Source organism: Phlebotomus papatasi, chromosome 2 (genome assembly GCF_024763615.1).
Source record: "Phlebotomus papatasi isolate M1 chromosome 2, Ppap_2.1, whole genome shotgun sequence".
Classification (NCBI taxonomy): Eukaryota; Metazoa; Arthropoda; class Insecta; order Diptera; family Psychodidae; genus Phlebotomus; species Phlebotomus papatasi.
Window position 1 is genome coordinate 68,020,745 of NC_077223.1, and position 263,267 is coordinate 68,284,011.

The 263,267-nt window shown below is 33.4% G+C and overlaps 15 protein-coding genes across 22 annotated transcripts; 6 read left to right on the plus strand and 9 right to left on the minus strand.

Annotated features, from left to right (window-relative positions):
- Positions 1-14,088: 14,088 nt before the first annotated feature.
- LOC129803971 (retinal homeobox protein Rax) lies at positions 14,089-39,899 on the minus strand. Of its 2 annotated transcripts, none has more exons than XM_055850875.1 (6): positions 39,695-39,899; positions 37,284-38,127; positions 31,940-32,096; positions 31,738-31,867; positions 15,140-15,227; positions 14,089-14,603 (listed from the first exon to the last, which is right to left on the minus strand). In XM_055850875.1, exons 2-6 carry the CDS (start codon positions 37,417-37,419, stop codon positions 14,293-14,295), a joined length of 822 nt encoding a protein of 273 aa, XP_055706850.1. In that variant the 5' UTR covers positions 37,420-38,127; positions 39,695-39,899; the 3' UTR covers positions 14,089-14,292. The 2 variants fall into 2 exon arrangements, with proteins under 2 accessions (XP_055706850.1, XP_055706851.1); XM_055850876.1 differs by having other exon boundaries at positions 37,968-38,127; positions 39,695-39,893.
- A 31,984-nt stretch (positions 39,900-71,883) lies between these two features.
- LOC129803973 (PRKCA-binding protein) lies at positions 71,884-77,317 on the plus strand. Of its 2 annotated transcripts, none has more exons than XM_055850878.1 (4): positions 71,884-72,632; positions 72,866-72,977; positions 75,927-76,404; positions 76,468-77,317. In XM_055850878.1, exons 1-4 carry the CDS (start codon positions 72,415-72,417, stop codon positions 77,208-77,210), a joined length of 1,551 nt encoding a protein of 516 aa, XP_055706853.1. In that variant the 5' UTR covers positions 71,884-72,414; the 3' UTR covers positions 77,211-77,317. The 2 variants fall into 2 exon arrangements, with proteins under 2 accessions (XP_055706853.1, XP_055706854.1); XM_055850879.1 differs by having other exon boundaries at positions 71,884-72,100.
- Positions 77,318-80,234: 2,917 nt separating this feature from the next.
- On the minus strand, positions 80,235-86,099 carry LOC129803972 (DDB1- and CUL4-associated factor 11). Its single transcript, XM_055850877.1, has 4 exons — positions 85,929-86,099; positions 85,136-85,867; positions 80,710-81,500; positions 80,235-80,643 (listed from the first exon to the last, which is right to left on the minus strand). The coding sequence occupies exons 2-4, from the start codon at positions 85,782-85,784 to the stop codon at positions 80,509-80,511; spliced, it is 1,575 nt and encodes a 524-aa protein (XP_055706852.1). The 5' UTR covers positions 85,785-85,867; positions 85,929-86,099; the 3' UTR covers positions 80,235-80,508.
- Positions 86,100-86,239: 140 nt separating this feature from the next.
- Positions 86,240-93,757, minus strand: LOC129803975 (uncharacterized). The gene is made up of 3 exons (XM_055850881.1): positions 93,647-93,757; positions 93,146-93,583; positions 86,240-86,946 (listed from the first exon to the last, which is right to left on the minus strand). Exons 1-3 carry the CDS (start codon positions 93,720-93,722, stop codon positions 86,501-86,503), a joined length of 960 nt encoding a protein of 319 aa, XP_055706856.1. The 5' UTR covers positions 93,723-93,757; the 3' UTR covers positions 86,240-86,500.
- Positions 93,758-93,817: 60 nt separating this feature from the next.
- On the plus strand, positions 93,818-94,572 carry LOC129803976 (mitochondrial inner membrane protease subunit 2). The gene is made up of 2 exons (XM_055850882.1): positions 93,818-94,019; positions 94,087-94,572. Exons 1-2 carry the CDS (start codon positions 93,926-93,928, stop codon positions 94,494-94,496), a joined length of 504 nt encoding a protein of 167 aa, XP_055706857.1. The 5' UTR covers positions 93,818-93,925; the 3' UTR covers positions 94,497-94,572.
- Positions 94,553-96,084, minus strand: LOC129803974 (elongation factor Tu). Its single transcript, XM_055850880.1, has 2 exons — positions 94,818-96,084; positions 94,553-94,755 (listed from the first exon to the last, which is right to left on the minus strand). Exons 1-2 carry the CDS (start codon positions 96,025-96,027, stop codon positions 94,553-94,555), a joined length of 1,413 nt encoding a protein of 470 aa, XP_055706855.1. The 5' UTR covers positions 96,028-96,084.
- Positions 96,085-101,539: 5,455 nt separating this feature from the next.
- On the minus strand, positions 101,540-111,289 carry LOC129803978 (protein wech). Its single transcript, XM_055850883.1, has 5 exons — positions 111,155-111,289; positions 110,749-111,007; positions 109,475-110,568; positions 106,675-107,606; positions 101,540-102,200 (listed from the first exon to the last, which is right to left on the minus strand). The coding sequence occupies exons 2-5, from the start codon at positions 110,982-110,984 to the stop codon at positions 102,033-102,035; spliced, it is 2,430 nt and encodes an 809-aa protein (XP_055706858.1). The 5' UTR covers positions 110,985-111,007; positions 111,155-111,289; the 3' UTR covers positions 101,540-102,032.
- Positions 111,290-130,944: 19,655 nt separating this feature from the next.
- On the minus strand, positions 130,945-137,794 carry LOC129803979 (DNA replication licensing factor MCM4). The gene is made up of 4 exons (XM_055850884.1): positions 137,700-137,794; positions 137,230-137,636; positions 134,687-136,798; positions 130,945-131,147 (listed from the first exon to the last, which is right to left on the minus strand). The coding sequence occupies exons 2-4, from the start codon at positions 137,629-137,631 to the stop codon at positions 131,052-131,054; spliced, it is 2,610 nt and encodes an 869-aa protein (XP_055706859.1). The 5' UTR covers positions 137,632-137,636; positions 137,700-137,794; the 3' UTR covers positions 130,945-131,051.
- A 5,211-nt stretch (positions 137,795-143,005) lies between these two features.
- On the minus strand, positions 143,006-144,579 carry LOC129803982 (26S proteasome non-ATPase regulatory subunit 12). The gene has a single exon (XM_055850892.1). It carries the CDS (start codon positions 144,428-144,430, stop codon positions 143,063-143,065), a length of 1,368 nt encoding a protein of 455 aa, XP_055706867.1. The 5' UTR covers positions 144,431-144,579; the 3' UTR covers positions 143,006-143,062.
- A 19-nt stretch (positions 144,580-144,598) lies between these two features.
- On the plus strand, positions 144,599-149,530 carry LOC129803984 (probable Ufm1-specific protease 1). 3 transcript variants are annotated; one of them, XM_055850895.1, is made up of 3 exons: positions 144,599-144,810; positions 144,875-145,415; positions 149,074-149,204. In XM_055850895.1, the coding sequence occupies exons 1-2, from the start codon at positions 144,685-144,687 to the stop codon at positions 145,406-145,408; spliced, it is 660 nt and encodes a 219-aa protein (XP_055706870.1). In that variant the 5' UTR covers positions 144,599-144,684; the 3' UTR covers positions 145,409-145,415; positions 149,074-149,204. The 3 variants fall into 3 exon arrangements, with proteins under 3 accessions (XP_055706870.1, XP_055706871.1, XP_055706869.1); XM_055850896.1 differs by having other exon boundaries at positions 149,080-149,204; XM_055850894.1 differs by having other exon boundaries at positions 144,875-149,530.
- On the minus strand, positions 149,245-193,818 carry LOC129803980 (oxysterol-binding protein-related protein 9). Of its 4 annotated transcripts, none has more exons than XM_055850887.1 (11): positions 193,322-193,799; positions 174,341-174,469; positions 170,633-170,977; positions 170,446-170,515; positions 163,089-163,184; positions 162,867-162,987; positions 162,029-162,192; positions 161,583-161,930; positions 161,418-161,519; positions 153,161-153,686; positions 149,245-149,822 (listed from the first exon to the last, which is right to left on the minus strand). In XM_055850887.1, the coding sequence occupies exons 1-11, from the start codon at positions 193,430-193,432 to the stop codon at positions 149,630-149,632; spliced, it is 2,205 nt and encodes a 734-aa protein (XP_055706862.1). In that variant the 5' UTR covers positions 193,433-193,799; the 3' UTR covers positions 149,245-149,629. The 4 variants fall into 4 exon arrangements, with proteins under 4 accessions (XP_055706862.1, XP_055706860.1, XP_055706864.1 ...); XM_055850885.1 differs by having other exon boundaries at positions 161,418-161,531; positions 193,322-193,779; XM_055850889.1 differs by lacking the exon at positions 163,089-163,184 and having other exon boundaries at positions 193,322-193,818.
- Positions 179,036-193,300, plus strand: LOC129803983 (elongation of very long chain fatty acids protein 1). The gene is made up of 5 exons (XM_055850893.1): positions 179,036-179,354; positions 179,496-179,589; positions 185,309-185,552; positions 188,114-188,250; positions 193,121-193,300. Exons 1-5 carry the CDS (start codon positions 179,221-179,223, stop codon positions 193,289-193,291), a joined length of 780 nt encoding a protein of 259 aa, XP_055706868.1. The 5' UTR covers positions 179,036-179,220; the 3' UTR covers positions 193,292-193,300.
- Positions 193,819-193,964: 146 nt separating the features above from the next.
- Positions 193,965-214,485, minus strand: LOC129803981 (putative fatty acyl-CoA reductase CG5065). Its single transcript, XM_055850890.1, has 7 exons — positions 214,307-214,485; positions 209,151-209,356; positions 205,763-206,333; positions 199,495-199,627; positions 199,190-199,432; positions 194,511-194,768; positions 193,965-194,444 (listed from the first exon to the last, which is right to left on the minus strand). Exons 2-7 carry the CDS (start codon positions 209,343-209,345, stop codon positions 194,309-194,311), a joined length of 1,536 nt encoding a protein of 511 aa, XP_055706865.1. The 5' UTR covers positions 209,346-209,356; positions 214,307-214,485; the 3' UTR covers positions 193,965-194,308.
- A 15,547-nt stretch (positions 214,486-230,032) lies between these two features.
- On the plus strand, positions 230,033-241,755 carry LOC129803986 (FMRFamide neuropeptides). Its single transcript, XM_055850897.1, has 3 exons — positions 230,033-230,409; positions 240,623-241,109; positions 241,171-241,755. Exons 2-3 carry the CDS (start codon positions 240,623-240,625, stop codon positions 241,557-241,559), a joined length of 876 nt encoding a protein of 291 aa, XP_055706872.1. The 5' UTR covers positions 230,033-230,409; the 3' UTR covers positions 241,560-241,755.
- A 4,190-nt stretch (positions 241,756-245,945) lies between these two features.
- LOC129803987 (electron transfer flavoprotein-ubiquinone oxidoreductase, mitochondrial) lies at positions 245,946-252,780 on the plus strand. Its single transcript, XM_055850898.1, has 3 exons — positions 245,946-246,040; positions 246,101-247,062; positions 251,696-252,780. Exons 1-3 carry the CDS (start codon positions 246,013-246,015, stop codon positions 252,536-252,538), a joined length of 1,833 nt encoding a protein of 610 aa, XP_055706873.1. The 5' UTR covers positions 245,946-246,012; the 3' UTR covers positions 252,539-252,780.
- Positions 252,781-263,267: the final 10,487 nt, after the last annotated feature.

A 263,267-nucleotide genomic window follows, 5' to 3' on the forward strand; every position in this document is an offset into this window, starting at 1 on the left:
AAATGCTTCAAAATGAAACCCCGGAAATATAATTTATTTGGATAGAATTTCTTATTGTTTTAAATGGGAAAGGAGAAAAGACAAGGAATAGGAACAAGTCCTGCACTCAGGAGCAACTCAACAAGGTTTTGGAAGCCTTTCGTCGCGGTTTCACTTACACTGTTCATCTCCAATTAGAAAATTTCCCTTGTCTCCATTTGGATTAATTTGTTTCCAATAGAAGCATTTTGCACTTGTGTGTTTTTCTTGTATTTAAAAAGTTTTCAAATTATATCTAAAGAATTTTTACTTAACAATAACATTCTAGAAGAGTCAAGGAGCAAATTTATGTAATTCTCTTCAGAAAAAATATGAACTTAATGTGTTGAATCATCTGTCAAAGTTAAAGCGTCTGGAAATGGTTTTGAATTAAGACATTTACCCTATATAGCACATCTTTTAAATCAAAATAATTTCATGAAATCAAAATTCACGTCTCTTTTTTTCTCAAAAGATTTGCATAAGTTTATCCCACTTTTTCGGTCGCAAAATTGGACTGAACTAAATTAAATTTAGAGTGATGTTCAAAAGAAGAAGAAGAGTGAAAAAGAGTAGGATAAGAGTAGACGTATGCAAAGCTTTTAAAAAAGAAAGGAATGTGAATTTTTTACTTTGTACAATTTTCCTGATCTAAAAGATGTGTCGGAGCCATTAAGATCAAAAGTGAGGAATTTTCAAGACAGTATTGATGAATGATTATGATTAGTAAAAAAATGCATACTTTTAACAGGGATTAAATTGTTTGATTTCATAACGTAAAATTTATTTTATATTAAATTTTCAAAACATATTAAAATTTACCTTTTTTACCTATTTCGGAAAAATTGTAGGGGAAAGTGATCATGCTTGATACGATCCAAGCTTGATAATAACTATTTTTTTCCTATGTTAATCAAAAGTTATGACTCATCGCAATATATTTCAATAGCTGGTGCTAAGCCTCACATTTCCTAAAAAAAATTAGGATCCTAGCTCTTTTTTCCTAGTTTCAGGACGCAAAAATCAAAAATAGGCCCAAAACTGTAATTTCAATACATGATATTTCATAAGTATTTCTTAATTAATGTCGCTGTACAGGAAAGTACTATCATAGGCACATAGAGGGTTCATCAGTACTAATATTTATGTAAAAATATTTTTACTTGGTGGACTCTGTTTTTGTGGGTGGTAACAAATTCATAAATTCTACTTGTGTCCATCCTATATTTTAAGAAGGGTCCATGAATGATAATTTTAATGTGGCAACTCTATCATTAGATGTGATTATTTCATAATTACACATATTGCAATCCACCAATTTTATCGACAATTGACATAATCTTCAACCCTGTTCCTGAATTTTAAGGTTGCAGAATGACATTTTCATGGACTCAAAGTGAAAAAATGGTTTTCGCTAGCGCCCTAATGTCATAAAAACATGACTTAGAAAAATTACATAAAAGTGATTTTAAAACTAATAACCAGTCTTACAAACGATTTAAGCAGATAGATTAGAGTTCCCTCTAAATATTGATGTGCATTTTTTTGTATCCGGTGAATTTTTTGCAGTGAAAATGGGCCTCCGAATTGTCGAATCAATTTTTATACAGGAAGGCCCCGGACCCAACTTGTATAAAAATCGCTACTGAATTTCCATTTTCTTCTTGAGGAAAATCTAAGGATTTCCAGGAACTATTTGAGGTTGGATTATGAACCTAATAAGTCAGACATTTTTTGTCATAGTGCAAGAATCGCTTCGATTTGTGTGTTAATCAGAAAATAATCACAAACCTTGGACATCATTTTACAGTATCAAGCATGGTCACTTTCCCCTATTCGCTTTTTGTATTCAATTTTTATTGAGAAATTTAAAAAATTTGTAATAAAAAAACATGAAAAAATATGAAGCAAAATTTAGTACTACTGTTTGGTACAAAACTGCTTTGTAATTATTTTCGTATTTTTTTAAGTTATTGAGCTTAAATTTCCGGTCAAACGGAAGGGAAAGTTTCCAGCCATACCTATATTAGTGATCAGGGATTTGACTGGCACATTTTAGCAAGGTTGGAGTCTATACCTGAGGACATGAATTATTATAATAGTTACGTTAATTATAGGTACAAGATGTAGAAATATATAACATATTACGATTTTTCTTGCCCTACTAAAGATAAAATTCGGTTTCTATACCCCTATGCACTTACTAATTTAATTCACAATTTTACATCAATTGTTTCTTCTAATGACTGTATATCAAGTCTCGTGTAACAACTATATATAAATTGCAGTATTTTAATTTGTACTTTCAATGCAAAAGTGCTACGGAGTGCATAAAAACCCTTAAACCTCAAGTCTTTTCCCTCAACAATCTAAAATGTGAATAAACTGAAAAAGAGTGCAGAGTTTCTTCACTGTTGAGTCATTTATTAACCACAATTAAGTGATTAAACACGCCCCTTTATCCTGTCACCCCTTAATGACTGTGAATGGAACACCAGCCCCCATTGATAGGTGGAAAAGCTCCCCATTGGCGTTGAAAATCACGTTGAAAATTGACCCTGTCCCGAGGGGTTCGAGGTGTTCAGAGGGTGGCTGGGATTGAATGAAAAGCGATTGTGCGAGGGGGTGGAAAAAAACTGATTTTTCGAGAACCCTCGATGGCATTAAAATCAAATGAAAAGACTTGGTACATTTTGGAGTGGCTCTCAATGATGATATTTCATATTTCACCCTGGGTTCGGGTGGTGAATACTTGTGTAATTGCTAAGACTTTGATTAAACGCCGAAGGGGCGGAGGAATGGCTGAATTGGAAGGCGCGACAAGTGGAAAATGAAAAGCATGAGATTTTGCACATTAGATCTGGGGAGGTATTACAAATGGGAAGAAAATCTTGAGAATGCACTCAATCCACATGCATGCTCTTTTGTTTTCCATCCATCATCCATAAGAAGAGTCCAGGAGTTGGGAAGTGCATGGAGGATAAATCGATATGGCAATATTTGAGAAAAATCTCTCCATTGAAAGTACTCGAAGGCTTTTGTTGGCTACCTCACAGCGAGACACTACTCATGCACATGTTTATTTTGCTACCAGAACTATCCAATTGACCAGGAAATTCCGAAATCAAAACCGCATGTTACGTTATTATGTTTCTCAATTTAATTAAGTAGTTTTACTTCTGTGTCATTTTTAATTTCACTTACAGGAAAAAAATACTATTTTAGCCCCAAAACCACAATCAATTATCTTCATACCCAGTGCATTAATTCCTCCATAAAATTGAAATTATATCTGATTCACTTAAACGTAATTATTGACTAGCTTTTAAATAATGTTAAGGTATTGGTATTGCTGTAGAAGCTCATGAGTATGCCTGACTACCAATATAGGGGAAACTGGGGCACCACCAAACACGGGATAGCATTAAACACTATTTTTTATTTCTAAACTACTTGGACTATCTCGACCATTTCTTCAGTGGACAAGCACCTCTATAATGCCTATAAATTTCTATAAGTCTTGTCCTTTGAAGTCGAATATCTGATTAAAAAATCGCAGTGTTTGGTGCTACCCCGCGTTTTGTGGTGCCCCAGTTTCCCCTAAACAAATTTATACAAAATCCGCTCATACTCAGAAAAAAAATGTTAAAAGTGTTAAAAGGTTGAGGAAAAAATGTAATTTTACAAGCCGCGTAGATAAAATTTGTTATAAATTTTGTATTTTTATAAAACAATTTATTTCTTTTCTATACGTCTGAACATTAATATAAACATCAATAATTTCATATTTTTACCTTCTAAAAATATGTTTTTTATGAGTTAGCTCCTTGTAATTCTAAATGACGTGCAATTTTTCCTAAAATTAGAATTAGTTAATTCCTTTGTTGCGTAAAGGAGGAGGTGAGGCTATTTTGATCTGTGGGGATAGATTATTATACGACTTTTTCGCCTATTTCTAAATGAAGCTGGTCCGTACAATTATTTTATTTAGATCCACGATTATTTTATGTATCCAAATTTCATCATGTTAAAACCCAGTTTCCATTAGAAATAAGCAAAAAAAATCATAAAACCATGTAACCTCACAGCGCAAAGTGAGTCATTTATTAACTTAATTAATTAAGTTAATTAATTAAGTTATTTATTAATTAAAAGTAGCCCCACCTCCCCTTATGAACGATAAATTTATTTTGCGCAAACACATAGGGGGAACTGGGGCAGTAGTAAACAGGGGTAGTTGTAAACACTGTGATTTTTTCATTAATTTTAAGACTCCAGAGGATAAAACCCATAAGCATTCATAGATACCATGGGGATGTATGTCCACAGATGAATTAGTCAATAAAATCCTAATACTTTAAAAATAAAAATCATTTTTCCCGAAAATGTTGATATTTCGATTATTTTGGTCATTTGGATTTCCACCTGGAAATTAAAAACTGTGTAAAATAATCGAAATGTATAGCAATACCTCCTACATCTTTTAGGATTATATTAATGCATTTGCTAGAGAAATTGAGATTCTCATTATTTCAGAAGAATTAATAATTGGTCAGAAAACACCATTTGCGGTAGATGTAAACAGGCAATTTGAATTTCACAAAATGAATAGGTAGCGGGAAAATGACCTTCATGCGAAATATCTATAACTCATAGATTACGAAAAAAAATTGGTGACGCTGTGTTCAATAAAAAGTCACATGATGTCAAAATATGGGGAAAATCCATTGAAAAATGTCTTTGACTTGCATGCTCTTAGTTTTTTTTGCTATTTTAATTATTCTTTGTAAAAAGTGTCGTGATTTTTTGAAAAATATACAGTCTTTATATATCTCTTAAGTAATTAAAATAATCGAAAGTGGTGCAAAGTTAATTTCAAGGGTGGAAAAAAGGGTGTTTACATCCTCCCCAGAAAGTGTTTACTTCTACCCCAGGTATTTTGTGAAAAGAGAAAAATGCACAGTGACACAAATTTTATTTTTATGGAAAACTCAAAAGTTTTCCAGCATCCGCATTACCTTCGATGTATTGCCTATACCCAAGGGTAAAACATTAGCTAAGAAAGATTTTCCAAAAAATTACGGTGTCTTTGGAAAATCACCTCAAATTCGCATCTATCGAAAATGGTTACATGTACCCCAGTCTCCCCTAACTGGGGAGTAAACTAACTAAGAGTAAAATTTTGAAAAATATTTCAAATAACGAAAATTTATTAAATTCTTCTTTAAAGTGCATTAAAATCCCAAAATCGAAAAAAATGGAGTTAACTCTTTGGACTCTTTGTAATTTCCAAGGAACGATATAAAACAATAGATATTAAAATTTAATTTGGGTATTTTTTGACATGGACCTGTATCGCATATAAAAATTCGACTTATGTAACTTTCTTGTCTGTTAAGTGATCTTAAGAATAAAAGTTTAGCTCAATTAGCACAATAAGCAAATGCAGTAGTTTTTCAAGATACATATCGACCACTCAGAATGTAAGTCGAACAACTTGATTTTTCTACAAAAATTGTTTTATTCGCTTTTTGAATACTTCTTTACCCGCTATCTTCCCTGTGAATATTATACTTGAAAGATAATTATTTTCAAAGTTATAGAGATTTTAATTCTCAAAAATCCTATAGTCTGCATGTAAAATCTCAGTCAAAATTAAGTCAATTGCTATAAATATACAATTCAGTACTATAGTAAGGCCATGTAACTCCGACGATTGCAAAACTCGGATGCCGCGACCGATTTAACTCCGATACATCCACTTAAAATATAATTTATATTTTTATTTCTGTAATTAATTACTGAAGTATCATATTATAACTATTCTACTTTAAGAAAAACCAAAAATTATATTTTTATCGGTTTAATAAGTGCACAGTAAAAAAATTTACAACCACTACGATTGGTAATTTTTGCACGAGCGCTATGGTTGTGAATTTTGTGTATTGGAAATGTTGTGTATTGGCAAAGTTGTGTATTTTCAATTTTATAAAATGGCTTCCTGTCTATAATTTTGATTGTAGAGCAATTTTGTTCGGTTTATTTGTATTATCTGTGATATGTCTCGGTATTAAACTAAGAAAAAAAAGAAAAAAGAATAAAAAAAGGAAAAAAAATAAGAGAGAGTCTGAGACTTGAACCCATAATCTTTGCATTGATGGTCTCGTGTTTTCTGCCTGCGCTACCGACTTGCTTACTTCTCTTCAGCAAATGGCCAAGAGTTGCATCGTCAATTTTTCTAATTTACATGATGCTTCCTCTGTTTTCTGTTATTACATAATTATTCCTAATTTTTCACGACTGAGGCACATTTTAAGAATCCAATGAATGATTCCAGAAGACAATTAGGCAGTTAAAAATGCAAAATCTATCTGAAATCTTAGAAAAATTGTAATAGTAAACAATGGAATTTTGACAGTTCTCACACAAATTTTCCAATACACAAATTTCCTTACACAATACATAATTTTACTAGCATTATGTTAGTATCGTACCACCACTATGATAGTAATTTTACAATTTACAACCATATTGCTTGTGAATTTACACAACTTTTCAAATACACAACTTTATTTCTCACACAATTTTTTACTGTGTGGGTACAAGAAATATTTTTTAAGCTCGGGTCAGCTGGGTTGTGTACTAAAAATTTAATTTCTGAGAAAATTTTGCTGTTGACAGCTCGTCGCTGGAAAAAGTTTAGTGTTTTTTCTATATAATAAAACATTATTTGCAATCAAAATTATTAATAAAAGTTAGTGTAGTTATTGATCTACAAGGTGAGTAAGAGTTTATTGATAATATATTAATAATTCATACAGAAATAAGTGATTTTTGTGAATGTTTACATTTCGATGCAAGTCGGATGCGGTTAAAGTCAATGTTTTGGTTAGGAATTTGCATTGTTCAGGACTCTTTTTCTGTTTCAGATGTCAAAGGGAACAAAAGAAAAGACCTATAAGGACAAGCCCTACTCTAAGGAAGGTCTTAGGAATGCCTTGCAGTGTGTACGAGATGGTTCTACCATAGCATATGCATCCAAAACATTTAATGTCCCAAGAACAACACTGCATAACAAATTGACCGGCAAATACCCAGAGGAGTGCCCAAATGCAATGGCAGGCCAACAATTCTTTCAAAAGAACAGGAAAAAGAACTTGTCAAATGGATCCTGGGATGTGCGGATGGCTAGCATCCCATCGGGAAGGAACAAGTTCCGGACAGCGTTAAACTCATCTGTGAGGTCTACAAAATTCCAAACCATTTTACAGCTGGAAGACCCGGAGACGTTTGGTTCAGGAATCTTCTTAAGCGTCATCCAGAGCTCAGCATGCGCAAGCCAAAATCCTTCTCATTGGAAAGAGCTACTGTCACTGCTGAAGACCTCACGGAATGGTTTCTTGGATATTTCACAGAACACAACCTTCTGAGCATTTCACCAGACCGTGTTTTTAATTGCGACGAAAGTGCCTTCTTTTTGACACCGGAAGATGGAAATGTCCTGTCCAGGAGAGGTTCACGTGTAGTTCCATCTCTTAAAAATTCAGGACCGAAGCAATGTATCACAGTACTCCTCAGGGTGTCAGCTACTGGCGAACTTGCTCCTCCAATGGCTGTTCATAAAACTGACATTACTCCAAAAATTGCCATTCACAACGCAGAAGGATGGAAAATGGGAACGTCACCACAGAGTGGCTGGATGGATGGGCCACTTTTCTATGCTGGTCTTTATTTCCCGAAAATTGTTTTCCAACATTCAGAGGAGTCCATTATCAATAACCAGCACGATCAGGCCACCGACAATAATCCTTCAAATGATCCAGTCATCCCTGGAAACCAACTCTCTGCAACTTCTGAGACTCAACCGATCTTCGACACACTAAAACAATGCTATTTCTGGCCAGGAGAAATTCCAAAACGTCGTCAGAAGAAGAGGGTCAAAGCCAGCAATGTCAAACACCAATATATTGTATCTTCCGAGGAAATTATCGCGGAACAGGAGGAAAAATTGAGGCAGGATTTACAAAAAAAGAAAGAAATTGCTGAACGGAAGTTGACCAGAGAGAGGAACAAAAAAATAAGGGCAGAAGAAAAGGAGATAAAACTAAAGGAGAAACACATGGTAAAGGAAAAGGCTCAAATGCCAATTGAAGCTGAAAAGAAAATACGTGGAAGGAAGTCAGCCAAGAAAACCGAGGAAAAATCAAAGAATTGAGTGCAATCTTAAAATAAATAAAAATATATATAATTAAATAATAAATTAATGAAATGAATTGATGGAATAAAACTCTAAAAAAATGTTTTTGAAATAATATCTTCTCATTTTTATGCATTAAACTTTTCCTTAAAATGAGCATCCGAGTTTGATCGAATTCAACGGAGTTACATAAAAGCGTCGCAGTAACATTCTTGCGCATATATTAATATTATCGTAATTTTATTAATTTTCATCAATATTATTGCTAAAATTCTATTTCTATTATGATTCTAAATTAAACAAAGAATAATTCTATTGATTTGGAATGGCGAAAAAAATATTTCATCAGTCCAAAAACAAGCATTAAAGTCGCACTCAATGAAAAGTATCCGGATTACCTCTCTTTACTATAAGTAAAATTTTTTTCAAAAATATTTCTTATTGAAAAATCGTAGCAGTTAAGCCATTAGGGTTAAGTTTGGGTATGAATCCTGTATAATAAGAATAAGAGTAAGAATGCTAAAAAACAAGGGCAAATAAACATTAATTTTACTAATCGAACTCCACAGAGAGTAGTATAATCCCCCGATTTTTTCATCCCCCGAAATTTCCACCTTCTACCTCCCAGAAACCACTTTTCTCAACATATTTCGTTCATCCGGACGTTACTATACGCTTAGAAGCTACATTATTAGAGATAGTGATTATGACCTATAATGAACTCCCCATAAATTCCCCTCCACATAATATAAACATTATTCTCCTCATTTTTCCTTAATCCTCACCTTCCCCTTCAATCTTCAAAACCATATTTTTGGTATTGCTCAAAAACGCGTTGTGCGATTTTTTCAAACACGAAATTGCCCTTGAATCATTCGTAATAACGGTTTTTTAAGGTCAAAAGTGTAAGAGGCTCTAGAGATCATATTTCTCAACCGAATGGTATTATGTTAGGGATCGTTGAGAAGGTCTTGGAATTCTGACCAAGTCTGAACCAATTCCAATCGGTTACGAACCGGTTAATTCACCGGTTTCATAACCCATAACTAATTTTTATCCGAAATTCAATTATATTCCTTCTAAGCTATTTTGGGTAATGTTTTGCGTGATTTATAAAATCGGTTCAAATTTCAAATCGATTCGGTTATGAACCGGTAGACTTAAACTATTCCCCGGTAGGAAAAACTCTGCGAAATCCTTGAACTTGTGAACAGTTTTCCACGTGAATTGAACCAATAAAGAACTTTATTAATCATTCGAATTAAAATAGTCGAATTTTTTCAAAATATTTTATGTTGAGATAAAAATTCTGTGTTAATATGTATATTTCCAAGGGTAAAGTATTTCAAAATCAAAAGTGGTGTTCTATAACAAAAGGGAATTTGGCTCAAAATAGAGCCTCTCAAATTCCAATTGAAACCTCTCTCAATTCTTCCCTAATGACCAACTCTCCACAATAAAGCCATGATCCTCTCGAGAGGGAAGAAAGAGTGGCTCTCAAAGAAGACACCAGAGAATGCAATGTAATTGAGAATTTGTTTGAAAATTTTAGAGAAAATTGTGTCGGTTCCTTTTGAACACAATCGCGTAATTCTCTCACCTTTGTACCATTCTTCCTTTCTTCCTCAATGTGCTAAACGTTCCACCTTCAGATAATCTCATCCGGATAGTTCTCAAGGATCTATAGTGTCATTAGACACGTCCTATGTCCTTTGACACTCTCGAGGTTCATCTCTGTGGAGGACTTGTTATACCACAACAAAGCTTTGGTGATTGATAGCAATAAACAAATTACCTCCAGTAAACTCCAATAGTCCCTTCCTCATATCCATCTGGCAGTGGTACCTTCAACATTCTATTTTGCGGTGAAATGTGGGAAAATCTCCTCGAAAATGGCACAACAATGAAGGGCTCAAACTCACGTGTTTATTTGCAAAAATTGTTCCTCACTCCCAACAACGATTCTTTCGACAGAAAAATCATCGACACGTGAAAGTAAATCAATAACACTCGAATGACTTTCTGTGACAAAATATTCCAAGCTATTGAAATTGGCAAAAAATTAATAATTCACACAACTATCCCCTCAACTTTTTGCCATTGAATTTATTGATTTTATATTTGAACCATTGGATGTCGATTAAAATGATTCCACGTGGGGAATTTTCAATTGATGGAAAATTCTCAAATACCTTTTCTCACGCAAATTCGAGGTGGAATCAAATGATGTGGAACATTGGGAAAATTTGCAATAACACCCAATTTGATGATTAAATTCACTTAATCGTTGTGTTTATGGTTAATCATAAATTTTCTCGTAATGTTAATTAATGTCAGGATCACTAAATCGCTATCTAATTCCATGCCTTATCTTTTCAATATAATTATTTCTCTTAACACACAAACTCATGAATGAATCGCTGATAAAAACTCGTAGGAGAGGGTTAGTTATAGAGTTTTAACATAGGGGATAATTAATGTACAATTTTTAATGAGATTACATATTCTAATTAACATTTTACCATAAAATTTTAAAGATATATTATTTTTTAAATTAGGTATTGTAAGAGGTGTTGTAGTAAAATAAACATGCTCAAGAATTAGAAGGGTTAATCATTCAATTATTACTCAAAAAAATGTTAATTTAATGAAGAATTTCATGACAACAATAATGTAGTAGATTTAATTAAAAAAAGTGCCAAGTTAACGTTAGTTTGATTCACCTTCATCTCTGTTCTAAAATTTGTAAATATGAATTTTGAAAAAATAAGCTTAATTTTAGTAAGTTTTCCAAGTACAGTAGACTCTCTCTCAATCTGTTCTTTTTCAATCGGGCACAAAATTTTGTTGACAATTTTCACGTTTAATTTTAAAGCGAATTTGATCAAGTTCGCTGTAGTTCCTCTTGTTATCACCTCAATTATCTCGACTGTCGCTGAACCGATTTTGATGATTACTTCGACATAATTGTAGAGGACATTTGTCTCTACATTTCGTCCATACATCATTTTCCGGTCAGACTACGCTATCACTCCGATTTTGCCGTTTAAGTGTGAAAAAATTGATTTTTTCCATAATAACGCTTTGAAATCACTCAGATGCCAATTTGACTGCCTCTACTCCACAAAGACACTTAAAATATGGTTTTAAATGGAAAGTCCCACAAAATACAACAATTCTTTGATATAGTTGAAGTTCAACAAATGACTACTTGGGGCACTCTGGATGAAAAAACAAGTTAAGAAACAAAAAACCTCGCTTATCTTGGCTTCTGAGTAATCGATGAGATCATGTTCTATAGGAAAATTATAGAGTACATTCTGGTCTACATTTCACCCATATATCACTTTTGTGCCAATTCATCCAAATCCTTGATATTTTGGTTTAAATACAAAATTTGTATAATTTCACGAATTTGATTCAATATAACTGAATGGCGACTCATAATTTCAGCTCTAAATCGAATTTGCATGCACTCCGAGTTAGCTCACGTTAAGAATCTCACCTACATAAGCCGGTTAGGATTATCTGTCCCTTTTAACTTCACAAATGGTTTGTAGAAGTACAGTGCCCGCTCTCTAATCCGGATCAGCGTAATCCGGATGAGTTATCGACGGTTACGTTTAAAATAATTTTGAGGTTATGTATGCATGTGTGTTCAGCAATGAAAATGAATAATCCTGTGATATTTTTGTTTAATAAATGAAGTGTAATAGCATAGAATTCTCTAATTATGTCTTTTTCAGCTTCTTTAAAACTTTTATTCTATTTCTACAAAAAAAACCTTGTATTATATTTTCGAGACGTTGAACAAATTCAAAAAATCCATCCGGATTACGAAGCGGACATCTGTCATTTTGTCTCCCAATCATCCGGATTATAAAACGGGCACTGTAAATTATATTAAGATTAGATCCAGTTTAATTTAAGAATAGGAAAAAGGCTCTATTTTAAAGCTGCCCCAATTTAAAGTTGCCCCACTTCCTCTTATGCGTAGTTTTTGATATTAATAATTTTGCGCGTCATAAAAAAAGTATTGGCATTTTACAATTTGCCTGGTCGGATTTAACATTCCACATCTGACCGGGATTCCGAGACATTATTTAAAATATTTTTTTTCTAAAGCCAATTAAGGTTTGACCTTCAAAAATCGTTGTTCAAAGTGATTCTGAATCTTCCTGAAGAGGATCGTCAGGCGTAGGCTGCTAAACTGAATGTCATGGGCCCGCGACACCAATAGGGATAAGCAATTGAAAATGATGATGATGATGACAGTCCCATTTAGACATTAACAAACAGATTCAGTTTTTGCATTTGGCATATTAATGTACAGACAAATGAATTAAATAATTCAAAAATTATTAATAGCGTGACGGTTGGTCTTTCAAAGATCCAAGTCACTATCTGTAACTGCTTGACCTGTGCCTCTAATGATAGCAGAGCAGATTGTCAACACAACGCTGATGGTCTAAGCTTCAGATTTCAATAAATACTAAAGTATGATATTCAAAAAAATATATAATTTATTATTTATAAAAAAATAGAAACAATGAAAACGTTAAATGTGCAAAATAGAACCTATTTCAGCAGTTCAAATGATAATATTATATAAACCAGTGGCCTCTCGACATTTCATTTTTCCATACGTTTTTGGATAGAGACACTGAAGACTATAGGCAAGTTTTTTCCCAAAGATAATTGAGTTATCAGTCTAATATATTTCAAAATCCTGCATTAACAGCTATCTGAAAATACATATTTCATAATGTTCGCCAAAATAATACAAAAATTACAAACAAATTTGTTTAAATCGCGGTGCAATATCTGCAAAATTTTTACAAGAAAAAGTGAAAAATATCTTCACTTTTTATTAGGCTTGATGGGCCCCTGATATAAACTCAAAATAGAAATAAGCTCTACTTTATGCATGATAGGTTTTTTTTTAATTGTGCAGATGATAGAAGTTTATATAGTTTTCTGAAGTGCTACATTTTAAAAAGTAAAAATTTTGAATTCTTAATAAAGCAAAATTCCAGATAAACTATTTTGGAGTTCGGATAACTATTATAACTCAATAAAAAAACAATTAAATAATCTTCAAAATACCTAAAGTAGCATAATTAAAAAAAATATATGATTAAATTATTAGTGGACTGAGCTTGATTAATTTGTCCGGGATTCCAAATTTTATCTGAGTGAGATTTTCGAATCTTTTTCAGATAAGACCTAAGAACGATTTTGCCTATGTAATAATTCTGAATGTTACACTACATATAATTATGTTAAAACTTTTTATTTTATAAAAGCTGCAGAATAATGATCCTGAATTAAAACTAAAAATTCACTTAGCAAAAATATAACTGTCTTTTAATACTTTTTTTTGAATCGATTTCCTCCGCACTCAAGTTTCTCATGTCTATTCTGATTCTGATTATTTTTCTTTTTAAAAAATTATTGTATATAGTCCTTTAAATGTATGATTGTTTGCTTGGGGCATTAATAAATGTTTTATTATTATTTTAACGGGAAACCTATAAAAGTTCACCTATGTGATTAAAACAAATCAAACAGATAAAAGTATATAAATAGTTAGCTGAGACACATTCCAAATATTTCTAGAATATCGCATTATAATTAATTAGTTAACGTCACTGTTGCTTAGCTTACCAATTAGGACCGTTTTTTTTATATTATATTCTTGCTGTAACTTTCACTTAAGGAAAACCTTAACAAAAAAGAAAATAATAAGTAATAAATATAACTCAGACAACTAACCTTTATAGTGTGCGTCTCGGCTCAATTCTATTGATTTTAGCTAAGAATTATTAGCCTCTCAAGTCACAGCAATTCACATTAGAAAAATCAGTAGGTAATTTTTATGAATTTCTTAATCTTTATTAATGATACAATTGCTATCTTCAAACAGAAGTAAAATACAATTCGTGATGATCACTGTTTGTGGAATGTGTTCTGCCACTTGATGGCCCCCTCTTGTCCGGAAAGACTATGTCCCGAGGGAGGTCTATTTACAATTTTTTTTTACATACGTTATCCTCTTCTTCAGCTGCTGAGGATTTCTACTTGTCTCCCTCTCGAGTGGGGCTCTCCTTGGGGCTCGTGGCAGGACTCTGCCGACCATTGGTGTTGACGGTGAGATTTTGTGGGTAGCCACTGAAGAGGCCTAAATTGTTGAGACCCATGTACTGTGAGAGGATGGCATGGAAGTTGGGTAACTTGTAGTTGGGCAGGAGATTCTGGTGAATGAGCGTGGGATTAGGTGCAATGAGTGAGGGATGGAGGGTGAAATTGGAGGGCCAAAACTCCGACGGAAGGGTTGGGTGAGCCAAATTGTGCGCCAGTGGAATCGGAAGTGGAAATTCGGGAAGTCCTGCAAAATGGTAAAAAAAAAGGGACAAATATGAGGAAAAGACTGCGTCATAAGCGGAAGATAAAAATCTTATGGACGTAATAACAATTTAATTGCATGGCAAGTGAGACAATTTCAGCAGAATCGAAACCCTCGGCTGCATTAATTTATTAACAAACACAATATGGGAATTTTATGCTAGCACCAGAGACACTTGTTAATTGTTATTTAATTATACACTTTTCCTGCCATTGCCCATTCTACCATTTTCGGCCAACATATTGCCACCCAATGTTGGAATGGGACAACCTTTTGTTGTGTCAATAATCGCCATTGTTGAACAAATTACTATAAATTACCCTCATCAATTGACCACATTGTACTAGTGAGTCAATTTTTGGACAGAGTATTGTTGGCAACCGAGGGATCAGTCCCAATTTGCAAAATATTCAGGGAATTTGTGTCACCAAATAATTACACATTAAATTACTCAGCAATAAATCTTGTAGGATTCAAAAGCAATCTTGTTAAAAGGTGAAAAGACATTTGTAAATTACCTTGTTCATGATGTAAGAAACCTGATGTATCCCTCCCCATGGCTTTCTCTCTCTTTCTCCACTTGGCACGGCGATTTTGAAACCAAACCTATAAGAAATAGACAAGAATTTCTCATAATTAATATCGCATGATCATCCAGGAAATATTTGCAATTTGCTAATGTCATAGATAAATCCCCTAAATTTAAGCTGAACCATCAAGCACATCAAACATTATATCCCACCAAACAAATTAACATCTGTATCACCATCCAATTTGCTATTATTTATCTGTTTTTCAGTATCTCTAGCACTAAATCAACCCATACAGAAAATACAGAATTTCACCCAAAATGTGTGAATATAAATTATAGTCAATTATAACTTTGCTAGGAGAGGGCAAATCCGACTGAATCAATTCATTCTCAACGTATGCCAATTTTGGGGAAATGCACATGGAGGATTTCTGAAGGAAATGGGGTGGTAATCAAAGATTTACATGATGGAATGAGGCTTTTATCACATTATTCAGAACCTCAAATTGGTGGCATTGTGACCCTTTCAGCACTGGCATACACAATACACCCAATCGGAAGTTCACCCTCATGCACTCAAATCCTCCAGGGACTCCTTCAGAATTAACACCAACTTGCATTGATGAGAATCCTTATTGGGGAGGAGGACATAAGATTTAAACCAGAGACTTATCATTAGACAATTAGAGTGTTTCACACTTCTTTTAGAAAGACTTTAAATAGGTGAGATTACCAAGAACTTCAACTAAAACATCACTGTAAAATTAAGCTGTCCATTAGACAAAAATACAAACGTGTAATTTACGTGTACTTCCTATCGTGTATGTTTAAATCTAATGCCCTAGACACACTTACGACTTAAGCCGAGAGACGACTTAGTGGAAAATGATCAGGTCTGTCAAGGCCCTAACTTTAAATTATCTACAACGAAATTGTGCGACATTTAACTTATAAATTTTACAGTCTTTAATTAATTGTAATCAGGTTTTAATGAGTTGTTCGAACTTTTTAATTGTCAGACAACATTTTATTATATTATTTAGTAAATATGGAATTATTTTAACCTCTTAAGGACGATTTGGTCACCGGTGATCCAAAAATGAAATTTTTCCTACAGCCTTCTAAAACTATGTTTTGTTTTAAAAAGTCAGAAAAAGTAATTTTTTCAGATCCACAATTAAATGATTAAAGGACTTAGGATCCCTGACAAATGAGTGATAAGTGATAACAATTCAGACTTGTTTAGAGAAGCTGCACGATACCAAATCATTTTTCTGTGTCGTATAAAATTCCAAATATTTACACCCAAGCAGCTGAGGTATTATTACTTGAACTAAGATATTTTTTAAGAGCACATGCCTTGGAAATTGATTTGATCAAAATTTAGAATTTTATCTTTACCCTTAAGGGCAAGACACTTTTTATAAACCGAAAATCAACAATAAAAATGAAACTTATAAACAAAACTTACAAAATGTCTTTCATCTGACCTTGAAAAGCCCAAAAGAGTCTGATTTGGTGTATTTTCTGCTTATTTGGACGATAAAAACAAAAATAGCTCAAAAATTTAAATCAATTTTTTGACAATACCGATGAATAATAATTTTTATTCTTATGAAAAATGTTATGTATGAGTATTGTACTTTCTATTCCTAAGCCCTACAAGGGATTTTGCTTAAAAAGCTTAGAAACATAATGTGCAGATCGTGGAAGTGCATTAACCCAGAGCCCTACCCGAATGGCCTTTTTTCGATCTATTCGAAATCTGACCAAATATCGTCAAAATACACTCAACAGAATCAGGGATTTTCCATTTTGTCGTCATTCTAACCAAGTCTTGATTGAAAAACTAATTGTTAATTTTAGTAACTCATTTGTTTTCTGTTTTATGGCAAGATTTTTTATTAAGAAGCCAACCGATTTTTTTTTATTGAACAAAACTTCTAATATCACATAATTTAAATTTTTCATTTAATCTTTAAAAAGAAATTTGAAGCGATTTTCATAATCAAACAATCAAAATATTTTATTTAGAAATTAAAACGATTATCAAAATTCTCTCTTGATGTCTTTTAATAATTTAGCAATAGCTATAAATAAAGTAGAAAAATGCTAAGTACAATTTTTATACTTCGGGAATTATACATTTTAAATTTGATATTCCACTTACGCTACTTCTTAAATTTGCCGGTTCATAACCCACGTAAACCTATCTGTCAATCATCTAAAATTTTACAAGAATAGGATTGAGACAATAAATTTAATTTGAAACGAAAATTTATTACCGATTCACAACCTTCCATTAAATCGAAACTCGACCCAATTAGTAGATAAATAAGCATTCTAGAGTATTTTTTAACTTTTAAATTGAAAAATTGTTTTTAAGAATTGTTAAATAACAAACTGAAAAATTAATAAGGCATTATATTGTTTTCCTTCTCTGTAAAATTCGATCAGTAAAATTACTGAAAATGACGACAAAATGTTATGTACAGTGCCCGCTTCTTAATCCGGATGATTGGAAGCAATATGACAGATGTCAGCTTCGTAATCCGGATGATTTTTTTTTTAATTTGTTCAACGTCTCGAAAATATATTACAAGATTTTTTTGTAGAATTAGAATAAAAGTTTTACAGAAGATGAAAAATACATAATTAGAGAATTCTATGCTATTATACTTCATTTATTAAACAAAAACATGACAGGAGAATTCATTTTCATTGCTGAATACTCGTGCATACATAACCTCAAAATGATTTTAAATGTAACCGTCAATAACTCGTCCGGATTACGGCGATCCGGATTAGAGAGTGGGCACTGTAGTTGGGTATAACGAGGTTCAGGGATTTTATATGAAGAAATCTGATAGTTTAAACCTAAAAACTTTATAATAGTTCAACCAAAAGCATTAATTAATATGTTCTAAAATAAACATTTTTTTGATATTAAATTAGCAGATTGGTCAGCAAAAGATTCTATTTTTGTCAATAAAAAATTCCACATTGCCGGAAAAAATGAAGTGATCATAAATATTTATGATTATTATTATTATTATTATTATTATTATTAAAACTTTAAATAAACCGATAATGACAAGATTGTTCAAACTTTCCTCATTTTCTCTTTGCTATGAATAATTACTTTTCTGAGAATTAATAATTTATGATCTCTGTTTTATTTGTTGTATACTAATCAAATTCAATTTTTATGGCTGAGAAGTATCAGCCATAAAAATTCAATTCAGCCATAAATCAGAAAAAAATTCAGCCATAAATCAGACATATGCTGAAGATCAGGAAAATTTCATGAAATCAAAATTCACATCCTTTTCTTTTTCACACTTTTTGCATATGTCTATCTCATTCTTTCGCACTCCATATTCTGCTTAGCTAAATTGAATTTAGAGTGATGTTTACAAGAAGAAGAAGAGTGGTTAAGTATGAAGTAGTATTACGCAAAGCATGTAAGAAAAACAAGGAGTCGAATTTCGATTTCATGAAATTTTCCTAATCTAAAAGGTGTGCCGGAGCCATTACCGACAATACTGACCAATTTCATCTTCAAATTTTTATTCAGAGATTAAGTGCAAATTTTCTAATATTTAGTTAATTTACGAATCAAAATAGTAAATTAAATTATGAATATTAAATTAGTACATCTAATAAGAAATATAAAATGTATAAACTTCTAGATGATTTATTTTATCTCCTACTCAATCTTTCATTTTCCTTCTGAAACTCCCACAAAGGACTGAAAACACCCCCTTTAATGGAATTACCCACTCCCTTTATCATCTTCATTTGACAAATCAGCGGAAAATGTGCCAATTGAGATAGATTCTCTACGCGTAATGTAACATCAGTGGCAATTCTCTTCGTCAATTTTCCTGGTGGAAATTGTTGAAGCGAAAATTAGCTACTTCCGCACATGAATTCCATCCCCCTCACCACCCTCAATTTTCCCACAAAAGGACCCTTTGCCATTGAATCTTCTGGGAGAAGATAATTGGCGAGATAATTGACATATTGTCAATTAACAGACGTTCCTATTCGAAATCTCATTCTCTAAGTGACTCGTTTTAAATTCATTCCAATTCAGTGGCAACGAATGGCTAACAAAATTGGATAAAATTACATGCCGCATTCCAATCCGGCAGCTGGATAAAAAAAAAATAAAAGCAGAGAATGAGAACCCACCCCTTAAAGAGGCGCAAAACTACCCCAGCCCAGGCTTTCAAAATGTTGCCTAGAATAAATGCAACAATGGAAAAGATTTTTGGAATGATGGAGTGGAAAATTGGCGGAATTAGAGTGAAAAATGTCTGGTGAAAAGCATTGCCATTTCACTCCTTCCCAACCAACATAGAATCAACATAATAAGCTCAACAGGCAGGAAGTATTTATACCATGAAGAAATTTCTCATACACTCTGCCCACTTTGCAGTACATGAGCTCTTTCTCCCATCCATGTACAATATTGACAAGATATTGCAAATATAATTGTGCATGAATAAAAAATAAAATGTCTAAGGAGGACAGATATAGGAGAGATTTTCCGGAAAATTCTATCAATGCTTTCAATGAACATCAATTATTGCTTTTATTGACGGAGATTCTTTTTTTTATCATGCTTCAACAATATTCTTTTCAATGTTGCTGAAGCGAATTCTATGAGAATCTATGTTATGTTGAAAAGAGCAAAGGATTCATATACTATAAAGGGGTATATCAATTTAAAAGAATACAACCAATATTTGTTACACAAAAAAAATATTTCGTAAAAATGTTCATAAGGGAAGAGTACCCCGGATCGGAATGTTAAGAGACATGCTCCATATTTAGCTGAAAATATAATCCGCAAAACATTATTTGGTATTTTTATGTATGCTAATTGATACATTAGTTATCCCTTTAACTATATCTGTGCTTTTGAATTTTTAATTTTTATAATAAATTAATAAAAAATATGTGTAATTGCAAACTTGCACTCTGTACCTCGGATCGTCAGGAATTTAATCAAGTGTCTCAGGGACAATTGGTTTTATAAATTAAATCTGAGTTAATGCACTGTATTCTTCTGAGAGTTAAATGGTAAAAAGTAGCTAATAATTTTTAAAAAATCATTTAATTTGGAGCAACAATGTGGTATTAACCTGACGATCCGAGGAACACTGCCAATTGCTGGTACTCTTCCCTTATATGTTTGTGAATTTCCACTCAGGACTTAGAAAAAGCTCGTACCTTATTTATAACCCACTAAAAAGTTTGTAAGAGTTTCCACTTTAGCACAAACATTGTTCGTAACATGATCACTTGACAAGCATTTTTTTGTTTTCTCGTAACTGTTAGTAAACGCACACTAGATGTATTCGTAACTGTTTGTAAACGCACAAAAAATGTTCGTAAAATTTTGTCATTTGTTGGTAAAGTTTTACCAGACAAACACAAATTATCGAAAAAAAATTCTAAAGCAACTAAAAATACTCGTCAAGTAATCATACGAACAATGTTTATGAAAAAGTACAAGGTTTTACGAATATCTTAGTGGGTTATACAAATTGGGTTTAAACAGAAGTTGATTTTGATTCTCCAATAGTGTCTTGGATAAAAGGTAAATGGAACTCTATTTGCGCAAAAAGTCGTTGAAATTCGAGAATTCAAATTCAATTTCGAATTTTCATACTAAATTTTCGAACAAGGTGGGGAAAATTTATCAAATATCACACTAAAAAGCTGGCAAAAAGTGACTCAGTGATTATAGAGTGATTAAATACTGGGGCAAGAATAGTGAACGTCGTTGTTCTGTTTTTTTTCCTCACAACAATGTGAAGACCGTCACATTTTGATACTTAAGCACTTCGAAATTCGAATAGGATGTAACTTCCGCCACCTTGCGAAAGTATTGAGAAGTAAGAAAGTCTTTTTTTTGGATCTTCAAATAGATTTTCGAATTTTTCAAGATCTACTTCTGTACGGAAAGATTACGAACATTTTGTAAGTCAGACTACAGGTTTAGCCTAGTTCTCAAAGGAGTCAATATACTACATAAGAACCAATTTTGTTGATTTTAAAAATCTAATAAATTATTTATCCTTAATAATCTATAAGTCGAAAATCTCCAAAAAATGTTGACTAATAAAAAGTTACAGAAGTTAAGCCATATGGGTAGACTTTAGGTCTGGATCCTGTATTACGTGATTAAATTAACAAATCGGATGAAAAAAACAAAGTCAATTACTTTGGTGGGAGCATGGAAAGAACCTCCACACGTAATTAGGACTTTTTTGGAACTAAATCGATGCTCCTGGACAGTCCCCGGAAACTGACTAATCTTTCCACCATGTGAGACCAAAAATGGTGTTTCCACATTTTGAAACCAAAATCTCATGCACAAAACAAGTGAAACCCTACAATTCTTTGCAGTTATGACCTTATGAGAAAGTATCCTCTTGAGGATCCTTGTACGTTACATAGAGCATGACATATCCCTATTAATTTGACATGGTAAACCAGGTAGGCGAAGACCATCAATAAATCCTAGAATTAATGAAAGTTTTACGGACAGCAGTGTGCAAAGTCACCCGCAACAACGGTACTTCAGTAATATAAATTAATTTTTTTAAACATTACACGGTTTTATGTCAGATTTCAATTTCTGTTTGTATTTTTTTTTTAAATTAACTCTACACATATAACGCATAGGGGAAAGTGCCCATGCTTGATACCATTGGAAGCTTCGTAATGATTTAATTTTTCTATGTTTCTCAATAAACATGACTCCGCAATATATTTTAAAAACTGGCCACTTTCGCGTAGTTTTTGAAATATGGTTGTGATGAGTCATATATATTGTGAAAGATAGAAAATTTAGTCATTACGAAGCTTCCAATGGTATCAAGCATGGGCACTTCTCCTATAACTATTAGCGAATAAACATTACAAAATAGGTAGCTCTATAAGAAATACTCCCTCGGTCCCGAAATAAGTCGTACGTTTGCTAGTACATTTTATATGAAAGAATGTACGACTTATTTCGGGACAGAGGGAGTAATGCTTAATTAAATAATAATATAATTTACCATAAAAGATACTGGGGCAGTTTCGCGCTATCTTAACTCTTTTCATGGCTGTTTTCCGCAATATTAACCGTACTCTAACTACATGCCGTTTGCTTCTCTTAAATATAAGAAAATAAATAGTAGCACAATAACTCTAAGGTACCTATCAATAGATTATCCAGTAATAAGAAGACATAAGTAAAAGTGCCCCACTAGTTTGCGCGATAGATTCATTTTAACTGCTCGAACTCAGAGAGCAGTTTTCATAATCCATTTTTTTTTTCAAATTCTCACCATCCTGGCTGCTAAACGGTAAGAGATATTGACTTCCGGTCTTTGGTGACCCCCCCCCCACAAGTCAGCATTCTCTATCGAACTAACTTACCAAAAGTACCGCCCACTTTTTGTAATATCAGGAAATGTAAGAAAAAATTACTTCTAGTCTCTCATAGCAATATCATGTTGACCCCTTGTTCTAAGAAGCATCCGTAGAGAGAAAGATAATCCTTGGCGTCGAATGGGGAATGACTGAGTGTGAAATTCTCCTCCGGAGAGTGTACTCAAAATTTCAACTATTTAAATATGAAATTATATGTAATTGCATGCACTAATTGCCTCTCTCATTTCTCTTATTCAGTATGTGGAAATGCAACGAAAGGATGCTAATTTAGTCATCGGATTTCCTTGTATGTCGCTAATTTGTCATCACACATTTGTAGGGAGTTTTTAGGCTGTATGATCGAGGTAGTTTCCCAGCACCCCTCTCTATCACATTACCATTCATTTATACTCAGTCTTTGAGTGGTACTCAGGATGCCATTTAGGTGCATTTTCCAGGGATAATCATCAACCCATTGTGATTGAACGAGGTAAAGTTTTATAACATTTTGATTGTATTACATCTTATACCATTTTGCCCATCATATCAATTTATTTGCCCGGTTAGAAGGGTTTTTCAATGTACGGAGATTTGTAGGAATCCTCGGAAAAATCCCTTTTGCAGACTTACATTGAATGGGAAATGGCCGTAGTAAAAAAAAAAAAGATTCAGAGGAGATGGGGAGGAAAATCGCGTGAGCCGATGTTGAAGTAAGGACACAGAACCATTGAGCAATTCCACGTATTACACGTGCTTTACATGGCAATTATTTTGGATTTACCAATTCACTCGACGCTCCCCCAACCCCGTAGCTTGACGAAGCCCAGGGATTTGTCCATTGCACCGACTCTGACCTTTTTTTGCCCTCAAATATTTTTGTACCAACTCCGCTACTTTTTCACATAAATACACTCGTTGAATGTATCAAATCTGTGACGTATTCAAATACCATTTTATAACATTATCCGCGCGCGCGGAGTCAAAGACGAGGAGGCACTCAATCCCATTCAATTGTACATATCATTTGGGTGAATTTCAAATGTTGCTCTCCCAGGTACAAATTCTCAACAAAATGCATCACATAGACTCTCACAAGGGGAGTTATGCCCTTTTTATGAGAGGGTAAACAGACAAATTGTATGTGAATTAGCCCTAAGAATAAAAGATATTTATGACATCAAATGATCCCGTGTAAGCTGATTTTTTTCCACGTATTCATGTGTTTTTTAATCCAGTGAATCTTGATGAGTTTGAGCACACAAAAGGGCAAGCAAATGATATGGGAATCCATGGGAGTTCCTGGTCAGAATACAACGATATTAATCGGACCGGTTACAGAGCACTTAACATTTCTAAAGATTTGAAAGCAAAGTAAATTAAAAATGTTCGGCTGAATACTCAAATTTTAGACATTCATGTACTTCAGCGAAATTTTTTAGCAGAGACATCATCCTTTGCCTTAAAATTTGACCAATATAAATTAGAAAAGGATATTAAACTTATAAAAATGTTTCTTTTCTCCTATTTTTAAATAGAACTGGACTTTATCTTGATATAATTGACCTCCATAAATCAATTTTGAAGTTAAATTTTATTATGATAAGGCTCAGTGTCCCTTATTGTAACTTTTGCAGAATGGGTGCTCTGAAGCCAAAGTTGGATTCTCCAAGAAGTTGGGAAAATCTATGAAGAACAACACTAAAATGTTGTTCAGAGAATTATAACTTATAAGGGAAAGCGCTCTACCTTCGAATCACTTAAGCTTCGGACAACTCGATTTTTTTCTATATTCTATATTTTCTAATGGATTTGACCCATAGCTTTCTGGAAATTTGCAGCGTTGGACTAGATATTAAAGTATAAAATCACAATTGATCAAATTAATTAAAAATGTGTTAAAAAAACTGAATTGTTCGAAGTTTGAGTCGTCCAAAGGTAACGTGCTTTCCCTTACACAGTGACTATGAGATAAGTCATAACAGGGGAGGAATATTATGACCAACGCACAATAGTTTTTGTTTGTAAACATGTTTTCAAAATTTCCTATGAGAGAGAGCGAGATGACTAATATTTATTTCATTCACTCTTATGCCCAACGCACAATCACTTTTGTTTGTAAACATGTTTTCAAAATTTTCTATGAGAGAGAGCGAGATGACTAGATCTAGATTTCATTCACTCTCACTGAAATGTTAAAAACATGTTTACGAAACAAAAGTGATTGTGCGTTGGTCATTATTGAAATGTCAAAAACATATTTACAAAACAAAATTTATTGTGCGTTGGATATTATGAGTATATTATTTTGTTTCTGTTTTTGTTTTTTTTCAAAATAAACTGAAGACTGAGACATGTTGATGCTCGAAGCAATTTGAAATTCGATCACGAAATACTTCAGCCATCACGCGGGCGAAACGAGAATTAAGAAAGTACCCAAGTAGCAAAAATGTGTCATTATAACGTCATCGTTGTCGTATGGTAATAGTAATTAATTGGTGCACCCGCACGTCATACTCTCGAAGTGGGGAATAACCTCCACGTTATAAAGAGGTAAGGAAAGCGACACAACTTACCATTTTGGTAAGTCTGCTAACGATCGTGTTACGTTTGTTTCACGTCGCTTCTTACCTCTTTTCTATTCATCTCTTTCTATCCCACAGCTCAAAATTTTTTCTCTCTCTTCGTTCTCCTTTTTATTTCCATGGCGCAAAATTCTATTATGAAATCTCTCACTGCAAATATTTCAATAATCAGCGCACAAATATCGCGGGATTTCAATGATTTTATCTAATATTAGAATATGCCAATATCGTTTACCGATAGAGATTTTATTGATTATCGATATAAAATACCTCCCACCCAGAAAAAAGCAATATTTAATATTTTTTTAGGTGAAATAATTATGGAAATTCCCTAATTTTTTTTTTAACATTGCCCATAATTTCTTACATGTTATTACAACTACCTAGTCACAAAAATAATTATCAAAATGTGTTAGATTTTACTTAAAACGGAATTTAAAATCATTCTTAAAATTTTAAATTCACGCGCAACAAAATCTCATGGCGCACTCAACCCAATAAAAATGCGTCCTCGGATAGTCATATGACATGTCTTCAATTCCAAGGACGGATTCTTTTCATGTGCGTAGGTTCATAAAATACAGAATTTTACAAAACAATTGCAAGCCCTTTTAAGTTTCCAGTGTACAATTTCAGTGGAATTTGTATAATAAAAATATATACAGGAAATTTGGGTAAATGCAAATTTTTTGAAGAACATACATAAAATTCTGAGTATATCTTCTAAAAATTAACGTAAGCAATCTTCAAAATTAATATACGTATTAAACAATAAAAGAAATTTGAAGTTTGTTATGATGTTAACAAAGTTGTATACTATTTCACTTTCTTAATTTTAAAGGACAATTTAAATGTTTACCTAAATTCGCCGAGTCAATTTTATGTGATTTTACAAGCAATAAAATGAGTTTGAGAGTAATTTGTTTGTAAATAATATAGAAAACTTAAAGATTGCTATTTGTAATTTCAGTTTTATACTGAAAAAAAGAATTTTAAAGTTTTCACAGAAGAATCTAAAGTTCAAGAATTTTAAATGAGAGCTTGAAATCAAGCCCTAGAATATCCACGAATGAACCATATGTCAGTGTCAGTATAGAGCCATTAATACATATAAACTTTAATTCTGTTACCAAAATTCGAAACCATAAGGGAAAATTCTAGAAGGCAAGAAAAATTATTTGTATGTTCATATACACTGCTTTTCTTATTCTTAGGAAATAGGAATACAAAAAATTTGAATTGTGTGAGTCGATGAAATTTGATAAGTGAATATTAAGTACAGCTAGAATAATAAGAAGAAAACAACACTGATGAAATGGTTTCTCTATGTTTATGGATCTTAACAGAATTTTAGGCCTATATGTAATTTGTAATACTCTGCAAAATCCTTTCTATAGCTACCTACTGGCATAATATTGTTTCAGAGTCCGACTGGGAGATGATGAGCATTATTTTGGTATTATGGGATCTCAGTGAATCAGTTAGAAGAGTAGTAACCTTATGACTATGAGATCCCGGGTTCGCATCCAGATAGTAGCTGTTATATCAGTTTCAAGAAAGAATGGTATCAGTCCAATGAATGAATGAACAGTAATGCTGACGTGTTGACAGAAAATGACAAACTAACTAAGAGAGCCTGGTACAGAAACGAGTTTTGACATGAAGAGTTTTGTCGATACAAATGCACAAAAGCATAATGGACTTAAATAAGTGGCCTGGATGCAACGGAACTTAAAGTATTAACCCTTTAAGGACGACTGGGTCACCGATGACCCAAAAATGAAATTTTTCCTACGGCATTCTAAAGCTATGTTTTTCTCTAAAAAGTCAGAAAAAGTGATTTTTTCTGACCCCCGATTTTAAACCTTTTCGTCCTTAAAAGGGTTAAGTCAACATATAGACAAATTGTAATCTTAATCATGACCGTCAGAACCATTAGCTTGAACTTCTTGCTTTTCTAACATCTTTCTAAAACTTCACTAATCCATTAAACTGGTGCGTCTCAATGTACTCCTTGTGATTTCTTTGCAATTAGGTTAATAAATAGCTTGTATTGGCTGTTTATCGGAGCATCACATGGAACTTTTCTTGCACACTGGAGCCATTTTGGGCTCAATGAGAAGGAATTTATCTATTAGTATTAATATAACCAGGATGCTAAAAAATACCAGCGCCATCACTTCATCACCATCAATGTCACCAATTCAGCCTTCCAATACTGTTGACATTTGCATTTTTGTGTTAGTCTCCGGGACAAAAGCGAGAATTCAATCATCGAACGTCTAATGGCCTCTACACTTAAGAGAAATTTCTTTAAAAAATGCCTTTTGAAATGAAATTTCTTCGTTTGTCGTAATACAGTGAAACTCGCTTTTGTGTATTTTGTTCAGAGTGGTCTTTTTCAATTCAATTCAATCTACTTTAATTTGAAGTTTATTTCATTCCAAAAGATTCATAAAAAATTGTGAATGAAAAGCTTTTTGAAAAATTCTTGAACTGCAAACGGATTTATTTTCGGCGTATATAATTTATACTGGAAACATGCTAGCACGTATGTTATTCGATGGAACCTGATATCTCCAGAAAAAAAAAAATATTTTAAAAATATACTTCAAACTTGAAATATATTTTATTTAAATTGTGATTGAAGTTTAAAAGGGTTCTATAGTAAAGATTTGAAGAATCTGTCTTTTTTCTTTAGGAAGATATCTTATTGTATCTATTGTAGATATTATATCGATGCTTTCTTATCTCTAATTCGAACTCAACAAAGGATTTCTAGCTCTCATTAAAAAATATAACAATATTTTAATAAATCACCTAATTTTTTTAGTTTTTATATTTTATGTTTTGAAATTTTGTGTTGTTCATTAATATTTTTTTAACTAATCTTATTTATTATTATTGTGAAAGCAATATTTTTAACAAAACTTTTGTTTATGATTCGTAAAAAGTAATTTTATAAAAAAATATTAAAAGAGTAAAATTATAAGTGAAGATTATCAATAGTTTTATCTCCATATTTGTCGCCGAACGTCGTACGACATCCACAGAATGTCTGTGCCTTTTACGCGTGTTAAATAATTGCAGACACCTTGTTATTGGGCTGAAACTATTGACGGCAGGCAAGACGCAATCAGTGTATATTTTTTCGCTTTCTGTCAGTTTTGTGATTTTCGTTGTGCTGTGATTTTTGTGGAAAGAAATTTGTCATTTAATTTAATAAAAACAGTAGAAAATGGGCTCATGTACGTGGAGGCTGTACCTTCCGGATGGGAACTTAATGGAATTTTGCCCTGGCCAACTTCTGGCAACATTGAGCGTTTCAGATCAAACGCAAATTCCCTTCAAGGTTTGTACAACTAAAAGAGGCTTTTTTACGAATTTATAACTTTTTTTTGTATTTTTCAGGAGAAAACTGGATTACTTGTCTATGTGTGGTGATGTCGACTCATGAAACCTTCAGAGAAGCAATTCACATGGAGTGTCTTCCGGAAATGCTGAGCACAGGACGTGAATATGAGAAAATACTGTTCCTCAGAGAAGACGCAAAAAGCATTATGGATGCCCCGAAGGTCCCCCGAAGCCAGTAGGCTACAACGAGATGATAGCAGAGGCTTCCTCACAGCCTGAAAGTCAGACACAGGTGCAGTGAGACCCAAGAAGACATATAGGATTAACTTCTCAGTCGCAGATTATTTCACGACACGTTGAAAACCTCGCATATCTTCAAATTTCTTGTGGCTACATGAATCTGGCTTCAGAAAATTCTCCAAGTTTGCGAACTTCAGATATCTGAAGATGACATTGTTATGACGCCTGACCATCTTTTAATGCTGGAGAGTTTTCTGGAGATTAATTTTACTGCTCATGGTGCACAGGGACTAGAGGAAACCCATCTAAAAAATGTCACTGCTATGGATTGTAAAAACCAAGAGATAAATGTGAGAAAACATAACCTCAGTCTTTCTTTTGATTTTTATTATTGAATTCCTTAAAAGGAAAGTTGTAAAACGTTAAACTCACTGATCACACAGCAAAAAATCAGGTAAATTAGACAGGATTTTTTAGCTTCTTTCACAAGGGAGCATCCCAATCTCATCCCAACCTCAGCACGAAAGGAGCTAAATGGTCATTCAAGCTTTCTGGTTTATTACGTGCATTCCAACAATAACCCGAGACCGTAGTAGAGGAACTTTTGTTTTCTCGATAATTCAAAAAAGAATTGACCAGAGCTGCGTTTTAGGTGACCTGCAGATTGGCAAGCCGTCAACATGGAGCTGCAATGTGATCTCCATATCCTGGCTCAAATTTTCACAAACTTCACTTCATATATGTAAATATTTTGCTTAGAATTTGACAAGAACTGTCGAAAAGCGTGTGAGACAAATTAACGTCATCTTAAGGTAAATCTTCATTCCACAAGTAACGTAATTGTTTAAGAAAATAGTTTCAAAAGAATTACGTTATTATTACAAGGCTGGTTTCACGTTATTAATTAAAGTAACTACAACGTTACATTTAGGTCATAAGGGTTTACTAATCTCAGAGCAACTCGAGGTAAATTTAGTGACGTGTGACTACCGTTTCCATTACCTCAATTTGGCACTATAGTAATATTTTGCCACTTGGGTATTGCCTTGAGCTTTCGAAACCAATTTTCGGATGTGTCTTCTCTTGAGAAAACACCGGCTGTAAGCATCCGGAATAGCTTCCAGAACTTCTATTAGTATAATAATTTCGCAAATAAATTAAATAACTAAGTGATTTTTTGGAACTATTATTAATGATTTCCGATAATATTGCGGAATTAGGAATTTAGGTGTAGACATTGCAATAAAGTGTAAGCGGCTGCAAAGTGGAGTTAGGTTAGGGAGTTAGTTAAATTAGTTAGTTGCTTATCACTTCCAAAAATCTTAATTTTACAAATTTACAATATATAGCATTAATTTAGTTTTTATGGTGATTGGGTGCATGCAAAAAAAATTGTAGAGCTTTTAATTCGGTTTAATTTATTTCCGTTTTGAAGAAATGACTTTAGGGGAAAGCACGCTACCTTCGGATGGCTCATGCTTCGCACAAGTCAATTTTTTCTCTATGTTTCTTATGGATTTCACACATAGCTCTTTTCTGAAAATTTGAGGTATTGGACAATTGGACTAGCTATTAAAATATAATATAAAATTATAATGGGCCAAAATTCATTTGTAACACAAAAAAAATATATTTGTGCGAAGCATAAATCGTCCGAAGGTCGATATATTTTAAAACCGTCGTATATATTTTAAAACCACATTTAAAGGATATTGGAGCACCACTCAACACGGGGTAATATCGAACACTGATTTTTCAATTAGATATTAGACTTCAAATGACGAGACCTATAAGAATTAATAGATACTATAGAGATGCTTGTCCACTGAAGTAATGATCGTCATAGTCCAAGTAGTTTAGAATAAAAATCAGTGTTCGGTGCTACCCCATGTTCAATGGTGCCCCAATTTTCCCTAAGCTATTCTAATAATACCCCGTTCATTAATTAAATGCTTAAATTTTACGTAAAAATCGGAATATTGTTAGAGAACTATTCCTCAATATTTAGATTAATTTCTCATACTTATGAGTGATTTAAAACAATTTAAATTTTGACATAAGACCCTTAAAGAATATGAATGAAAAAGGACGTATTCTTAAAAAGCAATATAAGAATATTTCTAAATGTACAGGTAAAAATTCCACTTTGCATTTACTGAATGAATCTCAGCTCCTTTTGAGTTAAAATTGTTTCACAAAATCACTTATAGGGATTGAAAAAATCATTTCCTGTTCAATAATGGTTAGAAAAAAAAACATTGGAAAAATCTTCTACCACTATCTTCCAAACGGCTATAAAGAACTTATTCAATTTAACCAGAAGACAAGGATGAAGATTAAGAAAGTTTTTCGTACCTAGGTAAAAGTAACACATCCAACAATAATAAAATTATGACTTTCTGTTTACATGAGGATTATCTCAGGTCAATAAAATCCTTTTTTAATAGCTTGTTGCCTCAGGAAAAATTTTCTATCTCATGCTCTCATTATTAAGTCAAAAGCCAGGTGATTTATGTCCTAATGAGGTAAGAAATTTTCTGCTTTGACAAATGAGAACGTACTACAGTCATTTAAGAACTCAAAAGGACTATAATTACTTTTCATTCATATTTTTTTTTGACTTTTTGACTTGCAAAATCCAATCATTTACCGTGGAAGAAAATATTACTTTTAGTTAGATATTTAATGAAATTAATATTCCTCTGAAATATTTCTTAGAAAACAAATAATATTCCATAAGGTATTTCAAACCTCGGCAATTGCCTAATTAATGAACAAATTATATTTCGATTGAATACCTGCGAAGAACAAGTCCGATATGGAGGCAATTAGTGCAGAGTACTGGGGAATATTATCATTGAATTAAAGTGCATTTTTTGCCCGAGGCAGTGTCTTAATTCATTTAAACTAGTAGGATTTACGCGTAATGTCATTCACTTCTAAAATTATTATAAAGCGGAAATTTCCTTACCTGGACACGAGCTTCACTGAGGTCCAATCTCATGGCGAGGTCTTCGCGGGTGAAGACATCCGGATACTGTGTCTTTTCGAAGGCCCTTTCCAACTGATGGAGCTGGTAGGTGGTGAAAGTGGTGCGAGATCTAAAAAGATAATTTAAGGAAGTTCTTTAGAAATCACATCTAAATGGGAAAATTTTTGCTCTTACTAAATACCTTCGAATCTTCCTTGGTCGTCCATTGAGGTCATTTACATCGTGATCCGGCCCGTCCATGTCGCTCATTATGGGCAAATCCTCATCATTGTCCTGTCCCCCACTCAGGGAATCTCTCTCCATCGCGCCTGAGTCGCTTTTCATGATGTTCTCTTGATCTGCAAAAATTTTTCAATACACATTCATTTACTGGGTGCATTCAATCGCATCCAATTCACCTCTCACGGAGCATCCAGAGAGGCCATCATAGCATAAAAAAAGTTCAGGGCAATTTTGGCACTTTCACCCTCCCCCTCAGCGCCCCCGGTAACCCTCAAAATGGTAAAAATCCTCCCTGAACCATGTAAAAAAAAATTTCCCACTTTTCCTCTAATTTTCATCCCCAGTGCAATTTTGGATGTCAACATACAGAAAAAAAAGTCCATTGCGCTGTGGAATCAATTAAATCCGATTAAATGTTCCAATAACAAGCATGGAAAAAAAGTGTGGAAAAAAAGAGCCAAAGAGAGTGGAAAAAAAGAGCCAATTTTTGAACCATTATCGTGATTCTTCCCCTGCTCCTTTCCGCACCATTTCAATAACTCCAAGCTCAAGTGAGGATCATACAAAAAATGCCGCACCCCACATAATATTTGTTAATAATTTCATTCGGTTGAATTAAATTAACATTTCATTAATTTATTGAGTGGTTCGGGTCTCTTGTTTACAGTTCTTGTAGCACTCTGTTTTGACTACAAAATGCAACATTGGATTTTGAAGAGACGCATCCAACAATGGCTCAGCGGGACATTTTAATTTAGCAGCATTATTTCATATTGTAACATGGTACTTAAAAATATATTATTCTCTTTTTCACTACCAACATGCAACTACCCCCTTCTGCACATCTAACAATAGAGGATTATATTTTTCCAATGGAATGAACACGCAATTCCAGAGAGTGGCGCAAAAATTGAGGTATTTTCCGTTGAGTGCGCAGATTGAACCATCTCGCGAGGATAAACCGTGGCTCAGACGAAGTTTTCAGAGCCTTTGTGCAACTTTAATATTAACCCAAAATTGACAGAATTTTCCCATCATTCTCTCTACACCGAGAGAAATCCGAAAAAGTTAAAATAATACTCCGGAAATGTTTATTTTATCCTGCAGTATTGATCCGAAATCGGTGTAAATATAATGCTTTTTAGGGGTATTAGGGTTTAAAGTTACCCTTTTTCATGTTAATTTTACCCTTAAAAAGGTGTAAAATTAACATTAAAAAATGTTGATATATTTTTACACCTAAAAAGTGTTAAAGTTATGAGGAAAAAAAGTTAATCGTTCCCCCGTTTTTTCTCAGTGTACGAAAAAAGGATTTTCATGAAGCATTTAACCCCATAACCTCAGCAATAAATTTTAAAATGCCAAAAACAATACACAAAATAATGCACCAAATTCGAAGAAATAGCTTTTAAATAGAGTGAAAAATTAATAGATAAAATCGAGTTAAATATTTACATTTATTAATGACATTTTAATAGTGTTTATGAATTGAGTATATATTGCTTTTTGGTATAATTAATACTATTATTAATTCACTTTTATGCATGATAGGGACTATTTTGTTTAAATGAATTTCTAAATTAATATGAATTTTCTGACAAGCCTCATCGTTTAATGCTAAATACTTTTTGATACCTTCAAATGGTTCAAATGATACATTTAATGCATCATTCTTCTATCTTCGTAATTTCAAGAGTAAGACTCCGAGATCTGTGGAATAATCTGGGAAGAAATTCTTTTCTCTTACAGAAGATCTTCTCGGAAGTAAATCCGAATACAAAAGCTGGATCACTTTCCTCAATACAACATTCAAAACAAGTCTGAAAGAAACATCTTAAGAAATTTTCTCAAGGACACAGGAAAATTGGTACTATTCCTAAAGGAGTATCTTCAGAGAGCTCGCCTGTACTACATCTTGAGTTTGAATTTTAATTAAACTGATTGGGAGTCGATTGTGAGTATCTAATCTGTTCACCCTCAATCTTTTTGTTATGTATAATTATATGTATTTTTGTAAGCTGCTTGAAGCTTTGTCTTTTCTTTTTTAGTTTGACCAATCACCTTAAAGCTAGACCTTCAATTTTATCACCAAATCACTCATAAACAAACTTGTAATTATAAAAATAAATAAATAAAAGTGTAAACTCGAAAACAATTGAAAGATAGGGCTTGGGAAGGAGTTTTCCACCATTTTACCCTGGAGGTTGGAAAACAACACTAAGACGGCGATGGCCGTATGATAAGATGGGTTATTTCTGAGTATTTCTTGATGGCAATAAGATAATAAATGAAATACTATTCTGCCGATTTGGCGCTAAACGCAATTCGCAGAGTTTTATTTTTTTAATTCATATGACCTCCTCTCTTGAAGTATACGATTAAGTGTTGAGGTCTTTAAAAGTAACGAATTGAGGAAATTTTGTATGGAATGCATAAAACTATTTTAGGGGTAGATGGGACCATATTTGCCTGGAGCTACATTAAGCTTGGGCTACACTGAAAACTATTTTCGCATATTTCTAAAAAAAAAAAAGCTGAGCTTTGAAGTAATTCAATTAAAATCGACAACACAATAGTTCTGGATCTAAATTAAATTATGATTAGGTCTAACGTCTGGCTTCTTTTTGAAATATGCGCAAAAATAGCGTTTAAAATTTGTATCCAGCTCTCATGCAAAATCTTGATATTTTGAAAACGTATAACTGAAGTTTCAAAGACATAAGACAAAAGAAGAAATTTTACAAAACAAAAAATAGATTTCAATATTCCAATTCATAGATTTCAAAATAATAAAATGTCGCTTTTTGTGCACTTGTATTATAGTCAACTATCAAGGAAATGACTATAGGAGTCTCCGGGAGGTTTACCCATTTATTGAATCATCATTGAAACTGAATTAGTGATTTAATCTTAGATTTAATATATTTATAAAATATTATTCATTAAACAATATGGTTTGCTCTTGCTTTATTTTCGTTTCACTAGAACTTTATTTTAAATATATTATTCAAATTAATAATACTTTGATTCGAAATTGGTGAGGAGGACCAAAGAACAAATGAAACAGTTCTCTCCAGCATTAAATCTGGTTCTTGAATGATTATTCGATTTCAGTGAACCGAAAGAGAATATTTTAAAATTAGTAACCAAATTGATCGCAATTACTGTGAATAACGTTTTTGTGAAAGCTTCATTATAGTGTATATTCAAAATCAATATAAGAAATTTTTATTTATAACAATATTCTGCCTTATTACTAATTTTAAAGAATTTCAAAATTAATTTCGACTGAGGCTTTAAAAAAAACGGGGAAAGGCCGGTAAAAATTGAAAAAATGTGTGCAATAATTTTTAATTTAACTAGACAAAATTATAATTAAAGATCAGATGATACCGATGAGTAGAAACAGATACAGAAAATAATTAATTTTGGTATTTGTTTATGGCATTTCATTTTTTTTTAATCCAAATAGAGAAAAGTGTGCTATACATTCGGACGATTCAAGCTTCGAACAATTCATTTTTTCTATTGTTTTAGATTAATTTGAACCATTACATTATTATATTTTAATAGCTGGTGCAATGTCTCAAATATCCAGAAAAGAGTTAAGCTGAAATCCAATAAAAACATAGAAAAAAAATAATTGTGCGAAGCTAGATCGTTCGAAGGTAGCGCGTTTTCCCCTATCTCTTTCAGTAGGTCACAAAACATTTTAGTTTATTTTCTATTAATGCAGTAAATATAATATATCAATTTCACTTTTTTATCACAGATATTAATAAGATTAGTATAAAATCAATATATAAATACTAATTGAATTATTATCTTTGATTTTTCTCTTAGGATTTTGTTGTTTAAATTGATTGAAATACATATAAAAGTCCTAATAAATATTATTGTTGAAATTTCCACTGATATGCATTAAAATTTAAAATCACAATATTACTACGGAAATTACCAACTTTTTTGTTTGTTATAGCTTCTATCAAGTAATTTTGTTAAAAAAAAGATTTATTTGTAAGTAAATAGAATACGTTTAAAATGAGGATTTAAAAATATCAAAGTTTTAATTTAAAAAAGCAATTAAATTGTTGAAAGTGATGATTTTTACGTTAAACATTCTCACTTTTATCTAACAATATCAACACATTATACAATTACCGCATCTGATTTTGTACAAAAAAAAGTGGTTCGACGTCTGCAAATTTTTATATTTACGTTTAACCCTTTAAGGACGAAAAGGTCAAAAATTGAGGGTTACAAAAAATCATTTTTTCTAAATTTTTAGAGCAAAATACAACTTCAGAAGACCGTAGGAAAAGTTTCATTTTTGGGTCACCAGTGACCCAATCATCCTCAAAGGGTTAAGACACCGAATGACACGGAAAAAATAGATAAAAATATGCCCCACTTTATCAAAATTATACTACTTATATTTTTATTGTAAATATCTCAAAATTGTTATAAACATTTTTCATATTTGTAAATATGTTAGTAACGAAAACAAACACATCACTGAATTTCATTATTAAAATTTAAAGTCAGTGAATTGTTTAGAGACATTGTATGAATAAGCAGTAAAAAGTTAAATCAGATCAGCAAAAATTCAAATTTGAGCAGTAAATAATTTAGAATTTAAAAATGCTGAGAAATTTTCAAGTAAGTTTTAGCATAGAAAAAATAAAAGGGTTTTTAATTTTAACTAAGAACATATCTCTAATATTAATTACACAAATTATACCCATTTTATGTAACAATTTTAGTTTTTATAATAATAGTAATAATAATAATAATGCTGGCACAACATTTTCCATGAAGGAACAAGGCCTTCCCGCAAGGGGATTTCTAGACATGCATTATTATTTTTACTTGTACTTTGTAGTTTTTTATAAACCTAAATTAAATATTTTACAGATCAAACTTAATGGTTACGGTTAATTTATTTTTTGTCCAAATGTTTTAACATCGTTGAGTAATCGAAACAAAAAGAATTTTAAATTAATAACTAAAAATCGTGTATCACTTATTTTTAGATATAATTTTGAAGAACTTTCTACGACTATTTTGCTAAGAATGTTATTTTTCATAAAATTATACAGCAGTTTTCCTAATCCATTGGAAATTTATGTATACTTCTCATTAATTTTCTTAGATTTTCAAAAACATTTTTTAATGAATTAGTAATCTCTTACTCCACGGGGGGTTCTTAAATCGTCTAGAATCTTCCAAAACCATTAATAACCATTTCTTTTTCTTGTGAAAATTGTTAACACTTTGCTGATGAACTTTTTAGTTGCACTCACCATTGTTTTTTCTATGCGGATGCGTTCCAAGAATTTGATCAATAGAATAGACAGCTCGAGGCCTAGAAATGGGAATAGGGCTATTCTGTGAAGGTCTCAGAGCCAATTGGCCTGAATGAGACGTGGACATCATCATTCCCAAAATTTGTGAGAAATTAATTTAGTCGTTTTTTGTTTTTAAGACGGAATACCAGCGACGGTTCCTGGAGTTTGGGAGCACGGATTTGTAGATCAAAATCCGAAAAAAAATATCACAGAATCTCACAAAACTCTTGCACTTATCCACTTAGCACCTTTCACGTGATTTTCAGCACGGGAAATTGTCAATTTCTTGAAAAGATCTTCCTATAGCAGATTGATCCAATTGATCTGGATATGTGAACCAACAACCACTGACTGAACTTCAACGGCCACAAATCAGCAAATAAATATTAAAAGTTTAGGGGTAGAAGTTGGCATGACGACTCAATTATCCATCCCTTCCAGTTCTCCCATTTTCTCTCTCGCTTTTTCTTCTTGTTCTCCCTGTTCCTCTAGAGGCAATTTGGTATATTTGCATCCGGAATTTCCACTTATACAGTCTCAGAGAGGTCTTTGAGCACCATGTGGATGGTTTAGGTGGGAGTTCTTATCACATGGAGAAGGTGGGAATTGGACATAAAAAAATGAGGGGAAGTTACTCACGTGGTTGCACCTGAATCCCTTAGTGAGGGGTATTCAGAGAGATCCATCCAAAGCCTGGCATTCACGTGCAGTTCAGGATTTGGAGCGTCTTAGCGCGGACAATGGTTATATCCAGCTAATGATGGTGAAGATTCCATTAATAGACAAATGGGACCATCAGCTGCAACAAAAACAAAGGATTAACATATGGATTATCGGACCATCCTTTTCTTCCTGCCATTCTTTCCAGTTTTGTCGCACAAGAAAGCTTGGAGGGTGTCTTCTTGTCCCAGGAACTTAGCCGGCAACCCTTCGAACTAATCTGCCCAGGGCGCAACCAAGTGAAAATTTTACCATTCATCCTGATAAATATTTAGAGAAGATTTTTGCACTAGGACTTGGACTGTCGTTCCAAAAAAAAATTCCACGTGTCAGACAAGGAATTAGCTACTAAAAGATGTAAGATATTCGGCAATTCTGAGTCATTTTGTGGCAACAAACAAAGAGGGAAAAGATGCTGGACTTACTGGAAGAGAAGCTCTTTATCCACTAAAACTGTAATGTTATTTCATTTTGAAGAAATTGAGCCAGTTCGCAAGAAATAAGAATTATAGTTCACTGAGGAGAAATATTTGTTAAATTTACAAAGAAGAGTATTCAACTCTTAAGACCTCTAGTATAAAATTACTTGCAATCTTACACTTGATTTGACTTTTTTATTAAGAAACTTTTGCATGAACCTTCACTTCTGTTTGAAATTTAACAATTATTTTACAAAATCCTGGTTTTTCTCTTGTAAATATTTCAGTAGAATCAAATTTTATATTTGGATATAACTTTAGCTTGAAAGCTCTAGTCAATCAAAAACAAGAGGGCACTAAAATATTTTATGGAAATGAATATTAAGTTTTAAGCTCGTAAGCGTTATCCACATGAAAATAAATATTTATTTCTATAAAATATTTTAATTAATATTTTAATACTTCAACTGAAATTAGTTAATATTCTCCGTAAGTGAGATTAGGGGGAAGTGGGGTACCTTTGAATTAGGGCAGCTTTGAAATTGAGCTTTTTACTTCTTATTTTTAAAAGAAATTGGATCGCATTATGATATAATTTAGCTCAATAAAAAAATGTTAAACTAAATTATACCATTATAAGGCTTCATTCCATTTAAAAATAGGAGGAAAAAGCTCAGTTTCAACACTCTTCATTAGCATTCAAAATCAATGAAGATAAAAAGAAACATGAACCCGTAAAAAAAATTAAAGCAAAATTTAAAAATTAAACATAGCCAGAAAAAATTCAAGGATTTTAAATGTGGTAATTATAGGTTTTTGTTGTAACAAATAATAATTCATTATGAAAAAGTTAGAAAGTATCACAGCATTAAACCCTAAAAAACCTTATTATATGCTCTTACACATATACGCACTAACACAATTTAACACTTTTCCAATTAAACATAAATTTTCAATTATTCTCCTATTATTTCAAAAATCTTTTTAATTCAATGAAAAATAATCAATCTGTATGCTGAATAAAGCGCATAAACTTCAATCAAAATTTAGTCAATTGCAGTTTAACATTGCAGTCTCTGAGCGAGGAAATTTCCTAGAGAGAACCCTCTGGAATTATTCATTATTTGTCACCCTCATCCCCTTGATTCTTCCGCACGAAAAATAGATTCAATTTTGGTCTGACAAAAAGACAACACTCGCAAATAAAGTGCAATTTCAGCGACTCACACCGATGGGGTTCTTTCTAGCTTTTTTTTGCACCCTCCAGCCCGAGGGTGCAAATAAATAAAATAACGTCTAACGAAAACAGCTCACGAGGGGATTGAATTGCTCACACGTTCGCGACACCAAATCCAATATCCACAGACTTTTCCTCAACTTTTCTCTGTGCTCAGAAGCATGCGCTCCAGCTTCGATGACATCCTATTGGCTGGCACTCCTCCAGATGCACTGATAGGTCACACCGTTGCTACGTGTCTCCTATGGGGTGGTGATCCCACCACCCATCCTCAGCATCATCCACCAAGGAATTTCCGTGGAGATCGTGGAGGCCAACAGGTGCCAAATCTCCCACCTGGAACACCCACAACTCCACATGACTCCCACAAATGCCACAGAGAGAGTGTGTCACAAATTCCCACCCGAACCCATTGGATCCACTCTCTCCTGGACCATCCTGCTAGGGACATCAGAATGAGGAAAATCTAATTTCTCAGCTAATCTTGAGGGACTCGGGGATGGAGAAATTATTGGCGAAGGAGGACGCATTATAGAAAAAACAGACGAAGGGAAACAGAAAGTCCCTGTCCCATTATTTGCGTGTGTGCTGAGCAAATATCGGATAAATACAACTTATTTATCAAATATCCTGCCCTCTGGCACCAATAACCATTTCATTTGACGATGTGACATAGTCTCTTCTCATTAAGTCCCTCAAGTTGTATCACCAGAATCAGTGATTTCACCAGGAAGTGAGTAAGAGAGACAGCTTTTAGCTGATCTTCTTAAAAAGGCACTATTCATTTCGTTAAGTCCTCCTTTTTAACATCAATTTTACAAGCACTAAACTAAACAGATCAAACTTAAAATAAGATTAAAATTATTAAAAGAAAATGGGGTCAATAATGCAATTCCAAATTTTTACAATGAATATTTTACTCTCCATTGGATTTTTGTTTCATGAATATATGTTTATCATCAAGTATTTTATTATTTTAATAAAGTTATTGAGACCCTTTTTTGAGTAATATTTAGTTCCTAAGTGAGTTTCGCTTATAAATTAATTATAGCTCACGCCCCTTTAGTGCAATTCTGATTTTTTAAATTATTTATAATTTATAATAAATTATATCGAGAAAACTATCCTAACATCATTGTAGTCCGAGATACAGCATAATAATCCCCACCTGTAAAAAATAAACCACACCTCCTAAGTACCTTGTGCTTATGAATAAGTCGACGGCTCAGAATATAAGTCGAACAACTTGATTTTTTACAAAATTCATTTTTTCGCTTTTTAGGTCCTAATAAAAGCCTAATAATAATAATAATCAATAATTAATTAATAATAATCAAGCCTAATAAAAATGAAGCTATTTTTTTTCTTGTAAGTTTTCCTTGTAAAAATTTTGCAGATATTGCACTACAACTGAAACCAATGTGGTCCTAGTTTTTGTGTTATTTCGGCGAACATTATGCAATGAGCCCGATCACAAGTAGATTTTGATTCTCCAATAGTGTCTTGGATGAAAGGTAAATGGAACTCTATTTGCACAAAAAGTCGTTGAAGTTCGAAGAATTCAAATTAAATTTCGAATTTTCATACTAAATTTTCGAACAAGTTGGGGAAAATTTATCAAATATCAAACTAAAAAGCCTGGCAAAAGAGTTACTCAGTGATTATGGAGTGATTAAATACTGGGGCAAGAACAGTAAACGTCCGTTGTTCTGTTTTTTTTTCCTCACAACAATGTGAAGACCGTCACATTTTGACACTTGAGCACTTCGAAATTCGAACAGGATGTAACTTCCGCCACCTTGCGAAAGTATTAGGAAGTAAGAAAGTCTCTTTTTTGGATTTTCAAATAGATTTTCGAATTTTTCAACATCTACTTCTGTACGGAAAGAATATGTATTTTCATATGGCTTTTAATGCGCGATTTCGAAATATATCAGACTGACAAGTCAATTCTCTTTAGGAAAAAACTTGTCAATAGTCTTCAGTGCCTCTATGCAAAAATGTATGGAAAAATGAAATGTCGAGAGGCCCCTGGTCTATCTTCTCTGTGAATATTATGCCTGACAGTTAAATATTTTAATGCAAAATAATTATTGGATTATTGTATGTAAAGTCTTAGCTTTAATTAGCTCTCCTGTAAAGTTTGCATTTTACGAGTTATTCGTTTCGTATACTGAGCCATCTTAGTGTTTCAAAGCAAATGAAATGTACTTTTAGACAGGAATAACAAATGTAAGTAAAAATGTAGTAGGGGAGACAGGGGTACTTTTAGCCAGCAAATGAGGCTTTTTTCGTGCATGATTTGTGAAAAAATGATAAGGTTTGTTTCAAGGGGGTGACATTAGCTCTGAAAAATGCGACCGGTTTTAGTGTAATTTTTTCCCTGTTTTCGTGCACATTTCACGAGATATCTCCAAAACTACGTAGGTTACCAATTTAGGGTTTTCGGTTGCCTCTTCGTTATTAAATTGGCTTTTATTTTGTATTAGTATTTTTTGCTAATTCATTTTACAATGGCAGAAAACAGCTAATAAACTCAAAAGTTTTTTCGGCTCGCTAGAAACATATGGGAAACATAGGAAATGCCATGCCCCTGGTTTGTTTAATATTTGTATGTTTCATAAGTAGCATTAGGATATTGGCTGTATAACGGCGTAATCACACTTGCACATTAAAATTTTAATGAGATTCATATTATTTGTCGCTTGTGAGCGTCCAAATATGTTATTTGTGTCTTTGAGTCACTTAATATTTGAGGTTTTTCTATTTATTGATAAAGAAGTGGACTTGGTCTGCAAAAATAAGTTTTAATTTACCTAAAGCATAAATATTTTTCACATTAAAAAATTAAAGAGAAAATCGTATTAATTTTTCGCATTAATGCTATAAATCAATTTATATCAAAAATAATATTATTGCGGGTCAGGTCTACCTTTTCATCAACAAATAGATCAAATTTTGAATATAAAATGATTTAAACACACAAATTACACATTTCGACTCTCACCAGCGACAATTAATGTGAATCATATTAAAATTTTAATGTGCAAGTGTGATAACACAGTAAAACCGTGTAGTTCAAAGCTCTAAAATCCTTGACTTTTCCTAAAGAGGATAATGAAAAAAGTATGATACATGGCTACCCGTGCCCCGGCCTGGGTAGATATAGCCACTTTTGAAGTACTAATAGCCATCAGTTTCCCAGACTTTAAACTAGAGATACCAAATATTTTTTCACTTGATACACTGAAGCCCACTGGTGATAAATATGTTAATTTAACCTAAAGAAAAAGGCTTTAACAGACTTTTTTATGGCTTTTTTTTAATTGCGGCAAAATTGATGAAAATATCCTGAAAAAAATTTATTTCAAAAATTTTTCGAATGGCAATATTGCTTGGAATATCAATAGTACTTTTTCATCTAACAAATATCCATGTTATTAGTGAAAAATCATTGATAGTTTTAGCCCGCCACGGAAGAGTGGCTACACTGCCCCGAGGGCTGTTTCAGTGTTTATCATCTTATATAAAAAAAACAGATAATTATTGTCCAAGTGACAAATATCTCTTAATTAACTTTATTAAACCAGAAACAAAGTAAAACTATGAGATTTTGACTAACAACTTAGGAAAACCAAATGCTGGGCCAAAAACTGTAACATCACAACTACAAATTTATACCCATTTTATAAAAATGCTTCTAAATTGTAGGATAACAGGATCAGACTTATAAATATTTCTGGGAATATGGGGATGTGTTCCTACTTTCATTAAAAAATTCTTTGTTCAATGTACAATTTAAGGGAAACGAGAAAAATCCACTGTCTACTTGTACCCCTGGCTAATTGTACCCCGGTCTCCCCTAGTAATCCTGAAATACATAACATATCCTAATGCATACATTATAAAAGATTTTAAAATAAAGTGAGATTATAAAAATTATCAGATAAAACTTGTAAGGAGCAAGGTGGCGCGTGGTATAAATTTCACGAGTAGGATACCTCAAACCTGAAACTCCTTTCCTAATTTTCAAAGATGGCAGTATTTATGAATGGAGCTTACTTTAAATCTATATAATTCCATTCTAAGCAAAAACAAATACGCAAAGCTTAAATTAAGAATGTCCTCTCGCTCAAAAGAAAGTTTAAACAATATTTTTCTTTTAACAAATTCTCAAAGATTCTTATGTTCAAACTCCGTAATTATGCTTTTATAAAGGAAAGGAGAAGTAGGGCACCTTTTAATTGAAACAGCTTTAAAATTAGGTATTCTTCTCCTATTTTTAAATGGAACTGGGCTTTGTTGTCATATAATTAAGCTCTAAAAACCAATTGTGAAGCTAAATTACATTAAAATAAGTCTCCATACGATTTAAAAATAGGAGACAGAAGTCCAAATTCAAAAGTATCCCAATTCAAAGGTGTTTCACTTTCCCCTACTTTAAATCACACTATTTTTTTAGATTTGGTGCACTTTGTATATTATTTAATATATTTTTACAGCACAGTATTTTTTTTAAAGATATGAAAAAAGCTCCCCAGTTTTGCAAAATTTTGTTCGAACTTATGAGATAGAACTTTCCTTGAATTACGTCTCTGCATGATTTTTGGGCGCATACTGTCTCAAAAAATTGTGAATTTTGACTTTCCGGTCAAAAGTATGTGTATACGAGATCTTCATCTGGACTATCTCCAAAACATATCCTAAAACAAATGTAATCGCATAAGTCGTTTTCCAGAAAACCTTAAAAACATGGTTTTGAAGAGGAAGGAGAGAGGTGGGAGCAAAAATAAGAACAAAATCTCCTAGACAATATGGACTGGGGTTACTGAAAATCAGAAGTCGATATCTTTTACTGTTTAGCTCATAGATTGGAAAAAATATAAAGAACAAATAAATAATATTCGAACCAAATTAATAATTTACGAGCACTTTATTGATACTTCACTCATTGAAACTAATGCAGCTGAGTGGGAAATTTCAAGACCTTTCCAAAATATCTAAATTCAAATGAATTGGTAGAGAAATAAGCCTTTTAAATTTAACTTTCAGTTATAAAAATTTAAAATGGTGAATTTTCCTGTCATAGATGTGTTTTTGTGAAATATTCACCTGGGATAGCTCCAAAACATATAAAAACATGAAATAAATAGAAAGAGATAGGCGGGGGCAGGGGAAAAATCTATAGATAATGTTCTTTTTTATAAGGGGGTCACCGAAGATTGGAACTTCATATCTCTTACAGTTTACCCTTTGGCACTGTAACAAGTTCTAAAAAAGAGGGTTTTTATATATTGATCACTCTTTGAATTCAAGCAGCAAAACATTCCAAAAATTTTATAAAATTAGGAGAATTTTGCAAAAACCGAAACTTTATAATTCCTATGCAATCATCTAAGATTTAGATTAGACAGATTTTCTTTTAAAATCAGAGAGCAGAACAACATTAAAGCCCGTGACGATAGAATGATCACTACAAAAGGCTCTACAATTCTCTTATAGTAACTGATATGGATCGGATTTTTGATTAGTTCTACCGGATTTGCCACATAAAAAAATTGAATTTGTCATATTGTTACAGAATTCATCTACTGACTATATATACATTTATTACCATCTATTTTAGCAAAATATCTTCCTATTTTGCTGCAAATTAAAAAAAAAAATCTTTTGAACTTTAAGTCCGATAGAACGGGTAAATTCTTTTGCAAAATAAAACATAAACATATTCATGGTAAATATAATATATATATAATTGTTTCTTTTGAGTGTTGACTATCTGAAAACATAAAAAATATACTTTCTAATGGCATTCATGTGTGAAAATGCCCTACCTTGCCCTATTTTAAAATCAGTAGAATTTATCTTGAAATTCGAAAATTAAATAAATGCTTTCATTCATTACTCTTCTATTGAAACTTGAAAAATAGCAAAAAAATTTCCTTGAATTTATTTTTTAAATTTTAATTACATTTCTCAAGGAAAATCTAGTTTAAAATATACTAAAATTAACAAAAAAAATAGCAGCAGAATTGAGAGCATCTTTCTAAAACTTCAGTTCAACTAAGATTACCTTCAATATACTTAGTTTATTATTAGTTACCCTCATTGTCTTTGACTAATTTGATTCGCAGCGGGATGTATATAAGAGATATTATTTGATGGAGAAAGAAATATAATCCTTTTCGCAATTGCTTAAAAATGACTTAAGATGGTTCAACCAATGAACTTTCTCAAAAGAAACTTATCGATTTACGTACATTAGCATTCAATGCGATCATACTTCACCCCATAATGCCGAAACACTGAGAGTCCCCCTTATAAAAGAATTGAACTAAGAAGAAAATGGTCTGGAAAAAGGAGGAAAAAAATCAGTGAAAGTTACATAAAGAAACATCAACAGAAAACTTTTCAATTGCCATTCAATCTTCGTCTCTCTGGAGTTCTTTTATTCTTTCCCCAAAAAAAAATCCAACCCTCTCTTGGCCCTCCCTCATGGCGAGCTCATAGTCTCTTCTGGAGCTAATAGAGCAGAGTTCCCTCATATGAAAGTGATCCCCTTATCCGCCCATCGCTACTTTGTATTTTATTCGATTTCCAATTGTTTACATTACAAGAGCGAATTGAATTTATTTGATACTAGTTGGGAAAATTGAGCAAAAGGGCTCTTCTCGTTTTCATGCCATTTTCTCTGCTCCGGGATTCTGTGTCTGTCATCCTGGGGAACTCTAGAGACGGAAATGGCTCTCGAGTGGGTGGCAGCAAAAGGCGGGATGGAGTGTGAAAATTTAAAAAAAAGAGTTCAAAAGAACGACGCGGATCCTTTTTTTCTCACTTCAGGATTTATTTTATCCTCCAGTGATGGTTGAATTTTTATTGTAGATATTTTTTCACTCTCTTCTTCCTTCATTTTATCTACGAAGGATAAAGTTAATTAAATGGTGAGTAATACTTTTCCTCTTTTGATGATGGATTTTTTCCTCAAGGCAAATAATTTGATCATCAAGAAATAATTAGTGAGGTATCTCTAAAACTATATTTTTTCCCTTTAAACAAAAAATGTCACATAGATAAAACGCAATTTTTACGTTACTGAAATTCCTTCTAGTACAGGTCACTCTGTTATCGTCAATCTTACGTTTTTCTTACGTTTGCGTATTAAAGCTTATTTATAAGTCAATGATCTTTCATTGACTCAATAACGTCAGTAGTTGCGTCACAGCTTAGAAGAAGCTACTTTTCAATTTTATTAGAAAATTTATTTTCAAAATAATCTCCAAAAATCGGATCTCAACGGCTGATTTTTTAAATTAAAAAAAAAATTCAAAAATACAGTATCAATGTTGTAGAGGAAAGTGTCGATGTTTCGTTCGATCCCAAGCTTCAATGACTGAATTTCCCCTACGTTTCTGAATAAACGTGTCTTCGTAATATACACTGGTGGCAAAAATAATAGGACCACCTGTTTTAAGCCTCCTTTTTTAACTTTTGTAATTTTTTATTCAAATGTGTTGAAATATTTTTATGTAGAAATGTTCAAATGATATCCATACGTTGAATAAGTGTTGTTTTGGCCATTAGATATCTCTATTTTGACATATAATACGTGAAAAGTGATAATCTTTTCGGACAATAAAATATGACCAGTTCTATTTATTGCAGTAAACTCAAATTTATTTCAGGTATTTAAAAGATAACAACATTTTAGTGTAATGTCAATAATTATTTCGTGTCTTGACAATTAATTTTCCAAGTTTGGATTAAGAAAACTATGAGAAATTGGAGAAAATATAGAACTTTCTCGTTAGAGGCTCTATAAGATTTTTGAGACTATGAAGGCATATGGAATGATCGTGAATATCATAGCTGACAACATTAAATGACGAAAATTAATAATCCATAACACAATATAGTGTTTACGTAAACATAAGACTCAGTATTTTGGTTGCCACCGGTACTACGGGCCAATAGTAATACGAAAACAACAACAATTCAGGATTTTCAAATGGTTCAATGTGTCGAAATCCTCCCAAGAAGCAAAACAGCTGCCTTATAGAACCAAGTAATAGACAAGTCTTTTAGTACACTTTTAAAAGACTTAAAGTGAGAATTTTCGATTGAAATTCTTATAGAAGCTCTTAAGATCCTTAAGAGTGCGCCACTTCACTTATAGTAATCTCAGTGATGGAACCAAGAGCATTATAAGCAAATAAAAAGATTTTTTGTTCTATAGTGCTTTACTTAGGGAATTCTACAAGACTATATTAAGAAAAAATTGTTTCTTGGGCTGGCACATCATTTTAGTTAAAAAATTTTTTTGGTTAAAAGGTTCTCAGATAAGTCCTGACTGAGATAGAAATAGATTAGAAAATGGTCCTATTTTATTGTCCGGACAGATTATCACCATTCACGTATTATATGTTAAAATAGAGATATATAATGGCCAAAACAACACTTATTCGACGTATAGATATCATTTGAACATTTCTAAATTAAAATTATTTCAACACATTTGAATAAAAAATTACACAAGTTAAAAAAGTAGGCTTATCAGGGCTGGTCCTATAATTTTTGCCACCACTGTATTTTAAACCAAGGCAACTTTTCCCAAGTTTTTTTTTTAAATGGATGCGTTGAGCCATATTTATTAAGAAACATAAAAAAATAGTCATTACGAAGCTTGGGATCGTAAGAAGCATGGGCACTTTATCCTACTTTTCATTTATTTATTTTTTTGTTAACGTAATTTCTTAAGTATGGAATTTGCAAAAAAAATGATATTCTAAGTAATTATACATGTACGAAGCTTCTCCAAATTTTCCTATATACATATATCGACCAAAAGCTAAAAAAATTCTTGACAAAGTTAATATTAGAGAAATCAAGTGAGAAAATGGTATAAAAAATTTTTCTTTAATCTTTCTTTTTTTGCAAATAAGTTGCCTGTAATCCATATATAGTATATATGCGCATACAGAAAAATTTTGACTCTAAATTTTAGAATATATAAGATCCTGGTATCTTAAATTGGACGTGAATCTCCGAGGTGTTTAAGTTTAGAAGCTCTAAGCGAAAGAAATGGGCTAGAATCCCTAGCTCTTTCAAGCTAAGAGATCGGGAACTTAAGTTCAGCATTAGCTGGAAAATGAAAAATATCTACAGATTTGCAAATTACAACTAAAACTAAATGATCAATGATTTAAAATTAGGGCATTGGCATTCATTGGATGGGATTTGAAATTAAATTCCTGGGTGTTTCTGTTTAAGAATTTTCCATTTTTCTGTGTATGCACATCAAAAAAAATGACTAATTCTATTTCATGTAAAAAATAATTGTTTTCCAAAACTGATCATTCTTATAGACCAAAAGTTTCTTGACATATTTGGAAAAGTAAGTCAAAATGGTCAAATACTTGCAAACAACTTCATTTAAACCAGTTATATATTGATGTTACAGTAGACTCTCGCTAATTCGGCTCTTTTAAGATCGGACTACTTTTTAATTCGGACAGCAGTAAAATTTGAAAAAAGTTTGTTGACATTTTTCAAGTTTGATTATGATTATCAAATGAAACAAATATGCTCAAATTTTCCATGATTTGTCTTAGTTCTGATGAGTTATTGCATTATTAAGGGGTTTTCATGAAATTTACCATAAATATGAGTACGTGAACTTAACATGTGTATGCAGATGAATAAAAAATCGTTGCATTTCAAAAAAATTGTCGCCCGAATTTCTCTCTAATTCGGGTGACATTTTGGTCCCAAATGTCCGAATTTGAGGGAGTCTACTGTATGTCATTTGAGACACAAATGGTGGATTTGCACATTTATAAAGTTTGCAATGCTCAACTAAAGTATATAAAGGTGACAATAAATAATAAAGAAATAATGTTTTTTTAAGTTTAAAAAAGCAAAATCGTTCAGAAGTACAGCCTGAATAAATCTTCATTGTCAATAGTTTAATTTTGTGGAAAATCCCTACAGGACGTCATAAATAGGATTTCCACCTGATTTCTTGAATATAACATTGTCAAGAAACTTTTGGCCGATACTGTAGTAAAATTATTTTGAGTTTTATACTTCGCCTTCGCAATGCTCACAATCTAATAATAACATGCCGAAAACTATCATACTTCTATCGTATCTATTCTAATGTTAATATTATTAACATTCAATTTATTAATTAAATTAATAATTATGCAAAAATTCCCATATTTTGCTATATGAGATCAAATGGATCAAAGAGAATCCCTGAAAATTATATACTATTCATTTTGCAACATCAATTAGACATCCTGGGAAATTGAAAATCCCTGGAAAATCTTCAACCTCCTTCCCATGCAGATGTTCTTTTTGCAAAAGGTGCCGTGTGAGGTGAATAAAGACCATGGGGGTTGGATATTGAAGAACATATTTTCCACTTGAAGCACCCAATTGACACAGAAATTGAATAAGAGCAAGAGATGGAGAGCATTGTGAGTCTGTGAACCGATAAATGTGCCCAAAGAGGCAACTTTTAATCTAACAATTCCACTCAGAGATATCCTAGCTTTTCATTTCAGCAATTTTCATTTCTCCCTTGTAATAAAATTAATTCATCTTGCCAAGGTATGCCAATTGAAAGCAGTGTCATGGAATTTCTCCTGCATCTATCCCCTATTCGTGCCATGTTAATGAAAGTCACCGAGGAAATGGGAAAATGGCAAAGAGAAGCTCTTTTTCCATTCCAAAATCTCCTAGGGATGGTGCTTTAGTTGAATATTGCAAAATGAAAATGAGAAAATTATATGAGTATGGATGCACTCGAAAATTTTATTAACCCTTTCTGTAAGAGCACTTCCCGAGGAAATTAAAAGATTAGCCCACCAATATCATGTCAATTTTTCATATCACCCCTAATCTTCTCATTCATATTTTTTTTGGCGAAAGAATTTTTTAGATGAGCACAAGTTAAAAGTTCATTAATTCAATATGACATGAGATCACATTTCATGATTTTTCCATCTCTAAAATGTCTGCAAATGAATTTTGCAATTGTGAATGTTTCTGGCACATTTATTGTCCTCTCCCTCAAATATCGAATTTCTTTCCTATAAAATTATCCATTCTTCCACCCACCACTCATTAGGACAAATTGCATCCCCAAGAGTATCTTCTCCAGCTCGAAGAAAATCCTCCTGCTCGTCCTCTACTTTCTTTTTATATTTTCGCATCACAATCATGCTGATGGCTTTTGTGTTGGCAAAATTAAAATGTGGGACTAATTTTGTTATAAGCTCCGTTGTATATTTCTTACACAAAAGCCATGGCAATTAAATTTCACAGTGGGACATTGTGACTGCATTTGAGTACAATTTGAGATCATTTTCCACTCCTCATTCGACTTCATCTTCCCCCTTCCTCTCCCCAACCCACCCACATGAAGATGCCACGGAGGATTCTTCACATTTTCCTCAAATCTCTTTTGTTCTGCATTTTCATCCTTATATCGCTTTCCATTGCGAAGGATGAATTGTCGGCAGCAGCAATGAATTGTAATTGACGCAATTTCCAAGAATTAAAGGGGGTGGTTTCGAAAGAGAAATGTACAGGACATTGTCCACAAAAATGTTTTAAAAAAATTGAAAAGGACTCAGTTTCATGAAAATGTATTTGGTAATATTACTATTTTATTTATTTATTTTGATTTACTTGGCTTGTAATGCAATTTTGTACATTGTTCAATTTACGATTTTTTTATTCGGCTAATGGCCTCTACACACTATATATTGAAGCAAATTCCCTACGCTTGTGTAGGAAAACTGTAAAATATGGACATATTTTTTCTCTAGTGTGAAGAGACCATAATACGGTCTGCTATTATTTGATTTAGGGTGGAATAACCGGCTATCGCTATGTTTAGGAAAAAATTAAATTCATTTAATCATAACTTTTGAATCCTTGTTACAAGATAAGTCAAATTTGACACAAAGTTACTTAGATGTATTGGCTCTAGATACGTGAAAACAATAATCCTAGAACATAACGCTGGACCACTTAAAAAACTGATTTTTATTAATAATGCAAAAATAACCATTTCGTCGCCACTTTTTACCACTTTTCGAAAGTTTTGTAAAATTTGTAACCACTTCTCGCCACCCAATTGAAAAGAACCACACTCGGTTATTTTAGGAAATGCTATGAAAAGAATACATTCACCATTTCTTTTTCCTTGTGATCACTTTATTATTACTCTCTTTAAATGATTTTTCTTCACTTTTATTTGAGAAATCAAATTATGGGGCTTTTGCAGAAAGTAAACAATGCAGATTTGACAACTGAGAATGTACGAAGTGAAGTTAGCATCGCCTATTGAAAAGATATGGCGACAGGTGGTAAAATCAATTCCAGAATATTAACACTTCTCGCCATGCCTCATTTTTATACAAAAATAATATAAAATGAAATATTAATTGACTAAATACTAATTTTATGTATTCCACAAGTGCAATTAAATATTCAATAGACAAATTATTTACCCAAATAGGTATTTTTGGCCTGATGAAAATTTGACGACACTTAGTACATTTGGTAAGAGATGTTGGATTCGATGCACTTGCTTAAAATATTGCTCTAAAAAGTGATCAAAATCGTGAATCCAAAACGAATAATTATTATTTTTCGATTCTATGCGTAGAAGCAGAAACAATACAAAAAAATTGTGACTCATTTGTTTCATAAATTGCGAAAAATAGCGATTTCAATGTAAGTGGCGAGAAGTGGGGCACTGGCGAGAACTGGTGATTCCACCCTAACTTGTATTTTGATCACCGCCCTAAATATTCCAGAAGAATCACAACCAAGCCTAACTAAACTCCACCAGTTTGTTATTTTAGACCACGCCCTCTTCTAAAGTTACAGTCCACTAACGTTAAAATTTTTAATATTTTGTTATAATCCACTATTCTTATATTCGATCTGCCTGTTATATGGAAGATCACTTCAACTATTCTTTATGTATTACACCGAAAAATTTGAATTTTATTGCATTTTCCACACATCATGTTTTTGGATTCTACAGCCTGAAAATATAGTATAAAAAATACCATCCTCCATAGAATATGTTCATTTAGAATCTACAATCTTGAAATCTTAGAATTTATTATAGGATTCTTATTACCGGATGGTAAATTCTACTATCCTCCTTTAGATTTACTCGCAAGTCTCTACTACATACTAATACCCGAATAGATTTTACTAATACTAAGTAACTGTGTCTACTAAAATCTGATACCTGGCTAGTAAAATTTACTATCTGGCTAATAAAATCTATTAACCCTATATTAGACTCTAAAAGAATCTTGAGGTTAAATTTAAGGGAGAATAGTAGAATTTACCATCCGGTTATGAGAATTTGCTATTTTAGTAGACATTCCTACTATTTGGCTATTAAAACCTTGTATAGAAAATGATAAACTTTATCATTTTAGTTTCGGCAGTGCTTTAAAGATTATTAATTACCTTAAGCTGATCTGGGCTTTTTGAATTAAAATAATAATTTCTTGGACACGGGGAACTACCTCATAGACTTACTATTACATCTTATGTACTATTTTCTAAACACCAAAGCAAAATTTTCCGATATATAAGAAATCATTCATAACTAAATATATTATTAAGGTGTAATTATACTTTTTCCTATAATTACTATAATTATTCAGAAAATGCTGAAAATTCTAGAAATTACTTTTTGTCAAAGCCAATTGATAGTGTCCTGGGTTCGAATCCCCCTCTAGGTTACCATGAATTTATCTGGCAATAAAACTGTTCGAATTGCATACAGTACGTGCACAGCATTTGACTGTACGGGTCATGGGACTGACAATCTTATCCCTGTACAAGAAAAATATAAAAATGGATGTCCTGAACATCTCACATCGACCGCTCAGAATAAGAAACGAACAACTCACAGTAGGAAAATTTTACAGGAGACAGATTTGAAGCTGAGCTTTTACGCAGAGTATAGGATTTTTGAGATTTAGGGCAGAATCACATTGACAGTAAAATGCTCCCCGTCACCGTCAAAGCCCTCACCGTATTTCGTTGATTTACGCATTTTCATTGCATTTCTTACTGAAATTTTCCATTACGATATTACCTTGTCTCATACTCGGTGGCACTAGGTGAAAATAGTATAAGAAAATTGAATAAATAAAACGAAAATGCGATAAACGGTAAGCAAAAAAACTGTAGGATTTTTTTGCTACAGTTTTTCATACAGTTTTTTTTTTGCTCACCGTTTATCGCATTTTCGCTTTATTTCTTCAATTTTCTTATATTATTTTCACCTAGTGCCACCGAGTATGAGATAAGGTAACACGGTAATTTAGAATTTGCGTAAAAATTACAATGAAAATGCGTAAATCAACGAAATACGGTGAGGGCTTTGACAGTGACGGTGAGCATTTTACTGTCAATGTGATTCTGCCCTTAAAATCTCTATAACTTTGCGAGTCGAGCCAGAGATCTTGTCGCCTAAAACCCCGCGGTCTTGCCTATTTCGCCACTGAGATTCCCAATATTATTATTGTGTTACTATTATCTTTTTTTTTGTAAAGTTAAGACGGCGGTGGCCGCAGAAAAATATTTACAATGTAATGAATATAGCGCCATCTCCTAAAACATTGATGACAATAAATCTATCTATCTATTTATCTAAGTAAAATATTATATTTAGGGGAAGTCTTTTAGGTTTCGCACATACTCTGGCTTCAACCACTTTATATTCTTCCCATATTCCTGTAAGCTGTAAGGAATCAGATATAATTTTTTCAGGAAATGTGAGTTATGACTAGCTATTAAAATATATTACCACTAGGTAAGATTCGTTGAAGGAATATAGGAAATATATATTTAAAATGTTTGAAGCCAGAGTATATGCGAAGCCTGAAAGACTCTCTGCATGAATTGAGAATTTAATGAATTTCCTAGTTATGGGGCTCCTGTTATACTTTACTAACAAGAAGCTATTAGTTAATCCTTCTAAAAGACTTGGGAAAAAATTACGAAAGATCAAATTGCCGAATCCTTCCTTATTCAGAAGATACACGTGAATTGACAGATTACTGAGACTACTTTATTGTACTCTCATCATGGGCCGAATCTTAAAATTTTAACATTTCAAAATAGGCCACGCCCTCATTAAAATTTATTTAAGCACCGAAAACACAAAATATTACAGTACGACTCCAAAAGTGTCCACGCTTGAAAATTTTAAACACCATTGAAAAAAACACATAAAAAGTCTGAAGTAAACTAAATCTTTTAAATGAGTTTTGTTCAGTAAGAGCCTGAGATAACTTTAACGATTAAACTAAAAGCTACCATAACTAAGAACCTAGAAAGCTGTAGAAATATAATATAAATATCAAACGTATCGACATTATTGGAGTAGTAATGTAAAAGTGTAATGCAAGAGACTTTGGAGTGTCTGCAATTTAGAAAGCATGGGTTGATTTTTGGGTATTAAGAATTGTGTCGAATAAATTTTATCAGTTACGATCATCTAGATAAGTTTCCTCGATATTTCTGTAAATCATCTTTTATCACTTTTTACATTTATTTGTTAAGGCATGAAGCATTTTATTTTATGTTAATGTGTTTTCACCTTTAAGTACGTGCCACGAAAGATTTAGATAAACGACTCAAACCATACATTTTCCTTGATCTCTCTGCCTTGATTTTGCATCACATCATAATACTCGGAAATTTCATATTATTTGGCTCCAATAAATTTTTTTATCGACTCAAACAACGAATTCCATATTTTGTGATTGAGTGACTTGAAGGACTTTTGAGATGAAATCTCTTTGGGATGTATCATCTTATCGGCAGAGCTTTGACAACAGGCACAGAAATGCACATTTTAGCGAGGAAATGTATTGAAAAGGACAAGAAAGATGTGGAAGGAGAAAATGCGAAATATATTGAAAATATAAATTGCAATTTTGCTCTTCACGCTTCACCATTGAATTGTGTATGAAAATATATTGAATCTTCGCGTCTGTGTACCCTTAGGATTTGAGAAATGATTTTCCATGGCGAGGTGGCGGAATAGATGGAGATGATTTTGTGCAAGAGGCAATAAAATGATTGCTAGAATTTTAATATAATGTGACATTTTGTGTTCCATTTGGCGGGAGATATACTCAAACTGTAATCCATGGAGAATTAGCCCAATAGTCAATTGAAAATTTGTCCTCAAAAGTAACTCTAGACTCGCTTTTTCAATTTTGCATTTGCCATTTGAGAAGGATTATCTTGAAGGATGCATGTCCTCCTCTAAATGGTGATATTTGGCAAATGAGGGAGAGATTTGTAATATTTACCACCCGCAGCTTTGAGTGGCACTGAAAACAAGAAATCCACAAAATGAGACCAAAATGAGATAATGTTGGGAAATTCCTCACATCAGTTCTTGTCTCCCTTTTCCTAAAATCCCTAACTCTCTTTCTCTCTCTCTCTCCCTAAATCTAAATTATCGCTCTAAAGTGCCTCTATCCTGGAAATTGCAATCAAAAAGTCAATTTCGCACCTTTTCACACCTCCCCAGAGAAAACTATTAATTTTCCCGCCAAAAGAGACCTCGTTGAAAGGAATTAATTCTTCAAATTGATTGAATTTCCTCGGGAAATTAGTTTTAGGGAAAATTCATTTACATGTCACAGAGACTCCACTAACGAAACATTTTCCATTCAAAAAGTCCTATACACAATTCAGCCCTGAAATTGCTCAGTAAAATACTTTTCAAAAGAGAGAAAGAGAGAAAATTTCCACCCTAAAAGCCAAATTTCTGCGAAAATTGTAGTTTTTAGCAAAAGGGGAAAAAAAAATAACACAATTTGGAAAAACCCATCATGCTCTTTAGTTTCAAACAGAAAAAGCCAAAAAGGCAATTTTTCGACACCTCTAACTGAAATTGCAAAATGTTATTTTTGGGGATTGCTTTATTGAGGAAAGAGTAAATGCCTAAAACAACAGATTAATGGGTAATTTTAGAAGGTAACATTTAAATAGAGATGAAAATCTAGATTTTTGGGATGTTTTCTCTGGTGGGATTTCATTCATAAAATTTTTACTGGTGCTGGCAAAAATCATTTAACTTTCCTAATGACTCAGTTCAATGGAATAGTTTGAACCATTGATGAATTTCAAAGCCTTATTTGCAAAAGCACAAGGTCTCAAATTGAGGAGCAATTTCTTTCTACCAAAGCAAATTATTTAAAATCCTTATATTAATTTGTTTAAATTATTTTAATAAAGAATGATAGATTATGTTTATTTGTTAAATTGTAGGTAGTAGATCTGAAAAAATGTATTGAGTCAAAACCGTTAAATCGTATTGCTTATAATTGATTAATTAATTCAAGAATTAATTTTATTAAGAAATAATTCTTAAAAGTTAAATTAATTGTTATTATATATAACATTTTTAGATTTGGATTGATTTTTTTTCAAGTTCTTGCTTAAATTTGTGTAAACTGTATAAAGCATTTGTTGAGAGCATAAAATAATTGGTGAGAATTACGTTAAAAATAAATCTAAGGTTTAAGAGATGACAAAGCATCCCAGCTTTACGAAGTGCTCCAACTCCTGCGAAAGTGCTCTCTGTGAATTATCGTTTGGCATGGTCTTTGGGTTTATACTATAGCTTAATATAACGGTTGAATTGATTCATAAATTTAAAAAAAATCCATTCCGAAATAGAAAATTTCTTAAGAAGAGCACATTTTAGAATGTTTTAGCATGCGTAACAAGCATACGGGCAAATAAAAAAGTAAATTCGAGAAAGGTACAGTGGCGTCCATAATAATAGAATCAGCTCCGCAAAGACCACTATTTTACCATGAGCATTTTTGAATAATAAGAAACACGGATTTGACCTAGATCCTTCTCCTCCTTTATTACTCGGACAACGTTTCGGAGCTTGTTGGACCCTTCCTCAGGTATGCAAAGTAACGGGTGGGAAATAGAGTCTGGACACAAAATAACTACGTATATACACACTACTGGACGATAATTGCATGCTGGTGGTCAGAATGCGTTATTTTGTGTCCAGACCCTATTTCCCACCCATTACTTTGCATACCTGAGGAAGGGGCCAACAAGCTCCGAAACGTTGTCCGAGTAATAAAGGAGGAGAAGGATCTAGGTCAAATCCGTGTTTCTTATTATTCAAAAATTAATCTACTAACCGATCATCTAATATGAGCATTTTTGTTTAATCCAATTCGGTGAAATAATTTTGACATAGAAACGTTCAAATAATTACCTTACGTCAAATAAGTGTTGTTTAGCCGCTAGAGGTCTCTATTTTTCACAGAATACATCAATAGTGAAATTTGGTTTCAACAAAACAATAGGACCACTTTTATTTAAATTAAAGAATGTGATCTATAAATCAAATTAGTTTAAATAAAGCCATATTTAGAAACCATAAATGACAGTTTTCCAGTTTTTTTGGCCGAACTGAATTTCGCTATTGACGTATTCTGTGTAAAATAGAGACCTCTAGCGACCAAAACAACCCTTATTATACGATTCTAATAATTTGAAGATTTCTACTGCAGAATTATATCAACAAATTGGGAAAACACACAAAAGTTAAAAAAATATAAGCTTTATAAAACGATTCTATTATTTTGGCCGCCACTGTATAGCATTTACGGGTACATTACCGATTTATTACCGATTAAGTGTGATATACGGGCTTCAGACCTAAGGCTTAGCCATCTGGCTTAACTCCTCTAATTCCTTATCAGACACGATTTTTTAGGAAATTGTTGTTTAGGATTAGATATTAAGGGCAAATGATCCATTAGATTTTGAAAAATCAATAAAATTGCTTGTTATTTAGATTTTTGAGGCACTCGGGAACTGAACTAAACCTCCAGTCTGAAAGAGGCAATACAGTCGAATTGCAAATTTCAAGATCTTAAAAAAAAAATCCAAATATAAGCAAATCCGTTGAAAAATAGGCCCTTCAAAACGATTTTACTTTGACCATCGAAAATTATACATCGAAATGTTCATCTTGACTTCCTTCAAAACATATTCGAAACCTAACCATAAACTAGAAACCGTTTTCGAAAAGAGCCGTTTTCGAGGGGTCATCCAAGACCAGTCGATATCTCTTACCGGTCGGTCTCTAGTCGTGTCACAAGTTTAAGAAAAAATAAAAAGAAAATTTGAAAAATATTCGAGTAAGATACATCAATTACGGCTACTTTAGCCACTTTAGCCATTACCTAATTTTACCGATTAAGTCTGATACAGCCGGGTTGGAAATTTCAAGATCTTTTACTTTAACTTTGACCTTTGAAAATTCTATATCGAAGTGTTTTTCGATCATAGATGCCCAAGGTCAAAATATTCACTTTGCCAGCCATCAAAATATATTCGAAAATGAAAAAATTCTAGAAGCCTTTTTCAAAATAAACCAAAAAATCATGGTTTTGGAGCGGAAAGAGAGGGTGAGTAAATATTGCAAATGGTACAAAATAATTACAAATAGAAAATAATACTTCTTAGAAAAAAAAACATTGTATCTTCAATAAGCAATCTTTTCATTTTCTTCTTAAAGATATTCAAAAAAAAAAGATTATCAGTTGTTCAGCTTGAAAGTAGTCCTATTTTTTTCGTTATGAAAACTTTTAATATTATTCTTTAGTAAAATTGTAAAAATCTGAGAATAATGATAAAATCAATGCTAATGTGGGATTCACGAATTGAAGAATATAAAAAAATTTATTACTTATGAAAGAATGTCGAGAATATTGATTTTTTTTGTATTCAACACAACGAATTTGTTTATTATCACAGAGATTTTAAAATATTCTTGCAAAATTAATGCTATAAATAGCCCAAAAAATAATATATCATGGGAAAAATGTTTCGGAAATGAAAATTAACGCATTTTAACAACTCATCGTATTGCTCCTAATTCTCTCATTACGGTAAAAAAAAATTATTATGTGAGATTATTTTTAACATAATTTTTAAACAGAAATTTAGGCTTGAATTAAATAAACTTTAAAATTTTCCGGACATGAATAATAATTAATAATCTTGTTAATTTTAAAGAGCATTATGCGATATGAAATTATTTTGAACTTGTATGTATATAATTCTATTTTATTAGCGAAATTAGAATATAAATTGAAATACCATTAAGCTATATTATTGAAATCTTGTAGAATCACCCAAATTATGTTGTTTTCAATGAATTTAATAGCCTGACAAATGGAACAATTAGTGATAGTAATTGTTTATGTACATTTATATTTATAATGTTGTATTTGAAATCCAAATTGGCCAATTAATACTGTTAAATTAAACGATTAGGCCCATTATATACATGTTCTGTACTCTCTATTTAATGAATAATTATTTAAATAATTATTCTATGAATAATTGTTTAAATTTTAATAAATTTGAATTTAAAATCCACTAATTATTTAAAATTTAAATTTCAGATTGTAGAAGGTTATTTGCAGCCTAACCTCATATTTAGTAATTCATTTCTTAGCTAAAGAAAACATAAGGTATGTTCTCCGTTCGGCATGATTAAAACTGCAGAAGACATCAAGAACTTCAAGAAGATTACCACAGATTAGTTTGATCAGTTTTACTAATCCAGATATTTCCGGATGTATAAATTACAATCCATCAATTTTGAAGATGAATAATCTTTTTATGTTGCTCTCAACATAACCTCAGTAATGAACTTAACCTGTCAGCTGTATATACAGTAGACTCTCTCAAATTCGGGCATATAGGACCGAAATGTCAGCCGAATTAGACAGAAATTCGGGCGACATGTGCATATAGATATTGAGTTTACACACTCATATATAACGTAAATTGCATGAAAATCCCTCAATAATGCAAAATCACATCAAAACTAAGACAAACCATGCTAAATTTGAGCATATTTGATTCATTTGATAATCATAATCAAACTTGAAAAATGACAACAAACTTTTTTCAAATGTAACCGCTGCCCGAATTATAAAGTAGCCCGATCTTAAAAGAGCCGAATTTGCGAGAGTCTACTGTATTAGGAAATATCGTGTAAGATTTTTATTCTTCTATGAGGATTCTTCGGAGCCGTAAGCAATACGTTTGAATCTGCAATTTTCCGCGAAATTCTCCTGACTTTGAGGCCACAAAAGAAGGAGAAGCAATCGGAAGCGGAAGTGACATTTTAACTGAGAACAATTCCATTGCATCACTCAAAAGAATCAGCATTTCTTTATTTATTTCATATTTCAACAATATAGCCTATTCATCTACAGCCTATTCCAAGCAATTTTCTCTGATTATTGTTCGAATATGGAATTTACGGAGGCGCGACAATGGCTCAGGGATAGAGCCCTTCAGGAAAGGCTTCGCGGAGAAGCAAAGATGAAAAGAATTTGGAGATGCGATTAGTGTGAGAACAAAAGAGGTCAATTTTATGGTTGTTGATTTGTCGCTCAGACATTTTCCGCTCATTCCACAGCAATTTTCCTCATCTCTCCCCTTCCTCCCATTTGCGCAGTGATTCCATTCAAGTGGACCCGAAGAGAATGGAAAAGGAGACTCCCCAGAGTTGGGGGATTTATTGCGACACAACAAACGATTCAAAGTCAATAAACTCGGGGAAAATTCTGCAAGAAATTTTTCCTGATTTTATCCCTTGCTTTGTGAAAGGTATTTCAATTGTGATTTTATGCAGCAAGAAATTGCAGCTATTTGCACAATTTGCATGTTTAATTGAACATTCTTTTGTACACAGTGACTTTTTTATGCATTAGCAGTGAGACGTTAAAAGAAAATTTGAATAATAATCCTCTGAAATGATTCCAATCCAGAATAAAACAAAAAAAAAAACAAAATTAAATTTTATTGTGAGGATAACTTAATAATTTTCACAAGAACTAATAGTTTTGGAATAAAATTTCCTAACACGTGCAATTGGCAAGGAAATTGGTTATATTAAAAATAAAAAGGGTATGTTTACGCTTAAAAAGATAACATTTCAGAAGCCCTAAAGTTGTAAATTTCATACTCAAAAGGCTCAAAAGATATTGAGATACAACTAGACTTTAAAAAAAGTCGAAAATCGGTTTCGAAAAGCAAAAAAAACACATTTTTTATTTTCGTTTCGTCCACATGGTGAACAAAGTACTTTTTGTTCGAATTTCGAAGTATCCTCGAGTTTTAAAATGGATCTGTTTTAGTTGGCCTTTAGTGGGAAAAATCAAAGCAACAAGGCTCATTTAATTATAATTTTCTTCAAAATTTTTAAATAATAGCGTCAGTGTAATATTTCATAAATTTTTCCCATCTTGTCCGAACATTTAAAAATTCGAAACTGAGTTTGAATTCTTCGAACATTAACGACTTTTTGTGCAGAGTTACACTTATCCTTTAACCAAGACACTCACTGAGAAAAAAAGAGGGTGCGATTAACTTTTTTTCCTCATAACTTTAACACTTTTTAGGTGTAAAAATATATCAACATTTTTTAATGTTAATTTTACACCTTTTTAAGGGTAAAATTAACATGAAAAAGGGTAACTTTAACCCTAAATAAACCTAAAAAGGGTAATATTTACACCGATTTAAGATCAATATTGCAGGGTAAAATTAACATTTCCGGAATGTTATTTTAACTTTTTCGGATTTCTCTTACTCAGTGTATATATTGAAGAATCAAATTTTAAGCATCTTGTTTTTCTTTTCCTTTGCTTCAATTTTTTAGGGCGGGCATTATTATTATAACCCAGATAAGATGGGGTTACATGGTACCACTTTGAGCTGTGAGGTTATATTGTTATACGATTTCTTCGATTTCTTCATATTTCTCTTCTTAATTCAATCTCTTCTTCTTAATTCGATTTCTTTCATATTTCTATAGGAAACTAGATTTTTTTTAACATGATATAAAACAATCGTGATCATATATCAATGTAGTCCCACAGCTCAAAGTAGCCCCACTTCCTCCATACTAGAAGTCATCTGCCATTTTGCCATTTTTTTTTTTTTACTTGGTAGAAACTTGGTTACCCTAAAAGTTAATTCGTAAAGTTGTGGTAGTAAAGTTGCTACACTGAGAGAAATACGAAAAAGTTAAAATAACATTCCGGAAATGTGGGAAATGTTAATTTTACCCTGCAGTATTGATCCAAAATCGGTGTAAATATTACCCTTTTTAGGTGTATTTGAGGTTAAAGTTACATTTTTTCATGTTAATTTTACCCTTAGAAAGGTGTAAAATTAACATTAAAAAATGTTAATATATTTTTACACCTAAAAAGTGTTAAAATTATGAGGAAAAAAAGTTAATCGCACCCTACTCAGTGTAGAAAAAGCTTTTCAAACAAAATGACTGTACACCGGACTGTACGTAATTTGAAAACCTGAGTTGGCAGTTTAACTGACAGTTTGTCAAAGTTTGACGACTTCATGTCATGAAGACAAATGGTAGGTTGTGCGGATGAATGAATCCTCAAGTTGATCGAGTTTCTTTAGAATATCCCGCGAGATAACGTCATGTTCTCCAACCATCAAATCGACAGTAAACAGAGAATTTCGAATATTCTTGACGATGTGCGACACATCATACAATAATAATGTTTCGGTACCGGCTATTTCAATCCGAAAATTGTCCATGGAGATACCGAGCAATTTGTAGGCTTTCCTGAAAATTCATAAACAAGTGAAAAAAGGACTGCAAATTAAGACAGGTATGTACATAATTATAATTACATGTTATGGCGTCTACACACAAGAAAATTTATGTCCATATTAAAGCAAATTCCGTATGCTCGCGTAGAGAAAACTCTTCAATATGGACATAAATTTCTCTAGTGTGCTGCCTTGGTCACATGTCACTGCGACAATGATCTTCAGTTGCATCGGCCCCTGTCGTATCTGCAAAAAAACAAATGCAACTACGACAACGATCGATGCAACCGACGTGATATGGTCAATACCCTTCAAAGCGGTGATGGAGTACCTCAGGATATGTGCCACTTTGACCACATTGGCTTTACCACAATGAAATGCTACGGACTGCTTCCAACTGGAATTCAAGCCACGTAGTCCCTAAAAACTTGTGGGCAATTTGGACCAAGGATCACTGAGAGGAGTGTTAGAAGATCGTGTAACCAACTTCAGTGGGAAGTCCGAATCTGAGACTAACGAACAAGGGATCTGGTCCTTTTCTAGAGAGAGTTTAGCAAGGGGCTAACAACCACAATTGTAAAAACAATTGTTACGAAAACGCGCAAGAAGCCACCAAATAGGACGAATTTTTGACAGCAATCTATGATCCGTTTTGGAGCGAACTGACGGAGAGTCGCCAGTGCTGGAGGAGGTTAATGTGAAAGGTCTGGTCCCTTAACCCATTTAGACAATGTAGCAGAAATACTTGAGATAGAATGTTCATATTTTGGGATTAGTTTCCCTCAGATTAATAGATGAACTTTTTGGGAAGAAAAAATATTTTACCTATTTTGTGAGGGCGCGGGGAGCCCTTGTCAAACATACGTCTTAACGGTCACTGAATTTAAATTTTGTGCAATAATTCATTACAAACTCTATTGCTTTAGATATGGTAACTATCCAAAAAACAAATTGGCAACTAGAATTCAAATCAGGAAAGAGGATGAAGGCCAAGGGCAATTTTAACAAATTCGACGGGATGTTGTATTTTCCGTCCGTCATTTTGAACCAACATTTTGCATAACCATCCGCGAAGCAAGAAAACAGTAACAAAAATGTATTTTCATCTCTGCCGGACTATTTTTCCCAAGTAAATGAAGAACTAAAGTTACTAAAAATCCATTCCCTACAGCGATTCGGATAAAAATTGCCTGGGAATAAATCATCTAAAATCAGTCAATTTGCGTATGATGTATAATACCATGGTAAGGAATGGGTTAAAGGGACGATGCAGCCACTTAAGTAAGTAAGTAAGGATCGAAAGAGAGCCCGTGTATTGCAAAAACAACGCTTCGTCAATTGAGCTACATTCTAACTTTGATTAAATTTTAAACTTTTTTAAGCATTTTTTAATTAAGTAATCATAGAAAGTGACTTCACCTTGATAAGGCTTACTACTACTACTACTACTACTACTACTACTACTACTACTTTCCGTCAAAAATCTTCTTCAAATCATATAAATCCTTCTCATCCAACTTCCTCTCCTTATCTCTCATTTGAATGGAATAGAAATAATTACAACACAAAATTGTCTAAATGTTTTTAACATCCACTCTCATTCCGCCCCTCGAATGCGGAAAAAAGTCAGACTCTCGTCTCCCCCGGAATAGCAAAGAGCACCATCGTCCTGACTTTCCAGCCAAAAGAGATTGACTTTAGCAAATTTTTAATAAAATACGACACTGAAGTGGAATTTCATTAAAGTGGGTTTTAGCAAATCGTGGGTTCACCCAATGCAAACACAGCCAAATTCAATAAAGTTCGCTTTTTCAACTTGGCTTTTTGGGGGTTGGATTTGGCGTATTGGATGGAGGTTTCTGTGGGATGGCAAAACGAGACGCTCCAATTCATTCGTTGGAGGAGATGCTAGAATACGTGACTCAGCCATTGAGTGGTTGAATATCAGGAAATTGAGACATTCTCCCCATTTAATTTAATACTTTTTCCAATAAAAAAGGCGATTTTCCCATTCCCCTTTTCCTTTAGCATACACAAGCACAGGAATTTCATCACAGTTTTAGTCAAAGTGTAAATCCTTGGTATAATATGTCAATGATTTGATCGGAAATTGAACTTATTCAGTGAAAAAGTCTTATGTTTTCTTTAGGATTTCTTAGTTAATTTTAGTCAACGAAGTCAAAATCTATAGCCTTAAGAAGGTTAGTACCGTTAGTACCTATAGTATCTTTTAGGATTTAATTATAAATTGTAATTATTTAATTTTGGAGAATAAAACGCTTCACACAAGTATTATGTGCCGTATGGTACATAAAGTTAAAAAAAAATCAAAATTTTTGAAAAAATTTTCAATATAAATTGCTCTGTAGATTTCTTTAAAGAATGTCTGATACGACAATTCCATGTTAACTCCCAATAAAAATGATCTCATACTGAAACTCTCATTTCTCTATTTTTCGCTCACAAATTCAATATATAGTCAAGTGTGCTAATTCGGGCGCTTCTCTATTTGGATCGTTTATGATTAATCCACTTAAAATAATATTTTTATTTTTATTTCCGTAATATAGTCACTACAGTAACATAATATAACTATTCAAGTTTGAGAAAAAGCAAAAATAATATTATTATCCATTTAATAAGTATGACTATAATCGATTCATATCAATCTTGTGCCAGCTGAGTTCTTCACTAAAAATTTTCTAGCACTGATATTTTCGCTAATGGCAGCTGGTTCATTAAAAACATTTATTGTTTTTTCCTTGTGAAAAAAAAGTATTTTAAATCCAAAGGTTTAATTAAAAGTGAATTAGCGAAAAGGCGACCCAGTTAGTGCATGCTGACTTATTTCAGTATTATCATTATTTTATAAATTTTCTTTAATATTTTTGATAATTTTTTATATTATGTTTCCGAATGAAACAGTGAATAATTCTATGGATTACGAAGAAGTAAAAAAGAATTTCATCAGTCCAAAAACAAACGTTTAAGTAGCACTCTTCGGAAAACGATCCAGTTACCCCACCTTACTATATTAGAACACTTTTAATATTTTGTATTTAAGGCCTCTACACATTGAGAGCAATTGAGCATTGAGAGCAGCGTTGCAGGCAATTTCCTTCAAAAAAAACAATTTTTAACGAAATTGTTCCCAATGTAGACAGACGGCTTTAAAACCCCATTTCTAAGAAAAAGCAGTCAACGATCAACTGACCAACAATATAGTTCACAAGATATTATAGGGGCACAATCGTAGCCATAATTTTCTATTATAAAGAAAGAAAGAGAGAAACTTTATGCCTGAATGAGGTGAAGAAGAATTATGTAATCAACCGTTGATAAAATTTAAAAATATACTGTATTAAAATTTTATCAAAAAACTATAGGGGAGACCAGGATACCTATAGCCAGCGGTAGAATTAGTCAGTGGATTTTTCTCGTTTTTCTTAAAATGTACATCGAGCAAAGTATTTTTTAATGAAAGTAGGAACACATCCGCATATTGCCAGAAATATTTATAAGTCGGATCCAGATATCCTACAATTTAAAAGCATTTTTATAAAATGAGTATAAAATTGTAATTACGATGTTACAGTTTTTAGACCAGCATTTGGTTTTCTGAGTTTCTAGTCAAGATTTCATAGTTTTACCTCGCTTCTGGTTTAATAAACCTAATTAAAAAATATTTTTCACTTAGATAATAATTATCCATTTTTTATATAAGATGATAAACACTGAAACAGCCCTCGGGGCAGTTGTAGCCACTCTTCCGTGGCGGAATAAAACTATCAATGATTTTTCACTAATACATGGATAATTGTTAAATGAAAAAGTACTATTAATATTCCATGCAATATTGCCATTCGGATGAAAAATTTGTGAAATAGATTTTTTCAGGATATTTTCATAAATTTTGCCGCAATTACAAAAATGTCATAGAAAAGTCGGCTAAAGCCTTTTTCTTTAGGTTTAAATGACATATTTAGCATCAGTGGGCTTCAGTGTATCAAGCGAAACAATATTTGGTATCTCCACTTTGAAATTTCGTCTGGAAAACTGGTGGCAATTAGTACCCCAAAAGTGGCTATATCTACCCAGGCCAAGGCAAGTGTAGCCAATGTGTCATACTTTTTTCATTATCCTCTCTAGAAAAACTCAAGAATTTTAGAGCTTTGGACTACACTGTTTCATACAACCAATATCCTAATGCTACTTATGAAACACAAAAACATTAGACAAACCTTATCATTTTTTCACAAACCACACGCGAAAAAAAAGCTTCATTTGCTGGCTAATTCTACCCCGGTCTCCCTTACTTTTAAAAAATATTAGTTTATAAAGATGTTTTGTTAAAAATTAGACCTAAAATGCCTAAAATAGTGTCCAAAGCTGGGTGTTAATTAATGTCTTAACCCTATGTCCCCCTTACCCTGTGTAAGACCGATTGGTAAGTATTTTACAAAATAGTTCAAAATGGTAATTACATCTACATATTGATGAGTAGGGGAAAGTACTCTCCCTTCGAACGTTCATGCCTTCGAATAATGTGAATTTTCTTTTATTTTTCCTAAGAGATTTACACATTTTAATTATTAGTTAGTTTATCATCAGTTATTGATAATTATGTGATAATTGAGTATAAGTATCTAGGAAAAATAAAATAAAATTCACATTATTCGAAGACAGGAACGTTCGACGGGAGAGTACTTTCCTCAAATTATAGTGAAATGTTATTGGCTAAAGAGAAAATTAAGAAACTATGAACCATTTTTATATTTTACTTAACAAAATTAATTTTTTACTTATAACCACATTTACTAATATTACTTAGCAAAAATATTTTAGCTAAAATTAAAAGGGACAGATAATCCTAACCGGCTTATGTAGGTGAGATTCTTAACGTGAGCTAACTCGGAGTGCATGCAAATTCGATTTAGAGCTGAAGTTGGGAGACGCCATTCAGTTATCTTGAATAAAATTCGTGAAATTATACAAATTTTGTATTTAAACCAAAATATCAAGGATTTGGATGAACTGACAGAAAAGTGATATATGGGTGAAATGTAGACCAGAATGTTCTCTATAATTTTCTCATAGAACATGATCTCATCGATTACTCAGAAGCCAAGATAAGCGAGGTTTTTTGTTTCTTAACTCGTTTTTTCATCCAGAGTTCCCCAAGTAGTCATTTGTTGAACTTCAACTATATCAAAGAATTGTTGTCTTTTGTGGGACTTTCCATTTAAAACCCTATTTTAAGTGTCTTTGTGGAGTAGAGGCAGTCAAATTGGCATCTGAGTGATTTCAAAGCGTTATTATGGGAAAAATCAATTTTTTCACACTTAAACGGCAAAATCGGAGTGATAGCGTAGTCTGAGTGGAAAATGATGTATGGACGAAATGTAGAGACAAATGTGCTCTACAATTATGTCGAAGTAATCATCAAAATCGGTTCAGCGACAGTCGAGATAATTGAGGTTATGTGATATTGAAATTGGTTTTTCGACTGTGGCGCCCCTGGTGTTGGTCCCACGAAGTTCAAATATTTTAGAAAGTTGTAGCATTTGGTGAGATCTTTCGTTTAAGCCCTCATTCATTAAAATCGGTCACATAGAACCGGAGATATGATTTTTTGAATGTTGTGAAATTTGACCCCTCATATCTCCGGTTCTATTGAAACCACAGCGCACATACGCACCATTTTGGAAACGTCCTAGACTGGACTACAACATACTAAAATTTCATTAACTTGCACAATGCCGTTTTTGAGAAAAGTGACTTTGAATTTCGATGAATTTTGACGCTATCACAGCGCCACCTGTGGTGACTTTTTGAACTTCCATCTGAAAGTGCTCATCGAGACGAAACCAAAAAGGTAAAATTTATGTCGCTATGTTAATTAGAACCGGAGATAGAGGCCGGTCAATGTTCGAACTTTGACCCCTTATAGCTCGGGTCAGGGGTTATGGATCGACTTAAGTTTTTTTTTGTTTGATAGGTATAATCAACGGCTACAACATACTAAAATTTCAGCCCGATTGCATAAGGAATTTTTGAGTTATTTAACTTTTAAGATTTAAAAATTTTCTTTTTAAAAAAAGCGCCCCTAGCGGTGGTTTTATGAACTTGCGATGTTAGAAGGGGAAGTGGCATTTCACGAGAGCTTTCCAAAAAGCCCTCACTTTTTAAATTCTGACAATTAGAACCGGAGTTATGGCCATTTTAAGAAAATTTTTTTGGACCCTTATAGCTCGGGTCAGGGGGGTCGGGGGACCTTAAGTTTGGTACTGCTGGAAAGTTCTAAGGCCCAGCTATAACATACTAAAATTTGAGACCGCTCGATGCCATAGGGGCGGAGCTATTGAGAAAACAAAAAAAGGGGGGTCTTCAAAATGGCGGAAGGAGGGGTGGGGGGTGGGGGGTCAATGCACCAAGTTGCAATTTTCATACGATATTTAACCTTTGCCGAAAACCGCAAGTCGATATCTTTTTTAGTTTAGGAGCTATTAAGCTCCAAAGAGCGGCCGGACGGCCGGCCGGCCGGGAACGTAACTTAGCCCCCCATATATTCGTGATCAGGAAGTGGCGAAACACATTTTGGCCAAGTTTGAGCGCGATCGGACGACATGAAATTTTGTTAGGATTATAGTAGGTGAGATTGTTAAGAATCTCACCTAATAATCTATTGATTGACATTGATATTCTTTGTGTCTTGAAAATCTTGAATAAAAATACATAAGTGGGAGGTGTTCCAGGCTCCGCACACACTCTGACTTCGAACATTTCACATTTGTCTTACATTTCTTAACCCTTTAAGGACGAGAAGGTCAAAAATCGAGGGTCAGAAAAAATAATTTTTTCTAACTTTTTAGAGCAAAATACAGCTTTAGAAGGACGTAGGAAAAATGTCATTTTTGGGTCACGGGTGACCCAATCGTCCTTAAAGGGTTAAATGAATCTGACCTCACTACGGCAATATATTTTAAGAGCTAGAATTAAGTTACCATATTTCCTGAAAAATTTGGCGCTTTAGACAAATATGTTCGAAGCCACAGTGGCTGCAAACACAAGTAGAGTTTGATTCTCCAATAGTGTCTTGGAATAAAGGTAAATCGAAGTCTATATGCACAAAAAGTTCTTGATGTTCGAAAATTCAATTTCGAATTTTCATACTAAATTTTCGCACAAGGTGGGGAAAATTTTTGAAGCATCACACTAAAAGCTCGCAAATGAATTACCCAGTGATTTTGTAGTCATTAAATAATGAGACAGAATCAGTAAACATCTTTCCTTTGTGTTTTTCTGAATAACAAAGTGAAGACCAGCACCTTTTGGCGCTTGAACACTTCGAAATTCGAACAGGATGTACTTCAGCCCGGTGGCAGCCAAAATCCTGAAAGGCAAAATCCCGAAAGACAAAATCCCGAAAGACAAAATCCCGAATTTTCAAAATCCTGAAAGGGATGAAATTATATGGAGGAAAATGTTTAGAATGATTTCCAAAGACACAGAAGATTTCCCTTTGCTTCCAGCAAGCGCGGCTACAATCGTGGGAGTAGCTATGATACTTTTAAAAATTCGGGATTTTGGCCCATTCGGGATTTTGACTTTCGAGATTTTGGCGTTCGAGATTTTGGCTTTCAGGATTTTGGCGTTCACGATTTTGACCGGGACCCCTTCACCTTCAGCTCCCTTGCGAAATATCAATGTCTCTTTTTTGGTTCTTCAAATAGATCTTCGAATTTTTTAAACTCTACTTGTGAATTATAAGAGTATGTGCGAAGCCTGAAGGCCTTCCCCTTTTTTTTAAGTAGGCAATTTATATAAAAATAGACTATTGTGTCGTGAATTTAATTTGCAATTTGTGGTTATGCTAGATATAACCTCAAAATAAAAATATCAAAAATTAATTGCAGCAAAATTCAGTAATATAATAAAACTAAAAAGGAACTAGTGAGTAAACCAAAAAAATCCTTCAAAATATTACTATATATACTAACATTATTCTATTTAATTCTCTAAGTTACTTTGATATGTGAGGTTATGATGGACGTAGTCTTCATACATTTATTCAAACTTTAAGTGAAAGAAATTTTACTCTTTAAATATATGCATTTGGTTTTACAAGTTCGCCAATTTTAGATAGATATTTATTCAAAAACAAAAAACCAAAAACCATAATTATTTCATTTTAAAAACTTATCATGAAATTAGATGTTTTCAAACGGTCTTTTTCTGAAAAAAATTTAATATTGCAACTTTTCAATCTCTTAGCAAAAATTAAAATTAACAAATGTCTTATACTCTTACTCAAAGCGAAAAAACATCACATTAAATACTAAGCCCGTATACAAAATTCAATTCAAAAACAGCATTATTTATGAAATTCATAAACGAATGTCCGTGTTCGATTTCCCGCAATTTTTGCTTGGTAGCATTTTGTATTTCAACCGTTGCGCAAACGCGGAAAATGTCAGAGTGATAAGGAAAAATTCCATATAAAGTGCTCATTTTCTTCGCAGCAGAAATTTTCCACACATTTTCCGTGTCATTTTACACATCTTAGTGCTCAAAGAGCATAAATTAGTGAAGATTAGCATACAAATTAGTGATCCCTCGTAGTTGGCATCCGAAATGTTGGATGAATACCAAGATGATTACTTTTTAGAAGAAGATAAGATGTAAAGACACAACAAAAGTGCTCTTTTCACAAAGTGAAATCGCATGAAAAAGCCTGTTTTGTTCTTTTTAGTGTCTTTACTTTTCTTAAGTTCAGTTTTTTTTGCAGTTTTTTGTTCAATTATGTGGCCCTATGAGTATCAAATGTTACCAATAAGCTATAGTTATACCCTCGAAGAGGATAGAAAGTAACACTTTTGATTTATTGATTTTTTTTAGCTGCAATTTTTTATTCTTTGTAAACAGCTGTTAGGGTTTTCTATGCACTTTTCCACCTGCTTAGGAGCTTTATTGTAATGTTTGTTATTTTATGTGAATGTACATAATTTTTTCTTGCATGCAATTCACCGGTGAAAGATCTTTTTTGCATATCACACCTCCAAGTTCAAGTCCGCCCAAAGATCCCTCCATGGAGTCCGAAAAAGAGCCCGAAAATGTTTTGAATGATCCGGATAATGTTGATGTTGTCGGTTGTCCTATTTTAAGTGCTGACCAATCCAATGCCATTCTCCAAAATCAAGAAATTCAACGACTGTAAGTGCCTTACTTTAACACAATTTTAGCGGATTCTCCCTACAACTAGACCCCTTTCTGGACTTCCAACGAAATCTCATCGTCAAATTTATTAAATTTTTTGTGATGGTTCTTGCATGATATCTTTCAATTGTGCAACATTTTTCGTGCTTCATTGGCTTTTCCTTCTCTCAAGAACTTTTGCTCTGCATTCTAGGGAAGGTGAATTTGTGCTAAAACTTTCGCTATTTTAGGGGAATGACGGTTACATCGGGGACTATTCTGATCAAGAAGGACACAAGTAACCTCATTGGCATCTCTATAGGAGGTGGAGGACCTCTATGTCCCTGTTTATATATCGTTCAGGTGAGTTTAAGAAAAAAAATCTCTAAGCTAGAGTTCGGTAACTCTAGGCTAGAGCTAGCAAAAGTACAATGAAATCATATTTAAATGGGATCATATTAATTGGAGACCTCGGAGTAGGGGAAGCATTTGGAACATAATTAAAGTATTCCAGTAGGAGAATTCTATAACAATATGACAATGTCATATGACAAATTTAAAATTTTTTTATATGGTAAATCCGGAAAAACTAATCATAAGGGCAGAATCACATTGACAGTTAAATGCTCACCGTATTTCGTTAATTTACGTATTCTCATTGCAATTCTTACGCAAATTCTCGCTTACCGTATTACCTTATCTCATACTCGGTGACACTAGGTGAAAATAATATAAGAAAATTGAAGAAATAAAACGAAAATTCGATAAACGGTGAGCAAAAAAAAACTGTAAGAGAAATTCACCGTACAGTTTTTTTGCTCACCGTTTATCGCATTTTCTTTATATTTCTTCCATTTTCTTGTATCATTTTCACCTAGTGCCACCGAGTGTGAGATAAGGTAATACAGTAATTGAGAATTTGCGTAAGAATTGCAATGGAAATGGGTAAATTAACGAAATACGGTGAGGCTACGGTGAGCATTTTATTGTCAATGTGATTCTGCCCTAAATCCGACTTATATCTGTCACTAAAAGCACCATATCATATACAGTAGAGTCTTCTAAATTCGAACGCTCGGGGGATATTTTTGACATTTCTCACCTTCCAAATTCAAACGATTTTTTCAAAACTAACGAAATTTATGTGAGATTAAATTGCACTTTGAGTCAAATTCCTGTACTTTCTCACAAGTCTTAGTGGTAACATACTTCCTTTTAATTTTATATGATCATAATGTATGTAAACATTCAGGAAGAAGGACATAAATATGATTTTCATTCATCCAGAATACGAATTTTTTAACATAACCACACAATTGACATTTTGAAGCCAAACGTCGCGTCATTCGAATTTGAGATTCAGATTTAAGAGACTCTACTGTAGCTCCTTTTATGGCCATTCGATGCTCACTGGGCTTTTATGTTGTCCTGCTCCAGAATTTTACCATGAAACTTTGTCATATAAAAAAAAGGTAGCAGCATTGCCACTAAAAATACCGGTCGGCCTGTCACTTATTGTACAAATCGTACGACCCTTTTTTAAGAGAAAACGGTAACAAATTTCGACTTGCGGTCTTCAGAAGCAATATCGTCGATTGCAACGACCGTTGTCATATCTATATTTCTTTTGTAATCAGATTGTCATGAAAGAGACAACATTTGTAAGGCCGGCATCGGACCTAAGGTTTATCCCAGTTCCCGATGTTCTCGAAATTCAAATTGGAACCAATTTATTGGTTTTTCAAAATTTAATAAATCACTTGCCCATGTAGTCCAATCTTAAGCGATAATTTTCCAAAAAAAAATATTATTAAGAAGAAATTACACACGTTAAGCCATATGACTAAGCCCATATATAACGTTATTTGAGTCAAAAGCAGAGATAGGAAACAAATGCAGATACGACAACTGAAGATGCAATCAACGATATATCAACCCAGATATTGGAGAATATGGTGTTAAATTCACCCGAACACATACCATTTAGCCTATGGAGACTTTCTAAATTTAATTTTCTCAATTTCTTAACCATTAAAGCATAAACTGATTTCAAACTTTTGATTGCAGAACTTTAGGGCCTTGACAGACCTGAGGATTAGCCGAGAGACGGTTTAGCGTAATTATATTAGAAATAATGGTCAAACTACATTTCCATTATTTTCCACTAAGTCGTCTCTCAGCTTAAGTCGTAAGTGTGTCTAGGGCATTAGGGTCCTTGGAAGTTATAACTTGCTTTCTTAACCCTTTAGCTTTAGCCCTTTAAGGACGAGATGATCAAAAATTGGGGGTCAGAGAAAATTACTTTTTCTGACATCTTAGAGCAAAATATAACTTTAGAAAGTCTAGGAAAAAATTTGGGACACTCTTATATCCTTATCGTCATTAAAGGCTTTAGGACAAATGGGACACCAGTATTCCAAAAATAACAACTAATTTTTCGGACTATTTATAAGATGAAACAACTTTCTGTAGCCAAAAAACTTGCTTTTGTTTTTGGGACACTGGCGTCCCATTCGTCCTTAGAGGATTAAACCTAAGCTTTGTGGTTCAATTTTCCTCATTTCACAATAAGAGGGATTTTAAAATTAATGTTTATTCAGAATGGTTGAATATGACCAATTATAAATTTTAAAATAACGGGTTTATAGCATCGAATATCAAACTCTCTCCTACCATGAATGTCAGACCTAAGCTTAGTTATATAAAGGGATAGCCGATGGTGGTGCAACTGAGCTAGGTTTTTCAAGACAATCTGTCCTTCCGGCGAGCATCGGAATTTGTTGATCAAATCCTATGAATCAAACACACAATTTTACCAGAGCTTTCGACACTTATCATGTCTTCCTCAGTGGTTATTGGTTGGTCTTTAGGAATTTTGTCACTAATTCCTCTACATCAGTTATGAATGAATTATCACTTATGCATCAGTTTTGAATTTAGTTAGGAGGAATTCAAAACTGATGCATAAGAATGTAGAGAAATTAGTGACAAAAATCCTAAAGAAAAGACCAACAAATAACCACTTAGGAAGACACGATAAGTGTCGAAAGCTCTGGTAAAATTGTGTGTTTGATTCATAGGATTTGATCAACAAATTCCGACTCTCACCGGAAAGACAGATTGTCCTGAAAAACCTAGTTAAGCTAGGTTGGCACAAATTCTCTAATTTCTGATCAGACAGGGCTTTTGGAAAAACTTTGATTTAGGATTGAGTATCTTAATCTGAACAAATGATCCATTACTTTTTGAAAAAAAATCTATTTAGAAAGCAGCTTGTTATAAGCTGATCAAGGCTTATCATGGATTTTTCAGGTCTTCGATGGAACTCCAGCGTCTCGTGAAGGAACTCTTCAAAGTGGAGATGAGCTCCTGGGAGTCAATGGGCAATCTGTCAAAGGAAAAACCAAAGTGGAAGTCGCCAAGATGATACAATCAGCAGCTGAAGAAGTCACCATCCACTACAACAAACTCCACGCAGATCCAGCTCAAGGGGAATCCCTGGATATTGTGCTGAAGAAAGTAAAGCATCGTCTGGTCGAGGGAATGTCCAGTAGTACAGCAGACACTCTAGGACTCTCCCGCGCTATCCTCTGCAATGATTCCCTTGTTAAGCGCCTTCAAGAACTCCAAGCTACCGAAGCAATGTACAAAGGTCTTGTGGAGCATGCTAAGAGGATGCTGAAGGCCCACTTCGACCTTCTGCAGACGTACCATCAGTTTGGATGTGTTTTTGCAGCGATCAGTGTAAGGGAACCTCAAGCAAGAGCCTCAGAAGCATTCAGACTCTTTGGTGAGTAAAGATCTTTTCGATCCAAAAACCTTCCTAATAACGCCTTACTATTTATCTTTCTAGGAGAAATGCACCGAAATATGGAGAAGGATGGTGTAAAGATGCTAAAAGCCCTAAAACCCGTTCTAGCAGACGTTGGAACCTACCTCCATAAAGCCATTCCAGACACAAAGCTCACAATAAGACGCTATGCAGACGCCAAGTTCACCTACCTATCCTACTGTTTAAAAGTCAAGGAAATGGATGACGAAGAACATAGTTATGCAGCCCTCCAGGAACCCCTGTATCGCGTGGAAACTGGAAATTACGAGTACCGATTGATACTGCGCTGTCGCCAGGAAGCTCGTGCTCGATTTGCTCGACTTCGCAGTGATGTTTTGGAAAAAATGGAACTGCTGGAGAGCAAACATGCCAGAGACCTCACAGGACAACTGAAACGCTTCATCGAAGGACTTGCAACTCTCGCCAAAGACACCACAGAACGCCTCCAAGTGCATGCTAATCTCTTCCCTGTGGAAGTTGACCTGAAACCCAGTGCATTTCAATACAAAACTCCCAATTGGGTAAATGATTCACCTCCGGAAGAAGAAGAAGCCACAGAAGCTGCTGAAAATCCTACTTTGGATTCTATGATCCTCAATCTCGACACACCATCAGCAGAGGAAAATGACTTGCTAATGGAGCTGGGACTAAATGACATTGATCTTAGCCAGAGTGTCAATGAAAATTCCCAGACAACGCCCATGACACCACTTTTGGCCAAAAATTCTGTGGATGATCTTCTAGCACCTGATCTCATAAATTAGGGAAGCAATTGACATGAATCTTTAAGCTCCACCCATATTGATTTAAGCCACGCCTATTGTTGTAACAGAACGGTTGATAAGGTCATTATACCAAGCCCAAAAAATCAGTCCTTAATGTTTTATTTGTGTAAGACATTACAAACTTCATGCCAACAAAAGAAGCCACGCCTCCTACATAAATTGTAATCCAGATAACCGTTTTGCAGACAATATTTTTCAAGGTAAGGTAAAGTATCCTATGTCGACCACTTAAGGAGATCTTTTGTGAAAAACTTATGAAAAAACAGTTATAATTTGTCTTTTTTGATAGGGTTTTTATCTAAAACTATAGAATAGATCCTTATCTATCTTATGGTGAACTTCATTTAGACATAATATAAGTTTAAATTACAAAAAAATTAAACTGTTTTAAAAATGCGATGTGTTCCTCTACTCGACCACTCTGATATCAGAGTGCCTTTACTCGACCACCTGGGGTTCCTCTACTCGACCACCCATTTTTTCTGAGAAATTAAATAAACCACAAAACTATAAAGTCATGCATTTAACTTTGGCTTTCTAACACTTCATGAACACTTAAAATTAAGTCAATCATTAATATACAATAGGAAAACTCATGAATTTATTCAAAAGTAGTAAAACATCTAACTGAAAAAGCTCCACTTCCTATGATTCGTCGACAGGTCGAATTGAGGAACATTATATTTGGAATACACTTTCAATTTTAAGACCTTAAATTTAATGTTTAACTTAATCGTGGAACTAAAATTTTTGCACAAAATAAAGATAAAGTCCTCAACTTGCGATTAGACTCAAAATTTGAATTCTCAAGTAATCTGTAAGGATAATAATTGAAATAATTCCTTAAGAAAACAGTTAAGAATATCAATAAGAATGCCATAAATTGATGAAAAATTGCGAATTTTTATTTAAGAAATACTTTTAACGCTTCGTTTAAGTGCTTTTTTCAGTGTTCTATGGTCAATTTCTATGATATTTTCACTGATTTGCATTAATTATGAAATAACTGACCCTATGATGTTAAACTATTTGCCAAATTTTATTGCAAATGTAGGGTGGAATAACCGGCTATCGCCATGTTTAGGAAAAAATTAAATTCATTTAATCATAACTTTTGAATCCTTGTTACAAGATATGTCAAATTTGACACAAAGTTACTTAGATGTATTGGCTCTAGATACGTGAAAACAATAATCCTAGAACATAACGCTGGACTACTTAAAAAACTGATTTTTATTAATAATGCAAAAATAACCATTTCGTCGCCACTTTTTACCACTTTTCGCCAGTTTTGTAAAATTTGTAACCAATTCTCGCCACCCACTTGAAAAGAACCACACTCGGTTATTTTAGGCAATGCTATGAAAAGAATACATTCACCATTTCTCTTTCCTTGTGATCACTTTATTATTACTCTCTTTAAATGATTTTTCTTCACTTTTATTTGAGAAATCAAATTATGGGGCTTTTGCAGAAAGTAAACAATGCAGATTTGACAACTGAGAATGTACGAAGTGAAGTTAGCGTCAGGGGTCTCGGTAGCTCAATAGGCAAAGTGTTGGCTTTGTGACGCAGAGGCCCTCGGTTCGATCCTTGATCGAAGCGCGTCCGGTGAATAATTGGAAAACAATTTTTCACCGTCCTTAAAAGCTCCAAATTGAACGCAAAAATATCAAGAAGGAAGTATGATAAAAGATAAGGGAGCAAAAAATAGGATTTGTGATGGAGCAAAAAGAAAAATGATAAGGAGAGATGAGTAAATAAGAGTGAGCGAAATGGCTAATATGGACCTGATTGAGTCTGACAGCCAAAAACATAAAAAGAAGAGAGAGAGAGAAGTTAGCGTCGCCTATTGAAAAGATATGGCGACAGGTGGTAAAATCAATTCCAGAATATTACCACTTCTCGCCATGCCTCATTTTTATACAAAAATAATATAAAATGAAATATTAATTGACTAAATACAAATTTTATGTATTCCACAAGTGCAATTAAATATTCAATAGACAAATTATTTACCCAAATAGGTATTTTTGGCCTGATGAAAATTTGACGACACTTAGTACATTTGGTAAGAGATGTTGGATTCGATGCACTTGCTTAAAATATTGCTCTAAAAAGTGATCAAAATCGTGAATCCAAAACGAATAATTATTATTTTTCGATTCTATGCGTAGAAGCAGATACAATACAAAAAAATTGCGACTCATTTTTTTCATAAATTGCGAAAAATAACGATTTCAATGTAAGTGGCGAGAAGTGGGGCACTGGCGAGAACTGGTGATTCCACCCTAAATAATTTGAATAAATATTTCGCCTGGTCGACCTGAGGAACTTAGGGTGGTCGAATAGAGGATACTTTACCTTATATCTCAAAATCGCAAAAATGAAGTTACGATAAATGCTGATTTAACTGACGAAATTGAAGTTTGTCTCCTTTTCGTTCTTTTGGGGACGAGAGTACCCATGAGTTTTCCAATTTCCCAGAGACGGAGAAAATTCTTTCTCTACAAAAGTATCATATTTGACCACTAAGACTTACAGTTGTGGTCCGGAAGGAGTTAAGGACATGTAAGCTAACTGACCTCCACTATACCCATGAGTTTCGGCATTTCTCACAACTTATAACCCTTCTTTTTCTCTCCAACGGCTTCTTTTACTCTGGGGACTCCGGGTGTGTTCCACCAAGATGACCGTTTCACACTGTTCGTCATATTAACTCGTTTAAAGTCACAAGCTTCTGTAGCTGAGGCCAAAATGGGTGTTTGAAATCAGGTCCATTCAGCCTCAACGTCAGAAGGAGAGTCAAATTGATATGAAAATTATTATATTACTTACAAAGTTTCTGTGCATCAGAATATCGAAATTTTTTAGTCACTTTTAGTCACTTTGTAATTAATTATTCAAAATTATATTTTGAAATTTTAACAACTTTCACTTCAATCCATTTATAAATGCTCAATGAACCTGAAATAAAATACCTGGGAAAATAATACTCCAACATTTAATAATCCAAATTATAATATTTATTATGACCAAGGATTTCCTCTTCATTTTTTTTGTTTTTCCCAAATACAAAACTTAATTTATCAAAATCAACTCTATCTCTCTCCCTTGTTATTTAAATAATTTCCCTCGTTTTTTTTTTTTTTTTTGAGAAGAAAATTGCCATCTAATGGAAAATGATGGCTTGAAAAAAAAGAATCCAAATAAAATAGAGAAAAAAAACAAAGATCGAAGATTAGATGAGAGGGAATACCTGTCTTTTGCGTATCCTTCATGAGGAGTCCGATCGATGACGATTGCGATTGGCAATCCTGAGGGAACGTCTGAGTGTAACACCGGTACTTGGGGGAGCTTTCTTCTTTGTTTCCGGCCATCCGTAAGTGTACAAATTCACATTGCAGTCCCACTGAAAGAATTTTACAATTTAAAATTGAAGTAAAAATTTCCAAATGATCCCAAATGTTTAACTTACAGAACTTGTGAGTATCTCCGAACGTTGCGGATGCCAGGCTACATCTCTCACAATATTATTATGTCCCCGGAGAGCCTGAATCATCTCCCCCGTGAGGACATCATACATCACAAGGTACCCAGTTCCACAGCCAGTATAAATGTATCTCTGGCCAGTCATACTGGCCGGACTGAATTTGGCCTTGATGAGACTCTTCATCACCCGATGACCCCGATACGTCATCACACTCGTATCTCCAGCCAAATCATTGACCTTGTAGTAGCTAGGCGGAACATTGTTCCAACGATAGTCCCAATCACGAAAAGCATCCCTCTTCCCAGCCGCAAATTCCTGAATCTGACTCTCTTTGGACATCACACGTACATCCCAAAGCTTTATCGTTTGATCCTTTGAGTTTGTAATGAAGTACCTCCCGTCATTCTTCACATCAATCGACGTCACACCATCCAAATGGCCTACAAACATCCCCACACTCCCGCGTGTCTTCATAGCCATCGAACGACGATCATATATCCGGACAGTGCCATCATCTGATCCAGCACACACAATATGCGAATTGTCTTCCAGCAGACGCACCGCATTCACCTCCATATTGTCCTCAAAGGCACGCTCCGTCCACACAGACTCCTCCCGGTCGTACACCGAAACCGCTCCATCGCTGCAACCCGCAATAATCTCGCGGCCGCCATTCGCAAATTGGACGGAATACGAGGCGAACTTATGAATCGAACACTCATCAAAAGGAATGCAAACGATCTCAGCACTGCGTCCCAATAGATCGCCCACGTGAACTGTTGACCGAAAGACAAAAAAAAAAGAAAACAATTCTAGCATCTCATCTCATTATACTCAATTAAAATAATAATTCAAAATCAAGCATTAACATCTCCTCAAAAATATGGGAAAAGTTGTTAACCCTTTAAGGACGATTGGGTCACCCGTGACCCATAGAGAAAATAATTTTTCCTGACTACCTGAAGTTATTTCTTTCTAATGTTTGTACATAATCACAAAGTAGAAAGATGTAGGAATCTAGGATATTTTTTGAAAATCTCCAGCTATTTGCTATATAAAAAATATTTGAGCTCAAAAATAACGAATTATCAAATTTTCACGTTGGTGCTTGAATTTTAATGTTTTTAATATTTCTAATTTTTTTTAAGCAAAAACCTCTTGGGTCTAGAAACTATAATAACTATACATAATATTTCTCAACAAAGTAAAAATTATATTTATTGGTATTTTCAGGAAAGCTTCATCATCTTCATGGGTCATATATGACCCAATCGTCCATAAAGGTAAAAAACACCGAATTTGTCTCTAGTGGATTTTTGAAGATTTGAGGTTAGACTGTTTCATGTTTTTGTTTATGTGTGCGCAAAATAGTTAATTATTCGTGTAATATTGTGTGATATATCAATTAGCTGAGATTTTCCAGTGCAATACTGACTGAAGAAGGAAATATTTTGATAATTTATAGGATACTTCTGCGTATATGTTGTAAATTCATAACTTTTTACTCTTGTGCATGACTTTAAAAATGTAACAAAAAATTCATGATCAATGAACCCGAAATCATCCACATATTATGCCCGGAAGATAGCGATGATGCCGACAATCTTGTCCAGAACGAAAGCGACATAATATATTTGGAACAAGACGTGGATGAAATGGATTTTGAAGTCTTCATCGAAAACGCATCAACTCCGGAAGAACTCCCAGATCCACAACAATGTGCAACTGTACGTCTTAAATTCCCAGAGAAAAACAACATTGCACCTACCCATTACCATCAAACATGTTTCGAAGAAAACTGAGGTGCACATGGTGCTATCAGAAAAGAGGATTATACACTGAGAACAAAAAAGAGGGTGCGATTAACTTTTTTTTCTCAAAACTTTAACACTTTTTAGGTGTAAAAATATATCAACATTTTTTAATGTTAATTTTACACCTTTTTAAGGGTAAAATTAACACCCAATACACCTAAAAAGGGTAATATTCACACCGATTTTGGATCAATACAGCAGGGTAAAATTAACATTTCCGGAATGTTATTTTAACTTTTTCGGATTTCTCTCAGTGTAAGACCAATTGTATTTGTGAGGCATGCGACATTTATCTCTGTGTTACCAGTACTCGCAATTGTTTCGATGAATATCATAAAAATTAAAAATGAAATAAACAATAATACATTTTTTCATAAAAATTATTGTTTTTGTGTACAAGTCTTCAAGATGCTTTGAGACCAAAAATTGAGTGAGATATTTTTTTAAATTAATTTTTGATCGTTTTAATTGTTACTCGTACTCTAATTTTTTTTATTATTACAAATATTCAAGTTATTTATCTTTCAAAAATAACAGAGCAAACGAGTAAACTAGTCGTCTGGAAAATTTTGTGCTTTTTTACCTTTATGGACGATTGAGTCATATATGACCCATAGTTTTCCAGAACTCCTAGGGATGGGAAAATTTCTTTTTAACCATAAATCTCTTATTTAGGCTAAAATATCGAGGGAAAATTGATTTCATTGAATTTCGCTCAGCGGAAAGCTTCTCATCCTTAAAGGGTTAAAAAAGGAAGAGTAAGAAAAATTTCGTAATTGCAGAACGAAGTTTTGCTGGGTTACCGACTGCCTGACAATGTCTTTCGTCAGCCAATCCCCCACATAGCGGGCAACTGAACTATACCGCCAGTAAAAGGCCTTGCTTGGAGCGAGATGCGGTAAATATGAATTTTCCGCGAACAGTATAAGGGAATCCATCAGCTGGGCTCTATTTCGCTATAGGGGAGGGTGGGGCAGTTAACGACGGGACAATTTCAATTTTTGCATATTCTTCTTATCCCTTTGAAAGGAATGGGATAAAACCTTTATGTTATTGAAGAGATAACTTAGACCCATGTTCATAAAAATAATTAATTTCGTGACTCTTTTCGTTAGAATTCTGTAATTGATTTTATAAAACTGCATCAAAATGAAACTTTTTGCAACAATTTCTGAACTACTGCACTTATCTATCGAAGTAACATAATTAAAGCGTGTCCCGGATTTAAATTCTAAGTTTTCGACATGAAGTTAGTCACAGTACGAATTGAGTTTTGTTTTGATTTTTTTGACGTTTCAAGAGAATTTCGTCAGCTTTTCATTTCTGAAAAATTGCCATCTGTGGTGGAAATGGCTTATAGCCGATTTACCAAATAAATCATATCTATCTATCTATCATTTCTGAAAAAAATATTGAAAAAAGTTATGTTTTGGCTGAGAAAAGTGATAAAAATGGAGAACCTGCGCAAATTTATCGTGGACACGTACCTAAAGAATCCAAAAGCGAGCTATTCTGAAATCGGAAGGATCACCGGAAAGTGTCCATCCACGGTTCGAAGGGTTATATTACGCTTCAAGGAACTCAAGACTGTTGTTCGATAGCCAGGATGTGGCAGAAAATCTGGAGCTGTAGACAAGAGGATGGAGAAGAGAGTGTTGGCGCTTTTCCAGAAGCAACCTTGCCTTTCAGTCAGAGATGTGGGCAAAAAGCTGGGTATCTCCAAGAGTTTAGTGCAGAGAATCAAAGAGAATAACGGATTGATAACGTACAAACCTCAAGCTGCTTCCCATTGCACGGAAAAGCAGAGGCAAAGTGCCAAAACGAGGTCGAGAAATCTCAGTGAGCGAGTTTTGAAATATGTGGTTTGGATGTCAATCTGCTCTTGTGGACGTCGCAGCGAAGAATTTTTCATGACAGGGACGATGAACGCGGATATTTACATTAAAGAGTGCCTCCAAAAACGACTTTTGCCACTATATCACAGCCACGACATCCCTACTCTATTTTGGCCTGATTTGGCATCATGTCATTATGAGAAAGTCACCCTGAAATGGTTTGCCCGAACCGCCCGAACAAACGTCAAATGAGAATCATTGGTCAAAACGCTACCTGGGCAATTTAATTTTGACGTTTATTCGGTTTCCAAACGATTTCAGCTCACTCCTGTTTTAAGTTGATAAAGACGTTACGGGAAGCTTGAAAACGATGAAAAGATTTTTTTCTTTTTTTGTTGACTAAATAGACTTCATTGAAAGTTCAGAAAATTGGCTACCTCTTTAATCACTTCCAGGAACTTATTATTGATAAATCTTTTTGTTATCATACAATTTGATTAGAATTAAATGGAATGGAAAGATATCAAAATTTACCAATAAGTTTTCTGATCATTTATGGTTCATATAGTCTCCGCTAGTGTCGCTTAAATCGCGGATACGGTCATATTTCAAATTTTTTTTTCGTGAGAAACGTTTGAAGTTATTAAATACGAGGAAAGCTGATGCATGAGGATTAATTTTTCAAATCAGAGATTAGATAAAGAGATTAGGGAAAAATAAATAAATATGAAAGAAAAAAAAACAAAAGTGCAGGAAACTTACGACAACTCGACCTTGTGGCATAGACAAACTCTCGTCCATCGGGCGTGAAGTCCAGATCCAGAATGCTCCATTCAACATCTCGCCCCATGAGAGTGTTCACGTGATTGTAGGCGGATGTGGTGGCGTCGTACACACGAATCTCGCCCTCCTGACACGCAGTCACAAAGTGCTTCCCATCTGGGGTGAATTGTCCGCAGAAGACCTTGGAATCGTACCTCATGGCCGTGCGTTCTTTGCCGTTGGGCAGAAACACATTGTTCACTTTGCACTTCTGCGAGGCCGTCCATGAGTTCTGATGCTGTCGATCACTCATCATCTTCACCAGACTCCAGGGTTGATTTGCAGTGCTTCTGTGACCAGACGCCTGCAAGACACTCTGGTAGATGTCATTCTTGATGAGCTTGTCTGTGGTCTGTTTGCCCTGGATTTTGGGCAATTTTCGAATACAGCCCTCACCCTCATATTCAATCAGGCCACTTCCCACGAGATTCTGCAGCACCAGGAGGATGTAGTGGCGTCTGGTGGTGGCCGAAGAACCCCTGAAACCATCGCGATCGTGAAAGAGGATGGAATTGAGGATTGGTTCGTAGTCTGAATCACTGTCCTCCATGGTCTCATCCTCATCCAGATCTTCATCCATGAAGTCCATGGCGATGTTGCGAAATTCCTTCGGCTTTTTTTTGCGCAGCAGGCCAACAAATCTCTCAAATCCGCCTCTGATTTCCAGTCACCCTGCAATGATCCAATTCCCATGACTTTTTCGCCCATATCCCATTGAATTTCCTCAAATTACCTGCACTCTTTGTAAGTTAGCCCTCTGTAGACAATGTACAGATGGAAAAACCAATCAAATTCCTTAAGAATTTACAGGAAAATCACAGATAAAATACAGAAACAAAAATTGCGTTTTCACCAAAGCGAGCCTGACACAGATTACTTCTTTGAGTTCCCACTGGCGCTGACAACGCTAAAGGGCAAATTATTTTCAAAAGTAACGACTTTTCACAGGATCTCTCACGTCTCACTTTTTCTCCACCGCAAGCTGCCTCTCATTTGTTTTCCAATTTTCCAGGTTGCTTTTCCGAAAAAAAAAATCCCACAATATTTGGTCCACATTATCTTGTCACAATTTATTAATACACATAGAAAAAATAGTTCTTATCTTACGAGAAAAAGTCGTTAAAAATATACAGAAATATTTATAAGTATACACCGCATGTCTTTCCTTCAGACTGTGATAGCCAAATAATCCTGGCGAGATGCATTAAAAAAAATGGATGGATTCGTCCCATATAATGTGAGATTCCTATGAACATAAACAATTGCCCAGGGCCCCCTCCCCTTTGTACGTACAAGAAATTGGCACTATTTATCAGGGAACAGGGTATCATAGCTGGGCGGGAGATCTTTATCTTCCTGTCTACTTGACTGTTGCCCCTGTGTTGATCCTGCCGTCGGAGGCAATTGGAGCTCAATTGGTGCCCCCTGCGTAGCTACAGTATTTGTCTGCTGATCTGCCGTTGTTGACGGTGGACCCGCAAAGCACTCTTCAAGGCAAAATCTGTATTTCCAGCAGCACCACAGGCAACCACCAACTGCCACAGCCGTGAAAATGAAGCTGGTGATGGCACTTAAGGCAATATTGGATGAATTTAGCGTCTTTCGCATCACACTCTGCTGACCCACGAGGCAGGACACTTCGTCGGCACAAAGGGGAGCATTGCAATTCACCACGGAGTCTCTGTAATACTCATTGGGGATGCATCCCTTGTTGTTGCGAAAACACGAATAGGCGAAGGTATCATCGCAATCTACGGAAATTATTTTAAAAAAAAATTGAATATAAATTAATCTAGATCTGGAAAATTGTCTTTCGACAGAGTTGCAAATAGTCTAGATTCTAGATTTTAGATAAAAATTAATTGATTGATGATTTGAACTAACTTCTAGTTTACAATAGTCGAGTGTGCTAATCCGGGCGCTTCGCTATCTGGATCGTTTATGACTAATCCACTTAAAAGGGACAGATAATCCTAACCGGCTTATGTAGGTGAGATTCTTAACGTGAGCTAACTCGGAGTGCATGCAAATTCGATTTAGAGCTGAAGTTGGGAGACGCCATTCAGTTATCTTGAATCAAATTCGTGAAATTGTACAAATTTTGTATTTAAACCAAAATATCAAGGATTTGGATGAACTGACAGAAAAGTGTTATATGGGTGAAATGTAGACCAGAATGTTCTCTATAATTTTTCCATAGAACATGATCTCATCGATTACTCAGAAGCCAAGATAATCGAGGTTTTTTGTTTCTTAACTCGTTTTTTCATCCAGAGTGCCCCAAGTAGTCACTTGTTGAACTTCAACTATATCAAAGAATTGTTGTATTTTGTGGAACTTTCCATTTAAAACCCTATTTTAAGTGTCTTGGTGGAGTAGAGGCAGTCAAATTGGCATCTGAGTGATTTCAAAGCGTTATTATGGGAAAAATCAATTTTTTCACACTTAAACGGCAAAATCGGAGTGATAGCGTAGTCTGAGCGGAAAATGATGTATGGACGAAATGTAGAGACAAATGTGCTCTACAATTATGTTGAAGTAATCATCAAAATCGGTTCAGCGACAGTCGAGATAATTGAGGTTATGTGATATTGAAATTGGTTTTTCGACTGTGGCGCCCCTGGTGTTGGTCCCACGAAGTTCAAATATTCTAGAAAGTTGTAGCATTTGGTGAGATCTTTCGTTTAAGCCCTCATTCATCAAAATCGGTCACATAGAACCGGAGATATGATTTTTTGAATTTCGTGAAATTTGACCCCTCATATCTCCGGTTCTATTGAAACCACAGCGCACATACGCACCATTTTGGAAACGTCCTAGACTGGGCTACAACATACTAAAATTTCATTAACTTGCACAATGCCGTTTTTGAGAAAAATGATTTTGAATTTCGATGAATTTTGACGCTATCGCAGCGCCACCTGTGGTGACTTTTTGAACTTCCATCTGAAAGTGCTCATCGAGACGAAACCAAAAAGGTAAAATTTATGTCGATATGTTAATTAGAACCGGAGATAGAGGCCGGTCAATGTTCGAACTTTGACCCCTTATAGCTCGGGTCAGGGGTTATGGATCGACTTAAGGTTTTTTTTGTTTGATAGGTATAATCAACGGCTACAACATACTAAAATTTCAGCCCGATTGCATAAGGAATTTTTGAGTTATTTAACTTTTAAGATTTAAAAATTTTCTTTATAATAATAGTGCCTCTAGCGGTGGTTTTATGAACTTGCGATGTTAGAAGAGGAAGTGGCATTTCACGAGAGCTTTCCAAAAAGCCCTCATTTTTTAAATTCTGACAATTAGAACCGGAGTTATGGCCATTTTAAGAAATTTTTTTTGGACCCTTATAGCTCGGGTCAGGGGGGTCGGGGGACCTTAAGTTTGGTATTGATGGAAAGCTCTAAGGCCCAGCTATAACATACTAAAATTTGAGCCCGATCGATGCCATAGGGGCGGAGCTATTGAGAAAACAAAAAAAGGGGGGTCTTCAAAATGGCGGAAGGAGGGGTGGGGGTGGGGGGTCAATGCACCAAGTTGCAATTTTCATGCGATATATAACCTTTGCCGAAAACCGCAAGTCGATATCTTTTTTAGTTTAGGAGCTATTAAGCTCCAAAGAGCGGCCGGACGGCCGGCCGGCCGGCCGGGAACGTAACTTAGCCCCCCATATATTCGTGATCAGGAAGTGGCGAAACACATTTTGGCCAAGTTTGAGCGCGATCGGAGGACATGAAATTTTGTTAGGATTATAGTAGGTGAGATTGTTAAGAATCTCACCTAATATTTTTATTTCCGTAATATAGTCATTACAGTAACATAATCACATCGAACAGACTAGGCATTTCTACATGATCATTGCTTTTTTACGCCTTCATTGCTTTTTTACACAAGGAAAAAATATTCAAAAATTGCGGCACCAAATCAATTTTTGCATCAATTTGATGTTTTTTCCGTTCTCTGAGACAATATTCTTTAAAAAGAAAATGATATTTTAGTAAAATTGGCCAAATATAAATATCTTGAACAAAAAGCAATTGCCCGTTCGGTCCGGTCAATTGCTCTTTTCTTGACATTTCCATATCACATACAGTAGACTCTCACTCAATCGACTCTTTTTCAATCGGGCGTCAAATTTTGTTGACAATTTTCACGCTTAATTATGAAGCTAATTCGCTCAAATTCGGTGTAGTTCTTTCTATTTTAACGTGATTCTTTATAATTGAGCGCTTTTTGTGGAATTTACAAAGGTTTTGCCGCCCAAATCTATCGCTAAACCGGATGACATTTCGCCCCAAATGCCCATTTGAGAGAGAGTCTACTGTAGTCCGTTAACAGTGGAAATTTTCAGAGGGAAGCTGCGTGCAGACGCGGCAACACAAGCTGTGGAGTCTTCAACCCAAAAGATCAAAAAACTCACTCTTCTCCAGAGCTTTCGACACGCTCCGTCTGTTCCTCAATGGCTGGGGAAGAAGGTTTTATTAAGAAACCATTTCATTGTTTTTTAACAGTTTTTAACAGTGTATCAATTTTGAACTTATTCGAGTGATGTCAAAGATCACTGGATTTCGTTATTTTGGGAATCCTACAAACTTGGAGGGAGGGTTCCAGGGTGCTCTGGATTAGAAAATTTTCTTACATTAATTACAAGGTGGACAAGGATTTTACAATTTTACAAATTATCATATAAATATCTCGGAGACACAGCACCAAATACTCTTCTATCATCAGGAGACAACTGAAGTTTTAAGGAACAATGGACTACTTTTTTCATGACTGTTTACATTATTTGAAACTTAATGGTCTAAAAACGATCTGCTCTGCCGTGTTTTTTTTGGAATTTTTCTCCCGCCAAGTTTGTAGGATCCCCCAAATAACGAAACCCAGTTTCGACATCACTCGGTAAGTTCAAAATTAATACACTGTTAAAAAACAATGAAATGGTTTCTTAGTAAAACCTTCTTTCCCAGCGACTGAGGAAGACACGGAGCGTGTCGAAAGCTCTGGAGAAGAGTGAGTTTTTTGATCTTTTGGGTTGAAGACTCCACAGCTTGTGTTGTCGCGTCCGGACGGAGCTTCCCTCCGAAAATTTTCACTGAAGCTAAACGGCAATTCCCCCACGATAGTCCGTTAACATTCTCTATTTAATTGTATTCTCGGTCTTTTTAGGTAACTAATTTATAGTCAAAAAAAACACGATATAGACCTTTTTTTAAACTTCTCTATTTCCACCTCTTACGACGTTTCGAAGATTGGATGTCTCCTTCCTCACGTCTACAATGTTTATGGACAATAATTAGGATACATTTTAATTTCTTTAAATTTCTTTTGCACATTTTCTATTTGATGTATAAATCAGTCAAAAGTCACGATTGTTTTTACTGAAATTCGCGAGGCGCGCCACGTATAAAATGTATGGGAAAATGAATGGCCAAAAGTACTTACATAGCCGAAAAAAGTAAACTCCTTTAGCCACATCCGATTTTCATTTAATTTGTTAGAAAATCTTATTAAGGATGATATCACAATAAAATTTAGTTAATTAAGAAATGGACTTTCCTTGAATAACATCAAATATTTTCATCAAAAATATGAAATAATGCAAAACAATTTCTCCTAACATTAACAAGTTTCTTAAGAATTCCATGTTTTTTAGTGATTGTTTACCTTGTCGATAATTTCTTTCAATAACTTAGAATTAATCAAGTCGATACAAAATCAAATATGGTTTTCTGATTCGTTAGATTAGAGGTCACGAAATAAGACCCATTTTCCTGTTCTAAATAAACTCATAATTGTCTTACAATGTGATTTTACTTTAGGTGACCAAAAGTGCTTACATGGCCAAAAGGGCTGAATCTACCCTAGGTACGAAATCTACGTACGTACTTTGAATGAAGACGTTAAGTGCAGTTCATAGCTTTGTATTGCACTACCACCGTAGACACTATTTTCTCAACAATTCTTCACATTTTCTATGTATCAAAATTTTGAGACTAAAAATATTTAGCCATACAAACTTAGGGTTTTAAAATTTAATGACTAAAAATTTAGTTAATTTAAAAATTAAATGAAAAAATGTAAAAACTTTTATGACCAAAAATTTGGACTAGACAATTTTATAATCAAATAATTAATCATCAAAACTTTGAAACTCAAAATATTTGCAATAAAATATTTCATCATCAAAATTTTCGGGCCCAAATTTTGTGATCAAATACAGTAGCTGTCAAAAGTTTGGTGCCTCATGTATGATCGGGAAACCAGGTGCAAAAAATGATGGAATAAGTTAGTTTTTCGAATTTTTCTTTTTGCAAATTAGTTGCCTGTAATCCGTAGATCTTATTTATAAAAAATAATAATAATTAATTCTATTTCATATAAAAAAAATTATTGTTTTTCGAAAATTGATCAGTTTTGATTCGTCAAAAGTTTGTTGCCTCATTCAAAAAACTAATTCAAAATGGTCAAAACATGGAACCAACTTTATGTAAACCAGTTACATTTTGAATTTATGTCATTTGAGAGGCATATGGTGAGTTTGTATGTTTCTAAAGTTGTCAATGGACAATATATGTATATAAAAGTATTGATAAATAACAAGAAATAATCTTTTTTGATAATTTATAATTTAGGTTAAAAATTGCAAATTACAAAAAATTAAAAGAAGGGAAATTGTCCAGATATACTGCCAGAATGAATCTTCGTCGTCAATTGTTTAATTTTATACAAAATCTCTACAGGATATACATAAAATCGTCAAAATATATGGTGATAAGGTACGGCCACATCTAAAAAACGCTACTGGCAATCCTAGGGTTTCGACTCAGTAGGTCGATAACAGCATTATAAGTATCACTGATAGGTATCTTATGATATCTGATCCAAAAATTCACAGTCAGTTGGTTGCTGAAGGTACACAGGTCTCTACTGTTATAAAAATCAAGAGAAAATGGTCCGAATATTTGGATGACAAGCAATATTCCATTGGTTAGCTAGTCTAATCTGGTTAAAAGGTTGTAGCTTTACTTGTTTTACATGTTTCAAGTAAATCTACAACCTTTTATACAGATTGGTCTTGCTTATCAATGGAATATTCCGAGCCACCCAAACATTCTTCCCTTTCTCTTTCAAAATGGGTTTGTTTTTGTAACAGTAAGGACCTGTGTCCCTTCAATAACCAACTGTCTTCCAATTTATGAAGCAGGCCTCTTAAATGACATAAGCTCAAAATATAGCTGGTTTTTTTTTAAGTTAGTTGCATGCTTTTGACCATTTTGAGTAACTTTTCAAATGAAGCAACAAACTTTTGACCCTTTTGACGCACAAATAATGAACAAATTTTGGAAAACAAATATTTTTTATATGAAATAAAATAAAATAATTTTTTCGAAATACAGAAATAAGATCTACGGATTACAGGCAATTAATTCACAAAAAGAAAAATTTTAAAAAATACTTTTCTCTATCGTTTTTTGCACCTGGTTTCCCGAACATACATGAAGCAACAAACTTTTGACACCTACTGTAATTAGGCATCAAAATTCTGAGTTTGAAAAAATTTAATGATCAAAATTTTGGATCAAAAAAATTGTAGTCAAATATTTGATGTCTTTTGGATCTCAAAAATTTAATTAACCAAAACTTCGGTTATCAACATTTTGCAATCAAATATTTGACGTCATTAAAATCCAATAATTAAAAATAAAATGATCATGAAAAGAGATAAAACAAATTCAGATAACAAAATACAAAATATTCCTTTATTGTTGAAATACCGTAAACGGATCTGGTTAACGCTCTAAAAAAAAAAGCAAATGACGATATCAATAAATCCTAATCTTTATCTAGAAAAATCAATTAATAAGAAACAGAGCAAAATATGCTTCGATTTTCATCTATTAAAGTTCTCCAGCCAATTTACTAGAATTCTCGGAATGTGATAATTACCTCGATAATTGGTGAGAACCATTGAGATTTCAATGAATTCTTCCACATCTTCCGGATTCTTCCCACCAATATGCAGCTGAATGCTCATCTCTCCCGTGGGGCTGTTGAAGGATATGGCTGGTGTCTCCTCTGTGCCAATCTCTTCACAGACATTCGGCGTCTTATCACTCCCGCCGTACTTCACCTGAATATAATCCCTACACTCATTCTTCCCATTTGACTTTGTGCGAAAATTGAGCTTCTGGATAACGGCAAACAATCCCGAATATCTCGTTGTTGTATTTATCATCACCATACACTGTATGTCCTCCAATGGGAGAAATTTTGTATTCCACGATTCATTCAACAGAGCAGCCTTTCCCTGCTCCAGGAAGACAATTTTCTGGTGATTCGTATCGCTTCCGCCTCCGCGACAATTTGACGTGAAATTGAATTGGCCTGAAATTGGGTGGGATTCTTGGGCATTTGTCCAGAAATTTTGGGATATAATTCAATACTCACGGTATTCCCCAGCAAGGGCATCATCAATTAGGAGGGTCAGTGCCAAAATTGGGGTGAAATATTGGATAAAATTCATTGCTTTTCTCTGCACTTTCTTCCCATGGGGACTTTTCTCTACATTTTTCACTCAAACGGAACTGTCAGAATTCTGTGCGACTGCCCTGACATCTATCAGCAGGTTTCCTTCTGACCTGCCTCTGGGAAGTCTCCGTCTCTTTCATCTCTAAAATCCCTGCTGTATCTGCATGAGAGAGTATTCCTGGACAAAGTGAAAAACAAATGGGAATTCCCTACTTTTTAAAATCTGCCCTCGCGGGAATTCCCATTGGTCTAGCCTTCCTGGACATTGTAGGTTATGTTGCACGCGTTGAAGGTGAGTCCGGGAAGATAAACAGGCTTCTCCAGAGTAGCTATAATTAGTAATTACTTACATTTTGAAGGGTCGTCAATGCAGCCAGCCCTTAATCCTGGCCTAACGGACACAGATTATGTCTTCCTGTCGCGCTGGAGTATTAGACATCTCGAGTTAAATCGCGGAGACATTGTGAGCCTCATCTCCCCAAAAAATCCCGAACAGAAGATCCTGAAGCGTGTCGTAGCCCTCGAGGGCGATGTTATTTCGACCATAGGCTACTTCAAACCCTATGTCACTGTTCCGGAAGGACATTTTTGGATTGAGGGAGACAACACTGGCAATTCCTTGGACAGCAATACCTTCGGGCCGGTTGCTTTGGGGCTCGTGACAGCCCGCGCGACGTGTATCGTGTGGCCTCCCTCCCGATGGCAAATTCTCCCCTCAGTCCTACCTCAGAAAAGAGCCCCAATCATCCGGAGAGATCAAAAATCTTAGTTTTTTTTTCTTGACTGTGTTCTATTGAATTAAAAAAGTCCCTCAGGGACAATAAATTAGCTAGCATTAACCTGAAGTTTGGATAACTTATTCATGGGCAGATGAACAGATTGGTGAACTTTTGTGATCACTCCCGTGGCCACAGTAGCTCCATTTTCGCGGATCGTGAAGGGCTGTCCGACGGTCATTACCATTTGCCGGAGGAGGGTCAATCGCACAGATCCATGATCCCCAGGGATCATCATATCATGGACACCAACTGGAAGTTCAAAAATTGAAATAAATGCTTTCCGGAAGCCGCAGAATGCCCCCGAATCTCACCTAAATCCACTCGGCAAGGAACATTCCATGTTCGACTGAACATCTGCTGAATGTACTTAGACGTGAGTGGCTTAGATCTCCCACCCTCGCTCCTGGCCAGTAAATACATTGAAGCATCGAAGTGATTGGAGATTTTCTCACTTCCAGCTGCACATAGCAGCATTCCCTTCTGCACTGTGGAGATCTTAATGCCCCTCAACAGAGCCCCAACATTATCCCCGGCCACAGCCTTCTGGACACTCTTCCGGAAGATCTGAATATCTCCCAGTGTCGTCTTGGCTTTTTCACCAAATCCTAAAAGTTCAGCTTCGGCATTTTTCACCATGATGCCTCTTTTAATGGTGCCCACTACCACAGTACCCCTTCCGGGAACAGTAAAGGCATTATCAATGGGCAGGAGAAATGGTGAAGTGATGTCTCGAGTAGGAGTTGGGAAATAGGTGTCTATAGCTTCCAGTAGTCGCCTAATGGAATCCTCTCCGATTGGAGAAGTATCCCCACTCAGAGCTGCCATGGCTGAGCCAGCAACAACAGGAGCCCCATTTCCATCAAACCTAAAATCTTCCAGGAGCTCTCTCAGCTCCAATTCCACCAATTCAATCATCTCCTCATCAGCTTTATCTGCCTTATTAATATACACAACTACTTTTTCAATTCCTACCTGCTTTGCCAGCAGCAGATGTTCTCTGGTCTGGGGCATAGGACCATCATCAGCAGCCACCACGAGAATGGCTCCATCCATCTGAGAAGCCCCTGAAATCATGTTCTTCACATAATCCGCATGTCCAGGGCAATCTGTATGGGCATAGTGGCGATTTTTCGTCCGATAGCCCACATGACAGGCATTTATTGTGATTCCACGGGCTTTTTCTTCCGGTGCCCGATCAATCTCGTCGTAGGACACAAAACTACTCAGACCATCTTTCTCCAGAACCTTTGTGATTGCAGCTGTGAGGGTGGTTTTTCCATGGTCAATGTGTCCTATCGTACCTACATTGCAATGTGTCTTCTCCACCGGAGGATCACTACTCCCGGGATCCTGTGAGTAGTACCGCGACAACACCGAAAGATTTCTCGATTTCCAAGCATACTGAGATATAACATTCACTGATTTTACTCTATTTAGGTTTATCACTCGCGGAAGGACATAACTACAGTGATTTCTTATTGCATTAACACTGGAAAATAGGAATAATCGAGGGATTTTCATCTCTGTTTGGGAGCACTTTTGGGCAGAGAAAGTGAGGTTAGGACGATTCCCATTGCATTTTATTTCCTATTGGTACCGTAGCGCTGCAATCGCAAAAATTTAATTTTCAAATTTTCAAGATGCATTTTGCCAGTTTTTTCGTAACGATCACAAATAGGATCAGAAATTAAAAAAGGCATTGAATAAATTAGCAGTAAAAAGTTAAAATTGATCAGTAACAAAAAAATTTGAAACAGTGATATTATCGTCCAAATTTTGGTTAAGGGAAAATAAAGGGCTTTTCACTCTCACGGTAAAAACTTTTGGACACTGACCAAAATATTGGAACAAGTTTTCCTTGGAACAAATTTCTTTGGAATCAATTTGTACCTAGAAAAGATATTTGTTTGTTCCAAAAAGTTTTCTTTACAGTCTTTACAGTTTCGTTAAAAAATACAGTTATAATTTTGTTAGAGTTGTTTTTGGAACCGTTTTGATACAGTGGAATGTCTACAAATTTGAATTGATTTCGTTTTATACAAATTTGTTCCCGAACTTTGGAACAGAATTTGTTGCACTCGGCTATTTTGTTCCCATTGTCAGGAACAAATTGGTACATATTTTTTATAACAATATTATTCCTACATCTGTAACATATTTGTTCCAAAAATTTTCGATGTCCATGGACGAGGTAATTTTTGGAACGAAATTGTTATTCATATGGGGAATCTTTTTGTTCCCATTGTCAGGAACAAATCCGTGTAAGTGATTTCGTCTTACAGTTAAGGCCTATACTTCAGTCGGGATGGATTTCGGTAGCGAAAGTTCATAAGGAACATCAAATAAGAATCAACTTAAGAGTGTTTTATACAGACGCGTGCATGACGAAATCATATGCGAGTGCTGGCAGCAAGAGGGGAACGGAATCTCGAATTAAAAAAGTGAAACCATGTAGCACGAAAATTTCCACAGATTTGGCATCCTCTTCACTTCGGTGACGGGTGACTGAGTGTGAGAGGAGGAGGGATACGCTTTTATACTAGACGAGCTATTTATTGGAACAAATTCGTTACTAATATTGGGTATCTTTTTGTTCCTCCTAGAAGGTACAAATTTGTTCCAAAAATTATGGTGTCCGTGGACGAGCTACAATTTGGAACAAATTCGTTAGTAATATTGGGTATCTTTTTGAGTCTTATAAAATGAACAAGATTATGCCAAAAATTATGGTGTCCGTGGACGAGCTAATTTTTGGAACAAATACGTGCCGAAATTTTTTACCGTGTATATGAAACAATTTTTAATGTTAAATATGTAAATTAGGCCCGTTTTTGTAAAGATTTAAGTTTTTTACTGACCATAATTAGATATTTTACTGCTCTTTTTTTTAATTTTTTACTGCTCATTTAGAATTTTTTACTGATCGTTTGTTTTTTGCCATTAAAAAAATCTATAAAATATTTTTCCAAATAAAATAAAACCAAGTCATTTAGGAACATTCTCTACCGTCATTTATTCAGTCATTTGTACAATATTCGTGCAGAAATACATCCAATTAGTGTCTGATAGACAGACGAGAAAATTTCCTTACAATTTTTTAGAGTAAATTTTTACCAAAAAGATGTTCTCTTTTAATATAATTCTTTAAGATCCAAAGTAGTAATGTCTAAAAATCCAATATTTTTTTCTTTCCCACCACGATCAAATCAATTTTGTATTTCAATTGGGAAAGCTCTTGTTTTCTTTTTTTTAGAGTATAATTTCTACCATTAATACACACTAGTAATTGATATTTTGTTGTTTCGTAGTTTTTTTTTTTATAGAAGCATAATTTTGAAAGCCAAAAAATGGTTAAGTATAGATGCAGCAATTTTGATATCAATATCATTATTAGAATGTTTTCTCAAAACTCACTTAAATTTAAGGTTCTTGGAGAATTCACTGAAAATTCTTTGATTTGTCATTTAAAATATTGAATATTTCTTATCTTATGAATACTTTCATTATTTTAATTGCTTCTTTCTCTCTTATCGCTTTTTTTTTAATATCTTCCAACGAAAAACCACACACTTGACAAAATGATTATTTTATATTCTTTTTTTTATTTCTTCTTCCAATAAATTGAAATTTTTGTGAATTTTTACTCGCTAAAGAAATTTGAGTTTCTTCACTTTATTTTTTTTTTTAGCAAAATGCTGAATAGAGTTCATTTATTACTCTTTAAAAAAATCATAAAACTATTCAAAAAAGACAAATAAATTGAATTCATGTCTCTAAAATTATTTTATTCTTTAAGAAATGTCATCTATTTCTTCTTAGAAAAATCACCAGCCTAGACAATAATTCTTTGTTAGTTTTTTTTTACTTTAATTTTTATTCTTTCAATGAATCTGCAGCAAAAAAAGTCAAACCAGAGGTTAAATTGCAAAGTGAGGTTATGCTGTAAATTGATATAACCTAGAATTTTTTTAATAGTCTAATGTGGAAATTTTTGTGTTGAAAATAGTCGAAATTTTTCCTTTCAAGTGAACATTTTAGGCATAATTCTCAGATTCAGTAAATGGATTGTTGTAAAAAATAGGGTTATGTATGATTTAACCTCGAAAAGATCATCCTATAGCAGAAAATTTGCAAACTAAATGTAGCTTAGTAGATTTCTTTAATTCAAAAATGAAAAATGCACTTAATAATTCTATAGAAGAAACATCAGAAATATTTTTTTAATGGGCAGGATTTTCTACACGTCAGAGGTTAGAATTTGATACAATGAAAATTCACAGAACTAAATTAGTGATAAAATATTCGACTAAGTCGTAGATTAAAAGGTTATACGTCACGTCTTGATTTCTTAGGTTAGATTTAACATAACCTATAACCTTAAAAGTTCCTAAAGTGGAAAATCTTCCCAATTAAGATTCAAGCATTTATGCATTTTTGGACACACTTGCTTTTTAAACTTATTTCCATATCAGTTCTTCAAAAACTTTTCAAAAAGACACGAACTAATAGATGTAGGTTATATAACAAAATCTTTGTAGAAAAATAAAAAAAGGAGAAAATTTCTTTGATTAGGTTATTAAGTAACTCAAATATCGATCTTTTGATCAAAAAAGAGTATTCAGTGATATCCAATTAGGTTAAGACATTTTACAAATTAAGGTTACTTCTAACATAACCTAAAAAAGTTTAATGTGAATTTTCCTCATAATTTAAAAATTTGTGATTACATTGTCAAAGCATTTTAAATATGTTTTGTGTCTGAGATTAAAATTAAGTTCTAATTAAAAATTTGGAATGCGGAAACTGCTCTTTCTCTTGGAGTTCAAACAGTTAAAATAAATGAATTTAAAACAGTTCTTTTCGTAGTTATATTTATTAGAAATTGTTTTAAACGGTAGATTAAGAGATTCAACTGCATAAAAAATATTTCTGACTTTTGAGGTTAGAATTATCATAACCTGAAACATCTTCTACTAAAAAGGATTAATAATAAATTTAATTTGTTTACGCATGATAGAAAGGTGAGAGATACTTAATAAGAGAATGCATCCCAATTGGCCTCCCATTAAAACTTAAGCAATATAAGGTTATGTTTAGAATAACCTTTCAAAAAGGTTTACTAAACTATAATGAAACAAACACAAACATTTTATTTAATAATTTTATCGTTTTAGATGAAAAATAGGGAGATTTTAAAATCAAATTAGCGACGTATAAAGGCATTAATTATTTATTTTAAATGTTATGAAATTCAGATTTTGTAATAATTTATTATATTTACTGAAATTTGAGAACAGAGTCCATTAACTCGCATGTTTTAATGTCAAATTACTAAATTTTTAGACAAGTATTGTCCCAAATCTAGAAATCCCAAACATATTCTTTTTTTAGGTTAAAAGTCTAACCCCATATTTCAAAATATATAGAAAGCTAGGAATTTTATAAAGAAACTCTCCTAAATAAACAATACAAATACTACTGAAAATTAGGTTATGGAACTTAACCTAATCTATTTGTCAAACATAACCTCTCCTGTCCCATCAAGAAGTATTTTTGTAATAAATCTGAAATATTCCGACCAAACGTTCTGAGATTTTAAACTTAGTAACTCAAAATAAAAATAATATTTTTAGGTTATTTAATTTCCAATATAACCTCACTTTGAAACTTAACCACGATTCTAAGAAATTCTTGCCAGAAACAATCGTAAAATTTTTATTTTCATTATTTTCTTGTAAAAAATTCATTTGTGATCAACACTAAAGGAGGATCCCGAGGATGATATTTTCTTAAAATATCTTCCCCATTCTTGGTGGATCCACCCAGTTGATCAATAATCACACGGCACTTTACAAATTCCCTTCCTTTTATTTATTTATTCTTTTTTTATAAGAGGTCATTATTATTTTTCAAAAATTTTATTTCTCGTATTTTTTTGCTTTGCTTTTTACTTTTCCTTTCTAATTTAATTATATGGCAAAATGGATTGGCACCAATATACTAAGATAAAAATCACAAAAAAAGGAAAATAATACAATGATTTTGCGAAATTTTTCATATTTCTCTTGTCACTATAATAAAAAAAATACTTTTTTTCTCTTTGTTAATACCTTAAAATAAAATTTACAAAAATTCTTTTAATTTTCTTTTCAAACAAAACAAAGTACAACTTTTTTTTTAATTCTTCAACGTTTTTTTTTTTCAAAAATAAATCATAAAGAAAATGAGGTTTTTTCAATTTTTAATATTTTGACTTTCGTCAGAAATCTCGTGGGATATTTTTCTTCCACCTTTTTGGAAAGTTTTTTTATTAATTAAATTTTCGAAAAAAATATTCCAGAATACTAAATTTTTTTTGGAAAAATTTTAAAAAATTCTTGAAAGTTTTTAATTTGCTTCACAAATTTTCGATTCTTTTTTTTTCTTCTTTTTCAATTTAAAAAATAAATCATTTTAAGCGTTATATAATTCTTTTTTTTTAATAATTAAATTGGTGACCAATATTGTTAAGTGCTGATTTTTTTTTCTTTGAAATTTCATTAGGCTGTCTTTTCTAACAAATTAGAATATTATTCAAAAAATCAGTCTTGCTCTCATGTTTTTGAGAAAAAATTAATAGAAATTCACGAAACTAATAAAAAGAAAAGGATTTCTTTTAAATCTTTATCTTTGTTAAATTCTTTGGATTGTACCCAAAGGCCCATTTTTTTTTTAATTAAAAAATTTTTCAAAAATTGTTACCTGCCTGGGCTCGTGGAATAAACAAAAAAAAGACTTGTTTTCTTAATATTTTCACTAGTAAAATTCATCTAGAAATGCGCTGAGTTGACGAAGCTGGAAAAATTTTATCTAACTCACACCACTTTAGTGGTTTTACTTATACATCAAATATAGGCTCAATATCTTTCAACTTTGAACTCTTCTCAGTCTTTAAAAATCTTAGATACATTTTCATGAACGCATCCAGTGGCAAAAAATCCACCTTTTGTCCATGACTTAAATGCAGCTTAATCAGTCTTTTCATCTTATCAAAGTCTTAAAGTTGCAAGAAAAATGTCTATTATTTTTTTTTTACTTTATAATATTATTTCCAGAATTAACTCTATTTGCTCAAAAAATCCTTTCTCAATTCTACAAGAAAAAAAATATTCCAACACTCGGTCGGTCAAAAGCATTCTCTTATATCCTAAATTAGAGGTAGAATTGTTGTTATTTTTCCTTCTTCATTTGCGTTTCGTGTGCTCCAACAAAGAGTCACAATAGAAAATTTCCTAAAATTAGTCTTCAACGAAAAAAAATTATATTAACGCTATACGCAGGGAATTGTGACCTTTTCATAAAAATTCCCCGGACAAAAGAACTTCATAGAAAAAAGAGAATAATAATACGTCGTAAATAAGATGTCAAAGTTATAAAAAAAAAATGAGAGACAAAGGAGTGCCGCAGCTAGACGTTCTTACTTCACTAACGAAAAAAAAGCATTGATGAAAATTACCAAAATGTCCTTTGAAGGGCAGCAGGAGGCCTCAGTAGATGTGCACGAAGGCCTGATTGGGACCCACGCAGTCTCTGGACTCAGGAGAAGTCTCCACGACCATCACGAGGCGACCGTCAGGAAGGAGCGCGATGTCTGTGGGGCGATCTTTGTCATGCATCGGAGGACGATCTGGCTTAATCTCTGGTCTCACGTCCACCTTTTAAATTAAATTAAAGGAATATTTTTATTTATTAAAAAAAAAATAGAAAATTCAAAAATCAGGACTGTTCGCAGGTTTTACTATTGGCAATATTTAGGTGTGATTCCTCCTTATCACACCTATTGTAATCCTCGGATTTTCTCAAAGTGCTCAGATCGAGCTGAAATTCACAGGGTATATGTTTTGAACATCCCTAATGCCGAAAATCATAAGCCGGCAATTCCGGGTACGGCCGACCGTCCGTCCGGCCGTACGTAGTACGCGATATCTCTGGTTTGGAAACAGATATCTTCATTACTTTTTTTTAATATATCTACTTGCGCGTACGACGATTTCGGTGCTATTTAATATTTGAAAAACCGGTTCTAAATCGGTTAAAAATCACGTTTTGTAGTTTATCTCGAAATCTATGTGCGCTCGAGCGCACATCCAAAACTTTGAGGCGTTTTCTCCACTTCTCATTTTTAAATTTTTGTCGAATTTGCGGGAAAGATTAAGAAAAAACTTATAGACCAAATAAAATGTATAAAGGCTTATTCTCTTCTGCATTAAATTCTCTTCTAGTTGAACTAAAATAATTGATGAAAACTTATTGTTAATTTTTTTTAGAGCATGTGAAAGTCAAAATTTTGTCCCAAAATCGTATCTTTTTTCAAAACCCTTGAAAAAAAGTTCCGATTTAACGATTTTCTTCGGGTTTTCTTAGTTTAACTATGAAATACACTAATGGAACTTGATTTTTTTCTCAGATAAGAATTACGAACTACAGATTTTCCTGAAATAAGGGAGTAGTGCGACGAGGCACTCAAGAAAAATTCAAGAATCTTGACCGTTTCCTTCTCCTCCAAAGAAAAAATCCGAAAAACAGCTAAGTTTTGGCCTTCTCATTGACACTCCCCCCTTAATTCACAATGCATTAGGAGAGAATCTAACGGCGTTATCACATTTGCACATTAAAATTTTAATGTGATTCACATTAATTGTCGCTTGTGAGCGTCCAAATATGTTATTTGTGTCTTTGAGTCACTTAATATTTAGGGTTTTTTCTATTTATTGATAAAGAAGTGGACTTGGCCTGCAAAAATAACTTTAAATTTACCTAAAGCATAAATATTTTTCACATTAAAAAATTAAAGAGAAAATCGCATTAATTTTTCGCATTAATGCTATAAATCAATTTATATCAAATTTTGCGGGCCAAGTCTACCTTTTTATCAACAAATAGATCAAATTTTGAATATAAAATGATTCAAACACACAAATTACACATTTGGACTCTCACCAGCGACAATTAATGTGAATCATATTAAAATTTTAATGTGCAAGTGTGATAACACAGTAAATTAGGAGACCAAAAATTAACAGTTTTCTTTTTCTGGTTTTACGCGATTTTCATACGAGAAGGACACGATCAAGTCTTTATTTTTTCGAAAAAAATTACAAAATGGCTGTCTAAAGTACTTCACTAGAACGTCTTGTCGCAGCACTCCCTCATTAACGTGAAATATATATCTAATAATTCTCATATATGAAGAAAAATTAAAATAATTTTCGATTTTTATAAGTTTGTTTCGTATTTAAACCAAGAAAAACTAGAAAAAATCTTGAAATCACGTGCTTTAAAATTTTTGATGTTTGCTCAAGTGCATGCAAATTTACTGTCGATTGGCTTTCGTCTCTGTATTTTCGAAAATACAATCATTTTTATTAGACATAAGTTTTCAAAAATCGTTTTTAATAAAAACAACGAAAGCAAGAGATTTCATAAATGTTTAAGGGTTGATCCTAGTTTCAAATTGCAAAAATGTGTTTTTCTTGATTTTTTATTGTATACTACTCAAAGCTAAAATCTATTGATGAATATTATAGAGTTTTGATTTACATAAAAAAAAACATATCAAATTTTTTTTAAGAGTAAATAGATGCAGAAATTATGATATTTGATTGTTGCGATGATGAAGAAAAATACTTGACAGATGGAGTTGCTCCGAAAAAATTAAATATTATTAAAATTTCTACTAAATATGAACTAAAATATTAAATAAAAATTACCATTTGTATAACTTTTTAATTAATTAAAAAAAATCAATTTTTATTCAAAAATTTTGTCGTGAAATAGTAAAACAATACGCTTTTTTACTTTACCGTTTAACTCTTTCCGGACCGCAGCATATGCTGCAAGACAAATTCGCCACTTTTTAATCAAAAATATCTAAGCTCAGAAATTAATTGAGGTCCTACAAAAAATATCTTACATTTGGACATCCTTATAGTTTGTAATCATCCACAAGAATCGGATTTTTATCAGTTCTGATATAAGTAAAAAACATTGTTTTTCACAGAACATTCATATGCTGCTTTGGGTACTCAGAGTCCCAAAAGAGACGAAAGAGTTAATAAATATTTCTTTGAATGGTTTTGAAAGAAAATCGATCAGCGAAGAAACTGTTTCTTAAGGTATCTACACTGGAAGTAATTTATGTCAAAAATTGTTTTATTTTAAGAAATTGACGGTGTTTCCTCCTGGAAGAAATGTACAAAAAATTTGTTAAGAGGACAGCTTTGGACGAAAATTGCTCCTTATGAACTCTAAAAATTTCTTTCCTAAAAAAATGCGTTTTTGAAGGAAAGCGCCTGCAGTGCTGTAGATAAAAACGTAAAAGTTTTGTCAAAAATGCGATTTTTGATGAAAATTGCTCCCAATAATGTGTAGAGGCCTTTACATTTAAAAAAAAGTCTAACCACAGAGGCAAATTTGAAAAAGTTTTGTTTTGGATATAAATATTTCACAAAGGCGCTCTCGAATTCATAAAACTTATAATTTTTATTGATATATTGCTTTGAAACTTGAAAAATGGTATATTTTTGAAGATCAATACATGAATCACAAATAACTAGTACGTTTTTCTTAATTTGTCACAAAAATGTGGTAATATTTTACCGAGTTTTGATTTTGCAGAAGAACAATGGGCAATTTTAGCAAATTTTGAAAAAGATATTGGCCTTCTCAGGGGGGGGGGCAATGTACCCCTGCCCCTCTCCGTTGTTACGCCCCTGGTGACATATACAATTCACGATCTGCGATCCGCGATTTTTCTCGCAAATCTTGGCGAGACGCGAATTTCTTCGCGGACTTTGCGGGGTGCGAATTTTTTCGCGGATTTTCACGAAGCTCGTATTTTTTTGTGGATTTTCGCGGGGCGTGTATTTTTCACGGATTTTCTCGAATTTTCGCAGGACCCGATTTTTTTCGCGGATTTTAACGGGGCGCAATTTTTTTCGCGGGACGCGAATTTCTTCGCGAATTTTCGCGGGACGCGTTTTTCGCGGATTTTTGCGGCACGCGAATTTTTTGCTGATTTTCGCGGAGCGCGTATTTTTCGTAGGTACTGAATATCTTCGCGGACTCTCACAGGTCGCTGACAGAGGTTCTAAACGGATGTAAAGTTTGAGGCCTCTATCTCTCATAGTTTCCGAGATAATCGACTTTAAAGATTTTCAGACACTTTTATGCATTTCTCATACAATTTTTTTTCATTTTCAAGTGAAATTTTGCACATATCAAGTCTGAAGGAAGCTCTAAATGGATGTAAACTTTAAGGTCTCTATCTCTCATAGTTTCCGAGAAAATTCGACTTTAAATATTTTCAGACACTTGTCAGTGTCTTTAAATATTTTCAGACATTTGTCATCCAATTTTCCTTATTAATAACGATAATATTTACATACAGTTTAAAAATTATTAAACGAAATTTGCATTATTTATGTATAAATATCGTTGGAGTTTGCCACAATCCAAATTTGCAATGAAGGAATCGCACCTCTATAAGCTGATCTAGGCTTATCACTGGCTTTTTTCCTGTACCATTTAATGCTTTGTGAAGGATTTTAATCTTCAAAATGATGTAAAAATTTACAGAAAAAAATCAAGAAGCTTAAATTTCCGTTCACTTGTTACATCCCATCAGACAATAAACAAACCTTCAAAAATATTTTTAAGTAGAGGAAAGCGATCTGCCTGTGCATGGGGCAGCCTTTGAATATTTAATTTTTTTCTCTTATATTTTTCAAAGCAAAAATTGTGTACATTCAATAAACTTTATACACTGAGAAAAAAAAGAGGGTGCGATTAACTTTTTTTCCACGTAACTTTAACACTTTTTAGGTGTGAAAATATATCAACATTTTTTAATGTTAGTTTTACACCTTTTTAAGGGTAAAATGAACATGAAAAAGGGTAACTTTAACCCCCAATACACCTGAAAAGGATAATATTTACACCGATTTTGGATCAATAATGCAGGGTAAAATTAACATTTCCGGAATGTTATTTTAACTTTTTCGGATTTCTCTCAGTGTAGAATAGAATTTTTGCTTCGGGAGATAAGAGAAAAAAATGAGATATTCAAAGGCATCCGTATTCAGAGGCAGGTCACTTTCCCCTAAGTATTGAAAGATTTAAATTACTCACAGCCCAGAGGAAGTCAAAGTCCTTCGTGAAGACAAGAACTCGCTGATTCTTGGAGTCGGCAACAATCACACGCCCCTCATCGTCAACACAGAGCCCAGACGGACGGCTGAAGTCCTGCCGTGGAATGCCCTCGAAGCCCTTGGTGGCGATGATACGCGTCAGTCCCGGGTCCACAATCATAAGACGATGATTTTCAAAGTCTGACACAATGAAGTTGCCAGCCGGAGTACAAGTGACTCCCCGCGGAGACGTGAGACCCTTGAGGGAACGCGTGTGATGGATACCGTCAAAGTTGAAGCGAGCAATGAAGTGGCCACTGTGATTAAACAGCTGTACGCGATGGTTCCTGGAGTCGGATACAAGGATGTCACCCTTGGCGTTTACGCAAACACCCCACGGGTACTGGAACTGCCCGCATTCGCGCCCAAAGGTCCCAAACTTGTGCATGAAGGTGCCAGTGTGACTGAAAATCTGCACTCGGTGGTTATCTTTGTCCACCACAATGATCCTGCGCATCTGATCCGTTGTAATACCAGCTGGCAGATCAAACTGCCCATTGGCCTGACCCTGAGTCCCAAACATAAAGCGCAATTTGCCATCCTGACCGAAAACCTGCACGCGATTATTCCGACGATCTGCCAAGAGAATCTGCCCATCACGATCCACGCAGACACCCCATGGGCGGCTCACTTCTCCCTCACCAGAGCCCTCGAAGGCAAATGACACTACTGGACCAGGAGTGTAGCGAACACGAATGGGAAATGGGTGACCAGGGATACAGAGACTGCCAGCAAATTCCGATCGACTGGAAGTGTCACCAAAAGCAGGCGACAACTCCCTAGGCATGACTTCAGGCGGCTCAGGACGTCTCTCCTCTACTGGAGGAGGTGGCATCATTACCGGCTGGGCAACAGGAGCTAGTCCTTCAAGTGCTGCAGAAAGGGAAAATGCTACTAAAATCGTTGGACAATTGTAAAAAAAAATCGTTGGATTTTTGAATAATTTGAAAAACGAGCCGAGAAAGACAAATAGTTAGAATGCAGCTCATCATGAAATTTTCATGAAACTTTCAGGATTTCTTTCAAACCCAAACATTGAGTACTAAATTATTTTATTTAGCATAGAATTAAATATTTTCTGTATAGGTATGACAGATTTAATTTTTAATTTATATATTTTGAAATTTTACGTATCAAGTGCAATCTTATTTAATATTAATTAAAGAAAGTGAATCATGTACTAAAATAGTACAATACTGAAAATTATGAAATCTACTAAATAATGTGAAAAAGGCTTATCTTTTCACTTAGATTATGTTTCAGTTTAGTACTAGATGTTCTACTTATATAAATTAGGGCAAATCAGTTGGTTTATATTTTTATATTTTATAGGATATATTTAATATAACTCTTATTTTAAGTTTTTCCTAATAAAAATAACAAAATAAAATTATACGGAAGAAATTTCATAAAAAAGTTATGTAATCTGAGTTCTAAAAATATTTCAAAAATCCTTAGGACTTAAGAGTCTATTTAAACTGATAAAAAAATTATTGTAAGAACATAATTACATAAAAAAAATTTTATCAAAAATTATGAACTATAAGTTCTAAAATTAGTGCAGTATAGCAAGTTATAAGATGTAGGGTAAGTGTGCCAAATTTCGGCATAGTTGCATGGAAGCGCCAAAGTCTCAAGTTTGAAATGTAATATTTTTAATACAAATTGAATTTTTTGCTACTTTTTCATAAGTAGTGTTGCCTGGAAGCTTGTAGACACTCTATCGTCTTTATTTTCTCTAAATTCTTTCTTAATACATTTTAAAATGAATAAAAATGTAGACATAGCATTTGTTGCCTATTCCGGCCACCTTCAATCTCATAGTTCCTTGGCCCTCAGGAATTCTCCAATGTTTTTTTTAGATCATCTTCTTCGTGGAATCGACATTTTTTTGTTATTTTTTGAATTGTATAATCTCTAGAGCAGAGGTGTGCAAAAACCGCTGAAACCGAATTAACGTCAAAACAAGTTTGTTATAGTAATAGCGTTTTGACCATTGACGTACATGTTTCATTTAACGTTTATTCGGTTTCAACGGTTCTTGCATGCCTCTGGTCTATAGTGTGCAAAAACTAAAAATTCACGGAAATTCGAGTAACAAAAACTGTGGCCAAAATTGTAAGCTGGCCGGAATTTGGCACACTTACCCTAAAGATGTAGCTTTATCTAGATAAATACAGATTTTCATATACTGATATCAAAAGTTAAATAGAATAATTGTGATTAGTACTCTGTTAAATAATCGTGGATTTAGTACAAGTTTAGTACTTATTGCATATACGTTATTTTGACAATAGAATATTTTACTGCAAAATTAAACTCTAAAGATAATCCACGGTAGGATGAAAAATTAATATTTGTACTAAAAAAACTCATGTTCTAAGAACACAATATTTTCAGTTACAGTAGACTCTCGCTCAATCGGCTCTTGTTCAATCGGGCGGAAAATTTTGTTGACAATTTTCACGTTTGATTTTAAAGCAAATTTGTTCAAATTTGCTGTAGTTCTTCCTATTTTATCGTGATTCTTTATAATGGAGCGCTTTTTGTGGAATTTACAAAGGCTTTCACGCCCAAATCTATCGATAAACCAGATGACATTTTGCCCCAAATGCCCAATTGAGAGAGAGTCTACTGTAATATGTGGAGCTCAGAGGCAAAATGACACATATCCTATGGCTAAAGCATAGGATATGTGTCATTTTGCCTCTGAGCTCCACATATAATTTACGTAAACTTACCACGAAGAATAGGCCGTCGTCTCTGTTGCTGTAGAAGATTGGAATTGCCATTGACTGGTGGAAGTGGTTCTGGCAGCTCTCCATTTGGCATGCGGCGCTCCTGGAGCTGCACGTCGCCTTGTTTCTTGATTTCTGTGGCTAGATCAAAGTTAGGTGGCACAAATGTAAAGACTTCCTCCTTCGGCTGAAGGCTTTTGTACATCTCCGAAAATTCAAACATTTGATTCTCAGTACGCACGAGAACCAGTGCTAAATCAGTCTGACTGAGAGTGGGCAGAACCTGCTGGGCTTTTGTCAGCTCCACGGATGTCTGAGCAATTCCTGCAAGAGCAGCTCTGAGACCAGTCATTTGATCTGAGAGGATTGTCAGCTTCTGATAGCGCATCTTCTCCAAACGATCAAGTAAGGCGCGTTCGCGTTCCTCCACAGCTGCGCAGAGAGCTCTCATGGTCTTCCGGATGCGATTGGCCAATTCGCATGTCTCCCTCTCAATAGCTTGAGAGTAGATGACAGCCTTGTCGATGCTACATTTGATCTTTTGAGTGCCCATTTTGCCATAATTGAAAATGGCATTGAGCTTTCCATGGGCATTGTCTACCACCTCCATGGCCAGGACACAGTGATGATCTTTGTGCTCCCAAAGGGTGCAATCCTGGCAGACATTCATGAAGCAAGTCTCACAGACGTAACGCAGAGATTCATTGTGCAAAGCACAGCGGGGACCTGAATTGAGATTGGCCATAGCAGCCATGGCACATGATGGAGCTGGTGGTGGGGGCACGTGCAGAGGCACAATCATATGATCATTTGCCAGATTGCGATAAACATGACGCTGGACGCAATCTTCGCAGAGAATATCGCTGCAGCTGAGACAACGAGAAATGGCATGATGCATCTGGCAGTTACCACAGCGATAGTTCATCCCAGGATAATTCGGTGGGGTCTCGTCAGAAGCTGGACTGGGGCTTGAGTAGCCTACAGCTCCATCTTCCTCCTTGGGTGATTGGCGAGGAGTTCCAATCGCTCCTAAGCGAGTATTGACGACAAATTCCTCAAGATCAATAGCTTCACTGTCGTCCAAAGCAGGAGGAGATCTAATGCGAAGGGTTGTCAATTTCAAAATTACCAAAATATTGAAATATTTGAAAAATTTCAAGTCAATATTTCAAGTTTGAATTTTTAGTGAAATTTTTCAAGCCTAATTGATAAAGCTCCAAAAGAGAGAAATTCCACGAATTTTACACAACAATTCAATTCATAACAAAGGGACTAACCTGATCGGCTCCACTTGCACACTGCCCGAATTCCTGTTATCCCACATAGAGGCACCCTGAAAGAGTTCCGAATAGAGAAGTGTTCGGTGCTCATGGGAGGCCCGATTCATGTTTTCAGGAGACACACTGCTGGATGAAGAACCAGAAGCACTTGGCTGAGCTTGAGGCTGCTGATTGGGATGTTGTTGGCGATTTTGGCTGCGCGGGATGGCGCCCTTCTTCGAAATCAACGTCATGTTTCAGAACGTATCGTCAAAATCTACAAAATTATAAACAGAGAATGAATTTCCTGGAAGATGTTTTTGTTTTGCAAAGGCGAAGGATGAAAGATTTTTTTTCTGTGGATTATCCCACACAAAGAAATCTGAGAAGGAAGCAATTTTGCTAGAGAAGAAAGCGACCTTACCAGCTGAAATGTATGATACAAAAAGAACGTCTCTCAGAGGACTTTTTTCATCAAGCTTTGAAGTGAGAGATGAAAGGGAAAATAATGTGAGATGGGTCGATAGAACGATCTTGCAAATCGAACTGAAAAGAGACGAAAGAGCTACCAAGAGAGTCTCTAGAAATGTACTCTTGGGGTAGATCCAGGTCGATTTTTTCTCTCTTTGTTCTCCTGCACTTGCTAACATTTCCCCCTCTTTTTTGAATTTGATGATGATTCATCTCTCCTAGAAAAATCGATAATAAAAACCCATTTGAGGTGATTTATTCTCCCCTCTTTGGAAGTTAGAACAAATAGTGAGATTATTCTTCATACTGAATCTCTTCAATTGATGCAAAATCAAGCGTAAAATTATAACGAAGGAAATCTCCTGACTCTCTTATCAATTGCTAAGTGGAATGGAAAATCAATCAGGAGTGGATTTTATGCAAATATTTGAAAGATTTGAACAATCACTGTTTTGTGTAGTTTTCTTCTCTACATCCTATATACAGACGTACAGACATTTAGAGCATTTAGGGGAGATCGGGGCATCGTTCCTGTTCAACAATTTTTTTTAATGTGATTCCTTCTAAAACACCTATTGCAATCCTCGGATTTTCTCAAAGTCCTCAGATCAAGTTGAAATTCACAGAGTAATGTTTCGAACATCCTTGATGTCGAAAATCATAAGCTGGCAATGTCGGGTCCGGCCGTCCGTCCGTCCGTAATAAGCAATAACTCTGGTTTGGAAAGAGATATGTTCATTTTTTTAAAGTTATATCTACTCGCGCGTACGACGACTTCTGTACTATTAGTTTTTTGAAAAACCTCTAAACCGGTTAAAAATCACGTTTTGTAGTTTACTCGAAATCTAAGCATGCGATTTTGAAAATTTTATGTTTTATGTTGTAGCCCAGAAAATCTAGACCAATTTAAGAAAAAAAATTGCGGCATTGGTAGCCTTTAGGATGTAACGAATGAGGCCTCTATCTCTGCTAGTTTCCGAGATAATCGATTTTAAAGATTTTCAGATACTTTTATGCATTTCTCATCCAATTTTCCTTATTAATAATGATAATATGTTACATACAGTTTAAGTATTATTAAACGAAATTTGCATTATTTATGTATAAATATCGTTCGAGTTTGCCACAATGCAAATTTGCAATGAAGGAATCGCTCCTCTATAAGCTGATCTAGGCTTATCAATGGCTTTTTTTTTGAACACTAAATGAAACTTAAATTAACTGATCTCATCCAATTCATTCTTAATCTTCTTAATCCTTAACCGCTAACTGGGGTACAATGATCTTTCAATAAGATATAATTAATAATTAGGTGATATTCCTAACAATCTCACTTAATAAATCGTTACAAAATCTTATGTCCTCTGATCGGTCCCAAAGTTTGCCAGAATCTGTTTCACGACTTCCTGATCACGAATGGGGGCTAAAAACTTTCCCATTCGTCCGTCCCTCCAAACCTCCCCCTGCTAGTGGGGCAATTTTTTTCTTATGGCGTCTAACCACTAGGAGCAATTTTCGCCATAAAATGTATTTTTTTAATTACACGTATTTTCCTACACATAGGGGAAATTTTCTTTAAAGAGCCTTTAAAAAAATACCCCTAGTATGTAGAGGCCTTTAAAGTGGTTCTAGCTCCGGTTTTAATTGTCGGAATTTGATCAAAGAAGGCATTTTAGAAAGATTTCGGGAAATGTAACATCTCCTTGTAACATCGGATCGTCTAATATCGTCGAACAACCCTGACCCGAGCTATAAGGGGTATAAGGGGTAAAAGTTCGAAAATTGGCCGGCCTCTATCTCCGGTTCTAATTAACTTTTTGACCTAAATTTTGGTTTTTTGGTTTCGTCTCTTCAGCACTTTCAGATGGAACTTCAAAAAGTCATCACAGGTGGCGCTGTGATAGCGTCAAAATTCAAAATAATTTTTCTTAAAAAACGCCATTATTGTGCAAGTCAATCAAATTTTAGAGTGTTAGACTTTGAAAAGTGTCCAAAAAGTGACGTGGGTTCGCTGTCGTAAACCGGAGAGATGAGGGGTCAAAGTTCACGAAATTTAAAACTCCATATCTCCGGTTCTATTTGACGGATTTTGACGAGTGTAAGCCCATTTATGGGGCTCATCTGAATAAAATTACAAACTTACAGAGGGAAGTTCGAGAACTGAAGGTGCCACCCATTTTTCACTTCATGACAATGGCGAGTGGCGACTGATGCTAACTTGAAGACTGAGGACAGTTACCTAACAATAAGAGCCCCAAAGCAATTTTTCAGTATCGATAAGGATGGTAGGGGTTGGGTGTGTCAAAGGAATAAGGATTGGTGGGTTATGGCCGTCGACTGGGTTGAAATGTGTCGAATAGGCCATACGCTCTACACGAGTGAGGGCGAAAGTTCAAGTTCTCGCAAAGCGCTACAACTTTCTGAAACATTTGAACTTCGTAGGACCAACGCTAGGGGCGCCACAATCTGAAAACCAAATTTTATATTACAGTAGACTCTCTCAAATTCGGGCATATGGGACCAAAATGTCACCCGAATTAGAGAGAATTTTTTGAAACGCAACGATTTTTGTTCATACGCATTACGCATATTAAGCTTACATGCTCATATTTTTTGTAAATTTCATGAAAACCCTTTAATAATACAAAAACACATCAGAACTAGAACAAACCATGGCAAATTTGAGTATATTTGCTTCATTTGATAATCATAATCAAACTTGAAAAATGTTAAACTTTTTTTCAAATTTAACTGTTGCCTGAATTAAAAAGTAACCCGATCTTAAAAGAGCCGAATTAGCGAGAGTCTACTGTACATGTACATAGACTCAATTATCTCGACTCTCGTTCAACCGATTTTGATGGTTATTTTGGCATAATTGTAGAGGACAATTATATCTATATTTCATCAAAACATCTTTTTTCTCAGATTATGCCATTTGTCCAATTTTGTCCATTTAGTGTAAAAAAAATTCCATAAACGCTGCGAAGTACGCAGGTGTTGATATGACCGCTTTTACTCGACTACGTTATTTCAAATAAGGTTTAAAAGAAAATTCTTATAAAATTCAATCATTTTTTGATATTGTCGCAATTCGTCACCTAGACAAAATTCTCACTGTTGTCAAAAAACGTGTTCCAAAACAAATAAATTGAATTAACCGATAAGATCAAATTTTGGGATGAAATTATAGGGGAGATTCTGGTCTATGTTCTACTATCATCCTTCTATCAATTCATTTACATCCTAGATACCTAGATATTTTGATTTAAATAAAAAGTTTGCAATTTTTCAAAAATTTGATCCAAATTGCTGTATAATATCTCTTATATTTAGTTACAAATCGATTTTGCATGCAATTCGAGTTTGCTCATCTTAAGAATCTCACCTACAATAAGCTGATCTAGACTTATCACTGGATTTAATTTTTTTTATTTCATACATCTTGTACCATAAAGCAAAACGCCTTCGACTTTCAAAAGATGTGTTAAGGACATCTTTACTGAAGGTCACAATATAAGCTCTATGGTAGCGTTAAAGTCTTTCAGCTGAATGTCCTTTCGGAGAAATTTTACATGGCCACAAAAACCTTCATCTCTAAAGGCTCTAAAAACCTTCTGTGCACCATTTCAAATCTTCCTGGAAAATTTTCTCGAAGAAAGGGAGTGACTGACTTGCACATGTGGCCTAGGAAGATGTCAGGGAGGATGAGGTAAAAAATCAATTCTGGTTGAACTTGATGGGGAGTCTCTTTGAGAGAAAGAGAAAATAAGGATGAAGGAGCCCTTGTTCGGTCAGGAATGGGAAAGGGAACTTCAATGCGTGTGAGGAGAGGGAAGAATATTAAAAGCTTCATCAATTCACGGTCATGGAAGGGAAAAATATTGATTATTCTTCACTCCCCCTCCTCTGAAATCCATCATTCTTTCTCACTCTCACCTCTTTGTCCCTGTGTTAAATTCCCCCTTCAGCAATACATTCTCAGCACGCACTTTCCTTCCCAAACGCATACAGAGAAACTTCTCTTCTTGTGCCATGGCTGAGGGGGCTTTTTCGAGGGGAGTTGGAGAGGATTTTTTCTTGCTCAAAGCAACGACTCCTTCATATTATCATAGACGAAAGGTAGAAAATTTTACTCATACATACAAGTCGCCGATAGGTATCTCGAAGCCCAACGGCTTTTGCCGATTGCCCGCTCGACGCGTCGATGATATAAAAGAGACGAGAGAAATGATGAGAAAGGAGAAGAACGATGTTTTTTCGTTCTGTTTAAAAAGATTTATGTTTCAGTTAGGGTAAGTGGGACATCCTGGAATGTGGGGCAGCTTTGAAATTGTGATTTTTTTCCTATGTTGGAAAGGAACTGAGCCTTCATGCTGCAATGACCGCCTAGAACCGTACTTCTTCTATATGAAATATTGTATTTTTTGAGTTGGAGGATATATTAGAAAAATATTACTAATGTAATTTCTCTATTCTTTTTTCCTGTTCTATCATATTTCCATATTTCAGATGAATATCAATCTTTGCATAATCTTTTGGAATCACTGATCTACTAGAGATCAAATTAATTCATAAATCATAAAAGTATTTGAAAAGCAGAATATCGGTACTTAACCGATTCATTACCGAAATGTTCACCAGGACCAGCTCTAAAACATATCCAAAAATCATTGAAAAAGCTTGAGCCAATTTTGAGAAAAAATTGGAAATACCTAATTTTTTACCTATTTTTGGGGGATAGGGAACGTATGAAATGGGAGGGGGGAAATTAAAGAGGTTGGGTACAAGATAATGTCATTTGAGGAAGGGTCACCGAAGACCGGAAGTCGATATCTCTTGCCGTTTAAGCTCCAGAACAGTGAGAAGTTGAAAAAAAGTCGATTACATAAGTGCTCTCCCTTTGAGTTCGAGCAGTAAAAAAGAGAGGGGATAGTAACGTGATCTAGTGCCGCACCAATAAAAACGCTTTATAAAGTGACTACCGAATACATTCAAACCTCTACCTATCGTCTATGGTAATATGAAGGAGTCGTTGCTCAAAGAGATAGGTATGTGCACCAACACAGTGAAAGTGTTAGGGAGAGAAGAGCAAGAGAGGGCTGATCGACTGGAAAAGATGAGACACAAACACTGTTGATGTTCCAGGAGCAGCTGAAAATGTTGCCGATTGACTCTTTTTGCTCCTGGGACGTGGTTTGAAGGGAATTTCTTCAAGTGGATGGACTTCTTTCGCCAAAACATTCAAAACTTTCAATTTGATCACTTGTTTGTAAATGAAAAATTGTTTTGCCCAACGCACAATAACTTTTGTTTAGTAAACATGTTTTTAACATTTCAATGAGATGGAGTGAGATCTAGATCTAGTCATCTCACTCATTCCCATGGGAAATTTTGAAAACATGTTTACAAACAAAAGTTATTGTGTGCTGGTCATTATTCTATTAAATTTCTTCAAAGATATTTCTTTTAATTGAATTTCAAGTTTTTTTTTGGAAACTTTGTTAATTAATTCTTTACGAAAGGCAAAAATGTTTGATTCTTTGGAAAAAGGAAGTGTTAAGCTAAAATAAAAACTTTATTTTTTAATATATCAGACAATTATCATGCGTTCTATTGGTAAAAACGGTTTTGATTTCTTATTTTACTACACTAACTGAGTAAGGATAGGACAATATAAGTTATTAATCTGAGTTAGTCATTAAAAGAAACTAGTATGAAATATAATAAATTATTATAAAGAGTAATTAAGGTCAATAATATACTAAAAGATCAAAGAAAACGAGTTAAGACGAAAGCAAGAAAATGGGGGGGGACGGAGAAGGGGGAGAATGTAATATGAAAACCAAAAAAAAAGAAAAAATATAAAGGAAAATTACAATGATAATATAATGTTTAATTACAAAACTTTTTTTTTAAATAAAAAGGAAACTATACAAATATTTGTGCAATTCAAAAAAAATTAATTTTAAGTTAAAAAGAGAAGAAATACACTAAAACAAAATTTAAAAAAAAACTATGGACTTAACCATTTAATTTTGAAACATGAAATTACTAATTATTTCGGGATTTGAGTGTTAATGGATTGATAAATTTGTTTAAAAAAAAATTATTTTGGCGAGCAAAAAGTTTAAAATTGGTCAGATGATCGTGCCCAAAATATTATGAATATGTTTGAACTTTTTAGTTTTCTCTAAAAAAATATAATTTACGATTTAAAATTATATTTTCCTTGATTATTAAACTAAAAACTTCTTCTAAAAACAATCTTGATTTCTTAATTTCGATCCTGGGAATTATTTTTGTGCAATTGAAAAAAATATTATTCCCTAAAATTTCCTTATTGAATGTCGAATGTATGAACAATTTATTTAAGGAATATATTTTGCAAACAGTGATGCTGAATATTGCTGAATAAAGAAAACTATTTAAAGTTTGAATAGAAAAACATTAGAAATTTTCTGAATATTAAAGCAATTCTATTTTAATAATAATTTATCAATTTGAGATACAAAAATTCATTTTTCAAGTATTTTAAACACATCAAACTCTTATTTATTAATATTTATTCATTAACAAAATTAAAGTTATATCATAAATTAAAATAGTGTACGGCTAGAATTCAATGTTATTTTGTAAAGAAAAGAAGTTTAAAATGTAGTCTGGCTATTTCACTCATAGGAGTTGATTTTAAGTGTGTTGTAGTCCGTTTCCGTTATTTATTGATTATTTATTTTTTAAGTTATTGACAGTTTGATCCTCTTTAGGGTTTTTATTGGACAGAATATCGGGCAAAATAAGCCTAATGCCTAAGACCTGAGCAAGGGGATTAAAGGGGTAGAACAAAAAAAAAGAAGTTTAAAATCACTTAATTTATGTTATCAATCAATTTTAAATGCGATTTTAATTTATTTTAAAGCGGGTTTTTGGAATAATCATTTAATACATTTTGCAATCCAAATGACTGAATAAAAACGCTATCGAAATTCATACGATAATAATTCTAAATGTCAGAATTTGCAAAATTTAATAGCAGTGTGTTTTTCACAGTCTAATGCCCAGCCCAGGACACACTTACTATTTAAACCAAGAGTCCTGGCTTAACATAATTATAATTAAAATAATGATTTGACTAAATTCCCTTCAGTTTTCCACTAACTAAGCCGTCTTTAGGCTTAGGCTGAGAGACGGATTAATCAGGAGCTGATGGAAATGTAATTTGATCATTATTTTGAAATATAATTACGTTAAGCCGTCTTTTGGCTTAAGTCGTAACTGTGTCTCAGGTCTAGAGCATAGGCCTAAAGTATACAACGGCTTTCATAGTCAGGACATTGGCTAACATTTTATTTTTAGTCCGAAAATATTCTTCTCTTTTAGAAAATCTAAGCATAACCCAAAAACGAAATTTTTCCTACGGTCATCTAAAGTAGTAGCCGTACTCACTATGGCGCTGTTATCTTGTAATATCGTTATCTCGTTATCTCGTTATGTTCTCGTAATGTATTTTATAAATGAAAAATTATAACAAGATAACAGATTACGGAGATTACGAGATAACAACGCCATAGTGAGTACGGCTAGTGTTTTGCTCGAAAAAGTCAAAAAAAATTATATTTTGTGACCTCTAATCTAATTTTCGAGCTTCTCGTCCTTAAATGGTTAAGTTAAGGGGTTACGTGGGTCAAAAGATTGGAAAATAGCCAATTTTTTCTAATCTTTTTACAATCTAATTATTTTTTATTTTAATTTAAGTCCTTAATCATATAAAAGTACAACTTTTAAATGTTCTAAAACTTTCATTTAAAAATCTTTAAAATTTAGCCGATGGGACCTATTCAGATACCTATTTAAAAAAAACATGTTTTTCCGTGAAAGATTTCTCAGAATCAGAAATCAAAAACTAAAAAAATATTTCCTGTTAGCAACTGAGGTAAACTCGTAAACTCGAAATGAAATTTGGATTCTTGGCAGAATTTTATACGAAAAAAAAACAATTCGGCGTATTTTACACCACGTTTTATCCTGTAAGTTGTGATCAAGGAAAAAAATTCTACCGTTCAAATACGAGTTTAACTCATCAGCTAGCAGGAAATATTTAGTTTTTTGACATTAAATGAATATACAGTCTTGAGAAATCTTGCCCACTGAAAAGTATATGTTCTTGTTTCAAAAACCGTCTCCAAAAATTGCATCCAAAAATGGCAGAACTTTTGAAATTTTGAAATGGAAATTTCAGAAAATACGGTTAAAATGTTGTGCTGTTGTATGCTTAAGACCTCGAATTAAATATTTTTCTTCGAGTTCCTCAAATTTGAACTTCTCAAATTTGAACGACCGTTGCATTCAAAATGTAAAAAGAAACAGATAATCCTAACCGGCTTATGTAGGTGAGATTCTTAACGTGAGCTAACTCGGAGTGCATGCAAATTCGATTTAGAGCTGAAATTGTGAGTCGCCATTCAGTTATCTTGAATCAAATTCGTGAAATTATACAAATTTTGTATTTAAATCAAAATATCAAGGATTTGCATGAACTGGCACAAAAGTGATATATGGGTGAAATGTAGACCAGAATGTACTCTATAATTTTGCCGTAGAACTTGATCTCATCGATTAATTAGAAGCCGAGATAAGCGCGGTTTTTTGTTTCTGAACTTGTTTTTTCGACCAGAGCGCCCCAAGTGTTCATTTGATGAACTTCAACTATATCAAAGAATTGTTGTATTTTGTGGGACTTTCCATTTAAAACCCTATTTTAGGTGTCTTGGTGGAGTAGAGGCAGTCAAATTGGCATCTGAGTGATTTCAAAGCGTTATTATGGGAAAAATCAATTTTTTCACACTTAAACGGCAAAATCGGAGTGATAGCGTAGTCTGAGTGGAAAATGATGTATGGACGAAATGTAGAGACAAATGTGCTCTACAATTATGTCGAAGTAATCATCAAAATCGGTTTAGCGACAGTCGAGATAATTGAGGTTATGTGATATTGAAATGGGTTTTTCGACTGTGGCGCCCCTGGTGTTGGTCCCACGAAGTTCAAATATTCTAGAAAGTTGTAGCATTTGGTGAGATCTTTCGTTTAAGCCCTCATTCATCAAAATCGGTCACATAGAACCGGAGATATGATTTTTTGAATTTTGTGAACTTTGACCCCTCATATCTCCGGTTCTGTTTTAACCACAGCGCACATACGCACCATTTTGGAAACGTCCTAGACTGGACTACAACATACTGAAATTTCATTAACTTGCACAATGCCGTTTTTGAGAAAAGTGACTTTGAATTTCGATGAATTTTGACGCTATCACAGCGCCACCTGTGGTGACTTTTTGAACTTCCATCTGAAAGTGCTCATCGAGACGAAACCAAAAAGGTAAAATTTAGGTCGCTATGTTAGTTAGAACCGGAGATAGAGGCCGGTCAATGTTCGAACTTTGACCCCTTATAGCTCGGGTCAGGGGTTATGGATCGACTTAAGGTTTTTTTTGTTTGATAGGTATAATCAACGGCTACAACATACTAAAATTTCAGCCCGATGCACAATGGAATTTTTGAGTTATTTAACTTATAAGATTTAAAAATTTTCTTTTTAATAATAGCGCCCCTAGCGGTGGTTTTATGAACTTGCGATGTTAGAAGGGGAAGTGGCATTTCACGAGAGCTTTCCAAAAAGCCCTCACTTTTTAAATTATGACAATTAGAACCGGAGTTATGACCATTTTAAGAAAATTTTTTTGGACCCTTATAGCTCGGGTCAGGGGGGTCGGGGGACCTTAAGTTTGGTATTGATGGAAAGCTCTAAGGCCCAGCTATAACATACTAAAATTTGAGCCCGCTCGATGCCATAGGGGCGGAGCTATTGAGAAAACAAAAAAAGGGGGGTCTTCAAAATGGCGGAAGGAGGGGTGGGGGGTGGGGGGTCAATGCACCAAGTTGCAATTTTCACCCGATATATAGCCTTTGCCGAAAACCGCAAGTCGATATCTTTTTTAGTTTAGGAGCTATTAAGCTCCAAAGAGCGGCCGGCCGGCCGGCCGGCCGGCCAGCCGGCCGGCCGGCCGGGAACGTAAATTAGCCACATATATATTCGTGATCAGGAAGTGCTGAAACACGTTTTGGCCAAGTTTGAGGTCGATCGGACGACATGAAATTTTGTTAGGATTATAGTAGGTGAGATTGTTAAGAATCTCACCTAATATCAGATTACAGATTGTATGTAAAAGAAATTTTGCATGCAGTCTGAATTAGAACTATTTTTCTGTGGTGTTTCCTCAATATTGTCGTATTATATTAATTTCCTTAACAAATTCCACCTATTTAACAACAAATTAAATTGATAAAATTCTCTAAAGTTATTTTCCTTAATTTAGGAAAAGTGAATTTTACATGAATTTTGTTACGTTTTTAAAAATATTGTTCAAATTTGAGGAATGAGAAATGTCAGTTATACCCCCAAATGTTCAAATTTGAGAAACTCTACTGTATGTTCAAAAAAGGTGTCAAAGAAATGTGGTGTTTTTTTAGTCTGCATAACCTACGTAACCCCTTAATGGATATTTTTTCTTATCAAAAAAATAAATCGTGTTTATTTGGAATATTCGTCTTGTGACGAATTATGTCCAGCACACAATAACTTATGTTTATAAACATGTTTTTAAAATTTCCTATGAGAGAGAGCGAGATTACTAGATCTCTATTTCATTCACTCTTATTGAAATGTCAAAAGCATGTTTTCAAAACAAAATTTATTGTGCGTTAGGCATTAATTTCAAAATATACACATTCTCCCGTTTAATGACCGAGCGACTCAAATTAAAAAAAAAAACATACAAATCCTTGTTAATTGTAAGAGAAAGGTTTCACGGTACCCGAAAAGTGTTTCGTGAATACTAAAAAACCAACCCAAAAAATTACGCGAAATCTTTATCATGAAAAAAATGGGAATAATGTTACCATTGGTTGATACCCATTGATACCGTTGATACCTTGGTTGACTATAAACGAAAAGGAAATAAACTTCTAAATAGCTGCTACACTACTCTCTCCTCACCTATGGGAAAATGCCCATGCTTTGCACGGTCCCAAGCTTCATAATAACTAAATTTTTACTATGTTTTTCAATAAATGTGACTCCGCAATATATTTTAAAAACTAGGCATAGTCACTTTCCTCTAGTTTTTAAAATATCGGTGCGATGAGTAATATTTGTAGTCATTATGAAGCTTGGGACCTTGCAAAACATGGGCTCTTTCCCCTATACCTATATCTTTATCCATTCAAAGTTTCGTTCAATTTTATGTCATTAGAATACAAATGTTTCGATTTATTTGGATCCTGAAGAAAAATTCAGGAACAATACCTTATTTTATACAACACACCATTTTTAATTTATCCGAGACACTTTCCTTTATTCAAGTCTTAAGCACTACAATCGCTCTTTAAGAGAAACCTTTTACAATCAGTCAAACCCTCAAACATCGATGCAATTGAATGTGAAAAAAGTTCAGAAGGAGCCTCTTGAGGGAAACCTTGATCTATAAGAAGCAGAGGGAAGGGACACCTCTATCTCTTTCCCAATCTTTCCAGCACACGCAAAAAAACTGTGTGCGTGAGGGAGATGAAAGAAATGAGAGCTCTTTGGTATTATTTACACGAAATGTTATCAATGTTTGTTCATTTCAATTTCCCCAAAGTATGGACCCATTTTATGTCCACAATGCTTCTTCCAAAAATTGATGAGAAAAGCCCCAAGTCATGAGAATTTTCTACCAATTGGATGGGAAAAAAGTGATTTGAGGGGGATTTAATTCCTTTGGGAGAAAGTTTTGTGTGAAAGGGCGTCTGCCCTTTCGCCATTTTTAGCTGAGTTTCCTTTTTCTTTTGGCAAAATGCTTCCGATTTAGCAGTTCTTTCTTCTTAGTTCAGGAATTTTCAGTGAAAGTATATTATTTTGGAGGCAAACTTACCACTATTCAGTCTTCTTAGAAGCCCTTTTAGACGTTGTTTTGCATTGATTTGTTGCACTTATCGATTGGTTTGCAATTATAATTGAAAAAAAAAACGGAAATTTTAGCAGGAACTTCTTGCACTTCACTCACGGGACACTTTCGCGGATTTCCAACACGGTTTCCAAACGCGAAAAAGTTTTGTAGAAATAAAAAAAAATTATAAAGATAAATGCGTGAGAAAAGAAAGGAAATTTTGTGAGGCAAAAGTCTTTGGAGAGTCTCTCTCTATTTTTGGATTTGGAAGAAAACAACGTCCAACTTGTTCAACATTTCCAAGAGGACTGCTGAGGCATAGAGTTTTGTACAATTTTTTGGCCTGGAGGACTTGTCCCCTATCTCTCTCTACATTGCGTCTCTATTTGGGTAAAAACACAGCCCTAACGCATTTATCTAGCCTTCTTCTAGTGCGTGTGCGTGCTTCACGGATACCAAATCAACTCTATACGCACATACACGCATCTCAATTGCACATCACTCTCTAGCCTCCCAAATGATACTCATCATAATTAATTTTTCACCCTCAGCACTGCAAGTATTACATTCTGATTTCCCCCCTGCAAAACAGCCCACGCCCTTGAAAAAAATAACATAACGAAAGATTTCTCCCCAAAAAAAATGTTCCAAGGACCTCTTACACTTCGGGGATATTGTTCGGAGTCTTTTGCCTCTAGGCAGACCTCCCTACTCCCTCTAATTACCTCATGGACCATGAAATGTTGAACAAAATAGACCAATTCCTGGAATTGCTTAAAATGCACATTTTTTCTTCTCCCTCCAACATCCATCTTGTTGGGATTGAGCCTGAAAGGCAAAGAGTATTTGAGGAGATACAGCTCCTGACCACACATACAGCTAAAGATAGAGGCATCCTCTATCTCTAACTTATCCTCTAGAAAAGAATTGCAGGTATAATTTGGGAGTTTGAGGCACATTTTTTTTCTCCACTGTGGGTGTGCAGAATCTGAAACTTAAGCAGCATAAAATGAGAAAGATTTCTCTTTTACTTCAGTGAATTCAAAAACTGAAGAAGAGTAGGAAAAAGTTGAATGACGTGGATGCGAAATCCTCAATTTACTTATTTGTAATTTTTTAATGAGTAAAATCAAAGAAAATATTTAAATGAAATAACTGAGATAAAACTCAAGATGCAATATCAAATTTCTAAATATTGCTCAAATGCCCTTTGTAATCAAGTAACGAACTGAAAATGTTCCAAAAGGATACATAATACTCAAAGACCTTTCCAAATTTGTCAAATTTATCCAATTATTAATTTAAATTAAAATGTTATTCAAGGATTTCTCTAAAAGAAATACAAAAATAAAGTTTTGCAATATTCAACTGTAAAAAGATCTTGGAGAGTTAGGAATACAGGACAGGGCTGTTGCATAGCGTGATTTAAGCTTTGTAATGTGTGAATGTCCTTATATTAAAAATTAGAAGGAATCACACCTAATAACAGGGGCCCATCAAGCCTACACAGTAAAAAAAATGTGTAAAATTTTACTACTAGAATAGTGCAAAATCGACCATTTTAGTTGTTTAATTTAAAAATGTTTAAAAAATGCACAATAATTTGGTAATTTATTGTCACGTGATTGAAAATTACCACTATTATACTCTGAAAAAAATGTTTTGTTAAACAAACAAATGGATTTTGTTGAAATTTTGTCAAAAGGATGCTATTTACCAATTTGACAATACTTTTTCTTGCATTTTATATAGAAAAACACCCTTTTAACAAGATCCAGTTGGCCGCAGATTTGACAAAACTTTTCCATATTCTATATGGAAGAAAATCCTTTTTACAAACTTGTCTTGTTAATTTGACAAAACATTTTTTTCAGAGTAGTTGAAAAATTTTCAACAACCCTGTTTAATTTGAAACTGTGTAAAATTTCTCACTATTATACACGGTAAAAATTTCGGCACGTATTTGTTTCAAAAATTAGCTCGTCCACGGACACCATAATTTTTGGCATAATCTTGTTCATTTTATGAGACTCAAAAAGATACCCAATATTAGTAACGAATTTGTTCCAAAATGTAGCTCGTCCACGGACAGCGAAAATTTTTGGAACAAATTTGTACCTTCTATGAGGAACAAAAAGATACCCAATATTAGTAACGAATTTGTTCCAATAAATAGCTCGTCTAGTATAAAAGCGTATCCCTCCTCCTCTCACACTCAGTCACCCGTCACCGAAGTGAAGAGGACGCCAAATCTGTGGCAATTTTCGTGCTAACATGGTTTCACTTTTTTAATTCGAGATTCCCTTCCCCTCTTGCTACCAGCACTCGCATATGATTTCGTCATGCACGCGTCTGTATAAAATACTCTTAAGTTGATTCTTATTTGATGTTCCTTATGAACTTTCGCCACTGAAATCCATCTCCACTGAAGTATAGGCCTTAACTGTAAGACGAAATCACTTACACGGATTTGTTCTCGACAATGGGAACAAAAAGATTCCCCATATGAGTAACAATTTGGTTCCAAAAATTACCTCGTCGACGAACATCGAAAATTTTTGGAACAAATATGTTACAGATGTAGGAATAATATTGTTATAAAAAATATGTACCAATTTGTTCCTGACAGTGGGAACAAAACAGCCGAGTGCAACAAATTCTGTTCCAAATTTCGGGAACAAATTTGTATAAAACGAAATCAACTCAAATTTGTAGACATTCCACTGTATCAAAACGGTTCCAAAAGAAAACTCTAACAAAATTGCAACTGTATTTTGTAACGAAACTGTGAAGAAAACTTTTTGGAACAAACAAATATCTTCTCTAGGTACAAATTGATTCCAAAAAAATTTGTTCCAAGGAAAACTTGTTCCAATATTTTGGTCAGTGTCCAAAAGTTTTTACCGTGTAGTGATAAAAAATTCTCAACAATGTTTTGTAGTTTAAAACTGTTGAAAAATTCTAAAAAAATACCACTATTATAGTATGATTATAGTTTTCCACATTATTATAGTGTGAAAAAATACACAACTTTATTGTATTTTTTGTCACATGATCAAAAATTAACACTATTATAGTTTCATCCGTTTTATCATTATTTTTCACACTATTATAGTGTGAAGCCTTGTGTATTTCAACCAAAGTTGTTGAATTTTTAACCAAAATTGTTCAATTTTCAGACAAAAGTTGTTGTATTTTTAAACAAAAGTTGTGTAAAAATTGTTGAATTTCCATTTAAGACATATACTTCAGCCGAGATGCTTTTCATTGGGCAAAAGTCATATAGAACATCAAATATTTATATGCATAATAAGTATATCGTGAAGATCCGAACATCAGATGTAATTATCTCGTATTAGGGAGGATCCCGAGTACAGGAAAAAACATTACAAATGTCTAAAAAAGCAACAAAAAAAACTAAAATAAACGAAATGATATGAAAATTCAACAATTTTTGAGTTTACACACAAAAATTCAACAGTTTTTAAATTCAACAATTCCAAATTCAACATCTTGAAATTCAACAACTTTAAATTAAACAATTTTAAATTAAACATTTTTGTAATAAAAAGTGAAGATATTTTTCACTTTTCCTTGTAAAAATTTTGCAGATATTGCAATGCGACATAAACAAATTTACTCGTAGTTCTTGTATTATTTCGGCAAACATTATGAAATATGTATTTTTAGATAGCTTTTAATGCACGATTTTGAAATATATCAGACTGATAAGTCAATTCTCTTTAGGAAAAAACTTGCCAATAGTCTTCAGTGCCTCTATGCAAACACGTATGGAAAAATGAAATGTCGAGAGGCCCCTGAAAAATAAGCTACATTCTTACTTTAATTCTGTTAATTTTATATTCTTAAAAATAAAAAGCCTATAAAGATTTTTTTAAATTAAACAATGCAATGGCAATTGCCTGAAAGTACCTTTTATGGCAATCATAGAGCTTTTAGTTAGATATTCAAAGAAAATTAAGTAATATTAATATCTTTCCTTAATCACCTAATTTGTCCAAAACGGATAATTAGTTTAGTCGCAATTGTTAAGCCAACTAAGTGAAACATTTGACACGAATGGTCGGATCGTCACCCCTAAGTAAAAGCGATTTTTTGAAAGTAATTTATCGTTTTTTACCAATTGTCTTCCACCACATGTATTTCATTCGTAACAAACGCAATACATTGATTTATAATCTCTGGATTTTGTAGAATGGTTCTAATTTTTATTTTTTCTATATTTTTATTTGATGTTCATTTTAATTTAGAGATTTATAGATCTACGTGAATAATATATCACAAACAAAAAAAAATATGAATTCCAATAACGAAAAGAAAAACGTACAGCATGCCAGTATAGAAACTTTTTCTAAATTTATTCAAACTGTTTAAATAAATTACTTGTTTAAAAAAATGTATACATGATAAACTATGATAAAAATTAGCCTTCTAAAGAAAATGTGTAAATTTATTTTAAGTTACATTTTTAATTTAAAAGTTTAGGGTCTCAAAAGAAAATTTGGTTCAAAAACAATAATAAGCAACAGATAATTGAAATTGGTAAGAAAAAAAAACGGTTAAAACTTCCTTTTTTGTACATTTTCAAGATTTAAATGATGAATAGTTAAAGATATTGACTTGGAGTCTTCGGACAATCTCCTATAAGTCAACTTGAAGATTATTAATACAACCCTCATTTCCATCTCACTCCTTCCCTTCATCTTCCAAAAGAAATCCGTATGACATGTTTTCTTGTAATCATTAAAAATTCGATTTTGGATGGTGAAGGGGCGAAATGGGGACGAAATAAGTCATATTAATAATCCTCCGGTTTACTTATTAGTAGGGGATCGCCTGAAGACTCTAAGTCGAAATCTAACCATTTAGCGCCCATGTTACAGAACATTAAGAAAATGAGTAAAATTGGTTTTATTGCTCTTTTTATGAAATTTAGAGCCATAGTTATGGCATAACGAAAAGAACTATCAATCTCTTCTTTTATACGCTAAAAATTTCAAAGAAATTCTAGATAATCACGTTAATTGCATTAGAATTTTCAATAATTAAGTATTTATCGGAGGTCTTATAGAAAAAGTGAAAAAAAAATTTATGACATCTTTTCCATATCTTAACATCGTGGGTGGACTTCCACATGGAGATATTACCACATGGAGAGTAGTTTACACTTAAGATATTTACTAATTATAAAAACATTCCGTAAAATCATTCCCTAATGGCTCCGGCACACCTTTTTGGTCAAGAAAATTTCATGAAGTCGAAATTCGAATCACTTTCTTTCTCACATATTTTGCATATGACTATCTCATTCTTTCGCATTCTTCTTCTTCTTTTTATGATCACACCAAAATCAATTTAGCTCAATCGAATTTAGAGAGCGAAAGAATGAGACAGACATACGCAAAACGTGTAAGAAAGAAAGGGATTCAAATTTCGGCTTCGTGAAATTTTCCTGATCTAAAAGGTGTGCTGAAGGCATAATTTTTAAATTTTGCCCAAACATGCGACTGTTTTTGGGCCAGAGGGAGTAGAATTTAATTAAATAATTAAATAAAATATTTTACTATCGTGTTGAATTTATCAATTATCTAGAGTGCAAACAGAAAATAATACCCCAATCTAATTGATTTCACATTCTAATTGATTTTTTTCGGACTCCGATAGAGTCAACAAATCCAATGGTCAACAGTCTTGGAAATAATTAGTTGACTCTATCGAGGTCCTACTGTAGTAGGAAAATGCAATAAATATATTAAGTGGGAGCCTCAGCACCAAAAAAGGAAACGCAAAAAACGCTTAATCCCGGCGGGACCAAAATACACAGTTCACATGACATACAATGTATTTACGACTTATTCTTGGAGGAAAAATACATAGTTACACATGTATTATGTATTTGATGAGGATTTGTCATTCAAAAATACAAGTTCACTCACATACACAGTATAAACTACGTATTTCTGTACTGAGAGTACATAGTTGTACGAAAACTCCGTATAAACTACGTACTTGTAACTGCAAAATTACTTTCAACACACACATACAGACGCACACGACCAAATGGCGACCAAACAAACTTGTCACATGCACCTGCCGTTTTTATTTCCAAATATTGACGAAATTATAGAAGTCACAAGGATTTTAATATATTTTATTCAACCAGAGATAACGAGTGAACAAATTAGATAATCACAAAGTATCGTGTAAAAAAAATATTTTCCAAAAACACTCACAGAATGGAATAAAAAATCGCGTATTTTAGGTTTGCAACTTCTTTAATATTATCACTTCACTGTTTTCTACAGATAACACAGCGTCGCATAATTATTATATTATTATAATCACTGAAATTACTAATAATTGTAACACATAATTTGTAAACAGAATATTCCAATAGAAAATATTTCCCGTTGTCAAAACAGCTGACAACACGCCTGCCAACAGCATTTTCTGTCATACGGGGTTTTTATTATATTTACGATGTATGTAATACTACGTATTTACTCTGTAAGAGATAATACTTCACACGGACACACTCACACCAAAGCACACTTCGGGTCTCATTTGGTGCAAATAGTACTGAGTAAAATGTATGGGCGTACATGATGATACTGAGTATTCGTACAACGTATATACACAGTTTATACGTAGTTTGGTCCCGCCGGGATACAATGCCCGCTTCGTTATTCGGATGATTGGGAGACAATATGACAGATGTTCGCTTCGTAATCCGGATGGATTTTTTGAATTTGTTCAACGTCTCGAAAATATAATACAAGGTATTTTTTTTGTAGAATTAGAATTAAAGGCTTAACTCTTTCACGTCATTAGGGTCATATATGACCCGGGGAAATTTTTTTTTTGACTATTTACATTAAGTGAAATCTATCTGTTTATGCACGACATCATAATAGAAGGATGTAAGATTCTTGGCTAATTTTCTCAAGACTCCAGATATTCATGAAAAGAAAATATTTGAGATTAAAAATCACTAATTTCGAACTTTGTGAAATGACTTTTCTTTTTCAATTTTTTTTATATTAATTTAGTTTTTTCAGCAAAAAGTTCTTTAGAAACACAAAATAGAATATCCAAAGATTGTATATTGCATATTTTGATAAAATAAACTATTCTTAATTTTCCAGAAAAGCGCGTAGAATTTTCCGGGTCATATATGACCCTATTGTCGGCAAGGGAAAAGTTTATGAAAGTGTTTTCATGCCAACATTGAGTTGGGACAGTTGGGACATTATTTTTCTTTGTGAAATCCAGAAAGAAAATACCTTGCTCCTGGACATTTCATCTTGTCAGATGAATTATAACATATTTTGCAATATTTTAGTAGTTGTTCTACAACTATTTAAAATTAATGCATTTGATTTGGTTAAGTAGATATTAAGTACTTAATGTGTTAGTCGGGATATGGAAGACGAGCATGATAATTTTTTTTGGCCCATTGTTTTCTCTTTTTAATCTTTTAGACTTTTTGTGAAATTTTCCCTTTTCTTTTTGTATAAAATATTTGATAATTTCGAATGATGTGGATTGTAATTTTGAAAATATTTTAGAGACAAAAATTTTGCTTGAAACTTACATAGCCATTGAGCAAATGTAAAAAACTTCCTTATCGTTGAAAAATCAAACAAATGAGAAATCTGCAGAGAAAATAACCATCTCAATTATTTACTTACCCGTACTCAGTCGAAATCTCAATGGATGGGTCCAACAAAACACTGTTTTCTTGTTCTTTAAGATTTTTTTCACTTACAAAAAAAATTTGGACACTGCCGACAATTCAAAGACAACATAAAAAGTAAAAAAAAAATGGAAAAAGAGGACTAACTTAGCAGATTCTGATGGTGTTCTTTCCCACAACGACAATTATTCCCTCGTCCTGCAACTCCTTGAGGGCGTCCTCGAATTGTTCTCGTGTTATGAGCTGAAATGGGAAGAGGAAGAGAAGAGACAGTGAGCAATTTTCGAGGATTTGTGAGTGTGATTTATGTTGAAGAGCGTCAAAGGGACTAGTTTTTTTTTGTGCTTCCTTGAAGAGCTTAGAATATTGTTCTTAGGAAGCTGTTATACTGCTGCCAATCACTGCTCTCATGGAATTGCATTTGGAAGGACAAATCTTTTCTCTAGGAATATGAATAAATCCTAGTAATTTTTTGTGTTTAGGAAGTCATTTTCTTTCTTAAGATTTTACTTAACCAAATCTCTTAAAATTAAGAGAAGTGTAAAACGAATTGAAATGTTGCTCTAAATGCGAGTGGAAATCTTTTAAAAACTCGGGATAATTATCATTTTGAAATATTTGATGGTTAGGGAAAAGTTTGGCAGTTCATTTTTTTTTAATTCTTGCATTCGTACACTAAGAAAAAAAGAGGGTGCGATTAACTTTTTTTCCTCATAACTTTAACACTTTTAGGTGTAAAAATATATCAACATTTTTCAATGCTAATTTTACACCTTTTTAAGGGTAAAATTAACATGAAAAAGGTTAACTTTAACCCCCAATCCACCTAAAAAGGGTAATATTTACACCGATTTCGGATCAATACTGCAGGGTAAAATTAACATTTCCGGAATGTTATTTTAACTTTTTAAGATTTCTCTCAGTGTATAGAGAAAGAAGAATTATCCAATTACCAATTATGCTTAGTTGAGATTTTTATAGTTCATTTCAACTTAACATCAAATTGTTCCAATAAATTATTCTAGTGCTAAAAATACTTAAATTCTTAAATTTCATTCTTTTGCTAAATTAGACATTTTACATAAGACAAATAAATCAATTTGGCTTACGTCCATAGTTATTTTAACACTTTTTTAAATTAAAAACGCATTAAGTCGTAACCTAAAAAAATTATTTTTGAGGTTGGAATTCTTTAAATTTCCCATTTAATTGAAGTTGTGAAAATTCTACTTTAACATTTAACGCGATTGTGATAAGATTCACCAAACTTTAGCTTTCGATTTTAGCTTTCGGGATTTTGGTTTTCAAGATTATGAACCTTTTGGGATTTTGGATTTCGATATTTTGCGCTACATTTTGGATTTTTGTGATTTTGGTTTTCGGGATTAAACCCTTTCACGATTTTGGCGTTCGAGATTTTGTTATTTGGGATTTTAGCTTTCGGGATTTTAACCTTTTCGGAATTCTAACTTTTAGGTTATTGGCTTCCGTGATTTTGACTTTCAGGATTTTGACACTTTCGCGATTTTGGCATTCGGGATTTTGTTGTTCGGGATTTAGCTTACAGAATTTTGGCTTTTAAGGATTTTGGCTTTCAAGATTATGAACCTTTCGGGATTTTGTTCGCAATTTAGCTTTTTAGATTTTGGCTTTTTGGAATTTTAGCTTTCGGGATATTGCATTTTACGCATTTGGCTTTCAAGATTATGTACCTTTCGAGATTTTGTTATTCGGGATTTTAACTTTCGGGATTTTGACCCTTTCGAGATTCTAGCTTTAAGGTTATTGACTTTTGGGATTTTGGTCTTCGGGATTTTGTTTTTTTGAAATTTTGACTTTCGATATTTAGGCGTTCGTGATTTTGGCTTTCAGGATTTAGACCCTTTCGTGATTTTGGCACTCGGGACTTTGTTGTTCGGGATTTAGCTTACAGGATTTTGGCTTTTCAGGATTTTGGTTTTCAAGATTATGAACCTTTCGGGATTTTGGAATTTTATGATTTTGGTCTTCGGGATTTCAGCCTTTCACGATTTTGGCGTTCGAGATTTTGTTGTTCGGGAGTTTAGCTTTCGGGATTTTGACCCTTTCGGTATTCTAGCTTTAAGGTTGTTGACTTTTGGAATTTTGGTTTTTAGGATTTTGGTATTCGGGATTTTGGCTTTCTGAAATTTTGACTTTCGAGATTTTGGCACTCGGGATTTTGTTGTTCGGGATTTAGCTTGCGAGATTTTGGTGTTTTGGGATTATGGTTTTCGGAATTTTGACCCTTTCGAGATTTTAGCTTTGATTTTGACTTTTCGGGATTTTGGCGTTCGAGATTTTGGCGGTATTTTGGATTTTTGTGATTTTGGTTTACGGGATTTCACCCTTTCACGATTTTGGCGTTCGAGATTTTGTTGTTCGGGAGTTTAGCTTTCGGGATTTTGACCCTTTCGGTATTCTAGCTTTAAGGTTTTTGACTTTTGGGATTTTGGTTTTTAGGATTTTGGTATTCGGGATTTTGGCTTTCTGAAATTTTGACTTTCGAGATTTTGGCACTCGGGATTTTGTTGTTCGGGATTTAGCTTACGAGATTTTGGTGTTTTGGGATTATGGTTTTCGGAATTTAGACCCTTTCGAGATTTTAGCTTTGATTTTGACTTTTCGGGATTTTGGCGTTCGAGATTTTGGCGGTATTTTGGATTTTTGTGATTTTGGTTTACGGGATTTCACCCTTTCACGATTTTGGCGTTCGAGATTTTGTTGTTCGGGAGTTTAGCTTTCGGGATTTTGACCCTTTCGGTATTCTAGCTTTAAGGTTTTTGACTTTTGGGATTTTGGTTTTTAGGATTTTGGTATTCGGGATTTTGGCTTTCTGAAATTTTGACTTTCGAGATTTTGGCACTCGGGATTTTGTTGTTCGGGATTTAGCTTACGAGATTTTGGTGTTTTGGGATTATGGTTTTCGGAATTTAGACCCTTTCGAGATTTTAGCTTTGATTTTGACTTTTCGGGATTTTGGCGTTCGAGATTTTGGCGGTATTTCGGATTTTTGTGATTTTGGTTTACGGGATTTCACCCTTTCACGATTTTGGCGTTCGAGATTTTGTTATTCGGGATTTTAGCTTTCGGGATTTTTACGCTTTCGGGATTCTAACTTTTAGGTTATTGGTTTTCGGTATTTAGGCTTTTTGAAATTTTGACCTTCGAGATTCATGCTTTCGGGATTTTGGCTTTCAGGATTTAGCTTACGGGATTTTGGCTTTTTAGGATTATGGTTTTCCGAATTTTGACCCTTTCGAGATTTTAGCTTTCGGTATCAAAATTTTAAACGTTAAAATTTCAAAATTTTAACCTTCGTGATTTTGGCCTTTGTGGGATTTTCCCATTCTGGACTATGGCTTTTCAGGATTTACAGGATTTTGGCAACAAAATTAGATTTAAAAAAATCATGCTTTCTGAATTTATAGAAAAAAGTTAACGTAGAAATTTTCAGAAAATATTTTCAGTTTTTAGGTTAAAGGTCATTATAACCTCAAATTATAAAGAATAAATAACCTCTCTACCAATTAAGGTAATTATTCAAAAGGTTTTGTAAGGCGGTCTTCAGACTAGAGGTTTAACCTATTTCCCAAAGGTCTCAAAATCCTGAATAGTGAGCAATTTTATCTGTAGTTTTCTTATCTTAAATAAATCCAATCCTTAGTTGAATTTTTCCAAAAAAAAAATCGTGATTGATAAGGAATTAGAGCAGTTAAGCCATATGGCTAAGTCTTAGATCTGAGTCTTAAAAAAGTACTTACAATTTGAGAAGCTTCCCGGATGTCGGTGAAGAGTTTCTGATACGGCACAGTTGGCACTCCGCCCTTCTTCTTCAGCGCCTCCTTAATGCTGCCCACGAGTTCTGCACGCTTCTTCCTCGCTGCACTTGACAGTCCCGTGGTGAGGATGCCCACGTCAATCTTTCCTGACAGTGGATCTGTAGCGGATTGCTTGAGTGCCTCACGATGGAGACGCCAAGCCTCCTCCACATCCTGCACTTCCACTCTTCCACTGAGGCGCACTTTAGCATGGGCCTCTGCCAGCCTTATAAGACTCTCCAGTTGCCTCGGATAGGCACTGATCTGACCACGTCCAGAGCCGATCTTCCTCATGTCCACATAGACGTGAATGAGGCGCTGCTGGGCTTCTTCTGATAGAACTGGATGGACGTGCTCCTTGGCATAGGCCAGATAGTCCCGGAGGATGCTCATGTCGAACAAGGTGTCCTCCTCATCTTGATTAGTAGCGTAGTAGAGGGAGACCAAATGGGTGGCCAGGCGCCGATCGAAGAGCTCATCCTGCGGATCGAGGATCAGGAAGATGAGATCGAAACGCGAAAGCAGAGTATGGGGTAGCTGAACATTCTCAATGATGGTCTTATTCTTGTTCCACTGGGATTCTGAGGGATTGGCTGCGGCCAAAATGGATGTTCTGGCATTCAGTTGACAAATAATTCCTGCCTTGGCAATGCTGAGGGTCTGCTGCTCCATCACTTCGTGCAGAATACTCCTGGTTGAATCGTTCATCTTGTCGAATTCGTCAATGCAGCAGACACCATTGTCAGAAAGCACAAGAGCTCCGGTTTGCAGGACAAGTTGCCGGGTTTCGGGATCCTTGGTGACGTAGGCTGTCAAACCGACAGCCGAAGAGCCCTTTCCGGACGTATACTGAGATCTCGGCACAAGATTGTAGACATACTGCAAAAGTTGGGATTTGGAAGTACCCGGATCTCCACAGAGAAGAATATGAATTTCCGAACGGAAATTTTGCCTTCCGGAAGTCACATGGGTCTTCTTTGTGCCACCGAAAAGCTGCAGAAGGATACCCTTTTTGATGTCACTGTTCTCATAGATTGATGGCGCAATGGCTCTGGCCAGACGATCATAAACATCTGGCTTCTGCGAGAGCATCCTCAGCAATTCTATGCGTTCTGGAGGGAAAATGTGATCTTTCCCTTCTTCTGCCTCGTAGAGTCTCTTGAGGTCAACTTTGCGGAAGTGCACGACATCGATGTGAGTCCTGTAGACGGATTTGACATTTCTCTGACGTGGATTGGCCTGAACTGGGATGGCACGGTAAATTCCTGTCACTGTAACACGATCTCCAGGATGAACCTTGTCCACGAGGTCATTGTGGGCAAAAAGAAGGATATTGTGTGGAGTCTGACCGGCTGCCATGTCATCCGGGGATTCCTGGAGCTTAATCAGTTGTTTGTCTGAGAACTGCGAACGATTGTGAATGAGCTGGAAGCAGTGATTGGTGTTGCAATTGGAACAGAGATTCGGCTCAGCAATTCGTCCTCGGTCAATCTCCACGGCAGTCGTGAATGAACACACTAAGCACTTGAAGAATGCCTCCCTCATCTCGGGAATGATATTGCTAACTCTGATCACCATGCCATGGATTGTGAGCAGTTGATCGATATCCTCAGGATTGAGGGCTCGCATATTCCTGGTCTTGTCTGCATTGAATGGTCTCACTTGGATTTGGTGCTCAAGAACAGCTGCTGGAAACTTCTCAAAGAACATCTCATTGATGGCCATGTCAAAGGCTGGAATAACTTCCTGTGGATAGCAAATCAACTGACGATAGAGCGTCTCATCGAATGCCTTCAAGTGGGCACAATTGATGTTGAGAAAGGGCTCTTCGAGTGTATGAATCTCTTCTAGTTTCTGAACATACAGTGGCTCATTGAGATCCATTCCTTCACTGACCTCATCCTGGTCAGCTTCCGGATCAATGAAACGCATCACGAAGCGCATAAATTTCTTCTTGCACTCATTGACCACGACATTCGTGCCCCAGATTACCAATTGTGGACCTGCAGCTGATGATTCAGTGGCTGCATCTCCATCCTGAGACAGAGGTTCAACCTCAAGAAAGACAAAACCAAAGTAACCCAGTGAGATTCGCCACGAAACAAAAGAGTCCAGTTATATTTTTTTTTGCTCTACTGTCCCGAGTCAGTGCCATTACTAAAAACCACCCCAAAATCCGTCCTAAACCCATTCAACTCGGCCCAGAAATGGATAAGATTTGCACAATTTGCCTAGAACCAGTGGTCAAGAGAATCAACTTAAAATGCGATCATTCATTCTGCTCCAGCTGCTTCAAAACCTACTTAAATCACTGTGATGACCCAAGAAAGCTTCGCTGCCCGAATTGCCGAAGGGATGTCGTTATCAAGGAAACTTCCTGCGAGAAGATCCTCCTGACAATCTCACTGGCACTTCTATTTACCAGCTGCATTGCGTTTTTCCAGAGCATTTATATAAGAAATATGAAATAAAATTATAATACTTACTCCTTCGCTGCCTCCTACGTTCACTTGGCGCATGTAGCGATTGGTCCGAATGTCCGGACGCGATCTAATCGGTGTTCCCCTGATTCCGGGCGTACGAATTGACCCCAAAGAGCTTGGAGTGCCATAATTCAACGGTGAACTCAGATCAATACCCTGGATATCGATATTTCCTCCGTAGAAGGGACTCGCTCCAGCAAAGTGAGAAGCAGCTGGGGATGTTGCTGCCAGACTCACGGCATCAGACTCATGGCCACCACCATTCTGAGTTCTCTCCCCACCAATTCTCATTGGTGTCTCGAGGTCATCACTCGGTGGGGCTTCGTAGTGAGGCGTCCGGAAACCATTGGTAGAACTTGGTGTGGCATTTCCTCTTGGTGTTTGCGATCCTCGTGGCGATGGCATTGTCCCTACAGGTAGTATGTATCACTCACCAGCTGAATTTACAAAATCCCAAATAAAATTCCTCGTACCTTTTGCACAAAAACCTCACAAATTGTTTCACAAAACACACTTCTTTATCGCGTCTTGTGACGTATTTTGCCAAAAAGCGCGCGTAAAACTTTGGAAATTGAGGTTATGAAATCCCAATCGGGAATATTTTCGCCGAAACCCCGGCCGGCTATTCGTACTGCCCGGCCGGCTATGTACAAACTCAGTATATACCCGGCCGGCTATTCGTACTGACTTCACAGATCGTACCGAGTATATACAGTGTATTTATGCGAGGAAAATACTAATTTCCGCACTTACTATCAATATACTAGGGGAAACTGGGGTACCACCAAACACTTTTTAAAGATGCGCTTTAGACTAAATTTCCTAAGAAATCTGTGAATTTTAGAAAAATGTTGCTTACCCCATGTTATAGTCTTAAGTATAGGCTGCATATTAATGTATACAAGGATGATGAGAAGCACTTCAATTTTCCGTAAAAAGGAAAATTGTATCACCATGTATTTTTCGCTTTTTTCTAACCACCCGGGGTACCACCAAACACTTTCTGGGGCACCAAAAAACACCTCTTTTTCTCACCCATTGAAGTTATTTTGGGCATTCACCCCAACTCTTAATTATAAAGAAGGTATTGAAAATGTAAATAATTTTCAAAAAAGCACTGAAAAATTTAGAATGAGTGACTAAAATAGCAAAAAACTAAAGCACTGCACACCGAACATATTTTTCAATAGATTTTTCATCATTTTGACAACATTCGACTTCTGACTGGAAAGCAGCGCCACTAAAATCGTGGCCAACACTATACCTAAAATTCAAATTTTACGCGCTCTTCTGATTATTTGTAATAAAATCGAGAAATCATTCGTCAGTCCTTGATTAAAATCATTTAAGAATCATTAAGAATCATTTTATGCAAAATTGGGTTCTTGAAACTATATTTCTCCTGAGTCTTGAATGAAAATCCCATGAATGGATATAAATTTCAGAAATCGAACAAAGAGGGAGATGAAGAGTAAGAAAGATAAGAGGAAAAATTTTGCCATTCAAGCTACGCTCGCGACATCTGCAAATTTGAGAAATTTGCCTGTTTGTTGGTGCCCCAAACTCTGTTTTGTGATGGATTTTATATTCTTTTAAAAAAATGTGAACACTAATTTCTTTAGTAGATACATAAATATTATCTCAAAACATGTAGGAAAGTATTGGTGTAGTGAAATTTGATGTAACTTATTTCAGTTTTATTTTCCAGGTAGATATATAAATGACTAAAATTATCAAAATCTCACAATTTTGAGAAAAAATATTCTTGGGTCCCGGTCAAAATACCGAAAGCCGAAATCCTGAACGCCAAAATCCCGAACGCCAAAATCCCGAAAGCCAAAATCCCGAATGGGCCAAAATCCCGAATTCTTAAAAGCGTCATAGCTACTTCCGCGATTGCATCTGCGCTTGCTGGAGGCAAAAGGAAAATCTTCTGTGTCTTGGGAAATTATTCTAAACATTTTCCTCCATATAATTTAATCCCTTTCAGGATTTTGAACATTCGGGATTTTGGCTATCGCGATTTTGGCTGCCACCGGGTGGAAGAAGTGTGTCGCAGTGGAAAAGGATAAGTTTTCCGTAATTTATTAACTATATTTTCAGTGAATTCAACCAAAAGGGACCCTCTCAAGACCATATCCACAAAAAACAATCTGGAGATAAGTGTACGCGGAAGTTTTCGACAATTTTGAGGAAAATCAAAGTGCGTAATTTTTAATGAAAAAAGTGTTCAAGCTTCTTTAGGTTCGTTCCGGAAACCACTCACAATCAATGTACATAACTTTCGCGTCCGGCTGAGCTTCTTGATGTGATCAATTAATACGGAAAGGACATTTTGAGTATTGTTGATAATCTGTTGTTTGGTATACAAAGATATTTTAGAATCCGTCGAATATTTTCCATTTTTAACATTTTCTTGCGCATAGGGATTTTATAGTGCAGTTTTGAAAAATTGTATTTTTTCATCCTTTTTGTTTACATTTTTTTCCAGATTATTAAAAGACCGAGATTTTTTGCTGAGGTGCATTACGTTCCTGCCAGATCAATCAGGCTTGTTACATTCCTGGAACTGCCTTCGCATACGGATCACGTATTGGAAGTCCTCTTTAATGGCCTCTACCAAGGATTTCTCTGCTATGGATACTTGGTAAAAATTTTCATGCTCGTCGTAGTGCAAATACACCGAATAAAATTGCATGCAGGGATAATGCGATTTGATTCTCAGTCAGTGCAGGATTTGCAGGACATTCAATCACGATAGTATCGACGTCTATCTTTGGAATCTATGAGTTAAATGTCCGCTAGGATAATCTCTAATACATGAGACTGGAGAGAATGGATGATTTAGTTCTTTGGTCACGCCTTTTATTCTTCTTCAGAAACATATTTTTTAGACATAATCAAGAACTAAACCATCAATTCTTTCAGCTTGAAATATATTTTAAAGCTTATCCTACTGGGAAATTCACTTATTATCTCAAAGATGTCCTATCTCTCCTCCTCGACGTTTTACTAGAGACTGAAAGTCTCGCAAATCACGTACTTAATTACTGAACATCAAATCGCATTATTCCACAGTTCGTTGCTATTCGATTTGTTTCCAAAGCTGTGGGAAACGAAAATTTTTACCAACTATCCATCCGTGCCTAGCCACATTGTTTTTAAAAAATGTTCAGAAAATAAATATTTATAGAAAATAAAAATATTCTTTTCACTTAGTATAAATAACCGAAAAATATTAGGTATCGACTCAGTACCAATACACAGAAAATACTTAGTATAAATAGTAGAAAAATATACGGAAAATTTATTGAAAATGTATGAGGAAAATCAAGTAAATACAAAGTAAATGTACTCAGTATAAATGTCGACTCACGCACACTAATGATGAGTATTTGGGACATTTCATACAAAATCTACTATGTATTTTATATGGACATACAGTAGACTCTCAAATTCGGGCATTTGGTACCAAAATGTCACCCGAATTAGAGAGAAATTCGGGCATCAAATTGTTTGAAATGAAACGATTTTTTAGTCATCGGGCATACATATATTAAGTTTAGTACAGTATACATACTGAATACAGTGTATATACTCAGTATGATCTGTGAAGTCAGTACGAATAGCCGGCCGGGTACTCATACTTTTAGTAAATTTTATGAAAGCCCCTTAATAATGCAAAAACACATCAGAACTATGACAAACCATTGCAAATTTGAGCATATTTGCTTCATTTGATAATCAAAATCAAACTTAAAAAATCTCAACAAACATTTTTCGAATTTAACTCTTTCCGAACCACAACATATTCAACTAACGAATTTCAGTAAAACTCACTTTATTGTAAGTCTTAGTGGTCAAATATGATACTTTTGTAGAGAAAGATTTTTTTCCGCCTCTGGGAAATTGGAAAACTCATGGATACTCTCGTTCCCAAAAGAACGAAAAGGAGACAAACTTCAATTATCCAAAAGCCAATAATATCAATTATGTGAATATTTTTGCGTGTCAAATGATTCCTTTACAATGTTGATCACTAAACCAGGAAGAATTATTGACTAGTATCTTGTGGGATGTCCAGGAAGTGGTCAAGAAGACACCAAGTTTCTGCTTGCCAACATATTCCTCAAAATATTTCACACAATAACACTTTAAAACACATTTCTTTGAACACGATGTTATTGCAGATACATTAAGCTTTCTCAAGAGCCAAAAAAAAAACACTTCCTGGACAATCAGAATTCATTAACTCTTTCCGGACCACAACATATCCAGCGAACGAATTTCAGTAAAACTCACTTTATTGTAAGTCTTAGTGGTCAAATATGATACTTTTGTAGAGAAAGAATTTTTTCCGCCTCTGGGAAATTGGAAAACTCATGGGTACTCTCATCCCCAAAAGAACGAAAAGGAGACAAACTTCAATTATCCGAAAGCTAATAATATCAATTTTGTGAATAATTTTTGCGTGTCAAATGACTCCTTTACAATGTTGATCACTAAACCAGGAAGAATTATTGACCAGTATCTTGTGGAATATCCAGGAAGTGGTCAGGAAGACACCAAATTTCTGCTTGCCAACATATTCCTCAAAATATTTCATACAATAACACTTTAAAACACATTTCTTTGAACACGATGTTATTGCAGATACATTAAGCTTTCTCAAGAGCCAAAAAAAAAAACACTTCATCGACAATCAGAAGTCATTAAAATCAGGAAAAACAGAAAAAACTTCCCTGGAAGCATAATCTTCTGCGCTGCAAATGCCAAAATTATCGGCCATATTAGCAAAAATTTCGCTCCCGCTTGGAATTTTCTTACAAGGTTGGTGTCAAAAAGCAAATGGCGGGCATTGGCGGGATAACCTTACATTTGATTTCTAGATTTTTGGGGACAAGAGTACCCATAAAGTTTGAACAAGTACAGTGCCCGCTTCGTAATCCGGATGATTGGGAGACAATATGACAGATGTTCGCTTCGTAATCCGGATGGATTTTTTGAATTTGTTCAACGTTTCGAAAATATAATACAAGTTTTTTTTCCAGAATTAGAATAAAAGTTTTAAAGAAGTTTAAAAAGACATAATTAGAGAATTCTAAGCTATTATACTTCATTTATTAAACAAAAACGTTACAGGATAATTCATTTTCATTACTGAATACTCGTGCATACATAACCTCAATATGATTTTAAATGTAACCGTCGATAACTCGTCCGGATTACGGCGATCCGGATTAGAGAGCGGGCACTGTATTATGAAAATTTAAGAAAAAAATTATTTTTCGATTTTATGTAATCTGTATTTGTTAGTTATCATACTTATTGGCCCCGAGAGGTTTTTTCTTATTCTGGTCTAGAAATATCAAAAAAAGTCAAAATATCTGCAAGGAAGCAGAAAATCAAAAATTCACGATTTTTGACCAAGAATATCTTAGGCTCAGGAGTTAAGTGGGATCCTGCAAAAAATATCCTAGATTTGGACATCCTTATAGTTTGTAATCACCCACAAGAATCGGATTTTTATCGATTCTAAATAGTCCAAAAAAATTCTTTTTTTCATGGGTACCCAGAGTCCTAAAGCATACGAAAGAGTTAACTGCCGCCCGAATTAAAAAGTAGCCCGATCTTAAAAGAGCCGAATTAGCGAGAGTCTACTGTACTAGTTTCGTACTAAGTATTATACTCAGTATATACTGAGTTTGTACATAGTAGATAGCCGGCCGGGAAAATCCCAATCGGGAATTTTTCGCCGGATCGGTAAAAAAGCCGGGGATTTTGAGGTTATGATTTTATTTTAGCAAAAAAATTGGATTTTGGAGAAAAATGTCCTTTAGGGGCTCATGACATTGTTAATGCACTCCTCCTTGTTGATGAGATGACAAGTCTTGTTGACGAGACTCATGAGTTCATTGATTCCGGACGCCCAGTCATTGAGAACGTCCGAAGGGGCTTTCTTGGCGGCGAAATGAATAACACCAGATGGTCGATCAATTTTCACCGTGAGGGTGCCACTGTTGACCAGGCGTGAGAGATAATCCTCGGTTTCGTTGTCCGGCAACTCGAGAAGTTCACTCATGCGTCGCAGATTGATCCGGGTGTAGTAGTTTGAGATGATTCGAATATTGTGCTCAATCAGACGATTCTTCAGTTCAGCCCAGCATTTCTTGCCATGGGCAGTTTCCTGATTGAAAATCTCAAAGCTCAGTAGCTCCTGACCATAGACATTAGATACGGCTTTGAAGTTGATGAGCTCCTTGCACATAAAGAGGCGCAGGAGTTCCTTGTAGATGGGTATCTCCTCGAGGAGCTTCTTCTTGGACAGATTGTGCATCATATCCTGCTGTTCATTGTCATATGGTGACAAGATGCAGTACAGTACGGCGAAGGTCATCATCTTCTGCCTCTTTTCGGGCGTATTGCTGATCACTTCGCTATCCACGACAGCCTGGTAATGCCGAGATGTCCGGATGAAGGATGAATCCTGATCCAGACGAATCATCAAGCCGTAGTATTTGAATTTGAGATCCTGCTGCTCGGGATCATCGAAGAACTTCGTGCTGATTTTCTTGGCAATGATTTGAGTGCGGACGAAATCCTGCTTGGCCAGGCAGAGACGCATTTGCTCCAGAATCAACTGAACCTTCTCCCTCTTGGCCATTGATCCATATGTCTCCACCTGGAGCTCTTCCATAATGCTTGCAGCGCCTGAGATGTCCCCATCGGCTTCCTTAATCCCAGCCAGGATTTGTGTGAGTCGTGCCCTCTCAACTTCCACATAGATCTTCCCTTCCGTCACTGTTCTCAGCGTATTAATGAGCTTGAGCTTCGTGTCCTTGTCAGGTGTCTTGTCCACATATGTTGCGCATTCCTGGATCATCTTCACCACTGATTGCTTAAGCTGCGAACGACGCTTCACCAGTAATGAGATGTACTCATTCAGGGCATTCCAATTGCCTGCTTCGAAGCATATCTGACAAATAGCCACCAGAACCCTGGAGCATGAGATCATATCTGCCCCAAGGCGAGTTTGCTTCTCCAGCTGCAGCAGAATATCAATTGCTTCGTGGAATTTAGCCTCATTCTTGGCCATTTCCTTGCACAAAGGAATCTTCTCATCGCACGTCGATGAGTAGTCCACTTCCATTTTCACAATTTTTCCCCGATCGAATTCATTTACCGCATCAAATCGATTATCCATGGCTGCTCTAGATGTTCAATTACACTTCTAACAGTAAACAATCTATATTTTCTAGGTATTTCCACAAGAAAAGCCCTATTTTCACACCACTGTTTTCTTTTATGCTTTCGCCACCACAAATTTCACAAGTCACGCTGTCAAAAATTTGCTGTCAGTTCGCGGCGAAAAATTTTTGAGGTTAGGGTAAGTGTCAGTTTTCCGTGAGAAATGCGGTGTTTTTCTTTGCGTGTTTTCCTCCAAAAATCGGAAGGAGAATGAGTGAAAATCTACTGGAAAATGTCCATGAAGATCTCCCAGATCCAACTCCATCTGGAAAAACTATTGTCACCCGCGGGAAGTACTCCTATTATCACTACAATTGCGATGGATTTCAGGACGCTGTAAGAATATGCACTTTGCTTTGATGGCACTTCAATTCAGAAATAATTCGATTTTCCGGGTTAGGGATGGGGATGTGGGTATCGTACACTCCAATCTATGTGCTCATGGGTGAGAAACTGCAAGGAAAATCCATCTCCGGACGTTCCAACTATCACAAATATCCAGGAAACTTTGGTGAGTCTCAATGATAAGCCGGCAAGTTTTTTAGGATCAAAGGAATGGATTGGGGCTCTGGAAGTCTTCTATACCGTTGACTCCCTGTATGATGTGTCATGCAAAATTGTCCACATCCCCTCAAATGGCGATGTGAAGAAGTACGTGAGTCTGCTGAAGCAGTACCTGGAGGAATATGGAGGTTTCATAATGATGGGCGGGGATGTGGATGCTAGTTCCAAGGGTATTGCTGGGGTTCACATTGCTGGCAATGATGCCTATCTTCTCGTGGTGGATCCACATTTTGTCTCGAAATCTGGTGAAATTACACGAGAAGAAATTCAGGGGAAGAAATTTGTCAAGTGGCAGCATACGTCAGAGTTCCTGGACAGTTCCTTCTACAATTTGTGTCTTCCCTTGCAGAAGGGTCCACAAATGTCCTGAATTCAATGTGAATTAACCATCCAAATTTTTGTTTAACCCTTTATGGACGATTGGAACACCGGTGTCCCATAAAGAAAATAATTTTTCCTGACTACCTGAAATTATTTTTTTTTATTATGTTTGTACGTAATTGCAAAATAGAAGGTTCAAGGATTCTGAGATATTTTTTGCAAGTCTATAGCTATTTGCTATATATTAAATTTTTAAACTAAAAAATGACGAATTTTTAAATACTCAATAAAAAATAATTTTAATTATTTTTTACACTTTCAATTTTTTTTAAGCAAAACCGTTTTCGAAAAAGAAACTACAATAGTCAAACATAATATTTTTGATTAGAGTGAAAATTATCATTCATTGGTATTGTCAGAAAAATTACTTAAATTTTTTGGCTATTTTTGTTCCTATCGCTTATAGAAGTAAAAAATACACCGAATCAAACTCTGTTGGATTTTCTAAGGCTATATGTAAAATCTTTTAGTGATTTTGTTTATCGGTTTTATTTTTATTGCTGATTTTCGGTCAACGAAAACTGTCTCGTCGTTAAGGGTTAAACGTTCTCTTTACCGGAAGTTATTTTGAAATTTGAGGTTATGTTGCGCATAACCTAGAAAAAACTATTTTGCAAATATAAAACCTTTATTTATTTACCTTTTGATGTAATTTTACTATTTTGTATAAAATATTTATTATTTTGTATAGAGAGAAAAAAATATGTTGATTTTTTTAATGGTTTTCCTGAATGAATTTTAATATTAAAGGTTAGGTAATCTTGTTTAAAAAAGCAAAGACTACCCTGAATCACATATAAAAACTAGTCTTTTAATATCTGAATAGAAAAAAAAATGTGCAAGTTATTTATTTATTCGAAATTCGGATAGATTTTTGAAGGTTAGGTTCACCATAACCTAAAATTGTTTAGTTATTATTTCCCAAACATTTTCTGGTTTATCTGATTAAAATTAGCAAATAAATGTGCAGTGAAATGTTATATTTCCTCAGCAAAAATTTATAAAGGAACAGTAATAAATTAAAAAAAAGGTCAGTAAAAGATAAAAAATAGTCTGTAAAAATCGTGAGGGCAGTAAATAATTTAAAAAGAGCAGTATAAAGTGAAAAGCAAGCAGTAAAATATTAAAAAGGGTGCAGTAAAAAATAAAAATGAACAGCAAAAAAATTAAAAGTGAACAACAAAAGATAAAAAGTCAGCAGCAAAATATTAAAAGCAAACATGTTAAAAAGAGCAATAAAAAAAACATTAAAAACAAGGAGCACAAAATTAAGAGCAGTAAAAAATTAAAAATGAGCAGCAAAAAAAATAAAAGCAGTAAAATATTAAAAGGCAGTAAAAAAATAAAAATTAGCAGGATAAAATTCAAAACTGAGCAGTAAAAAATTAAAATCGAGCAGTATAAAATAGAAAGCGAACAGCGAAAAAATTAAAAATGAGCAGCACAAAACAAAGCAGTAAAATATTAAAAAGCAGCAAAGAAATGAGCAGCAAAAATTCAAAAGTGAGCAATAAAAAAATTAGAAGTGAGCAGTAAAAAATTAAAAAGGGTTAAAAATTAAAAAGGAATAAAAAATTCAAAAGGAGCAACAAAAAGTTAAAAAATAAAGCTGTAAAAACTTAAAAATGACCAGTAAAAACTTAGAAAAAGAGCAGTGGTGAATTATTAAAATATAGCAGTAAAAATTAAAAAGTGAGCAGTAAAAAATTAAAAATGAGCAGTTTGAAAATGGAAAGCGAGCAGCAAAAAATTAAAAATAAAAAGCAAAAAATTATAAGCAGTAAAAAAATAAAAGTGGCTGCTATACTTTAAGAGAAAGCAGTAAAATATTGAAAATGAGCAGTAAAAATATTCAATTTAATCAGAAAAAATTGAAAAGTGGTAATAATTTCCTAAAAGATACAGAAAATTTCTCTTTGCTCCAGCAAGAAAAGAAGCTAACTAATTTACTACAGCTGAATTTAAGAAAATTTCATGAATATTTCGAAAAGTGTTTTCTGCTACTCTTTTAATTCTTTGCTACTCTCCTTTAATTTTAACTACTCGAACTCCAAGAGAGCAGTTTCCACAATCGACTTTTTTTTCAACTTCTGACCATCCTAGCTGCCAAACGGTAAGAGATATTGACTTTCGGTCTTCGGTGACCCCCCCCCACAAGTCAACTTTCTCTATCAAACTAAATTATACAAATTACCCCCCATCCCTTCTATCCCCTCCAAAAAACATATTTTTTGCCATTGCAAAAAATTGACCCTGACGATTTCGTTCATTTTTGGATTATGTCTTGGAGGTAGTCCAGCTGAACATTTCGTCCTTAGACACCTATCACCGGAAAATTCGCCATCTTGAATTATTCAAGGTCAAAGCTTAATTTTCACCCGATTTAGTCAATAAATTTATTAAAAGGTTAATGATTTTTTGAAACCCTCTTCTTGAACAATTTTCAACTTCAAGATGGTTTTATGGTGATTTATAGACAAATTTAATTCGACAATAATTTTCTATACATCAGAAAACTTGCGAAAAGGTATATAAGGCAGAGCTCTTTCTCGGGAGTTCGAGCAGCTCGCAAAGCCTTGGACGCTTTGCCACCCCTTTTTACTGACCATTGTTAACAAAATAATGCACTTTTTTTTAATTTTTAAATCGTTTACTGCCCTTGTTTAATTTTTTGCTGCTTATTTAGTTTTTTTTTTATTTTTACTTCTAAATTTTAATTTTTTACTGACGGTACTTAACAAAATATTGTTCATTTTTAATTTTTTGCTAACCAAATTTTACTTTTTAACTGATCGTTTATTTCAATGCAAATAAATTTGTTAATTTTCCTTTGTGTTTCAAAATTCAAGATGCACCAAGATTCTAACCTCAGAAAATTTTTCTATGGTTGTGGCACCGGCAAACCTTTTAGATCAGGGAAATTTCATGAAGTCGAAATTCGAATCCCTTTCTTTCTCACATGTTTTGCATAATGTCTATCTCATTCTCTCGCACTCTTCTTCTTTTCTTAAACATCACTCCAAATTCAATTTAGCTCAATCGAATTTGGTATGCGAAAGAATGAGATAGTCATATGCTGCAAAACGTGTGAGAAAGAAAGGGTTTCGAATTTCGACTTCATGAAATTTTCCTGATCTAAAAGGTGTGCCGGAGCCATTAAAAATCAAAAGAAATTAAATTTAGCTCAACTGAATTTGTAGTGCGAAAGAATGAGATAGGCGTATGCAAAGCGTTTGAGAAAGAATGGTATGTGAATTTTGATTTCATGAAATTTTCTTGATCTAAAAGGTGTGCCGGAGCTATTATGATTTTATTTCTATAAAAATCTAATTTAACGGAAACACATTTTACCTCAAACAATTTAGTGCATAACGTGGATATCTCTTTTTTCTAGGTTAGGTTAGGACTAATATAGCCTCAAATTTCAAAATAACCTCTTATATAAATAATGGCCTCTACACACTAGAGAAATTTATGTCCATATTGAAGTGTTTTTTCCACAGAAGCGTAGGGAAATTGCTTCAACATAAATTTCTCTAGTATGTAGAGGCCATAAGAAAACATCAATAACTTAATTTCTTGCTTTTAGAATAATTTATAAGTTTCATTATAAGGCTCAAGAAAAGCAATTTTTCTTTTTGAAAATAAAATGAGGATCAGGAGAAACACGCAAAAAATATTTGCAGCCAAAAGAAATTGCAGTATTTTTCTGATAAACTTAAGATTCTGAATGTTGTGAATATTGTGCAATAAAGTGAAATATTAAAAAAGCTCAAATAAATAAATGTAATAGAGTGTAAAGAAAGTCATTAAAACACAAAGAAATATTGTTTAATAGATTTATTTTTCTTGTATCCTCAAGATGTTATCCTTTTTTTTACAATTTCCTTGTTAAGTTGTATAGAATTAGAGATAAATTTGAGTTTTATTGCATTTGTTGTTTTCTTTATCCTTCCATCTCAATAAAATAGTGTGTAAGTGTTTCTTGTGTTATCGTCATCAAAATTCATCATTTATAGTATTTCTGTTTTTTTTTTCTTCACTAAATTTTTTTTTCTGATAGAGTAAATTACTACGAATTCGTTAATAAATGTTTGAGAGCAAGAAAAAACTCCAAAGAGCTTCTTCTAACTCCATTTCTACTTGGGTTGTCTTTTCTTTGAATTTTTTTTTTCTCTGTAGCTTAGAGACTCGTCACCGAAATTCTAAACTACCGCCTATCGCGTTTCGATTGTGCATAAAGTCTCTGGGAAAGTGGATTTGAGTAGATCCAATTTTCACCTACTGCCTTGAAATACTTATTCTCCCACTCGCCACCCTGTTCCTTCCGCTCCTTGGCTTCATCTCGTTGCTTCTGCTCTACGCTGCACTTGGCACTCGTTGCCCGATCGATGTCGTTCAACCTGGACCAAGATAAGGTACTAATCAGACAACATATACATAAGGTAGGTAATATATTTGAAACATATAGATTTTTAACCCGGGGGCAAAATGTAACAATTCAAATATTTTTGATATGTTTTTTTTTAAGGTCCAGAAGTAATGAAAATAAATTTCAAAATAAACTATTTTATATAGGGGAAGTGTGCCAAATTTCGGCCAGCTTCTAATTTCGGCCACTCTGAGTGTAATTTCGGCCATGAAAATAAATTAATTAAAATTATGTATGTTATCTTCGAATAGTCAATGAATTCATTTTGCTTTAAAATATTTATTCATTTTATTAATACAAAGACCGTTAAATTTTAGGTATAATTTGAATTTAAATTGCGTTGTAAAAACTCAGTGTGAAAAGAGTCTTATAAAAAATGTGACAGATCGATTGTGTTTCTAGCAGTCTTGTGATTTGTGGTGAAGTGCAGGTTTTCCTTAGGTGTTTTTCATAAAAATTGATTAATTTTCATTAAAGATTGTTTCTGTTTATGTTAATAGTGAATCAATCTTTAAATTTCTGGTAAAATTTCCCAGCTGGATCCTGTATTTCGCGTAAAAAAGTATATACTTTGTGAGCGTCTCTCCGGTGAGGTAGTGTTGCCTATTCCGGCAATATCTTTTGCTTTCCTAAATTTCTTATTCATTTTATGTTTTTTTTTCAATTTCTAAGTTCTACAATGTCCAGAGAAAAAACCATCGCTTCTATGAAAAATATGATGTGGGAAAGGCCTTGGAAAAGTTCAGGTAGGGCAAATTGCTACGGGAATCTGCGCGTAAATTTGAGAGGCTACTCTTCAGGTCTTCAGGACAAATTACGCGGAAGATCTCAGGGCTTGTGGGTCATATAAACGTATTAAACTCGTTCCGTTTGACGTTTTGAAATTTTCTATCCGTTACGTCACAAAAAAGTTGGTCAGAAAAAAGGTGGCCGGTATTTCATACAAAGTGGCCGGAATACTACCCAACGCAATGCCAATATTTTTATTAATTTTTCAATATTTTAGGAAGTGATTTAAAGAAAACAAAGATGATAAACTAGTTTTCAAGGTTCCACACAACCTTTCCGAAAAGGATGTAACAAAAAATATCAATATGAATTAAAAATATTGCATTTCAAACTTAGGACTTCGGTGCTTATATGCAACTATGCCGAAATTTGGCACACTTACCCTACAGGGTGGCTGAAAAAAAAATGCAACGACTTTCAGAGCGCATAGCTGTCAAACCGCTGGTGACAGCGGTTTCACATTTTGCATAGAGTTAGTTCAATGTTAAAAACCTACAAAAGCATTTTCGATAATATTTTGTAGAAGTTTTTTAAACCGTAATGGAACTCAAACGTGACAATTTAATGTCGCTATATTTTGCAGGAAATGCGGAAGCAGCTATGGTTAGGGCTCTTTAAAATCCTGAATGTATTTAAACTTTAAATTTTTCGAAACATAACTTGGTACAGGGATACTAGTAGAATTTTAAAATGCTTTGGTGGAGGTCTAAAAAAATTGCTTCATCGGTAGTCATCGTTCTTAAAGTTAAGAAGCAAATTGAACAGAATCTGCGTCATATCTGCAAACAAACGATCTCTGAGACGCATAGATCGCAAATAACCATGGAATAAATATTGTTAAAGGACCTCAAAGGAAAGGAAACAAAATAATTGTGTCTATCTGAAGGAAAGATCATACGATAATTTGAACGTTCGAATGACCACCGGAAATCAAGGACCATCTTATTTGAAGGTCTGGACTTCCTTGAAGACAAATTATTACTTTCGCACTTCATTTTGGGAAAACAATGACCTCCACAATTCTTGGATGCAAAATCGTTTGACTTCTCCAAAAGAGGCATTTTGTTGGTCAAGGTTAGGACTAAAAAGTAGTAAAGTGTCGATGAGCTGAAGGCATCCCTTCCTCTTGAATAGTAGGACATTCAGAAGGTTGACATCCGTGCAAACTACGATAGCACTTCCAACAGACTTAAGACCAAATTAAGTCAAAATTAAATTATATTGAACAAAACCGATAATATTCTAAAATTTTGATGTATTTACTACTAGGGTAAATTAAGCTAATTTAAAACCTGCTTCAAATGGAAATTTTTCGCTACTCCAAATGGAAACGTCACTGTTTTTATGATAAATACAGTACTAAATTACTATATTTATATATTTCCTATACCACATTTTTAATAATTTACTTAATTTTGTTCCAAATAAAACGAAAATCCATTCATACTCACAAATTTTAATTTGTTAATTTCTCAGAAAAATTAAAAGTGTACCTTTTCACCATTGAATTTTTCGTCGATCGACCATGTTTTTCAATGAAGGAAAACACAATAAAGTGACTGTTGTTTATTCGTTTTGTTAAACATTTAATGTCACATTTCTGGCTAATTTTAGTTAAATCAAGTGCTAATCTTTATTGTTAATGGTACGTGAAGATTTCAAATGAAATAATTACCTATTTCGTGAACAAAAGGGTTTTTTCTGAAGTGTCTGCAAAAACTTCAATAGGAAACTCCGGAAATATGATTTTTAGGAGAGATTTTCATATTGTTTTACTTATATGGGAAAGGAGAAAAGACCAGGAATAAGAACAAATCCTGCACTCAGGAGCAACTCAACAAGGTTTTTGACGCCTTTCCTCGCGGTTTCACTTACACTGTTTGTCTCCAATTAGAAACTTTCCCTTGTCTCCATTTGGATTAATATGTTTCCAATAGAAGCATTTTACGCTCGCGTATTTTTCTTGTATTTAAGAAGTTTTCAAATTATATCTAAGAAATTTTCACTAAACAGTAACATTCTAGGATTCAGAGAATTTTTGGTAGTCATAGATGAGTTCTAAAAGGTTTACCCAAAAGGTTCTATATTAAAATAACGCATAATATTTTTTTAAATAATAGCTTTTATAGAAGTTCTGTGTAGTTTCTGATTAAACGAGTACTTTAGATTTTGGTGTCGGTCAAAATGTGAACTCATAAAATGTTGGTGAATTTAAGAAATTTTTCCATTATGATCCTTTGTACGATACTGAAGTTCCTTTTTTTTGCATAAAGATGCAAATGACTGATAAAAAGAAACTTATTCAACCATTTATACAACATTTTACCACTCACTTCTGGGCGTTAACTTTTGCCTTTTGCCTTTGCTTCCAGCGTCACAATGTTTTCTTATCAATCTCCCAACTTATTACCTTTTCTCAGTTATTTGCCCTTTTGACACCAAAATCACCCATTCAAATATTTGATAAGATAGCGCTTGAGAAAAAAAAAGAATGAATGAACAAAAAAATGGCATACTAACTTGAGTCCAGCTGTAACTTCCTTCCACACCTTGCGACTCTCGTTGTCATCCTGCTCAGCAATGGGCCTTACGTTCTTATGGAAGATGGGAATGCTGTTGACATCAACAAAAACCTCTGGCTTATGCCTTGAGCCATCATTCCATTTGGCCTCCATGGCTCCACTCCACTCTCCAGCAATGCTCACGAAGGCCTTCTTCTCGCCCGGAGCAAAAATCTCAGCTGTGACACGATTCTTCTTGCCACCATAGAAGGGCTTCGTGAGAAATTCCACGTCGGCATGGTAGCCGGTGCGAGGGCATGAGATTGTCACTGTGCCGCCCAATTCGATCCACGGCACAGTGAGAATCGAACGCCCATACCCATTGGGAAATGTCACAATGTACTCCTCATTCAAGTCGCACAAAGTTACAATGCCCTGGCCAATGTTGTGGACACCAATTGAGATGCCCAGGAATTTTGACTTAGTCCACACATGGGCCGAGAAGGATATCTTTTTCGCATAGTGCTCGGCATAGAAAGCTGATACTATTTTTTTCGTTTTTTGTTTGTTTGTTTTTTTTTTTTTTTTTCAAAATCACATGCAATGAAATAAAAGAAATTGAGATTAGAATTTGTTCATTTGGTAAGGTCTTTTTGACTGAAAGATTTATTTTAATAGCTTAAAACTACTCAATAGTCCGCCATTTTATAATATTTTTTTGTAAAAAAATGTTTAGACAATCACTGAGAAAAAAACGGAGATGCAATTAACTTTTTTCTTCATAATTTTAACACTTTTTAGGTGTGAAAATATATCAATATTTTTTAATGTTAATTTTACACCTTTTTAAGGGTAAAATTAACATGAAAAAGGGTAACTTTAACCCCTGATACACTTAAAAAGCATTATATTTACACCGATTTCGGATCAATACTGCAGAGTAAAATTAACATTTCCGAAATGTTATTTTAACTTTTTCGGATTTCTCTCAGTGATTTAATTTGTAGAGAAAGGCTTTGAGGCTTCGTTCATACTCTTGCTTCAAACACTTCATATGGGAAAACCGGGAAAACCCATATACCTTAAATGAATCTTAGCTATTTTTCAGGAAATATGTGACTTAAGACTAGCTATTAAAATGTATCAACTATTAGCTCAAAGAGTCATTAAAGAAACATGGAAAAAAATATGAAATGTTCGAAGCCAGAGAATGGGCAAAGTCTGAAAGCCTTCCCCTATGCCAAAAAATTCATGAAACATTGTATTTTCCTTCTCTTAAAAAAAAACGCGAAAAACGGTCATTTTTTGACCTCCTAATTAATGTTCTTCACTTGAGGTCTCTACACACTAGAGAAATTTATGTCCATTAAGAATTTTTCCTGCACGAGCGTAGGGAACAGGACCGCAGCGCTGGGAGGGCATTGAGGTGCAATGCCTTACCTTAAAACTTTCAATGCCCTACTTTAAAACCAGAAACTAAGATAATGTTCTATAAGTAAATTGCTCGTAGTATGATATGGTTGAGAAGAAATTAATCTCCTATTAAATGGCCTGATACATATGATCTAATAGTGTTATCGATTGAAGTGCTTAATGCAATTGGTTAATATCGTATGGAAAGGCAAACGACAATTTTGTGAAATAATTTAAATATTGTCTCAAACATCTTTTAAAAACTTTTAATAAATTTAGTCATTGAAACCACATTTTTTGGAGATTTTTTTTTTTGGAAAAAAAAAACATACTTTTCATATAGTTAAGGGGTTACGTGGATCAAGAAGACTGTAAAAATAAACATAATTGCTCAATTTTTTTCAGCATATTAAAAAAAATTAATTTAAGCTCTTAGGCATATATTAAAAGTACAACATTAACATAACCTATATTTTCTAAATTTTTCATTTAAAATTTAGTAATTGAAACCATATTTTTAGAGATTTTTTTGGAAAAAAAAACATATACTTTTCGGTGAAGAAGTTTTCTCGGAATTGCTCCATTTAAAGTCCAAAAATCAAATATTTTCTGTTAGCTGATAAGTTCAACTAATCCTTAAATTTTATGTTCACTTGATCAAAACGTATTCCATATTCTACAAAACGAAACATAGTGTAACTGTGTTATCACACTTGCACATTAAAATTTGAATATGATTCACATTAATTGTCGCTGGTGAGAGTCGAAATGTGTAATTTGTGTGTTTAAATCATTTTATATTCAAAATTTGATCTATTTGTTGATAAAAAGGCAGACTTTGCTTGCAAAATTTGATATAAATTGATTTATAGCATTAATGCGAAAAATTAATGCGATTTTCTCTTTAATTTTTTAATGTGAAAAATATTTTTGCTTTAGGTAAATTTAAACTTATTTTTGCAGACCAAGTCCACTTTTTTATCAATAAATAGAAAAACCCTAAATATTAAGTGACTCAAAGATACAAATAACATATTTGGACGCTCACATGGGACAATTAATGTGATTCACATTAAAATTTTAATGTGCAAGTGTGATAACGCCGTAAAACACGTCAAAACTGGTATTTTTGTGTATGAAATTTTCTTAAAAATTCAAATTTCATTTTTTGAAAATTCCTTCGTTCAAAGACTAGTTTAACTCATCAAGTAGGTTACAGGGTTTTTTTTGGTTTCCAAATGAACCAATTCCGAGAAATCTTGTCCTCCGAAAAGTATGTTTTTTTTTTCAAAAATGTCTCCACAGGAGGACATCTCCTCATACAGGATAAATTTTTAAATGAAAATTTCAGGAAATATAGTTTGAATTTTGTACTTTTATATACCTAAGAGCTTGAATTAATAATATTTTTTTATTATATTGAAAAGAAATTACAACAAAATCTGCTGTTTTTTTTATAAATTTTGACCCACGTAATGCCCAACGTACAATAACTTTTGTTTAGTAAACATGTTTTTGACATTTCAATGAGAGTGAGTGAGATCCAGATCTAGTCATCTCATTCATTCTCATGGGAAATTTTCAAAACATGTTTACAAACAAAAATTATTGTGCGCTGGGCATAACCCCTTAAGTATATGTATCAAAGAATTATAATAATATATTTATTTTTAAAATTTGTTTTTTTTTTGTTTTACTACATTCACTTACATTCAAACTGGCGTCAAACTTTTTGAATTTTATCCATTTCGACCGACAAGAGCAATTTACTCAACGCGATTTTTTACCCCCAAAATTCAACTCACAATCGAAATTTCACACATTGCGAGTTGCAAGAACACTGAGTTTCACACATTTCGAGGTTACATGTAAAGAATCTCAGGTACCATAAGCTAATCTGGGCTTATCACTGGTTGTAATAATGGGACATTCGGGACATTCAAATATTGCAATTTGCATTCTGTTGTATTTTTTTTCCAAACAAATTTTATTTTCCCAACAGAATTTCAGAATTTCTACAGCGGAATAAGTTTTGGCTATAAAAAAATTAACAAGGCGTCAGTCCTATCCATGAATAACCCAAATTAAAGAAAACTTATATTTCAAAGCCTATCTGCTTCTCCTACACAAATTCCTATGTCCTTGACCTAATCCTTTTCCTTTGAATCCTAATAAATTGCAATATGATTAGCTAGATATTTAAAAATATTTTCTTTAATTTTACTTACAAAATTTCCGTCTTGTCTAATGCAATATTTGACTCAAAATGGCGAATGCCTATATCTATTCCAAATAACCCTTCCCAATTCTAATAGACCTTTCCAATGAAATTCAAAATTATTTAAAATCCTAACTGACAGCCTTTCAAATGTTAATTCAATTAACAACACATTCCTTCGAAAAAATCCTTTTCATTAAATTTTTCGTAAAACCTAGAAAAGACAGATATCTATACGCTATACATTTTTGGTATTGTCAAGATCTAATGGCCCATATACACTAGAGAAATTTATGTCCATATTGAAGTGTTTTTTCTAGAAAAACGTAGGGAATTTAGGGAATTTACTTCAATATGGATATAAATTGTTCTAGTGTGTATTGTATAGGCCATAATCTTACGATGCTACCACCCTAGGATTTTCACAATTTAATTTTAAATTCAATTGAGCCAATTGAACATTATAAGATTTCTAGAATTTACTTGAAAATTCTTACAGCCGGGACACATTTTGCAAGAAATTTGCTCAATTTTAAATAGTGCCGCGAGATTTTTGATTGTGAATGACTCTGGAAAATGTGTGATAGTACTTAAATTGTCTTATAAGTCATCTGTTATGCAAAAGAATTCCCAAAGCTAGAAGAAAGGGTTATAGGCAAGGAGGCTCATGAAGAGACTCTCATACAGTCTTGTTGAAAATTTGTATGAAGTCATCCCAAGTGCAATTTATTGACACAACACTCTCCTTCGAATTGCTTTGGAGAAACTCAGCAAATTACTCCCGATACTGAAGCAGTCACTCGCATAGAAGTTTATCACTAATCATTGTACTTATTTTATTTTTTGGCCACAAATAATAATTAATTAGCAAAAGACTATAATTCCAATAAAATTGAAATTAATGAAATGAGCAATTTTAACATTTTAATTTGCTGAATTTAAATTTAATTGAGCAACCACATTTATGCTATTTTAGCAGGTTTAAACATGTTTTGGTGGGCCAAGTATTAGTTTATATCAATAAATAAGCGAAAATCTATCAATTCAATTGATTTTTACTGCAAAATAACGCATAGGAACAACTCATCTGAAAATTAAATTGAATTTACAAATTGAAAAAATCCTAGTGTGATAGCACGGTTAGGGCTCTTGTGAGTATTTTCTGGAGGAGAAAAATGGAAATTGAAGTTAAATTCAAAAGGTTTGATTAAGTGAAAATGAGGAAAATGGGTAAAGTAGTAAATTTGAGAATTTTCTGAATTTCCCACCATCTATTTTCCTTTCTCTTTCAAAAGCCTTATAAACAGACAACTTCCTCAATGGCTAAATGTACTCCTCACATCCAAAAAAATCATCATAAATTCAATTTTGAACAAGTTAAACAAGATAATGGCAATTTCCTCACGCTTGTATTTTCCATTCCTCTTCAAAATCATTCAAAAATCACATTAGCATCATTTTCCGTTGTTCATTATGCTTTTCTATATAACTGGGAATTTTATAAATACACGCGCATTTTCCTCTCGAAATTACGGTGATTAATTGTTTAGACAAAATCCAATAACAATTTGGTTAGAAAAGTCAATTGCGTGAGATGAAGTTTCAGCTCATCTCACCGAGAAATGTCTGATGTGAGACGGAAAATCAATAAAATCAATTTAAATAAACTTACAGAGAGCCTGCACCAAGGGGTTATTCATTTTCTTTATCTTATTGACAAAAGTGTTTTATGATTCTTATTTTACGGGATTTGTGAAACATTTTCAAAGTTTCCGGTTTTGCAGCACCTTTCTCAATGCTTCTTGAAATTCGCGATAGTTTTATAAGATTCTTCAGATTCCTATGAATCTTCAAAATGAGTCACTCACAGCAGAAAGAGCTGCAGCCAATGTAATTGTATTGACTGTAGCCTTCTTTTGCTGCTAGCGACAATACTCTTTGGATTTTGCGCTATCTTTTTGATGTTTCTTATTTTTGGTGAAAACTCGTAATGTATCTTTTGTTTCGCGAAATATTTTTTAGGGATCCTCGAAATCAGCAAAACCAGAAAATTTCTCCGGATTTTTCGAAACATTTTGAAGAATTCTTTAAAAAAAAATTATAGGAAAGGTATTAAATTTGAAAGCAAAGTGTTCCTTATGGCTCCGGCACACCTTTTAGATCAGGAAAATTTCATGAACTCCAAATTCGAAACCCTTTCTTTCTCACATGTTTTGCATATGACTATCTCATTCTTTCGCATACCAAATTCGATTGAGCTAAATTGAATTTGGAGTGATGTTTAAGAGAAGAAGAAGAGTGCGAAAGAATGAGATAGACATATGCAAAACATGTGAGAAAGAAATGGATCCGAAATTCGACTTCATGAAATTTTCTTAATCTAAAAGGTGTGCCGGAGCCATTAAGGTTAATTTCGCTTACTGCTTTTATCAAATTCTTGGAAATCTTCTTAAGAATTCTCAAACTCTGCGAAAACTTTTAATTCATTGCATTTCACGAAACTTTTCCTCTTCGTTTCGCGAAACAATTTAAGATTTCGCGACAACTTCAGATTAATCAAAGTTTTCCAAAACTTTGCAATGTTTAACCGGCATTTTTCATAAACCCATTGAAGTTTTCTATATTTATGTAAATTTTTCTTAGTTTCCTCGGATTTCTAGAGAACCCAAGTTTTTCAGAGTTCTACGATACCTTTCTATCGAGTTTTCTAAGGTTTCACGAATGTTTCCGAAGGTTTCGGGTTTTGGGATAGGTTTCGGGGTTTTATGCAACCTCGAGTGAAACCTATTTTCAAAGGTTCACTTCACACATTTTGCGAAACATTCTAGGTCATCAAACGTCATTGGCAAAACTATCCTCAAAGTTTTTTTCTGGTTTTATGGAAACTTTTTTTTTTAAGGTATTTCACGTTTTGTGGAAACTGTTTTTTAAGGTTTCTCGGATTTCGCCCCATCTCAATGTTTCTCTAACAACTGTATGAAACATTTCTCATGGTTTCTGAAGTTCCGTGAAACCGTTCATAAGGCCTCTACATTCTACTCAATAGAAGAATTTTTAAAGCTTTTTTAAAGAAAGTTTGTGGGCAGAATCGTCAAAATATTTTAAAAAAGTAAGTTTTGTCGAAAATTGCTTCTAGTATGTAGAAACCGTTAGGGTTTATCTGATTTCGTGAAGCCTTTTTTTTTCAAGGTTTCTCGAGTTTTACGAAAGTATCTCAAGATTGTACACATATTGTCCCAACTCCCGTGAAATTCCCTGCGTGGAGAAGTAGTTTTTTACTTCGGTCCAGAACCAGGCCTAGGTGGGGTATGGCAGAGTATGACAGTGTAGTAACGTCAAGTAAGTAGAAGTCAGTAGTGTAGCGTGCGTCAAGAATGGTCGCCCTACATTGGTCGGAACCGGTTCTTCTGATTTAGATTTTATAGAGTAACAATAAACCTGCCGTGGTTTATTGTGTAACAAGATTGTTTTTGCATCGCAAAACCGGCCTCAGGGTTTTTTTTCAAGTTTCGGAAAAGCTTTTTTTTTTAAAGGTGTCTCGGTTTTCGTGAAATCTTTCTCAAGGTTTCTGTGCTTTTGTTAAACCGTTTTCGATTTTTTTCTGTTTTTTTTAAACGATTATTATGCTTTTATGGGATTCGTAAAATCTTTTTTTTAAGGTTTCTCAGATTTTGTGAAACAGTTTCTAAGGTCTTTCTTTTTTTTGTGAAATCCTTATTAGAGTTTTTCGAGATTCAGAAACCGTTTTTCAACGTTTTTTTTCTATTTTAATAGAACAGTTCTTAAGCTTTAGGGCAAGTTTTGACGAAAATTGCTTTCATTTGTAGACGCCATTAGGGTTTATCTGGTTTTTGTGAAACCTCTCATTTCACGGTTTCCCGAGTTTCACGAAATAATTTCAAGATTGCTCTTGCAACGTAAAACCGGCCTCAGGGTTTTTTTTGAGTTTCATGAAACTTCTTTTTAAGGCCTCTCGGTTTTCGTGAAATCTTTTTCAAGGTTTCTGTGCTCTTCTAAAACTGTCTTTTAGATTTTTCTTTTTTTTTTAAACGATTTTTATGGTGTTTTAGGGATTTGTAATTTTTTTTTTCAAAGTTTCTTAGGTTTCGTGAAATAGTTTTTATGGTTTTTCTTGTTTTGTGAAACATTTTTTTTTAGAGTTTTTCGGGTTTCGTGAAACTGCTTTTTCAACATATTTCGATTTTCGTAGAACCGTTCTTAAGCTACCTTGAATCTCGTGATCTCCTTTAGGTTTCCTGTGATTCTCGAAACTTTTCTCAAAGTTTCTCGGCTTTCGTGAAACTGTTCTACAAGTTTCTCTTGTTTCTTGAAACCACTCTTATTGTTTTTGTGAAACTTTCTTTCAAGGTTTCGCGAATTTCAAAAAACTGTTCTCAAGATTTCCCGTATTTAGCTAAACTTTTCACAACGGTTCTTAAGTAGATATGGTAAAATTTCAGAAATTTCACAGCAGTCTCCACCTACTTTAGGCGGAAATTCATGAAATTTCTTGAAATTTACGAACTCTATTCTTAAGTCTTGCAAAAGAATTGCCTAAGCTTTATCAAAATGAATCACCCCTTTGTCTGCACCGTATGAGGCTGTGTATTTTATTGATTTCTAGAATAGGTTTATTGGTACTCACTTGGAGGATGATGAGATACTTGTTCAGCCACAAAAGTTAATTGATTTTTGGTACACCATGGAACTGGACCGTCAGACACTGGTTCATTGTCAACTTGTTCATCTGCAAAGTAAGCTTCTAAGAAGTTACTCTGAAGGCTTTTTTTTTCTTTCTTAAAAAACTCACTGTTTTCAGCAATATTCCAGTGACACTGGAAAACTTCACCCAAAATGGGATTATATGGCTTCTTGGCAACACTACTCTTCCTTCCAGCATGGTATGCACTTAAATACCATTTGACTACTTGCACAATTCTATCACGTGGATCCTTGAGATCGGCAATTTTGATAAAGAGATCCGGATGGGCAAAGTAGTCAGCATACATTTCTAGTAGCGATCGACGCTCCAAGATAAATGTTGGGAGAACAACTTTGGTCAGATCCATTCCAATCTTCACCTGTGACAGCAAATGTGTCACAACAGAACCATGCGATTCCATCGAGATATCATCATCAGACTCATCCTCATACAGAGCTTTGGAAATTAATTATTTACACCAAAGGAGAAATAATAATAATAATAATCAAACTAATCTTCGTACGTCTTAGGTCTGAGTAAAAATCTCCCCCTACCGTCATAGTCCAAACTGCCGTCTGTACAAATTGGAAGCCTTGAACCCAATCTCTTTCGCTCATGCGATGGCGTTGACGTGGAATTATCTGCATCCTTGTCCGTGACATTCCTTGAATTCGGCGCAACTTCTGGATCAACAGAATCGCTGAAGGAGCGTGTATTGCTATACAAGACAACGAGAAAAAAATGGCACACATTTCAGACAAAAAGTATTCCTCCGGAAAAATTCTCCACAAGGCAAAAAAATGGAACCTGCTTCGACGAAAAAATTTCCCCGACAATGTTCGAAACATATCACATTCTTCTTTACATTAATTATCCTCTGATTGGTTTTTTTTTCTTTGGTCAAAACTAATCTCTCTCTCTGTACCCCCTTTTTTCTCACAGTCTAACAACACAGTGTAAATATTTGAAATGTCTCCCTAAAGCTTTTCCTCTCCATCTAAACACAATTTTCAACCCTTCAGAGTCGCCCCTCCTTGATTGCCTTCAGTGTCTCCTCAACATTTTCCACCACAAAGACGCCCTATTATTTCACAAAATCACACATCAAAACTCCAAATTAGAACTCTCAAAAAATTTACTAGAAAAATCAGACCAAAAAAATATATCAGGCACTAGAAATCTCACAATATACAGTACTGTGTTTTTTTTTACCAAAGAAAATTCCCACACGTTTCTCCCCTGCTATTCCTTCATTATTTGCGCATGAGTAAAAGATGTTAAAAGTCACCAATCGAATTTCCCAGTGTCACAACCAAATATCGCGGTGTATTTTCGCAGAAAACTAGAGCTATAAAGCTAAAGCAAAAAAAAAGCCAACAATTACAAACTTACTATGTAGGACTATTTCCCTGACTACAGGTCAGAATATCCTCATTAGCATCGTAAAAATCCTCCTCACCCTCGGAGCTGGAATATGATGTTTCTGGCACTAAAAGATTGAGAGCTGTTGCAGCTGCAAACAACATTGTTAGATATTATTAACAGGATGGGAAAATTTACATATTTTTACTGCATTCTGCATAATTTTTTTTTAACACAAAAAAAACCTCTTACATTCAAAATTATGCTGAACTGATTGTCGACTACCACCTTCGAGACATTCAGAACCAAATGCAATTCCTGTCTCAATTGGCAAATCTGGCGGTTGCTCTATAAAGAAATTTTATAGAGCAATATTTAATAAATTGATCTTGCAGTTAATTGATTGCATGAATGAAAGTGATTAGGGATCCAACCCAAGCAGCAATTTTTTCTTAAAATAGTCTTGTAGAATTCCTTAAGTAAGGCACTATAGAACCAAAAACCTATTTATTTACTTATAACGCTCTTGCTTCCATCACTGAGATTACTATAAGTAAAGTGGCGCACTCTTAAGGATCTTAAGAGCTGCTATAGGAATTTCAACAGAAAATTTTCACTTTAAGTCTTTTAAAAGTGCACTAAAAGACTTGTCTAATACTTGGTTCTATAAGACAGCTATTTTGCTTCTTGGGAATAGTCATGATGCAAAAATAACATGTTCAAAATTTTGAATATTTTCCAAGTTTCATAAAAGTGGTTATACTCTGTAATACGCTTCTCTGTTTACAATCAACTTAAATTGATTCATAAAATATCTCAAAACTTTCCAAAAAAAGATTTTTTTAATTAAAAAAAATCTTAATTGAAAAGATTTTTCTAAATAAAAAGCCTCTTTATACCTTCAATTTGAAAATTTCATTGTATTTTCTTTTAGCTGAGATACACTTGGGAAGATTATAACAGACATCAAAGAGATTTTAGTTCAGAAACGAACCTATTAAGGGGGAAGTCTGAATTAGAAAGCCAAAACTTATAACAGTTTTTCTAGATTTTTGGAGGGGAAGGAATATAGGGTCATTTGCCTAAAGCGAGACAGTTTGAAAAGTTGGACAAAGCAGTGTGGAATGCGAGACACCTCTTTAAAAACTTGATAATAAATCAATTAAATATTTAAATTTTCGATAAAAAGATTATTAAACCTAATTTTGTTATTATTTGAGAAGTTAAAAATGCAAAAGTCGTTATTAAACAATCAAAAAGTGACTTGCAAGAAGAATTTTAAAAAAGGTATGGCATGCGTGATATTCATAACCTTGACACGGTAGTTGTCATTTTCTCTGTTTCTTATGGAAGTTGCTAGGAAAATATCAAAGTGTTCTGTTTGATTTTTCGGCATAATTTGTGAAATATTGTTAAGTCCGCAGTGAAAATCGAAGGACATACATCCATTTAGAAGGTGAATAAAAAATATTTGTGAAATATTACATTTAAAAAGGATAGAAAAGTGATTTAATATCGCATTTCTTTCAAAATAATTTCTATGAAATCTTGGACACGTTGATTTCGTGAATGAATTTGGTGGTTTTATGCAGTGAAACCATGTTAACAAGAACGACAAAGATCCTTAAGTATCCGGAGAAATAGTTACAACAGCAGTTAGCAGCAGTTATAGCAGCTGATAAGGTGAAAATCTCCTGGAAAAGACTGCAAAGATTTCCAGATTCCGAAGACTGATAGAGTGGGTAGTAAATATCGCAAAAACTCCTGGAGAAAGACAAATAGGAGCCACTACAGAACTCCCAAAGCAAGTGGAAAAGGATTTGGACGGATGGGGAATTTAAATGTGCTAAAAATTGCATCGGCTTTAAAACTATGACTGCTGGACAGCGCGAGACGTATGTGAAATTTACAGAACCTCTTTTTGGTTGAACGTCCAGGAAGTTCTTGATAATTAGCGTTCCTCAACTGTTACCCGGACATAAAGGAGGAATTGGCATAACCATCAAATGTGCAAATATACAGAGAAAACCCTCAACATTTGATTTTCTACATATTTTGTATGATATTTTGTTATTAACCCATTCCTTACCATAGTATTATACATCATACACAAATTGAGTGATTTTAGATGATTTATTCCTGGGCAACTGATACTCGAATTGCTGTCGGGAATGGATTTTTACTAACTTTAGTTCTTCAATTACTTGGGAAAAATAGTTCGACAGAGATGAAAATACATTTTGTTATTGTTTTCTTGCTTCGTGGAAGGTCATGCAAAATTTTTGCTCAAAATGGCGGACGGAAAATTCGACATCCCGTCGAATTTATTAAAATTGGCCTCTTTCCTCTTTCCTGATTTAAATTCTGGTTGCCAATTTGTTTTCTTGGATAGTTACTCTATGTAAAGCAATAGAGTTGGTAATGAATTAATGCACAGAATTTAAATTCAGTGACCGTTAAGACGTGTGTTTGAGGTCGAATCCTCGTGCCCCCATAATAGATAATTTTTTTTTCTTTTCAAAAAATCCATCTATTAAACTGTAGGAAACAAATCCCAAAATATGAACAATCTATCTCAAGTATTTCTGGTACATTGACTGAATGGGTTAATATCACTATGTCCAACTTTCCAAAAGTTTTTGTCCAACTTTCCAAAATTTTGTCCATCTTTTCAAAATAGTTATTTTTTAATTTCCGAGAATTTTCCGATTATTGGGTTGCAATATTTAATAACAACTGTTAAGATTCTGTTAAAATATATGTCAAAGAATCCCATGATACAAAAAAATGCTAAAAAATATATATTTAATCAGTTTAAAAATGCATTTGAAATTGAACTTTTTCTTAAGTGTCTCGCTTTCCACCATTCACCCTACGAAGTTTCATGAAATTTTCGGCATATGTTTATACCGGTGGCAGCCAAAATCCCGAAAGCCAAAATCCCGAATTTTCAAAATCCTGAAAGGGATGAAATTATATGGAGGAAAATGTTTAGAATAATTTCCTAAGACACGCAGAAGATTTCCCTTTGCCTCCAACAAGCGCAGGTACAATCGTGGGAGTAGCTCTGACACTTTTTCAGGATTTTGGCTTTCGGGATTCTGGCGTTCGGGATTTTGACCGGGACCCGATATATTCTTATTCAAAAATCATTGATAAAGCGTGAAATGTTTTGTCCATTATGACAAGATTTTGTTATAATGAAATTTAATAAAATGCCTGATACGACAATTGCTATAGGGCAAGGGTTATTGCTATAGGGCAATTGCTATAGAGAGTTTGCAGGCTCGTAATGTTGCAGATCTTTAAAAACTTAAAAATACAGAATTAATTCCAATCGGTTATAAACAAGCGACTACTTTTTTATCTCAAATTCTTTTGCGTAGCTGCTAATCTTCTTAAGCAATTTTGAATAGGTTTTGAAATACCTTTTAAATCATATTACAAAAATAATGGCATTTTTCTTACTGTTCAAAATTACCTATTATAACTTTAAAAAAGTGTCACATTTCACAGATTAAAAGTACTAATTTGCAACGCAAAAACCAAAACCACCGAACCTTACGCTATATATTTATTTATCAAATACAAACACAAACATGAAATTTATTGGAAAAGTTATAGCAAACTACCCAAAGTTAACATGTCTGAAAGTTTTACTGTGCACAGAAAAGGATGTTATTGCTTGAACTTCACAGAGAGAACAGTATACATTTTCAATACATTGAAACTTGTGTCCATATAGTCAGTCTTTACTTTATAATTATAATTTTGCGAATTTGAGTAGTATAGCCTAATTAAACCTTCTCCAATTGGGATTTCTTTTAAAACTTTATAAGGTAAAGTGCCCTCAAGTCGGCCGGTAGAATTATTTAACGAATTCTTTAAAGTTTTAGAGTCAATTCCTATGAAATTTTCACTGATTTGGAGTCCTGCTGTCCCCGGCCATTTTTTGCTAATGAAAAATTGTTCAAAGAATCTCTATTAAAATTTTTATAAAAAGAGAAATAAAAAAAAATACGCATTTAAAATGTTAATTATGGCATTTATCGAGTCTATTTTGAGCAAAAATAAAGTTTAAAAGTGATATAGATTCTTCACAAAAAGCCTAGAACATGTTAGTGATTATGCTCGCTTTAGACATCAAAAACCGACTAAAACGTTGAAGCAGTAAGGAAAATTATTATGGAAAATAGTTGAGTAACTATTTAAGAAATTTCTGAGATTATCGTCATATTGATTGGCTCATTCCATACATTTTTTTTTATGTTTTGGACTTGAAACGTCTAGAAGCGAAATTTTCTCCGAAAGTTCATTTACACATCCTTATTTATTAGTGACTTTTTGACTAAAAAAAAACAAAAACAAAAACAAAACCGTAATCATGCCTCAGGCAGTGTTTTTACCGGAATTGGCACCCAGGCTTTTCCTGTTCCCAGAACTGAAAACACCCATTAAAATATTACATTGTGTCATGATTTAGGAGAAAAAGATCACATTGCCAGAAGAGCTCAACGCCATATCATAAAATAGATATCAGAAAGACTTCGAGGATTGGTAAAAGCTCAAGTACAAGTGTTCTTATATCTGAGGGGGATTACTCTGAAGGGAACAAAATAGATTTTTGAACACATCACGTATATCCATTTTGACCCAACCGAGATTTTGGCTTTTCAGGATTTTGATTTTCGGATTTTGGCTTTTCGGGATTTTGGCTTTTCGTGATTTTGACCCATTCGGAATTTTGGCTTTTCGTGATTTTGACCCATTCAGAATTTTAGATTTTCGGGATTTTGTCTTTTCGAGATTTTGACCCATTCAGAATTTTAGATTTTCGGGATTTTGGCTTTTCGAGATTTTGATCCATTCAGAATTTTAGATTTTCGGGATTTTGGCTTTTCGTGATTTTGACCCATTCAGAATTTTAGATTTTCGGGATTTTGATCCAATTGGAACTTTGGCGTTCGGGTTTTTGGACAGCACTGGCCACAATCTTATTATTTGATTTCTCGCGCTTCAGATGAATCGAATAGTCATTCTTGTTGATTAGAGTTATTAAAATAAAATACTTTTGGAATCAAGTCAGATTCACATTGACAAAAAATGCTCGCCGTAGCCTCACAGTATTTCGTTAATTTATGCATTTTCATTGCAATTCTTACGCAAATTTTCCATTACCGTATTACCTTATCTCATACTCGGTGGCACTAGGTGAAAAAATATAAGAAAATTGAAGAAATAAAACGCAAATTCGATAAACGGTGGGTACAAAAAACTGTAAGAGAAATTAATCGTGCAATTTTTTTTGCTCACCGTTTATCGAATTTTCGTTTTATTTCTTCAATTTTCTTATATTATTTTCACCTAGTGCCACCGAGTATGCGATAAGGTAATACGGTAATCGAGAATTTGCGTAAGAATTGCAATGAAAATGCGTAACAAAATACGGTGAGCATTTCACTATCAATGTGATTCTGCCCAGCGGCCTATCGACATTTTATTTTTCCATACGTTTTTGCATAGAGGTACTGAAGACTCTTAGCAAGTTTTTTCCTAAAGAGAATTGACTTATCAGTCTGATATATTACGAAATCGTACATAAAAATCTATCTAAAATACGTATTTTATAATGTTCGCCGAAATAATACAAGAACTACGAACAAATTTGTTTAAGTCGCGGTGCAATATCTGCAAAATTTTTACAAGGAAAACTGAAAAATATCTTCACTTTTTATTAGGTTTGATGGGCCCCTGTTCTGCCTTTAGGCTATTCTACCCCACCCACATGTTTTCTTCTTGCGTTATGTGGTTTAAGACATTATTTTAATGGACATTTCATCCACATAGATACGACAGTAACCCCTATCCCTCCTAGCGATTTTCAAGGATCTGAATATATAATTTTTAACTGATTAAAGCAAATAATATAAGTTCATTGGAAAGGTCTTTAAATTCTGGAGAATTTTGAACCCATTCTAATCGGATGTTAACCGCGAAATTTTCTTCGATTTATTTATTTGTCATATTTTTTTCAAAAAAAAAATTTAAGCACTTTTAATATGTATAAACGGATATATAAATTTTTCAAAATCAAACGTTCCAAATGCGGTAGAGAGCGTATTTTTAAAGAGATTGGGACAAATTTGGATTCGTTGGAAAGGTTTTGGAATTCCTGACAAGTTCCTCAATTCCTGAACCGGTCCCAATCGGTTATGATCCGATAAATTAACTTTAATTCTAGTATTAAGTTCTTTGACTACTCCTCTATTTCAATCAGGTTTAAAGGGGAGGGGCATAAATTATGGGTTTTAAAAGGCTTCTAAATCGGGTATGTAGATATCTCATATTTCTGTATTTTTTAAGGGGCTAGACGTTCCTTAACTTCCCACAAACAATGTTTAAGTTTTAATGACAACAGACGCTAGATCTCTAGAATCAGAATAAACTGAGCTGCTTACATTCAACAAGTATTAAAAACGGTTTAATCCCAACCAGATTTAAATCAACTGAAACAATTTTATTTCCAACATGAAATTAAATCATTCATCAATATCAGATAGGACAATGAATGGGGACAATGGCAAGGGAATACGCTTGTTTTTCGCTTTTTCTCATTAAACCTCAGTTAATTGGATCTCAAAACTTCCACCCCATAAATGACTGTGAAAATATTTAAGCTCTGTTTTTTTTTTTTAATTTAATCAAAGAAGATTGAATTGTCAGGCGTGCATTATCAGTAATAAATTTAATGCTGCGATTAAATAAAGTATATTTGTTATTAAATTATTTAAATAAAACTTGTTACAAAGTATGCATACTTTTTTTTTAGCTATTCATGTCTGTTTTGACATTAAATTAAATTACTCATATTATTACGGAATATCTTTCTCTGCGGTCTTTTTGAAGCTGACTTTCAAATAAATTTTCGCAAAAATTGTCATGCAAATGAAAACTTGCCTCGAAATGTAGCACAAGTTATAATTATTTTGTAAACTAAAAAAAATCAATAGAGAATATTGTGGGAAAACAAAAACCTGTTTTACACACTAAAATAATACCTCTGCGGCTAATCTATCTTCCAATGAAAATTTAAACGAAAAAAAACACTTTGAATAAGTGAAAATTGAAAAATTTTACTTGAAAACCAAAGTTCTCATTGGTGAAAATCACGAATATTCTGCAAAATCATCGTCCTCATTTCTCGTCTTTATAGGACAAGTGTTATAAATGAACGCCAAAATTGCTCTATGAAAATTTCGCATAGCGTCTTTCCATTAGCAATTAAATTATGTAATTTCAACCATCTCGCACTAATTTATGCATCCGGATAATTCTCTGCTCGTAATTGAATCATTTTCTGTGTTGGAATATTGAATGCTTTTCGTTATTTTTGCTTTTTTTTCTCTCTCTCTCTCTCTCATAAGTGCGTGTTGCAATCCATTGAAATTGCAAAGTAAGATATTTATGGAAGAGAAAACTATATCGCATCAATCTATTCTGGTGATGGATAATTAAATATCATCCGATATGATAGTCGTCAGTTTTCGAGAGGGAGTTTGAGATGGTAAAAGAGAAGTGTAATGAAATGATGACACAATAAATCACTCACCAACGTCAATCGTTGTCTCCAATTTATTAGTCGGTCCCTGATATACCCCATTGATGGGATGAGCTGTATTCTGCAATGAGACAGAGAGGACAGAGCAAGAAAAAAAAAATCAATTTCCTCAATTGATTACCCACATTTAGTCTCCCCTCTTCCCCCCTGACCACTATACATTGTTGAAATGCTTTACCTTTGCAATTTGAAGTAGAACAATTGAGTGTTTAATGTGATCCAACATGGCATTTGCCTGTTCTTGAACCACCTTACACTTATCTCTCTCCTCACCATCCTCAATATTAGAAATTCTCTGCTCTATGCTGGCTGTCTGATCAATTATCAATTGAAGATATGCATCGGCTTCAGACACTTTCCTATCGAAAGCCTGAAGATAGTTTGGACGTTGCTTCATTGAACTATTTGTCGAACCATGAAAACTACTCTGTGGCTCCCAGATACCTCGACTACGGTTACCATGTCTCAGTATCGTATCCTCCAAGCGACTAACCCATTTTTCTCGCTCATCGGCATCTCTAGCCTAGTCCACAAAACAATAAAGTGCAATGGATCAGAAAGCAATAAAAATGCAAATGACGGATATATATTCAAGAAACACACATTTTAGAACATAATTCCAAACAAACAAGTGTTTATGAAATTTCTTATAGTACTTTAACAACAATGGACAAGTACAAAAAAAAACTGCAATAAGAAAAGGGGTGGCAAAGCGTCCCAGGCTTTGCGAAATGCTCGAACTCGTGACTTAGGTGCTAAATATCCCTCAAAACTACTTTCGTATCACTTACCATTTACCGGTTCTCAACCGATTTGAACCGATTCATAAATCATTCAAAATATTCTCCAAAATTGTTAAAAAAGTAATAGAATTGATTTTCGGATAAAAATTATTTATCAGTTATGAACCGGTTCATTACCAGTTTAAAACCGATTGGAACCGGTTCAGTTTTAAAGAAAATTCCAAGACCTTTCTAACGAACCCAAACATGATACAATTCGCTTGATAAATGCGGTCTCTAGTGTCTTTTTAACCTTTGACTTTGAAAAATCGTTTTTAGGAATGATTCAATGGTATTTTCTTCCACCCACAAAAACGGCTTCCTCCAGCCCAAAGGTTTTTACATAAATATGAACCCTAATAACCCCTCTACCCCATGTGATAGTAGTTTTTCAGAAAAGTGATATTAATTCTGCACAATCGTATGAAATATTGCACAGCAAAATTACAGTTTTGGACCTGTTTTTAATTTTTGCTTCCTGAAACCAGGAAAAAGGAGCTAGACTCTCATATTTTTCAGGGAAGGTGTGATTTAAGACTGGATATTAAAATATATAGCCATAGGTGAGATTCATAAAGGAATATGGGAGAAATATGAAGTGTTTGGAAGGTAGCGTATGTGCGAACGATCAAAGCCTTCTCCTACTAATATCCTTTGGGTCGAAAAAATTCTGTCTCACCATAACTTCCTTACTGAGGATCTCGAGGATCTAGTCTAGAGACTTTTGAAAAAAGTAAGGTAGAAATTAACTTGGTGAATACTTTACGATCCGGATAAAGTAAGCAGTCCAATTCATGAAGGAAAAGCCTCGTACCCGAGTTTAAAAAGGTTTTGTTTTACTTATTGCGTTTATCAGATAAAAACTCATGATAGGCCTAGAAATGGCAGCTGAAATTATAAATAGCCAGGAAAGGTTTTGACCTAAACTACAACATACTAAAACTTCATCGAAATCGAAAGGGATTTCGAGATAAAGAATTTTCAAAAATCGATTTTCGGTTCTAGCGCCTCTAGCGGTGGTTATACGATATTAGAATATTTTGAAGAGTTGTAAAATTTAACTAAACCATTCCAAATCCCTATTCAGAATCTAAAAGGGCCTTGACAGACCTGAGGATTAGCCGAGAGACGGCTTAGCGTAATTATATTAGAAATAATCGTCAAACTACATTTCCATCATTTTCCACTAATTCCTCTCTCGGCTTAAGTCGCAAATGTGTCTAGGGCATAACTCTGACAATTAAATCAGGAGCTTATAACTGTTTTTTATAGTTCCGATCAGGCGAATTAGTAAAAACTCTAAAAAAAATATAAGGACTATAAAAAAAACATAAGCAAATAAAACTATGTCGCGCCTCAGTTTAGTTAGAAAACTTTTTGAAATTCCTAATAGAAATTTGTATAGTTGCATGCTGGTTTGGAATATGTTTTTATAAAACTTTGAATTTCATATTATCCTATTTTTTTATAATCTTTTTGAATCCAATAATTGTCACATTTAAATACCTCGGACCACAATAGGGGGAAGTGAGGCACCTTTGAATTGGGGCAGCTTGAAAAATGGGGTTTTTAATTTAGCAGTCTACGCTTGTCGATCCTCCCTCACTTCAGGAAGATGTTCAGGTTCGATCCCAAGGCGCTCCCAGGCAAGATTCTGAATTTGATTCAGCCACCTTGTCCTAGGTCTGCCTTGAGGTCGACGCCTCCTCACAATCGCTTGCATAACTTATAACAAATCATAATTAATTTGGTGAACTAAGGGGGGTATGCACAGTAACCATTTAATAATAATAATAAAGTTTTATTTTATAAATTAATAAAGTAACCGTTAATAAATAAGAAAACCTATGCACAGTAACCAACTTACTTATTTATAAAAAAGTTTCTTATTAAAATGGCAGTTGAAAGCTAAACTTCAAATTAATAAGTGTTCTTATGCACAGTACTTAACATTTTATTAACTAATAAAAATTTTGATTTATAAACATGCTCCTCGAGAGGAACTTGTTAGACTTATTATCGTCAAATTAAGTAGAAAAAAACATTAGGAATTGATATAATTCACGAAGTAAATTACGATTTATGTGGTCTTATAAAGTTTTACAGGTGATCACCTTAAAATCAAGTAAAACATTTTTGATGAGAAACTTTAAAAATGTTCATTTTTTTTTAATCAAGTGAAAATAACCTGGGACTGTAAGGAAAAGGAGGCAATGGAAATTAATTTTACGTATTCCAAAGAGGTTTTGATTTTAGCAGTTTTGTTTTTAAAGATTTAGTGAACACAGACTTTATTTGAGAAACAATGGTCAGATTTCTTCTTATATATTACATTTACTGTAATGTTTTATAAAATCGCCTCTATTTTTTCATTTTCTTTTTTTTTCGAAGCATTAGGCACTGATTTTTATCTACCAAAGATTTAACAATTCTTTCAATTAATTCATCAATATTTTCAAATTCTACGTTTATTCTGATCTTGATTTATAATATTTTCTGACTATTCATTACTTTTTTTTATCAACGAAAATTCCAGAGGGGTCATGTGCTACAAAAAACGAATACACATTTTCTTCTACAAATTAGTAACACTTTCTTTGCGAAATCCACAAAGAAAATAAATGTTCATACATCATTACTAAGATTTTCAACATCTCACAGTAAAAAGACGTAAAATAAACCCAAAAAATAATCTCTTGTATGCTTCAAAATGTACAAAATTCTGTAAATTGAAAAACCTCTCAAGTTTTTCTCAGCGTTAGTCCTGCCGTCAGGCGGTGGATAGGGGAAACCAACGGATTTATTAACAGAGCTTTCGGGACGTCATTTTCTGTGTTTATGCAGAGGTTTTCTGATTAATTAATAAATAAGCATAATAAATCAGCTGTTACTGTGCATACTAGCCTAGATTATATTATAATAATACCCAGTTTCATTTATAAATAGGAGAAAAAAGCTCTATTTTAAAGATATCCCAATTCAAAGGCGCCGCACTTTCCCCTACCATTAAATAAATCCATTTCAAAGATGCTTTTAAATTTGGAAATTAAATATTTCATTTGGAATTCACATGAAATTTTGCTTTATTGATGTTATCAACTCACCTGGAAATGAAATGTTTTGTGATCAACAGTTATTGTGAACGTATTCACATCTTGATCATCGATGCCAACAATAGCGCCCTTCAATCGAACACAGCCCCTTCTTACACCTTTCATCATCTTCTCCTTTGACTGCAAATAAACAAACAAAAAAAAAGAAACACATAAAGTATTGCTATAATTAAATTTCTAGAGCAAGACATTTAATAAATTGTAAGTGAATTTTCTTCAGACAATTATCATATAATTTTCCATCCCAATTAATTCTTGATGACTCATGAAATACTTAGAAGTTTTATCAGAAACAAACTTTTAATGTGACAAATGTTCACCTGTAATTTACCTTCTTATCATGGTATAATAAATGAACAATTCCAAATTAAATCAAATTAAATAATGTCATAAAGTCATCATAAAATCTGAAAATTTTACATTATTTTCAGAGATTTAAAGAAATCTTTTTATTAGGGAAGGATGTTTCTCAAAGAATTCTCAAGAATTTTATAGTCGCAGAATTTGAAAAATTCTCGTTCGCCCTTTATGAAAAGGCGGAAAAAGCTCTAAAATCTTTTGTAAACTTTATGGAGTTGATCAGTCCTTTATACAAAAAACTTATACCTAGTTACTTTGTGTCTTAAATTTCTTACTAAAATGTCCATAATCACGTATATCTAAATGCGAACTTAATGATATTAAGCAGAAAAAAACAATCCTTGAAAATGGATGTAATTAACACTGATAAAATGAAAAGATTGCAGTGTAAGTTTTTTTTTTAACTTCCTGATGCTGGAAAAAAAAACATCATCAACGCGGAGAAAAATGACAAACAATTGATGATGTAATGGAAAAGAATGGAAGGGGGAAAGAGTGACAAATTGCGAAGAAACACTTAAATTGCATGACTTTGAGACATCGTTGATATAAGAAGCAAAAAAAAAGTAGGAACATTGTAGCAAATAACTTGACGAGAGAGATCAATAAATCCATTTTTAATACCTCTTTTCGCTTGAAATCAAACATATTGCTTATATTGAATGTGATTCTGCTTCAAATTGACCCATTTTTTCTTGCTCGCATTCCACAATGAAAGCATTTTACATGTATAAATCCTTTAATTTTTGATATCTCGAAATTTTCACCCCACTTTCCTGGAAGTTCAATTTATGTTTTTTGAATTTAATGATTTCTTAAAATTTCAGGCGATTTAGATATTGGTTTAAATCGACCTCTCAGAATATAAGTTGAACAACTCGATTTTTTTTTACAAAAATCGTTTTATTCGCTGTTTGGATACTTTTTTATACCCTCTACCTTCCCTGTGAATATTATACTTGAAAAATAATTATTTTAAAAGTTATATAGATTTTAAATGTAAAAAATCCTATACTCTGTATGTAAAATATCAGCTTCAAATCGCTCTCCTGTAAAATTTACCTACTGCGAGTAATTCGTTTCTTATTCTGAGTGGTCGAAATACAGTCAGATATTGACTTTTAATCTTCGAAGTGTCTCTCCATAACTTAGCTTTCATTTCTCTTCCTCTGCATCTTCTTTAAAGCCAATTATTTTAAACATGATTTAAGAGTGATCAGTATGAACGCTTCGTCTATATACGCAAATGACCTTGAATTACTCCTTCTAAAAATATCTCAAGGTCAATCATTAGAGGATAAGTGGATCACTGGCGTCAAAAAAAAAAAACAAATCTTTCTAACTATTTAGAGAAAAAAAATAATAGTGGGTAGTCCGAAAGAATTATTTTCTCAGTGTATCACCAGTGTCTCGGTTCTCAAAAGAGAAATGGTTGTATCCCAATGAAAAATGAATGTTTTTTAGCACTCTAGGGGGAAGTGGGGCACCTTTGAAATTGGTATTTTTCACCTATTTTTAAATAAAATTCAGCCTTGTGCCCAGCGCACAATAACTTTTGTTTTGTAAACATGTTTTTGACATTTCAATGTGAGTGAATGAAATCTCGATCTAGTCATCTCGCTCACTCACATAGGCAATTTTAAAAACATGTTTACAAACAAGTTATTGTGCGTAGGGCATTATCGTGATATAATTTAGTTGCACAAACAGATTAAGAAGCTAAATTACATTACAATATGGCTTAGTTCCACATAAATATAGGAGAAAAATTCCAATTTCAAAGGTGCCCCACTTCCCCCTACTGTTCTCAAGTGCTTCTGCATTATCAACTTTTCTTTGTGTTGGTTCCTGTCTCAACTATTTTCCTCAGTTCTCCTCATGTTCTAAAATTACCAAACAGTCGTGACAGGAACCAAAATAAAGAAAAGTCGACTATATAGAAGCACTTAAGAATAGTAATAAAGTGCTAAAACAACGTGTTCATTTTCCTTTGGAATAGTAGATTAAAGTAATCTTCAGAGAGCTTTTTTCTTATAGAAACTGGAACAAGATTCGACTCATTTGAAAGCTCTTTTGTTCCCGGACATTCGTAAATCAGTTCAAAACTGTTCTTAAAAGGCTATAAATAATTGCAAAATAGTTATTCAATTTTCATGAAGAACTAATTTAAATTAGTAGCAAAACGGTATTACATGGAACGGAATGTCGCAAACAAGAAGACTTTGCGAAATTTCTAAATTATAGGGGAACTGAACAAAATTTCGGTCACTTTGTATGTAAGTACGGCCAAGCTCTACTAAATTAATCAAAATTATAAATTTGATCTCTGAAGAGCTATTTCTTTTAAATATTCTTTTTAGAATGTATTAATTAACACAAAATTCGTTAAATTATGGGTGTATTTTGAAGTAAAATTGTGTTATAGAAAATCCAGTGTAGAAAGTCTTACAAAAAACGTGAGAGATAGTTTGTGTTGCTAGCAATCTTATGGTTTGTAATGAAATACAAACGATTTATATTATTATTATTATTATTTATTTTGATGTTTCTGGGTTTTTTTCCATTTTGTTCAGTTTACAATTTTTTATTCGATTGACAATGTATGAGAAATACATGCCTTCAAATGCTTCAATAAATTGTATCGGGCGAGACTCGAGATCAAGACTGTGACAGTTAAGACGGAGGTCACACCGCCTAAGAGCCGAAAGCTCTTACCAATTACACCACGTATCCCTTAGAAATGATTTTCTCTCGAAGTTTTCCATTAAAAATGATTAGTATTCATTAAACATTGTTTTTTGTTTATTTTTATAGTGAATCGTTTTTCGAATTCCGAGTAAAATTTCCCAACTGTATCACGTATTTCTTGTAAAATAGACATTTTGTGAACGTTTCTTCAGTGAGGTAATGTTTACTATTTCGGCCACATCTTTTATAACCACAAAATTTTTATTAATTTCAGTTTTTTGTCCAAAGGAAGGGAAAAGGCATAGCCTCTATGAAAAAGTTTATGTGGAAAAGGTCTTGTAAAAGTCGCTACGGAAATCTGTGGGGAAATTTGAGGTGCAAATGTTAAGTCTTCCGGATTTACACAGAAGATCTCCGGCTCTGGGTCATATAAATATACTAAACTAATTATTATACTCGTTCTGTATGACATTTTGAAGTGTTGTGTCCGTTGTTTCACAAAAGGTGGTCACAAACAATGTGGCTGAAGTTTAGCTCAATGTGGCCGGAATATTACCCAAATATATTATTATATTTTTATTTTTTTTAGTATTTCAGGAATTTATTTAAAAATAGAATTATGATAAATTATTTTTCAAGGTTCCAAACAACACTCCTGAGATGTGACAATAAATTTTAAAATGTATTGAAAATATTAGGCGAGGGTGGATCACAATCACGCATGCATTACTTTCGAAAATAAATTTTATTAAGAAAAAGTCCTGTATATTTTCAAACAGTCAATAGACAAGGGAAACTAAGGTTAGTTTGAATATGGTTCATAGTGTCTGTTCAGCCAATGAGTCCTGAATAAAGTTCAGCTGTGTGAATTTGCCCCACCCTACCCTATATTTCAAACATAGGACCTTGGTGCTTATTTGCAACTATGCCGAAATTTGGCACAGTTCCCCTAAATTCAATACTATTTATCATCCCTACATAGTAATACCAATTTTTAGGATACAGTTTCAAGTTCACGAATTTGAGCATTCATCAAAGTCTAAGATACTTTGCTTTCAATTTATATTATCGCATACATAACGTACTTTTTTCATGCCTTTTTCACCACAATCACTCACTCGAAAAAACTGTACATCGTCTTCTGGACCTCTCAGACAAAAAAAATGGACAACTTCTTTACGAAAAACGACTTAATACGCAAATTTAGCACTTGAAAAAGAAAAGTAGTTAGAAATAATTGGCATTAATTTGCAAAATTATCACGTCAATTAATAACACAGTGAATAAAACATCGATTTATTTCTTTCAAACCACACAACACTATCATTTTTTCCCTTTTGTCAGGCAAGAACTTGAGCTCGCGAATGGTGGCATCCGAGTATAGTAACAAAGTAAGAGAGTCGAAAGATTTGTCAATAATGAGGAAGTATGTTGGCTTGATAGAAATAAAAATTGCAATAGGAATCGCTTGAGCAAATTAAATGGCAAAATTAAAAGCAAATGACTTTTGGGGTCGATTGTATGGAAATTGGGTGAGAAAAGTACAACCATTCCTGTTTCTCTTTTTTCCTGCACTTTTTTTTTGCATAATCACACAACCCAAAGGGGAAATTTTTATAGTTAAAAGGATTAAATTACATTCACTTGCTTTCCATTCTCTGTCCAAGAAAGCTAACATAAGTTGCAATTTTCCCGCGAATTTATTTTGTCGTTTTTAAGTGAATAAAATGCTCAAAGATCTTCAGTAGATTATAAAAAAAATATAATTTTAATTTAATAAGTGTTTAAATTTCTCTCAAGTGCAAAAGCTACAAGAGACAACGATGAATTGGTGGAATTATTTATTTGTGGAAAGTGGTGATCCTCGTGTCTATTCATGGCCACTCATGCAATCACCTCTTGGTATATTTGCCATAATCATCATCTATTTGTGTGTTGTATTAAAATGGGGACCAAAGTAAGTTTTCCTCAAATCGATTTCCTCACAGAAACTTTATTATATGTGTATGAAAATTTTCCCCCAAAAAGTGTTTATCACGCAATTTACCAATTTACCCTTCTTTTGTTCTGCAACTCAACCAACAAAAACCGTATAAAGTTTCATGAAGAACCGACGACCATACGATCTCAAAGTCATTATTGCCGCCTACAATTTTAGCATGATTGTCATGTGCTGTTGGATTATTTATGCAGTAAGTGTGATTTTCTTGCTTAAATTTACCCAAACATCCAATAGACAAATGTTTATTCTGCAAAATCAATCGATTTCAATATGGGAATTTCTTCTATTTAATAACATATGTGGAAAATTTATGGATATCTAACTTGAATATGTGAAATGAAATATTGAATTTCAGCATTGTTGTGAGAAAAAGTGACTAGAAAAAGAATTTGCGAGAAACTGAATTTGAAGTTAAAATCTGTTAGTGTACAATAGGATGTAACAAGTTTCCCTAAAGGTGGAATAAAATTTTCAAATTTTCAACAAAATAAATTTAAAGCAATTTGCCAAAATCTATTGCAATTTTCTAACGATAGTTTACAATAGAAACACATTAACATAAAACTTCTCTCTCTTTACTTTTTTTCATCATGAAAGTAATTTTTTTTTAATTAAAAAGAAATATTAATATTAAATCACCAGATCACGATCATGCCAATTATAGGGATATAAAAAAAGATTGTGAGAAAAGATTTGGGGCTACTTTGAACAGTGGGGCTACATTGTCATACGATTTTTTTTTTGCATATATCTAAAGGAAACCGAGTTTTCACACGATGTAATATGGACAGACAAAACGATTGTGGATCTAAATAAAATAATTGTACGGACCAGCTTCATTTAGAAATAGGCGAAAAAATATATGAATATCTTTCTTAACCGGTTGATTACATCGGGATGCCCTGGGTACCTGGCCTCTCTCTTGACTCCTGGCGGGTCGGCTAGAGTCGGTGGACTGATTGTCCCTAAGTCACACCATGAATCCTTCAGACGAACTCTATTTGTCAAAGGGGTTTTTATGTATAATTCTCTCGCTCCTCAGAAGCGTAGATCGCCTGACACTATTAGGGAGCACTTCCAGAATGGACCTTGCTAATTTCTCTTTTCATCTTTTAAATTCTTAATTTGTTTCAGGGGCATGACATTTCCTATGTTTCCCATATGTTTCAAGCGTGCCGAAAAAACTTTTAAGTTTATTAGCTGTTTTCTGTCATTGTAGAGTGAATTAGCAAAAAATACTAATACAAAATGAAAGCCAATTTAATAACAAAGAGGCAACCGAAAACCCAAAATTGGTGACCTACGTAGTTTTGGAGATATCTCGTGAAGTGTGTACGAAAACAGGAAAAAAATTACACTAAAACTGGTCGCATTTTTCAGAGCTAATGTCACCCCCCTGATTTGTTTTATAAGGTATATTTTGTTTCACTTTGCTTCATTTTCCTTTTTTAACTATTTTTTTAATGCCACAAATTTGTAAGAGGGAACTACCCTAAGTTTTGTGAGTCAATAAATTGAAATTGAAATATATTCCCACTGCTCGAAATAGCCCGACCTCCCCCTACTTCTTTTAGAAAGGCGCGAACATTACGATAAAAACTCCTTTAGAAGTTTATCGTATCATGTTTGAATTTCAACTTGAACAATTTAGGGTGGAGTTAGCACTTTTATCTATTTTAAGATTTTTTAACCTTCTTTGAGAATTTTAATTTGACAGACTAAAATAAAACTTTGTTGAAGCAGTGTCTTTGATACGAGATTTCCCAGGAATTCTTAGATATCTTATAGAAAAAGGGGTGGCAAAGCGTTCCAGGCTTTGCAAAGTGCTCGAATTCGTGATTTAGTTTAAAAGTAACTTTCGCATCATTTACTGTTTACCGGTTGTCAACCGATTGAAACAAATTCATGAATAACTCAAAATATCAAATGTAATTTCGGAAGCAAATTACTTATCTGTTCTTAATCGGTTCATTACCGGTTTAGAATCTATTTGATCCGATTTATAAATCACTCAAAACATTACCCAAAACACACTTCAGGAGCAATATAATTTTATTTAGAATAAAAATTAGTTGTCGGTTATGAACCGGTTCAGAACCCATTAGGACCGATTCAGTTTCATCGTAAATTCAAGACCTTTACAACGAGTCCAAACATGATATCATTCAGTTGACAAATACACTCTCTAGAGCCTTTGAAACCTTTGATCTTGAAAAATTGTTAATTTTTTGAACGATTAACCCTCTAACGGGTAAGACCGCCTCCAGGCGGTCTTCACAAAAATCACATTTACAGCGACAATAAAGGTTTTATTTATTTAAAAGTGCTATAGTGTCCTCGGTAATAGTCTTATAAACATCTCTTGAAAGTTTGAACTCATTTTGACTCTTCGTTTTATTGCTATTCCCAGTTTTGTGTGACAGGTCAGAGAAAAAGCAACAAAAAATATTTGTATAAAAAAACTGATTTCCAATTTCCATAAAAATACCGATTTAAAGTTATCTGATTAAAATAAATTTATTTTTTTACTGAAAGATATGTCATTCTACTATGTAGGGTGAAATGAACGTCTATTGACACTTTAAGAACTCGTGTCAGCACCTATTGACACCCTACTCTGTACCATTTGGGATATGAAATTTGAACATCTCTGTTTATAATAAGACGTATATTACAGAAAAAACGTTATATTACTTATATTTTACTAGATACATTAAATAATTTTCAACATTTTGACAAAAGTGTCAATAGAGGTTCCCTGTCGACGTTCCTCCGACCCTATATTTTGTTTAAAAAATTTGAAAAGACTAAAAATTTGAATTTTAGAAGCAAAAAGAGTTTCAAAAAAATTTTATATTTTCTCACCTAGCGCCTAAACTAAAAGAGATAATGAAGAATGGACGGTTTTTTCGATTTATTGGATCATAATTATCCTAGAAAATATTGATTTAAAACTTTTTTTTCGCATATTAAAGAAAACACCGTTAAAGGGTTAAATGGTACTTTCGTATATATGGACGAAACGTTCACCTAGGTAATATCTAAAACATATCCAAAAGGGAAATGAGGGGCATGTTAAGGATCTTTGGGTCGACTTATGGGGTGGAGGAGTCCCCCGAAGGCCCCAAAACGCTATCTCTAACCGTTTGGCCTTTAGACCTCGCGACACCCTGACGAACAGACGGACAAACAGCGTGACGACATTTTTCCGAAATTGTCTGAAACGCGAAGATTTGTTGAGATAAGTGGTGTTCAGGGGGTGGAAGGTGGAAATTTGAGGGGGTGAAAAAATCGAGGGATTATACACAATGCTCTCACCGTGGAGTTCGAGCAGTAAAATAGCTTCACAACTACCACAATCCAGAGCTTTCTACAACTTGCTTAATAGTAATTTTACTACGCGAACTTGAAGAGAGTTCTATAGAGCTTAAAAACGTTAAAAGATATCGGTTTCCGTTTCTAGGTGACCCCCACTAAAAAAACATTATCTCTAGACGTTTTTTCTTAACTTCTCCACCCCTCCATGTCCACCAAAACAACGTTTTTTTTTTTAGTTATTTTCGAAAACGACTCTTACGATTTCTTTTATTTTTGGGCATGTTTTAGAGGTCGTCAAGGTGAATATTTCGTCCAAACATACCTATGATCTAAAAAATCGCCATCTTGAATTTTTGAAGGAGAAAGTTTTTACTACTTGAGCGTTGAGTAGAGAACACAAGTTGGTTGGACCACTAAAAATAATAGCCAAATTCGTAAAGTGAAACGGAAATAATGTTTAAATTTATGGGTACCCGGCTTTATTCACTCAAAGAAGTGCTTTATGTGTATAAAGTGTATTTTATTTATTTATTTATTATTGAGCAGTTATTTATTTATTTATTTTTATTGGACAGGCGATCAAAATAGGCTTCCGGCCTAAGACCTTAACAGGGGTTATAGGGGTGGGGAGGAACAAAATAAAAAAAAATAAAATTATATTCACTTTAAAATTTCTACGAACTCATGCATAATAGCCTGGAACTGACATCTTTGAATAAATTCAAGGTGCTAATATTGCTTAACCAACGACTCCTTCATGTTATCATATATACAGAAGTCACTGGCTTTCATCTTCTTGAAGATGAATGGTACTAGTTATTTTCAGATGGTTTAGCCAAAAATTTTAAAAGAAAACTCCTTCCAATTTTTTAGGTTAGATAATGTTGATATTTGCAAAAGTGAGGTTAATTTAACAAAAAAAAAGTTCTAAGGACACATCACACATATGTTATTTTTAATTAAATCAGTTGCCAGACCCCATGCAAGTTCATTACAGAAATTCCCCATATTGGAGTTTTAAATGATAATGTATAAATAGAATTCAAGTATTAAATTCAATGGCAAAATTAATTGTGTATGGAATTAATCCAAAAAATTATTAGCTTATAAACACAACAAAAAAAAATTTCATCGCCTGAATTCGCAAATAACTAAAAAAAACTAATTCAATTTTCGTCACAAAAAGCAGACAATCGACTACACCGAGAAAAATTTGGATGGTATTTTCTACAAATCATGTCTTTAAATTCTACTGCCTCAAAAGATAGTAGAAATTACCATCCTCCATAGAAACTTTCCTTTAGAATCTACCATCTTGACATTTTAAAATTTACTATCCTATGGATAGTAAATTCTAACAGCCGGATGGTAAAATCTACTATCCTCATTTAGATTTTACCTTGACCTCTCTTAGATTCTAATATCCGGGAAGTAAATTTTACTGGCCGCATATTAGATGTTAAAATTTAACTGGAAGACAGTAAATTTTAACGGAGGATAGTAATTTGGATTGAAATTACTATCCAAGCCAGTAAAATTTGCCATCCTGCTGTTAGAATGTCATTTTGGAATATCGTGTGTGCCGATGCAACGGTTCCCGATATGCTTTGAATATATTATAGGAATTCGTGGCGCAGCTGGAAGATGCTGGACTGTCATCACAAAGGTCGCGTGTTCAAATCTCGGCGCAGTCGTCAATTTTCACGCACCAAAATGGCTTGAAATACAGAGAATGTCATCCAAGAAGGGCCCCAAGCCCTCAAACAATGGCCAAAAATCAATGAAAATAAGGAAAAATAAATTTTTCCGACATTTTTCATTCTAATATCCGGCTAGTAAAATTTACTATCCTGCCGGAAAAATTTACCATCCGGCTAGTAAAATCTAATATCCGGGATATTAGAATTTACCATCCGGCTATTAGAATTTACTATCCATGCAATAGATTCTACAATTTTTGACAGTCCAATTTAATATCGCGTTTGCTGGGTGACTTTTTTACTATCCGGCCATTAGAATTTTGTATGGAGGATGGTAAATTTTACCATCCACATTTTTCTCGGTGTATTCCAATACGCGGGCAACTCCAATAAGCTTATTAAACTCTAGTTCAAGGATTTGTTTCCATTAAAATTTCTAATGCACTTGTCTGTTATTCACCTCACGTTTTTTTTATATATAACGACAGTGCAAATACTGAAAAAGTTGGTAATGAAAAAGTGCCAAGATCACAATACGATTATAATGTCTTTCAAATGATTGCGTTTTATATAGTAAAAACATGTGAAATTGTGAGAGAAGACAATAGAAAAGTTTTTTGATTAAAAACTGCAGAATCATTGAAGAATTATTGCAGAATCCCACTTAAGTATACCTATCAAAGTTTGCCAGAGAAAATCAATTGAATAAGAGCAAAATTCCACCAAATGGCAAAAGAGGAACCCATATTTCACTTATGTGTGGAATATATTCTTTAGAAAGAAAAATTGGGCATATATAATTTATGAGGATTTATGTTGGCAGCATGACTTGAATAATCTTTTCATTCTATTCTAATTTTTTCTTTTTGTACATTTTTTTTGCACGAAAAGTACCACCAAGTGGGATTTTACTTTAGCACCTTCATGTCGTGCGTCGAGATGGATTTCTCCGTGAATCCAACATTGATGAAGGGACTCAGTATCACATGGCTCGTGATGATGACCAAAGTGATTGAGCTAGTGGACACAGTTTTCTTCGTGCTGCGCAAGAAACAGAAACAGGTGTCTGTTCTTCATGTCTATCATCACGCCAGTACGCTCTTCCTTTGCTGGCTCGGAGCTAAATATGTCGGCAGTGAGTTTATATCCAAGATTATAATTATCGTCACTTCCATCATTAATTGTTTTATAAACATTTTGTAAAATTTTTATAAAGATCAATTTCAAGTTTATAAGACACAATTCTCTGAATTACATATTATATATTTTAATTGTGATTATGGAATTAAAAAAAATGAAGTTTTTAATTTTAATTTAAAAACCTATTGCATTCTGTACAAAGTATTAACCGTTTATCTATATAGTATTTAAAGGTTTACTTACAAGTTATTATGACTATAATTTTGAAATGCAAGAAAACTTAATGAATTTCGAAATTTGTGTTTTAACCTGATTAATTTGGATTTCTCGCTTTTTAGCTTAAAGTTTTTAATTAAGTATGTTTCAAAATTTAAAATTCCACCCCTTTATTAGAGAACTCAATCTTTTTTTTTTGAAGGCCATAAAGAAAGAAATAAAGCCAGAAGATTTATGTCAGAATTCCAGAACATAAATTTATATTTTTGTAAAAAAAAAAACAAAACAAAACAAAATGATCATAAAAATATCAGAAATGTTGGTAATATTAGAGCCAAATTTAGAATTTCGAACAAATCAATTTTCAGTACAGACAACCTCCCTTAAAACTTGATAAAAAATTAATTTAGTAATCTTCAAAAAACTCAAACATTGCAAATTACTAAATTATTACTTTAGCTTATCAAAGTCCGAACTTCCTAATTGGTATGACCTAAAATTTTATTCTAGACAACAAAGACCTCTACACTGAGATTTAGTTTTGAAATAAGATTTTTCAAGGCTTTAAGTGATTTTTTGAGTTTTGAATTTGAGTAAATACTTTTCGTTTTTATACGTTTTTCGAAAAAAGATATGGCAAAGTGTTTCAGCTTTGCGTAATGATCTAACTCACGAGATAGAGCTCTTCGTAAAATAGTTTTTCGCATGGTATTTTAGTGCTTACTGGTCTACTAGCAATTAAATTGATTCATAAATCACAAAATAATTTCAAAATCGAAAATTGGGAAAGAAATTATCATTCTGGAACGTTCTGACATGAGTAACAAACATACCGACAAATAATAAATGTAAATACGAGAAAGATAAATCATTTACGGATATTTAACCGATTTCAAGACCTTCAAAAATTCAAGATGACGATTTTTTAGGTCATAATTATGTTTGGACGAAATGTTCAGCTGGACCACCTTCAAGACACATCCAAAGAACTGAACCAAAAAACATGGTTTGAGAGGGGATGAAGGGAGGTGGGAAAAAAGTCAGAAAATATTGTTATTTTATTTGGGGTCACCGAAGACCGGAAATTAATATTTTTTACCAATTAAGATTCAGGACTGAGCCAAGTTAGAAAATATATCTAAGATATATCTAATAGTCTTTCTTAGAGTTCGAGCAGTAAAAATCTTAATTTTTTGAAATGTGAAAAATGTGAAAAACGACAATAATTTCACAAAAGCTTGTTTTCTCAGAAATAGTGTGAAATGTCAAAATAGCTATTTTGAAAATCAAAAATTTGGTATGCAACATAGAGCCACTTTGGCCTCTACAGACTAGGAGAAATTTCTTTAAAAAATACCTTTTTAAAGCAAATTTTCCCTATCCTTGTAGGCATAAACGTTAGAATTTTTTAAAAATGGCAATTTTTGACGAAAATTGCTTCTAGTGTGTAGACACCATAATAGGCTCAAACACCTTATAACCTTATAAAAACTGATCTCGGTTTGTAAAAAAATCATTTTTTTTAATATATTTTTCAAATTTCCAAAAACAGTAAATGGAGATAAATTATTGATAAATCACTTAAAACATCAAAAACTCGAAAAAACTTTATTGATTTTTAAGTTTGTGTACGCAGTGTAACTAGTCTTAAGTACCTAGGTCTACACAAAATAGAGTAAGTTGAGTCTACATATTATTTTTGGCATATTTCTGAAGGAAATTAGGCCTAGCCACACTTGCCAGGGGGTTTAATTTACCTCAGAACCACAGTTGCTTCTCTAAATTACATTACGTTAAAACTGAGCTTCCTTTAGAAAAATGCGAAAGATACGTACATCATTGTAGCCCACTTCCCCCTAATTAATTTCGGTATCCCGAAAATCCCGGGATTTCTAAAATGCTAGGATCCCGAAATCCCTGGAATTCGTGTGCTTTTTAGATGAAAGAATCAGATGTTAGAATCCTAAAATCCTGGATTTTCAGGGTTCAGGGATCCCAAAATTCCGGTTTAGTGAAATATTTAAATCCCAGGATCCCGAAATTTGCTAAAATTTTGGGATATTGGAAACCCTATCTCCTACTAAAATTTATAAAACTTTAATTAAAGTCTTCCGTGATAACTTAAAAAAAGTGTTTTTTTTCTACATTTACCCTGATTTTTGAAAATCGTCGATTATATAAATTTATTTATAACGTATAGTTAAAAAAAAAAATGTTCTTTTACAGCAAGAGCCAGTCAATATGTTTATATGACACTAGATGATGGAAGCGACGACATATATCTAAATTAATATGCTATTAAAATAATCCCCTTTTTCCTCTACGAATTATTAATTTCAGCTGGAGTAGCAATCTTTTCAATTCTCGTCAACTCCGTCGTACATGTCCTCATGTATTCTTACTATTTTCTCTCCATTTTCAACAATCTCCAACGTCGATTGCGACCGATAAAGCCCTACATCACCGTGATACAAATGGTAAGCCAACATCTACCACATTTTATCTACCCCTCGCATTTATCATTACACCTCATCTCGACGTCATTCTCACTCTTCCGCATCCATAAGAATCACATAGTGCTTTATGCGAAATTATTGCGACAAATCCCATTAAAGCCTCCCAATGTGTGTGTGTGTACTTGCTTTTTTTTTCTATGGCTTGTGCAACATATTTCAGACATCCATCAACGATAATATTGTATAGTTTAATTTTTGGCAAGCACATGACCTTTGTACAATTAAGATTTTCAATGAATTTCTTAATGCAGTTTTTATTGTGGCATATTCAAGTACCATGTCTTAAGTGTGATGATTTAGAGCACTAATGTACCCCAGATAAAATTTATCTAATCGCGGTCGATATTATAAAAAACTCAATAGGTAAAAAATCTATGAAAGATTTACTAAAACTCCAATTTAACTATCAGATTGAATTTCCAGAGAAATTTATTGGAATCAATAAAGGACTTTTATGTGAATACTTTATACAGCCCCAACAATGTACTTAAAAATTGTACTGGGACATGAATCCATTAATAAAATAAATGTGAATAATTAGGATACTTGAATTTGTATCCAAAGATTTATTGGTAAACTCTGAACGAAGCATAAATTTTCCAATCAATTATGTATACAACTACAGCATGTTCAAATCCAGACTCCAGATTCCAGAGAAGAAATATCGTATTTCTTCTAGAAATTCAATATTTTAGAATTATTTATACTCTTTATAGTTTCCGATGTATGATTTGCAATAACTTATATATCTTGCCTTGCTTGAATTTAAAAAGAGTGTTAATATATAATTTATTTATTAATTCTACCACATCGGATACAATTTGAGGAAGTTGTGGCGGATACCCCAATAAACTTGCATTCATTTCTTTTTTTGAAATGTCAAGGAAACGAGAGGAAAAATGCGGAAAACTTCGATATGTTCCAAGATAAAGAAGATCGAATCTGAAAAGTACGTCATAAAGCCTTCTTGAAACCTCCTTAAACGAGTCCAAAATTTTATGGAATTCAATTAAGGAATTTGGAAAATAAAGAATAATTGAAACTGTCAGTACACGCCTTATAAAATATTTTGTTTAAAGGCATTTACACATTTGTAATAAATTTCCGTTCAAATGGAACATTTTGAAGTAAAGGACTCTACATATTGGGAAGAACTCTTGTCAAAAAAAAGTTTTCGAAAGAAATTGCCTGTTCAAATGTAAAGCGGAAATGTCAAAATAACATCAAAGTGACAATTTATTATGTAAGTTGCAATAAAATGTGTAGAAACAATAATTGATTAACACATGTATACGTAAATTACCTAAAAATACTTCATTTTGACGAAAAGTTACAGGCCATAAAGAAGATATTAATTTTGATATTTTTTTTAAATCCAAGTCTTATTAAGAATAGATTGGTTATTTCATTTCTATAATATTTAAATTTTCGTAAATTAAACAAAAACATCTTCATTTTGATATTATGATTATTTTGTTCATAAATATTTTAATTGTAAACCCAGTTGGAAGTCCAAGATAACAGTGAACGTAAAGCTTTTAAGTTGTATACGAAAATAAAATGTATAGTTTCGGTAAAAGAACTTGTTAACTTGGTGACTTAAGACCCGAAATCGAATCGACAATATCGTCAATTCTGTTTATGTTAGATTTAGCGAATTGTGCATTTTTAGACATTATTGAATCATTTATTGTACCATTTTTAAAAGAATACAACTGTTGATAAATAGTTATATTAGGGTAAATGTTCTAATTCACAACGATACCCAGACGCTTTAACTTTGACAGAAGATTCAACACATTAAGTTTAATTTTTTTCTGAAGAAAATTACATAAATTTGCTCCTTGACTCTTCTAGAATGCTACTTTTTAGTGAAAATGCATTAAATATAATTTGAAAACTTCTTAAATACAAGAAAACTACGCGAGTGTAAAATGATTCTATTGGAAACAAATTAATCCAAATGGAGACAAGGGAAATTTCTAATTGGAGACAAACAGTGTGAAATCGCGCAAAAGGCTTCCAAAACCTTGTTGAGATGCTCTTGAGTGTAGGACTTGTTCTTACTCCTGCTCTTTCCTCCTTTCCCATCTGAGATAATAAGAAAACCTCTTTAGTAAAAAATCATATTTCCGGTGTTTCCTATTGTAGCATTTGCAGACACTTCAGAAAAACCCTTTTTGCTCACGAAATAGGTAAATATTTCATTTGAAAACTTCACATAGCGTTAACAATAAAGACTAGCACTTAATTTAACTAAAATTAGCCAGAAATATGAGTCATCTTATTGTGTTTTTCATTGGAAAACATGGTCGATCGATGAAAAATTCGATGGTGAAAAGGTAGACTTTTAATTTTTCTGAGAAATTAACAAATTAAAATTTGTGAATAGGAATGGATTTTCGCTTTATTTGGAGCAAAATTAACTAAATAATGAAACTGTGGTATAGAAAATATATAAATATAGTAATTTAGTACTGTATTTATCATGAAAACAGTGATGTTTCCATTTGGAGTAGCGAAAAATTTCCACTTGGAGCAGGTTTTGAATTAGCTTAATTTTCCCTACCTATAAAAAGTGTAGCTATCATTTAATTTTTTTTTAAATTGAAAGTCAATAGTATCGAAACTCATCTCCTTTGATTCTAAAGCGTGGACATCTAAAGACGACGTGATCAATATTCCCATGTACATTACAAACCTGATATAATGGGTCCTCTACAACGTTAATATGATACAAATGCTCTTTACTGTGTTATCACACTTGCACATAAAAATTTTAATATGATTCACATTAATTGTCGCTGGAGAGAGTCCAAATGTGTAATTTGTGTGTTTGAATTATTTTATATTCAAAATTTGATCTATTTGTTGATAAAAAGGTAGACTTGGCCCGCAAAATTTGATATAAATTGATTTATAGCATTAATGCGAAAAATTAATGCGATTTTCTCTTTAATTTTTTAATGTGAAAAATATTTATGCTTTAGGTAAATTTAAACTTATTTTTGCAGGCCAAGTCCACTTCTTTATCAATAAATAGAAAAACCCCAAATATTAAGTGACTCAAAGACACAAATAATATATTTGGACGCTCACAAGCGACAATTAATGTGAATCACATTAAAATTTTAATGTGCAAGTGTGATAACGCCGTTAAGTCGATAGTTGATTTGCAAATAACAGGCTAATAGCTTTGATAACTTCCCCCGTTAAATTACCCAGACCTTTAAACCAAGGATCTGTAGGGGAATTCTGTAATTTTCGTGGCATTGTCACACGTGAGCTTGAAACTTGACAATGCCAATCGAGCTTTTTTGTGATATCACATGAGTTCGAAAATGCAATTAATTGATTTATTATCGCTTTTGAAACATAAATATTTCGTAATAGTAAGGTAAAATTAGGTAATTTGGAACCATTTAAAATTTGGGACATTTGAAATTTTCTCACTGTATTAGAGATTCAAAAGGAAGAAAAGCTGTTTCTGTTCTTAAATCGTGTTTTCCTTCTGTGAGAAACTTTCAAATGTCTTAAATTATACTTAAATGGTTCCAAATTACCTCATTTTACCCTATTCCGTCAACATGAAAAAAAAATCACGGCATCACTCTTAAGATATCTTTTACAATAGAATTTGTTCTTTGTAATATATTTAAAAAGTATCACATTATTTGGCTTTTTTGATAGATATTTAAAAAAAGACATTTTTCATTGCAACTTAACCCTTTATGGACGATTGGAACACCAATGTCCCATAAAGAAAATAATTTTTCCTGACTACCCAAAGTTATATTTTCTTATGTTTGTACACAATTGTAAAGTAAAAGGTTGAAGGAATCTAGAATATTTTTTGCAAGTCTCTAGCTATTTGCTATATAGTTAATATTTAAGGTCAAAAATGGCGAATTTCTAAATTCTCAAATTCATAATTGATTTTATTTATTTTTTATACTTCCAATTTCTTTTAAGGCGTCTACACATTGGGAGGAATTTTTGTCAAAAATTGCGTTTTTGACAGAAATTTGACGTTTCCCCCTACAACTCTGCAGGGAATTTCCTTCAAAAAAGCAATTTTTGACAACAATTGCTCCCAATGTGTAGAGGCCATTAATCAAAACCCTTTTGGAAATAAAAACTACAATACTCATACTTAATATTTTTCGTTAAAGCGAAAAATATTATTCATTGGTATTGTCAGAAAAATTATTTAAATTTTTGGGCTATTTTTGTCCCTATCGTTCATAGAAGCACAAACTGAATCACTGAATCAGACTCTGTTGGACTTTTCAAGGTTAGATGTAAGACTTATCATTGATTATGTTTCTCAGTTAAATTTTTGTTGTTGATTTTCACTCCGTAAAAAGTGTTTCGTCGTTAAAGGGTTAATGTAAAAATGGTGATGGTTAATTATGTAAAAATTAATATTAGTAAAGTACAAATTTTTGTCCGAATTTTTAAGAATGTGTAAATAGCTAAGTCAAAACCTAATTTGAACATTGCTTTATCCCTCAAAACTAGATAAAGTTGGGTATTGATAGGAAACTATACAATTAGGGTCAACTATAGTTTTAAAAATATTCAATGATTAGGAATGCAATTAGAAAGATAAGGCGAAGGAAATCTCAGGCTTAGAGATAAGAGTCATCAGATAAACACTGAAAATGTTATGAATCAGATGGAGAAATATGATATAACTGTAACGCTATTCAAATTGCTGTCAAATCTTTAAGAGAACCTGTCATATCTGTTAAGAAAATGTCTCCAAAATCTTGGGAGATGTTCTACAAAAGCTTTTTTTAGCTGATATTTTTCCTTTGTTTTTTTTCAGGTCCAGTTCACGATGATCCTGGTGCACCTTGCCGTCACAGCCTATTTCGACTGTACCCTCCCAAAGGCGATCCTAGCCATGTACTTTCCCAATGTAATTGTCATCTTCTACATGTTTTATATGTTCTTCAAGAGCACGTACGTGCGTGAGAGCAATAAAGGCAAGAAGTAGATGGTAAAAGGAAGGTGTTTCAAGACTTACTGTGTAGTAGGAGAGGAGCCCCGCATTCTCATCCAGGACAAAGAATCGGTACTGCCATCCCTTCATCACATTTGTCCACTTGCTCAGTGTCCCCTCTAGCATCGTACTCATTGTAGCTGCACCCGGCCAGGTGGAATTTGGGGACTATTATTAAAAGTCGCACACACAAGTGCGCTGCAGAAAACAAACACACGGAGGCCCCACGACTGTGGCAAACTTTTTTTTTTTCACCTAGTCACCCTCCACTTTAATCCCGCATTTATCGAGCTTTTTGCTCACTTTTCACCTGATTTCTGCACTAGAGCACTTCCACAGCCAACACTCACGATACTCCGACAACTTTTTCACCAAAATTCTACCAATTTGTTGGAGAAAATCACCAAAACAGGGAATTTTGCGTGAGGATTTTACTCACACTTGACGTCTACGGACATTCCTACTGACACTCGCCCTATCACGTGACTGCGGATGTGGTACTAGAATCAGGGGAGCCAAACCGGTTCGCAGATGTCGCTGCTGGCAGTAAGAAATAAAATTCGCATGAACCGCTTAGATTTGAAAAAAGCAACGGCTACTTCCACGTGGTCCACAAAAAGTAATTGAAGCGCAAGCAAATTACCAAATTATCAGTAAAAAGTCACAATTCCCATCTCAATAAACTTTATTCTATTGATAGGAGACACATCAAATAACCAAAGAATTAAAATTAAAGCACTTATAGGGACTAACCACAGCAATTATTTTCCAGAAAGTGAATCTTTTGTGCATTTAGTTTCACGCCAGGAATTAAAAAAAAATAGTATAAACGACTAGAAAGATTTATCGCATTTACTATTGATACGTCTTACATTTAATCTGGATTGGGTGAATAGAAAAAAAAACTTGGTGGAGTGATTTGCTGTGGTGAAAATTATTTTAGTCCCATTTTCTATTTCATTTTGCTCTACTCAGCCTTTACAACATACAAAACAGGATATACAATCCCCTCTACGCCTCTATCGCCTGCTCAACGATATTCAAGGAAAACTCCTCCTCGTAGATCATGTAGTAGAAATATCTAGCCACATAGTACAGCAATATCCCCATAATGATGTGCTTGCAGATTTTGTCCACCCACCACATTCTGCAAGAAAAATAATTCATCAGGAAAAAAATTACAAAAGAGGTTCTGATGAAATTTTGCCCTTACATCCTCATGTGCCTCCTAGCAGCTGGGAGAGTCTCTTCCTTTTCGTTCAGGATGTAGATACGAGCTGCCTTGATGCAGTTCTCAAAGTACGCCATCATATCGAGATCCTCGGCGTCTATCTTATACATTGCCTTCTCTCGACTGTTTATCACGGTTCTCAAGTACTGTACATTAGAATTATCAAAGTCCCACTGATTATTGGCGTAGTACTCAAACACCTGAAAACCCTTGAGTATCCTCTTGTGCACCCTGATCAAGCTGGAAGGAGAATAATTGAATGACTTCAACATTAACTCTTTCGCGTCATTAGGGTCATATATGACCCGGGGAAAAAACAATTTTTTTGACAATTTACATTAATTGAAATCTATCAGTTTGTGCACGACATCATAATAGAAGGATGTAAGATTCTTGGCTAATTTTCTCAAGACTCCAGATATTCAAGAAAAGAAAATATTTGAGATCAAAAATCACTAATTTCGAATTTTGTGAAATAACCTTTCTTTTTCAAAATTTTTTATATTAATTTTTTTTTCAGCAAAAATTTCTTTAGAAACATAAAATAGAATATCCAAAGATTGTATATTGCATATTTTGATATAATAAACTACTCTCAATTTTCCAGAAAAGCGTGTAGAATTTTCCGGGTCATATATGACCCTATTGTCGGCAAGGGTAACAGTGTTTTCGTCCCAAACCTATAGCGAACTATAGTTGGGACATTGTTTTTCTTTGTGAAATCCAGAAGGAAAATATCTTGCTCCTGGACATTTCATCTTATATCTAATGAATTATAACATATTTTGCAATATTTTAGAGAGTATTCTGCAAGCATCTCATATTGTGCAATTGTATTGTGTGTGATAAATATGGGGATAAGTTTATTTTTGCCAAATACCACTCAAAATATTGTGACAGTGACTGTTCAAGGGATTACCAGGAAGATTCCTTGAACACCAGGAGTACAGTGTTCATTAAGACAATCCAGTTTGCCATGGTTTTGGTCAAATTAATAACTTCAAGCAACAAAACTCTTAGAAAGCCCATGATATAGATTTTGAAAATGGTATGTATACTTCCCTTGCCGACAATTGGGTCATATATGACCCGGGGGTTTTTCCGAGTTTTCACGCAATGCAAATTTTTTTTCCTCTCTAAACTATTATATTTGATCATAAAGCATTAGGAAAAACTCAATTTTACATGAATTCATCTGCTGAATAAAAGTGGGACGCGAAAGAGTTAAAAAGTAAAAAAGACTAAAAAAATCATCAGTTGAACACCTAAATCGTAGATTTAATTTATACTAAATTTGTTCAAACACAATAAAAAAAAACTAATTGCTTCTTGTGAAAATTAAAAGAAGATACAGTGGGACCTCGATAGAGTCAACTAATTATTTCCAGGCCTGTTGACTGGTGATTCCAACAATGGTTAACCGGTTTCGAAAAACCGGTTAACCGCCCTATTCTGGAGACGGTTTCAAAACCTGTTTTTAGAGATGAAACCGGTTTAAAACCGTCTCTTTACAAAAATTTTAAAATTTCTCTTAAGTTTAATAATGATAATAATAATAATAATAATAATAATAATAATAATAATAATAATAATGCTGGCACAACATTCCATGAAGGAACAAGGCCTTCCCGCAAGGGGAGTTCTAGACACGCATTATTATTTTTTCTTGTACGGGATGAGGTTGTCAGTCCCAGCCCCGTGGAATCAAGTGCAGTGAAGCTCACTGGTTGCAATCCGAACATCTTTAACGCCAGAAAAATTCCTGGTGACCTAAAGGGGATTCAAATCCGGGACCGGGACACTTGCATCATAGAGCGAGTGCTCTACCACTTGACCCATTGAGTGCCCAAAAAAATTGTTAACCAATCGTTAATATTGATAACCAAAATTGCATTTCTCTCTTGAAGAATTTTCTTCCGTTTCTGAGGTTAGGTCCTACCTTAATCTCACATTTTAAAATAACCCCAAATAAAGTTTAAGTTTATTTCTTAAAAATAAAGATACACTGCAAAATATTTCTTTGATTTAGTGGGAACCTGAAGTAAAATATGATTCTAAGTGTAATCTGTAGTATTGTAGTATGTTAATAATATTTTAAGGATAGTAGTAGTACTGAATTTCCTGTACGTTTCTTCCACTCTGGAAAAGAATTATTTGCTTAAAGGTTATCGAAAATTATTCCAGGACTTCCTCCCTTGAATTATTTTATCTTTCAAAACTTACTTAAATACTTACAAGACTAGAAAATGAATTGTATACTGAGAAAAAATTTGTAAACGATTTAGTACAATCTTGTAAAATATTGTTTTATGTGGAAAAGTAACAAGATGTTTACCTATCGCTGACTTCATAGAGATTTTTATTAAATCTTGCTATCTTTTAACTGCATATCTTATTAGACCCAAATTCACCAAGATTGTTACACAAGATTCTTGTAAAATTTTTATCAAAATCTGGCATTTTGTTAGTTTCTCCTCAACCAATGGAGTACAAAACAACAAATGTTTCCTTTTATTTTAATTCTTTTTTTCTAAATGCTTATGCAATTTTTTCTATGAAATTATTTTTGAATTTTGTGTAAATTATAATCATGTTTTTCATGATAAGTATATAATACCAAAAATTATTAATTAATAGATTTTCTGTAGAGAATGCCATTAGTCCATTCCCGATCGAAAAATATGGAATTTTATGTTGAAAAAAGAATAATTTTGACAATACTTTTACAAGATTTTACTAAAAAAAACTTTATAGCGAATATAGATAGCAAAAAATCTTGGTACTATCCTTCCAATATTATATTTTTATATTTTTGGAAATATTATTTTTCTTCCACGATTCAAATTTTCTTAACTTAAGTTTAACAAGATTTAACTAGTCATAGGATTTTGAAAATAAAGAGGAAAACTCTTTCGTTAACTCTATAATTTTTTTTTTCCATTTTCCAAGATCTAGAGTAAAATTTAAATATATCCTCATTAAAGATTGTCAAAAATGACAACGTTTATAACCAATTTATTTTAAGAAAAATAAATTGTGTGAAAAATAGTTATTTTACATTACATTACATCTTCATGTTCTGAAAAATTGTTCAAAATCCCATAATCTAACCCAAAATTTGAAAACGGTTTTAAACCGGTTAACCGGTTTCAGACCCTTCCAAAACCGGTAAACCGTTTATCCTAAAAACCCGGTTATTTGGAATCACTACTGTTGACTCCATTGGATTCGGTGACTCTATCGGAGTACGAAAAAAATCAATTAAAATGTAAAATTTTGATATAAAGGAGTATTATTCTATGTTTGTACTAGATAATTGATAAATTTAACACTATAGTAGAATATTTTATTAAAATTCTACACCAAAAATGTCCAAAAAAGTTGTATGTTTGGGCAAAAGTTGGAGATTAAGAAAATTTGTAAATTATCTATGGTTAAAATTTGAAGCCTTTTTGGGCATCTTTTATTTCGAAAGGTATCAAATTATGAAATTTTCAGCTAGCCATTTTTTTGGCCAAGGTTCTTATATTGATCAAATTTGAATTTTTTCTTGCCAAATTGAATTTTTATTGTCCAGAGTCATTAAAAATCGATATTTCGAGTGATTCTATAAATAATCTAAATAGGATAAAATGATATAAGTTGGACAATTCGCCGGTATAAGTTGGACATGGCTTTTTTCTTGATAAATACAGTACAAAAATGTGTTTTTAAGCACAAGGAACCAAATTATAAAACTAAAGCATTAAAAATATACAAATAAAAATGAAGTACTAAATTTATCAAGAAAAAACCCTGTCCAAATTGTACCATTGCATTGTCCAACTTGTACCACTTTACCCTAATGGAAATTTTCTCAAAAAAATTTATTGTAACTTTCTGATGCCATCAGTAAAGAATGGTAAAAAAATCAGTTTATAAGGAATCCTTTGAACAAAGACAAAGACGAATTAGAACTACAAAAACTTTTACCTTTCAGTCAGCCGAAGTATTTATAAAATATAAAAGTAATAAATATAAAAATAAGACGAATAGAAAAAAATCAGAACTCCTAAAGATTTAGTTTTCATTTTTTTTATAAATTTAAAATTAAGATTGATGATAGGTTACGGGTATCAATTACTCATTGTAAAAAGCTTAAAAATCTAGAAAAATCTAGTTTGGGGTTCAAAGATCTTGTCGAGTTATTGAAAATATTTTCATCATCCATCTTTCACGCAAATGCCGAATTGAATAAAAAATCCACGTTCTTGGCAAGGTATCATGTTTTTTTTATAATTCTAATGAACAAATGCTGTCAAAATAACTATTTACAAAGAATTATCCCGCAGACAAACTTGCCAAGTTATAGACCATAAATATTAATAGAAGTTTAGTCACGATAATCACGATAGTAGCCAAGACGTTTTCTAAAATAAAAAATTGTTGTTTTGAGCGATTTTTACTCTTCGCAAAAAATACTACAAGAATAAAAAAAAGAAATTCACTTCACAATAATTACGCGTTTTTGCGATCCATTCTACAAAAATTCAATTCAATTTTCTCGTATACTCATGGTTGAATTTCAATCACCTGAATTAATTTTAAGCACTTCCTTTTTTTGCCCAAAAAAAAAGAAACTCTGTGAATAGCAATGAGGTGGAGAAAAAAATCAAACTCACACTGGTTTGTATCCCAAGCAGAAGAGGAGAGCATCGAGAACGATTGCAGGAAGGAAGTGGTAAAAGATCATGCAGAAATTGTGATAGAGGCGATTGTTCTTCATTGATCCTCCTGGATACCAAAGAACACCATTGAGTGGAATCTTTTTCGTGACGATCTCACGACCCATCTCAATCACCTGATTCCATGATACTTTGATCTCTGCTGAACTGGTCACATTGTAGATCCTCCTCGAACGATCACTACAAAATTGCGAGATCGTAACTGATCTTCGTATAATAGCAAATTTTTTTTTTAGACTCACTTGTTCTCAATGAAATTCCACGTAGCCAGAAGCATACAATTAACAGCAATGTCCACGGGTAAATAATCACCATATCCATCACTGTCGCAATACATCGTTCTGATAACACCCTTACCAGCTCCAATCAGGAGTCCTGTGAAAGTTCATTGATATATCATATATTCCGAAGAAAAGGTGTAGGGTCAAATATTCACTTTTGGCTCTTCTCTACTTTCAAGCCAGATTGATATCTTTTCGTCCTTCTCTGGCTTCGCGGAATGTAACGCAAAGTTTGTGCACGAAATTACGCACAGATAGTTGGACACCGTGTCAATTTTGATAATATTTTCTTGCATTTGCTCTTCAAATTTGAACTCTGATTAATAAATTCTTATCTTAGATAAGTTACTCTAGATCTAGATTAAGAAAAATCGTGTTTGAAAAAATTTGATGCAAAGAATTTAAATTCTATGACCGTTAAAATATGAGTTTGAAAGCGTCTCTCCACTGAGAAAAAAAAACAAGGCTACGATTAACTCTTTTTACTCATAACTTTAACACTTTTTAGGTGTAAAAATATATCAACATTTTTTAATGTTAATTTTACACCTTTTTAGAGGTAAAATTAACATGAAAAAGTGTAACTTTAACCCCCAATACACCTAAAAAGCATAATATTTACACCGATTGCGGATCAATACTGCAGAGTAAAATAAACATTTCCGGAATGTTATTTTAACTTTCTCGGATTTCTCTCACTCAGTGTCCTTATCTCAATAGATTTTTTTTTCTTTTCACAGCAATCATTATAAATCTATAAGGAGCTAATTACATTACATGATCTGATCATTCTCTGTACTGTATTTTTAGTATATTAAAAATAGGCTATTCAAAATACATTTTGAAAAAAACCTTAAATTTTTGGGATAATACGTTCACTAACTATTCCCAATTTAATCGAACTAGTAGGAGTATGTTCATTTTTCCAGTAAAATTTTTCTAGTAGAATTCCAGTCCACTGCCAAACCGATTTTAGATTGAATTAAAAAACACTACATTTTTAATTTTAAAACAAGAGACTGGGGACTGGGAGACTGGGGCAAAAAGTCACAAATCGAAAAATTCAAAATTCAATATCTTCCAAGGTAAAAAAGATAGCGGCTCAATTTTTTTTCTATAGATAGCCTCCATAGACCTTCTTTAATGTCGTAAGTTTCTTAGAATTCGAACAAGGAATTTAGAAAATAAAAAATATTGAAATTTTTAGCCCTATTTTTGAAATATTTTCCTTGCAGAAGATAACCATTATTACCTACTTATTTTGCAAAATTGATGCACTGCACTGGTGAATATTAGGTGAGATTCTTAACAAAATCTCACCTACTATAATCCTAACAAAATTTCATGTCGTCCGATCGACCTCAAATTTGGCCAAAATGTGTTTCGCCACTTCCTGATTCCGATTATATATGTGGCTAAGTTACGTTCCCGGCCGGCCGGCCGGCCGGCCGGCCGCTCTTTGGAGCTTAATAGCTCCTAAACTAAAAAAGATATCGACTTGCGGTTTTCGGCAAAGGTTATATATCGGGTGAAAATTGCAACTTGGTGCATAGACCCCCCACCCCCCACCCCCCCCTTCCGCCATTTTGAAGACCCCCCTTTTTTTGTTTTCTCAATAGCTCCGCCCCTATGGCATTCAGCGGACTCAAATTTTAGTATATTATAGCTGGGCCTTAGAGCTTTCCATCAATATCAAACTTAAGGTCCCCCGACCCCCCTGACCCGAGCTATAAGGGTCCAAAAAAAATTTCTTAAAATGGCCATAACTCCGGTTCTAATTGTCAGAATTTAAAAAGTGAGGGCTTTTTGGAAAGCTCTCGTGAAATGCCACTTCCCCTTCTAACATCGTAAGTTCATAAAACCACCGATAGGTGCGCTTTTTTTAAAAAGAAAATTTTTAAATCTTAAAAGTTAAATAACTCAAAAATTCCATTGTGCATCGGGCTGAAAATTTAGTATGTTGTAGCCGTTGATTATACCTATCAAACAAAAAAAACCTTAAGTCGATCCATAACCCCTGACCCGAGCTATAAGGGGTCAAAGTTCGAACATTGACCGGCCTCTATCTCCGGTTCTAATTAACATAGCGACCTAAATTTTACCTTTTTGGTTTCGTCTCGATAAGCACTTTCAGATGGAAGTTCAAAAAGTCACCACAGGTGGCGCTGTGATAGCGTCAAAATTCATCGAAATTCAAAGTCACTTTTCTCAAAAACGGCATTGTGCAAGTTAATGAAATTTTAGTATGTTGTAGTCCAGTCTAGGACGTTTCCAAAATGGTGCGTATGCGCGCTGTGGTTAAAACAGAACCGGAGATATGAGGGGTCAAAGTTCACGAAATTCAAAAAATCATATCTCCGGTTCTATGTGACCGATTTTGATGAGTGATGGCTTAAACGAAAGATCTCACCAAATACTACAACTTTCTAGAATATTTGAACTTCGTGGGACCAACACCAGGGGCGCCACAGTCGAAAAACCAATTTCAATATCACATAACCTCAATTATCTCGACTGTCGCTAAACCGATTTTGATGATTACTTCGACACAATTGTAGAACACATTTGTCTCTACATTTCGTCCATACATCATTTTCCGCTCAGACTACGCTATCACTCCGATTTTGCCGTTTAAGTGTGAAAAAAATGATTTTTCCCATAAAAACGCTTTGAAATCACTCAGATGCCAATTTGACTGCCTCTACTCCACCAAGACACTTAAAATAGGGTTTTAAATGGAAAGTCCCACAAAATACAACAATTGGTGCGTAAGCGCGCTGTGGTTAAAACAGAACCGGAGATATGAGGGGTCAAAGTTCACAAAATTCAAAAAATCATATCTCCGGTTCTATGTGACCGATTTTGATGAGTGAGGGCCTAAACGAAAGATCTCACCAAATACTACAACTTTCTAGAATATTTGAACTTCGTTGGATCAACACCAGGGGCGCCACAGTCGAAAAACCAATTTCAATATCACATAACCTCAATTATCTCGACTGTCGCTAAACCGATTTTGATGATTACTTCGACACAATTGTAGAACACATTTGTCTCTACATTTCGTCCATACATCATTTTCCGCTCAGACTACGCTATCACTCCGATTTTGCCGTTTAAGTGTGAAAAAAATGATTTTTCCCATAAAAACGCTTTGAAATCACTCAGATGCCAATTTGACTGCCTCTACTCCACCAAGACACTTAAAATAGGGTTTTAAATAGAAAGTCCCACAAAATACAACAATTCTTTGATTTAGTTGAAGCTCAACAAATGACTACTTGGGGCACTCTGGATGAAAAAACGAGTTAAGAAACAAAAAACCTCGCTTATCTTGGCTTCTGAGTAATCGATGAGATCATGTTCTATGGGAAAATTATAGAGAACATTCTGGTCTACATTTCATCCATATATCACTTTTCTATCAGTTCATCCAAATCCTTGATATTTTGGTTTAAATACAAAATTTGTATAATTTCACGAATTTGATTCAAGATAACTGAATGGCGTCTCCCAACTTCAGCTCTAAATCGAATTTGCATGCACTCCGAGTTAGCTCACGTTAAGAATCTCACCTACATAAGCCGGTTAGGATTATCTGTCCCTTTTCTAAATAATTTGGATTTTTTGAATACAAATCTGCTATCTATTTTAGAATTTCACAAAAGTTCTTCTCTCAAGAAATCTTTTTATTAAAAATGGCCACTTGGGGTAAATAGTAACAAAAGGTATAGAGCAAAAAGTAATAAAAAAGCGAAGCAATTTCTGATGTCTCACGCCGAAAAGAAACGTCATTATCATTTCATTATCGTTTGCATTGGTCAAACGATTTGCAATCTTTTGTGTGTTTTTTTCTAAAATAGCTTCAAAAGCGCTTTTCTCGTTTTCTCACTTTTCTCGCAGAGAAAACGGTGTTTTATAAAGGTGTAGATGAATAAATTTTCTATGAAAATACCCAAGAAGCAAAATAGCTGCCTTATAGAACCAAGTATTAAACAAGTCTTTTAGTGCACTCTTAAAAGACTTAAAGTGAGAATTTTCTGTTGAAATTCCTATAGAATCTCTTAAGATCCTTAAGAGTGCGCCACTTTACTTATAGTAATCTCAGTGATGGAACTAAGAGCGTTATAAGCAAATAAAAAGTTTTTTGGTTCTATAGTGTCTTACTTAAGGAATTCTATAACACTATATTAAGAAAAAATTGCTTCTTGGGTATGTCCTCTAGGTTTTTTTTCTTCAAATTTATGAAAGCCCGTAATGAAGCGAATCAAAATATGATAATACCCAATGTCTGGTACTATTTGCCCCAGCATTTTTGAGAATAGTCACAAAATTACCTTTTATTTAGAAATTGGCTCGATAAACGTATTTCCTTACAAAATAGAGGAAAATTACTTTCACAAAGTTGTAGAGCGGTAAATTTCCTATAAAACTGCGCTAATTAGAAATTTTTGAAGCACTCAACAAGCTTGTAAAAAAATAAAATATCCATTTTGTGACTTTTTGCCCCAGTCTCCCCTATCAATAATTAGCAAGAAGTTTAAGCATTTCACAAAGAATCTACCGTTTTGGCTCAGATCGATGTTGAACAGATTCAAAAAATTATTATCTCAAAGCTTTAAAAGCATTCCCAAAATTATACAGCAGTCAAAATTGAATTTAAAACAGAAAATTATTTTACCGATTCAGCATAGATTTATTAGCGGTTCATAACCGATTAAACGGACCCAAGTTATTCTCGAAATTCGTAAGTCTTTCAAAAAATTACAGCATTTCCACAATAGATTGAAAATTATATTCTCTTGGAGTATTTTTAACACGTTTCATTGATTTAAATCGACTTCGATCAATCGATCGGTTACTCTATATTTTTTTATGATAAATATTTTTTTGTTGAATTTTAATGCAACCACTCACTGAATTGATTTCTAAACTTAATTTCTAAATAAACAATTTTAATTTTTAAAAAGCAATTTTGTTTGTCTGGCAAATATTTACGAACATGACAACATTTTTCTGTGTGTTTACGAACATTTACGAACAAATGTTTGTAAAAGGAACAAAAAGTGCTCGTCGAACGATCATTTTATGAACAATAATTTGAAAAAAATAGTACAAAAATTTATGAGCATATTTGTGGGTTATACGATTAACGAACATTTCGTAAGTCCCCAGTAGGAATTCATAAACATTTACAAAGAATTTTACATATTTTACACAATATTTATTTTCTAATATTTATTTGTAAGGAGGTTTAGTACAAATTCACCATGTAATTAATATCGCTTTTTACACTGAAGAGGAATCCGAAAAAGTTAAAATAACATTTCGGAAATGTTACTTTTACCCTGCAGTATTGATCCAAAATAGGTGTAAACATTACCCTTTTTAGGTGTATTAGGGGTTAAATGTACACTTTTTCATGTTAATTTTACCCTTAATAAGGTGTAAAATTAACATTAAAAAATTTTGATATATTTTTATATCTAAAAAGTGTTATAGTTCTGAGGAAAAAATGTTAATTGCACCCTCTTTTTTTCTCATTGTAGGACAAATGCTTAAATTTTTGCTAAAAAATTTGTTAAAATAATATTGATAAAAACAGTAAATTTGTAACTAAATAAACCTCAATTCTTTGCTTAATTGTTCAAAAAGGGCTCATTTAACCATATGGCAAAAATTTTACTCTCCTTTTCGTTACGCTCTTTTAAAAACTTAACTATTTAATAATAACTGGTTTCACTGAAGAAAAAAAATCATTTTATTGTTTTTCAACACTGTAACGATCATTATAGTTTTTTTCCTGCATACTGCACAAAAACCCAATCACAATACTGAAATTTTACAGCCAATAAATGTTGAAATTCCATAAGGTTTCATTAGAAATTATGATAATTTGCAACTAATAAAAATTTTAGTGCTGAAATAAATATTCAATACCATTCTAAATTACAGCTTGTAAGTGATCTTCGGTATCGTTCATTAAATAATCTTCTAAATTAGGTACTTTACTTCTTGCACAATTATTTTCGTAAGACTAAAAAAAGATTTTTTTTGTTTTAAGAGGGGAAAATAATAATACTTTAAAATTGCGTAGATCACAAAATGATCTTCAACTGGAGTTCACGCAACTAATGAGATAATTCAAGGGTAGAACGAATTATTGAAAATGATCTTGTAGAAGTTCTTCAAAACAAGCCAATAAAATAAAAAAATATAAAAAATGTACCTGTGGGTCCATTGATGTTATCTGTCCATCCGGGTAGGGGATCACGATAGATTGGAATGACGATCGATGGTCTAAGGATCACAGAAGGTAGTTCATCCATCGTCTCCACCACAAGACCCTCTCCCAGAGCCTTTGTGAAGGCATAAGTGTTGGGCAGTGAGCCTAGAATCTTATCTGTCATTGCATCCACAACAGATTCATCCAACCACTCAACGCACTTGATGATCTTATGCGGATTTGCTGGTGGTTCATAAGGTTTCTCCAGCAAATGTTTCTCATGGAGATGACAATAAGCTGTGGAAACGTGACACAGCATTGCCAATTGCTTGCATTCTTTAGCCAATTTGATCATCATTTTAGTGCCTCGTGTATTGAGGAGAACAGCCTTCTTCAGTGTCTCATCGAAGCGAATTGTTGCAGCACAGTGATAGATAATCGAGACTTCCTCAATCAATATTTGACGATCTTCAGGACTAATACCCATATCAGGGAGAGTAACATCGCCTCCAATCACTTGGAATTTATTCATGAGATTATCCAGGCCATGAGTTGCCTTCAAGCCATCAAAAAGCTAAATAAAAATCAAGGAAAGAAAAGAAATGGAACTTCTTATTCCTTGTTAAATGCTAAATCCGACTCAAGCTGTTTCTCAATTATGCAATTTTATTAATTTATTGAAAATATTTCTGATTTTGATTAGGATACTTTAAGCAAAACTCGAAAATTGAGTATTCTTTCATAGCTGTCAGACATTTTTCCACTTGAAATAAATATAATATTTAAAATTTATAAAAAAAAACAAGTTTTAAGCATTATTTACTTGCAATTGAATATTTTATCCCAACATAAATTAATTTAGCTCTCTTGCGTTTTCTGATTGACTCAACTTCAGAATGGTCAATGGAACAAATATACTTAAAAGGAATAAATATTTGTATAAGGATTATACAAATTAAAAAAATAATTGTCAATTTAAGTTGATTTATTCGATTTTTTCTTTCTAATTCTTTTAAGAAATCCAAACTTACAAATACAGACCTAAGGCTTATCCATATAGCTTTACTACTCTAATTTCTTATGAATCAGAGTTTTTTTAAAAAAATTAAATTCAGGGTTGGATTATTAAAGATAAATGACCTATCTCAGGTTCTCAAAATCAATAAAATTGTTCGCTATTTAAGATTTGGACACCTTCGGGAACTGAGCTAAAACTCTTGGCTGAAGACCGCTTTCGATTCTGTTTTAGATAATATTCAAATTACAAAAGTTTCGATTCGAATGCCTAGGGCTTAAATAGACTCAGGATAATCGTCAAAAATATGTCGCGTGTAAAATTGGCGGTACTGATAAAAATCCCATATGGGTCTTAATCTAAATCCCAAAAATTGAAATTCCGAAAAGGCCAAAATACTGAACGCTAAAATCTTAAATGGATCAAAATCCCAAAAAGGCGAAAATCCTTAAAAAGGTTTAAGGTAAAAATCCTTAAACGGACCAAATTATACGGAGGATTGTGTGCAATGATTTCTCAAAACACAGAAAATTTCCCTTTGCGTCCAGTAAATGCGGGTAGAATTCTGGGAATAGGTATGACACATTTAAGAATTCGGAGTTTTGGCTTTTATTTTGGATCTTATAAGGATTTCGACCCATCCGGAATTTTGGTTTTCCGGATTTTAGCTTTCAAGATTCTAATCGGGATTTTAATGTACAATGAGCAAAAATGTTTGAGTGGTGGTCTATGTGGCGTACATAGACGAGACATTTTAAGGGTAATGGTGTAAGTTGAAAAACTTCCGAGATCCAGGACAATATTCGCCGGGGCTCCTTTGTAAAAACGTCTTTATCCTTGCGAAAATATACTATTTTAACATCAAATTACTTAAGATTAACTAAAGTGATCTTCATGAATTTCGTATGGAGTTAGTGTACGACTTAAGCTTTTAATCCATTGCTACCCCATCAGTTAAAATCATCAGTTAATCTATAAAAACTAATTCCAAAGTATGAATATTCTAAATCTCCTTAATTCTAGTAATATTGACTGAATGGATTAAGATTTTTCTAAAAAAGTTTTTTTTTAATGGCGTAGAATTTACTCAAATCTGAATATCTATTTTGCAGAAGTTTAGTAAGAAAAGAAGAAATAAAAAATCTCTAAATAATAAGGAATCTCTCTAAAAAAAAATCCAAAATTCTATAAAAGTGTTAAGAGTTTGAATAATGAAAAATATGGATGGAATAGTTAATGAAGGAAACAAATTTGGAAGTTGATTAATTTGTCGATTTGTCATTTAAATTCTAAAGAGAATATCTTTGAAATACTCCAAGGATTTTTAAAGATCTTTTAAGCATTAAAATTAAGGTAATAATATTAGGTGAGATTCTTAATAATCTCACCTACTATTTTCACAATGATTAAGAAAAAAGCCTTAAAATTACTTAATTTAGTTTGTTCATATAAATTCTCAATTGATTTGAGGATTTTAGCAAAAAACACCACCTTCAAAATAATATCTTTAACCACTTTTATTTGCATAAGAAAGGTTGTTGACTTAAAAAAAAAAAACTATTTACAATACTGGGTCATTTTGTTTAATAAAAAAAAAATAGAACGATCATTTGTCAAAATTGATCTTCAACTCAAAACATTTCAATTTAACCTTGAAGATTATACAAAAGCAATCTATTTTAAAGATCTTCAGTTAAATCCAGTTTCATTCTAATTTTACAATCAAATAAAATTTCCCTCGAAATAAAGCCTTACTAAAAAACAACTTTTTATACGACAATTAATTATGAATGATCGTTTTTGTTACATCACACAGCAAAGGCAGAAGAAAAAAAAGTGAAAGAATGTAATAGGTGTTGGGAAAAACGTTCCGCTTCAGTGATCTCCGTTTCGTGATTTATTTGAGTTTATTTCAAATTTTTACTATTTATTCACTCAATTAACACAAGACATTTCTCTTTAATTTTCCATTAACTTTGAATTCTCATTGAAACCAATCGATATATCTGATGGGCTTTGATGTGTTGAAAAAAAAGAGACTTGTTAACTACAAAGTGTCTTTTTTTTAAACAATCAATTACTTAACAAATTGCTCATGAGCACGAAATATTTGTAATTATTGTAAATTAAGGGACTAGAGCGGTGTCTATTGCAAAAAAAATGTTACAGTTACTCATTCACTTGGAATAATACTAGACTAATTTTTTCGATTACAACATCAATTAGAATTGCAATATTTCAGTATAGAATAATAGCATAATCATATCTGAGATTCCTCCTAAATTACCATAATCTCGCAATATGTCGAGAAATATCTTGTAGAGAATATAATAAACAAAATTCTTTGTAAGATAAACTAATGCATATTCAACTTACAATATTCGAAAACATGTCAATGAGTCTCTGCTTCGGATCCTTTCCCTTTTTTGTGCGCATCAACAGATAGATCTTCTTAACATCAGGACATACTCTCAGAAGCTTCTCAATCAGCACCTTCCCGAGGAATCCTGAACCACCTGTGATGAATATTGAACGGTCCACAAAGGTCTTCGCCACACGATCTACCTCCATTGCGACTCAGCCTGCAAGAAACATGTGTTCCATTGAGAAAAGAGAAATTTACAATGTCTCGTAGTTTTTTTTTTGTGACTCCCTCCCCCCATTGACTTTTTAAGTGAATAAGGCCTTTTTTCGCGTCTCGCCATCGTACCAGACAACAAGAAGACCTACATTACGCAATGGTGGATTGATAGTGAAAATCAGACAAACTGTTGCACACAAAAGAGGTCAATCAAGGTGTATAGAAATTCGTCTGCACTTGGAAAAAAAAATTCAATCTCAATTTAATTGCCAGCTCTTTACAAATAAACGAAACGTCTCAGTAGGGGAAAGTACTCTCCCTTCGAACGTTCATGCCTTCAAATAATGTGATTTTTTTTATTTTTCCTAAGAGACTTACACATTTCTACTAAATATTTATTAGCATATTATCAGTTATTGATAATTATGTCATAATTATGTGTTAGTCTCTTAGAAAACATAAAACAAATTCAGATTATTCGAAGGCATGAACGTTCGAAGGGAGAGTACTTTCCCCTAGATGTGTTTTAAAAGAGACTGCACCTTTATTTTTAATAACTAAATTTATTTGAAAATGTTAGTTTTTTCTTCAGGACAAAAATTAAGAAATTTAAATTTTTATTTCTTTACTGTAAGGTTATGTACCGAACCAAAAAAATTTATGGTTTCGTATGTGTAGGAAAAACGAGATTCTTTAACATTTTGTAAATAATTAGTTCATATTTAGTAAAATAAATCAGAAAATCATTTAAAAAATGAATTTCGTTAAAATTTATATTAGATCTTGAAGACTTTAACCTGCATTACATTGACCAATGTATTTCCTACAATTGTTATTATACAAACCATACAAACAATTATAATAATATGGTTATTAAACAATAATCCTATTTATTTTTATAAGAATTTGTATGAAATATAATATGTATTTTTTCAATTAAAATAGAAGAGACACTGCAATATTCGATTCAATTCAATTTAAGGTTATGTGCAACATAACCTCACAACCTGATATTGATGAGTCGGTAACAGACGTAACCACAAAACCGATTTGAACAAATCTGACCATTTTACAAAAATTAATAATAAGGCTATCAATTGTTTTCTGTAAAACTAAAAAAAATTAATTAAACAAAAAAAAGCTTAAAATTAATTTTCATAATTTTAAGCTGTAACATGAGCTTCAATTTAAAAAGAAAAAGAATATCTAATGCAAATGATTTAAGTTGAGTATTTTTTGGTGTCAAAATAAAAGATTTTCCATTCTAAATTATGACTCAGTAATTTTTCTGAAGACAACATTTGATTACTATAAAACACTTATTACTATTAATATTTATGATTTTTATTATAAAGATCGATACATGTTAAAGAGCAGAGATGTCTCCCTTTACTTTAAATAAATCATGCAAGTTAGCAAAAACAAAACAAAAAATTTGAAGAACATTTCCAAATTATCGACATTTCAAAGAATTGAATCATGTCCTTATAATTTCGAATGGGGAATTATATACCAAGCTCGGCTTAAAATATATCCTGGCAGAAAAAAAACTAGTTTCAAAATTAAAGAAAACTTAAACAACTTAAAGTAGTTTTAAATTCTCATTTCAGTTTAGTTAGTGAAAGAAGAAAAATTTTAGTTTTTATTCATGAAAAAAAATTTATATTTAAATTCAAATCAGCTAATTAAAAAAAAATAAAAAAATATATTTTAAAATATTTATCCGAAAACTAGAAATATAAGTAAAGATTAATCATACAGATAGACAATTCATTGAAATCGTAAAAATAATTTTAAAAAATATATGAAGATAATTTTTGAAAAGTCAAAATAATATTTTTATAATAGAAAAAGAAAATCTTCTCAAAAATTAAAAATGATGTCTTGAAAATATAAAGGGAAATGGTGAGCGTCGGGGAAAGAAGGGTCAATTCAGAAAATTTTGATTTTTCCAAAGGTTTCGGCTCAGACTCCAAACCTTCCTCTTTCTCGTATTGTCATAAAGTCAGGAATTTCACAGGGCATGGGATTCAGGGCACTGCACTTGCTTTTTTTTGTATATTTTAAATAAATAATGGCTAGTTCACATTTCTTAATATTCTCTTAGGGTTTTCTTTGGGAGACTGAAGGTGGTTTAAAAGGTGAAGAGAAAAGCCCAATTTCAAAGGTGTCTTAATTTAAATGTGTCCCATTTTCCCCTACTTCTTCCCTGGAAAATTTAATAAATTTCCTTGAAAATAATTTCTTTTTGGAAAGCTAAAAATCCCCTGCTTTTCATAAGTTTTGATTGATAGAAAATGACAGTAAAATACTTCTCTAACTGAAATTAAATTTTAGAATATTGTATTAAGGTAAAGTGTCCTTAAGTCGACCGGTTCCTCAATTCGACCGGTAGAGTTATTTATTTTATTTATTTCTATTTGCACTAATATTTGGCGTATGATCTATAACATTATTAGGTCAATTATTCCATAAATAAATACGAATCAGTGACAATTTTATAGAAATTCACCATTAAAACATTCAAATATTGACCACCGGTCGAGTCGAGAAACCGGTCGACTCGAGGGCACTTTATCTTACTGTAATTCAAAACTTGAAAATTTTTATGTACCCAATAAGCACAGTTAGCTGAAAAAAGGTGCGTGTTCAGAATATTTTTACTAAATCCATCGGCAAAAATGTGCTAACCGGTTAGCAGTCTCCAAACAAAAAGTGTTAAATTGGAAATGGCACTGTCTTGAGAATTTTCGTTTAAGAATTCAGAATTCAGCTGAAAATATTTATATTTTCAGCTGAATTGAAATCGTTTAGCATTTGGTACTCGTCAGGTAATATCGGTTTTGATGCAAAATGGCTAAACTGTAAATTTCTCCGTCTGTGAAGTAAAATGTCCTGGGTTTGAAACCCCTTTAAGTCATCAGAAATTTTCTAGTGTTAAAAGTTTAGAATCGTATCTATCAGTGAGCTTGAATCAAACAGTAATAACTTCTAAACAACAAAACCAAAATTTCAAATATTGTTTTTTAGTCGCTTTCTGAAGTATCATATAAAAATTTTGAAATTTCGGATAACGCAAAATTTCGGACAAACCAATTAAGTTTTTAGATAAATTTCCTAAAAATTAATTTTAAAAAATCTATTTAATAATTTTTAAACTACTCTAGAAGTGTATGTATAATAAGTTATAATTAAATTATCCGAACTTTGAAATTAATTTAAGCGGAACTCTGCGTTGTCCGGTATATCACTCTAACTTTAAACTTTTAGTAATATTTTTCAGAATGTAAGATGATCATATTTTTATACCGAAGATTTATTGCAGGTTTCCTTACACAAGATTTCTCACAATTTAATTAAGACATAATATTAATAACTGAGATACCTAATTAAAAAAAAACATAAAACACTTTCATTACATATTGGTTTCATATTCACTGAACATGATGTAATATTACAAAATATCTCTTTGGTGACTCCTGAAAATTCCACCTAATTAGTATGCACTAAAAACACTCCCGTATTTCACTTAGATGAAAAATCAATTGCACAACAAATTCTCAGATTCTTTTTTTTCTTGAATTTTATGCTTGTCTAAAGTAGACCAAAGTAACAAAGAAAAAAGGCTAAATCGAAATAATGTTGGAGTCTCAAAAGTCTCTTAATACTTGTATAGCTCGTATAGTTCATATGTACAACACTTGAAATATCTATCTTGGTGATGAAATGTGCAATGAGAGAAACATAATAATTCATGTAAGTTTGTATTATATGCACTTTGCATTCGTGTGCAAATTGCTAAATTTCCACAAGCTGTATCCAATGGAAGATGGAAATTCCGGTCGAAAAAGACGCAAGAGAGGGATTTTTTTTATTGGAAAATTGTGCAAGAAGTCATCGAAACGAGATTCCACGATATGCGCGCGCGCAAGTCCAACTTTGAGCTTCCATAAGCTCTCTTGTATGAGAATTGTGCCAATTTCTGCATGGCCTTGCAAACGCAATTTCTTCATACCCATATTGAAAAATATCTTCAAAGTTAATCACACCAATCAACTTGCAACTTATGGACTTTTATAATGCATTTTCAGTATACTCTTCATTAATTAACTTCTGAGGTTTTCGTCCAAAGATCGTGCTAAAGATATTGTTTTTACACCAGTTTATACCAGTTTTTCGATTGAAAGCTGTTTTTTGTATTTTTCATCTAATATTGATTCTATTAGGGTTTTCTTTTTATCTAAAATTTAAATCTGATTTATTACAGCTTCCCTGTCAAGAAGTCTTGTTTTTGCAATAGATAAAATTGCTTCTTTAGTGATGATATTACTTTATGAAGTGATCATTACATTGTTATTCATTAAAACGTGCTTCTGTTTTTTTTCTTATTTCCTGGCATCTTTCTCTGTAAGATTAAAGTATTTCCCCATGTAATTACACGCCAAATTATTTTTTATCTTTTTTAAGTATGATTATGCCAATTTTTCTCCGTACGTGTCGTGTGTGCAGAAAAAGGCGACGCATAGTACGGATTTCCCGCCAAAATAACGTCATGAGAAATCATGCAATTTTCTAGGATGATTTCCGCTATCAATTGCACAATATGACACACTTATTTTTTCGGTCAGTCTCAAATGCACGTTTTTACCTCACCTCTCACTTCTATACCACGAGATTATTTAACAGTTAGTATTACTATACGTCTAATGTTGTCTTCAATGGTTTTGTTATTACGTGAACTTTCACTTTTTGCGCGGTTCTTTTTTTTTTACATCGCAGCTCTAAAGTCGCGCGCAACTTACAATTGAGATTCTTGTATTTAGGCCAAATGCAACACAAAGTATCCACCAAAAGGTTGACTTGAAGATGCAATAATAAAGTAATCAAATTGTGAGAAAATGAATATTTTTGCAATTGATCACACAATACACTAAATTTAAATTTAACTCACTATTATTTTTCAATTTCTTTTTTTGTCACGCTTTGAAGGAAGAGGAAATAATCCAAATGGTGAGCAATTCCAAGAGTGGAATGAACACACAAGATTCACTGGTATGAAAAAAAATGTCCCACGTGAGAGACAATGCCAGAAAAAAAAGACTAAACAGCTTCAAGTCTCAATGAGCACTGAAATACTTGGAGTCTACGCAGCTTGTTCAGGAGTGTCTTGTGCGGCATAAAGTTTTCTGAACACCTTTGGCGGGGGGATCTCCTACCGATTCCTTCACTGGAAGTCAACTATTCCACTCAGGTGGAACAACTACAGTCAAAAGAGGCCTTTTGGAAGTATTTGAATCTTTTTATTACTTTTTCACTTACAACATAATTTATCTCACATCACCTGAAGCATTAGCAGCAGATAAATTGTGCAATAATTCCCTCCCTACCATTATTTACTAATCAATTAATCTCATCCACTCTTTATATATTCAACTCCATTGATTATTTCAAGTTCAATTTCCCCATAATACATCATTTAGCGTGACAATTACCACGTGCAAATTAAGTTAATGAGCCTATTGGAGACAGGAAAAAACTACTAATCAAAATTTTGGAAGTCACTCTTCCGATCAAGGTTTAACATTTTAACCTCAAGTGCGTTATAATAGAAGAAAGCCACAAGTTGTCCAAATACCACGCAAGTTGGAAAGGTCTCCCGAAGAGCCCTCAAGCAAAAAACCAATTTAACATAATTTTAAATTCTCACGATTTCAATTGGCATTAAAAATATGATTAGACAGCGGGCATAGCGTCATTCACTATCAACAATTGTGTTTTACTTTCGATTTCGTAACTCCAGGAAATCTACATAGATTTGTATTGAGAGAAAAAGACTACAAAATAATATGAATTACGTATTTCATAGGAAGGAATTCTCGATTTAGATTTTCTAAAAAAAATATTTTTTTAAACAAATTCTTTTAACATTGAAATAGCTTATACCGTTTTCATTCTTTAAGGCCTAAATAGACTCAGACTGATCCTCAAGAATATTTAGCCAATTTAGCCTATAAAATTTTGCAGTACAGAAATAGATAAAAGAAATTTATGCTCAGGTCTTCTAATCGGTGATCCTAAACCCTCAATGTATGACAGTTTGGGATAAATCTTTACTGTAAAATTTTACAGGCTAAATATTCTCGAGCATCAGCCTGAGTCTATTTGGGGCCTTAGGTTGGTCACCAACGCTGAGACGGTTGTGGCCGCTATTACTCAAATATGAAATTCGTTAAGCTCTGTTTCTCTGAAAATATATGTCATAGAGACACTACTCTATCCACTGACTCACTTAAGGCTGCCCAACCGATTCATAACCGATAACTAATTCTAATCCGAAATTCACTTATACTACTCCTAAGGTATTTTGGGGATTATTTTAAGTGATTTATAAATCGGTTGCAAACTGGGAATGAACCGGTTATAAACCTATAAGTAATTTTTGTCCGAAAATCAATTCTATTACTCTAAAAACTATTTTGGAGGATTTGAGTGATTTATGAATCGGATCTAATCGGTTGAGAACGCAGTAAACTAGTAAATTATGCGAAAATATTTTTGAGGTAGGTATAGCATTTAGAGCAATTCGCAAAGCCTGGGACCTTTTTTTACAGTGTTATGGATGAGTAGGAGAGTTCATACGAATGACTTGTTTGTAATACGCTAGAGTATATCCTCCACTGTGCAAAAATATTTCAACATTTTTTAATGTTAATTTTATACGTTATTAAGGGTAAAATTAACATGAAAAGGGGTTACTTTAACCCCTAATACACCTAAAAAGCATAATATTTACACCGATTTCGGATCAATATTGCAGGATAAAAAAAACATTTCCGGAATGTTATTTTAACTTTTCTGGATTTCTCTCAGTGTCTCACTCATCAAGCTCTATTACTGCTCGAACTCCACGGAGAGAGCAGTAGATATAATCCCTCGATTTTTTCATCCCCCCCCCCCCAAATTACCACCTTCCACCCCCCGGAAACCACTTTTCTCAACAAATCTTCACGTTTCAGACGATTTTTGAGAAATGTCGTCACGCTGTTTGTCCGTCTGTCCGTCTGTCCGTTCGGCTGACGCCAGCTCTAAAGGCCAAACGGTAAGAGATAGCGACTTTGGACCTTTGGGGACCCCCCCCCCCATGAGTTGACCCAAGGAGTGTTAACATGCCCCTCATTTTCCCCTCACCCCTCCCCTTCCCCTACAAAACTATGTTTTTTGGGATTGCTCAAAAACGCATAGTGAGATTTTTTTCATTTTTGGATATGTTTTAGAGATTACCTTGGCGGACATTTCGTCCTTAGACGAAAATACCGTTGAATAATTCCTAATAATGGTTTTTCAAGGTCAAAGGTTAAAAAGTCCCTAGAGAGCGCATTTATCAATCGAATGGGGTCATGTTTGGGCTCGTTGGAAAGGTCTTGGAATTTCCGACAAAACTGAACCGGTTCCAATCGATTTTGAATCAGTAATGAACCGGTTCATAACCGATAAAAAATTTTTATCCGAAAATCAATCCTATTACTTTTAAAACTAGTTTGGGGAATCTTTTCTTCTTTCGAACCGGTAAACGATAAATGATGCGAAAGTACTTTTGCGGTATAGCATCTAAGTCACGAGTTCGAGCATTTCGCAAAATCTGGGACGCTTTGCCACCCCTTTTTTTACAAGTTCACTGATCTCTGCTTCAAATACCGCGAACGCGCAATATTGTTCCCAAGAACAGAAGAGTCAAAAAATATATGATGATTGTTCCTACGTTATAGCGTGATATGTTTAAAAAAGTCTCCCAATTAAATTATCATGACCTTTTAATTTATTAATAATCTTTAGTCGTTGTGAGACTTTTAACCTATGGTTGGTTTAAGACTGTGGCTCGGGAGGTATTTTAAATATCCCAAAGTGAAATATTCTTTGTACAGGGAAAATTAAAAAGTTATGAACCATCTTCTTTATAATCTGTTTTTATTAAAAAGATTTTTACTGACGATTTTGTGTCAGATGTTTTGCATAACAGTTACAAATGCTGGGAAATTCCCGTACGTGTTTGTATGTAAAAATGAGCTTTTGGTATAACCTTTTAGGTAGCTAGGCAGGGGCCTAAGCTGAACATGTCGATGTCGACACTTATCACCAGAAAAATCTCCATCTTGGAATTTTAAAGGTTAAAGTTCATCCACCCTGGAGGGCCTAATTTTCAACGGATTTGATTAAATTTGAATGTTTTTGTCACAATCGGTGATAGATCGGGACAGTAAAGATAATAGCTCTATTTCAAAAATACTATTTATCGCAATTTTTTAGTCTCTTGACTCATATAAAATTCAAACGGTAAGAGGTATCGGCTTATGGATTTCGATGACCCTTCTAAAATGACATAATCTCGAAGCTAATCTTTTTCTTTTTCCCTCTCTCCTTTCATGCGTTCCCTATGCCCATACAATACGCCAAAAATTAGATTTTATTAATTTTTCTCCAAATTGGCCCGAGCGATTTCAATGATTTTGGGATATGTTTTATAGTCCAGCTGAAATTTCGTCCATCGACACTACCAGATAAATCGCTATCTTAAATTATTTAAGGATAAAGGGCTAATTTTCACCGCAGAGTTAGTATATATGGGCCAATCCATCTCAAGACGACCATAGGGGTACCCTTCATGGTCTTAGATGTTTTTGAATTTTACATATGTTAAAGTACACGATATAATAATATACCCCTATTTTTTTTTCGTCTGAAAAAAATTCCTGGCCGGAGATACATGGCGTCAAAGATGGCGCCTCGCGCTTCATTCCTCAATTGTGATTTTTAGCAAATATTTTAAAATGCTCTATTTCGGGAACGGGTTGAGATTTCTTCTTACTCTTTTTTTTATTTGAAAGATAATTTTATACTCTTTAAAACGATATACTTGATTTTGCATTATCTGCTTAAGTTTTTTTGTAACGGTCTTTTAAAAAAATTTTGAAAAAATTTAAAAATTAATTTTTCTCAAAAACCCCATTCTCAAAAATTTTGATTTTTTTTACTGTTGATCAGTAACATTGAGTACTATATTCCCTGAAAAGGCGAGCTTCCACTTTTGTACTTACTTTTTTTAAAAATATTTGAAAAATTACCATATTTTCAAAATTAAAAATAACCAGTTAAACTCAAAATTTTGAGTTCAATTTTTCAGGGAATATAGTACTCCACAATACTTTGAGTTAAAATAAAATAAAGTTGAGAAATTTTGAGTGTAATAGGGTAAAGTGATACAAGTTGGACATAGTGTTATAAGTTGGACATGGCTTTTTTCTTGATAAATACAGTACAAAATTTGTTTCTAAGCACAAGGAACCAAATTATAAAACGAAAGCATTAAAAATATACAAATAAAAACGAAGTACTAAATTTATCAAGAAAAACTCCCTGTCCAACTTGTACCATTGCATTGTCCAACTTGTACCACTTTACCCTACTGACATTAAATTAAAATAATGTAAGATTTTTTTTTTAAGTTTTTACTAAAATTAATCACAATTGTCAGGACTTTGAAACATAATGGAATATCATGATTTTCATGCAGAATGTACAGTTTTTTGAATGTATTCAGTTTAATACACAAAGAAATTGGAAATATTCGATTTTCAGTGACAATACAATTTTAAATCTCTTTAAATTTATGGTAAATGTACAAGTTCAATTTTACTCTCATTCACTGCTTTAACTTATAAGTGACCAGAAAAAGATATATTGCAATTTTAGCACCTTTAAGACATAAAATCACAACACTGATCATCGGAATGAATTATTGAAGTTCATAAATATCCCTTCGACTTCTTGCATTGAGCACTCCAATATTTTAGTAAAGTGAACAAGTTTAGATCTCATAGAGACCTGAAATGCATCAAGCCGAAGTATTTCTTAATTCCACACACACATAAATTTAATGCACATATATAAAATTCATTGAAGCAGATAATAAACAAGAATGGTACGGAACAGTCACCAAGAGTGGATTGCATCCACAAAATTATATGTAATACTAAAACAATCTTTTTTTTTTTGGTCTTCTTTCGACACTTCACTTGAGAGATTTATATCGTCTGACTATTTTTCACACTGCAAAATCTTTCGAAATGCCTATATGAAATAATAAATATATTGTCTTAAGTCAACGAACATGCTTTAAAAGGCTGCTATAAAAATTTACTTTTCCACCTTGTCAGACGCACTTTTTTTTGTGGTCTGATGCCTAATCTTCTCATTGATCCATGGCCCCATTGAGTCACACCTATCTTCTAATATATTTATTGTTTTAATATACAATGTTACTTTTGGCATAAAAATATTATGGATGTTGTTTTTTTTTTCAGTGTTGTGACACGTGCACAAAGAGAAATTTACAAATTGATTAATTTTGTAGCACTCTCATTCTTTTTATTCTTATACCATGATGCGTAGGAGAACGTTACGCAATCAAATTAATTTTTTAGATAGACAATTTAGAGAAGGTAACATCAGATATCACTGGTGTAATGAATGATGAGGAGATTTTCCAGATAAAACCCTGTGACCTAGACTTTTTTATCCAATCATGATGTATTTGAAAAGTAATAGTTCGAGGCGAAAAGACTCAATGGGAAAAAAGTGTCCAGCTATTATGAAGTCTAAACCTAAGAGTCTTTACGAGTGCGTCAAACCGCTCCATTATGCGTGCAAATTTGCCGGATTTTGGCCTCAAACTCTACGTGTAAGGTCCACACAAAAAAACCAAGATTTGTTTTGTAAGTAAACTTATTTGCTTTTTGTCTTTGCCGACAACACCAGAAATCATCTCCGGGAATCACTTTGATCAACCTCATGTACAACTTTTGCATTTTGAGCGTCTACGCCTACATTTTCTACGAAAATATCTACTTGGAGTTTTATGATAAATTCCGAGAAGCTACAAATTCAGTGCTTTTTATGTATCTCTCAAAGATGCAAGTTTTAGCCAATCTTCTCCTCGGATTTACCAACATTGTTCTAATGATGAAACACCACACTATCCTCTGGCGAATCCTGGATAAATTTGACGAAATCAATTCAGTGATGCAGGAGCATTTTGGCTCAATTGAAAAATATGGAATTATTAAGAAAATCAATTATTTAACAGTTACGGTAACCTATGGGATATTAATAACCCTTCTTGCAATATCGTGGGTCTACTATGAAAAAATCCTCAAAATATCCAGCTATATTGTATACATTTCACAATATTTGGGCAATTTGCCCACCTTATGTCTCTTTAGTCAATGCATTCTCTGCAATTTTTACGTTAAGAGACGCTTTGGACTTATCAACAAATTTCTCACACAAATGATCATTCCAGAAAATCCCCAGGTGAACCCCACTTCCACACCCAACTTTACAGAAAATCTAACAGTTTTTGAGAAAGATTTTCCACTTAAACTCAAACGCAAGAAAAAGCATAAATCACCAAAAATTTTCTGGGTTACCCCCAATAATCAAGAACTTACTGAAAATCTCTATAATCTCGATACATCCATTCTTATTGGAAAGATCAGCGTCCTAGCCATGGTTCATGACTCCCTTTGTGACTGTACAGAACTTATCAATAGGGTATTCAGTGTCCCAGTTCTCCTGGCTCTTTCTACAATCTACAGTTTCAACCTCGTTGGATACTTTTCCTGCTATCGAGCTTTCTTTGACGGACACCAAGAAGTTTCTATCGTAACTGCTATCACGAACGTCCTCTGGATTAGTTACTACTCCTGCATCTCGATTATGAATATCTACGTGTCGCATTCAATGACTAAAACCGTAAGTTAAAATTTGATCAACTGGGATATGAAGCGATAGAACACTTGAATAAAAAAAACGCATTTTAGTTAATTCACTATTTCATATAAAAGATATTCAATCTTCTTTTAATACAAAAAATGAAGTCCAATAAATTCTCTTCACATACATATAATAGAAATTGTTATAGGGAGATGTGGGTCACCTTTGAATTGCGACAACTTTGAAATAAACCTTTTTATTCTATTTTAACCTGGAACTGGACTTCATCGTGTTGTAGTTTAGCTTTACAATTGGTTTGTGTACCAAATTATACCATAGTAAGGTCTAGCTCTAGCTTCATTTAAAAATAGAAGAAGAGAAAGAAACAAAGCACCTTATTTTAAAGTTGCCCTAATTTTAAGGGCATTCACCCTATAAAAACACAAATGGAAATTGGCATTAAATGACACTTCTTTCCTTTAAATCATTCGAAATATTGAAAAATAAATAAATGAACAATAAAAGATAAAATAGAGTAAGGGCTCATAATTTTGTCCAGTTTCTTATTTTGGACACTTTAAGGATAAAATTGGACACTAAAAATAAATTGATTAAAATTATGGATTTTTATTCCAATATTTGATGAATAATGAATTCTATCTAAATATTTGTACTTTTTCGAGGATTTTAACACTAAATACGTAAAATTTTGAATATGATTTGAGTTTAAATTACTTTGTTGAAAATTCAGTGTACGCAATTGCGTACGAGAAATATGACAGAACTTCGTGTTTACTTCAGTCTTATTTAGCTGTAGTGATGTACTATAACAATTTTTTCTCGGTGTTTTTCAGTGATATTATTAAATATTCATCGAACACTGTCTTTATTTACGTTAATGGTGATTTGTACATTTGACCTGAAGTGAGATTTGCCTTGTGAATTAGATTTTTCGTGTGAAAAATGGGAAATTTTTAAGACATTCACCAGTGAAGTGATACTCTTTATTTTAGACAGGTATTTTTCTCTCGGAATTTCATGAAGTTTTAGCTTTCGTGATGACTAGGATGGACAAATGCCTGGAGAAACAAAGGAGCATCATCTCTACGAAAGAGATGTAGCGAGAAAAGCCTTGAAAGGCTCTCGGTAAGGCCAGGGAATGAGCGAATCCGCACGTACTTGGAGTACCGAAGACAACTCACTTTAATGAATGATATGGAAAGTTTCCGGGCTTCTTGTGACATTCTACGTTTCCCTTACATGAACAGGAAGAGGATTTGGTAAGATTGGTTCATAAAATGAAGAACAATTTGCATCCTGTTGAGGCGGATTAGCTGTCCAAATTTACAGCCAAGTTGTCCAAATTAATAACCATGTTGTCCAAAATAAGAGTCAAATTCACCTCTACATATCAATTCATTTTTAAATGTATTAAGACTAATTTTAGTAAAAACAAAGACAATAAACCCTTGCCAAGTTTCTAAACAACCCTTCTGAAAAGAGAGTAACAAAAAAAGTCAATTAGTCAGGGGCCCATCAAGCCGAATAAAAAGTGAAGATATTTTTCACTTTTCTTGCAAAAATTTTGCAGCTTAAACGCAACTTAAACAAATTTGCTCGTAGTTCTTGTATTACTTCAGCGAGCATTATGAAATATGTATTTTTAGATAGCTTTTAGTGCACGATTTCGAAATATATCATACTTATTAGTCAATTCTCTTTAGGAAAAAACTTGCCAATAGTCTTCAGTGCCTCTATGCAAAAACGTATGGAAAAATGAAATGTTGAGAGGCCCCTGCAATTAGTATTGAAAATATCGCACTTCAAACTTGGAACATCGATGCTTATAAGCAGACTGTCCAAAATTATGAGCCTTTACCTTATAGTCTGCAAAAAATCAAATTTTGTTTACTAAAAAAGATTTAATTTGGTCAGAGAGAAAACAAATTTATGCCAATAGAAAACTATGAATTTAAAAAAAAAGTTTAATTTATATTTGTTGACATCTAAGGAATGGTAGGGCTATTTTGTTTTGTGGGACTAAATTATACGGGGAAGTTAGGCATGGTTCGCACGTTTTCTTGAAGTCAATTTTCAAGATTTTTTTCTAGCTAAACTGTGAAATAGACAATGGATTGCGTTACAGGAAATAATCTCTGGTCTTTAGAGTTTCTATGTGTGCCTGGATCACTGCCACAAAATCTCTGGCTTTTCCTGGACAGGAAAATGAAAAAAAGTGTGAAGATTTGTGCGAAACTTGCCACTGAAGACAAGGTTAAACCTATGGGTTGTACAACTTCGTCATTGCATTTTTCCTGAGATTGTTCTTCCTCATAAGTAAAAATTATTTACCGATTGTTAGATTGAGGATTCATGAATTTCGCGAAAACCATGTCCATAAAACATATTTTTTGCAATTTATTTGAAGCACTGTTTTTCTTCCGTCGACAAATGGGACTTATACGGGAAGATTTCAAATACGGAAACCCTAAAAATTTATCAGCTCATTTTCGTGGCTTCTCTAAGCCCTTTCTTCATATCTTCTTCCCTTTTTTTCCTAATTGAGGTTATGTTCTGATTTTCAAGCTGTTAAGGCTACCTGATGGGTTGGCGAAACTTATAACACTTTCAGTGGTTGAACCAATACACAGTGTATTGTTTGAGAGTTTTCCGTCACATGGAAAATAATTTTCCTCCGATGCAAAAAATTATTACGTAAATATTAATCCACATTAACCCTTGATAAATTAGTGTAAAAGTAATTTTTTTTGAAAATGAATTTAAATATGAGAAATCACACGATATGTAGGGGAAAATACTCTTTCTACGAACGTTCATGCCATCGAATAATATGAATTTCTTTTACTTTTGCTAAGAGATTTTCACATGATTTTCACATAATTATCAATAATTGATTATAAGTTAACTAATATTTAATAGAAATGATTAAGTCTCTTAGGAAAACTTAAAGAAAATTCACGTGATTCCAAGGCATGAACGTTCGAAGGAAGAGCACTTTCCCCTACGCCATCAAAATTACCAATTTTGGGCCAATTTTATACTTGTGATCCTAGATCCTAGGAAAGAAGGTCAAGGTTGCCTATTTTTGCTGTGAAGATGAGTTTCATGATTACCTATCTTACAGCTAAAAAAAAATCGGATTCAACTCTTTCCTAACGAAGGGAAAATTCTGATTGTTCGAAGGCTTGCACGTGCGAACCATGCTAAACTTCTCCTATCGTTTTTACAATTTTATAAATTAAAATGCTACCCGTTGCATAAAGAATAAACAACAGGGAATTCTTTTAATCTTTTTAGGACACAAATCAAGTTTTTCAATGTAAATATTCTCTTTAATAAAATGCCAATGACCCAAGAACAGAACGTGACATTTTCCTAAATAAATTGTCTGGGAAGTTTATAAAATGTTTTTTTTGTTTCTCAAAATATTTATTTTTCTGTCGTTTCATATGAGTGAGAGTCAATAAGGACTAACAACGTATTCCACACGAGCATTCATTAACATAAAAACATCATCAAATTTCAAAATAATGTAATAATTCAATGAATGAATCATAATGAGATATTTGTAGGTGAATTATTTAGCATGAGTATCTTATAATTAGATTCCCGTGCCATCACTATAAAATCGATTGCGACGGTTGTGCCTCTGATCGAAAGATTAAACATTGCATTTAATTCTGCATTAATAAAATGAGCGTTGTATTTTTTTTTTCAAAATTTGTATCAAGGGCTGTCTATGACAATATTTATTACGACTAGTCACGCTCTATTTATCCACATTTTGGATTCTTTTCTTCTAGGGAAAACACAGTGGTGTTATAATCCATAGAATTATCAATTCTACAACTGATAAAATTTTACTCACAAAGGTACAAAATTTCTTATAATTCAGAGAGAGGAAATTAAATTAATGCTTATGTCTTCTTTTCATCCACAGCTTTCAACAGTTTCAGATCAAATATTAATGAGCAATCCTGTATTCAATTGTGGCCTATTTTCCTTTGATTGGTCCCTTATGTACACCGTAAGTAAATTTTCTGTCTAAATTTAAGCAAAATTTTAAGTATTCTGAGAGAGTATATTTTTTGTGTAGATTGTGGTCTCAACATCAGCTTATCTGGCATTTCTTATCCAATTTGATTTACCCTTACTTTGAGTGAATAATAAATGTGTCCACGACCCATGGTAATTTGATGACATCATTTCTTAAGGGTGGAAGTTTAAAATGTCTTTATGGGCACAGGAGATATGGGAAAAGTTATTAATATCAATGACAGTCTAGTTAGTCCCAATGAATAGTATTTACTAACAATATTTCAACTTTATAGCAACAAATAATAATACATTATCTTTGTTAGCAACACATTTCAAAATTACTGGTCAAAGTTCTGAAGGACAATAGCCAATTATCTGGCGTCAAATGGCACCAATAAATAACTACCCACACTTATTTTAACAACTTATATATCATTAAAGATGTATTTTATTCGCGAAATGCAAAATTCTTTACGAAAAAAGTCTTTATAACGTTTATATGGGCAACATATACAAAAGTGCTGTATGGAGTTTTTCTCAGGAAGGAATGGTCATTGCAACATCTGAAAGAGAAAATTGTCATGAGAGCACTCTATTGAATTCCTATAATTGAAATTTATACAATTGAAATATCCTTATAGAATATATCTATTGCATCTATTGCGGAGTGAGTGACTATAATAATAGTAGTCGATTTATGGTAATTTATTTAATACAAAGACAGTGAGTCAACAATTGCCCTACAAACCATTAAAGTTACTTTCTAAATTATTCAATTAATCTTTCCCTAAAGGTGTTTAAACCGTTTAAACAAAATTTATTAGAATTTGTCGAATATGTAATTTTTGGTAAACTATGGGACTATAATACATTATCCGTCAAAAAATTACTCTTATCATCTATTTCTTATTATCCACTTGGCTTAAATGGTTACATATTGCTCAAAAAATATATAGACAAGGGTGGGCCAATTTCATGCAACTGATATTTTTTCAGGACTTATTTGCTGAACGAATATGAATCATTTTCAAACTAACTATGTTCCGTTAGTTTCTCTTGACTACATCTACAGTAGAGTCTCGCTATAGGCCATCGCTCTATAGTCCACAATTTATCGACCGTTGATTTCAAAACACTGATTTTAAGTTAGGTTATGTTTTTTAGTATGCGACATGCATATTTATTTTAATATTTTTGGCAAACTTTATTAAGTAGTTGTGATAATTGTGATCCACAATGAAGAGAGCAAGGACAAGTACCACAATCGCAAAGAAAGTGGAAGCCGTCGAGCAATTTCAATACTAAAAATCGTTGATAATTTTAAAAAAATTACATGGACTAGTGCGACCCAAATGTCAAATTTGAAACCAAATATGGACTATAGCGAGACTCTACTGTATCTGAAAATATACAGAACTTCTGCTAAATAATTTTTTTCCTTCCTGAAAATGCTTATTTTTGAAAATAGTTGGAAATATTTGTGTCTGAGGAAAAAATATCCGCCTTGGCCATATCTAAAACGTATCCAAAAATGAAAAGGATCGATGGTTTGGTTTTTCAGATATTCCTAAAAGAGTGGTTTCTGGAGGGCAAAGAATGGGATGAGAGGCAAATGCGTTTGTTGTTTCGATTCTTTCGATTGACTTTTGGGGAGAGGGGGGTACTCAGAACATTCAACAAGTCGCTAACATTGTCTTTTTGATCAGAAAATTGATCAGAAGAAATTCTGGTCCTCTAACCAGAATATTAGCACGTGCAAGAAGACGAGGTCGGGTGTCTTTGAGATGCATGGATGAAATGTCCTCTAGGACACTCTCTAAAACATATCGAAAAATGAAATGCATCTCTGGTTCTTGAGATATTCCTAAAAGAGTGGTTTCTGGAGAGGAAGGATAGATATGGGGATGAAAGTGAAGTAGCATTTGGATTCCTTGGATCAACTTATGGAGGGGGGGTACACAGAACATTCCAAGTCGATATCTTTATCGGTTTGTCCAAAAAATGGGATAGAAGGATTTCTGTCAGTTTTTCTTTGCGTGTATAACATTTCAAAATTTTTCAAATGTCCAAAAAGTTTCTTCTACAATTTATGCTATTTAAAAGCGGATTCTCTAGCGAGTGCCTCCTTCTCCCCCTGGCCAGGGTATGAATTCTGAGATTCATGAGTTACTCACATGAGAAATTCACGGCTCTGTGATCACCTTTACTAAGCGTTTTGTAAAGCTTTCGTAAAAACTATACCGTGCTTCGTTATGTGCTGTAAGAGTTTTACATGACACTTTAGATGATAATTTAACGAAACTCTTGAAAACGACAATTTAAAAGCCATGAGTTTCTCACGTGAAAAACTCACGCATCTCAGAATTCATACCCAGGTACGCTGTTCTTGCCTTATCCAAGTTGGCCATAAACAGTTTGTTTTAACACGTGACAATCCTTAGTCGTGGTCCATTCCGTTTGATGAAGTTTTAATAAATCCCTCCTGTATAATTGATTTCCTTAATTGCAAGGTATAATCCCTGCAACAAGTTACGGACTAATGAAGGCGTCCTTACCCTGCTACCGTGAGGCGGTCCGTTTCTACATTTCCCGCTATACTCCTGTGTCGAGGTACCCAATGAAGACCGACGTCACATTTCTGTGAGGCCGTTTATTAAGATTTTCCTACACTCAGTCACAAGAGCAGAACGCGACTCATACCCTAATATAGACAGAATCGCAACGCTACTACCTGAGAAGATTTGAACTTTCCTACCCTCTATTGCAGACTCCACTAGACTCCGAGCATCAAGCAGGATTGCGACAACCTCAGCCTGAAACACAGTCGTGTACTAGCTGAGGAGCGCTAATCCATTAACTTGAAGCAATGGTAGCCGGCGTCTGAGAATCTTTCAATTCTAGAACCGTCAAAGAATAGAGCGAATAAGCCGCTACACACTATAAAAAGTTTTCATCAATTTTTGAAATTGTTAGATCCGTTAGGAAAGTCAGTAAGGACGGAATTACTTAAAACAATCGCGTAGATGAGTGTCTGGTTCACCAGATGTTTTTCCAGAATCGTCAGAGTTCCTCCTGATGATCTATTCCTTACTAAATTTCTCTATGATACTCATTTCGAAGAGATAACTAATAGGTTGGTTAACACTTTTAGAAGAACTCAGCATCGGTGCGAGGAGTGCGAAAGACATCTATACCAACGGGGGTTTAAAACCATTGGGAAGAAGCTAGTACTAACAGGATATTGAAGCAATTTCTTTACGTTTGTTTAGAGAGAACTATTAAAGTTTCTTCAATAATGCCGAATATAACATTATGGAATAAGAGAACATAAATTTCTTTAGTGTGTAGAGGCCATAAGACATTTAAAGAAGCATTGTGAATGATGTTTCATGTAATTTTCTTGTAGAAAGTTGACGTGTACCTTCCTTGGCACTAAATAAATTTGTGTCCATTTTTGAGATCAGAGGGTAACTGTACCAAATTTCGGACAACTTGCAATTTCGGTCACTTCTTAGTTCTTCAAATTTCCATGATTTTTTAGTTTTCTCATACTCTCTAGCCTCTCTAGGGAATATATACAATGCAAAATATAACAAAAAATATCGCTTCTACGAACGAGATAATGTGAAAAAGACTTTAGAAGAATTCCGAAAGGGCAAGGATGAGAATCAAGGTATACAAAACCAAAAGCAATGTCCATAATTTTATTCATTTTAAAATCTATTAAGCATGATTTTAGAGAAAACAAAGGCGATAAACATCTACGAGGTTCCAAGCAACACTCCTTAAAAAGTAATAGCAAAAAAAATCATATTTGTATGGAAAATATTACATTTCAAGACTTTGCGTTTACATACAACTATGCCGAAATTTGATACAGTTACCCTAAGTATGCCACTATGGTAAAAATAAGGGGATCATTTTTATCCAAATTTGATCCTTTTGCAAAGGATGCATCAAATTTCAAACTTTTAATGCACATTTATCATAATAGAACATGTTTTATCATAAACTTATTACTCACAACGCTCACAACATATTTCTCTCATCAGAGTGAACACCAAAGATGACTTCTCATTGTCTTTATTTATTTATTATTTAGTTAAATAATATATACTTTTCAAATGATCCTTGATGTTCCTTTTATTTTTACCAGTGGCGTAAGTGATTTGCTTCAATACACTAAATATTGACAGAAATTCCTCATAGTATGTAGAAGCCATTAAGGAAAAATATAGAAATATTAATTATTTGGTATTATTTGCAATTTAACTGATTGTGGAAGATATTGGTGCAGACATGGAATTGTAATCATAGTCTCGATTTTCTAAAAAAAATTTTGCAGACTTATTTCGCAATGGAAAAGTAATGTGATTACGGTGCGTAAGGAGCATTACCTTAACCCAATATTCTTATTTAAAGATATTGATACATATGAAATTTGATATACAATTCGGCAAAATACTAATGCTCTTTTTTCTCGACTGAGTGTAAGTCTACTGACAAAATTGAATTATCTTAATGCGAATGTATTGAAGAATGTAATATAATAAATTAAACATTTAACCTTTAACAATGAAGGTGCAATAAATAATATGCAAGAGGGGGAGAATTTTATTGAAACAAGTGGGATAATTCAAAATGCTCAAGAAGTGATGGAAAAAGTGTGGGTAGATCTATTAATGATTTATGTGTCCAATAAGAAAATCAAATCCCTACTTTTAACTAAGGCTCATGATGCAGAATAACACGAAGTATGAAGGAATGATCCTCTTGTGGTCAACACGAAGGATTTAATGTACAATACAGGGATGGCTTGGAAGGAGAGGCAATTGTGCTTTTTGAGCCTGCTCCTTGGGATATTCTCCATGGGATGTGCACAAAATGTGAGCATCTGCCATTTTTTGGTGAGAGTATATAAGGACAGCAATTTCAACGGTAAACCTCAGACAGAATCTTCCTGTTTCTCGTCATAGAACCTCCTGCTTCAGTTTTCTTTTATCCATCATCTACCAGTCAAAGAACACGCATAGTCATCAATTTAGAGAAAGTTTACTGTGAATTCTCCTAAAAACTCCCTAATCGGTATTTTAGTGATTTTGCTTTTCTCTGATTTTCGCCCTAACACGTGTTCAAGACGACAGTGAGAGATAAATAGAAAAAAAGTAAGAATTACAGTGATAACAACTTCAGAATGATTTGTTAAAAAGATTTTTTCTAAGAGTGGTGAGTCTTTTTTACTTTTAGTTTTTTTTTTGTTCTTATATCGGATAAAATCCAACATCTTACATGATATTCCCATTTTAATCTATTGTGTGTTGATGGTGGTTTTTCTATCACAAATATTGTCATGAGTACAAAATGTGGTCTTTATCGTATCATCAATCATTTATTTCAAAATGTAATGTTTTTTTTTATCACCCCAAAAATATCATGTGGGTGGTTTTTTTGTCATGCATTCAATTGGAGTGAAAATGAACTGTTTCTTTTTCTCCCCATGCCCCTAAGAAATGTAAAGAACTTCATACTTGAACCCCTCTCGCATTATCCATTTCGAGACTTTTAAATTCAATCCTCCCCCATTTAAGAAGCAAATGTATAAAATTCCACGTTCAAATGGAGCAACAAGTTGATTGAGATAAAGTTCTAAAATTCTTTTTTTTTCCAAAGATCATCATTCTGCGATGTGGGATTTCCCATTGGTCATTATGAATTCACATCAGTGATTTAGAACGTGATTTTATTCCCTTCTTAATTATCTATGAAGCGGAGGGTGAGGAATTTTTTTTGTACCTGACCATATTCAAATAAATGGGATGTTTTTCTTTTGGGAAACTTGTAAAACTCAAAGGCAGAAAATTTTTGGTAATTTTCTTAACAAAACACCCAATCAAATCGTCCGTAAATTAGGTTAAATGGTATTGCGGAGGACTTTTAGAATAAGTTATTCTTTTCTCCGAATTAATGAAAAAAAGCTTTATATTAGTTTACATGCTGAGGATTTTTTTTCCTAAAATAACTCTCAATTGTTTGTAAAACGCCGAAAATTCAACAAAGTTTTTTTTTAATTTAAAACAATTGTAACTTTAAATGCCATCTGTTGAACTTTATTATGAAAAGATATAATAATTGTATCACTACTTCTTTTTAGATACAGGAGGAACTTTAGAAACTTTGTTTAATCAGACATAAGTATACATCAACATATTCACTGACGTATTTACCCTATTTACCAAATTAATCTAAATATTTTTCGCAAATTTTATTCAATGCAAAACATTACCTACCCGCTGGCTAATTATATTCGGTATTACCTATCAACGTATTCTCTTAAACGTAATATATTCACGGATATGAGAACTTCACGAAATTTGTTTTTCTAACTCATAAATAGGTATATAAATATTTATAAATTATCTAGTATATTTACAATTTTTAAATTTTGTGGTTCAGTGTACGATCTACAAGTTTAAAAACGGTAAAAGAAATTGTGTTGAAAAATTAATGTAACTACAACACAATAAATATCTTATCAAGGATTTAGTCACGAGAAAAAAAACTAATATTTTTTGTTTTTTTTTTTTTTCAACAAAATAAAAAATTATATAATTAAAAAATAACTAAAATTTTCATTTAATAATTATAAAAAATCATCCTTTCACCGAAAACCTTTTTTGATTAAATTTCCTTTGATATAGTCACGATCGTTCACAGTAGGCTCATTTGAAGTCAGAAAACAAAATTTTTCTATTAGAAGATGAGCTAAACCCGTTATACCTGTACTTGAACGAAGAATTTTTCAAAAAATAAAATTAGTATTTTTTGGAAAATTTTGTACAAAAACTTTACATTTTTACAACTCAATAAGAAGGAAATAAAAGGTCCACCATTTAAGTGTGAGTTTAACTCTTTTGCTAGAAGTATTTGTTCTTTTTAAATCTACTCTGGGTAATCGTGAATGAAAAGACATTATGACTTCTTATTAATTATTTTTTAAAAAGATAAATATGGTATTCGAACCTCGAATTCTAAAAGCGAAAATCAAATTTGATTAGTAATGACTCCGACACACCGTCTAATTCTTTAATAAACAAATGTGACAAAAACACCAATCGAGTTATTTCAGTAAAGTCTCTTAATACAACTAAGTGTTATACAAAATTTCAAGATAATTCTTCGGGTTTTGGAAATAATGCTTAAAGTCAAAACATAAAAAAATGTCTCAATAGAATTATACAATTACCCTACTGGACTTTCTTGTGAGATCACAAAGTTTTTTTTATAGTATACTTTATTTTATTTATTAATAAGTTTTTAATCGTGCTATAACCGTACCTAAATTTTACTAGTTTCAAATTTCGGGAAAAAATTATATAATTAGAGAGACCAACTCCTAATTTTTTTTTGTTTTTTTTTATTGTTGCACAAATTTGACTCTGATTTATAAAAAAATCTTTCAAGGTATATAATAAGAACCCAAATTAGATTGGTATCAGTGATTCAAAGTTGTAGCGGCACAATTTCTTTCACAAGGTAACTCAGAAAGAAATATCAGTATTTTTTCTTTTACACATATAATATAATATAAAATTATAAAGAGAAAAAAATAAGCGAAAAAATAAAGTTTTGCCTACATAAACACAAAATAAACTTGTGATTAAGGTTGAACTCTTGTAACTTTAATTTCAAAATTTTGAAATAAAATTTAATAAAATGTAATTATTTAAAATACTGTTCTGTTCAAAGTAAGAATAAAGTTTAATTTGTGCTTTGCCACTGTAATTCCCAAAGTTCGACATTCTTAGAGGAATAATCAAGGATTTTTTTTTATATTACCGTCGTTGAGGGTGACTGCACTTTTTTCGCTATTTCTCAATTTTACCCTTTAAAAGTGAATAGTAAAAATGAAAGGAGAGAGGTCGATAGGTAAAATTATTTGTATTCAGTAGTTAATGAATAGATTTTGTGCCACTAGAGTTTATTTTATAAAATTTTACTATCTTAAAAAAAAACAAGAAAAATGCCTGCATTTGGGATAAGATCACTGGCAATAATAAAAGGATTAAATTGATCCAAATTTGATCCTTTTGCAAAGGATGTATCAAATTAACATGTTCTATTATGGTGCTGACACACTAGAAGCAATTTTCGTCAAAAATTGCCTTTTTAAAAAAAAAATTGCGACGTTTCTGCCTACAAGGATAGGGGAAATTTTCTTTCAAACATTACATTTGTTCGTAAATGTTCGTCAACACACAAAAAATGTTCGTAAAATTTTGTCATTTGTTCGTAAAATATTCGTCAGATAAACAAAAAGTTTACGATCAAATGACAACATAATCCCTGAAGAATTTGAGATGGTAGACCGTGTCGGCGAATACCATCAAGAAGTCCTCGAATTAATGAAATGCCCATAAAACTTTCATTAACGGACGCACAGGAGAATGCAAAGTCAACCTCAACGACGCGACGGTACGAGATATTTATTTTTATTCCATTTTGAAAAATAATATAAAAAGTGAAAATTTAACACTCTAATTAATCCACTGCCACCAAATAAATACGGAAAATGAACATTTCTTCTGTTTTGTGACATTAAAATTTATGAAATAATAACCACAAGATTTTTCAAATTAAAATCTAAGTTCAAAAGACTAATTAAACCCAATGAAAATTACGAACACGTTTTTGTTTCATAAACCGCACCGTATTATCAAAGAAGTTGCATAAATTTTAAGACTGTCATCAACATTGAATTGCTGAATATCACGTAATGACCACCAAAAAATTAGACCAACATGAACAATAATTCATAAATATGCTAATTTTTTATGAGAGACCAAGTCTATATCTTACTTGTTGCTCTCCTCAGACTTTCAACTACTTCACGTGGATTCTTTTTTTTAGTGCCCTAGGGAATAAACAAACCTCTCATCTGAAATATATAACTGCCCACCTTATTTTAATTTTTTTTATAAAAGAAATTCTTTGACTTTTCCCATGAATTTCTCATAAATTCTGAATATGACTTATACGCTTGATTTGTATTTTACGAATTAGAATACACAAAAATTATGCTGTCAGCAAACATTTTTTTCACGTTTGATTTGCAAATACATTTCATCTATGTAATTTACAATACGCATTTTAATTTTTTTTTTCCTGACTTGCTTTGAGAAAATAAAAATGCTGTAAAGCCCATATTCTGATTCTCTCAAAATTTAAGACAAACACATCAGACGCACATGTATAATTTATCATTATTTGAGAAAAATATTTGATAAATTAAAAGACCACTCGCGAATAAGCAGAATGTCTCTATGGGAAAGACAATATTATGATATTTTAATCAAGGTATAAATTAATTAAATCTTCGCATCGTTTGTGGTTTTTTTTTGCTCTCCATGCCCGAAATAAAAAGAAAATGAGGAAGGAGATTTTGCTTGAAGGCAAATATGACAAATGATGTCTCTAAAATAAATAATTAATAAATTAAACCCATGTGTATTCCATCTGGTTGGCTCAGTGCTTCAGAAAAGAACTGCCCATTCCAACTTCTGGATCAAGAGAAAGGGTTGAACAAAGGGTTGAGTTCCGCTTTTGTGTAATAAATAGCATCAAATTTCATCTATTCTATACCAACTTGTTGAACGTAACATTATCGCTGATAATGTACAATAATAATGTGACACTCTTTTCTACCATCATAATTAACTCCTCTCAATTCATTCGCGGGCAATATTCTCTGGGAAATTTCCTGCAATTTAAATGACGTCATAAAGATTATGACGCTATTTTGTCAGAAAAACAAATTTTAAATTGGTATGGGAAATTTTTCAAGTTTGATGACTCAAATTTAACACTTTTTGGAAACTCATCTTAAAATGAGAAAGACTTTCATGTAATATCAAATTATTCAAACAAAAGGTTGAGTGGTATCATAAATCTTACATAAAGTTTATAAAATCTTTTTTTTTCCTCCATTAATTTCTTAATCAGGTAATCATATTAACTATTAAAAAACCAATATTTTTTTTTGTATCACCCCACACGCTATTGTAATAAAACAAAATGATACAAAAAGATGAACAAATTGCCTAAGAACTTACAAAAAAAACTGCTCTATATATTGCATAATTTAACAAAAAGGAAAAGAAGTTAAACAAGCGATAAATTTATTAATACGGAATTATTGCATATGAAATTGTGCAAAAGGCCCAATATGCATTCAATGGAAAAGAGTACAGCAAAGGGAAAAGCAATACAGCTATACAATTAAAAAAATAATCACAGCACAACAATGATATTATCTATATCGACAAGTCAATTATTAAAACCTTTAAAAATTGCGTGAAAATGCGTTTTCTATTTTTTTGTTGTTGTTGTGCGTCACCATAAACTCCTTAGCCTACAAATTAATTTTCCATAAACTTTGAAATTAATGTATCTTGATTTAAGATCAAGATATTGAAAATATAAATGCTTTTAAAATGCAATAGACTTTATCCACTTCATCAGAATATGAGGAAACACTTAAATTAAACAGAGGGTTTTTGATTTAAAAAAAAATACACAAACATCCTACACAGAGTTTAAAAAAAAAAATAAACAAAACAGAGAATTAGATGAGATTATTTTCAAGAGTAGGATTAAAAACAAATGGATCACGAAGTGAATAATCCCTTGTATTTTTCACCTAGATATTCAATTTTACTGTTAAAATTGATATGAGAGATACTGACATATTTTTCAACGCATAATATTATTAATCCAGCCTTGAATAGAATGCTCTTTAAGCTAAAGCTCATTCTGGTTCAGCCAATTGAAATTTGTCAAGCTTCAGTGAAGTTCTATCAATGAGTATTGTCTACTCTAGTTTACATTTAAAAAGTATTTTTTAATAGTTTTCTGTAGCAGATCAATATTAATACTAAATTTCAATTAAATTTAATAATTAATTTCAGTTTATTAATTCTTCAATTCATTACGTAGGGGAGACTGGGGCAAAGAGTCACAAATCGAAAAATTCAATATCTTCCAAGGTAAAAAAGATAGCGGCTCAAATTTTTTTCTTTAGATAGCCTCCATAGACCTTCTTCAATGTCGTAAGTTTCTTAGAATTCGAACAAGGAATTAAGAAAATAAAAAATATCGAAATTTTTAGCCCTATTTTTGAAATATTTTCCTTGCAGAAGATAAGAATTATTACCTAATTATTTTCCAAAATTGATGCACTGGTGAATATTTTCTAAATAATTTGGATTATTTGAATTCGAATCCGCTATCTATTTTAGAATTTCACAAAAGTTCTTTTCTCCAGAAATCCTTTTTTTTAAATGACAACATGGGGTAAAAAGTAACAAAAAAGCGAAGCAATTTCTAATGTCTCACGGCGAAAAGAAACGTCATTATCATGTCTCGCCGCTTGTTGTTTGCATTGGTCAAACGATTTGCAGTCTTTTGTGTGTGTGTGTGTGTTTTTTTTTTAAAACAGCTTGAAAAGCGCTTTTCTCGTTTTCTCACTTTTCTCGCAGAGAAAACGGTGTTTTACAAAGGTGTAGATGAATAAATTTTCTATGAAAATATGTCCTCTAGGTATTTTTTCAAATTTACGGAAGCCCGTAATGAAGCGAATCAAAATATGATAATACCCAATCTCTGGTACTATTTGCCCCAGCATTTTTGAGAATAGTCACAAAATTACCTTTTATTTAGAAATTGGCTCGATAAACGTATTTCCTTACAAAATAGAGGAAAATTACTTTCACAAAGTTGTAGAGCGGTAAATTTCGTATAAAACTGCGCTAATTAGAATTTTTTGAAGCGCTCGATTAGCTTGTAAGAAAAATAAAATATCCGTTTTGTAACTTTTTGCCCCAGTCTCCCCTACTATATTTAAGCTTGCTGTTGGTTTGATAACCAACAAAGCTCAGGCTGCTCCCCATTGGACAGACAAATAGCGTCCAAATGCTAAAAAATGGTCGTGGAAACTCAATGATCACCTTCTCAAAGGATTTCAGGGCTCTGAAAAAGATGTTGAACCCGCCTTGCACCCGGAAATTCTGCGTTATTGAGAAATACTGGAGAATTTGACAGACCGGTCTTAGGAACAAAGCTCAACCAACTAAAGACTTGCCGGATTTTAAGAGGAAGTGGAAGAAGGTCGTCTGCGACCGTGGAGACGAGTTTATCAAGTCTCTTAAAAAGAAAATGGTACGAGAATTTGACGAGAAGCCATTTGGATTAAAAAAAAACCAAAATATCATAAAAATCTAATAAAATTATTTTTCCGAAAATATTTATATTTTTTTATTTATATTTTTTTTATATTTATATTTTAAGGATCAAATTTGGATCAATTTGATCCTTTTATTTTTACCAGTGATCTTATCCCAAATGCAAGCATTTTCTGTGTAATGGCCTCTACACACTATGAGAAATTTCTTTAAAAAATGTATTTTTAAAGAAAATTTCCCCTATCCTTGTAGGCAGAAACGTCAGAATTTTTTTTAAAAAGGGAATTTTTGGCGAAAAATGCTTCTAGTGTGTAAACACCATTAGGACGATAGGGCCAAAAATTAGGGCTCAGAAAAAATCTTTTTTCTGACTTTTTAGAGCAAAACAGAATTTTCTATGGCCGTAGGAAAAATTTAATTTTTGGGTCACCGGTGACCCAATCGTCCTTAAGAGGTTGAGTTAAGATCAGAGGAGAATTTCATGAAATCAAAATTCACCTCTCTTTCTTTCTTAAGCGTTTTCGTATGTGTTTCTCACTCTTTTGTACATTTCTTCTTCTTCTTCTTCTTTTGAACATCACGACAAATTCAATTTAGAGTACAGTAGACTCTCGCAAATTCGGCTCTTTTAAGATCGGGCTACTTTTAAATTCGGGCAGCGGTTACATTTGAAAAAAGTTTGTTGTCATTTTTCAAGTTTGATTATGATTATCAAATGAATCAAATATGCTCAAATTTAGCACGGTTTGTCTTAGTTTTGATGTGATTTTGCATTATTGAGGGATTTTCATGCAATTTACGATATATATCAGTGTGTAAACTCAATATCTATATGCACATGTCGCCCGAATTTCTGTCTAATTCGGCTGACATTTCGGTCCTATATGACCGAATTTGAGAGAGTCTACTGTATGTGAAAAAATGGGATAGAGATATAAGGTAAAGTACCCTCACTCGACCGGGTTCCTCTATTCGACCGGTGGGCCAATTTTTGAATATTTGATGGTGAATTTCGTCAATTTCTATGAATTTGTCACTGATTCGTATTATTCATGGAATAATTGATCTATTAATGTTAGATCATACACAAAATATTATAGCAAATATAAATAAATTGAATAAATAAATCTACCGGTCGAATAGAGGAACCGGTCGAATAAAGGGTACTTTACCTTACATAACGTTTGAAAAGGAAATGGCTGTGGATTTTATTATTATTATTAGGGGAAAATAGGGCAGAATTTTACAGGGGTAGAATTAGACAGTAAGGTGTTCTTGTTTTCCTTAAAATAACTTTTTTTTTTTCAGAGTTATAAATTCCCTCACAATTCATTGAAATATTTACGTTTCTCACAAAAAAAAGGCAAAGAAAATTTTCATTTTCTAGTTTTTTTGCCCCTGTTTCTTCTATTATTATTTTATCCCACTCAGGTATTTTTAAACAGGATGTAGATTTTAATTTCTTAAAATTTTCCTGAGAGGACTGCCGGAGGCATAAATAATTAAAATTATTTACATTTAATTGATTTTGTTGTCTTTTAAGATGAAGCGGACGTATAATTATCCTTTTCAAAGCACAATTGTATTTTATGTGACTCAAAAAGCTCTCAATCGATGTTTAATTATAAGGTGCTTTAAAAGTTCAATTTCAATTTTTGAAAAACCGGGCACAACTGAGTCTTTTCCATCTGCTTACATTATTTTATTTTTTTTTTATTTTATGCTGTTTCTAATGTTTTTAATGTTTATATAAAGGAAGTTCTGGAAGCTCCTGATAACTTAAAATAACCATCTTGCCAAATTTCAAATCACGTTCTTCTGTACACATTATAAGGATCAACAAGACTATGTAGGGGAAAGTACCCATGCTTCGTACGATCCCAAGCCTCGTAATGACTAATTTTTTCCTATGTTTCTCAATAAATGTAAGTCATCGCACCTATATTTTAAAAATGAGTGAAATGTGCCCAGATTTAAAATATATTGCGGGGTAATGCCCTAGACACACTTACGACTTAAGCCGAGAGACGACTTAGTGGAAAATGATGCAAAAGCAGTTTAACTATTGTTTCTAATATAATTACGCTAATCCGTCTCTCGACTAATTCTCAAGTCTGTCAAGGCCCTAACATTTATTCAAAAACAGGAAAAATTCACTCATTACAAAGCTTGGGTTCGTACAAAGCATGGGCACCTTTCCCGCCTATGAAGTAACTCAGACATGATATCTTTCTTTATATTTAAGAGTATTTTAGAACAGATTTCTTTTTCTAAAAGTTCTAAGGTTAACAAAATAGAACATTAAAACAAGTCTGCAAAAGTGTTTGTGGTTTGGATGGAGTACTTAGCATTACGTACACTTAGTCCCGGGATTAGGCACATTTTCGGGACCGAAGAAAAAACACTCGAAATGGCTTTATGCATCAAAAAAAAAATTGCATACCCAAAGGCGATTTCTTTATCGGCCGTAGAACGAACTTCGCGCGGAGTTAAAGTAGTCAGAACAAAAAGATTCAATTTTTAAAAAGAAATTCATCAACAGCAATCTTTGGCCAGAGTTCTTCAATAAATTATTAGCATATTTAAAATTTTTACTTTAATAAAAGAAATTAAAGTTATATTCAGGCGTATTTCAAAAATGTTTTCACAAATTGACTCATAATGGTAGGCAAACTTGCATAATTGTATGTGCATAATCTCGTCAGGTGCATAATCCCGAAGTGCATAATGCCGGTACTGAGTGTATCTTCTTGTACTCTATTTTACACTCTGAAAAATTTATCATGGTACCAGGCTTTTTTTAAAAGAGGTTTTAAGTATTAGGGGAAAGTACTCTCCCTTCGAACGTTTATGCCTCGAATAATGTGAAATTTCTTTTAGTTTTCCTATGCGATTTACCCATTTCTATTAAATATTAGTTATAGCTTATAATCAATTATTTATAATTACGAGCTAATTATGTGCAAGTCTCTTAGGAAAAATAACAGAATTTTACATTATTCGAAGGCATAAACGTTCGAAGGGAGAGGACTTTCCCCTATGTCTTCGAAAAATCACCATCAATCGAAACAATAATTCTAACTTAAAGTGTTGTAATAATTCAATAACTGTAACTTTAACGTATTAAATCCCATCTCTATTACCATTCAATAACCCTGTGACATTATTTAAGCTTATTTTCCTCAATTCATCCACCTTTGCAGATGCCTCTTGAAACAATGAAACTAATCCTGCTGTTTTGCACTATCATCCTCACCACTCGGCACATCGCTGTGGCTGAGGTGGATACTCAAGATTATGAATTGAAGGCCAGTCTGCGGTCCGGAGAGGATTCGATGACAGAAGAGGAGCCAGATTCAACACCCCTGCATCAACTCAATCGACGACAAGTCAGAAGCGATAGCACAGAAATCGAAGCAAGACGTCGAAGCTCCCTGGACAAGAATTTTATGCGATTTGGACGATCGGACAAGAACATTTTGCGATTTGGCCGATCCGATAAGAATATTTTGCGCTTCGGCCGATCAAATCCACAGAATATTCTGCGGTTCGGTCGAAGTGGCGAGAATTTCATTAGATTTGGACGAAATGATGGGAATTTCATGCGATTTGGGCGCAATGACGATGAAAGTAGTCACATGCGACTAGGACGTCCAGACAACAACTTTATCCGTTTCGGAAGGACATTGGGTAAAGTTTAGAAAATTATTATCAAAAACACATGTTAGAATATGTCGTATATCATTCACAGAAACCATAAATCCAACTCTAAATAGCGCTGTGAGGAGAAAGAAAGCCAAAGATACTCCTCTGGATTGGAGTGATGGAAAGCGCGCGGAGAATTTCATACGATTCGGACGCAACCAAAAGACCAATTTTCTGCGATTGGGTCGTGCTGAGGACAAGAGTGGAGCCCAACCAAATCCCCAGAATAAGAATATTTTGCGATTTGGCCGGGCAGGTTCATTCATCCGCTTTGGACGCAGTGACAATGGCGCAGGAGTGAATCCTGAGAGTTCTGAAGCTGAAGAAGTTGCAGAGAATATGAAACCAATCCTGAATATTCTACCATCTGATAGTGAAGATGATCTCTTGGTTATTCCACCAAATTATCTCATCTCCAAGGAGTCGGACAAGTAAAGGACATTTGTCTTCCATGGCCAGGAAGAGAGGAATCTAAAAGGAGGAAATTCTCAATTCTGGCTGGTTTGAAAATTTCCTCTTTTTCCCCAGAGATGAGATTAAAAAAAAAACAATTGTAATTAACTTTCTTATTTTTCCTCTTTCTTTCAAAATATGTATAAATTCTCGTTAATAAAATTATTTTCTAAGCAAATTGCTTGATAACTGATATTATTCCGGGAAGAATAATTTTTGGAAATGAGTGGGTTTTATAAGGCAATTGCTTCAAGGATTTAAGAACATATGTTGCGGTCTAATCGCTCTCTAATCCTTTATGAAAATTTTTCCCTAGTTGTACAGTTTTCAGAAAGTTTTAATAGATGACAATCAGGGATAGGTTTTGAGGCTATTTTCTGTTACGAATTTATAAAGAAGTGTACAACAGAGGTTGGGTTCTTGTTCAAGTTCAAGGTGAGATATCCAATTTTTTTCTTCAATGTTTTTATATGCCAGAAAAATTCAGTGGAAAAAATTTAAGGCCTCAACATGTGGCACTTTATAGGGATCGATTGAGCTGTCAGATATCGCCTTTCCTCTAATTAACACTTGTGTAAATTTTTATTTATTATCGCTTCTTGGATCTTCTTACCGTAAGAAATGAATGGTGAATCATTTTTATCGTCACTATTATAAAGCTTTGAAATTATAAAGCTATATTCAGTTGTGATACATATTGGTTGTTATTCAAAGAGAATTAATACTAAAGGTATATATTGGTTCGGTTTACTGGATAATTACGGGAGAGCCTTCATATTTGAGACGCGGTGGATTATTTTTTGATTATTCAAATAAATCTGACAAAAACACTTATCGAGTGACTTTAATAAAGTCCAATGAGTGTACTAAGCGCTATACAAAATTTTAAATAATTTTCTGAGTTTTGGTCATACCTCCTTATGGCCTCTACAGTCTACACACACTAGAGAAATTTATGTCCATATTTGACTGTTTTTTCTACACAAACGTAGAGAATTTGCTTCAATGGGCAAGTGATTCATTAAATTTTGAAAAAACCGAATAAAATTGGTTGGTATTTTGAATTTCGAGACCATTGGGAACTGGGCTAAGCCTTAGGTCTGAAGCCGGCCTTAGGCATATGGCTTAACTCCCCTAATTCCTTATATTTAAGAAGCATTTAATAAGATATTTGAGGAAATTGTTGCTTAAGATTGGATATTAAAGACAAAAGTAATCCATTAGCTTTTCAAAAATCAATAAAATTGATTGTTATTTAGATTTTTGAGACCTTCGAGAACTGTGCTAAACCTGCAGTCTAAAGTCTAAAGCCGGTATTAGAAAGGTGATTTTATCATTTAATTATTTCAAATTAAACTGCGCTAAGTCAAATCATTTCTCAGCTCTTAACATTATGTGAAGACCAGTGCAGACCTTAAGTTATTACTGCTCGAACTCTACAGAGAGAATAGTACAGTAGACTCTCTCAAATTCTGGCATTTGGGACCGAAATGTCACCCGAATTAAAGAGAAATTCGGGCATCAAATTGTTTGAAATGCAACGATTTTTTGTTCTTTCGCATAGTCATACTAAGTTTACATACTCGTATTTATGGTAAATTTCATGAAATCCCCTTTATAATGAAAATCACATCATAACTAAGACGAAACACGCCAAATTTCAGAATATTATCTTCATTCGAAAACTTAAAAAATGTCGATAAACTTTTTTCAAATTTAACGGATGCCCGAATTAAAAAGTACAGTGCCCACTTTATAATCCGGATCGGCGTAATCCGGACGAGTAATCGACGGTTACATTTAAAATAATTTTGAGGTTATGAATGCATGTGTGTTCAGCAATGAAAATGGATTATCCTGTGATGTTTTTGTTTAATAAATGAAGTATAATAGCATAGAATTCTCTATTTTATGTCTTCTTAATCTTCTTTAAAACTTTGATACTAATTCTACAAAATAAATCTTGTATTATATTTTCGAGACGTTGAACAAATTCAAAAAATCCATCCGGATTACGAAGCGGACATCTGTCATATTGTCTCCCAATTATCCGGATTACAAAGCGCGCACTGTAGCCCGATCTTAAAAGAGCCGAATTAGCAAGAGTCTACTGTATATAGAATCCCTCGATTTTTCACCCCCTGAAAATTTTCACCTTCCACCCCCCGGAGACCACTTTTGTCAACAAATCTTCACGTTTCAGACGATCTCCATGCGACCTCTGAGAAATGTCGTTACGCTACGCTGTTTGTCCGTTTGTCCGTCCGGCTGTCATCAGCTCTAGAGGCCAAACGGTAAAAGATAGCGACTTGGGACCTAAGGCGGACTCCCCCATAATTCGACCCAAGGATCGTTAACATGCCCCTCATTTCCCCCCCCCCCATCCCTCCCCTACCCCTCCAAAACCATATTTTTTTGGGATTGCTCGAAAAGGCGACGTGTGATTTTTTTCATTTTTGGATATGTTTTGGAGATTACCCAGGCGGACATTTCGTCCTTAGACGAAAATAGCATTGAATCATTCCTAATAACACGGTTTTTCAAGGTCAAAGGTTAAAAAGACACTAGAGAGCGCATTTATCAAGCGAATGGGGTCATGTTTGGGGTCGTTTGAATGGTCTTGGAATTTTCTATAAAACCGAACCGGTTCTAATCGGTTCTGAACCGGTAATGAGCCGGTTCATAGACGATAACAAATTTTTTTCCGAAAATCGATACTTTTAAAATAATTTTGGAGGATCTTTTGAATGATATATGAATCAGTTCAAATCGGTTGAGAACCGGTAAATGGTAAATGATGCGAAAGTACTTCTGAGGTATATAAAATCTAAATCACGAGTTCGAGCATTTCGCAAAGCTTGGGACGCTTTTTCACCTCTTTATTGAGAAGAGTAATATTTAAAGAAATTTAAGCTTTTCCAAGCCTTACGATCCGTAAGTTTAAGAGGTAAAGCTTAAAGATTATTTTCAAATTAAGGAAATTGTTTGCATTGCATTGTGGCGATTGTGGTTTTATGAAATACTTCACAGTAAAATGTGTAAAATTTTACTACTATAATAGGGCAAAATCGACCATTTTAGTTGTTTAATTTAAAAATTTTTAAAAAATGCACAGCATTTTGGTAATTTATTATCACGTGATTGAAAATTACCACTATTATAGTTGAAAAATTTTCAACAATGTTGTTTCATTTGAAAATGTGTAAAATTTTAAGACTAAAATAGTGTGAAATCGGATAAATTAATTATTTAATTACGATCTGTGTAAAATTTCTCACTGTTATAATCATAAAAATTTTTCAACAATGTTTCGCGATTTAAAACTGTTTGACAAATTCTAAAAATTACCACTATTATAGTATGTTTACAGTTTTTCACATTATTATAGTGTGAAAAAATACACAACTTTATGGTATTTTTGTCACATAATCAAAAATTAACACTATTATAGTTTTATCATAATTTTTAACACTATTATAGTATGAAGCCTTGTGTATTTCCACCAAATTTGTTAAATTTTTAAACAAAAGTTGTTGAAGTTTTAAACAAAAGCTGTTGAATTTTGAGACAAAAGTTGTTGAATTTTTAAACAAAAGTTGTGTAAAAATTGTTGAATTTCCAATTAAGACTTATACTTCAGTCGAGATGCTTTTCATTGGGCAAAAGTCATATAGAACATCAAATATTTATAAGCATAATACCGTGAAGATCCGAGCATCAGATGTAATCATTTCGAATTATAGGAGGGATCTCGAGTACAGGAAAAACCAATAAAAATGTCTAAAAAGGCAAAAAAATCAAAATTTTCGAAATGAAAAGAAAATTCAACAATAAACAGAATTCAACAATTTTTGAATTTACACATAAAAATTCAATTTTCAATTTTTTTTTACTGTTGCAAAAGCAGACTGATTAAAAAAAAAGCTTAAGTTTTCCGTGTTATTTTGCGTCTTCGTATTACAAATTGTAATGCAAGATTTCTCTTTAAACTTGCATTTTTTTTATCAATTCTCTTCAGTTACTAATTTTCTGCTTAATATTATTTTCTTTTAATATTATTTTCGTACAAGAATGCAAATACTAAAAAACCGTTAATTTTAAACATCAATTACAATCCACAGAATTCCCGCGTCAAATGGTTCGACTTCGGACATTTTTGCACAAATTTTTATTGCTTTGTACTCTATTATTGTAACAATATGAATTTCAATGAAAATTTATTCCTGAATATATTACTCACCGTTTTTTCATATTTGCACAACATAAAACGCACATTTTCACTGAAAATTTATGAAATAAAAACTGCAACATGCACCCTCTCAAATGTAAAAGACCGAACTGAAGTTAGTCACAATTTGTAAATTTTCCTTGTAGAACTTGTGGAAAACAGCTGAGATTGTGATGTAATTTTAGTGGGGAACCAACAGAGAATAAAATGAGTGCAGTTTTTCGTGCAATAAAAGGTAATATTTGAACAAATTATCATTCAGGCAGCTCACTAAGATACTGAACTATCTTTTCAGCGAATCGGAATATCTTCCGGCTGGCTGATTTGCCACGGAGACACTTTTCCGATGCCGCCAAATTTCCTCGTATTACTACCCATTACACCTTGAATCCCAGGGACAAGGATCCCCGGTGGAAGGATGTGGACATGGAACGATCTGTGGATGAGGTGGATGTGATGATTGTCGGCGGAGGACCCTCGGGGATGTCAGCAGCTATCCGGGCGATGCAACTGGCTGCTGAAAAGGGTAAAGAAATCCGGGTATGCGTTGTTGAGAAGTCTGCAGAAGTTGGTGGTCACATCCTCTCGGGAGCTGTCATTGATCCGGTATCCCTCAATGAACTGCTTCCCAACTGGAAAGACCTAGGAGCTCCACTGAATACCCCCGTTACAAAAGACAAATTTGCCTTCCTCACGAGATCAGGCTCCCTGCCCATTCCCATCTTCAAGGGCTGGCCACAGGACAATCATGGGAACTATATTGTGCGTTTGGGGCATTTGGTGCAGTGGCTGGGAGAACAGGCAGAGGCTATGGGAGTGGAGATCTATCCAGGATGTGCAGCTGCAGAGATTCTCTTCCACGAGGATGGAAGTGTCAAGGGAATTGCTACAAATGACGTCGGTATCGCCAAAGACGGTTCTCCCAAAGACACCTTTGCCCGGGGAATGGAGCTGCATGCCAAATGCGTCATATTCGCTGAAGGTTGTCGAGGACATCTGACCAAGCAGCTCATGACGCGATTTGGGCTCAACGCCCAGTCTGAGCCTCAATCCTACGGAATTGGCCTGAAGGAAATTTGGGAGATTGAGCCAGAAAAGCACCATCCTGGACTGGTTCAGCACACCGTGGGATATCCCCTTTCCAGCGACACCTACGGAGGCAGCTTCCTGTACCATCTCAATGAACCCACTCCAACTATCGCAGTGGGATTCGTGGTTGGATTGGACTATCCCAATCCCTTCATCAGTCCATTCCAAGTAAGTGAGATTGTTCCCAAAATTTCACGCGATTTCCTACATTTTTTTCTATTTATCGATCTTTATCAAATCGGTTATTTACGAGATGGAGGGGCAGTTATAGATTGCTTTATTTTTTTATTATTTCAATTAGAAGGCCAACATAATTTTAAAAATATCTGAAATTATTTGGAAATTGCTGGTTTAAATTCTTTAATTACCTTTCAATTTTTTTATTATTTTATTTCCTACAAAATAATTAATGTTTCGTTAAGAAATCCTAACGAATGAGAAACTAATCTTTACTTAAATTAGCAAGTGTTCTTATTATTCTCATCGTTCTCATAGTGGACCGAACAATTACTGTTTCAAACGATAAAATAATAAAAAAAAACGACTGAACGAAGAACAGGTCAATTTGAATGATGATGTAAACGAGAGAGTTGTTTGAAATTTCATCAAAATTACCTATTAAATGGTAACTAAAGATTTTGTTGAATAATATAGCCCACATGAACGTAAAGTAACTAAGCATTTAACTGAATGAAATTCTTAACGAATCATCGAAAATTCCATCGATTAAATAACCGAAAATGACGGAAATTTAATCGTAATTTTGTCTTATGTACAATTAAAACAACGAATATTTTGCCAAAGAAATACTTTATACATACTTTATATTTATATTCGTTCAATTAAGTGAACGAAAAAATGACAAAAATTGAACGAAAAAATGACAAAAATTGAACGAAAACTTTACAAGTAGACTCTCGCTTATCCGTGGACTCTTTTTCCGGGTGACATGAAAAAATCCGTGAGGCAGTTGAATTTTCAAAATTTTGATGACACATTTTTCCTGTTTTGGGTTTTTGTTTTGTTAAGCAAATGTGCTCTATCTACTGTAATTCTTACTCACTGTAACTTTTTTGGACAGCACGCATGTTTAGAGAGACTGTCGGATTCAGTCAGGTCAGGATTCACTTCATAAATTTTCAATGTAAACAAAAAAATCGTTGGATTTCAAACAATTTAATGGGTATCACTCTCAAAATCCGTATGACATTTGGTCCCGCTACGGATAAGCGAGAGTCTACTGTATTAGAACGGAATAATTTATTAAATATTTTATCAAAGAAGTAAGTGGTCAAGCTAAAGCACTAAAGCAAAATTATTATCAACCATTTGATCGATTAAGTTAACGAAAAACTTGTGTTTCGAATTATGAAATGACCGAAGTTTTTTTCGATGAAATAATCGATTAAGTCAATTTTTCAAACATTTATTCGACTAAGTGACCGAAGAAATGGCAGAATAAATAATCGATAAGTTTATCGAATATTTTAACGAAATAACAATCGAATATTTTATTGAAGAAGTACAGTAGAACCCCGCTATAGGCCATCGCTCTATAGTCCACAATTTATCGAGCGTTGATTTCAAAACACTGATTTTAAGTTAGGTTATGTTTTTTAGTACGCGACATGAAATGTTATTGTAATTATTTTAATATTTTTGGCAGACTTTATTGAGTAGTTGTGATAATTGTGATCCATAATGAAGAGAGCGAGGACAAGTACCACAATCGCAAAGAAAGTGGAAACCGTCGAGCAATTTCAATACTAAAAGTCGTTGATAATTTTAAAAATGACATGGACTATAGTGCGACCCAAATGTCAAATCTGGAACCAAATATGGCCTATAGCGAGGCTCTACTGTACACCTGATTCTCCCCTGCTTTACATAAGCTTTTCTTTTATTTTACCACTTAAGAATGCTCTTAATCGATCCGATGTATTACGTCCGATCAGTAGAGACCACCCCTGAGTGCTAGAAGTAAAGCAAAGCTTATGAAAAGTAAGGGTGTAAAGTTACCCCCATTTCCTGTAATTGAACGTCCAAACATGTAATAATAAAAAAAAATCAAGAATCATTTAATCGAGTAATTAACGAAAAAATAAGAACGAAAGTAGTCGAATAATTTAAAAAATATTTTATCCTGTTAAATTAAAATTATTTTACCGATGAAATGAACCAATAAACCCTGAAATGTTCAAGACAATACATTTGTTCGATAAATTGAACGAATAAATTGCAGAATAAGAGGTCGATTAATTGAATATTTTGAATATTGTTCGAATAGACTTTTTAATCGTTTAAATATATTTTACAGAAAAAAATAATTAGACAATAAACTAACGTCCAAACATTTAACAATAAAAAATCATGAATGATTTAATCGATTAAGTGAACGAAGAAATAATAATGATCGAAGAATTTAACGAATATTTGTCTTAATGGCATTACTTTATCGGCAAAATAATCGTACAAACGTGGGAATATACTATGTCCAAGGTAAAGCATTTGTTCGATAAATTGAACGAAGACTTACAGAATACTGACTGAAAACATTAAGATATTTGGATCGATTAGAAAACTCTCAATCAACCATTTAAATTTAAATATAGTTTATCAAATAAATGACTGATCAAATAAACGAAAAATATAGAAAAAGTTATCAAAAATTTCACGAAATAAATGATCAAACGATTTACCGAAGAATTGATGAAAAACTTGATCGATGAAGTTAACGAAGACCTAGTAAGTGACTTTTCAAGGTTACCATATTACGATCATTTTTTTCTAATTCTTTTCATTGAATTTAATTTTGACAACTGAATCGCAATCTGTTAACGAAAGAAAATTCAAAATTTCACATAATCCTTAACTTAATTATTTAGCTGATTATTATTTTACGGATTTTGAAGATGTAAAGTCTATTCCTAAAAGGGAAAAGTCAAAAAATAAAACAGTTTCGAAACAGTCTTCAGAACAGGACATGTAAAGTTTTAAATTTTAAATATAGGGGAGACAGGGGCAAAACTTGTCAAAACGCATATTTAATTCTTTCACGAGCTCTGAGAAAACTTAAACGTTTCATAATGAGGATATTCTTATAGGAAATTCACTGAATCATTCGAATCATTTTCTAAAAGTCGATTTTGTGGAGATTCTCAAAATTGCTGGGGCAAATTTTGTCAGTCTTCGGATAATTTGTGACGTTTTACTCTCGCAAACGTTAAAAATATCAAATAGACATATTTTTATAGGAAATATATTCCTCTACAACTTTGTCGAAGATAATTTTTGTCTATCTTAACGAGAAATGTGCTTAAATTGAGCTAATCAGTATTGATATTTTCTGTAAGCCAAATATTTCAAAAATAGGGCACAAAATTTCATTATTTTTTATTTTACATAATCCTTCCTCGAATCCCTTGAAACTTTGTAAGTTTAGGAAGGTTCATAAAGGCTATCTATAATAAAAATTTCAAGCCTCAATCTCTTTAATTTTAGAAAATAGTGAATATTGAAATTTTCGTTTGGACAAATTTTGCCCCAGTCTCCCCTACATTAATTTTTCAAAACAATTTCTTTTTTTAAGTCATTTTTAATCAACTTTTTAAGTGCATGAAGGAAAGAATCAATTTTTTTTTGTTATAGTTTAGTTCTATGGGAAGAAAATTTGAAAAATTCTCAACTTCCTAAAGATGGAAAAACCTTCATTATTTTGCATTTAAATAATTTCATTTTTCGGGGTATTTTCCAAGGGGTTAATAAGTGACTCTCACAGAGTGAACCGTCACAGCGGCAATCGGCAAAATTGTGTCGATCTGGAGCTAAAAATCGCCAGATCAGCAATAATTTAACAATTTGACAGATCGGCGTGTTTATTAGCCAAGATCGGCAGATCCGCACGAGTTTAGCAAAGAATCGGCAGATTTAAATGTCAGTTCGCTCTTCTGAAGTATACCGTTCATTTAAACTCGTGTGATATCGTAAATTTCTTACGGACAATTCCAAGTGGCAAATTTTAACGTTATTGTACTGGAAATATTAATCTTCTAGACTTACTCTGCAGATCAGCACGAAATCGACAAAATTCGTGCGAAATTGGCACAATTTGCCGATTTTCTCTGAACCGTGAGCGACGAGCGACACAATTATCTACCCCTTGGTATTTTCTTTCAGAAATGCAATCAGAGTTATAGCGCGTAGAAAATTTCCTGTCACTTGCAACATTTTCCTCTGTGTGAGGGCGCTGTTTTTTTGCCATGAGCAGCGCTGCTAACTGTTCTCAATATTCATTATTTCTCAAGCTTTAAGTCGAAAAGTTCTTGTAAATTGAATACAAATTCATTGAATTAGTTTTAGTTCATGTTTTTGCAATATCGAGTTAGCAATTTTATTAAAATACGAAAATTTTGCTATTAATTAATAAAAAAATAAGTAATTTCTTGTAAGAATTGATTAATATACAGTAGACTCTCTCTCAAATGGGCATTTGGGGCGAAATGTCATCCGGTTTATCGATAGATTTGGGCGTCAAAGCCTTTGTAAATTCCACAAAAAGCGCTCAATTATAAAGAATCAAGATAAAATAGGAAGAACTACAGCGAATTTGTGCAAATTAGCTTCATAATTAAACGTGAAAATTGTCAACAAAATTTTTCGCCCGATTGAAAAAGAGCCGATTGAGCGAGAGTCTACTGTATATCCGGAATATTTCAAAATAACCGAAATTTTGAATAACCCTGAATAGTTTTGAAGGAAAATCGAAAGATCTCGCGGTAATATCCACTTTCTGATTTTGTAGGAATTCCAGAAATTCAAGACTCATCCCAAAATCCGTCCCATTTTCGAAGGAGGCACTAGAATTGCTTATGGAGCCAGGGCACTCAACGAGGGTGGTTTTCAGAGTATTCCGCGGTTAACGTTTCCCGGAGGTTGCATCGTGGGCTGTGGAGCTGGCTTCATGAATGTCCCCAAGATCAAGGGTACTCACTATGCAATGAAGAGTGGAATGTTAGCGGCCGAAAGTGTCGTTGATGAGCTCTTTTCGGAGACACCGAGTGGGACGACGGTTGGGATTGAGCCCAAGGGGTATGAGGAACGTGTGAAGAGTTCCTTTATCTGGAGTGATTTGCAGAAAGTGCGAAATCTTCGACCGAGCTTTCATGGATCAATGGGTTTGTTCAAGGGTTTGGCTCTCTCGGGGATTTCTATTATTCTGGGAGGGAGGGAGCCCTGGACATTGTCTCATGGAGGAGCTGATAACACAAAGATTCAGCCAGCGGCGAAATGCAAGGCTCCGGAATATCCCAAACCCGATGGAAAGGTCACTTTTGACTTGTTGTCATCAGTTGCCCTCACGGGAACCAACCACGAAGGCGATCAACCGCCCCATTTGACGCTCAAGGACGACACAGTCCCTGTGGCCACGAACTTGGCCACTTTTGCCGGCCCCGAGGCTCGTTTTTGCCCAGCTGGAGTGTATGAATTTGTGCCCAATGAAGAGGCTGGAGGAGATGCCATGAGACTGCAAATTAATGCGCAGAATTGCATTCACTGCAAAACTTGCGACATTAAGGATCCAACGCAAAATATCAATTGGGTGGTGCCTGAAGGGGGCGGAGGACCATCCTACAATGGAATGTAAATAAAGGACACTTGCCTTCCGGAATTCGACCATTCGAATGACAAAAAGCATTTATTCAATCAATTTTTTACACGAAATTTAAACGGTATATATTTTTGCATGCCCAAGGATCGTCTCTGTACATACCTTCGAAAGTACCTTGTATCTGGGGAGTTATCAGTAGTGAAAAAATTTATGATATTGTATCTTTTGTAATTGTGAGGTGAATAAAGTCAATCACGTTTTTATCTTTGAAAAAAAAATTTTTTTTTTTGAAGGAAGAAACCCAAGAAACCAACTAATCACACGAAAAGACCTTAGAGGGAATCTACGGAAGGGACAAGTGAAGCAGTTTTTCAAAGAAGCTAATAAAATGGCTCCAAAATTCTTTAAATGTTTTTCCTTTGATTTTTTTAGCTGTTTCAATGTGCTTAGAACATGCTACCTTTTAGCAGTTCTTAAAATACACTTATCCGCCAAATTTTGAGTTCAGGATATCATAAATTTTAGAACGTGACAAACCTTTTACTGAATTTTAGAATTCGACCGATATACAGTAGACTCTCGCAAATTCGGCTCTTGAATCAATTGAATGAATCAAATATGTTCAAATTTAGCATGGTTTGTCTTAGTTTTGATGTGATTTTGCATTATTGAGGGATTTTCATGCAATTTACGATATATATCAGTGTGTAAACTCAATATCTATATGCACATGTCGCCCGAATTTCTGTCTAATTCGGCTGACATTTCGGTCCTATATGCCCGAATTTGAGAGAGTCTACTGTACTCCAAAAGATTTAACACTAACAGTGTTTTCTTTAATACGCAATAAAGTAGTTAAATAATTTTGTCTAGGGTAATAATGGTCCACTACACTCAAAAAAACCATCCGTTCTTCAATATCTCTTTTCGTTTGGTCGCCAGGTGAGAAAAGGTAAAGACCGCCTCCAGGCGGTCATTTCTGTTTCTTTCGTCTCTTTTGGGACTGTAGTACCCAAAGAAGCATATGCATTTTCTATGAAAAACAATGTTTTTTTAATTATTCAGAACTGATAAAAATCCGATTCTTGTGGATGATTACAAACTATAAGGATGTCCAAATGTAAGATATTTTTTGTAGGACCTCAATTATTTCCTGAGCTTAGATATTTTTGATTAAAAATTGTGAAATTAGCTTGCAGCATATGCTGCGGTCCGGAAAGAGTTAAGGCATCAAAATACTGAAATAATTTTATTTAAAAATAGTGAACAAAATAGTAAAATAAATGAATTTTTAACGTTTTTTATGGATTTTATATATTTTATTTTATGTATGTTTTTAAATAAATAAAATAGATATATTTTATGGAAAAAAAGACTTAAAATGATAATTTTTAGAAAAAAAACGTTTATAATTTTTAAAAATAGACGTTAATGAAGCTCAAGGTGTGTCATAAAGATTGTTTTCTAACGAATAGGTCACAGGTAAGCTATGAAAATGTCACCTTCTTATATAATTTGAAGCTAAGGTAAAGTGCCCTGTAGTCGGCCGGTTTCTCAACTCGGCCAGTGGGACTATTTATTCAATTTACTTAGATTTGCTATAATATGGTCTTACTGATAAAACATTATCAGGTCTATTATATTATATATTATATAACGTAAATCAGTGAAAATTTCATAGAAATTGACTATAAAACGTTAAAAAATTGGTTAAATAATTCAACTGGCCGAGTTGAGGAACCGGCCGACTCGAGGGTACTTTACCTTACTTTGAAATACATTGCTCATCTTCTGGTTTTATTTCACGATCTGAGGCATTAAAGGTCGAATTAGGGAATTCATCGTCACTGTTGAAGTCTGCTTTTATCAATTTCGCTTAATTAGCAGAAATCGATCATTTTACTCATTCTGGACAGTCTTCGTGTAATCTTGTTTTCCATGTTTGGTCTTACTTTTTTCCTTCTCAAACTCATACTTTCAATTTTTTCACATTTGTCAACTGAAATATAAAGTGGGTGTCAATAGTTTGTTGTCTAATGCATGTTTGAGAAATCAAGTGAAAAAATTACTTGTTCAAATTTTTCTTTTTGCAGATGAGTTCCCTGTAATCCATAGATGTTACAGTAGAGTCTTGCTATAGTCATAGTCCATATTTGGTTTCAAATTTGACACTTGGGTCGCACTATAGTTCATGTAATTTTTTAAAATTATCAACGATTTTTAGTATTGAAATTGCTCGACGGCTTCCACTTTCTTTGCGATTGTGGTACTTGTCCTTGCTCTCTTCATTGTGGATCACAATTATCACAACTACTTAATAAAGTTTGCCAAAAATATTAAAATAATTACGCATGTCGCATACTAAAAAAACATAACCTAACTTAAAATCAGTGTTTTGAAATCAACGGTCGATAAATTGTGGACTATAGAGCGATGGCCTATAGCGAGACTCTACTGTATTTATACTTTTCAAAAAAATAATTAATTTTATTTCATATCAAAGTAAGTTTACATTAAGTTGGTTGCATGTTTTGATCATTTTGAATTGGTTTTTAAGTGAGGCAAAAAACGTTTGAATTTTCAAAAATGACCAACTTTTGGAAAACAATTATTTTTGATATGAAATAAAATTAATTTTTTTTTGAAAAATATAAACAATATCTACGGATTACAGGGAACTCATATGCAAAAAAAATCAAAAAAGTATTTTTTTTCTATCATTTTTTTTTCACTTGTTTTCTCAAACATGCATTAGGCAACAAAACTATTGACACTCACTGTACAAACTAGAATAACATAGGGTAAATGTCTTAATTCAAAACCATTTTCAGACACTTTAACTTTGACAGGAGATTCAACGCATTAAGTTCATATTTTTTCTAGAGAGAATTTACATAAATTTGCTCCTTAACTCCACTAGAAGTTACTGTTAAGTGAAAATTCTTTAGATATAATATGAAAACTTTTTAAATACAAGAAAAATATGCGAGCGTAAAATTCTTCTATTGAAAACATATTAATCCAAATGGAGACAAGGAAAAGTTTCTAATTGGAGACAAACAGTGTAAGTGAAATCGCGACGAAAGGCTGAGTTGCTCCTGAGTGAGTGCAGGATTTGTTCTTACTCCTGCTCTTTTCTCCTTTCCCATCTAAAACAATAAGAGAATCTCTCCAAAAAATCATATTTCCAGGGTTTCCTATTGAAGCATTTGCAGACACTTCAGAAAAATCCTTTTTGTTCACGAAATAGGTAATTATTTCATTTGAAAACTTCACGTACCGTTAACAATAAAGACTAGCACTTAATTTAACTAAAATTAGCCAGAAATATGATATAAATGTTAAACAAAACGAATAAACAGTCACCTCATTGTGTTTTTCATTGGAAAACATGGTCGATCGATGAAAAATTCGATCGTGAAAAGGTACACTTTTAATTTTTCTGAGAAATTAACAAATTAAAATTTGTGAACATGACTGGATTTTTGCTTTATTTCGAGCAAAATTAACTAAATAATGAAACTGTGGTATAGAAAATATATAAATATAATAATTTAGTACTGTATTTATCATGAAAAAATGACGTTTCCATTTGGAGTAGCGAAAAACTTCCATTTGGAACAGGTTTTGAATTAGCTTCATTTACCCTATCTTTCAGGAATTAAAACCCTTACTACAGTTAGATTACTTTAAAACGATTTTTTTGCACTTGAAATCGAAAAATGTTGTAACGAAATTTTGTTGTTTTTTCTCTGACCTGTCACACAAAACTGAAGATGGTAACCAAACGAAAGGTCAAAATGAGTTCAGCTTCAGAAAATTATGTTAGTAAGACTATAACTGAGGACACTGTAGATATTTTAACTTCGAATAAGTAATATTATCGCAGTAAATGCGATTTAGAGATTGATCGCCTTGAGACGGTCTTACCTGATAGAGGGTTAACAATCTCTATCTGCGTTGATTTTCCAAATATAGTCTACATTAGAAGCCTCCTTCTTGGAGAAAGTTGTTAGCTAGTGAATTCCTACGCCCATTTATTTGTTAATCAGTCGAAAAATCTATCAAATCTGTGCCAATTTAGTTGAAAACTAATGTAGGGGAAAGTGCCCATATGCTTGATACCATTTTGGAAGCTTCGTAATGACTAAATTTTTCCTATGTTTCTCAATAAACGTGACTCCGCAATATATTTTAAAAACTGCCCACTTTTCCATTGTTTTTAAAATATGATTGCGATGAGTCACATATAGGTATATTGTGAAACTTAGAAAATTTAGTCATTACGAAGCTTCCAATGGTATCAAGCATGGACACTTTCCCCTATTGTTAGAATTCTTGCAGGACATGCAGCTTTATCAAGTTCCAGGAAAAAATGAGTAATAAACAAATCATATTCTTACATAGATACTCATATATTTTTCTCCATTTTAATATATCATTTATCGGAACAATCATCTCATCGTCGATCAACTTAATTAAAAGTTCTTTTCTCTCTTTTTGTGTTAGTTTAATCCGTTTTAGAACACGTTTTTTCTTTTTTTTAATTTAATAATTTTCAATGCAGTTGATGTTCTCAGTGTTGTTTTGTGTGTTAGTAATCTTGGAACGGATTTCTTCAACTTGCTCATTAAAAGCATTTCTCTCTCTCTCTCTCAAAAAACAGGGGAATACAACGACTTTGTTATTTTTTCTTTTTTTTTTAATATTCTCTTAATCCATTTGTGAAGACATTTAATATTCCATCATTACAGGTAAGTCAATATGTTTTGTTTTTCACCAAATATATACCCCTTAAGTATATAATTCTTTACAAGAGAATATCCATAATAACAACTAATAATTGAGGAATTAGACATTTACCAATTCATCCTTGTTATAAGTTTTTTTTTTATTAAAATCTCTCTCATATCAACAGTAAACAATTCTTTAGGGATTCTTTGCATTGGGTTCTTTTTTTGTTGGGCCAAAAAGGTGCTCTTCAAGTTCTTGCTCAAATATAAATTTACTACACCGTCCAATAATTTCAGGGTGAACATCAGCTCTTTGTACGTAAAATCTTTCTCACATTTTTTCACTAAAAGTTAGTAATTTTTCTCTTATCTTCCTCATACCTCAAATGCGTATTTACAAAAAGTCTCCCAAAAATTAACAAATGTAACAATTTGAAAAGGATCGAGAAAGGTAAAAGAAATCCTCAAAAAACAAATTGTTAGTAAAATTATGTGCAAGTGATGTGAAAAGCTCTTTAAAAAATTCTTCTAATTTTCTGTTTTTTTTTCGGAAATAACTGTATAAATTTTATACTCTTCACATATTTCTTCTAAACATCATTCATAAAAGGTCACATTTAGTTCATTTTTTTATCTCATTAAAAAAGGTATTTTTCAGGCACAACACACGCAAAATAAAATTCATGTCTTCTGTGTGAGTTATTTTAAAAGGCTCATTTTCCACTAAATTTGTTTTTTTTCATTTTTTTTCCTTCCTTCACGTGATGAAACCAATTTCATTTTATGAAAGCTTCTTATTTTTTTTTCCTTTCCTCTTAAAAGTGATGTACTTTTATGTCTACGGTTAAGGAGATTTGTTATACGAAAAAGTGTGTATAAAATACCCTGTAGAAGGTGTAAAAATATTTAATGCAATGCACTGGGTGGATTTCTGTTTCCTTAAGCCAAACAGAGTTGAGATAAAATAGATTTTATAGTTTAAAAATTTTAAAAGAACTTGGAAGCCAATTTAAAATAAAAAAAAAAAATAATAATTAAAACAAATGCAATGTTTTCACTAAGGATAGTCTTCATAAAACTCCTGAAATGTGAAAAGTTTTCTGGAATTAAAACAAGGATTAAGGGGAGTACAAAAGCGGATATTTCAGTCCTTATTTTAAAATAATTTCCTTAACTATAAATTTTGACAAACTTATTATCCAAAAATTAAGTGTTACTGTTTCCCATAGTTTATTTGGACTAACTCGACACGAATTTGATGTACATTTCAGATTTTTTTCATAACGTTTTATGAGAAAAAATCTTTCCCTTCAGAAACTTTTCAATAAAAAATTACCACATAATAAAATTGACCAAAATCTTTACTAAAAGTTAAATTTACTGGGCCTAATTCGTCTCTAGCTTGCCTTTCTGCCTATTATCATAAGCATTATAAGCCAGCATACTTTTCATGGTAAAAAATACTGAAAATGACAGATTAGGCATTTTAAATATCAGTAAAACAACATTTTATTAGTTAAAAAAAATATTGAGAAAATTTGATCATAGAACATTCAATTTTGTCATTAGGATAGTGGAACTATTAAAGCTATGCCCTTTTCAATAATACACTTAATAAATTTGTATTTTTTCAATATTTCGGGGTTTGATAATTACGAAATCAAGGTATTTGATCAGTATTTTATAATTCACTTCTAAAACATCGTATTAATTAATAAAGAACACTGTTTTTTTAAGAACAACATTAAATATTCTGACAAAAATGGATTTCAAAAAGTGTTCTTGAAAAAACTGCTTAAACATTCGTTAGTAATTTTTGATAAAAAGATAGATTTTATGAAGAAAATTTGTCTTGTACCGTAAGTGCGGATGAATTTTAATTCTAATATTTATGAACGGTTCTCACCGATCAAACATGGTAGTACGGATCGGTAAAGACCATTCTTAAGTTCTATAGGGGGAAGTGGAGCACCTTTGAAAGTGGAGTACCTTTGAAATTGGGATTTTTTTACGTATTTTTAAATAAAATTGATCCTTATCGTGATATAATTTAGCTGCACAAACAGATTGATAAGCTAAATTACGTTATGATATGGCTCAATTCCACTTAAACATAGGAGAAAAATCCCAATTTCAAAGGTTCCCCACTTTCAAAGGTGCCCCACTTTGGATTACCGATGCATCCAGGCCACAATTGGGCCCCTTATGCTTCCCCACTCCTATTCTATCTTATCCCCCGATACGGGTAGCCGCTCCATGTCACAGCTCTGTGGGCAACCAGTGTCGCTACCATATCACAGCAGCCCATCTCGGTATGTGTTTGGATCAGTGACAGTGAATATTTGTATCGACTGAGGTATCAACTGAAGTACCACTACTTTCATGCCGAAACTCGTTCTCGTTCCAGCCTTTATTGCTGAGGCGGTTCACTTTTTTGCCAATATGCACCATTGGCATTACTATTCATTCATTCCATTCATTCAATGGACGAATTCAAAGCCGATATGGCATGCGAAATCTTTTTTCTGCTGCTACTGAGCTTTGAACCCGAGACCTCACAGTCATAGAGCCACTACTCTATCCACTGACCCACTTGAGGCTCTAACTTCTATAAGTAAAGAAAAGCTTAAGAACAGTAGGGCGTCAAAGTCACCGGAAGTTACGGTATGTATGCAATTTCTTCAAAAATCGTATCAAATTGAAGGTAGGAGAAAGCGCACTATCTTAGGATGGCCCAACCTTCGAACAATAAATTCTTTTTTCTATGTTCTTAATGGATTTGACCAATATGGCCCTTTCTGGAAATTTCAGGAACTTGGCTAGCTATTAAAATATAACATTATAATGGAATAAGTTCATTAAAAATATGTTGAAAAAATGAGTGGTTCATAGCTTGAGTCGTTTAAAACTAGCGTGCTTTCCCCTACTTAGTTTCTTTTTCATGAGAATTTATTGTTTGACTGTTTAATGAAGTGAAAAAAGGTTCGTAGAAGAAACTTAGTAAATTTTCGTGAAAAATTTCCAAAAATGCGAATAAAGAATACTTTTCTAGAGATGTTGTTCCTAATAGAATCCAATGCGGTTTTGAAGGAGCTTTTCCTCGAATTTTCTCTTGAAATTACCAGAAGTTTTTCCATCTGTGTATTCTCAAAGACTTCTTCAATATAGTGGTGCCGTACTCAATATATTAAGACATGGATCGAAAGGTAGAAATTGACATATGCTTAGGCATCTCTATTAACTTGATTTTTTAATCAGAGCTACCGAGAAGATACCAGTACTAACGAGCTATCCCGAGATACTATAAGAACCAGAATCTAAACTTGAACTATCAGAAGAGCTTCAGAATCATCTTTTAGATCACTTCATTTTCTCTCCCAACCACTGCACTATGAAAGTGTTCCCTTTCGATAAACAGAAGAACTGGATGACCATAGGCTTCCTATTCCTTTAAAATATACCGGTAATAAAAAAGTAAAAGGATTTCGAATCAATCGAGATGCTATTTAGCCGAAAATTACCAAAAGACAAGGATTAGAAATTGAGAAAACCATATAAAACTATACGATTTCCTTCGATAATAGAGAATATTCCAGATTCGCAAATTTTGTAATTGACCTTTAAAATGTCTTTATTAAATCTTATAAATTTAATTATTAAATAAATAAATAAATACTGGAAAAACTATAATTTCTTTTTTTATTGTAGCGACTCAAAATTGAATCGCTTAAAAGTTATAAATATTTAAGAAACACTTGCACAATCCGCGACCTAATTATTATTTGGCAATAAGCAATAATAGGTTACCTTGCGACACAAAAGTAGAGGCATAATTTAATCTTTTACATGAAGTCGGAAAATATGGACAAGAAAACCACCAACTCGTCTTTTAAGCTACATTATCCCTTAAATATAATCTTGTTGAATCAATTGAAATACTAAAGATTTGAGAGCTTTTCATAAGATCTTCCAGGTACAAATCATCTTGAAATTCCCAAAATTTCCATACTGTTCAAAAGAGAGAAAATCGATAAAATATTCAACAGAAGATTTTTTTAAACATCTATATTTTAAATAATTTGACCTTTCGAAGAAAGGTTGATTTGTGCAGTCGATATAAAGGGTGTCCCAGAAATCACGCAAAATTTAAATTAAGCGGCATTTCTGAAATAGAGGTCCCCAACGAATAATAAAAATACTACGTAACAGTATATAGATTAGGGTTATTAAAAATCCATCACTAAATGACAGACCAACGTTTTTTTGTTCTTAAAAAAAATTTAAAAATAATTAAATGATTTGTTTCGAGAATTGGTCAGAAAATTGTATTATCTTCGTCAACTATGAAGAGTCTAATTCAAAAATTCACAGAACTGAATTAATTTTGGGGGCTAAATAGACTTGCCATCCAAGAACAAGCCCTTAAAATGATTAATAATATCGTATCAGTATATTATCCGAAAATAAAGCTGATCAAGCGTTACTGTTACTGTCGGTCGATATCGCGACATGATAACCGAGTTTATGAAGCCTAAATCGAAGGATTTGTTCATTAATAATTAATTAATTATGAATTCATTAATACTGAGGACATGTGGATTTAGCAGGATAGTGTGACATGTCATATAGCCTAAGAAATAATGCAATTCCTGCATAAGACATTTCATGATTGTGATTTTCTATATTGGTGATCCGAATTGGTCCATTAGATCATGTAATTTTAGACCATTACATTTTTTTATTCGGTTATTCGAAATCACAAGCCTAAGTCAACAGACCTACATCCATCTGTGTGCATTAAAAAAGGACTTTAACCCTGAATTATCGAAGTTTAGCCACATTTGTCCAAAAAGCTCATGAAAACCTTAGAGGAAAGGATTCATATGCCAGCAAAGCCATGAAGGTTAATTATTGGATGCGATATTTAATACATAACCCTTTATTTTTCAATTTAGAAAAAATGTAATTGAGAAAATAAGTACTTTTTATTCAATTTAAATCTTGCGTAATTTATGGGACACCCTATACAGTCGACTCTCGCTAATTCGGCTCTTTTAAGATCGGGCTACTTTTTAATTCGGGCAGCGGTTACATTTGAAAAAAATTTGTTGTCATTTTTCAAGTTTGATTATGATTATCAAATGAATCAAATATGCTCAAATTTGGCATGGTTTGTCTTAGTTTTGATGTGATTTTGCATTATTGAGGGATTTTCATGCAATTTACGTTGTATATGAGTGTGTAAACTCAATATCTATATGCACATGAATAAAAAATCGTTGCATTTCAAAAAGTTTGTCGCCCGAATTTCGGTCTAATTCGGCTGACATTTCGGTCCCATATGCCCGAATTTGAGAGAGTCTACTGTATTATTGGTATCTTTTGGTAATATCAAGAGAAAATTCGAAGAAAAGTTCCTCCATAACTGTATTAGATTCCACTAAGGAACAACATCTTCAGAAAACACCCTTCCGTCGCATTTTTGTAAAATTTAAACACTAATAAATAAAAATAAAAAAATACTATTTTTATTTTATTTAAAAAAAATCATGAAACAAAAACTTTAATCTATATCTCTCAACTCTGCTGGGCAAAAGGCATAATTCATTCACCCAAAAGGATTCGAAAGAATGGAAAATTGTGCATTGAGAGTGATGAAACACATTTACATTACGCTTTTTTTTGCTCTTTTTGTCATCATATTAAAACACATAACACTGAATATTTAACCACAAAATATTCCCATCAAGTTTTTTCCAATCTCTCATTTTCCCCGCCACAAATTTTAAGGACATATTTAAGTTTATTGTTTCGGGAAGAGGAAGTTATAATCATGCAGGATTATCTTAGTCCATGTGCCTGTTTGTTAAAATTGATCGCTTTTCTGATAATCTTTTTTTTTTTCTTTTCAAAAACCATTCATGGGAATAATTCTCGCCATGTTAAGTGAATCACATAGATTTTCTTTTTATAATGTTTTTAAATTTTTTTTTTTGGTTTTTTAAAATCTCCGTTAATGTCTTTCATAATAT

Excerpts from the sequence above, each read along its gene's own strand:
- LOC129803978 (XM_055850883.1), bottom strand. The coding sequence starts at position 110,984 with ATGACGTTGATTTCGAAGAAGGGCGCCATCCCGCGCAGCCAAAATCGC. Across the intron at positions 107,607-109,474 it reads ACGACGGCCTATTCTTCGTG|CACTTGAAGGACTAGCTCCT; the intron begins GTAAGTTTACGT and ends CCCTTTCTGCAG. Across the intron at positions 102,201-106,674 it reads ACTTTGACTTCCTCTGGGCT|GTGGACGTGAGACCAGAGAT; the intron begins GTGAGTAATTTA and ends TTAATTTAAAAG.
- LOC129803980 (XM_055850885.1), bottom strand. The coding sequence starts at position 193,432 with ATGAGTACGATGCTAGAGGGGACACTGAGCAAGTGGACAAATGTGATG. Across the intron at positions 161,532-161,582 it reads CTGGAATATTGCTGAAAACA|CTTACTTTGCAGATGAACAA; the intron begins GTGAGTTTTTTA and ends ACTTCTTAGAAG. Across the intron at positions 153,687-161,417 it reads AGTATCTCATCATCCTCCAA|TATCAGCTTTCTATGCCGAG; the intron begins GTGAGTACCAAT and ends CGAAAAAAATAG.
- LOC129803987 (XM_055850898.1), top strand. The coding sequence starts at position 246,013 with ATGAGTGCAGTTTTTCGTGCAATAAAAG. Across the intron at positions 246,041-246,100 it reads AGTTTTTCGTGCAATAAAAG|CGAATCGGAATATCTTCCGG; the intron begins GTAATATTTGAA and ends CTATCTTTTCAG. Across the intron at positions 247,063-251,695 it reads CCTTCATCAGTCCATTCCAA|GAATTCCAGAAATTCAAGAC; the intron begins GTAAGTGAGATT and ends CTGATTTTGTAG.
- LOC129803971 (XM_055850875.1), bottom strand. The coding sequence starts at position 37,419 with ATGATGATGTCCACGTCTCATTCAGGCCAATTGGCTCTGAGACCTTCA. Across the intron at positions 32,097-37,283 it reads TCCGCATAGAAAAAACAATG|ATCAAGAGAACATCATGAAA; the intron begins GTGAGTGCAACT and ends AAATTTTTGCAG. Across the intron at positions 31,868-31,939 it reads CGACCAAGGAAGATTCGAAG|ATCTCGCACCACTTTCACCA; the intron begins GTATTTAGTAAG and ends TTATCTTTTTAG.
- LOC129803981 (XM_055850890.1), bottom strand. The coding sequence starts at position 209,345 with ATGGAGGTAGATCGTGTGGCGAAGACCTTTGTGGACCGTTCAATATTC. Across the intron at positions 199,433-199,494 it reads TGGAATTTCATTGAGAACAA|TGATCGTTCGAGGAGGATCT; the intron begins GTGAGTCTAAAA and ends GCAATTTTGTAG. Across the intron at positions 194,769-199,189 it reads TGCTTGGGATACAAACCAGT|CTTGATCAGGGTGCACAAGA; the intron begins GTGAGTTTGATT and ends TTCTCCTTCCAG.
- LOC129803975 (XM_055850881.1), bottom strand. The coding sequence starts at position 93,722 with ATGAATTTTATCCAATATTTCACCCCAATTTTGGCACTGACCCTCCTA. Across the intron at positions 93,584-93,646 it reads TGCCCTTGCTGGGGAATACC|GCCAATTCAATTTCACGTCA; the intron begins GTGAGTATTGAA and ends ACCCAATTTCAG. Across the intron at positions 86,947-93,145 it reads GGTTCTCACCAATTATCGAG|ATTGCGATGATACCTTCGCC; the intron begins GTAATTATCACA and ends TAATTTCCGTAG.
- LOC129803979 (XM_055850884.1), bottom strand. The coding sequence starts at position 137,631 with ATGCCATCGCCACGAGGATCGCAAACACCAAGAGGAAATGCCACACCA. Across the intron at positions 136,799-137,229 it reads ACGTAGGAGGCAGCGAAGGA|GTTGAACCTCTGTCTCAGGA; the intron begins GTAAGTATTATA and ends GTCTTTCTTGAG. Across the intron at positions 131,148-134,686 it reads TCCGGGAAGCTTCTCAAATT|CTCATAACACGAGAACAATT; the intron begins GTAAGTACTTTT and ends TTCCCATTTCAG.
- LOC129803973 (XM_055850878.1), top strand. The coding sequence starts at position 72,415 with ATGTACATAATTTTTTCTTGCATGCAATTCACCGGTGAAAGATCTTTT. Across the intron at positions 72,633-72,865 it reads AATCAAGAAATTCAACGACT|GGGAATGACGGTTACATCGG; the intron begins GTAAGTGCCTTA and ends TCGCTATTTTAG. Across the intron at positions 72,978-75,926 it reads CCTGTTTATATATCGTTCAG|GTCTTCGATGGAACTCCAGC; the intron begins GTGAGTTTAAGA and ends TGGATTTTTCAG.
- LOC129803983 (XM_055850893.1), top strand. The coding sequence starts at position 179,221 with ATGAATTGGTGGAATTATTTATTTGTGGAAAGTGGTGATCCTCGTGTC. Across the intron at positions 179,355-179,495 it reads GTATTAAAATGGGGACCAAA|TTTCATGAAGAACCGACGAC; the intron begins GTAAGTTTTCCT and ends AACCGTATAAAG. Across the intron at positions 188,251-193,120 it reads ACATCACCGTGATACAAATG|GTCCAGTTCACGATGATCCT; the intron begins GTAAGCCAACAT and ends GTTTTTTTTCAG.
- LOC129803984 (XM_055850894.1), top strand. The coding sequence starts at position 144,685 with ATGAGTGAAAATCTACTGGAAAATGTCCATGAAGATCTCCCAGATCCA. Across the intron at positions 144,811-144,874 it reads GCGATGGATTTCAGGACGCT|GGATGGGGATGTGGGTATCG; the intron begins GTAAGAATATGC and ends TTTCCGGGTTAG.
- LOC129803972 (XM_055850877.1), bottom strand. The coding sequence starts at position 85,784 with ATGGACTTCATGGATGAAGATCTGGATGAGGATGAGACCATGGAGGAC. Across the intron at positions 81,501-85,135 it reads TGCCACAAGGTCGAGTTGTC|TTCACGTGGGCGATCTATTG; the intron begins GTAAGTTTCCTG and ends TTCGGTCAACAG. Across the intron at positions 80,644-80,709 it reads CGGAGATACTCACAAGTTCT|TGGGACTGCAATGTGAATTT; the intron begins GTAAGTTAAACA and ends AAATTCTTTCAG.
- LOC129803986 (XM_055850897.1), top strand. The coding sequence starts at position 240,623 with ATGCCTCTTGAAACAATGAAACTAATCCTGCTGTTTTGCACTATCATC. Across the intron at positions 241,110-241,170 it reads CCGTTTCGGAAGGACATTGG|AAACCATAAATCCAACTCTA; the intron begins GTAAAGTTTAGA and ends TATCATTCACAG.
- LOC129803982 (XM_055850892.1), bottom strand. The coding sequence starts at position 144,430 with ATGGATAATCGATTTGATGCGGTAAATGAATTCGATCGGGGAAAAATT.
- LOC129803974 (XM_055850880.1), bottom strand. The coding sequence starts at position 96,027 with ATGAAAATCCCTCGATTATTCCTATTTTCCAGTGTTAATGCAATAAGA. Across the intron at positions 94,756-94,817 it reads TCCTTGCCGAGTGGATTTAG|TTGGTGTCCATGATATGATG; the intron begins GTGAGATTCGGG and ends TTGAACTTCCAG.
- LOC129803976 (XM_055850882.1), top strand. The coding sequence starts at position 93,926 with ATGGGAATTCCCTACTTTTTAAAATCTGCCCTCGCGGGAATTCCCATT. Across the intron at positions 94,020-94,086 it reads TTATGTTGCACGCGTTGAAG|GGTCGTCAATGCAGCCAGCC; the intron begins GTGAGTCCGGGA and ends TACATTTTGAAG.